General features: G+C 43.2%; 3 protein-coding genes and 3 long non-coding RNA genes across 14 annotated transcripts; 5 read left to right on the forward strand and 1 right to left on the reverse strand.

Annotated features, from left to right (window-relative positions):
* Window positions 1-9,452: 9,452 nt before the first annotated feature.
* Window positions 9,453-10,526, forward strand: FOXL2 (forkhead box L2). The gene has a single exon (XM_084529114.1). The coding sequence runs from the start codon at window positions 9,514-9,516 to the stop codon at window positions 10,435-10,437; it is 924 nt and encodes a 307-aa protein (XP_084385240.1). The 5' UTR covers window positions 9,453-9,513; the 3' UTR covers window positions 10,438-10,526.
* Window positions 10,527-17,006: 6,480 nt separating this feature from the next.
* LOC311441619 lies at window positions 17,007-30,110 on the forward strand. 2 transcript variants are annotated; one of them, XR_014696098.1, is made up of 6 exons: window positions 17,007-18,192; window positions 18,332-18,527; window positions 22,870-23,022; window positions 23,803-24,013; window positions 24,411-26,017; window positions 29,877-30,110. It is a non-coding gene; the product is annotated as an uncharacterized lncRNA (long non-coding RNA). The 2 variants fall into 2 exon arrangements; XR_014696099.1 differs by lacking the exons at window positions 22,870-23,022; window positions 23,803-24,013; window positions 24,411-26,017; window positions 29,877-30,110 and adding an exon at window positions 19,944-20,420 and having other exon boundaries at window positions 17,111-18,192.
* Window positions 30,111-32,228: 2,118 nt separating this feature from the next.
* Window positions 32,229-131,076, forward strand: PIK3CB (phosphatidylinositol-4,5-bisphosphate 3-kinase catalytic subunit beta). Of its 6 annotated transcripts, XM_084529924.1 has the most exons (25): window positions 55,849-55,954; window positions 56,415-56,500; window positions 73,009-73,128; window positions 87,536-87,721; window positions 92,617-92,842; window positions 94,444-94,667; window positions 97,938-98,120; window positions 98,364-98,534; window positions 99,421-99,498; window positions 104,151-104,402; window positions 104,874-104,970; window positions 105,858-105,988; window positions 107,796-107,849; window positions 108,840-109,028; window positions 111,539-111,660; window positions 113,722-113,865; window positions 114,774-114,873; window positions 117,283-117,461; window positions 117,951-118,060; window positions 118,356-118,434; window positions 125,428-125,595; window positions 126,047-126,170; window positions 127,217-127,362; window positions 128,902-129,034; window positions 129,548-131,076. In XM_084529924.1, the coding sequence occupies exons 4-25, from the start codon at window positions 87,569-87,571 to the stop codon at window positions 129,683-129,685; spliced, it is 3,201 nt and encodes a 1,066-aa protein (XP_084386050.1). In that variant the 5' UTR covers window positions 55,849-55,954; window positions 56,415-56,500; window positions 73,009-73,128; window positions 87,536-87,568; the 3' UTR covers window positions 129,686-131,076. The 6 variants fall into 6 exon arrangements, with proteins under 6 accessions (XP_084386049.1, XP_084386052.1, XP_084386051.1 ...); XM_084529923.1 differs by lacking the exons at window positions 55,849-55,954; window positions 56,415-56,500 and adding an exon at window positions 32,229-32,331; XM_084529926.1 differs by lacking the exons at window positions 55,849-55,954; window positions 56,415-56,500 and adding an exon at window positions 35,852-35,904.
* Window positions 131,077-136,967: 5,891 nt separating this feature from the next.
* Window positions 136,968-197,871, reverse strand: LOC311441153. The gene is made up of 6 exons (XR_014695831.1): window positions 197,838-197,871; window positions 197,627-197,735; window positions 142,102-142,407; window positions 141,465-141,526; window positions 139,721-140,119; window positions 136,968-137,675 (listed from the first exon to the last, which is right to left on the reverse strand). It is a non-coding gene; the product is annotated as an uncharacterized lncRNA (long non-coding RNA).
* Window positions 145,653-192,601, forward strand: LOC311441152 (vesicle-associated membrane protein 2-like). Of its 3 annotated transcripts, none has more exons than XM_084528856.1 (5): window positions 145,653-145,774; window positions 176,800-176,914; window positions 180,114-180,272; window positions 181,460-181,511; window positions 183,925-192,601. In XM_084528856.1, the coding sequence occupies exons 1-5, from the start codon at window positions 145,656-145,658 to the stop codon at window positions 183,939-183,941; spliced, it is 462 nt and encodes a 153-aa protein (XP_084384982.1). In that variant the 5' UTR covers window positions 145,653-145,655; the 3' UTR covers window positions 183,942-192,601. The 3 variants fall into 3 exon arrangements, with proteins under 3 accessions (XP_084384982.1, XP_084384981.1, XP_084384983.1); XM_084528855.1 differs by having other exon boundaries at window positions 189,059-192,601; XM_084528857.1 differs by lacking the exon at window positions 145,653-145,774 and adding an exon at window positions 147,495-147,594 and having other exon boundaries at window positions 189,059-192,601.
* Window positions 193,307-196,231, forward strand: LOC311441602. The gene is made up of 3 exons (XR_014696092.1): window positions 193,307-193,370; window positions 193,899-194,080; window positions 195,977-196,231. It is a non-coding gene; the product is annotated as an uncharacterized lncRNA (long non-coding RNA).
* Window positions 197,872-204,415: the final 6,544 nt, after the last annotated feature.

The raw sequence follows: 204,415 nt of genomic DNA on the forward strand, positions 1-204,415 counted from the left end.
TTATTTAAAAAACAAACAAACAAACAAACATTTTTTTTCTTTTTTCACAACAAAGGTGTTTTAATAGCTTCAAGGAAGAATCGCTTGTAGAACAAAGATTCAAAACCTCACAGTCTCTCTGGAAAGGGGGGAGCCTCCTAACAAATGATTTCTCAAAACACAGGCTTATAGCAGCTCCACGAATCACAAGTCAACAAAGCATGATTGTCCCTCACCTCAGTCCGTGCACAGGTAACATTAAGGTGCTTGCCGTGCCTCTGATGTAGTAGGCAAGACCCTATAGATACTCAAGCAAGGAAGACAAATGTCCTTTCTTTTTTTTTTTTTCCTTTAACTCCAAAGCTGGCTGTAAAAAAAATGTTTGTAAATCAAATGTGTGAGATGGCTGCAAGGCCATGGCAGTGCTGGCTTAACACCTCACCCAACAAGAAGGACTGAAACAGAAAATACCTTTTCATTATGAAGAGTCTTAAACAGTAGGGGAAATCCTGCTGCTCTTGAGATCAACAGGGAAATTCCTTTTTAGCTTTAAAAGAACCAAAATTTAACTTCCTATTATTCTGAAAGCCTTCTAAAAAGCCCTGGCATTTCTGTCATTTCACAATCTTCCCACAAGCAGGGAGAAGATACCTCTCTTACACAGAGTTGCAACTCTTTACATCTGGACAGCAGTTTTACACGTCAGTACAGGTGGTGGTCAAGAACATTTTTTTCAGGGGCATTAAATGATTGCTGACTTTCTCTCTTTCTTTTTCTGCTTTCAGTGGCAGCGGTGGCTTCCTTGAAGGCCCATGCCAGAGTGCCTTCAGTCTTGATTTTCAAAGCGTCTGATGGCCAAGCTCTGAATTCTACATTTTCAAGCCAAGCATAAGCAAACATGACCACTATTTAGACACACAAATTCACGGGTACACTTAACGATATTGTGTATTGCCTAATTCTGAAAAAAAAAACACATGTGGAGAAATGTGAGATTAAACAACTAGTGAAGCATCCGGTAGCAAGCAAAACTCTGCTCCAGCAACAACGCTCTTTGTAACATACTTGAAGTGCCCAAAATGTGACTTGCTGTCTAAAAGCCACGTGTTATCCCAGTTTGTAGCATCAACTAACAGAGACTCATGCTTTAAGCAGAGTTGTAATCATTAACAAATTAATTTATCACATCAAGCTAAGCCTATTTTTCCTCATCAGATTGTAAGCCACGTATAAGGCTGCATTTATTCTTTGATAGGCACTGCACATTTTCAGTGCTGCTCTCTGTAAGGATGCAAGCATACACAAAGCATTAAAAGCTAACAAATCACTGAAGGGAAAAACAAAATAAAAAAAATACAATAAAAAAACCCACAGCCAAACCCCTTCATTTCCTCTGCTATTTATTTAAGTCAGATAAAATCAAGGTTAAAAAAATCCAGCCTTTCACCCTGCCCATTAAAAAGGAACCACAGGAGGAAAAAAAAAAAAAAAAAGTTGTAATTCTTTGGAACTTGAAAATGATTCCAAATATCTGCTGAATATTTTAGCATACATTCAGTGCAGTGCATGCTTCTGTAGTGGGCATTGTGAGGACTAAGCTGCACATGAGGCCACTGAGCAGAAGTGGCTCAATGTTCAGTCACGTGGCACACTGCCTGCTGGATTTCTTATGCAAATAATATTATTTCATGCTTAATATTAGCCCCCTGAGGCACCAGAAAGGTGGAGATGAATGGTGTGGAGCTAGTTAAGTACCAAACAGGATGTGCAAGAAGTGAGACAGAGATTTACTTCGGCAGTGGTTGCATTTTGTTGTGAAATAACACAAGTGATATTTATATTCTGCCCCCCCTGCAGGCACTGCAGCGATTCCTATAAGCACTGAGGGCTGCTCTCCCCCGGGGCACCCACGCGTGGCCAGCTCCTGCACAAGCGGCTGTGGCCAAGGAGCTGGGCTGAGCCTTTCAAACTCCCCCTGCCCAGTCAGCGTCATCCCTGGGCGCCTCAACAGCCAGCCCCGCACCTCAGCACACCGCTGGAAAGGGGTCAGGGGCATGTGCCCTGCCTTCTGAGCCAGCTTCACCATGAGGGCAGCCTGTGCTGCCTTCAGCAGGACCTCTGGCCTGAACTCACGGGTCATGGGCTGGAATTACTTATGCTTAGTATAGGCTGGACTCGCCTGTGGGGCTTAGCAGCTTCTGAGAGGTATCCCTATAATGGCTGCATCTCCTTTATTTGTTGCAAGGGATAGCTACAAAATCAGTGAAGAAAGGAGAATAAGTTAAAATGAAATTATAAGTAAACAAACTGTAATAAAATGAACAGGGTGAACTTTTATCTATGTCTCAAACTGGATTTGAACCAAGCCCCCTCTGAGATTCTAAAAAAGTTTGGGATTTTGTTGTTGTTGTTTGGTCTGCTCTGCATTTCCTTGCTCTCACTGTGACCAAGAGTAGAAACACCGGAAAACTGCAAGCAAGTCTGATATGCTGATGTTTCTGGCCAGGTCCAAAGCAGAACAGGCTGGAAATGTCATGCATGCTCCCTTGTTTGGTAGATTTCCAGTTCAGGTTTACAAACTCCAAAGGTTGGACTAAGATTGAGATAAACAAAAGAACTTCGGGGTGACTGCACAGACAAAACTCTATTTTCAGAACTGAGGTGGCTGAGCTTAAGCTGAAATATTCAGCTTCTGCAAGGTTTCTGTTCTTGCTGTCAAGGAAATGTTAATGTTTGGGGATTGGATTGTGCTTGCAAGGCCACTGGTTGGCTGGGGCAATGCAGGAGCTTTACAGGTGTCCAAGGGTCAGACCCGCCATCCCCTGACATCACGACCTGTGTTTCCAATGGTAGCATGCTTTAAAGTTATGCATTCAAATTTGGAGGGAACTATGTAATCTGAAGTTGATTTTGGCCAAAGCTTAACTCCTTTCCTCCAGAAGGAAGAAAATCACTTCCACCACATCACTTTTAACTTGATTCTCTAGAGATTGTATGTGGTTTGAGCCAACAAAACAGATTTGTTCTCAGATCAAACCTATTTATGTAATTTCAAATCTTATAATCTTTTAGTAGCATGGTAGTTACATTTAAAAGGAAACTTACCTGTGCTTCTGATTGTTTTAAAGGGTAGCATGCACTCAGCAGGGCACAGCTAGAGCCTGGGGCTGGAGGTTGCCAAGTGCACCAGTTCTGACCAGGGAGCAGAGAAAGCAGAAATGGCTTCAGGGCTCCGGTTCCTGCAGGCTGCTTGTACGTCAGTGTGGCAGCGCCACGTACTGCTCCCAAACATGGGCTGCGTGTAACATGTCCAGTTTTTAAGAGGAAGTGATTGCAGCCAGGTGCCTGGTAGTCCTTGCTCACTGCTGCTCTGCCCTCTGCATCTAGCGAGATAGTCTCCGAGTGCCTCACTTGGGGCTGCTGTTCAGTAAGAAGCTTGTGTGTTTGTGGACTTATTCACAAGTTGTTAATGTAGGTAGCACAGACATAAACGTCAGTTGTGGGCAGTCTGATGTTAAAACCAGGCACCCTGTTCCTGGCTAGCCTGGCCCATTCTGCAAACTCCGGAAGAGCTTGGGGCATCACTGCATAGCTTTACTAAGTAATGTTGCTTCTAGTGGCTCAGAAATGGAAAAGGAACATGAAGAGCGTGGTCATAGTAATATAGATGGTAAAATCGCAGTGTACAAGCAGGCTGTACAGCATGTTGGCACATCCATACGTACAGCTTTGCTCCCAGGGCAGCACTTCCCCTGCAGGAGCCTGCACAAAGAGGGCAGAGAGCTCTGAGCATGCCATCCAAGTTCTCAAAGAGCTGCTGAAAAGAAAACTTGAATTCTCGGCACACAGGTACGGTGCCCGAATTCAGCAGCACAAATGAGTCATTGTGAGCAACTCTCTCATACTAAAATTAGCCTAGCTGCAAGCATGAGAAAGCATGTCCCCATCTGGCCAGGTCTGCTGTAGGAGCGGGAACCCCCCAGCCCCAGCCTGAGAGCGCCTATCCCCGTGTACCGCAGCAGCAAACCCTCCCGGCGTGGACGTGGCTGAGGCTGCCAGCTCCTGTTGCTTGTTGCAGCCTCAGGCTCATGAGAGGCAAACAGCTCTGCCAGCACGGCCGTGTGTTTAAGAGGGCTTCTGTCAGCAAAGGTTTAGCAGGTGAGGGAGCGACTGCTCCTCTCCCAGCAACTAGCAGCGCAGTCGTGTTGTTATGTTGCAGAGCTCTGCCTCCTGAATTTAGGAGCTTCAGCTTGCCACCTGAATGACATTTCAGATGTCCGTTCCTCAGAGCAGTAACATCCGAGGCTCGGGGTGAAAACGGGCTCGAGTAGGTTACATGGGTTCAGAGAGGAATCACGGCTGTAGCTGGGGACCCGCATGCTCTGAGAAGTAATGGAAGGCATAAATTCTCTTTGATGTCCTTAGGTTGTTTGGAAGATTTTTCCCTGAAGCCTCCTTTTTCAAATAATCTGAAATTTGTACCACTTTCCCTAGTTCGATCTTTATCAAACACTGCAATTTTTGAAACAGTCTAAACAAGCGTGCAGATTTTTGATTGCCTAAAAGCAGTGGTCTGTTAAACAGTGTGTCTCTGTAGTAGCAGTGGGAGAAGGCTGACTTGGCTTTAATTTTGTTGTACAATACTATTAATTTGCAACTTCAGGGTGATCTGGACATAAGTGGACTTGTATTATTCTTTTCCTTTTTTTTTTTTTTTTCACCCGTGCTTTGTAGAAAAACAAGCATCGATTTCTAAGTGCTAGAAAGAGCAGCTTGCTTTGGAAGTTGTCAGCCTGATACAAACGATCTTTGCTTCGAGCTTCCTAAAGAGACATAATTTCTACTTTGTCTGAAAAGAGGAGGCTGGCTTGTTTGTTTTTATTTGCAGCATTCGGCAGCATTGCTGTAGGCCACTGACTGCAGGATGGCAGTAACACAGGATTATCCTGCAGAGCCGTAACTAGTGAATCCATAACAGCCAACCTGAACTCTGCTGCGGGCTGCCATTTAATACCACGAGAAACTGTTTGCATTTCATCATGTAACCGGTTGTGTGAATTCAGGAACCTTCCCTGGATCGGGCTGTGTTTTCAGATGAAAGGGAGAAACTACCAAATGGCAAAGTGAAATATATCGTTTGTTTTCCTGTGGGCCTGTCCTCTAAGCATAAACAAACACACCGGAGTGAGGGCTGCGGCTCATGCTGCAGGGAAGGAAAGCGGGGAGAGAAGGGGTGGAAAGGAGGAACGCAAAGGGGGAAAGGTTGAAGGCTCCTTTCTAACGAGATAGATTTCTTTGATATGCAGGCAGTAGGAACAGGCTCGAAATGAAAGAGACCGTGCAAAGTATCTCCGCGGTGTCAGCCGAAGGGTAAAATCCACTCTGCTGATCTTCAGATCCTTCCTTCTAAAATTCCCGTTGGAAGCAGTGCAGAATTGAGCCCGTTTGTGACTTTTCCCTCAGGCCCTGTTAGATCGGCTTTTATTCAATGCGATTGCAGTCCGGATCATAATAAAGTTATTCTGTTCCTCATGAAGCTCACATTATGGATGTGCAGCCATCATGGTCTATGGACTGCCTAATTTTTCCTGTAAAAACAGAAAGCCTTCTACGGCTGGGAGCTTGTAAAAACAAGCCCGAAGCTACCCGAATTTTTAGCTTTGCCGTACAAACGAGAAACTCAATTCTGCGCTGCAGAACGTGTCTGCACCTACACGCGCTCGGGCGTTTGACAATGAGACTCATTCATGCAGAAGAAGACCCCGTCCAGGTGAATGTCCCCTTGTCCCGGCGCCACCCGCCTCCGAGGAGCGGCCGGCGAGGGCGAGCAGCGAGGGCAGCGGCAGCCGCCGGGCTCCGAACGAAAGCTGCGGCCGGCACCGCGGCTCCGCCGAGGAAACCGCGGCCCCCGGCCGGGAGCCGGCCCCCGGGCCAGGTGCCGCCGCCGGGGGCTCGGCAGGCCGGGGCCGAGCGGGTGGTGGCGGAGCGGGGCGCGTCCCCCTGCGCTCCGCAGAGCAGGGTGCGGGACCGGGAGGCGCCGTGCCCTTGTTTTACACGGTTGGTGCGGGAATAAAGAGTCAGCGATCTTAAAGGCTTTGGGAGAAGAACAAGGGGAAAAACAAAAAGCAAAAAAAAAAAAAAAAAAAAGGAAAGGGAAGAAGGCAGAAATGCTTGCGACGGTGTCACGGTAACTCCCCTTTCCCGGATGCTCCGGCAGCAGCCGCGCCGAGGAAGCGGCCGGCTCCGGGGGCTCGGGGCTGGGGCCCACCCGCGGCCGTGCCCCCGCCACGGGAGCCCGGTGAGCCCGGCCGAGCCCCGCTGCTGCTGCCGCGGCGGTGCCGAAAGGGGCCGGGGCTCGGGGCTGGGGCTCGGGGCTGCGCGGAAACGGAGCCCAGCGGGCGGCAGGAGGGGCCCTGCCCCGGGACCCGCTCGGGGGAGTTCCCCGCCGGAGGCTCGTTTGCTCTCCAGGAGGGGAAAAAAAAAAAAAAAAATAGAAAAGAAAAGAAAGAAACCGTTCGGGACACAAAGTCTGCCACGTTTCCGACCCAACCAACCTCAAACCTTCCAGGTAGCGATCGGCTCCGCTGCCCGCACCGGGTGAGTAGAAAGGCGGGGAGGGGCTGCCGGGCTCTCCCCGGGCCGTGCCCGCTGCCCCCGCCGTGCTGCCCGCTGCCCGCCGCGGGGCTGGGGCAGGGCAGGGGTGGCCGGGCCGCGGGGCTCTCGCCGCGCTCCCCGCCGCCTCCCGTGCTTCGCTCCGGACTCGGCACCGGCTCCGGGGGCACAGCGGAGGGGCCGATCGGGGAGGGGGGCCCGGCCCGGCTCCGTGCCGGAGGAGGAGGGCGAGGCCCCGGCGCGCAGCCCCCCTCGGGGGCCGTCTTAGCGGCGGTGCGCGGCCGGGGCTGAGCCGCGCTCTGTCCGCCGCCGTCCCCGCCGTGCTGCACCGGGAAGGGGCCGCTTGGCCCCCGTGGGAAGGCAGCGGGAGCCCTGTTCCCGCTGCCCCGTAGGGACCCCCGCTGGACTCTGCCCCTCGCCGCAGCGGGGCGGGCACCGGGCGCCGGCGCCGTGGCCCCGCTCCGCCGCTCGCCCCCCCTCGTCCTCCCCGCGCCCCGAGGGCAGCTCCGCCGCCGCCTCTTGCGCTCCGTTAGCCCGGCTCCGTTACCGGCACCGTTACCGGCGGGCAGCCCGCGGGGACCTTCCCACCCCATCACCGGGCCAGTGCCCGCCGTCCCCCGCCCCTCCTGCTGCTTGCAGTGCTCCCGCTGCTTTCTGGGGGCCGGGGAGACCCCAGCGCCCGGCTCGGCCGCAGCAAAACCCACTCCGGGCCGGGCTCCAGCGGCGCTGCTGCGGCGGGGCCCCAGCCGGGACAGGGAGCAGCGGGGCGGCCCGGGGGGGCCCGACGGCATCGCCTGGCGCCGAGCTCCCGTTCAGCCGGCATGCCCCTCCGTGGGGCTGCCGAAAGGGAAAAAAAAAAAAAATTAAAGAGAGGGGAAAAAAAAAAGCCCCTTGGATGTCAAATGTCCTGTGTGAGCGAGCGGGCCCTGCAGAGGAGCTGCGCGCCCGGTTTGGGAGCGCGGAGGGAGGTCGGAGCCGCTTGGAGGAGGTGATGACACACGCGGCCGTGCTGTTGCACCTGCCCCGGCTCTCGCCGCGGAAATGCCTGCGAGGAGGCCGCCGAGAGCAGCCTGGGTGGCCGGCAGCGGGGAGCTCGGCCCGGCCCTGGGGAGCTCGGCGGGCCCGGCACGGCGCGGCCCGGCACGGCTCGGCACAGCTGGCCCCGGCTGCCCTGCGCGGGGCTCGCCGCCGGGAGCCGGGCAGAGAGCCGAGGAGGGCGGCCTCGTCCCGGCCCCGTCCCGGCCCCGTCCCGGCCTCGTCCCGGCCTCGTCCCGGCCTCCTCCCGGCCGCTCGGGCTCTGCCCGGGGTTGCCGAGGGGGCTTCGTGCGCCCGTCCCGGCTCTGCGCGCCTCGCTGCCACGGCCACACGCACGGAGTTCGTTGTTTTGGGTCCACGTTTCTCGGCCGCCGCGAGGCAAGCCATCAGCCTACACGGCCGCAGGCGAAGGTGCGGAAAGGTGTTTTAACCGAGACTGTAACAGCGCCCGCGAAGGGCACCCACACTGCTCCGGTAAAATAGGCTCGGGCACCGTGTGCTGCCCTCGCCCCGAGCGGCCTCTCCCGGCGGGGCCCGGGGCCGGGGGGTGCACAAAGCCCCTGCGCGCCCCGTCGGGAGCCGCAGGCTGCACCGGGCACGGCGCTGGCGAGCCGCCGTCCCTCCGGGCTTGGCTGCGGTTACAGAAACCGATGCGGGACGCTAAGTCGGGTGGGGCGGGGGAAAGCGCTGCGCTGCCATCCGCGCTGCTGAAAGCCAGAAGCGGGGCTGGGGGCCGGGACCCGGCGGCCGCAGCCACCGAGGCCGTGCCAGGGGCTCCCCGGGCTGTTCTCGGCCGAGCGGGGAGACGGGGCCGGGCTGCGGGCGGACCCCGGGGCAGGGCAGAGCGGGGCCCCGAGGCTCTGCGGGGCTCGGCCCGGCCGCCGGCCGTGCCCGTCGGCGGGGCAGCGGGAACCTCGGCCCCTTTGTCCAGCACCCTCGGGCCCGCCCGCCCGCTTTGCCACGGCGGGCAGAGCCGCCCCGTTAACCACTTGTCGTTAGGGGACACCGCTCGTGCCCGGCCCGCTTCGCGCTGCCTCTCTGCGGCTCGGGGGGCGCTGCCCGCGGGCAGAGGAGGGCAGCGGGGGGCGATGCGCGGACAGGCGGCAGGGAGGGTGCCGGCCGTGCTCTGCGGCTCCGGGCGGCGGGGCCCGGCGGCGGGCAGCGGTAGCGGCCGCCCTGGGCTCCCCGGGCGCGCTCGGGCGGCGGGGCCCGCGGCCGGGACGCATAAAGGCGGCGGCGTGTGCGGCTGGCCCCTGACAGCCCCGCGGCAGGGGCAGGGGCAGGGGCAGGGGCAGGGGCGAGCGCCGCGTCTCCCCGCCGCCCCCCCGCGGCGGCCCCCCCGCGGGCCCCGCCGGGCTCCCCGGGAGGCAGAGGGCGGGCGGCGGCGGCGGGGCTCGCTCGGCGGCCCCCGGCCCCCCCGGCGGCGAGGCAGGGCCGGGCCGGGCCGGGCCGGGGCGGTTCCGCCGCGCTCCGCTCCGCAGCGCTCGGCGGGGCCACGTCGGGCCGCGTGTGCGCGGGGCTGAGCGCGGCGCCGTGACTGCGGAGTGAACTCGGCCGTGCCCAGCGGCTCGGCGGCGATAGGGGAGCGGGCTCCTGACGAAAGCGGAACTCGGCCGGGCCCATACAAATCAGAAAAGAGCCCGGCCGCCGCGGCAGAGGGGAGCGGAGCCCGCGGGGGCAGGGACGCCGCCGCCGCCGCGCTGCACGGAGCAGCGGCGCCGCGAGAGGCGCCTCCCGATCTCCATCCCGGCTCCGGCCCCGGCTCCGGCCCCGGCCCCGGCGAGCCCCGCACGGGACGGCCGCCAGCAGCGGGCTCGGCGCAGCGCGCACCGGCAGCGCTCGGCACCGCGCAGCGCTGCGCGCCCCGGGCGGCGGGCGCGGGGCACCATGATGAGCAGCTACCCGGACGCCGAGGAGGACGCGGTGGCGCTGCTGGCTCATGACAGCGGCGGCAGCAAGGAACCGGAGCGGGGCAAGGAGGAGCTGGGCGCCGACAAGGGCCCCGAGAAGCCGGACCCGTCGCAGAAGCCCCCCTACTCCTACGTGGCCCTGATCGCCATGGCCATCCGGGAGAGCGCGGAGAAGAGGCTCACGCTGTCCGGGATCTACCAGTACATCATCAGCAAGTTCCCTTTCTACGAGAAGAACAAGAAGGGCTGGCAGAACAGCATCCGCCACAACCTCAGCCTCAACGAGTGCTTCATCAAGGTGCCCCGGGAGGGCGGCGGCGAGCGCAAGGGCAACTACTGGACGCTGGACCCCGCCTGCGAGGACATGTTCGAGAAGGGCAACTACCGCCGGCGGCGGAGGATGAAGCGGCCTTTCCGGCCGCCCCCGACCCACTTCCAGCCCGGCAAGACCCTCTTCAGCCCCGACAGCTACGGCTACCTCTCCCCGCCCAAGTACCTGCAGTCCACCTTCATGAACAACTCGTGGCCGCTGGCGCAGCCCCCCGCGCCCATGCCCTACGCCTCCTGCCAGATGTCTGGTGGGAACGTCAGCCCCGTCAATGTGAAAGGACTCTCGGGCCCGGCCTCCTACAGCCCCTACTCGCGGGTGCAGAGCATGGCGCTGCCCGGCATGGTGAACTCCTACAACGGCATGGGCCACCACCACCACCACCACCCGCACGCCCACCACCCGCAGCAGCTCAGCCCCGCCAGCCCCGCGCCGCCCGCCGCCCCGGCCGCCAACGGGGCCGGCCTGCAGTTCGCCTGCGCCCGCCAGCCCGCCGAGCTGTCCATGATGCACTGTTCCTACTGGGAGCACGACAGCAAACACAGCGCCCTGCACTCCCGCATAGACATCTAGGGAGGCTCCGACCGGCCGCCGCCGCAGAGTGCCCCGGCCCCGGCCCCGGCCCCGGCCCCGCTCCGCTCCCGCCGCGTTCCGTGCGCTGTCGTGTGCCTCCTCCTCCTCCTCCTCTTCCTCCCTCTCCTCTCTCTCTGTGCCCGAAGCGTGGCGCTGGGGAAAAGCCCCCCCTGCTCCGCGTCTGCCTGCGGGCAGCCTAAGCGCGGAGCCCGGGCGGGCTGCTCCCCGCTCTGTCTGTCTGTCTGTCTGTCGCTCTGTCCGTCCGTGTGTTCGTTCGTTCCTCGGGGCCTGGGGCTTGTTTTCCCGGTGCTTTTTTGGAGGGGGAAGGCGATGACAAGCAGGCCGGCTACCCCTCAACACTCTGCCCCGTTCGGAGCCGGCCTCGGCGCTCTCGGGCTCGGAGCGCCCGGGGCTGTGGCGGTCCCGGGGCCGGGGCCTAGGCGCCGCCGTGCGCCGCCGAGCTCGGCCTCCTCCTCCCCTTCGGCCTCTCTTTCTGCTTCCTCGGCCTGCAAAAACACTGCGCTTCTTCCGAGCTGTGCCTTCTCTTCGAAATAGTGCTGATGGGGTGACTGTCGTAGCCGCAGGAGAAGTGCGATGTCGCTGGTTGTTAGAAGCCAACAAACAAAACCCGCCAGGGTCACTCGTGAAACGTTTCGGTAGCGGTAGATGTATTTTTAAAGGAGACATTGTCCTCTGAGGTCTTAAAAGTAATTTTATACAGGTCTAAAAAAATATTCTGATGTTATAAAAAGAAAAAGAAAAAAAAAAAAGACGGTTTCCTATGAAATTTGAATATTTTTCCAAGCGCATATTATTATTAATAATGAAAGTTTAAACTATCTTCGTATTTTTCGACCCCAAATCTGGCCCAAAATGGATTTTCGGTAGGTTCTGCTTTTGAATGCTTTTTCTTGAAACGTTTTGATCCTTCGATTTTACATAGATTAATGTGAAAAGAAATAGCGTTTATAATACAGGGGCCAGTTCATAGCGATTTTATAAGTGTTTATGTAAGCTGATAGATGCTGTGGCATAGTACCATTTTGGGACCAACTTTTCTAGAGCGAACTAGCACTTTTATTGTACTTTCTAGCATTGTAAAGTCTCCAATAAAACGCTTTTCTTTCTCTCGATACCGTTGTCTTTCACTCCGCTCCCCCGCGCCGCTGCTCGGTCGGGAGGCGGCGGAGCTCCGCGCTCCCGGAGCCGCTCCCGGAGCCGTCCCGGGGCCGCGGCAGGCGCGGGCCGGGCTCGGGGCGCGGAGCGGGGCCGCTCGGAGCCGGCCGGGGCCGCTGCCAGGCGGCGGAGCGCGGCGGGACGGCGCTGCCCGGGGCACCGGCGCTGCCGCGGCGCGGCTCCGGGCTCCGCTTTCGTTTCGGCCCCGCTTGCTCGGGGCCGCGGAGCCGCGCCGCGCTCTCCCGGCCCGGGCCCGCCCTCGGACGCCGGGCCGGGCCGGTGCGGGGATGCGGGGGTGCCACTGGGTCGCCACCACCCCGGGGACCCCCCCCGGCGCTCGCCCTCCCTCCCGGGGCCTCCTGCAGCCTCCCTGCTCGGAGGACCGGGGCAGCCCCAGCCCGGGCTCCGGAGCCGTAGCGTCCCGCACGGCGGGCACGGCCGGCGGAGCAGCTCCGGGCGGCCCCGGGCCCAGGGACGGCTCCGGTAGCGGTGCCGTGCCGTGCCCAAGCGGTGACCCCGCAGGGACAGAGCCCGGCCCGGCGCTGCGTGGCCCGGCAGCCGGCTGTGCCCGTAGCAGGAGCCAGGGAGCAGCGCTTTCAGCCCGCGGTGGGCGACGGGCGCCCCGGGCGGCACGGCCTCCTTGCCCCGGGGCTCCCGAGCGGGGAGCGGCGAGGAGCGGGCCAGGGAGGCCCCGGGCTGCTTTCTGCCGGGTGCCCGGGGGGGGGCCGGGCAGCGGCGGCTCGTCCCGCCGGGGCCCTGCTCTCTTCGCCCGAGCTCCCCGGCCCCAGCGCGGCCCGCGGTCAGCCGGTGCCGCCGTCGCGCCCGTGGGATGTTTCTGCGGTCGTTCTCCGTGTGTTACAAACAAGGGCAATGCTGGATGGAAACCCGCGTGGTTTATTAAGCAGCCACCGTGTCCTGGGCACGGCCGCGGCTCCGCCGCCTCCAGCTTTGCCTCCCCTCGGTGCGCACACGGCAGGCCGGGGGCGGCGGGACCCGGGCCGCGTCCTCGGCAGCGCCGCCGCAGCGGGGAGGGGGAAAGCAGCCCCGGAGCCCCGCCGGGAGCCGAACAGGAGCCCCGCCGCCCCCGGGCCGGGCTGCCCGCTCTCGCCGGGTGCCGTCGGGCGGTGGAGCGGGGCCCGGCTCGTCCTGCAGCTCCCGGAGCGTCCGCGGCTCCCGTTCAGCTCCCGGCGGGACCTCTCCGGCCTGGGGCAGCCACGGTGCTGCGCGGGACCGGGCCCCAACCGAGCCGTAACCGGCTCCGGTGCCGAGCAGCCTCGTGGCCACGAGCCCGGGCCGGGTTTGCCGCCGGGGCTTTGCTCGGCGCGGGGGGGGGGGGGGGTGACGGCTGCGGCTCGACGGCGTCTCCTCGCCCCGGGGCCCTTGCTAAAGAAAGCGGCCGAGCGCCGGCCTGACGGCAGGAGCCGGCTCTGCGCGCAGGGCGAGGCCCGGGCCCCGTTACACGAAGGCCGCGGGCGGGCGGCAGCCACGGGCCGGGGGCAGGGGGCCTCGGGGCAGCCGGCCCTGCCGGAGCGGCCCCGGATTTGTGCAACGGTGGCGAGAGATGAAAGCAGAGGAGCGGGGACTGTTTTCTCCCTGCACGCAGCGGGCGTGGAAGGAGCCTCCCCGAGGCTCCCACCGCCCCCCGGCCTCCCCAGGGGCAGTGCCGGGCCCGGGGCGCTGCCGTGCGGCCGCCGCTTCTCCTTCCCCGCCGCTCCTTGGCGCAGCCGTCGAGCCCCGCCGGTGCTCGGCGGGTGGCACAGCCCTGGGCGCCGGGAGCGCTCTGGGCACGGCCCGGCACAACCCGGCACGGCTCGGCACGGCTCGGCACGGCTCGGCACGGCTGCCCTCTGCCTGCAGCCGGGGCAGCTGAGGAGGACCCCCGGGAGCGGGGTGGCCCGGGGCGCCCCGGCCCCTGTCGCCGTGGCCGGGCCGAGCTGAGGGGGGGGGGGGAACGCAGCCGGCTCTCACCTTGCGGCCCCCTCCCGCCCCGGCCGCTGCGGCTGTTTGATACCGCCTGATTCCTGGTATTCTTGTCCGTGTTTTAAGTCGTGAAAAAGTCATTTCCAGTCCCATGGTCCGCGTTTCACCCTGAACTCATTGAAAAGAGAGTGCGGGGTCAGGACTGTTTATTATACAACCAATTAAAACAGGAAAATATGCAAAGGCTTCATTCAGCGAGATCCGGCTATTGTTAAGCCGAAAACGATATTTTGGTTTCAGAAATAAAAAGTACGTTTGTTACTTAAAAAAATCTCCGCTCTGCGTGTGTGACGGCCGCGGGGACGGGCGGGCAGCGCCGCCAGCCCCGGTGCGCCCCGCCCGGCCGCCGCCCGGGGCCCCGACGGGCGATGCCCGGGGCCGGCCCCGGGGCGCTCCGCAGCCCCAGCGGCGGCCGCAGCCCCGCGGCTCGGAGCCGGGAGGGGCCGGGGGGCGGCCGCCAGGTGCCCGCTGCCCCCGCGCCTCCTCCTTGCCGGGGTGCGGCCCCCCCGGGCTGGGCTCCCAGCGCCGGGAGCGGGCGGGCGGCGGCCGGGGGGGTCCGCCCCAGGTAGCCCCCGGGGATGCGCTCAGCAGCGGGCCTGGGAAGCGCTCCCCAAAACAATCGCTCGGGCTGGCCTAACCCGAGGAGTTTATTTTAGTCCCCGAGCTGTATTGAAAACATTAGCTCTGCTTCTTGTGGTTGTTTACAGCGTGTTGGGCTCGGCACCGCGGCCGCCCTTCTGGAAGAGTCTCGCAGAACTGAGGCAGAGGGAAACCAACACAGAAGTGGCTCGAAAAGCGCGATGGCAAATGATTAATCAAATCCGAGCCAGGAAGGCGGAGGTAATCAATGAGTTTTCACTTATAGTTTACTCGGATGGACATCTTTCTCCTTTTCTGCCTCTAAGTTCGGAAACCACACGGGGGTTCATTAGCCAAACAAGCAGCTGCAGGGCTCGCCGGGCTGGTGGGAATTCCTTCCAAATGAGCTCCGTGCTTCTGAAGCGGAGCCCGGCTGTCGATAAAACCGCGTGCTCGCCGCAGCCCGGGCACACGCAGCCTCGGCGAGCACCGAGGCCGGGCTGCGCCCCGAAAAGCCGAGCCCCGGCCCCGCTCCCCCGGGGCTGCCGTCGAGCACACGGAGCCCGAGCGCACGGCGCAGGGGAGCGCGCCCGGGCGGCCCCGGGCGTTGCAGGGCGAATGCCGGGCTCCTTTCGGTAAGCCTGGGCTTCCCCAGCCTCGGCTGAGACCTCGAGGTGCAGCACTGGCTCCGCCGGCTCCGCTTTGGGGGCTGGAGCCGCCCCGGGGCGCCCCGAGGGCTCAGCCTCCTCCCGCCACCGGCGGAGGCTCGGGGTGCCGGAACGGAGCCGTGTAAACGCCACGGCCCTGCTGGCACGTGTGTTTGTCACCTCCCTTCGTTTAATTGACTTCTCTCTGGGATTTTTTTCGCACACAAGGCGAACAGCTCGTTCGGAGCGGTCACACGGTAGCGGAGCGGAACGTCCCGCTTCCCTTTTTACACCGTTTTCGATTAAATTGGGCAGCCCGGCGTTGACGCCGCCAGGAAAGCGAAGCGGAGCAAAGCGCCGCAACCTGCGCTCCGGCCCCCGGCACAGCATCTCCCAACAAATGCGGGTACCTCTGGCTCCCGGCGGGGGCGGCGAGGGCACCGGGAGCTGCGCAGCAGCGGGGAATTGTCCGTGGGAGCCGGCGGGGAGCCGGTCCCTGACTTGGAGGCTGCCGGGGGAGCTTTCAGCTCGCTGGGAAAGCGACGCTCGCCGAGAGCCTGCCCCCGGGTCCCGCTGCCGGCTCAGCCCAGCAGCCAAATTAGCGCCGGGCTGTTGGAGATGCGGCGCCTGTTCGCCCGCGTTGCACAACGATAACCGTGATTTTTCAGCCCCCTTTTTCTTGCTATCGTTATGTTCCGTGAAAACCCAAACAAGCAATAAAGGACGGGGGGGGAAGTCGAGCACAGCATGCGGGGTAATGCCCTGAATTATCAAAAGGGGGGAAAAAAAACAGAAAGGAGTCACTCGCTAGGTATCATCTTTTTTCTTTTTCTTTTCTTTTTCTTTTTTTTTTTTTTTTTTTTCAGGTGTTGCTTATAACAAAATGTTCGGGGAAAAAAAGACAAAAACAAACGGGAGGCAGACTTGGCGGTGATGTGCTCGGCTCCCTCTGTTCCCCGCTCCGGGAGGCGATGTCCCCCGCCCGAGGACAGCCAAATGCCCCGCTCCGAGCCGGGCTCAACGCCAGGAACCGGCGGCACCGGGCGAGGCTGGGAAGGGCTCCGGGGAGCGCCGGGCTTCAGGAGCCTAGGGGCTGCCAGCCCCAGCCCTGCCTCCGTTCGTTTGCAGCGAGGTTTCGCAGTGGTTTTCAGAGTTTTTGTTGTTGTTGTTGTTGTTGTTTTTTTTTTTTTTCCCCGGCGGTGCTGGCCCCTTGTCCCCCGCCGTGCCGGGGAGGATGGCAGCAGCCCCCGGCCAGCCCCGCTCCTTCCCGGGGCTCCCGGCTCGGACCTCGCAGTCTGGCCGGGAGCAGAAATGGGAACCACTTGTTTAAACATGCCAAGGTCCCCAAATCTCTGCGAGCCATCGCAGAAAGGTTTTTTCCCTTCCCGGAGTGGGAAGGGAGTCAGGGGATTACGGGCAGGAATGTCTGCTCAGCCTGCTGCAAGCACCGCAAGAGCTCGCCTTGCCTTTTTCTTTTTCCCATCAGTTTTTCCATTCCTTGAGGAAAATTTTTCGGTATCTGAATCAAAGCGAAGTATTCCAACTTTTGCTGTTGTTGTTTTGTTTTATCTTAGCCCCTTTTCATGTTTCCAGTTAAAAAGTGACAGATTCGGTGGAGCTCTCGGCTGTTTCCCATTAGAGGCGGGGAGTTCACCGGGGTGCCGGCCCGATGCTCCGCAGCCCAGAGCACAAATAGGGCCGGGGGAGCCGCGGGGGCGAGCCTGAGGCGGCAGCCACAGGAGCAGGGGTCGGGAAGGAGCCTGCGGCGGTCCCGACCACCTCGCCCGGCTCGGCACGGCCCGGCACAGCTCTGCATGGCTTGGCACGGCTCTGCACGGCCCGGCCCGGCTCTGCACGGCTCTGCACGGCTTGGCACAGCTCTGCACGGCCCGGCCCGGCTCTGCACGGCTCTGCACGGCTTGGCACGGCTCTGCACGGCCCGGCCCGGCCCGGCGCTGCCCCCTGGCGGAGCCGCGGCCCCGCGCAGCGCTGCTGTCCCGGCTGCCGCCGCCGCCGCCCCCCGCGGGCCCGGCCCGTGCCGTGCACCCCCGGGGTCCCCCCCGCGCACCGGGGCCTTGCGAGCCCCGCAGGTCGGGAGGGCCGGCGAGGGGGGCGCCGAGCAGCGCCCGGCGTGAGCGGGACGAGGTGGCTGTCACCTGCACGGCACCTCTGTGTGCCGGATGCACTGCACCTTCATAAACCCCCTCCCTCTGCAACTGAGTCCTGAGCACTGTAGTTCAGGTTTAGGAATCGCTCTGTGCTCGTATGCTGAAGTTTTGGGTGGTTAATCTTCATTTCCTACCCTTAGAGCAGGAAAATCTGCGTGTGGGCTGTTCATCTTGAGCTAAGGAGCAAGTTTGTTATTGCAAAACGTGCAAATAGAATAAAAGGGCCCAGGCCACACAAACACCCCCTTCCCCGCGCTCCTTCGCTAAGCCCAGATGCTGCTTGCTGCCAGCAGCACCAGGTGCTGGGTGCTAGCACAGCTGGAGGTGCTCTCACCGCATCAGTTCCCAGGTGGATGCTCACCTTATCTATCAGCTGTCGCCTTTTGGTTGAAAAGGAGCTGCATATGCATCAAGTATTTGAAGAAGCAGTTTGCTACAGAAAGCCCTGTGGGGTGGGTTCCAGGACAAGCCTACCTCTCTAGCTACATGCCCGGCAGAGGGAGAGCACAGGGGTGCTGCTGCTCCTTGTGCCTCCACTGGTGTCCCTGCAGCAGGATGAGCCGTGGTGGTGGCACCTCCACTGCCAGCACAGAGGCACGGGCAGCAGCTGAATCCTCTGAGACTTTGACTGCCCAGACTTGGCAGCTTCATGGGGCCACCGTCCCTTTCTGTGCTGCCACCTGAGGACCACGTTGCAGCATGTTATTTTGCAACAGGCAGGCCTCAGTGAGGGGAACATTGTATGGCGAGCAAGCAGATGTGCCTAGGTTTTCCACAGTTGTTTTTCCTTTAGCTTTTTTATTTTCTGAGTGATGAACACAGAGGACAGCAGAGCTGAATTGTGGAGCACCCACAAGTTGAAGCAGGGAGTGGGTGCTGGATGCTCCTGAGTGAAGGCTCTCGCGTCACATCGGGAATTCCAGAAGGAGTGGGAAATTTTGTTGCGGTTTATCTTTATAGCTACTGTTGTATTTGTTTATGGTGCGAGCAAGACTGGGGTGTTGCTGCAATAACACAGCGTGCGAAGCAGCCCCAGGTTCTGAGAGTCCCCAGTGAAATATTTCTGTAGTGGTTTCAGGCTGTTGCCCACCCCAGATGAAGGAGAGCCTCGCTCATGAAGAACTTGCCAGGACTGCAAGCGCTGTGTCTTCACTGGCACGTATCAGTGCAGAACCAACAAAGTCAGCTCCGCTTCATTGTGTGAGGTGTGGGTTCCTACCACCATTGGCACATTTGCTTAATAGTACTTCTTTTTTAATAGTACTTTTTTGTTATGTTGTGCTTCGTGTCACCGTGCTGCAGAGCACAACTGTCACGAGTTTACTCTTGTCCTTTTTTCCCCAGAGAGCTGAAAGAAATGGATCGTTTTCTGGCCACCCCTTCCTGTGTCCCAGCTAGCAGTCAGGGAGGAGGCTCACCTACTTGAAAGCCAGGTGGGGCAGGAGTGGGACAGAAGAGATGAAGCTCTGTGCGTGGCCGTGTTCTCAGACTACTCGGAGGAGGGTGCCTGTGGATTCGGCACCAGTGGATCTGACACAATGTGAGAAGTGTTTTTCTGTATCACTTACACTGTAGCTGAAATGTGAAATGAGCTCCATGTGGCAGCAGCCAAAGGAAAGAAAAAGGGAGAGGGGAAAAAAGAAGCACTCTCCAAAAGTTTCAGTTATCCCTTGAAGCTATATTACAACATATACTCCCCTAATTGAATCAGTGTGAGAACTTTTCCCCTCCACTTAGATCAGCGCTAGTCTCTGTCCACTTCTCCCCGGAGATGCACACATTTGATACAAAGATGTGCGGGGGACACCCGCACCTAGGGTAGGCTTTTAACATTTGGTTTATGCTTTAACGGCTGAAAAGGAAATGTCAGTTCTGACGTGCCTCTTCCACAATCCATTACGATTTTCTCCCTCTTTCCTTCCCTTCTTTACAGACTTTGTGCCAGGGTGCGAGGCAGGGAAGTTGTGTCTGAGTAAGAATTATTGGGTCTGCCCTGAGAAGGCAACAGATTTATTGATTTATTTTCAGATTTATTTTCATGTGGGTTTGTTGGGAGGAATCAATAAGGCTTAGAAATGCTGGTGGTGTCTGTGCGGAGCTGTTAGCGTGGCTCTGGGCTCGCTGCTGCTCCAGCCCCGCCACCCTGAGGGTCTCGGTGGGGAGCTGCCTGCGAGTGCTTCCTTTTCACCTGTGAAGGGCCAGGCAATGCTCCTGAGCCCTGTGAGCCCTCAGTCATTCAATTTGCAGGGCATTTTGAGAAGAATGGAGAAAATCTGCACCTTTCAAAGTATCAGAGATATTACATGGCACAAAATTAATTGACAGCTCAGAAAGCACAAGCAACCGATACCCGAGGACACGTCTGTTCTCTAAGTATTCACATGTGCGAAACAATACGTGATCGCCCCGAACATATGGCTCTTGTATCAAGTACATGGAATCAAGTTGAATTACGAAGACTTTGAAAAGGTCCTCTGCTTAAATGTACACGTCTCTCTGAAATGTCCAGCTCAGTTTAGTGCAACAATTAAAAACAGATAGATTGTCAGGAGGCATAGACTGGGGTTAGAGTTAATTCGGTATGAAAGAAATGAGTGACTGGGAACGAGGGAGAGGAGCACAAGCAGCAGGAAAGAAGCAGGAGTGAGTGGAGGGATGAAATGCTAATCGAGGGGTAGGGAGAGCCAGGCATAGAAGGTGTTGAAGGAAAGAAGTGAAAAAAATAAGAGGAAAAAACGAAGAAAGGATATGAGATTGGAAAGAGAGGGAGAGTAGTGAGAAAAATAATGTCGTTTTGTTGTGTAATCTGGCAGCTTGCACGTCAGGTGTACAAAGGGCTAGAGCACACCTAAAGGCAACTACTTACATATGAAAAGTATGTGTGTGTGGGGGTCTTTTGATGGTTATGTATTTATACACATGCAGTTATATAAAGGAAACCACATATTCATTGCAGTTTCTCTGAGGATCCTGCACAGTCCCCTGGAAGCAGTTTTCCCCACCCTGTGTCCGGCAGCACTGCCTCCTTCCCGCGTGCTGCGCCGTGAGCCGGGGCTTCCTGCCTCACCTCACCTCGTCGCTGGTTTCTGTCCCGCTTTCGCAGCTCTGGAGGCTGTTTCTCACCTCCCTCTCAGCCCCTCCGACCTCAGGGCTGCCTGCCGAGGCACCGCCGGTGCTGGCAATTGCTGCTTCCTGACGTTGATATTCGTGGCAATATTTTCATCACACGCTGGCTGTTCCCACTCTTGTCAAATGTTTGACTGTTGAATCAGTCGGGTATTTTTATTCCATCTCTCTGCCTGTAACCTGCTGGTAACATTGCCATTCGTTTTCAAAGTTGTTGTTTTGTTTTGTTTTTACTAAAAAGTCACTGAGTTATAGTTTAATCTAAAGCAATGCTGTCTGATAGTTTAACAGCAGTAAATATTGATCAGAATCTGCCTCTGCCTCCTCCTCCCTTGTTATTTTAACACCATCTCCCATCTTTGGCTTAGAGGCTGCTGAGCCCATGGGTTGCATACCTTTGCCTAGGAGTCTTTATACTTGTGCCCAGGAAGCTGTGGTCTGTGGTTGTCTGAAGAATAACAGCTGCCAAAATGGATTTGACACAATCACCCACCTATCTTCAGGAAGGCTGTCCCAGGGAGCTGGGAACAACAGATGGGGCTTCTGCCTCCATCAGGTTGGTGTGATGCCCACATCCCTAGGAGAGCTGAGCACCCTCAGGAGCTCCTGGGGCCTGCTGGCGCTCCCTGCTGCCCACCCACCCGCGCACGGGGCTGGCTCTTCTCAGCAGACCAAATAGGTGTTTTCTGTGTTTTCCTGGCCAATCACAAGATTTGTTTCAGAGCTGCCCAGGAGGCCCTGAATGTGGTCCCTTGCTTCAGGTCGAGCTATCACATCCATTGACCTCGATGTCATCAAAATTTGGTTGCGCTTTCTGCACTGCAACAGCAGTCTGTACGCATGCACACAGCCGGGAGCTGTGGGGTTTAAGGCTATTTGCCAGATTGCTGCTAACACAAATAACAAAAATATTTGGCATCAGCCATCTCTCCACAGACAGTGTGTTGTGGATAGCAGAAAATCCCCTTCTCTTGCATATCCAGTGATTTGTTGCTGGATATCTACCTGGCTGAGCATTCCCCTCCAGCTGGCTCCCAGGCTTGCACTTGTTCCCAGTTCTCTGTGAGCCATTCCAGCTCCATTTTGCCTTGCTTTAGAGGCTCTGCCCAGGGTGTGAGGGTGCTCAGAATCCTTCAGTTTTCTTTCATAAACTGTGGAGAGCTTCCTCTTCTCCAAAGGCAACTTCAGATCCTTCTCTGGTTGCACAGGTCCCTTGTCCCTGAGGGAGGGCACCCTTCCGAGGAGTCCAAGGGATCAGCATGCTTGGTGATGGAAACTATTCCCTGGTGCTGCTGGAAATGGCATCTCTGCTTTTTGTTAGTGACCTGCATGCTTAGGTCATGTGCCCAGTTACAGCTGACTTGTTCAAATCACTTTTACTGAGGTACAAGGTTTTCTAGCAAAGGTCTGGCTTACAGATTTGTTAAACATTATATTGTTAATTTTTTTATTTTTTTTTTTTTGGGGGGGGGGGGGAAGCTTCCAACAATTTTTGGACTGTTTCTGAATGTCTTTTCTGTTCTTTTACATAAAAATCTGAGTGGAATTTTACCATTTTCACCCATCTTTCAACTCATTTTTCATAATTCTAACAGTTCTGTTATTTTGTAAGAAAAGAAACAGAAACCTGGATGTTTAATATTTAACAATGCCTTATTGTCTCATTGCTCTTGGAAAAGGGAATGGAAGAGGAAAAACCTCCCATGCAGCTATAAACAAAGCAGAAGGAAGTGAGTTCACTATCCACGGGAAAGCACAGCTCTCCCGTGAAGGAGATTTTTATTTTATTTGAGGGAAATGCACCACTGCTGCATTGAGCGCTTCTTTCCATTAGGTTGCAATACTGAAAGTCTTGTCAGGAACCCCCAGATCTGCCCTTTACATACCCTGTGCACGTTGATAGTATTTCTGATTAAGCTAGTGATGAAAATGGCTCATAGTTTACAAAGATCAAAGTCAATGGTAAAATTCTTATTGAATTCAGCGGTGCAAACTTAGGCTTGCTAGGGAGAAAGAAATACTGTACTCTTCCTTTCCAGAGGTGTCGCTTTTAGTGTCTGCTCAGATCCCACCCGTGCTAGTCCATAGTTCCCACCCAGCTGTTGCTTGGCCTCTTCAGAGCACCCTCCTTCCTCATCCAGCCTTGGGTATCCCTTTACCTTGTCTTCAGCTTCGACCTGCCTCTGGGCATTATAATGACCTAGACACCCTTACTCATAGGCATCAGCAAGCCACTGGAGGTCAGGGTTGTTACCACTAAATATAGTAAAAAAAAAAAAAAAAAAATGTAAGTTAGAGCTTTTGAGGGAATTAAAGGGACGGCATTAAAATAACCCCAATGTTTTAACAAAATGAGAGAAAAATAGACAGAACAAAACAAATCAACCAGATAAAAGATTCTTCTAGAGTCAGGCTGAACCAAAAGACCATTGGAGAAAGGGGTCAAAATGGTTAAAAAAAAGTCTGCAAGCTCAGTGATCTTTTTGAGAATAGCAGAAAAAGGACAAACAGCTAAATAAAGTACAGAGTTATGGTCAAGGCTGCATAATGCAGAAATGAGTCATATCCTCAGTTTTAGAGCCTTAAGTGAGTAAGAGGAGTGTGTGTAACACATCACAGCTTGAGCTTTCTTGGGGATACCTGCAACATCTGGCTCAGCGTGACTAGAGAAAGGGGCTGTGGTAGCTTATTTAATGTCTCAGGTTCGATAAAGCACACATAAAACTGCAAATCCTAATTTTATTCCCTTCCTTCAGAAGATGGCAGAAGTTAGCTGGACTTAATGCAGCCAGATGGAGAAAAGGGCTCTCTGTGCTGTACTCCATTTTCAGGCCACCACTTGTCTAGTGCTCCAGGCGGAAGAGCTGGCCCCAAACCCACTGAAATAAGTCGTTCTCTGGAGCACCCAGGTAAAGCAGCATGTTGTGCCGGGGGAGGCACAGCGTGCCAGGCAGCACAAGGGGCTGCTCGGATGCAGCTGCCACGTACAAAGCGCTGCAGCCAGCACAGGTCACGCATTTCCCTTTGCGGGGGGGAAATTGTTAGTGACATCTCCACGGAGACCAGCACCAGAAATACAGGTGCAAGAAGTTTAAATTTTGTACTCAGAATATGAAAGACCTGAATGGCAGTGCTTCTTAGTTTTTGTAGTATTGGAGACCTAATACTGAAGAAAAATCCCTTGAGACTCGCTCCTGGAGCACCGAAGAGGTCAGTTCCCACTTACATGGGTTATATTGTGGCTAGGACAGGGTGGAGAACTTGCATTCACAGAGGAACCTTAAAAAGAAGAAAGAAAGAAAGAACACATGACAAACATATAAAGAGAAACATCAGATTAAGTACCGATTTGGCAACAAGAATTTCTTTTCCTGCTCTGCAAGGAACTCTAGAAAAAGGAAAGAAATATTACCAATAAAATCAGAAAAGATACAAAATAGTCTTTTCTTTCTCGTATACTTAGTTTATTTTGTTCCTGTATTTAGCTGCTCTGGCAGTTTATAATTTCAACATCAGGCAAATGTGAGAGTATTTGAGTAAAGTGATATGCTGAAGTCAAGAGGCTTCCTGCCAGCAGAGAAGAACTGAGGGCTGCTTGTTTAAAGGATGCTCTGAGGTGGTTCAGCTTAACCTGGTGCTTATCCCACAGCGAAGTTCAAATTTGACCCCAAGCAAATTTGTCCTTGCAGTTTTCTCAGCCTGAGGATTTCCACAGCTGCTGTAGCTGCCCGGCCAATGTACAGAGTGGATGTGTGCCCATGGCCTTGGAGGGAAGGGAGCAATGGACCGTTCTGGGGGCTGTACAGACACCCTTGTGAAAGCCCATGTGTCAACAACCCGTGATAACACCGCATCAACCCACGGCAGATATTCCCTCTCTGAAAGCTCCTCCAAGAAGAAGTAGGTGATGTCACTTATGGGGCAGAACTAAAGGTAGTTGGAGGACATACAAGCTCCTTTTACACTGAGTTTTGGTTTTGGAGAAGATGGTGCCCTTCAGACACACATTTTCTCCTTTGGACAGTATTCAACATCTCAGTCCCATTGCTTAAGGCCCACAGTAAGGTAGTGATTATATCTTCTGTTATGAGAAAATGTTCGGGTCACAGTTGACTTCTTCAAGGTCATATCCTTATTATTTGAGCCGAATGGGAAACATTAACAAAGTGATTCCCTGGCCCTTCACTTCCTGAGAAAATGCAAATTTATCAGAACAACCACTTAATGTATGTATTTATTTATTTATTTTTCACATTGAAGATTCCCAGTATGTCAAAATATTCTATTTCCCATCCAGGAGGAGAAAAGAAAATGTTGATATCTCAAAAACTTGGGTTGAGTTGGGTTTTGTGGTGATGCAAACATGCAGAAGGATATATGGCCAACCGGCCGTGTCTAGAAGTGTGAGAAGCAGTGCCCACCACAGGGAATGACCCTGCACTGGTTTGCTGGACTGACTCAGCACCACCAACTGTCAAGAATTGACCCTGGGCAGGTTGGCCGAGCCTTGCAACTGCTGCTGCACTCATTTGGCCACACCAGCTGCGTCACCGATGGTTTCCCTAGCCATAAGCCAGAGGAAGCAGGCAGACAATAGCTGCCGTGGTAGGAAACTTTCCAGCCTCACCCCTGCTTCCTCCCTGCAGGAGGGGGATTACCTGCATGTCTGCTCCTCTCTGCCAGCTTCACCTTCCTGCAGTCCTCCGGCTGGGGCAGAGGGAGCTGTCTTCGGAGTCCTGCAGAAATGAGATTGTTCTCAAGTTATGTTTTTGCCAGGGCACTGTTGAAAGCTCTGTAGAAACTGAGGCAGCATTAATAGCTCTACTTCTGCCATAGGAAAGAAGAAGGACATTTGGCTCTAATATATCAGCAAAAGTTAAAGCAGTTTCTGCCTTCTCTGTTACACCATGCATCAACAAGAAGGTGGTAAAGTGCTCTTTCGTACTGCTTAGCATCTGACATTTCAGCACATCTTGTAACTGCGCATGGGGAGAGCACGATGTTGCTATATTTGTACTTGCAGACTTGGAACAAGAATCATATCTGGAGAGATGTGATGTGCACATTGAATGTTTTCCAGGGGGGCTGAGGAAATCCAGCACAATGAAGTGTGAGCTGTCTTGAAACTTCAGATTGCTAATGGAGGGAGGCAGAGCACATATCATTTCTGAAATGGAACTGAAATTATAGAAACTTGTGCCTGGTTCTCCAAACCCTGCTTAACTGTGGGATCACACATACCACAGTAAAACACTGAAATAATGGTAGTTGCTTTTTTATTTATTTTTTTTTCTCTGAGTTACCCTCAAAATATGTTGTTCCTTAATTTTGTCTCCTAGGATGTCAGTGGTGGAGATGGGACCTCTCTCTAGTCGTTTCGGGAGGGAGCTGTTGCTGTTACAAGAGCTATCTGTAAGCAAGCCAAGCTTTTCCTGCTGAGGCCTGGAGGGGCTGCCATGCAGCACTGCTTTGCTGCAGTCACCTTACTTCACAGCAGCACAGTCTCTCCCCACACTTCTGTCTCAACTGTCTTCTGTCAGATCCCTTCTTGCCTATTAGCGAGGTCTCCGGAATCACCACAAGCTTGTAGTCAGCAAAGCTATTCCTGTTGTAAGTGTCAGGGCCCTGAGGGCACTAATAGGTCCTAATTAGCCTGATCAGCTTTACCTGGAGTCTCCATCCCACACCCATGCCTGTAGACCTAGGAACCCAGTTCAGCTCCTCGTGGGGCCTTCAATCCCTGCCTGAGTCCCATGATGTGAGTGCTCGTCTCCAGCTCAGCCCCAAATGTGCTTGGCCATGGATCCTACTGATCTGGACCCCAACTGATGTGGTGATGTCCCAGCCCGGCCTCCGACCTGCCTTGTTGCTGTGGATGTGCCACACAGACTGCCACAGGGCCTGGTATGTTGGTAAAGTAGTGAGGAAGCAGCTGCCTTTCGATACGGGAGGTGGGTCCGACACCTAACCTCCCCGTCCTCCTGAGGAGGAAGCAAGTTATGTCTGGAGGCAAAGGAATTCCCTCGCATGAGGTGCAGGAGTTCCTTCCAGGCAGCTTTGTGCTGGGAAGGTCAGGGTGTCCTAGCAGGTGGAGATAAACTGCAGAGAAAAATGGTAAAACTCTCCTGTCTGCTTTCCCCGGTTTTTCAATATTTGTTTGTAATTAGTGTATTTGAAAGTTGGTTCTCCCTTCTAGGTTCCTTTCTTTGCTGCTCTTTGGGTTGTGTTTTGTCTCTTCTTAAGAGTAATGTAATTTCCCAGGTCTCCTTTGCTTCTTCGTTCACCTGTGCTTTGCTGGTAGTATTTCTTCTATCCAGCAGAGGATGCTAAGGCTGCTCTTAAAGCTAGCAGGGCTCCAAGGCAGTGTGAGGGTGACTTGCTTTCTCTCCTTCCAGGAGGCACTTGGGCTCACGCGTTTCAGATAAGCCCCTAGCTCTCAGGGGCTTTTTGCCCCAGCTCAAAGCTGCTGCCCAGGCTGCCAGGGGACATGTCCCCTTCCCCCCGGCACCCAGCCCCGTTCCCTGCCTGGGCTGAGGGCTCGAGGGGGGCTGCATGTGGGGCCACGAGAGGCCATAGCACGGGTAGGTGAAAACACAGGCACCTGGCGTGCTCCTGGAGCCAGGGTATAGGAAGGACCTCTAGCATGGCTGTTAGGGTGGTGGGCTTTGGGTGTTTGGCAGGGGGCAGTTGGGTAGATTCGTGCTGAGCTGGTTTCATGGGGTCAGACGCTTGTTGAAGGAGGATCTGCTGCTGCCATCTCCTCTGCGCCTGAGAGGCCGAAGGCTCCTCTGACAAGCTGTTGTGCTCCCAGGCCTGGCAGGGCGCGCTTTCTGTCACGTTTTGCTGTTGTTTCGCCGTTTCACTAAGTGACTCCATGTAAAAACCTCTGCTCCGGCCGTGCAAAAGAATAGAAGAGCTTCGTGTGCTCAGTTGCCCAAGCTGTTCTGCTTGTGAAACCGTGGCCGTGCCACAGGACCTTTGGGGACCTTTCTCTGAAACTGGCGGCCACCGGCGCTGTGTGACCGAACAGGACAGGGCGCTGCGGGGGCGACGGCCGCGCTCGCTGAGGCGCTGGGCTGAGGGCTTCGCGCTGCCCCCCGGGCTGAGGGCACGGCGAGCCCGGGGCCGGGCCCTGCCCTGGCTCCTTCACCCCGCGGGGCTCGGCTGCGGCCGCCAGGGGGCACCGAGCGGCTGCCGGGATCCCGCCGGGCCCTCCGGGGGTGGCGGCGGGGCCGGGCAGGGAGCGGAGGCCCGGGGGTGGTGGTGAGCGGCATCCTCGGCCTTGGGGTGCGCAGTGCTGCAGCCCTCAGATTTTCCTCAAACACGCTTTCTGTGTAGCGTGTACCAGCCTTGTCACCCCCTTAGCACAGGCAGGCCTCCCGCGCCTGTAAGGCTGTGCCGGGGTGTGCGACGTGAGTGCCAACACCCCCCGGTTCCTAGGAAGAGCAGCGATGCTCCTGAGCCCTGGCTGATGGTTTCTGAGGTCGTCATGCTCAGCATCAACTCTGATGTGGTTCAGTGGAAAAATGAAAAGGTCTTGAAAATGATTGAAAATGACTTGAAAGTGAATGAAAATGACTTGGCCACAGTTCCGAGGACGACAGCCTTCCGAGGCCTTATTCAGTGCAAGGTCCGTGTCCCAGCGATGGTCTTTAAATAGGCAGTGTTTTTGTTAGGGACAGAGCCACGGGATTTTGGCCTCTACTTCAGGAAAACAGAGATGGCGAGGAAGGGCTGGGAGCAGGGCCTGCAGAGCCCAGCCCTCGTACCTGTGAGGAAGCAGCGCCAGGAGTGTGGTGCTGCTGGTGGGATGTGCTGCTGTCACCGCTTGGAGCTGGCAGCAGGGAATGGTAAGTTTAAGGTCAGCTTCACCATGCATTAAGCGTAACCAGGACTTGTCACTATCCATCCACGCTACTGTCTAGACTCACATTAGATTATTGTGTGAAAACACACTTCCTTTTCCTCAGATTTGAGTTTTTCACTCTTTTCATTTCCTTGCATAGCCTCACATTCAAACATGAAGACGAGTTCCCATCTACTGCATCAATCATGTTTATTCCAGGGCATGCTTATACTGAGTCTTCTCTTATTCATCTCTTTTCAGGACCTGAAAAGTTTCGGTCTTTCACTCGGAATTTTCCCAGGCCCTGCATTACCAGCATCTTTGCTGAGAGGAAGGAGCCAACATATTGAGGGCTGGTGTTTTATGCTGAAGCAGACAGGGCTGTGGTCTCCCTCCCTCCCTAGTGCCGCTTAGCTTGCCTACCGATTATTTCCACAAGCAGTACGAGCAGCCAAACAACTTCCTGTAATCTCAGCTGTAGCATGTTCAAATCTCTCAGGTTCCTACAACGATATTTTTTCACTGTTCCGTATCTTAAGCATCCACGTGTCTTCCTGGCATCTTTGATCATAACTATGCATTCCCATGAAGGCTTTCCTAAACTGTCTGCAGTAATACCCAGGTAGATTTTGTATTAGCATCACAAACTGTGAGCAGCAGTGTCTGAAAATGACCATACCTAATTATGAAGTACAACTCTCTCTTAAAAAGCCCAGACTGGATTTTCTTTATCTTATGTCCTGTAATTGAAATTTGGCTCGAAGTGTTTCTTGCTACAGCCAGTAAATAGAAACAAAACCCAATCCCTCAGCAATAACTTATTCACCCATTGTCCAGCAATGTCTCAAATGATTTATTTGATGACTGTTACTTGGCCACATACAACGTGGGGCGAGCAGTGGAAATGATGTTCATTAGGACAGATAGGAGCACTGATGAAAAAGCAGATTCAACTATTGCTGAATGATTTAGTGCATAGGAGACAACTGTATACTGGAGACTGAAATGTATGTTTCTGTAAGGGTTAGGAGAATACATCACGATACGTGTCTTCAAACCAGCTGGCATCCAGATATTGTTACCCTTATTTAAGGTTATCCCAACAGGCCAGCTCAGACTTTCCTGAAGTTGGCTTAGGTAATGACTGTTTCCCTCCCTCCCCCATGGATTTTGTCCAGGGAAAGTAGGGAACGGCTATCAGTGGGTTTCCAGTAGTGCCCTGAGCAGAGTGTACAGCCAGCACATATGAAAATAAGATAGCGTTACTCCTTATAAGATGTAGCAAAATATGGCTCATAGATATCACCACTATTTTTCCACTTATACAGAGCATTGGTCATAGGCCAGTAGAAAAACCTGCCAACCAAAATGTTTTAAGAAAGGGAACACTGTTTGAAGCCTGGCAATAATTTTTTTTTTTTTTTTTTTTTTTTCCCCTCTGAAATATGTGCTGAACATAAATAAAGAAGACTCAGAAGAAACATCTAATGAGGTTTAACATTTTGTAATTATGCAGATGAATTTGTAAAGGTTTTTCACACTTTGTTATTTAATAGATGAGCTATTTAATTAATCCTGTTCAGTTAAACAGTAGCTAAACACTGAAAACAATAGATAATGTTGGTTGAATTCACAAAAAAGCAGTAGTATAACACTAAAATGCAAATGCCATGAAATCTTTGGTTTAAAATTACTTTGCTGTTCTGCCACTTTCTTTGTTTCTTTACGATACTGTTTTTTGCTTGCCAACGAAAACATCGGATGACAATAGCCATGAATACGCAGAGGAGCTGTCTCCCAGGACGTGTAGCTGCAGCCTCTAAACCCAGCATTATGGCAGCAGTCAGAATCCACGTGGCCGATTGTTTTGCAGACATAATGGTGCTGTATTTATGTATCTCTAAACTTGTTTTTCAGGATCTGTGGCTGCCTGCGTATCATGAAGCTTGCTGCTTAACAACAGAAATAAAGCACTCATCAGACAGAAGCGATGCGTCAGTGCAAAGTGGAATTCTCAGGACTAAAGTTTATGCGAGGCAACAACAAAATCCACTGTGCCATTCTCTTGGGCAACAAAGGTAATTTGTTATGCAACATAATGAGGACTTGTGTGTGACAGACGGCAGTGGCGTTCGGTTACAGGGCATTGGCATCAACAAGCACATGCAGTGCATAGATATAAGAGAACTGCTATACACAGAGAATTCAAAAGCTTTGATTGTTATTACTGTAATTTATTTTTTCTCCAGTTTAAAACATGACAGAGTAAACAAATAATTGGGACCAGTCCTGCAGTCCTTTATGGTCTGGGTAGGATCTTCATTGTTTCCTTTTGGATTGGTTTGTGTCTTAGACATGACCATCGCCTTATGGGCCACAAGGTCAAAGCTTGCATGTGCTGTGCGTTTTACGTGGCTCTGACATATTTAACAGGTCTTCTGCCAGCCCACAGAAAGAGTACAAAGCGGGAAGTGAGATACCCTCATAACACCATTTACCAACGCCCAGAAGTCCACGACATCCCACATGCTCCACTGCCCAGAAGTCCACTGAGTCCCACATGCTGCACTGCTCCTGTTGGTGTCTGTATTTCTAAAAGCCAGTTATCCTTCCTGTAGGGAGGCCGAGGTCATTCACTTATTTTGCAGCTAGTCTAGCAAGTGGGCCGCATGCGGAGCTGGGAACAGAACTGTGGCTTTTAAAGCAGTGAGGTTCATCTGCTTTTCAAAACAAATCTACCTGCTGGTGTGATTGGGCCTGGTGTTTATGATGACTTAAGCTGCTTGCTGCCTCCAGAGCTGGGGTTAGACCCAAAGATCCTGTTTGCTGACATTCCAGTGCTGTCTCAGCAAACGCTTGTGTAACTCCCTGCCAGATTGTGTTCTCCTGGCCCACACTGAATGTTTCCCTTGTTGCTCATCTGGAGGAGAGAGTCTGGGATCAACCTCCTCCTGAGAGTTACAAGGAAGAGTTTGGGATCAAGCTTCACTGATCAGTTTACACAGGGGAAATAAGAAATCAAGGCTGTGCCATGCTGTGTGTATAGAGGAGGACTAAGCTGAAGCTGTGTTGGGAACCCTTGTCCTGGCAGTCTGTGGGATTGGTTTCACTTTTCCAGTGTGCCTGTGACATTGTACCTTATATGTGCGGTATTCTGGAGTAGTCATAATCATACAGTTTTATTCTGTGACCTCTGCGTTTAATCTGGAGGTAACATTTGTTTTCTCACTCAAACCACACAGTCAAGCCTGGCTGGCCAGACTACATTAGTGGAAGCTATTTCTCTGGAGCAGCTGAAGACTTCCATTCCCTTTTGGCTTGTGCCTTAAGCATTGCTATTCATGGCAGGATGTCGGAGTTCTGACTGTGCCAGTGACTCAGCAAGGGCCTGATCTGTTTACCTGTACTCAAACAGGAGTCTAATGACTGCTTGGTGCAGTTATGACAGCAGAACAGTTAAGGGTAAACCACAGAGTTAGCCATGACCTTGGCTAAGCTACCTCACTTCTCTGTGACTTGGATTTCAGGGGAGCATTGTCACTATGAACATTTTGGGGATTTATTCAACCAGGCTAAAATTGCTAAACAAAACACCTGGAAGAGCTGCACTGAGTGAGTTATGGTGTAATGCTGGGCGTGACACTCAGGCCAAGGTTTTCAAACTGGTATCGCATTGAGAACAACTTTTGCTTTTGGGTACCTAAACAGACACCTGCACTTCATTTCCAGAGCTGCTGGGCACATGTCATTCATCAGTGCCTTCCTCTCATTATCAGGCACATGGGGTTGCCTGGACCTGTTTTCCCTGTGTGTCTTTTTTACAGCTCCTTCAACAATAGGGATCTGGTCCTGATGGAGATATTTTAGGAGCCACCATGATAGAAAAAAACTGTATCAAAGTATTTCTCTTTAATTTAAGCAAGGTTAATTTAATTACTAGCTTACATAATTAAGTCTAACCAAATGAATATTACATCATAAGAAGCAATAAGATTCCATACTGCAAGGATAAGAGGCAAACAAACCAACCCTGCCTTTCATGAGGAAGCTGCTATCTGGCATTTACATAGATATTGTACACGTAATTAAAGCCATCCTTAATGTGTAATGCTATTATTACAATCCTTGCTATTCTGTAGCAGTTGCTAGATCTTATAATGAACAAGTGGAAAAATATCCCAGGGAATACAGAAAGCATTACAGTGACTTTGCAGGCAATGACTGTGTTAAAGGAAACCCCACGAGTGTCCTTGTGTTTTTGCAGGGGGAAAAAAATCCCACCTTGTTATGGGCTGTCAGGATGAGTGCCATTTTACATCACAAAGCTGCTGATGGTGGAACAGCCTGGGCGCCGCGCACAGAAAGCTCGCAGGTGAGTAAGCCGGCTGGCTCTTTCAGCAGCACAAGTACAGCGTGTTTTCAAATTCCCCGTGCTGCTTGACTGAGCCGCAGGGTCAGGGAGAGGTGAGCGGCTGCTCTAGACAGCCCTGCATGAGCTGCCCTCCCAGAGGTACCGCGCTTGGCTGCGCAGCGTGGCAGAACTGTGCAGCAGTCGGCTGTCCTGGGTTGGACGTGCCGGAGGGCTGTCTTTCTGCTTGAATGCGGCTACTTGCAAATGTTCTGCTGCTTCGTTCCTCCGCAGCCCTGTTTTCAGGACCCTGTCAAGGTCAAGGCTGTTAATGGATGGGGCTGTGAGTGCAAGTCTTCCTTTCAGCCTGTGATGTCCATGGTACAGGGGCGATTATTTATGACATGCTTGTGCAGTACCTAATGCATCGAAACATCGCTTTCCTCAGTACTTGCAACCTGCCTAGGAGCCACGCAGCCCATGTGTCCCTCATGCATCTGTTGGCCCTGCTGCCTGTTTCCCAGGGTCCCCAAGTGGGCAGCTGTGCTACCCTAGCCTTGTGGCTTGCACCCCAGCTACTGTTCAGAGGGAGCAGCTGGCACAGTTGATGCTGGGGGTTAAGGCCAGCTTCTAGGGCTCCCTTAAGCCAGCCCTTCCTTTTCGCATAGGCAGGAGGTGAGCATCTGCCTTCCAGCAGCGCCAGCGCCCAGAAATGCTTTTGTCAACCTTGCTGACAGAGAGACCTTGAGGGTGGGCGCTATCCTGCACCTGTAACAGAGGATGCCTCCCCACTACCTCAGGTACCCCTGCTCTGTTCTGTGCAGTTTTCTATTCTGGTTCCAGCACCGCTCAAGTTGGGTATAGCCAGATAAGGAAACAGCTCAGCAATGTTCAGTTGAATGAAGTGTTGCACATAGAACTGCACAGAACTCACACCATTTCCATCAGCAGCTTGCCAGGAAATGAACGAGTGCATCTGTGCAAAACCCAAGTTCAGAAGGATTTTCACACATGAGGACAGATTTGGTACAGCTGCAGAAGGACGTGTGGAGTTGTATGTTCTAGGCATCTGCTTTACAGTCTTTGAAGTGCTGTGTTAGGGACAGCTCATCTGGGTCAGGATGGTGGAATTTGCTCCTTGGCAGGAAGCTTGCCATCTGATCATCTGGGTAGGTGTTTCTCATCTTAATGATGTATCCGTAGAGCTTTTAAGTCAGTCTTGTGTTCAGATAGCATCTAGATAAGCCTTTCCAAATTCAGGAAATGCCCATAGCAGGATTTGACTTCAATGGTTAGAGGAACCATAAATTCGAAGATCTCCCTTCAACCTGCTTGCAGTAAGATCTGAGGGGCCTGCCCCAGGTGAATGCCATGGACAGGATGAGTGGGACTGTTAAGGACAGACCGCTGACCAAAGCTGTAAAGGGCAAAGATCCCCTCACACAAGGCAAGCATTTGGGAGTAACAGGCCCACTTGCCCTGTGTTTCCCTGCCCAGGACACGTGGCTGCTGGGAGGGCTGTGTGGCTCAGACCCCCTGCTCTGCCCACAGCTTGGTCTTGGCTCTCCCCACTGCCTGAGGGCTACTGCTCCCACTGACTTCTCTGCCCCCATGAAGGCAGAAAGCCGAGCGCTGCCGAGCCCCGTGCAGGCAGTCACCCTGTGCTGGCCGTGGGGAGCTCTCGGTGCTGCTGCCAGAAGCTGGTTGTAACATGTGGAGAGAGAGAGGGGTGTTTGCATTGGGTTTTCTTGCAGGATTCCAGGTCTTTGAAGCAATGTTCATAAAAGAAAATATCAATCTTTAAAAAAAATACATGTAAGCAATTGTAGTTTATTTTTTTTGCCTTAATGGTTGCATGAAAAAAATATTTAAAAATGGGATGCAGCTGTAACCTAACAGGCAGAAATTAACTAAAAATCTGTATGAAAATTCTTCCTTCCAAATTTATATAATCTATAAGTGCTAGGTATTGACAACATATCCTCAGTGCTTAAATTCAAGAGCATGATACTGCTTTTTCCTTCAAACAGTGTTATAACAATATTGTAACTGTACTCAGTACTGTTACATGATGAGAATTAGGCAAGTGCAGACAAGCAAGAAACACTGAACAACAGTAAGGCAATTCCTTGTCGATTTCAGAGGATCATCAGGACATTCTCATTTCTTATCAGGAAAATATGTAAATAGCTCCTGGGGCCTTGCTCAGATAATGAGACAAGGTCAATTTCAGTAAGCTGCCTTCCAGGAAAATTGCCCTCCTCAAGGTGTCTAATGAGAGTAAAAAGAAAAAGCAAGAAGAATAGAAGGCAGTGATAGATAGTGATGAGAATACAAAGGATACTTGGAACTGGTGAGGGAGAGGCATAGGATTGTTGTATCAGAAGAATACTAAATGAGCTGATAACTGACAATGAGGCAAGAGGAAACGTGTGGTCAGAAGCTGAGTGTGCTGGGCAGATGAGCTGCCTGCAGCCTGAAAAGACCAGCTGTGCTAGTGGACGTTCAAAGATTTCTTCACTTTCACAGGCAAGAGAAAACACAACGGAGGGAGTCAGCCTTGTCCCCCAGCAGGTGAGTGCTTATTTCCACCTTTCCAGGCCCCGCTTTGGTGCCGCAGCTGTGCTCTGTGCCTGCCCTACAGCCCCCACTAAGAGAGCACCGTCTGCACAGGGACGGAGGAGGGTGGAAGCAGGGAAGTCTTGTCCATGTCCTGTAGGTGGAAATGGGATGTCTGGATTAGGATCTGCCGTAGGAACATCTGGCTGAAAACGAGAGCCAGCAGCACCTTCACTGCTGGTTGTTCTCTGCCTTTAACTTGGCACGCGAGCTCCCTTGGTATAGGTGAATTGTTCTGTTTCATACCAGGGTGTTGAAAGGAAGCAGTGTGCTTTCAGAGCATGGTTTAACCTACAGATGCCACAAAAGCTGCTGGAAAAATGCTGCCAAGAGTCAGTCCTGGAGAGACACCTCAGTCAAAATCCATGAATTTTGCTATGGATATAAACTCCAAAGCACCAGAAGTCTCTGAGACAGACTGAAGTGCAAGACACTTGATGAAGTCTGGAACAGAATTGTCTCTCCTAGTTGTTCCTTCCCAGCTGCTTGTAGGGTTTTCATCACAGCTGCTCTGGATTTATATAGCTGTTAGGATGGGTGTCTGTATTTAGATTATTAAGCAACCACTTCCAGACACAGAAGCGATTGCTGGCTCATCGCTGCTGGAAGAAACCAGCAGGATATATTATTTTTCCCTTAAGAAGGCAGTTGTTGAGGAGAGGTCACGAGTACATCGGGGGAAGCAGTACAAAGCTCTGTGCTGGTGGCGATCCCCGCGGGCTGTTGTTGCCCTTCCCGGGGCCGCGCAGCTCGGGGCCGGGGCAACGACGCGAGGTGAGAAACGCCCGGGGGGCAAGTGCCGGGTGCCCGGCTTCGCCCTGCGCGGAGCCGGCCGCCTCCAGATGCCGCTCGGGCCGGGCCTGCAGGGGGAGGAGTGGGAGGAGGAGAGGGCTGTGCCGAGCCGAGCCGCCCCCGGTGGGCCGTGCCGTGCCCGCCCTGTCGGTGCGAGCCTGCGGGAGCCGCCGCCAGCGGAGCCGGGTAGGGACGCGGCCGCTTCGCTTCTGCCCCTTCGCCCCTTTCCTTCCCTCCCCACGGCCCCGGCCCCGGCCCCGGCCCCGAGCTGCGGCTGCCCCGGCTCGCTGCGGCCCCTGGGGGCTCGGCGCTGCCTCCCGAAGCGCCGGGGGAGAGCCTCGGGCGGGTGCGCTGCGGGCAGCTCCGCGGCACCTCCGGCTGCTGGGCTGGGGCAGCCCGGGCACAGCCTGGGGGCAGCCCGGGCACAGCCTGGGGGCAGCCCGGGCACAGCCTGGGGGCAGCCCGGGCACAGCCTGGGGGCAGCCCGGGCACAGCCTGGGGGCAGCCCGGGCACAGCCGGCCCCCTGCCCGCTCGGGGAAGCCGGCCGGGCGGCCGCCCGCTGCGCCGTGCCCGGGGAGGTGACGGCCCCGTCCCTGGGGGGCGTTTTGGGGCTCTCCCCTCGTGGGACTCGGGAGGAGGGGGGTGAGGAGAACGGGTGGGATGGAGGAAGGGTGGCTGGTGGAGAATCGGAAAGGAACCAGAGACAAAGCGAGCTGTAGAGCGCCAGCAAGACGTGAGCGCAGAGGCTGGTCTGCCCGGGAAGCTGCCAGCCCGGGCTGGGGACGCGGGGCTGAGGCTCTCGCCCGCTGCCTCCAGCCTGTGGCCGGCTGCTCGGGCTGTGGGTGAGAGGTCGCCAATTAAACAGCGTTTCAGCTTTTTTTCCTTAAATACTTTCCACGTGTGCAGTCCTGAACTGTAACCTCAAGTTTCTGAATAAGAGTGAGTGTTGTCTGTCTGCTGTACCAAGGTGTTTTCTCCAGCTGTAATTAATCACCGTGTTTTTCCCTCCCCATTAAGCTGCTCACTTGGAGCACTGACACAGTCAGCGAGTGTCCTGTTGTACGCTAGACCCGAGGTATTTCCAGTTTCAGGCTATTGTGTTTTATTGGCAAGTGCAACGTGCTGGAGGTCACTTGGGGCAGTGACCTGCTAAAAGCAGGAGCGGACTGGGAGGGGTCTGATAAGAGCGGAGCCTTCACTGCATACGTGTACTTGGGTTTGCTTCTTGCAGACATATCCTGTAAGAGAGCTCAGAAAACTGCTGAGGCCCTACGGGCTATACATTGCCCTCAGGTCAGAATCTACACTAAATGTTCGCGTGCCATGTTCCAGTAATAGCTGTTGTACGTTTTTTGCAGAGGTCAGGGCAATGCAGAACATTTCCTGGTGAGCTCAGTCCCTGTTGGCAATAAGGATGGATGGGTATTGGAGATGAGATGCTGGAGAGGGGAAGAAATGGAGAAGCAACAGCTAAATACTTGCAATTCCCAAGCGTGGGAAGTCTGGCAGCTTCAGGGTCTGGCTTCTGTTGTTGGAGCCTCCGGTGTCCTGGATCATCTTCAGCAGAGGCGATCTCAAAGGGCCCCAGAAGTGGTGAGGCATAGATCTGATCACCAACTGGATTGTTTTGCAGAACATTTTAAAGCAAGGCATATGACTTTTGTCAACACTAGTAGTACATGCATGGTTCAGTTTTGAATGTTTTGACTTTGATGGCATTGACTCAAGTGCAGACCAGCCTCCTTGGCTGGGTGGTGACCAAGGAGGTTGGTGCAAAGTGGGCCCTGGCCCCCCTGCACCACTGCAGAAAGAAATTAAAAAATGAAGAGAAGATAGTAGATCTTGTGGTAGTTTTTGGTGGTATTTTTAGAAATAAAAGACTTGGCAGAGTGAGTGCTTTAGTGGACAGACTTTTTCCTTATTCCACAGTTGTCAGGAGAAAAACCTCTTGAAGGGTATTTTGAGCAGCTCTGGGTAGCAGCTCGTAAGATCCAAAGTTCACGGAGGGCTGAGAAACAAATGCAGTTGATCTTGCCTGCTTCTTGCCTTGACAGCATCCATGAGTGAAGCGCCCACAGCCACGTCATCCTGGTGTGGTGCTTCCTTCCCTGTGAGCCGGAGCCCTGCACAAAGCTGCGCGCTCTGCTCCAGCAGCCCGTGTGGTGTATGTGGTAATGCTGCTCCCTGTCACACCCGGGTAGGGCTTGTGCTGCTTGTAGGCCAGTACCCAGTTCCTAGGCTAGCAGAGCAGTGAGTACCCAGGTTTATTTTCCATGCTGTGGAGGCAGATGTGAACATTTTTTAGGACCTGGGAGTTGCGTTGGCATGTTGTATGCCATACACAGTGCTGTTCTTGGGGAAACATTTCCTGAGCTGGTTCTAAACTTTATGACCTTGCCTGGCATGCTCTGAATCGCAGATCTTGTTTTCTGCCTTGGGTAACGTTTCTTTAGTCTGGTGGTGAATTTTAGCAAAACCTTTCAGGCCTGTCCTGTGGGAATCCCATTTAATACAGCCAAGCAGGGTGTCTGAGAGCCTTCCCCTGCAACAGCTGGGTATGAGCAGTGCTGGAAACAGGATACTTGGAAAAATGAACCTTGTCTCTGAACCATTGTGGTTTTTCTAATGAAATCAGTTTGCCACCTGCATCTCTCTGGGGCGTGACTCTATTTTAGAGATGTTGTAAATGTATAAACAACCTTCTGACCTTCCTCACTTCCATCTTTTGCTTTATTCTCAATTTCCTTCTCTTCCTCTTCATCCTTTCTCACATGCCTGTGTCCTTGCAGACATTCCTTATTGCTGGCTGGAGACACGTTACCAATTGAGCATTGTTTCACAGCTACTTTAGACAAGAGGAGGAAAGAGCTTGCCCAGTGAGACGGAGAGCCTTCAGGATTTAATGAGTACCGCCTCAATATCACATCAGCTAAGGTCCATTTTTTTTTTATTTTTTATTTTTGGAAGACATCACACAATGCTGGTTCTCACCCTTTGAATCCTGAGCGTTTGTGGAAGCTCAGCAGAGCTCGCTCAGTGGAACCTCTGTGTGCATACATTGAATTAACTTTTACATTTTGTGAACAGAGTGGACTTTAATTAAGAATTCTGAATGGTGAGACTGAAATTCCCCAGTGACCTTTGATCTAGGAACTTGATCACCCTTGACAGGGTAATGCTGTGAGAGATTTATAATAAGTTTTTCATGGTAGTTTCTCAGGTATAAGGAAGTTGTATTCAAGGCCTGAATATCTGGGATTATATTTTTAATTTATTCTAATCACTAAAAACAGCATTGGCACTGAAACTTCTGTGGGAAGGTTGTTTGTGAACTATTAATTATTTTCAGTCTACTTGGCATAATGTGAAGGATTATTAACATAACCAGTCTTGCAGGTGATGATAAATTCAACAAGCATTATTTTTTAAAGAGGCTGGTATTCATTATTACAAATCTTTCATGTAGAAGCCCTCTTCCAGCTGACAAAAATTCCTTATAGAACTGACCTAAACCTTGTACTTTGCCAGGAATTTAGGATGGCTTTTTATTTGAAATACAATTTAACATAGCAGCCAGAAGCAGGGCCTTCATTTTGACTTGTAGAAAACAGAACATGATGATGATATCTCAACACTGCAAAATTACTGTACAATAAATTCTGTCTTACCAGTTTGTCCTAAGAGGAAGAATGTGTCTGTTAAATCACAGGGTGATTCTCATCTTCTGCTTCAATTAAACCTCACCAATACGGCCAGGAGGAAAGTTGTTTTCCATTGTTCCTATGTATTAACTTTCAATATTGAGGGTAGCAGCCTGAATCAGAGGCCAGCCTAAGAATGCAATTGATGTTTAGACTGACCTGCACTAATCTACCTACAACTTCCTTTGTCAGGTTACTCACAGCTCCAACGTAATATTGCCTTTGTGGCTTTGATGGGCTTTTTTTTTTTTTTTTTTTTTTTTTGAAAATACATTGTATTTTCTTGCTGGAACTAGTATCCAGGTTGAAATGAAAGGCTATTTAGTCTTACTCATTTTACTGTCTCCATTATGTGTTTCCAGGTCATTTCCAAACGTGTGTTTGCTGTGCAGTACTGTATTATATTGACTACTAAAGTGTCCCATGGGCTCAATAGCTTCTGAAAATGGAGCAATAAAACACAAATTCATGAGAAAGTAGCATAAGAATGTGAAGTCCCATTTATTATATTGACTGGAAAGAATTTGTGAAAAGTTAGCCTGCTGAGAGTCTAAATAGAGAGCTACTTGTGTATCTGTAGGAAAGGAGAAAAAGTCTCTTCCCCCCAAGGCTCCCAGGTTTGTGGGACCGTGATACTCCACAGCTCCTTCAAACCTCTCACCCTTTCCCTTCCACTTTTGTCTCTTCTAGCCACATTGCCAGTAGCCAGTGTTGTCTTTCATTAATAGTAAATATCTTTTCCTTTAGTGGGTGGGTGGGGTGATGCTGTATCTGTAGATACAGGAAGTTCATCAGTCAGTTGATTTAGTTACTCACTCATGTGTGGGCAAGAGACGTGAGAGGGTCATTTGGTAGGGTTAGAAATACTCAGGTTGTTTTACAACAGGAGCACTGCTCTTCTGAGGAAAACATACCTTTCTGTATCACACCCTTGCAGTGCGACCCTTACGTCTTTATCAGTGGCTTACTGAACTTCCCATAGTCTAAACAAAGTTGTAGTGCTGCCAGTTGGGTTAGTTTTTCTCAGTGTAGACACTTCTTTTAGTTCCCATGAAATCTGCCCTCTGTTGTTCTTTTGATGCAGACAGATTTGTGGAGCTTGAGATAAGCTGTCATGAAAAATACTGTTTCTCTGAAGCTGAATGTATTGCCTCAGCGCCCAGAGCAGAGCACAGGGCATAGCTGACAAGCAGTGATGCCACACGTCATCTTCACATGTCCTGCAGTCTTTTTGCTTCCAGTTAGAAACACAGAAATGGGAAGCGATGCAAATAGCTGCCCATGTCCCTTTTTTCCACATGTATCTCTGATTAAAATGCTGCAGATGAGTTCATAGTAAAAAGGAATGTCTGCTTCTTGTCTTGACTTCTAACCCAAGTAGTGTTTTGATAGCAAAGAGTCTATTCTGCCATTTGTTGTATTGTCCCTTCTGTTATGTGTGGTTGCAGCTAGTAACTGTGTGCATGTAATCTGTATTTAAAAATACCAGTTACAGAGAACACAGAGATTGCAGAGAAGCCAGTGTTATCAGTACACATTATATTTATCCTTCAGGAATACAGCTTGCGTCAAAAGTCTGTAAAATGTCCTCTCAACTTTGTTTTCTAAAATACAGATCCAGATGATTCTTCCTTGCCCTGCAGCTAAGCTGTCAGTGAAGGCAGCTTCCTCAGAAGGGCTCAAACCTTAATTAATACATTAGCAAACTTTCTTATGATTGACCTTTGTGACTTCTGCAGTCTTGTCAAGTTTTCTACTTGCTTGTTTTTTACAGATTCTTCAGCTGCATGTGTTACCTACGTTATTTGTGCTCTGTCTTTAGTGAGTGAGATGGGAACACGGAAATCCCATTTTCATGTTCCCCAGCTGCACAGGCAGTGTATTATAGTTGCACCTGTGTTGGCAGGGTTTTCCTGTGTTAGATTAATTTTGTTGAGCAACTCCAAGTTCCTCTAAAAGAAACGATTTTCCTTTCCTGTATGGCAAGGGAGATTGCAGTCTTCTGAGGCTGTAAACTTGTTTATGTCTACCAATAAAGCAGTCGGTAGCATTCAGAGGTACCTAACTGTCTGGTTGAAATTCAGTTCATTTATATGGCTGTTAATTTGAGTAGCTGCTTTGAGTTCCTTTGCCTCCTTTAGAGGCTGTTGTCCCTGTAGCCAGAGTGTTTCATTCAGTTAGAAGTTTGCCTCTTGTTATTTCTTCTTTCGAAGTCACAACAGCTGCTCTCTGTGTTTTACTACATTGCCCTGTGTGACTTCAACATGTAAATTCTGCAAGTGAGCAAATGTGGTTTCTAACATAGGTGCCCAGTTTTGATGGCCCCAAGCATTCGTGTGCAGACAATTTTTACTTGTTTTCTTCCCCCATCTCCACCCTGTTCATCTGGTTGAATTGGCCAGCACTTCTGCCTCACACAGATACCTTATTCTGGTCTAGTTAAAAAAAGTCAGAGGAAATGGCCTTTACTTAGTGAATTTTACCTCAGACAATTTTTTCTCAGTTGTGTCTACTGCATTAAAGCGACATATTTCTTTCCTTGACATGGAGTTTGTCTGAACATAGAGCACGAGGCCAGGCTCTAGCTCGCTGAGAAAGCTGTTTGTTGGGCTAGCACTGGACTGTTTGTGTCTCTGCGTGGTTCTGTTTGGTTGAATGTTGCTGTTCGGGTCCGTGTGTGTCCCTTGTCCTCGTAGCCATGGGCTGGAAGATGGCGGCCCTGCTGCAGCACTGCCTGAAGCAGCTGGAGGGGCCTGCGAGGGGCTGTGCCCACCTTTCTTCACAGGCCAAGGACGCACCCTGTGAGGGCCAAACCAGGCAGAGGAGACACCTGCAAGCTGAAGCACAGGGGACATGTGCTAGGCTTGTGTTCTGAAGCACATTGTTGTGACCCACGAACCAGAAGGAAGCCTCTTTCCACATGGTGTCTGCCTTTGCAAGCCCAAGCTTCGCAGCGAAGCCTGTCCTCACAGGCTGAGCTCAGTAGCAGAGCAGCCCGTGCTGGGACTGCTGGCCACAAGATCTTTCTCTCTCCACAGTTCTGCGGGTTTGTGAAACCCTGCTGAAGTAGCAGGGGCACACTTGGGGCAGTCTTACATTCTTCACCTCTCAAGTATAAGCGAGTGTTAAGTCCCAGGAGGGAACACGCTGTTACTGCTGTTGCACTGAGGCCAGGGCGGGCTGGCGGAGATGAAGTAACTGAGCCAGAGCCTGCAGCACGGCTGGTGATTTCAGGTGCATCCTGAGAAGGCAGCACAGTCTCTTGGGATTTCTGGCACGGTTGTGTAGTTATGGCTTCTGGGTATTTCCAGAACTCAATGTTAAAACTAATCCCAGACTGCTTAAGGTGCACCTGTTACGGGCTTCTGTCAGCGTACTCTGATCGTTCTGCTTTAAGCTGGGAACAGTTGGGACAGGTAACAGCAGGGTTTTTAGCAGTCTTAGGTGGCGTTGATGTTTTTCTCCCGTGCTTGTTCTTTACGGTTTGCTTGGGGGAACCAAGAAAGGAAAGGTCTTTTCCTAGCTGCAAATTGCCAGATTCCCCAAATGGCAAGAGTTGGTGTATTGCAACTCAGAATCCAGCTGGTGGTTGTAGGTGAATGTGAAGTCAAGAAACGGTAGGAAGGGGAAGAGGGGAGAGTCAAAGGACAAGAAGGGGTAAAAGGAGGGACAAATTAAGGACACAGTTTGTCATTTTAAATGAGCAGGAAAATGTGGAGAGAATGGAACGAGTTTGTGAGGGACATTAACATTTTCAATCTTGTTTCTAATTTAACCACAAGATATAAAAATATGTATTCATATATCTCTCATATGACTTGCTTTGAAGGCTGGTAGGGTTTTTCATGAATAAAAGTCTTTGTTCTTCTCTATGACCTGTCATACTCAATCTTACAAAATAGTAAGGATTTAGCAGCAACAATGAGAAGATATTTGAGCTGGTCTCTCCTGATTCTAGTAGCATCCAGAACCAACACACCAGTTGGTGTTTAATAAAACCTGGAAGAAATAAGCAACTTGCCCGGCATGTGCCAGGGCTACAAGGCTTATGGGAGATGTCAGGGCAGCAGAATGAGGTGGTGTCCCTTTGTATCTTCAGCAGATCTCATCAAGCCCACATTTAGCATTGTTGCTTTGTGTCTAAAATCCTTCTGCTCTGGAAAGAAAATCATTCCTAACAAGATTTGGGAAATATGGCTCAAGAGACCTAGTATTCCTCCGCCTACTGTTCTGTCTAGGTGGAATTTTGGCCACAAACCAGACTTTTGTGTGTTTTTCCACCACGTACTACTTCGTTTGCCTCTTGCAGTGTTAATGGGTTGGACTAAAGGATGTCAGCTCAGCTAGAAAGTGTTTTTTGATCAGATGTAACAAAAATCATTTGATACCAGTTTTAAAACTAACACTGACTGAAATTGGAAAAATAACTTGACAAATGACAGGCTTCTGCCAAATACCTTAGAAAGGTCTCACTTAGCCAACCAGTTTGGACAAACACTGTGGAAAGAAATTGAGTTAAGCTAGTTCTTTAAAGAAAAAAAGAAGTCTTAATATCATTACAATGTACATCAGATAGGAAAAAATGAAAGGAAAAGGGTGAATTTGAAACCTTGGAAAATGATGGTCAACTATAGATGGAAAGGGTATAAACAGATGGGATGAATTGGAAAGGGCAAAATGTACAGAACCTGGCACACGCTGAGCACGTATTGGTTTGCAAAGATGGTTCAGCTCCTCAGCATTGCTCACATGTAAGGTTACATGTGGGGGTATGTGGAATCAGTCAATACAGACCCGCAACGGGAGGCAAATTGTTTTTCTGTGCATTAAAAAGGCAGATTGCTGGTTAGGATACTAGGTGTCTCATTATCTGTCAAAGAACTTGAACTGGCAATAAATTTGTTACGCAGGCATTTGTTCCTAGTCTCGCAACTCTAGTAGCCTTACATCTAATGCTAATGCGTTTGTGCGCTATTATTTGCGAAGTGCAAAGCACTTTGCTAATACGCAGGTCACTTGTTTGCTCCTGAGTGAACCAGTTGTGTATCAGTTGCAGCAGCTTCTTGGTGCTTCGATACAAGGCACAGGTAGAAGAGAAGAACTCACGTTTAGAGCAGACTGGGATAAACACATCAGGATAGCTAAGGTTTGTGAGAGTCTGCAGGTAATGTCACAGGTGCACCCACGTGCAGTAGGATTTGCACATGCTCTCTGAACACACATGCTTGGAGGTTGTTCTAAGAGTTATCTTACTGGGGGGGTGATTTATTCGGAGCCCACCCAGAAGGGTTTCTTCCAAACTGTTTTGTTTCAGGGAATATGTGCAGAATGGAAAAACAGGTTGTCCTTTTAAACTATGCTCCAGAAACACCTTTCAGGTATATTTTATCAGGGCGTGGAAAAATAATATTACTCTATTACAATCTTCTGCATGTTTACAGGGCTGGAAGGAGCAGGCCTCTGGAGGAATTATCACGGGTTGTAATGAGAAACACAAAGCATCATTGTTTGAGTCTCCCTCTTTTATTATTCTAATTCAGTGTTTACACAGTGCAACAGTCCCACTTCTTTATTAGATACCAGTTAGAGTCTATTCATATTTTTCATTTCCTTTTGAGGGAAGTTATCATCTGATCTGTAACAACTTGAAATAATCAGTTTTTTAATAGAGTTCATATGGCCAACCCACTGCAGAGCTGCATGCCTATTCCCTGAGCTGTTGGCAAGGGGGAAGGGGAGAAAACAACAGAAGAAAACGAAGCTCAGTTTTGCAAGATAAGTTTATGGTAAATTATGATTTATCTGAGCACTGACAATTCTTAGGTTTGTGTAAAATGATTAAGACACAAAGTGTCATGGCACATTTTTGTCAGAAAACCTGGCATCCTCTAACAGGGCCTCATTTTGCTGATGTGTGTGTATTTCTTTTTAAGCTCACACATACCTATGAAAAATGATAGTTTGAGATGCGACTAGATTAGAAGAGATGAGAGCACACGTTTCTCTAATACGTTGTTCAAGTCTTTTTCTCACAGGAGTATTTTGCATTACAGTCAAGGTTCAAAGGTTAAATTTGCATTTTAAAGTTAACATTAGTGCTTTCCTCTAATAATTTAACTTAGTGTGTTAAGGGGTTGTTTTGAGTACGTTATTTGAAGAAATAGGCACAGGATGGACTTTACATGTACAGGTATGCTTTCACAAACAGATTTTTTTCCTTACAACGTGGAGAAGATTTCTTTTTCTATATGTGGCTGTTGTAGGTACTGGGTCTGTTTATTGTTAACAGTGCTGGGGAGCAAAGATGGTGTTTTTAAGGTGCGTGAGAGCTGATACTTTATGCTTTTCGCTGTCATGAAATACCCCTTGAGTCTGCACTATAACTGATTGGTCCTAACTGTAAGTTGTCTTTGACAGAAAAACGTTTAAATATAGTTTAATGACACGCAATGTGCGTGATCTTTCAGTTTAAGCAGCTCTGCGTTTGTACCAACCTTATGGTGCCACGAGAAGTGCAGTGGGAGTTGCAGGGAGCAGCTAAAGGCAGCGTGCCCTCTCCTACCAGCGACGCTCCGCGCCAGCAGCGTGCTGTGGGTTGGGATGTGGATCCCTGCAGCTGGAACAGGCTCGCCAAAGTCCTCCGCTCGTAGTGAGGGTACAGAGCTCTGGGTAGGCAGGTATGTAAACACTGCCATACGCCCAGTGGGTACGGGCTGTCGCCACCCAGTCTTGGCCTAATGTAATCTCCGTCACGTGCCAGATAAGGAGACTGCTCCCTGCTGTGCCGAGCTGGTGCAAAGAGGGCTGGGGGCTGCTGCTGTGCTGCCAGGCACTGCTGTACAGCACGGGGATGCTGGGGAATGTCAGTGTGGCCTCTGTCCTTTCTTGTCCATGGGACCAGGTAGCTGTGAAGCTGGGGGGAGCAGGGGTGGGGGGCTGGAAAGCGTGGGGGCCTGCAGGTCGTCCCCCGTTCCTGGGGGCAAGAGGAGGGGAACCATGCTTTTGGTGGGTGGCTTGGGGCTGGGGGGGGAAGGTGAGTGTGAATGCACTTCTGCTGGCATCTTGTTCCTCTGCGCAGGGAGTTTATACCTAACTTTGGTGCCCTCAGCACCCTGACTGAAAAATGAACTTCTTTTAGTTGAAAATAATTTCTTGAAAAGCCTAGAAGCCACTGGTCCTTCTTAAAGTCTGCCTAGCCCTGGCAGTAATGTTCTCTGAAGTCTAGAAATCAGAAGTTTTATCCGTCTTATCCCAAAAGAGGTTATCTCACCTCTTTGGGGATTTATAAATGCAGTGGGTTACTGATTCTTAAGAAGGCAGCAGTGGAGAGACAAAACTTTCTCCAGAGATTTTTGCAGCTGGTTTGGCCTTTCCAGTGGTGGTACGTCTATGGGGGAGCTAAAAGCAGCGAGGAGCTCAGCATTCAAAAGCCCTACTTCAAAACCCTTCGTACTGAGCGCCGGCATTCCTGTGGTAGCTGTGATAGCAATCTTTAACTCGCTGCTGTGTTGCTGGAAACAGTTTTCTGAGCAGGACCGGCTCGCTCTGGCGTGGGTTTTGCTTTGTGCCCGTACACAAAGACTAGCCCCATATCAGGTACTGAGATGTGCACAACAGTTCTCATGTTATTGTGACCTGATTCTGCCCCAATGGCCACGATTTCTGTTTCCATGTGCTTCTATTTTCTTTGAACAGTCACAGCTATCGGTGCTGCAGCTACTGTGCAGAGGGTGGAAGCCTGTGAGCTGGCAGCCTTGGCTCTGGAGCCGTGCTAGGCAGTGTTGCAAGCTCGCTGCTTCTCACCCACGTCTGGGAGACCAGGCAAAAAGGCTGCTGATGTAAGCATGGGGACAGAGAGGGGTTTGAGGAGGTTGCTTTTTGGTATTTCTGCTTTCCATTTATTGCCCAAACAGGAGTACATTTCTTACTACTTGCCGTTTGTCTCTGGGAACAGCCTTCTTGCAGCTCCATAATGAAGCCTGGGGGAACTCATTGCACTCTAAGACAGTCCTCCAAAAAGTTTGATTAGAGCCAAATGATCAGTAAACATCAAAACAGGTTATTAATATCCTGGCTTTGTATGTTCTTGTGTTTTGCTATGCCAGAAAAACACGTGCGTGCTGTTGCTTATGAAAGGCTAGCAAAAACCTGTTAAAACACTGTGCTAGTTTGTCATACTTTCAACTTTGAAGACCTGTTGAGCTCTTTTGTTTTCAAACAGTTTGGTGTATTAAAAAAAGATTTTGCAGGATCAGTGGGACCCTTGTTTCTAAGTAATGCTCAGTGCTGCTGGTGCCATGGCGCCGGTCAGGCCCCAGGACTGCCAGCAAAATGATTCAGTTGTGCAAAGGCGAACAGTGCAGCTCATCTTGCAACTGTCGGCCAGCCCTGTGCGGCTAACAGACGTTAAAAGAAATAATTTATACTTGGAAAATGTTATAGAAAATGCATGACTGTGAATGGAGCTGTTGGGTGTGAAGGTGAGGTTTTTGCCCAAGTGCTTTTCAGAGTGGAATTTGGTGTTGTTTGCTGGGAGTTCCTCAGATACTTGACCCTAGGTTGGTCTCCTACAGCAAATCCTTTGGGAATGTACAAATTCCAGTGGAAAATCCCAGAAATTTTCTTGGGCAGTTCTCCTTTGGGACTAATGGATTTCAGTCTCACTGGAGCAATCCAAAAGCCGATCTTCATCCCAGTGATATTTGAGCATTTTTGCATTCCTGCCCTGGAAGCGCGTCCCCTTTTGGGTAGTTTGCTCAGAACCACATTTGCCCCTGTTGTGGAGTGTCAGAGACAGTGAAGGAAGAGGAGTTACTGGTACACGCTGTGCAAACATGTGCATGCCTGAAGCAGTACTGAATTCCAAGGGGATTTCCTCTACCAGTTTGAAAAGGGCTGTGGCTTCCCAACACTGTGCTCTCACTCCCTGAGAAGAAAATACGTGAAAATACATAGGCTCAGAGCTGAGGGGGGATAATTGCTGGACAATTTGTGATGGGAAGCCAGAGGTTCATGTAAAACATCCTCAGTGGTATGAGAAGAGGAGAAGAACCCAGCAGGCTTCCGACTGGAATTTGCCTTTTTGTCCTTAAATGTACTACCATAACTGCAGCGTTCTGGGACATCGAGTTACTCCATCGCAGAGGCTGCGAGGCCATCAGAGAGAGCCTTTCCTGAGTAAAGCTTCGTTTGGTAAGACTTTTAAGATCTATATTGGGAGAAAGGGAAGGAAGAAGCCTCCAGTCAGTGACTGGTAAGAGGAAATGCTTCATTAATATTAAGCTTTAGGTGCAGAAGAATAGAGGAAGTTATTTTTTTCCACTGTCACAGAGGAAAGCAATAGCAGTTAAGCCAGGGCCTGCAGCAGGAACATTTACTGGAAATGTTTACATGGTACTTAATACCTTGACATGCATTATTCACTTGTGTAACACTATCTGGGGTGGAGCAGGGAGGAATGGCTTTGCCGAAGAATGTTTGCTCTCCGTGGAATATTTTCCTGAGCATAGCTACGTTTTTTTGGCAATGAGAGACATTCCACGAATAATAATAATAATAAAAAAAACAACCTTCAGACACATTTTTATAAACTTCTGGAATGTGTTCTCTTGCAAAGGTGACCCAGCCATACACAGAAGGCTAGCCTGGCCCTGGGCAGTGATATCTTGCTTTGTTGTACAGCAGAATTTCAACAGAAACCCTCAGTGAGCCCCTTCCAAGCAGAAGAGCTACGCAGTAAGTGGTGGAGCTGCTTAAATGGATGTGGTTTTCACACTGGAAACGAAACCCCACTTTCCCTCTCAGAGGCTCAAGCAGCAAGCACTCTCCTGGGCAAGCTGCTTCAGCGTGTGCTTTGGTCTTCTGATGTGTCTAAAGGACTTCCTGAACTGCAGCCAAATGTGCAGTGCCTTGAGAAAAGGGCAAAACAGTTCATCTGCTCATATTAGCAATGTCACCGTGATGCAGGAGAAAAGGAGGTGGGAAGGAGAAGCAGACTGGGAAGCATGAAGTTAAGCTGGCACCTCTCAGCTTGCCTCTGTGTTTATTTGGCATCCCAACTGACAGTAATGTCATGATTCACCTGCTGGATGATTTGTTTCACTGACAGCGCTATGATGGATAGAGGATTGGCATCATTTGCACAGTAGTTTAATCTGCTGGGGTATGATTCGTAGAAAAGAAGCTTTCACCCTTGTTGTGATATATTGCCAGACTGAGTGGGTGAAAGAGGCACACACTCAGATTTCGTTAGTCGATACCTGGAAACAGTGTTGGAAAGAGACTGAGCACAAAGCATGGAGCTGTGATGTAGTAAGACGAGGCTGAATTTGTGAGTTTTAAAAGTAACGATGATATCCTTTCAGTGCTGCCATGAATTTTTTTCTTAAGGCATCTGGCCAGTATAGTCAGTAACACTGACTATTTAGGACTGAAAACGAAGATGATGTGTATGTAGCTCAAAGAAACTGCCTAAACTGTAATTCCTAGAAATAATGTGAGTCTTCCTGATTCAGGCTGACTGCACTTTCCAGCAACAAAACTTTTTTGGGGGGATTGTTTCAAACTATGTACTGGTATTTTAGGAGTATTCCCAGAATCTCTGCAGCACTGTTTGTGCAGCACCCATTAATAACACTTTGTGGACGCTGTTCTGAAATGTATCAGATACTGTTTTTTTTTGTTGTTGTTGTTGTTTTGTTTTTTTTTTGTTTTTTTTTTTTTTGTTTGTTTGTTTTTTTGTTTTTTCTGAGGGTAGAACTCAAGGCTTGTGATGGTGATGAGTTAAATTTATAAACCCATGACATGGAAGTGCTTCGGTTCGTTCCACCAGTGTTGCATGTTCTTGGTTCTCACTGATTTCACTGCATCTTAGTGACTCTATTTGCACCATCTTAGCGTTCAAAAACAGTTTTATAGCAAAAGAAACATTGATATGAATAGGTGCTCGTAAATTAGTATGAGAGGTTTATAGGCACTTAAGACATTCTTAATAAGGAATTCATAAATTCCGTTTGAATGCCTAACTGCTAGTTACATGTATTTTGATAGTCCTTTTAAAAATAGAAACTCATAAGTAGTATTCAAATCTTAACCTATTCATAAGTGTGAGGAAGCTCAAATCTGACATTTTAAATAGGGTTTCAAAATTATAGTCCATTTCTAGCTAAAAATAGATATTTTAAGGGGAATGATGTTGCATGTAATATGCTATTTTTCTTGTGTTTATTGATGTTGAAATTTCACATAGTTTTTTCAGTCTGCTCTAATACATAGGCACAGATACATGCACTTACACTAGCTTACTAGTAGTGTGTAACTATCAATGGGGTTGAAGTGATCATGTTTTCTGTGGGCTAGTGAAATGTTAATGCAGTATCTGTGCTGGGAGCAGTAATAAAACACATTTGCTTTTATCTCTTTCTTTGGTTTATATGTGACATACAGCTTGTGGGAGATAAAGAAGGACTTGTTTCTGAGCAAGTCTTTCATGATTCACAAATGGCACGTGACCAAATTCAGAAGTGGTGTTCACTGTGTGCTGCGGGTCAGTAAATGTAGTTGACTCAAATGGTAACCACGTTGGTGTGGGTTAAAGACTAGGGGCTTTAAAAGGTTAAAGACAAGGGCTAAAGACTCTGTGCTCTCCTATGGCAGTTGTACACAAAATGAAGCTTTGCTAACCCTGATTTACAGCACTGACGTAAGTGACTGGACAATGATCTCTAAGCAGACTTGACAAAACACGAGTTCAAAGTCTTCTGGAATGCCAGGTTCAGAAACAAGCCTACCTTAGCACATTCCAGAGCCACAGTCATTAAAAAGTGTGGTGCACAGTGGGATTTGTGATCGTCGGTACTCTATTCACTGTCAGTCGTGACATCTTTTCTGTTTTCAGAACAGCACTCACAGAAAGGCCATCCAGAAAATAAATATGTAAGGAAGGTGGGGGAGAGATGGGCTTCTTTAGGCTGTTTCTGTTCCAGTTCTCATAATTCATTTCTTCCCTAGTCCTTGCCCGTGGCTGAGAACAGCAATATAGCATTAACCCCAGGGATGTAAGACATGCCGTGCGGTGCTTGGAAGGGTGTCACAAGCTCCTCCTGTAAGGATAAGAACCTCTTTTATTGCCTTTTCAATTGTTGGACAGTCTAATCCTAGTAAGCATTTTAGCGAAGTGGAACTACTAAGCTCGTTGTGAAACCTGATGCTTGATTTTCATAATTAGCACATTGCAAAGATGAACATAACTGGTAATATATGTGTACCAAGGCAAGCGTGGCAGCTATTGCACTTAAAGTGCTATCTAACACATTAAAACCTGCTGGACATTGAAGCCTATTTTTAGTAAAGGAATAAATAAGCTGGCTGTGCCCTACTTTTTGTCAAAATGTGTCATGGGATCTTTATATTTGATTAGAAAAGTCAGCAGAAATAACACAAGGGAACTCAGTGTCTCATCTAAAAAGTGGCAATCCTAACAATCCAGCGCTTCTTTTTATGACAAAGAAACGTTAATAATAGGGTATGAGCTCAGCCCCGCTAAGCAGGTGGGCAGGTGAGGCAGTAGCTAGCGGGAGATCTGCCTGTGTGCTGTGCTTTGGATGAAATGTTATTTTGTGTTGATGAATGGAACTGGTTTTGCAAAATCCGCATTAGGAAACTGGCAGAACTTAGAAGTATGTAGAAATATTTAAATATTATTTATAAAGAGTATTTGTCTTTATATATAGCAGCGAGGTCACTCTGCCACTTCAGGATGCGCTTGCTCTTTGCAAAGCTCGTAGCCTAGCTAACTCTGAGCAACTTCTTTTGATCTTCACTGTCTGAGGCAATGTGTGTGTCCACATGCCCGATGAGCAAGCTGGCCTGTAAAGCAAGGCCATACCTAGAAACAGGTTTGCCATGAGCAGGTGCAGAACATAAGCAACCATGCAGACAAATGCTATGGCACAGAACGAGTGACAACTGTGCTTTCAAGGAGTTCCTCTACAGGTAAGCTGTATCAAAAATGCTGCTTTATTACCACACAGTTGGCACAGAATTGGCATAAATGATCAAAAATGCCACCATTGAAGAGTGTCTGCCCGAGTACTTCAAGTCATGGCTTCTCTGTGATCCGAAGCAATACTGTGGTGCACCTTCCTGATGTGGATCTACAGAATAGGGAGGGAGGGCTCACTCCCAGCTCTTCCAGGCACACCTGCAGGCTCCGTGCAGAGGGACTCTCATTTCCAACTCCCCCAGTCCGTGGTCCGGGTTTTGAGAGCCTGAGAGAGGCAGCCCTGCTCTGTGAGCAAGCAGGGGAGCTTTGGTGGGCTGAGGCCTCTCTCCGGCTCGGACCCAACCCGGCATGCCAGCTCCTGCAGCTTGCATCAGAGGGGAAAAGGGGAAGGAGCTCAGCACACACGCTCACAGCAGGGCTCTGTCTGCCCTGATGGATGTATCAGCTGATGTGCTCGTACTGCTGGCGTGTTACAGTGGTCAGCAGAGGTCAGGGAGGTTAAGGAAGAGGCCCTCTGTTTCAAGTGGCTTTAGGTCATTTAAGTTAGGCTTACAGCTTTAAAGTGAAAGGCCTCACACTGAATTCAGTAAAGACGGCAGAACAGTGAAGTGCAAGGGTGACAGGTATCTGGGTGTCGGTGCTCTTTGAGGTCCTGCGTTAGGTAACAGCTTGCCCCTCTACACATGCCACAGGTCCTCAGAAGTTTCCCACTGCATTTTGCACATACCAAGTCATGGTTTAGCAAAGCAGTGTTAAAAGCTGCCTGTTCTCACTGCAGGCTGTAGCTTCGTTGGCCAAATTCAGCATCCATTTGTCTGACATCTGCATTTGCAGTCTGGTACTGAGTGTCACTCAGTCCATTATGTGGTGTTGCCTCCCCCTTCGTTGCAGTCAGCCTGCAGAACAAAGAGCAGCTTCTTACAGGAGCAGAGCTGCGCAGAACACCTTCGGAGGGAGCGTTTTGCTTTCCAGTTGGAGCTGGGTGAGGGTTATCAGGTCTTCGTTGCAGCCATTAGCACTATAGCCGTGTACCCCAGAGGCCCTGGTGGCAGCAGGCGGCTTTGATCCCCTGGGTTGGTCAACACCTGCAGAGGCGAGGAAGGTCCAGTCCAGCCGACCAGGTTTATTTAGCAGCTGAGACTCACACCATGTCCTCCTGTATCACGTCGCTTATAAGCTGTGGCATGTTAGATGGTATTGCAAGACTGACCTCGTGCAGTCAGTCGTGGGTAGGCTTAGTAAACATACCAAATTCCTTAGGAATGTCTTTAATATTTTCTTTTTAGGAGATTGAATATAAATTTTGCTAGTTAAACCTGATTCCTGTGATTTGTTTTTTCTAAATACAAGGCACAAAACTGTCACACCAGAATGATTTGGTTACTTATTAGCACCTCTTACTCTTTCTTGTTTGGCGCTGAAATTTCTTTCCTCCACATGGTAACAACCTTAGGTGTTGGAGGCTATTTGTTCTAGTACAGATGAAGACTTAAAAGGAGTGAACACAGGATGCTAGCAAGTTGCCATCAGCATTAAAGTTTTGTTATAAATGATTTCTAGGCATCTCCTGGCTGTTTTGGATCATTGTCCTTTAGATTTTTTTTTTTCTTCAGACTATTTTTTTTCTGCTTTTGGCCAAACATCCTTCACGCTGCATTTCCACTCGCATTTTCTTTCTCCTCTGCCAAGGTCTGCGGTGGCGGTTCTGTGATGCCTGCAGATGTGCAGACAGCTTGGGTGTTAATTCCCTTTCCTGATCGTTGCAGTTGCACAGAGCTAAAATAATGTAAGCCCAGAATGCTAAAAATGACACACTTTCAAGTGACCAAGAATGTGCCCTAGGTGTACAGCTGTTTCACATGCAAAGACATGACTCAGATACAGTCTTTTTAGACAAAAACCTTTTGTTATACTGAGAACATGTGTAACAATAGCCTGGGGGGGTAGAATAATAGAGCACTTGTTGTTTTGTGAAGGGGGAAGGGAGCGAATCTAAAAATAAGGAAATTGAAAATTAAAATTATACTTAAAACCTCTTTTTTTTTTCACTGACATCTAGGGTAAAAAAAAAAAATAATGTTTACTTAAGATGCTTCAGACAAGTTCCTTACCCATGTTGCACGCACTGTGCAGAGCAGCTCCCTGTCTGCCAAGAACATGAATGTCGTGCAAGTTGCTCGACTGTAATACGAAGTATGTAGGTAACTTCTGATTGAGGTCTCTTCACTCCCACCATTAAATACTGAGGCATTAAAGCAGAAAAGAGAATCCAAAAAAGAGATTTGAAGTGTGGGTCATAAACCTACAGAAAAACTGAGTGGGGTTCACTGAAATCTACCTGTAGCTGTAGCAAAAGATGTCTATACAAGACAACGTTTAGGTGCTTGTGGCTCTGTGTGACAGGCACTTCAAGGCATCGGCATTCACCTGAAAGATGGCAGCGCAGGAAATGTTTTAAAGTTTCTGGATTGTAGCCCTGTGGTAAGTCACTGGCATCATAGCTGCTTTACACTTTACAAAGGCTGTACCACAGCCTGTAGAACAACACTGTCACGTTGCAAGATCTTGAGTGAATAGCTCTTTTCTAAAAAATGTTGCCCAGCCTTTCCAAGAATAGGCAGACACAAAACCATTTGTCATCGCGAAGGCCAACCAGCGGCCAAGGTTTGAATATCCAGGCCAAGACTATCTGGAATGGGCAATGTGAAAAACACAGGAATGAGACTGGCTTGAAAAGCTGCGTGTCTGGGACTTTTTGTGATGCTGCGTTTCATGAGTACCGTGTTTTCAGAAGTACACTTCAGTAGCGAATACATTTTCAGAGCCGCCGACTGACACAGCGTGCGGGCACACGGTATTTGCGAAACCCCGAAAAATAATCCGAAATGTCCCCAGGGGAACGGGCAGAGCTTTGTCCCGCCCGTAGGGCTCTGGGGCGGGTTGAGGCAGGGCTCCCCCCCCCCGGGGTGTTCCTGATCCCCTGTAATGAACTCTCAGCGCCTGGGCGGAGCCGGGCAGGCACCGAGCCGCGTTTTACAACGGGAGGGGGAGCGGGGACACGCGTGGGGCTGCGGGCAGGGCAGGGCAGGGCAGGGCGAGCCTCGCCCGGCTTCCCCTCAGCTTCCCCTCAGGGCAGCGGGAGCGCGCCCCGGGCCCTTCCCCACCCGGCCCCGGCCCCCGGGGCAAAATGGACCCGGGCAGCGCCTCGCGGGGAGGGACGCGCCTCCTGATTGGCTGCCGCCGGCGGCTCGGTATTGAAAGCCGCGTGCTGATTGGCCGGGGGGCGGGCCGGGGGGGGGGGGTGAAGCTGTCGCCATGGCAACTGCCCCCTCCCCGCAGTGCCCGCGGGGCCGTTACCGGCGGCGGCGGGGCCGGGCCGGGCCGGCGGGGGCTGAGGGGCGGCTGCGGCCGCGCTGCCCGCGGGGCTCCCCCAGCGCCGTGCGGCCCCTCCCCGGCTCCCTCGGGTCCCTCCCCGCCCCGGAGAGCTCGGCAGGAAGGGGGCGGCTCCGGGCTGCGGCGCCTCGCCACACGGTGGGTGCTCGGCCGGCGGGCGGGGGGAGCCGGGGCTGGCGGGAGCCCCTCGGCCCCCCTGCGTGGGGTGGCTGCGGGGCCGCTGGGCAGGGCAGGGCGCGCTCAGCCGGGATCCAGGCACTGGGGAGCGAGGGGCGGCCCGGCCGGGCAGCTCCGGAGCCAGCAGGGCTCGGGGGAGGCCGGGCAGGAGCGGGTCTCGCTCAGCAGAAACGGCTCGGGCACCCCTGTGCCCTGCTGCGGGGGGCGGAGAGCATCGGGGGTCCGGGGGGTATGGAGAGTAATCGCCTGGGGGTTAACCTGGAAACGTGTTCTGCTGGAGCTCTTGCCTATAGTTATGTGAAGGGCTTTTTAAATAATTTTAAAAGTTCTATGTGGTCTTAAAATACTTCTTTTTTTTTTTTTTTTTGAGTCAGTTTAAGTATCTGTTGTTCTTTAATGAAAATCTCTTCCGTTAAGTCAGGTTTCACTTCCCTGGAATATCTGATGTCACGGACTTGCCAGTTCCCCAATTGTCTATAGAGCCTTGGCAGATCTCCAAATCGTAGAGTAAGAAAACCTTCCTAATAAATGAATAAATAAATAAATAAAAATCTTTATTGGGTTCTTGTGATGTAGTAAGGAGAGAATGTATTTTTCCTCTTCCCTCTGATTTCACTACTCCTTTCCCTTTCTTGGAAGTTGTACTTAGAGTAAGCTTGTAGAACGTTGCCTGACTTCTCTACAGCTTGCATATGTTTGCACTGTACTCTTTTTGGCAAACGTGACATTTAAAAACAAAATTCCATAAAAACATAAGCTGCCAGAATGTTACGTATACTGGAGGATACAGGAAAAATATGAACTGTTTTTGTTTCTAAGGTAGGTGGAAACACATGCTAGCGTTTGGCTGTTTAGCTAGAAAGCCAGTGTTGTGTTTCGGTGACCAGAGGCAGAGTTCAAGTAGCTCAGGTGCTTTTTCATAGATCTAGAGATGCACAAGGAAACTCTCCTTGGTTCTCTATGGGTTGCCAATATGGCCATGTGTTGTGGATCTGGCATTATTTGACATTACATTTTATGCAAAGTCCATGACAATGCTTAGATTTCGGATGGGTTTTCTGACTGCCATGCTTGGCAGCAGCAGAGTGTAAGTTATAAACTATAAGTTATCTCTTTTTCACAGTTGCCAGTTTCTGTGAAAGCAGTGCAGGAGAGAAAAATCCAAACTAAGCATCGTACCTGTCCAATGGCTGGAGTGTCACTTAGCTCATGGGCAGCACTGACCAAGGGACGTTGTTGTTGCTTAACTGTCTTTTACGGTCTGTCAGTTTTACAAGGGTGAATTTTTATCTTGAGCCTGGTGGGAGTACCTTCAGGAATGCGGTGCCAGTGACACATATTACAGTCCCAGGGTGAGGCCCGGGTGAGTAAATATGCATGTGAATAAGTTGCTAACAGAGTAACCAATTTACACCCTGGCTTCAGAAGCTTAAAGAAACAAATAGGGAAACTGATAACAGCAACAAAGTTGCCTTTGACAAGAAGTAAGCTTGTTGCAGTCATACCATCTGCCTGGATTTGTTTGTTTGCTTTGCTTTTTTTGTTTGGTTTCAGCAGTTTAAGGTGGCTACAGTTTCATTGCCCGTGTGCTGCAGAAAGGAGCCTTTGGTAACATTGGTTGTATGAAGCTAGAGGGCCCAGGTACAGTCTCTGCTACCTACAGTTCATGGCTTTGGCTTTTGGCCATGGAGGGGGAAATGCCCCCAAGTGTTTTACAGTTGCATTAAAAAAAAAAAAAAAAAAGTCAGGGCAGCTGCGATAACTTCAGTTACTCTGTTTCTTACCTTAGATACTCCTGACTTAAAATTGGGAATGGGTTGTACTCTGTCACTGTGTCTTCAGGCCTAAATCTCAGTATGGAAATACTTGTTTCTACATACCTTAAAAGGAGCATTAAGAGGTATTATAATTATTTTCTTGATGCAAAATGTACTTAATATAAACTTCACTATCTAAAGCTTAGTTTTTGTTCCTTTCAGAATCATTACACATGCATGCTTTTGATAAGTAGTCTTGCATTGCATTTTCACTATGAAAATGAATTGTAAAGGACTGCTGCATTGTAAAGATCTTCTGCTTCTGTATACTTTGTCATTACTTGCCAGAGCTACTTGGATTTTTAGAGTAACTTTGTGAATTCCACATCAAAATATCTTACCTCCATCAAAGATACCAGCCTCTGGTTTTATGCCTGTGTTATTCTGCGTGTTGCTGTAATGTTGAATAGTTTTACCTGTGACGTGTGATCACAGATTTATTTATTTTTTATTACTTCACTTCTTAATTTTTAACAGGAACTGTTGAGTAAGTGATACATGGTTCCTTGGGGCAGGGGTGGAGTGAGTTGAGCTGATGGGATAGGTCTGCCTCTGCAAATAAATGCTTCTAAGAGATCATGAAGAATTGGGAATATTGCTCATAAAATAGCTGTATGAATATGCTTTTCTACAGAAATAGTGGTGATTGAATGGGAAAGGTATGCCCTGTAATGGAAAAAGAAGTTGTGTTTTGGGCTTAATTTTTGCATCTGTATGTATGTTATGGCATCTTTCTTCTTTTTATGAGTTTTCTCTTAAGAAGAGGTGGTGAGAGGTCTTCTTATGAGCCTTATGAATAATAAGTATCTTTATGTCACTACATTTTGGAAATTTGCTTTTGAGGAATACCAAAGTCTTAGAGTGCTGTTAACTTCTTTTCCCAAGGTTTTTCTGAGGCATTTGTTCCCTCTGGTGTCCACTGCAGAAAGCAGAGGCTTCTGGTGACATCTGAATTTGGAACTGATGACATTTTTTATGTAGTTTGGAGTCTATGATGAGCTTGCAGTGTTTGCTCTTGCACTGTGTCACTTCTGTGCTTCCCTTGCTCCCAGCCCTGTACTTACCAACTGGATTTACAAGAGTACGTGGGGATTCAAAGATGAGGTTGGTGATGCCAGTCTGGAGTTTGGAGCTCATGGCAGCAGGTGCACGGTAGCTTGTTTAGGTCATAGAGGTAGATCAATACTTGTGTGGAAGACATGGAACGTCATTTAGGGATGTTGTCGGTTAATAAGAATTAATTAATAAGAATATTAGCATGTCTTTGGTTTATGATATTGGTACAAAGCATTTGCTGATTTTCAGTGGGTTTGGAGGTCCTCTATTTGTCTGTTTGAATACACAGAAAGGATATTTAAGCAAAGAAATGAAATATTTCAGCAGTAATTGCAGGAACTGTCAATTTAGCAAAGCTTTTGTGTGGAACACGCAATAGCTGGCGTTCAGTAGGATGGACCCAACGTTTTAAGAGGCTTGCAGCCCTGCTCTCAGAGTGTTTTGTGACAGATTTAATGCAGAAGTCTTCTGCTTGGATTCAGTTACAGAGTGTTTGAAGCAGTTTAAAAATCAGAGTAAGTGCCTAGTTTGGAAAATATTTAAAAACAAAACAAAACAAAACAAAACAAACAAACAAACAAAAAAAAAAACACAACTAGACAACAGAATAATTGCGGTGCTTGAAATTCTTGTGGTAGCTGTTTATTGAGCAATGCCTTTTTTATCTTCTGTAAGCAAGGTGCTTGTGTTTTGATAGTATTGTTGCATCATTTCATTTTCTAGTTTTTATACAGTTAACGTTTTGATGTTCAGGAGTATACAACATGTTACTAGCGGAAGAATATAAAGCATTCTGGTTTGAAAACAAGATAATTACGTATGTGACCTGTAAATAAGCCCCCAAAAGACTGATTTTGAGTACTGCAGTGTGGTGCACAGGTGAACATCAGCATGCCAGTGACACTGCATCACCTGCCTTGGGTTTAGGCCGCTGTTTCCTGGCAGTGCCGGCTTGTGACCCTTATGGTACCTTGTTGTGCGGCCCTCTCATAGGGACATGTTTTGTGAAGGGTGCGATTCTGTAAAATGGAATCAGGATAAGAAAGCACTCCTCGATGGCAGCGGTGGGAAGGAACTCGTTACCACAGCTGAGGTCCAGCAAGGAAACAAGCCAGGAGACCCCTGTAGTAAGGGCTCGGCAGCCTGCCGCTGGAGGTGCACCAGGGAGGCTTCGAGGTTGCCGTGCTGGAAGTCATGGTCTGGTAGGTCTGCGCTCGGATCCTGGGTGTTTTGGTGCTTGATGACGTTGTGGGGCAGTTTGGTGGTGGTGTTTTTCATCCATTCCCTTTGGAATTACTTGGGTGTTGGATATTGGGATATATATGGGGATTCTCCATTGCGGTGTTCTGAAAACTGTCTGGGCTTGCAGGGAAGGGCACCAGGGACCCAAGGGAACGGCACGGAGCTATGGCAGGCTGGCTGTCAGGAAAAGGTTCTTCACCAGGAGGGCGGTTGGGCACTGAACAGGCTCCCCAGGCACGTGGCAAGGGTCTCTGACAGAGGGTTTGTTTTTTGGGTGCGGAGCCAGGGGTTGGACTCAGCGGTACGTGTGGGTCCCATCCAACGTGGGATTTTCTGTGGCTCTGTGGTTGGAGTATTTGTATGTCTAGCCCATAGTGCTGTCTGTCTCCAGAAAAAGGAAGTCACAGCAAGTGTACGGGAGGAGCAGTACGCTGGATTTGAAATTTTAGGGGAGGTAGGAATAAGTCAAATCGGGGAACTTGATGCGTGTGTTAGAAAAGCAAGCTCAGTGTCAGTAAGTTGGAATTTACTGTCCAGCTATCTCTGGGTGCCCTGGGCCGAGCAACAGTTCAAGCCATCAAAGTTGTTGTGTAAGGAAGATCGGCTGAGTCAGGACCGGGATTCCTCTCGGCATAGAAGAGAGTTCTTCATACCCAGCCAGCAGTAAAACGAGTGGCTGTGTGTGTCTGCAGCCTGCACAGCCATCTGAGGTGTCAGCGAGACAAAGTGCATGCAAGTCCATTAATTAATTTATTGAAATGGACAGGGAGAGGAGGAGGAAGAGCCCAAACCCGAACCATAGGTTTTTTCTTGTATTTGTCTTATATATGGTTTGAATTAAAGTTTCTTGAGTCTTCTGTGCACCCATGTGACGTTAGGATTGAGCCGTAATGTGAGGAGATGAATAATGCTTGTCTGCATCTGCAAAGTATTTTCAATTGTTTACTCTTCATAATGATTTCAGGGCAAAAGGTTGTGTGTATGTGTGTGGAGGAGAGCTGTCTTGTTTTTCTTTTCATTTGAGGAGTATATTTGGGAACGTGTGTGGTAAATGCTGACTGGAAGGTGAGTAGTTATTTGTGAACTCTCTGGAGCGAAGAAAAGCATGGTTGGTTTGGCAGCTTGTCAGCAGCAAATGATACATTAATCTTTGGAGCAAAACCAGAAACTTCCCTTTCTGCTGTTAGCGGTACAAGTAAGGAGGGACCGCCTGTCAGTCCTCTGCAGGCTGACGCTGTTGGGCTTCCTTGAAACATCCGTGTAAGAGACGCGCAGTGCCTGTGGCAGAAAGCCTTCTGTATTTGGTTGAAAACAATAATAATAATGAAAACCTTTCTACTATACTGAGAGTTTGCATCCATCTACGTTACTAACTTTTCTTCAAATAACAACTTCACTGTGTTTGTACAGTTTCAAATACACCGTTGTGGTGTTGCAAAATTTCCAATGTAGTTTAAAGCTAAAGGGGTACCGCTCCGGAGACAGGCATCAAACCTGTACAGAATATGGTCAGTCTTCATCCCAGCCTAGTTTTGTTTCCCAGCACTTCAGAGTTACTGTTTTACATCTACTGCTAGTGGTAGTGATGCACTGAAGTCATTTTTTTAAATTAAAAATGTTTATCTGTGCTTTAATTAGGTGATACGTAGGTATGTTGACAATTCTACTGTGCTCAAGATAATGATCTGACTATTCTTTATCTAAGTAATAATAAAAAATATTTTCCTTCACTGAATTGTTGCTAAGGTATTGGGTTACCATTTTTTTTTACTACCAAATATGATTCTGCCAAGCTAGTTAGAGTTCAGGCATTACAAGTCTATAATGTTTTTTATACAGCAGTCTGTTTTGATAACTATGGTAGTTTCTACTTCTGATGATGTAAATAAGATGGGTGTATGAAAAGCTAAAGTGATAAGAATAGCAGACAGGTACTGTATAAAAAGAGAAGATTATTTGGTAGCAATTTAAGCTTTTCATCAAAACCAAAGTTTCCAGGAATGTGAAGACCACTGAAAAAGTTAGAAGTAATATTAAAACCCCAGTCAAGTTTTTTTTTTCTCATAATTTCTTATCTGAATTTTTAATAATTTCATCAAGATTTGCAGCAGCTCTTTGTCTCTTGAAATTGAATCCACGTATTGGTTGCTTTCATTGTTTCTATCACTTCAAATGCATTGGATTCAAATCACTCATTTTTTACCATAAAATGACAAATCTCGCTATTTATGATCAAGTAATAGAAGACCTCATCTATTTCCACTTTTTAAATAAAGAACTTTGGTCTCTGTAATTTTTCCTTTACTCCATTTTGTTTAATGTGAAAGCTTCAACGTTAATTTTCTTGGGTGAGAAATGCTGTGGGGAAAGTATTGGCTGGGGACATGTAATAATTAGATTTTGTTTCTAAGTGTGTCACACAGCTGCAGTTTGGGCTTGGAAAAGTCTGGCTATCATTGTATGTTCTCATCTGTCAGGGATGAGGCTATTTCTTTTTTTTTTTTTCTTTAGTGTCTTGCTTGATAAACTTCTCTTGTATTATGTTGTTGAAGATACGTGGTATCTGCTACCACTGACCGTAAAGTGCTTGAGATGCTACTTTAAGATAAATGGAGACATTTAATTGAGAAATACTTTGTAGCAGCTCTGATAGTTTAAATGAATAGCAGATAAGCCTTATTTGCTTTATATTAGGGTGAAGAAATTGTAAATGGATTTTTAAGTGGCCTCATCTAAAACCATCCAGCACCACCAAACAACGTTTAAGTTGCCCCATAATGACAAATTGTCCCAGCTGATGCACAGCCTGACTTTGCCTGGTCTCTGGGGAAATGCTTTTGGTGAAAGAAAACCTCCTTCATTGTATTGTTGTTATTTTTATAGGAGAAATTATTCATAAAAAAAAAAGCAGGGGGAAGCAGACAGCAGTACAGCAGCTAAAGTCTCTGTAAAGCATCATATTAAAAGATTTAAAAGTTGGAATATTTAGTGTACTGCTGTCATGGGAATAGACGTTTGAGTGATTAACCCCCTTCTATTTATAGCCATTTCCTGCAATATTCCTGTTCCAGTTAAATTCTAGGGAAATTTCTGAGAAGGCAGAGCAGTTGTTGCCTACGCCTCTCAGTGCAGGGAATTATTATAGCGTCCCTAAGTTATGTTCTTCATGTGAAGTTCACAAATCAAATTGCTGTATTTTCAGGTTTATTTACACTTTGATCACTCATCAGCTTCCATTGTGTACAAGTACAGGATTTGATGAGGCCTTCAGCATTTGATGGATACTCATCTCTTCCCGTCAATACCTGCTGATATTTAAAATACTGCTACATTGCGGCTTAAGGCTGATCTTCTGGGATTACTGGCTCATGGGAATGAAAGAGGCTGACTGTGTGCCATACTGATAAAGCTCAAACACAAGGCTGATAGTCTGGAGACTGATAAAAATGAAGAAAAAAAAGTGTCTTGGAGCCAGACCTAATACAAACCAATTATTGTGAAATTTTCCCACCCTCTTGATGCCAGGAGGTGATTCTTCCTCGTTAATTTAATTGGGCCTTGTTGGGCAGGGAAGTAGCATGATACTTTTTGCTGTGTTTTCTAACTCCGTTTGTGGAGTAATAAGGGGTTGCTGCGCAGGTAATTGGTGTGACCCCTTTTGTAAGGAGAAATTTTCAGAAATAAGGGCATTCCTGAAACTTCAAGCCCAAGCTTCTGCATGTAGGTGATTAACACACATGTTTACCCTGAAGAAAGTTTTCTTGGGATGCAATGGCAATGAAGTGGTCCAAGAGTTGTGTAACTTTCTGTTGGTCTGTGATATGCTTTACTTCGTGATTTACTTGTGGGAAGTAAAATCAGATTATGGAGGGACTTCCAGGGTTTCTTTCTGACTTATCATGGGAAAGAACTTGAATTTTAGTTTTCAATTGCACCCTTTTGTAAATCAAGTTTTTGCTCAAGCATGATGGTGAGAGATTTTTTATTACAGCCAAACCATTATTTTTTCCAGTGAAAATGGAAAAGCCCTTGCCTTTGTTTGAAAGGGTCGCTTTTTTTGATTACTGAATTTACGGCATATTGTCAGAATTCCTTTCCTGATTGCACGTGCTGCTGCTCCAGGGCTCTTTTACACTCCCAGGTTCATACCCCTGGTGTGCTGCTGCTGCTCTTTGGAGGTGAGGCAGTGGCAGGGGAAGCCGTTCTGATGGAGGGGAGAGCGGCTCGCTAGAGAAGGGCTCTCCTCGTTTGCTCTGGAGGAAGGAGCTCTTTCTCATTTGTCCCAGGAGGAGAGAACATTTAGGTGTCTGTTGCCAGAAACTGATCTATTGTCAGTCTTGTTTAGGAGGAGGATAAAGATGTTTGCTACAAGGCATCCGCTGCTTCCTCTCTTTAGTCCTCCTACACCTTGCTGTGGAAATGGCCCTGGGTGCGTTGTTTTCAGTCCAGCCTTCCTTGGGCTCCTCTTTGGTCTTATGGTTTTAGAGGTGTTGTGCAGACAGTTAAGAAGGCTGTGTTTTATTCTTTCTTGCTGCTTGTGGTTCATCTCAGTGTCAAGAACTGCTTTGCAATTTGATCCTGTTGAACACAGAGCTGTTCTTCATGTGCTTAGAGCAGTTTATCCAACAGAGCATCTGCAGCAGTAGTTCACCGGTGCTGGAGATCCACCTGTGCCAGGCAGGTTGCTCTCGTTGTGAGGGCCGTGTATTCCCCAGGCAGTTCTGTGGGGCACCAACGCTGCCATCATGCAGGGGCGTAGCTGCTTAGCTCTTTGTGCAGACACCTGGAAAAAGCCATTGCTAACAGTACAGCAAAACAGAACCCCTACTGTGAGCCTGGTATCAACATAGCCATTGAGTTATTATTCCTGTGTTTGGTACTTAATTGATCAGGTTTATTCCTGAAAGCTATTAAATTTATTAGTACTGGGGTGTAAGGGGCAGGGAACGGCTTCTGTAGCTTTTTTTGGTTTGTTTTGTTGCTGATTTTTTAAAAAGAAAAAGTTGGTGATGCTAGGAGTTACTTGTCGGCTCTAAGACAGCAGTCTCTGATAATCACACACTTTTTCCTGTTAAATAATGGATGTGCCAGTTGATTGAGATCAGATCTTTTATGGAAAGAGGCTTTAAGGGAGATAGTCTGGCAATATATTCTGCTTTGCAGCTTTTATTGTATTGAAGAAAAAGTAGTTAATGAAAGGATAAAATAATCTGCTGTAAACAAAATTATTAATGCAAAGGGTTCTGCTAGAAGCTGTAAATGTGATTGTGTTCATTTATGTTAGAAAATTGGGTCTCAAAATCACTTCCAGTTATGTTTTGTATTGTTAATGGTGCACTGATTACCATTGTACTGCCAGTTGTAAATTCATACATAAGGACAAGAAAGAAAAGGGAGATCATAAAGCTGCTATCGTTTCCATGTTTCAGAGAAAATGTAAGAACTAAGCCAGAGCCCAAACTTGTATTCAGGCTTGCTACTAGTTTTCTGTTCAGTTTTGCCTGTTTTCCCCACCCATTTAAGTGCAGGTCAGGTTTTCTGTCAAACAGCTGGTGTGAGCGGGAGCATGGCTCTCCTCGCTTTCTTCAGACCCTGCTCATCTTGCTTCCAGGTTCCCTTTTCTGTGCTGTATCACAGCTGAGGCTCTCGGAGGGTTTCTACACACCCACAGAGAGCCCAATTTGGACATTCTGGCCTATAACGTGTCACTCTTTGACGCCCTGGGTTTTCGGCAGCAGAGTATGAAGCAATAGAAGAAGCCTCACTAACGGAAAGAGGATGAAGTGGGGAACAAGAAAATGCACTGCAGTTCAGCGCCCAGGAGAGCTTAGCAGATTTGCTTTGGAGTGCTGGATGGAGCTGAGGGTAAACGGCATTGGTGAGGTGCTGGAATTTTTCCTCCTTCATCACAAGCTTTGCTAGTGATTACTTCTAGTTTAGATCACATTCACTGATGAAACACCGTTGACACTTACCATGAATACTGTTTGGAACGGCAAGTCAGACTGCGGCGGTGTGTCTTTGAAGTTAACCTAGACACTACCATGTTAGTTCAAAATCTGTTGCCATCCACACTCTGGAGCTTGTTTTAATCATAGAGAAGAAAGCCTTTACAACTGGCGTCTGGAGCAAAGTGGGAAGTAGGTAGCTTCACAGAACGGCTCCTAACAATTACTGAAAAATGAGTTGTTCAGCCTGACTATTTAACTCTGCTAGTGTGTTCTCATTTATGATAAAATTAAATATACTACAAAAAGCAGAATTTGGGAACTAAACAACAGTAAATCTGCAGAGTTTCACCATATTAGGCATTTAACACTATGTAATTGGGAAGTGAAACATCAGCATGTGGAGTACTGAAGAAAACTGAGTGCATGGAAGAGATCACAAGAAATAGAAATCAAGAGTAATCCTATTCTTAGGACTATTTTTTTCAAGTAACTAATTGTTATAAGATCTCTGCAGAGACAAGATGAAGGCTCATTGTTAAGTTTCTCTGTTTAAAATGCAAGTACATATTTGTTGATTTGGTGGTAACTTTGAGATGGGACTAATAGGACCTATTTTGGAGTGTTTTTACATCTATGATGCGGCAGCGAGAAGAAATTGCATTACCCGTAAAGGTCATATTCAGGTATCCAAAATTGTGATGAATTGCTTAAACAGGGAGGGCTATGCACCTAAGAAGTCTTTCACAGACTTTTTCGCAGTGCATCGCTCCAAGTCTCGCAGGCACTGGATTTGCTGTGCTGCTGGCAGTGCCCTCCACCCAAAACATTTCTGTGTTTAGTGATTTTCTGCACGTTCTCAAATACTGCTTTAGGTGTAATGAAAATCAACACGAAATCAACTTTTCTTATGGCATTCAATCTATTTTAGTATTCAGAAAGATGATGTTGGGTGCTGTGAGTGCTGAGGGTGCGCAGTGATTGCAGAGCAGTCATTGGCAGCTCATTAACTACTGCAGACACCTCCGTGGGTGGTACAGGGGCTTGTGACAGGGCGCTGGGTCCTTTGGCACCTGCCTCAACTCCTCCTCAGTGCCTCGGATAACTGAGCCTCAGGCCCTGGAGCTTCACGCTCTGCGCACGGGTACGGGTATGGACTCGTGGGAAGAGGGGCACTGCTGGTGACATCTCAGCGACCGTGGCCTCGAATGCGTCGCTCCCATGGTCCAGATCTAGAGAACTGGAGAAATGCTGCAGCCTGGGGGTGCAGGTGAGGTGTGGGCTCTGGCGGGAGGCGGAGGAGCTTGTGTTTTTGTGCAGATGAGTCTGAAACTGTGCCTTTGTCACCAACTTTGGAGCTGCTGAGCCAACCAGTTGAGCAACCACTTGTGCCCTAAACTGGATTGGAACTGGAAATGAGCTGGAAAAAGTTACTCATTTGACCCCCTTGTTCATGAACCAATACAAAGCAAATCTAAGCACTTGTTTGTGAGTCATCAGAAATCATAAAAACGGTCACAGGCAGCCTAGAACTTTGTGCGTTTTCAACTGCAGAGTGCCCTCACATCCAGCTTACTCTCACACCCAGAATCTCTCCTGGGATTGTTTGGTGTTCCCTGACTGCTGCTGCCAGCACAGCCACCAGCCCTCTCTAACATGCAGCGCATCTGCAGGCTCTCCCACTCTTGCAGAGACTTTGCTAATCTTGATTTCAGCATGCTGCCCTCAAATTCAGAGAATAGTAGGTTGGCAAACCGAGCCAGAGAGGAAAAAACATGCTATCTTTTAGAGTCTTTTAGTTAAGCTTCATTAACAGTGGTGTGTTCCACTTCTGCTTTGCCCAGAGGCATTTCTTTTCAAGGTGGCAGAGCAGAAGAGAAACAGTTGAATCATTCTGAAACACAAAACAGAAAAAAAACCCTGTCTGCGGCTTAAAAAAAAAAAAAAAGCATGGTTTTTGTTTGTTTAGGTTTTTGTTTCAGATGGCAGATTAGGGTCAAAAATGTCGCTGTCCTTTTCTCCTGTAGTTGAAGGTCCTTCATTGCCCCGTGAGAGTAAGGACCCTGAGTCTTTTGCTTTTTTATTGACTTTATTGTAAGGGCAAAAGATCGTCCTTTGCCCTGCACTTCGGTCACACCTCGTTATGAGCTAGAACGTGTGGAGGCTGAAACGCACCTGCTGGAGGCTGCAGGGGGCTCTCAGAGCAGAGCCGTGGCTTCAGGAGGCTGTGGCCCTCTGAGTAAAGTGAGGGTGGTTGCTCATGGGGGTGAGTCAGAGCAGCCTGAGCAGGGCTCCCGCTCTGAATCACCCCCCCGAGAAACACAATCACTACATCAACTTATTCTCAATGAAGACACATAACTGAATTCCGCTTCACATCACGCTTCTGGCTGTTATCTGTGTAGCTTACAGAGGAACACTGCCCCCATAGTTCTTAAAGTTATTCATGATAACTCTGGTCGTTGTTCTGTCCATATTAAGAGAGGAAAAACAGATCAAGGCTGTAATTGCCCAGTAGCTCAGACACATATCTCCTGTTCATCTCATTTGGCTTAGAACTTGGTATCCTGAAGCTTCCGTTTCTGCTTTTTTTTTTTTTAAATTATTATTATTTATTTATTTTCTGTGGCTGTTTTCGCATGATGAGAGCTTGACAAATACGCCTATTTTGGTTTGGTTAAGAAGATCCTGCATGAGATAGGTGGGCTTCACAGAACAGCCGGTTGTTCTGGATTGTGAGGTGGTTCAGAACAGGCTGAGCTGTTTGGGTTTTTTAATAATGTTTTTGACCAACTACAAATGCCAACGAAAGTAGAACACAAGGCAAAGCGCTCCTGTGTGTGAAACAGCACGCTGTTGATTGAAATATTTTATCACGGTATTAGTGCAGGAATAACAGAGCCACCTTTAGAAGGGCAAAGTGGTCTCTCCTGTTGAAGTGACCACAGTCACTGCATAATCAGGGTGATGCTTACAGTGCTGTAGCTTGGATCAGTCTGTGCACAATACTGTGCAAGCTTCGGGACATCATTTTATCCAATTCAGGCTTTAACTTGGATTTTCAATGTTTGTGCTAAGATGTGCAGCGTGTAGAAGCTGGGGGTTGCGGGGATTTAACCAAATGTGCCTTCTACAAGCTCTTCTTTTTCTGCTTTAACTCCTGAACTTGTGGTACAATAGCCTAATTTCTGAGAGTTCTTGAACAATTTTCTGGGTGTCATTGCTGAAACATAGGACTAGGAAAGAGGAGAAAATGTTGCTTTATTTTTCTCAGTGTTGCGTTCACCGGAAGGTATTTGTTTGGTGTATTTGCTGATAGCTAATCTCCCCATCTCACATTCAGTAAAAGCGAGTTTCTTCATTGCTGTGGATGCTACGGTACCTAATGCAGCTTGACATTCTCTTGTCCAGTCTTCAGTGCTACCGAGAGCATGAAATGCATGCAACAGCTCTGAGGTAGCTGCTAAATAGCCTAGCTCTTTGTTTCTTTCTGTGTAGCTGTCCAAAGCAGCTGCCAGTGCTTTCAGCAGAGGTCCTGACGCCTTCCTCAGCACGTTCCTCTGGAGCAGGAGATGTGTAGAGAGGAAAACTGTCAAGAAACTGCTGTCCTGTGTCACCCACTCAGCCCCCACAGAGTCCCACTACCTAAAGCACACCTGGAGCGTGCTAACAAAAGGTGCCTTCCTGTGCTCCAGCAGAACGCACAGGGGAGGCTGCCCGGCAGGTCGAGAACTTGGTAGAGTGGAGAAGACTGGAAGGGCCAGGAGCTTAGCCCAGGAACTCCTGGGTGGCATCTTATGCTGCTTCTGAAGGATTTTTATTTATATTTTTCTTATTATTACTTGGTTTTGAGTGGATCACTTCTTCAGCTTAGAATTGCTTTGGGTTTACGTTAGATGCAACACAAGTTTTAAGCAATGGCTGCTTGTACGTTTCCTCCCTTCCATGCTGGTACAATTTCTTGGTATGCGTTTGGAAATGTTCCTGTGGACGTCACAGAGTATGGAGGGCTGTAGGGCTCTAGAAAGTTACACTGTATTGCCACGGATCTTGATCGCCACCCAGCAGTTTAGTGATTGTTGAACTATTTTGTAAGATGGCACTTTTTAAAGACTAACATAAAAAATGTATCTGTGTAAGAAGGGTGTGATGGAAAGATTCACACGAACAATTATTTTGCAAAATGTTCATGTGTAAGGGAAAACAGCTGGCTTCCTGCTGGGTCCCCTGTGCTTTCTGCAGCGTGCTCTGGGTGGGCCCACAGGGGGTGCCGAAGGTGTCGTGCTGTGGTTTTGGCTAAGCCCAGGGTTGACAGAGCCGTGTGGGATGTGGGAGGCTCAGTGCTGATGTCCTGCTGACAGCTCTATTTTTTCTACATTCCCCAGGGAGACACAGTGGGGAAAAGGTGTGTGCTCCTCAGAGCCCAGGCTGCATTCCCTGCTTGAGGCAGTTGCTTCAGTCTTCCTGCTGGTCCTTCTGAGCTCTCCTGTGTCCCCAGAGGCTGTTTCCATGTCTCTGGGGTCCCGGGGCTCTCCCTGGCTGGCAGGCCCGGTCTGTACCTCGGCCTGTGGGTACTGCAGCCACCGGCCTGTGGAAGGCATCCCACTTGTGCTCTGAAGGCAGAGTGCGTACTGCTGCGTGAAAGGTCGTGACCAGATGGGATCTGTGTTTGTGCCGATAACCATCTCTTGTAACCTCTGTTCTCGTTGCCTGAAAATGAGAAAGGTTGCTTGGCTAGAAAAATAAAGCTGCGAAAAATAAAGCTGTAATGAAGGCAGGGCGTGGGCCTAACACCTGAAAAAGTAGTGAGTAGAGGGTCTGTGTGCAGCAGCGGTGCCTTGAGGTCTGGAGGGCCAGAAACCCCCTGGCAGTCTGCAGCCTGCAGCTGGCTGAGGAGCAGCAGAAAGCACACTGGGGTGGCATCGGAGCGAAATGAACAGGAACTAGCAAGCGAGGGACTGTGGAGAATGATGAGAGGGGATAAACTTTGACAGGAGCAATTCCCAAAGTGCTGGCTTGTGGGCCCCAGATGCTCTGTGACTTAGCCATGTGCCAGCCTTCGGCCTGAGTACCAGCGTGTTGGCTGCTGCCTCCTGGAAGCACCTGAGGGGTGTTGGCCCTCCTTGGCTGTGCAGTGAGGTGCTGGAGGTCGGCCCTTTCTGAGGTGGGAATGACTGGGAGCATCACAGGTGCCAAGCAGCCATCTCATTCCGGGTCCCAGTCTGCAGTCTGGTGTGAAGAGAAAGAGAAGAATGGGACAGAAGAGTCAGAGTAGGAAGAGCAGCAGTGATGTGGCCGCCTGCTTTTAATTCTGACACAAAATGCACCAGAAAAAATGCAAAGTGCACTTTATTTGTCTGTGTGTCAAACTTTTGGCTTACCTTCTTTTCAAATAATCTTCTAATCAGCAAATCGAACAACACTGCGGTGTTACGTACGTTTACAAACTTCCCATTTTACAAACTTGATTCCTTTCCATTTACAAGCTTACCATGGGTGGATAATACACCCTAGGGAAGGAGCAAGGTCACAGGTTTTTCCTTTGTATCACGGCTGATGTTAGAAAGCTGGTATTGTGCACTTGGCCTCTGGCTCCTACATTCCACTTGGGAGCCTTCGCTGTGGTTTGCCAACTCTCTGGAAACATTTGTTGCTGTTAGGGTAACCGTGCATCATGTACCCCACTACTGTCACCTGTGCAGTTTCAAAACACTGCTCTTCGCTATGTTGCTGTTGACAAGCAGCCCCTGAAAGGTTTCTCGTGAACGTGGGATGTGTGTCAGGCTCACACGATCTGATCTGTGAACACCTGACAGGAGCCCTCTGGGATGCTGGGGTAACCAGGTTTTAGTTAAAATAACCTGCTTCTGTGCCAGCACGTGGGACTGCATACACGTGCTTTGTCTTCTCTTTGGGAGGCCGCAGATGCTGAAAGATTGTTTCCTCAGGAGGAAGTTCTGGAGTAACTGCTCTTTGTCTTGTATTTGTAGCGGGATGGACTTCACACTCCCTCGCAAACTTCTGCTTTTTGGCCCCTAGTTTTTAGTTCTGATTGATCTGGTTCCACTAATGCCTGATTGGTACGTTAGCATTGGTTATAAGACATTTACACTGCTCTTGTGTCCTTACAAGTTTTATATCCTGCAAGACCTTCATTTTTCTCTAGTCTTCCTATTTGGCTGTTGTAGGCGCCTAGGCTTTAGTCATGGGAAGTTTCTGGACCAGTTCACACCTTTTCGTATCAAAACCTTGCTTTCAAAAGGTTGTGTCTGGAGCTGTAATTTATTTTTTTTCATATGTAGGGACAGCAAATTGATTTTGTCCCCAAGCCGCTGAAGAAAGCTAAATTGCTTCCCAGGGCTCTACAGTGCCAATTCCTACTGAGGTTCTGCCCTGCATGGGGCAGGGGAAAGGCAGCCCTTGCTCCTGATCGCTGAGTTGCGTTGAGTTCTTACAAGCACAACGTAGACAGACTAGTCAGTGTGTTTTAGAAGAACTGTTCATGGGAGGAGGAGGGTAGCTAGTTACCTGCCTTGTGTTTTGTGGCTTGATCTGCAGATAATATCAATGCAAACTGGTAGCACCACTTGGTTGTCAAGGCCAGTTCAAATGTTTTTGTTTGCTTGTTTAATTTTGCTGAGAGCCTGGTTTGCATTTCAGTGCCAGATTCTGCTCCTGGGATGGAGCGACACTGGATATATGTGCAGATTATACAGTTATTCTTATACCTATATTGCTAGAAGAAATGGCCTCTTCTACGTTTTTCCTTTTTTTTTTTCCTTTGAGTTTGAGGATTCATCACTCATTTAGTGAATAGATTGTGTGACATGAGTATGACATTATACTATTTGAAAAGAATGAAAATGTGATTAACTAGAAATTTCTGCACAAACAGTTCACGCCACCATTAAACTAAATGTGAATTACATTATCTTCTGTTTTTCTTTTTTAGGTTACATTTAGGTCATCTTGAGTAACCTTCTGAGAAAATAAGCGAAATAGTAGGAAAGCAATGTTTAATAGAAGTAACTTCACTACACAGCTGGACTGAAACAGGAACAAGTTCTCTGAAGTAAGTATTACAGTTAATTTTTTTATCTTGTGAAGTCAGTAGCCTAGTTACTGGGCTATTATTGTATTTAACTTTGAAGTTGCATTAAAAAATGAATGACTCCATACTCACTGCAATCAGTTGTTAACGGTCACTCGTTTGGACTCTTACTGAAGCACCTGCCATCTTGGTAGCAATTGTATTGTAAATATGAAATTTCGATAGGCTTCATCTCTATTTTTCTCTAGGATCCTGTCTGTTCTGGGTATGGTTTTGAGCAGGAAGTGGCCTACTGCAGAGGCTGTTGCATATAAACCCAGAGCTGCTGGCAAATATTAAAGCCCTGCCTGCATCTCCAATAGAATTTGAAAACTGTTTTTGTCTGTAACTTTCCACTTCTAGAGTTCTGTGTGTGGCTTTGATATTTTAGAGTATTTCATGTTTAACGTAATTTTTTTTCCTTTTCAATAGATTACATTGTTCGGTGGGAGTAAACATGCTCCATCTTTAGTGAAGCTGTATTTTTCTCTCTATATAGTAAAATATATATATAATATAGTATAATATGTATACATTTTTCAAATATAAAGGAGGCACAATAAAATTTACTAGGTTTGCAGTGTTTACACTAAAAATTTCTGGTAGGCACCAATGTTTAGAATTAGATTAAAGAATCAAATATTTCCTTTCTCAGTTAGCCCTTAATAGCTGTGCTGTTTTCTCTGCTGGCTTTCTCTGCCAAGTAAATTTGAATTCTAATTTGCAAAGTGATACAGATTGAATGTAGAGGAGACAGAGTCCTTCCACCGTAGAACAGCGTGTAACCTGGTGATCTGAACACCATGGAGAGTATCACTGATGTCTGCTGCCCCTCACCTTGGTGTCTTCATCCCGTCACTGACTGATGAATTCATAAAGATCTGAGAGGGGAGTCATCTCCCCTTGCAACCCGCCCACCCCCAAAACAAAAAACAACAACCAGAACACTAGGACGAGTATTTATGTACTTTACTCCAGGGAAGGGAAAGTCATATATGTAGCAGTGTGATATAGGAGCCTCCCTGCAAGCCAGTGATACGAGTCTGCCATTGTCACTATCACTGGATAACTGTTTTAAGCCAGCCTGGTTGTTTATAGCTGCATCCTCCCTCGTTCTTCTGGACAGTAATTGCTCTTCGTGTCTCCCATCCTGCTGTTACAAGTGTCAATGCAGTGAAATGGATTGTGAATCCAATTGAAGTTATAATGAACCTGGCAGAACAGATGTTTTTAGTCTTTATCAGTTTTTAGACAGGGTCTGTATCAGTACAACATGAACTCTTAGACTGTCCAAGGAAAGGAATGAATGGCTGGGACTGGGAGGAAGAATGGGTCTAGCTGTCAGTGGCAGTGTCGTCCTGTATTGCAGTTCCATCAGCCATCAACCCAGCAAAAGTCTTCAGTTTATGAATCTCAGATGTATGTTTTTCTGCACTGTCACATTAACTTCAAGCTCAATTTTGTCTCATTTATGGTATGAGAAGCTTAGCTACCTACCTTTGGGACTGTGAATTGCATGCTTCGCTATCAGAAACCTAAAAATGTAGATAACCGACAAAGCATAATTCTTAATTACTGTGTGCTTCAGTTGCTTGAGATGGGACTGTAATATTTTTTCTATCAACTTATTTGCATCAGATGGGGGATGTTTAAACATCATTCTAGAGGTTAGAAACAGAGAAAAATCTGCATAATGTTTTGTCTGTTTTTGTTTTTTTCTTTGGAGGGACGGGGTTTATTCATGCTATGTGATGTGAATGTCATTTTGCAAAAGTCGTTGAAAGTACACTTGAATGCATAGTCAGGAAGGAAAAAAACCCTGGCTATTAGAACTGAAAGGGAGTGGTTTATTTTGGTTTTCAACAAGTGTATTTTGGCATCTTGCTTTTATTGCCAAAAGGAAATGACTCTTCACAGCTTCTTAAAAGAGGGATGTGTATAGGGGTAGAAAAGTGTCTGTGAACCTAGTCAGACAAGCTCAACTTTTCCTACTCAATATTTTTTTCCAAAGTGGTTTTAATTGCCAGAATAACACATCCGTACTGATAACTTTAAAGTTTCAAATAAACAAGTGTTTAAAGTGTTTGATGTGCATGTTAGTTCCCGTCCTCTGAGTACTTGAACTTGGAGCGAGTGCTACAAGGCTGTCAGCACCTGAACATGTGTGTGGGGGGGCCTCGGTCCTTGGAGACTTGGCAAAGCAACTGTGCTTTACATTGGATGTTGCAACAAGCTTGGGACGTGGTGACTCCCAGTGGTCCCTTCCAACCTAAATTATTCTGTGATTCTTTGACGATCTTAATTATTTTTGGTCCTTATGGCTAGGACTTCTGTCAGCTTTATTCTGTTAACTTCATGACAAAAATATTGATTGCATGGAATTTTGATGTTTGTTCTTTTCTACCAACTGGCATGATATTTCAAGTTGCCTTTATGGATGTCACAACAGGTACATAAAATACATCCAGCTGTTTGCATTAGACACAAATTGCTGTATTTCTTTCAATGCTTGTTCAGCCATGAACAGTCCTGATAATGTAACAAATGGCTGTGAAGAGCCAGCTCTGAACCTGTGCAGTGGGTGACAATGAAGCTGGTACAGCAAGAGAACCTGCATCTTGATGCAAATTAGAAATTCAGACCAGATTGATCTCTGGAACAAAAAGACCCCACCAGGAAAAATGTTTAGTCTGATTTTTTTTCTTTTATTTTTGTTTTCCTTCCCTTACAGAGCATCTTTCTAACCTGTAGAATCCATGGCACCTCCGTATTTGAATCCTAAGCACAGTCTGCTTATGTGATAATTTTGTGTTTCAGTGTGTGCCCTCCTTTTTGGAGAAAATTTCACTCCTAATTAATTTCCCACTGTTTTTAATTATTTTACTTTTTTAACCCCTCTTTCTGATGCATACGATTTGTCTGCTGGAGGATAACCCTCTTTCCTAGAGGTTTTGATTGAAAGATCAGAAATAATTGAGAAGTGAATCTTCTAATCCCTGTGTGAAGAGGTATCTATATATAGGAAAACCTCAATTTCTGGTCTTTTTTTTATAGTAGGAAGTCATCTAGCACATAATTTAGAGATGTAACATTTTAATAGCTAAAGGAAACAATTGGCTGCTGGTGAATTTTGAAGGTCTAGGTCCGTTGATACAATTTGAGATGAAATATTAACCAGTTATATATTTGAATGCCTTTTAAGTGGAGTGTTTATTTTTCCTTTCCTTCTTGTTTAAAGTGGAACAAGTAATTATCCTGCATGATACAACAGGCAAGAAAACACTAGGGAGCAGAATTAGTACTGATTTAGTATTTGCTATTTTTTGCTAGATTAGGAAGAATAATTTTGTACAATTCATGTATAACAATAGAACTTGAGGGTAAGAAGGGGGGAGGCTACAGGTTGCTTTGAAAGATAAATCAATAAAATCAAAACTCCAGATTTTAATGCATCTCTTCAGATTTACAACAGACACATTATGTAGTCTTTTAAAATAAGAAAAAAAAAAAAAAAAAAACTTATTTTATGTTCAGGTATGCAGCCCGAGAAACTTTTCAGTCTCACCTGTGTTAAAATGACATCTTTTTTCTGTGTTAAGTTTCAACTTTTTCTCCTCCTTCCTGCTTCAGTCTGACTGCCCAGTCCTACCTTTTCATGTGCCAGTTCCATTCACCTTTTTTGTTATGTCTGATTTTTCATTTTGCATATGTATTTATATATATAGACACATATACACACAGGTGGTGTATGTGGCTTTAATTTGAAAGTATTTGTATTTCAAAAATAGATATTTATTTATATATATAAATTCACATATGTATATGTGCATATATATAGGGCTATATGAAATACAGATATTATAAAGAGAACCAACAGGCAGTTTTGAGTAATTCAAGGACATTTAAGCAGAATTCAACATATTCTAACGCTTTATGCTAACCTTTCCCTGGTACATAAAATGCTTACATTGTTCTGGAGTACCAAAAGCAAATTATCTAGGTTTGGAACTAACCAGGTCTAATCTGCCAAATCTGTAGTCCCGCTTTACTGAGCTGGACTACACTAGTACAGAATGCACTGGTCTTCACGTCAGCTCCCACTCTGTCTACCACTTTTTTTTTGAAACCTCCTGAAATCTCTGAAGAGAGCTGTTTACTAATTTTCCCAAAGGTGAACGTCCACATATGTTCTTACCAGCACAGAACACCGGATTATCCAACTCCCTGACTTGGTCAAGGGTATCACGTTACCTGCTATTTATATGATGCTGCTTTCCTAATCAGCTGCTTTCTTCCACTTCGTTATATTCTCTCCATTCTTGACCATTCAGAACTGGATTCCATTGCACTGAAAGAGGACGGATGTTTTCTTGTAGTGGTCCCAGCTTCAGTGTGATCCAGTGATCAAATGTGCCTGCAGACAATTTCAGCCAGTAGCATTTAAAGGTGAAATAATTTCTTCTCTCTGCAACTCAGTTTAATTGTACAATACAAAAAGATGGTCGGCAGCTCATTTTATTTATATATATTTATACACACATACACACCTAAAATTTTATAGATATGTATCTAAAACATCTGTATACCAATTTCAAGATAAAACAAGGGATAGCCATGAATTAGCTGAGAGAAACAACTTTGTTACTTTTGTACTCATGAATATTGTACTCCCTGTGAATTGTCTGAAGTCGATATCAGAAGCCTGGGACTAAAGTTTTGTTCAGTTGTCTGGTTTATTATGAATAACCTTTAGAGGGAGCAGGAACAAAGCTTATTTACCTGAGCATAAAGGAGCAATTTCCTCTTATCTTCATTGTTCCTGCCAGTTCTGGTAAGTCTCCAGGTCTGGAATACCATTTTAATAATGCCATTCTCTACCTGTACACTTGTTCTGCAGGAAAAAGTTTCTGATGATGATAATCTCATTTACATGCTATTTTAAAAATTATGCTGTCATTGAATTGTAGAATAATTTCCATAAGAAGGGACAACCAGGGGTCATCTAGAATAACCACCTGCTCAAATCAGGTTGCTTAAAATTAAATTATGTTTTAATTTGGAATCAGTTAATGTTCGCATTTTTGTCTTGTCTCTAAATCCTGCTGAAGTCAATTGCAAATTCAAGCACTCAGCATTTTTTTTTTAAAGTGGGCCCACTTTCATTTAGAGGCATTAGTATCATAATAAAAACTCTGTGGTGGTTTTAAAACCCTTGCTCCAATTTTTAAAATCTAATGTATGCTGCTGTGGGTACAGCAAAGGAATTCTGATACAGAAATAAAGTTACACAAGATGAACGGATAAAATGATTCATGGCTATGGAAAAAAGACCCAGTAATTTTATTTTTTTATTGGTGGAAAATTATCTATATTTCATGAGGAGAACGAGAGAATTCAGACTTGAATAGTTAAGAGACTTCTCTTGCTACCAGTCTGAGCACTGTGAGGGAAAGACATTTAAATAAGGCATTTTATGTTTTTTATATGTAGATATTTTTAGAAAGTGAAATGATATTTTTATTCTGATTTCTGAAGAAATCCTGGCTAAATTGGCACTTAATTTTCCACTCCATAGGGCCAGCTTTGAAATAAACTGCTGGGAAATATTTATAGTAATGCATGCTCTTTAAAAGTAACTTCTCAGGCTACACTGTAGATATCTTAAATTCTTAAAATCTTTGCTATTATAGATAAATAACCATGACGTTCCTGGAGTGGAAAAATCTTAGCTTTGCTAATTTAGGCAATTGTATTTACAATCAAGTTGTTTGTATTTTATTTTTAAATTTGTAAGCGGTTTGGACTGTCCGGTTGCAGCAGGCCAGAATGGTATGACATTATATATGGAATACACTTCAATTTTTTATTGTGTGACTTTCTACTTTCCCCAGAGCAGCTGTGGCTGCCCCAGCCCTGGCAGTGCCCAAGGCCAGGCTGGATGGGGCTGGGGGCAGCCTGGGCTGGGGGCAGGGGGCTGCAGCCAGGGGCTCTTTGAGGTCCCTTCCAACCCAGGCCATTCTGCGATCACCTGTGGTGATTCTGTCCATGCATCAGATCCCATCTTTAAAAGAGGGCTCCGGGTAATCTGGTGTGAACTGTGAGTTCCAGTGAACAGAAAGTAGTCATTAGCTCATGCATTGCTCAGCACAGGTGCTTTCCCCTGTCCCTTAAACCTCTAAACAAACAGGCTGCAGTTTGGTTTCATCTCTGGCTATTGCTGAAGGCAGCAGCGTTGTTCTCGTGCTGCCCTTGCTTCAGCTGCAGTGCCTGAACACCACAGGCCGAGTCAGGTTGTTCCCTGATTTGAGGGCAAACAAGCGGTGTTTGTCCGCAGAGCCGTGGTGGTGTGTGGCTGGGGAGGTGGGCAAGGGGCTGGGAGGGTCTGACCGTGCACCGCTCTCCCAGCGAGCTGCACATCGGGTGGGATTACATGTGGGAAAGAAAGGGGCTTGGCAGAGCAAAGAGGTGTCTGAGGCGATCCTGTTCCAGGCAGTGCAAATACAGTGGAAATTGGCAAAGTGGGAGTCCCGTGCAGCTGCCTGGCATGGTGCTGGCCTGTTAGCTGCAGGGCAGGCGGCTGGGGCACACCAGCTCCACGGGGGCAGCGGCTGTGAGCTTGGTACCATTGCAGCAGGAGGGGATGTCGCTCTCCAGAGCCACCAACAGGCACGCTGACCTCTTCTGTGTATTTGACTTCACCTGAGGCTCCAGAAGAAACCTGAATTCTTTCAAATATAAAGGAGAAGTTTCGCCTTTGATTTTTTTTTTTTTTTTAATTCTTCATAAGTTTCATAGGACATAAGCCTTCTTGCATGTTCTTACTCTTTTTACATCCTTGCTGGTAGATTCTTTTCCCTTATTTGTTCTCAAATGTTTCCTCCATAGCGTGTTTATCTTTTTATAGTACTAGATGTTTGCGTAGTTAGAAAAATGATTACAAAGATTATATTGTGTAAGCGCTTAGTGTTTCTTCTGCTTAGACTACGTGATATGCTGCTGCTGTTTCCTAGAAAATTACTGTGGTCAGATTGTCATCTAGTCTGTTTGGGACAGTAAGGTATTGTTTCAACACTGTTCTTGTGTGTCTGGATGGGGTGGCCCTTTTTCAACTGCTTTCACTACTGCAAGCCTTTTTTTTAGCCCCTTGACTGCCACGTGATAGAGGAAGCAGCAGATAAAAGGCAGTATTGATCACAGTGATGGTCATCTTGGAATGTGGTGCACAGCAGCTGTAATAACTTTATATAAAGCAAAAAGCTGGATGAGCAGAGTGCTCTTAGATTTTACATGATCAAAATAAGCTAGTTTCTGTTTTCCCCCTCATCCATGTAAATATTAATATTCATAGTGAAAAGAAAAAAACAAGGCTGTGTTCAGGAGTTCGTTTTTTTTTTTTTTTTGGTAGCTTAGCAAATGTAAATGACTTTTAACCTGAGAAGCTGTGTGTATTTGTGCTCTTAAAACGTGCCTGTGTTTGAAATAGTAGATGAAACAGTAAGTAAATGAAAGCTTCTCCATATGGAAACCGCCCTCCTCATACACGAGAGATTCCTCTCCCCCAAACCCTCCCTTGGCTTGGTGCTAGGAGGCAGCCCTGGGGTTGGCTCTATGAAATGTAACTGAAGGGGTTGGAATTTTCCTCCAACGTTGTGTCATGTGGGTTTTTATATTTACCAGCTTCCTCACAGCTTCTTTCACTTGTATTTTACCAGTTTCTTTTTGTTAATGCTTCAGGACAATTGATCAAACATTGCGTTAGATTTTACTTTTCTGTTATTTCATATTAAAAGAACACCAAAGTACACCTCAAAAGATGTTTTTTAGGGGATTAGTAGTGAGGTCACAGGGATAAAGGAGGGTTTGTAACTTAATGGCATAGTGTGACATTTCGGAACTTGTGCTTTTTTCGGTACGTCACTTTTAGAAGAACTTACCTGACGCGGATTAATGTTGGTTGCTGCTTATGATCCATGTGAATTTGTGGGTACTTCTGAATGTCTAGGTCTCTAGCTGATGTGACAAAGTATTTTAAAGAGAAGTAAGACTAGTTTTATTATCTAATGGATGAAACAAAACCAATAATTTCCTCTTGTCTCCTATCTTATCAATTCTTTTTCTTTTCCATATCTATAAGTCAACATAGCTTTTCTTTCTTCAGAAGACAACTAACTGATGCTGATGTTGACCCAATTGTGCTGAATGAACGCCAAGAACTTCTGAAATTATTTAGAACGTAAAACATTGTTTTCTCTGAGATACGATTGAGGAATGAGGAGGTATGGAGAAATTCAGAGGTGACAATAGAAAGAGAAGAAAATATAAAAGCATGCAAAACCATCCACTTGTTTTAATTTTAGCCTATCTTTCAGAACTGGAAGTGATTCTAAATTTCTTCTGCTAAATGAGTAGCTATAATTTTCCTGGGTAATGATAAGGGTCTGTTCTCTGCTATCTTTGTTGTTCTGCATGGATTGCTATTAAAGTAGTAGGTTGAATTTCAGCTTCAGTATTCATTCAGGTCATGCCTGCACTTGTCCAGCAGTCTTGAACATACCCAAGGATGGAGATTCCACAACCCCTCTGGGTAGCCTGCTTTAGTATTTGATGACACTCATCAAAAAAAAAATAATAAAAAAAAAAAAATCTGCAGTGGCTTTCTAGCATTCCCTGGGCACATTTTACAAGTTCATTGCATTGTTACTCCATTTCTAACCTTCTGCAGTGCCTCCTGACAGATCCTCTGAGTGTGCTAGGACTCTGTTCAGCTCTTTGGTTCAGGATAGCCTTGTGAAATCTCCACTCCCTTGCTAAACGCACTCTGCCCCTCATATCTTCTTGGATGGCACTTGGCTTCATGTCAGCTATTCGCACCTCCTGGTTCTAATTCCTTTGCACGAGCAAGGTAACTACATGACACAGGTACAACTCAGCTTCCCATCACTTACTGCAGTGGTGTGAAACCTTTGCAGCTGGGTGGTTTGGGGCTCTCTGAAGTACTCGCTAGGGAATTGAGTTTGCTGCAAGCTGATCTCGCCTACCTTCTCAAATCCTACTGATCCTCTAGTCTAAACTATAAGTCTTGTAATGTGTGAGGAAGTTCTAAACATGTGGGTTTTGTTACCTGATACTGTGAAACATCCCAGTGGTTCTGCTGGTGCCTGACACTTGCTGACAGCATTGTCTGTATTTTGTTTAAAAAGACCCCTTTTTGTACCTGCACTGTATAGCCCAGGCATGCGCAGTTCTAGTTCCATGTTTTGCTTAGGGGAAAAAAACACGTGGCTAGCAATTTACAGAAAGATACGTAGCTTGGTTTTGACTGTCATCTTTCCCGAAGCCCTCTTAGGAATCAGTGAAGAAGCAGCCTGCTTGTGGTAACCATTTTTTTTTTTTTTTCCTTTCAAAGTTGTTAGATGATGAGAGGTGCTTTTTTTGGAGAGTAGGGTGGGTGGACCTGCAAGGTCTACAAGGTGTCTTGGCTTCTGGAATAAGACTTAACTCTAAAGCCATTTCTTCTGTCTGCCAAGACATGGTAAGTCCTTTGAAAACAAAGAAACAACAGCAAAGAACACAAGTGCCTGGGAACACATAGCCCTTCTGGTTAGCTGCTCAGAGCTTGTGGTCTGTTGTCTGTCTTCGCCTCCTCGAACTGTCTGATTATCTTGTGATCAAGGTCATAGTGCAGAGAAAGGCCAAAAAATTAAGTTCTGTAACTTTCACACTGATTTCACAGAAGAAATTCTCACGCTCTGCAGGAATTCATGATTAAGGTATTTAGAATTCTGTTACTGAGCATTCGTTTAGTGTAGGCATTTAGTACTTTCATTGGTTTTTTTATTTGGGAATTATTCTCGCTGCTGAAAGCAACTGAAGTGTTATTTGGTGCATGGCTTAAGTCTGGGCTGCCCCAGGAGGGTGGTCCCGGTGAAGTGTTCCCTCCAGCATGGGCGGCAGGGGGGGCGCAGCCGTTCCCCTTCAGCCTGGCATTGTATTGACCAGGCCATGCTGTGTGTGTATGAACCATCTCATGGCACAGTGTGGAGGCTTATCCTACAAGCTTTCAGCATCTAGGTTAGTTCTGCTTCAGTCTTAATGCTCGACACACGTACCAGATACACATATTTACAGATGGAAAAATTGCAGGCAGTTGTCTTGGTTTGATAACCTTGGTTGTAGGGCCTCTTGTTTGCGGACATTAAATACGTAAATACAAAGATGAGGCTTAAATTTTGTTCCTCTTATTGTTCTGGAGATGACCGACTAAACTGTGTTCCGTTTCTTTCCATTAGCCTTAGCAGCTCTTTCTTCTGATATAGTAAAATATAGACTGAGCAGTTTTGAGCTTTATCTTCACATAAAAATATATTTAAATCTGAATTGTGTAACTCAAAGTTCAGAGCAAATCTACAGTTTGCATGCTGTCTGTGCTACAGACCTGTGACATAAGAAAAACATTTAGTACTGAGCTCTGCCCCTGTTGAATTAAAGCAATCATTGATTAGGTATTTGTTGCCAAGATTAAGCACCGTTTTAATTACTTCCTTCTTTTGTATAAGAAGTTGTTTTTACAGCGACTGCAGACAAAAATAGCTATGAGGTTAAGAGCCTGAAATAGCTTCTTAGTACTATTTTGATTGTTGATTATTTTTCCCCTTAGCTGGAAGTTGTTTAAGATGTCCTGTGTGCTGTTGCTCCCAACGCAGATGGCTTTCTGCCTTTGTTTCGGTTCCTGGAGGGGATGTTGTTGGCTCGGCAGCAGTGCCTCGGTGCGTTTTGCAGCTTGGTCCGTGACTCACGCTCACAGCCACCTCGGGCTGGCAGGCAGCGCTCCTCTCCGCATCGGTACTTGCTCTCTCCTCACCCCTGCGATGTCAGCTCCCGGTGGACACTGGGTGCTGACTGTGAAAGGCACTAACCTGTTTCGTTGAGGAAGGAAATGTTAAGTAAGTGCCTGAAGGCAAGAATAGCTTCCCAGCGTGCTCAGATTGGTGTAACGATGGCTCTTCCCTTTTTAGCTGAATATGTAAATAGACATCAGAAGCTTCTTAAATTCCGCGTTGAAAGTCGGTAATAGTAAGCAGATCTCTTAGAAGAACTTTCTATCTCTGCTTCGTGCTGCCTAGGTTAGAGGTACATTGTGGTGTTTTGAAGTCCTGCTGCTTTGGATTTTCAACCTGCATTGGTGCACCTACCTTGCTGCCATCACAGATGGCTTAGGAAAACCTCCAGAAGAGGATTGTGATATGTAATATCTGACACTGAGTTAAAATAGAAATTACAAGCGAAATAACTACATAGAACAGATTAACGTTGTTTCTCCTTGCTGCTGCTCCTGTTAACCTGGTGCTCTACAGCAAGTTACATGTCCTGTAAGTCAGCTTTGCCGTGATGGCTGCGGAAAGCAGCTGCCAGCAGGCTGTGATTACACCTGTATGAGCACAAGTATGAAAAAGCTTTAGGTTTAGATCATTCCAGTGAATTTTCCGTGACTGCTATTGTCAGTTGCAACAAAACTGAAGCAAAGATGTGGATAGAAGTTGAATAATAATACCCCGTTTAAGGAGTAGCTCACTGAAGATAAACTAACTGGTAATGAGGAACTACACATTTCCTGAGACTTTGGTTCTATGTTTGTTTTTTATAGTGTTACGTGTTGCATGATGGGGTTAAGTTTTATTTCTTTCCTTTAGCCAACTTAAAGAGATCACTCACTGAGATAAGTCCGTGGATGAGTGAAGGATTTGTAAAGATCTAGTAATTAAGATAAGGTATTTTCATGCCTGACTTGTTTTTGTCACCAGGTCTAACTGCTCCCCCTCACCACCAATCCTTTTTGTTTTGATTCCATGTAAATTAATTTTTTTTTTTTTTTTGAAATAAGAACCTAATGATAATAAACTATGGTTTGATGATGATGATAATAAAAGCTCCTGAATTGTTGCATCTGTTGAGTAAAAATGTTTACTTGCGTATTTCTGTTTTCTGAAAGTTAAAAGTTTTTTTCCTGTTTGTTTTTACTAAAAAATGTACTGTAATTTTATCTAGTACAAGCAAAGTATTGAGCTCCGTATCTTTAGCGTAGTAACAAGATACGTTGGTAGCATTCATGTTTGTGAACGTCTCCACGGCTTCAGGAGGACTGAACAGAAAGGCTTTCAAATGGGTCTTGCTGCTCGGTGTGTTTACTTGGCAGGTTGCGGTGAGCCTTGCGTGCAGTGCCTCGTATCTACGCCAGCTTTTAGCAGGCAAGCTGCGAGCACAGCCGCGGCACCAAGGAGCTGCTTTCAGCAGTTAGCTGGGCACCATGCGGGGTTTAGACTTGCTATGCCATTGGTGACTGATGAGCTTTAGGCGGTTTCAGTTCCCTCTAACCAGCACAGTCTCTTTCTGTCCTGGAGGTTTTCATCTCCTAACATTTCCCAAATGTCACAATGACCTGTTTTATAACTTTCCAGAATCTGAAGGGATAGAAGCCAGTTCTAAGAATGATGCAAAGATACGGACTGGGAATATTTTGGAATGGTGGTTTCAAATGGTACTGGTTGTTTAAAAGTGATGATCAATAAAAAATACCCCTGAGCAGCCCTTGGTAACGTGTACAAAATATTAACAGCTTATTTGTCAGTAACAAGCTATGCAGTGTCGTAGGTTTTGTGCTGCTGCTGGATAGCGTTACCTGCTGTAGGCACGTTCAGCCTTGGCTCTGCTTGATTTATTTCATTGCAAGCTGTCTGCATCAGACCAAAGAGTGCAAAGAGACTTCCTGAAGTAGCACTTCCACATCCCTGTTGTCGGTGAGGACCACAATGCATGCGACAGCGGATTGTTTGGTTTAAAGGCCTAGCAATTTTAAAGAGCTTTACATTGAGTTGAATTTCTGTAAAAATAAGAATATCCAACAAACCAAGCTTTACGAAGCATTAACTTCTGTGCCTCATAACGTCTGGATTTATTTACTGGTGCTGTGACTTTTCTGAAATGAAGCTGTTTATCAAAGAAAAAGGATGAGAAGCTGGAGAGGGAGGGGAGCGAAGCACCTCTGTTATGACACAGTCCACCTCGTGCAGTTTGGTGGCCGCTTCCACGATAGTGTGCTATTAAGGTTTCTTGGTTGCTTGCTTTGGGAAGAAAAAGACTAACAAGCTGCTTCGGGATTGGAAAACTGTATTCATGAATGTGTTGCATAGATGTTGGGAAGTTTGATGCACAGCACAATAATTATCTATAGTTCTATGGCGTGACCAAGTGAAGCAGTTAGGTACTGATGAAGGTATACATACACATTTAGCACCTGGAGAACGATTCCTTTTTAAAGAAGGATTTTGCATAGTGACTTAAAAGTAAAAATGAAGTGTTAAGCAGACTTCTTTACCATGTAATCACTGGTAGAGACCGGATTTCATATGGTCATTGTGCTCATTTTATTTTTTCTGTTTTCACGATGATGCTCTGTGATGCTGTAAAGAGCAGCCCAGTGTATTGCTTGCATCTTGCTTTTTCTGCTGGTGCTATAGTGAGGGAAATAGCTTCTGTTAAGCAGAAGGCCTGATTTCAGAGCAGGGAGGGGATCCAGAAGAGACGGGAAGGAGTGATGAAAGCTGGGGGAAGCTGCAGTAGTAGTGGAGTTGCACCACAATCTGGTGGTTTGTTTGGTGTTTTTTTTTTTTTTTCAGCGAGTGGTGGTTTCTCATCTCTTGTTGTCTAACAAGAGTTAGACAGGTGTGGAGTTAAATTCTTCTGTCCTTCTTGGAGAAACCTTTAGTACAATCTTTTACAACTTCCCACCTCTTTGTCAGCTGAAGGACATGGTCTGGATGAAGAGGAAGCTAAATATTTATGTTTCCCTTTCAATCACTATTCACTCATCTGTAGAGAATTAATTGAAATGACAAGACTTGGAAGGTCCAAAACACTACTAGTACTATTAAGAATAATTGAAAACTGAAATTTGAAAAACTGAAATATAAAGCATAAGAAATCAAGAATTCAGGGAAGTGAACTAAAGAAGATGACACAAAGGCTTTTCCCCTACCCTGCAGTGGGTGTAGTTTACACAGTGAGTTGAATTTAAAGGAGATGATAATCTAAAATTATTTTCTGACTTTGTTTTATTAGCCTCTAATCGGTTATTTTTTTTTCTCTTATAGCTTAGTATAAGTTATGTAAACACCACAACAAGAGTGCTTTATCAGGCAAGTGCTCTTAGTATACTAAATGGAATTAAGTACAACTGTGAATATGTGTTTGCAATACTGGCATTTGAGGCCCTAGACTTGCAAGCTGAGCTGCACAAGCAGACTTATGTAAACTTTCCAAAAGCTTTAAAATGTGTGTCTTATTATAGAAGGTTAAATATACTGAATTTAATTTTTTATTTTTTTTTCCTAAGGCCATGTGGTTATGATATTGTTGAGATTCCATAATGCCTCCTGCCGTGACAGACAGCCTGGACATCTGGGCAGTGGATTCACAGATTGGTGCTGATGGCTCAATATCTGTGGACTTCCTATTGCCCACTGGAATCTACATCAACCTGGATGTCCCTCGAGATGCCACCATATCTCATATTAAACAGGTAATACCAAATGGCCAATTAACTTATAATTTGGAATGTGTTCTGTTTCTGATTTTTATGTGCCTTTTGGCAAATCAAGTAGTGAATCTGGGTAGGCATAAAAAATAAATTAAAGGTGCATTCATAGCAGAATGATTGATACAGATGCATGTCTATGAGGGTTTTGAATGTTTTGGGACAGATGTCAAGGCTCAGAAAAATAACTTCTTGCTGATGGTACACTTCAGCAGAGATTACCATGATTGTTCTATGTTAATACTGAATTGCTACATCTAAACTTTTAACATACCATTAATTCATTGTACATTTATTTAACATTTCTCTGATAAGTGTGGAAACAGGAGACGTTGTGTCTGATTTGATTTTTAATATAGAAGTCATATATTGTGCTCCTGTTTTGTTTGATTGACATCAAAGGTGGATGCCTTAAACACTACATATGCCACCTCTTAAGTTTGTGTACAAATGCCTAGTTGGGGCATCACTTAAAAAAAGAATGAAATCTTTGATTTATTTGCTGTGTGAAAGGTCTCTTTCTAAAATGAGCGTGAAAAATCCTTGTCTGTTTATTCAAAGGAAACAATTTTCTTTACCAAAGAAGGGCACTGACCTTTTTATTTTTTTAAATGTTTTTAATTCTTTAGGGACAGGGTACTGTGGATTTTGTATTTTGAAAGACAGTGTTACAAACAGTTCACCCAGACAATATCTCGTGTAATTGTAAAAGGATGGAATTAATAAAATCTGGTTGCTAAAATTCCAAGATTTTTTTTTTTTCTGTTCAAATTTGAGCAGTGGATTTGATCTGTTCTTGTTTTTGGTGTGTTTCAAATGTCTAGCAGGGGATAGCGCAGTACCAATAACATCTTCTGCACTCTATAAGCCCATGTTTGTAACACTGGGTAAGAGTACTTCAGTGTTAGTTTTCATACTTCTGTGCTGTTATAACATACATCTGAAGCTATGGAAATTTGGTGCATTGTTTTGACTGTGAAAGTGTTCAAAATAAAGTTGATGAGGATAAACAGGGAGCTTACAAAACTGAGGGACAAATTTACGTGCATTCTTATCTGAGCCCGTCACATATTAGCGCTTCATGATCTCTCTTTATTGATCCCTTATTTTATTAGGAGAAATACTTCTATCATTTTATCACAGTTACGTTTCCTGGAATTACGTCTGTGGTCAAAAATGCATGGCAATAGAATGCCTAGGCTAGGTGTGCTCTCAGGGTACAGAGGGAATTCATGGCAGTGCTGCGCAGGGAAGCAGATCTCTAGAGGATGAGTGTGGTACCTTTAGCCTTCAGCCCATCTTTCCTTTCTGGACTATGTGAAAGACAGAAGTTGGGCAGTAAAAATTACTTGAAAGGATAAAGAAAAGACTTCTAACCTAAATCTTGAAAGTGTACATATCATTGTAGCTTCTTAGATCCAGAAGTCATTAATCTAAAATAGTTTCTCACAACTCTAACATCCTTTTACCAGGCAAATGTTCATAATATGAAGCTAGCATTAAAATAGCTCACCTAACTATGGGTTCTTAGACCTCCCTGTTATCTTCCTTTTTCAGGCTGATTCCATTTAACTTCTTACAGAATATTCATAATCTCATGCTTGCATTTGTCTTTTTTTTTTTTTTTTTTTTTCCTGTGAAATATATTGTTAATGGAAAAATAGTGTGAATTTGTTTTACTGACTTGCAGGTTCTTTGCTCTTCCTTTCCTCTCAGCTTTAATTTAGACACATCACTCTTAATTCTTCCTTTAGTACAAATTTCACTTGCAGGATTTTAGGCATAGCATTCCACGGAATTCCTTAATTAAAAATTTATTTTTCTTAAGCGGTATAGTAAATATCTGGTTGCCTTGCATGTAAGAGGTTACTTTTAACCATTTCCTTTGATATGGATTGGAGATTGCTGTTAGGTAATACCATCTAGTAATAAAGTCACAGACTGTTGAAAAAGAGCTTGTTATTAAAGCTTGACGTGCGAGAATACTTGCTTTAAAGCCTTTTAGTAACAGGGTTGTTTTTTTCCTTCAAGTTTAATGAACACGAAGAACTTCTGAACTTAGGCAGGTTAGTAACAGGTGTGTATTATGCACAGAAAGTAATGTTTTGTTTGTTCTGTACCAACTTAGTTTTTTCATTAAAATAATAATAAAAAAAATATTGAAAGTAAATTCTTGCAGTTTTCCTCATGAAGAGTTATATTAAGAGTTGAATCACTTTGCTGTTTCCAAGTGAAAACTGCCTCTAGGCTCAGTAAGCATAAATAGAAGGATGGAAATTCAAGTTTCAACATCAAGATTCAACATGACTAGCTGTGAGAATCAAGCAGGATGCTTTCTGGGGGAAAACATTAGACTTCAGCATCAAAAATAAATGTTAATGGAACATCACTAAACACCACAGAGTGACAGTGAAAATGACACAGAAGTGGCTGTCTCTCTGTTTGTCATGCAAGCAGCACAGAAAACTAGTTCTTTTTCCAGCTTTGTTGTCTTTCCTGCAGTAAATAGTAGTCCTACTACTTAAAGTACTCACAGCTCAACTAGGGCTTGGGTTAAATTAAATTTTCTTTAAAACTGAAGCCTGTAGCTGAAATGGCAAGTAAACTGCTTGGAGAATTTCCTCTAAATTTGTCTTTACAAAAAGCTCCTCTTGTTTTGGATTGTCTTAAAAGCTGACTCTAAAAAATGAGGGAATACTTCCAAATGAAGTGAAGGAAGTGTGGTATGTAAGGAAATAACCACAGGTTTAAAAAATAATCGACTGACCTTTCACTGGATAGTGGCCAAGTGAGGGTAACTTTGGAGAAAGGTGGTAGGTGACTTACAATAACAAGTAACCTGCTTCTTGAGCATAATGAACTTCTAAAAGAAAATTGAAAAAGATGATTTCTCATTCCAATCCAGTGCCTGGTTAGCAAACATGTTGTCTGTTAATTCCTATTCAGTCTGATGGTGATCACTTCTTGACAGAAATCATTTTCTTTATATTAGTAGTAGCTTCAAGTAATTGATTGTACTCCTGGCTTGAAACTTTCTAGATGCTAAAATATCTTTTTTTAAGCAGCAGACCACTTGGTTTTGTAGAAGAAATGAGAATGTCACTAGGAATTGAAGTGATCTATGTTTTGTGCTATACTCAAATACTTGAAATAATTCCAACTAGAAAAATGACATTGTTGTAGTAAAAGGTTAACCTGGGCAACAACGGCTTAGTTGGTCAAACAATCTGTGAGTAAAATTGTGAAAAAGCTGATGGTAATTGCAACTGATAAAAAAAATAAATTAATTAAAAAAACACGTATGTAAGTGCCAACAATAAGGGACCTGTCTGGTTTTCTTGTTGTTTGCAACACATCGAACCTTAACATGCTTATAAACAGGTACTGTTGATACTTAGCTGTTTTGCAAAGAAAAGGAGGACTTTGGTAGAAATCACTGAATTTAAAACAAAAATGAAAACATAGCATAATGTCTTAACAGCTTTGTTCCCAGCACATTACTGTGCCAAGCCCTAATTTGGGGACATTTGGTTTTATAAACAGAGGATTTGAGAGCAATTATAGGGGATTTGTCTTCTATGAGGAACTGTTAAGATTAAAATAAGTGGGGGAAAAATGAAAAATAGCCATTATTTGAGGGCTGAGGAATTTAAAAAAATATATATCAGTTTCTACAGACACTGTAATTCTACCAGGAACTGTAGTGTGGGTGATGGAGAGTGGCTGCTTTCAGTGGGAGTCTGTTTTGGGAACTTCATCTTTATAAATATTATGATGCTTAAGGGTTATAATAAGTACTAGTATCTGGAAATTGTAGGCAACTCAAACAAAAATGAAACCACAGATCCTTAACTAATGTAACTAGCTACTGGAGGATAACACAGAGGAAATCATAGATTTGGTGTCTTTTGATATCTTTGAAATAGGAATTTTTGTTCTAGGCCAAACAAAGCTTTTGCACAGATAGGCACAGTGTACTGGGATACATTTTTGGAAGGCAGACTTGATTGTATGAATCTCTAAAACATATGCAGGTGTTTTCAGATTGGCAGAAGGAGTTCAGTTCAACTTTTTTTTTTTAAAGTTTATCAAGAAAGATTTTGTTCGTTATTGATCCTGCAATTCCTGTTTCAAAATCAGTTTTAGAAACAAATCCTTAAAATCTAAACCTTTAAAAGTAGGACAGAAACATTCTCACAGACAAAATTTAATAGTATTTAGGTAAAAGAGAGTTCTGTTCTATTTCCTAATTTAATTTCTGCGAAGAATTTATGATGATTTATATTGGTGTTACTGAAGGTAGAATCTGCTACGTAAGCACTCAGTTCAGTACATTTACTCTGAACTTCTACAGACAACAGGGAATTTCTTATTTAGAAATCAATTCTATAGTGGGAACACAATGACCATACATTATGATAATCACAAAGCTGGGTGCAGCTGGGTGTGTGTGTAAAAATCAGGTATAGATGTGTCTTGAGGAGGGGAGGATCTTTGATAGGAGGTGATGGGAATGGGTGGAGGAGAATGACAGTTTGCTGGTTGGCACCAAAACCATCTGCCTCCAAAATCAATAATGCTCTATTATCCTAGTGAGTGACAGCCACGGTCCTGCAACGTTTTTGGAAATGGGACTTTATAGTGTCAGTCCCAGGATGAGCATCAGAATGAGGGTTAGTGTTGCCCTTCTCATCACCTCACATTACTTGTCCCTGTGTACTTTTAACCTCTGGGATGTTTATGCATACTAGTTACTGCATAAAAATAACCACAAGATAGAAACTAAAACCAAGACAAAGCAAATGTATAATGATATGTAGGGATAAAAATGAACCAAGTTAACAAACATTACTTCTTTTTTTTTCTTTTTTTCCTTCCAGCTGTTATGGAAGCAGGCACATAGCTATCCACTCTTCCATCTCCTTATGGAGATTGACTCTTACATGTTCTCATGTGTGAATCAAACTGCAGTACATGAAGAATTAGAGGATGAAACACGAAGACTTTGTGATGTTAGACCCTTTCTTCCTGTCCTTAAACTAGTAACAAGGAATTGTGATCCAGGAGAAAAGTTGGATTCCAAAATAGGTGTCCTCATAGGCAAAGGTAATTACATTTGCTTTTCATTTTCAAATTTTTTTTTTTTTTTTTTTGTAAAAGGGTCTTGTTTGCTAACAATGGAAAAAAATAAAATATTTTCCTTCTCTTTTTGTCCCTGACAAAATTTCCCTTTCTCAAACAAGTATTGATAAAGTTTAAAATAAACTAAACGCTACAGATGAGATGTCTGAAAGTTGGTGAAAGCTACTCTGTATTGCAGTTCAGCACTGTATGGTATTACTACATAAAAGGAGCAAATTTTATCTTATATGGTGGGAGAAAAATTTATAATATTAAGTGATGGAAAGCATAATCCCTGAGAAGTTTTATCATCTAACAAACGGATACACAGAAGGAACTAGAAATTACTATGGGTTTGGTATACATGTTTTCTGAGTCGGTTAACAATGTAATTCTTGGTTTTGCTCTCAATTGTAGTGCTGATTTTCAGCAAACAATGAAAAGCTATTTTTAAAGGTTTTACAGTAACTTGTTCTTGAGGTTATTTCAGAATTTTCAGCTTTTAAATTAGTCTGGTTATACAGTAAAGATTGACAGGGTCATGTGAGGTCGTACCTCTTGTTTTAAGACAATGAACCATTGTTAACTCTTTTATAAAGACTGCAGGTTTTGTTTAGATTTCAGCAGTACGCTGTCTGCCTATTTGTTAAAACCAACAATGGAAACAGTTAGATAGTTTAACCATTCAAGCATATTCTGACAGATGACATGAGATTGATATTTGTTGGTTGCATATTTTGCTTACTGTAGCTGCACAGGATCCTTCTTTCAGCAACCCCTATTCTGCACCTCAGTAGTGAAAAAGTCTTCCAGTCGAAGCTTATAAACTTAGTGTTTCATTCTCAAAAGGTGTTTAGTGCTTTTTGCAATTTGCACAATGTCCTTCGAAGTTTGGGAGAAATGAAAGAAACACTCTTGCAGGTCCTAAACTTCCTGAAGTACTGAAAAACCACAGCTGTGGGGGCTCTCCACTGCGTATTCTTCCTTTATATATTTTGGAAAACAAACTTTATTGGACTTGGGTTGGTTGAATTTTCAGTCCTGTCACTTTTACTTGAGTAGAAGGTTTATTTTAATCACTTGGAAAAATCAAGAATAAATTTATCTATTTGCAGGCCCACTCTTCTTTTTTTGCCTTTTAAACAAAATCTAAAACACGCTATCATCTTTCAGAGGGCAGAGGGGGAAGATGATAGTTCAGAAACACTTCCTCCCATGTGCACTTGTTATGATGCATTTACTGCGCTTTCTTTGCGTTGTCTCTTGTCAGGAGAGACGTTAAACTTCCCAATCTATTTCAAAACGAGGGTGAAGTTGGATTTTCCATTTAATGTTAAGCAAGGCGTTGGTTCTTGCTGTTTAAGCAATCATGCCAGGCTGCATGGGAATTGTGGAAATAACTTTGCAAGTCCACTGATGTACAGGAGAATGTACAACCCAACTCACTTTTGAGCACTCATTTTAGATGAAATATCTGAAGAAAACACTTATACAACCTTACTTTAAGATAATAAAGGTTTGGAGAGGGGAGATGAATAGATAATCTGTACAGGTAGGTACAAATCACTTGGACTGTACTCTTCTAGGTCTTCATGAGTTTGATGCCTTACAAGATCCTGAAGTGAATGACTTCCGAGCTAAAATGCGGAGAATCAGTGAGGAAAAAATTCAGTCACTCGTGGGTCTTTCCTGGATGGACTGGTTAAAGCACACATACCCACCAGAACAGGAACCTGTTATCCCAGAGAACTTCCAAGATAAGCTGTATAGTGGAAATCTTGTAGTGGCCGTTCATTTTGATAACTGCCAGGTAGGAATGGTTATTCATCATGTTTAACGTGCTGTTCTTAATTCTGATCTGAGATAGAATGTGATTGATCATGCAAGAGAAATAGAATATCAGTGGCATGGTTTTTTAATTCAGAAAGCAAATTATTTTACCAGGTTGACTGACTTTTAAAAGAAAGGGAGGAAGCCAATGGCCAGTCATGAACTGAACTTCTGAAGTCAAATTGTAGTTCTGCTTTTTTGCTTTTAAAGTGATAATATACAGCTCTTACATTGTGTGTTATTTCATGTTCATTTAAAACATAGAACATACTTCCAAGTTGTCACATTTTTTTTTGGCCAACTATTATTGTGTGACTTCACTGGGGATCAGTTGTTTGTCTAGGAGATGCTGATGAATTGGGAGACACAGTATTTAAAACGTTTCTTTATGTGCATGGTTCATTTTTTAACATCTTTAGGGTTAATCTGCTAATTACGTTGAGAAGTAAGTGCAAAAAAAGATTAATTATTATTCCCAAAATGAAAAAATACTGAAACCAAGAGTTACGTTTTTGTTTCTTGTAGTCCAGCTAACAGACCCCATAGCTCAATTTTGAAAGAAAAAACAAATTAGTTTCCTCATAAAACTACTGTACTTAATTGTTTTGATGATGAAGTTCTTCTGACTCTACCTGAGTCTACCAATTCTCATTCACGTTTTTACACTTCTTTTTTAATAACAGTGAAGTGTGCGATATATCAGATTATTTTTATTGTCCATTTTGACCTAGTTGGTAGGTACTGACATTCTAATGATTAAGCTGATTTTATTTGCAAAGCTTTATTATTTCTGATACTGTCTTTATTAATGCTAAAAAAAAAAAAAAAAATAATAAATAAATAAATAAATAAATCCAAAATAATAAATGATAGCTGACTCCGGAAACACTAAGCACGGAGATGAAGACTACACTTGGTAACCAGTAAGGCTAGCTGATGTTGGGTGCGTAGGTGTTTTTACAAAAACAAACAAAATCCACAAACAACGTAACAAAACCCCTACTACGTCTTAGTGGAGGACTTGCAGTTTTGCAGGAAGAACTAGTATATGTATTTGTCAGCTTTTAATGAAAATATTGTGTATATATGCACATGATAATGGTACAGAAGGAGTGCAAAAGTTCATGCTGGTACAAAATGCATTTGCCTGCCACTGTAATAGCCTAGGCTGCTGACATTTCAAATGTTTCAGATGCTTCTGCTGCCAGTTCTGACCTTCAAAGCTATTAGCAGTTCAAATCAGAGCTGTTTTTTAGAGCAGTAAACTCTGTTCCAAACTACTTGCACTGACTACTAAAAATCATCTCAGGAGAATTAAATGAGAAAGTATCGATACTGTTGTGTCCTTTCAGTAGGAGCACTGCAGGAAAGAGAGAACAATATAAAACCAATCTAATCAGCTCTGGAGCAAGAGAAAGAAGCTGATCCCCATTTCTGTGATACACATGTAAAGACCTACAAGTTGGAAGAAAAGCAGCTGTCACAGGGCACCAATTTCCTGGGAAGAAAAGGTTTCATTCCTTGTCTACTCACTGTCAATTATGACAGGAGAAGAAAGCCTTCACTGTTTGGCAGAATTTGGAACAGGGGAAGCTGTTGTGAGCCGTGCAGAAACTGAGAAAATAAAAAACGAATTTTGTCTGACTTTACACAGTTAGATTTTTCCATTAGGGCTGCTTGGCTTCTTACAGCTAACCTTCTATATAAAGAAAACACGAGTAATAAGAATGAGAGTCAGGTGACACTTTGTTTGTAAATAACTGCTCTTAGCACATATACATGTTCATGAATGTGTGCACAAAAAGAATAAAAAGCAAGCACCAGAACTTGATGAAATCAATATTTGCAAACATAATATGGTAGATGAATGGAGAAGACAGATTTCACAGAGGACCTTCATTTATGTTTCTTTAAATGCATGTAAACCTGTCTTTTCCCCTAGTGTTTAAAAAGCAGTAACTTCTTCCCTTTACCTTTTTAAAATCAGAAATTGAAAACTAATGATACTATAGTAATACATAAATAGCCTTTAAAAGCTTGATTAAAATTTTGCTTTGGAAATGCAGAGTTTTTCCACATCGTATTCAGAATGCTATGGGTATTTGCTGCTATGCCTGTTTTCTGTACTGCCCTCAGATTAGATGGTGTTTCTGTACATAAATCACATTAACAGTTTATTCTGCTTCATTACTTGAAACTTTATTTTTCTTCTGAGTACAGTGATATATAGAGAATAACTAGGTAGTGGCCAAAAAGAGAGAAAATGACACATCTAATACTGATAAATACCATTAAATTTATACATTACTTTTTTCTCTCATTCACATTCTAAAATGTAAGGTTCTAGATCAACATCCTAATTTAGAAGCCTTTAAATCACTGTTGAATCAGTTATCTTTTTCAATAATTGAGACCAATCCTGTGAATGTGAACTTTTTTTCCAAGAATTTTAAGCATATACATGAGCCGCATGCACATTTGACTTTGAATTGTTCCATGATGCATCAAGTACAACAGACAGTAACTTAGTAGAAATTATAAGATGGGTAGCAATCTAAAATTTATTTTTATGAATTTGAAACAACTCTTTGCAGCTTAATTTAAAGCATGCAAAATCACAAATTGAAAGCCAAAGTGGGCTAAATACAGTAAGTTTAATATTAAGATCAAATTCTTATCAGTAGATGTTACCCAAATGTGCTATTGATTCTGCTTCAGTAAAATCTAAAAATAACACAAAAATCTGAAGTAGTTTGTTCAGATTTGTTTTATTTGAATTTGGATAAAGTCCTGCATTCTTGAAAATACCTACGAGAATAAAATAGTTTGGGAATTGGCTGTCTTGGGAGCTTTTATAGCTCCAGTTGCGCTGAAGATGTCGAGGCTAAAAACAGCCTATTTTAACACTTTACAGTATAGAAAAGTTCAAGTAGATCATTTTTAACTGAGCAATAACACAGAATGCTCAAGTTGGAACAGAGATACATAATGAGAATATTTAACTTTAAGATAGCTTAAAGTTGCACAAATCTGTATCAGTTATATATTTCTTGGAGGCTTGTTTTTAAAGATTTATCCAAATATATCAAACTGTTTTAAAAATTATCTGAATTACTCTATTTCTAATATATTCAGATATTTTTGAAAACTTAAGATTTTATTCATTATGTATGCTACAGTTTAAGCCTTGTACATGTATGTCTGATGGTGATGAGTTTGATATTCAGCATCCCTGTTTGTGTTTTGTTAGGATGTATTTAGTTTTCAGGTGTCTCCTAACATGAATCCCATCAAGTTGAATGAGCTGGCAATCCGAAAACGTTTGACTATCCATGGAAAAGAAGATGAAGACATTGATCCTGCTGATTATGTGCTGCAAGTTAGTGGGAGGCTAGAGTACGTTTTCGGTGATCACCCATTAATTCAGTTTCAGGTACATAAAGCTCTTTCTAACTTAATGTAATGATTAGTTTCTGGAGCCTTGGCCAAAATTTCACCATACATCATATGCCATCAGATGGAGAAGCTGTGCTTCCTCCTCATGTCTGCTGCACTTTCCAATTGTAAAATACTTACGCACTATTTCCTTAGTATCTTTGTAATATAATACAGCTTCTTTGATTTAAAAGTTGTTGTAGGAATATTCTGTTAATAACTGTTTTCCATGGTCTTTTAGTATATACGCAACTGTGTGATGAACAGGACTCTTCCTCAGCTGACTCTAGTTGAATGTTGTACCATAAAGAAAATGTGTGAGCAGGAGATGATTGCCATAGAAGCTGCCATAAACCGAAAATCATCCAACCTTCCTCTTCCTCTGCCACCAAAAAAAACAAGAGCAACAACTGTAAGTTGATGTGGAGAGTATGCAGTATCCAAAAGGAAAAGAGAATTGTGGAATATAAATCACAATGCCTGGGATATCTGCTGCTACTTCTGTTTCCCAGTATATGTCTCCTTGGTCTACTCAGAGTCCCCAGTTGCTTGTCAGAAATAGCAGGCCTTGTGCCTTTTGGGATAATTATTGCATACTCTTGCCTCCTTCTTGCCCTCTTCCACAAAAAGACCCACTGTCCCCTTTTCATTGCTGTTGTTTCTACTTTTAACCACAAGCCAGAAGAGCAGGTAATAATCTGGTACCAGCAACTGGAGAATTTCAGAGATCAGTACTCTGCAGCTTCAACACAATGCGTAGGCTCCAGTAGCTTAGGCAGTGGTGGTCTCTGTTCTTTTGTATTAGCCCATGTGTCTTGCATGCTGTTGCCACTTCAATGACAGCAACTTTTGTCATCATATAAATCTAACTTTTCTTTTAATGTGGTGCTTCCCTTATTGTTAAACATACCATGGCTTTATGGCCCAGTTATAAGTTCTGTACTTCTGTTCTAAAGAAAGTGGCTCTGCTCTTAAATATTTAGGATATACTGAGAGTGAATAACAGATTTGAAGGGTTATTACAGATTATCAGCTAATAATATGTAATGAATGTTCTTTTTTCCTCCAGTATCTTCAGCTTAGTGTTTTTTCTCCTTTTCTTTCTTTTTAGAGCATCTGGTATGCTTGTGTAGTTATGATAACAAATTAATTTTTTAGGATTTCAAATTCATATTGAAAAAAAATCTGTATTTTTTAGTTTGTATGTATGGCTTTGCTGAAAATGTTTAGTTCATAAAATAGGTCCAAATATGTTACACTGATCATGAGAAAATTTGCATCTTTGTTTCCCTTCTCAGAGTGTGTGGGATGTTTGCAGCCCTTTCAAGATTACTCTGTTAAAGGGTAATAAACTAAATACAGAAGAAAATGCCAAAGTAAGTAATTACTTCTAGTTTCAAAAGACGTTCTGTTCATAATTTTAATGCTTTTCTATGTTTAGTGAACTCAGAATGAAACCGGTTTAAGTTCAGTGAAAGTGTATTTTCACTTGGTTATATTGGTGCTATTGCTTTAAGATCTTGATTTATTGCTAAAAGTATTGCTTTATTGTCTGAAGTTGGATATGCACATTTGAACATTATTAATAGTTACAGACAGTATGAAATGTGTGTTCATGGGGTACTTGATTATCTTTTTTTTAAGATGATATCTGTAAGTACTGATACTGGTATGAAATAAGCTTATTCAGACTAAACTGCCATAAACATCTGACAAGCAAAAGTAGATTAAATGCTAAACATTATCCATGGGAACTTAAAGTAATTTCATACTCCAGAATAAATTCTCTGAGTCTAAGCACTGATAGCATGCTTCTGTATGGTCTGTCTTTTATTGTCTAAACATGCTGAGTATACACACACACACACACACACACACACACACAAAAGAAAGCTGTAGTAGCACTTCCTGTAAAATGTACATGACTAGGCTACTGACTGTTTTACAGACCACAGGTTGTTAACATGTGGCAGCTTTTTGCACAATTACTTTAAGACCTCAAAAGACACTTGCCTCTGAAATAGAACAGCGTTAATTTCCTTTATTTGGTTTGACAAACAATTATTTGAGTAAGTTCAAGAGAAATTCAATTATCCATTGATGTTTGCTGTTCAGATGCTTTGTTCAAGATACCCAGTGCATTTTTCTTCAAAACTACTGTCACAACCTCCATTTTACTACATAGCTAAATGGACCTTACTTAAATGGACCAGTTTTACTCTATTAGACAGCATGGCTGTGGAAATGGATGTCTGCAAAATCAGAAGTTTTCTTTTTCTATATCTAAACCATATTTTAGCTATGTATTAGTATTCTCTTCTTAGCTTTACACTCTGTAGACTCTTAGAGCTTTAAAATAAAAGGGAAAGAGGAGAAGAAGGTGGATTCCACAAGTGATGTAGCTATCATATATATTTACATTTATATATTTTAAATATAGATATGTATATACCACACACGCTTATAAAATACGAGGTTTGATTAGTTTCAATATGCATTTAGAGGAAAAAGAAAATATGTTGAGGAGAAACAATGAAAATTAATAGTTCCTTAGTGTCGATTATTGTGGACGCTATCTAAGGAGTATTTAGCATTTTGAATGCATTGTAGTCTTGAAAACCTAAGTGCTGTGGTTACCAAATGTCATGCATTAATCTTGCAAGCTTGTGCATATTTCTCTGCATTGTCTACCTACGCTGTCGTGGAATTGTTTCACTATTGAGAATGTATTTGTTTTCTAGTTCTGATTCCTTAGAATGTAATGTTTAATTCACTGCTATTATTCCCCTAGTTTCACTGTACTTTGGACTAACTGATATTCACTTTTGCTGAAACCACTAGTTCATAAGTGCAGTGTTTGTAGTGGGGAAACAAAATTTTTGTTAGATGGGGTAGCACTCTGCCAACGTGAGCTGTGTTGAGTATTTTCACCTAGAGCCCCAGTGACTTCATTCAGCTAACACCCAATTTTCCAAATACATGATGTTTGAAATTGCTTTTTTGTCTTGCTATTTGGCTGCACCATTCTAACACTATTTCATTAGTAAAAATGGAGTGTCAGGGTGACAAGAAAAAAAAAATCCAATCCCTTATATTTAATAGGAACAGAAATCATAAAATTATAACTGCTCAAGGGCAGGCAAAACAGCAGTGTGTTCTAGAAATACCCAGGCTGCTATGTTACTATCAAATTTTATTTGATCACTTGAATTTTTCATTTTAAAACATCTTTTTACAATTACAAAATGAAAATAACTTCCCCAGTCAGGGAAGTCTGGTGGCGTACACAGTGATAATATCAGATGTCAAGAAGTCAAAGAACAATATCAAAAACTATTCAAATGTGAGTTTAAAACCCCGGTTTTAAATAAATCAGCTAGATTCTAGAACACTTACTGTTAACTGGTTTTAAAGCACAAGCAGATAATGCACTGAATGTAATCATAGTGCCATAAGATAGCTTTCAATCAGCAAAGGAATTTGGTTGTAAATTCAGTTGAACATATAATAAATCTCCAAATTTGTTAGTAAAGGACTGCCTGGTGACTTGTTTCAAAAACACTGTGAACCAATTTTAATAGGTTCTCTGGCATCAGCCACAGACAGTATTTCCTTTTTGAAGAATATAAGGTTGCAATCTGTAATTAGATTTAGAAAAGAACTGTAAATGTAAACAGGAATTTTGACTGCATGAATATATACATACGTAGTTATGTATATGTATGCATGCCCACATATAGTCTGTATACATCTTAGATTGTCTGAAGTAAGATTTCTTCAAAGTGTGTTCTCTGTTTCATGGATGTTCATGTAGCTATTCGTAACTTACAGTGGGGAAGCATGCCAAAAATAGGTAAAAGTGGGTTTTATGAGTGTCACTGGGAATCAAGTGAATGTCTTCTAAATTGAATATTTCTTTTAAGTGATTGGGAATAAAATTGGGATTATATGCATACATGTATATGCAAGTCAACTGAATCAGTTTAATAATGAACATTCCTGTAGCTCCTGTGTCATGGAGGAGTGTAACTTACTACAGTGTCCTCCAAGACCTAATACCTCTGCCTATGCTATGACAGCAACCTCCTGATGGATGATAGTAATTTAAATTACTTTTATCCAAAAATTATACCGAATTATGAACATCTCCCACTTTCTCTGAGAGTGCTCGGAAATAACGATAGCTTAAAGTGAATGTTAGGAAGGCTGTTTAAGGAACATAAGGAACCTGAAAAACCAATTTACCTTTTACTCCTCTAGGTGTAACATTGATAACTTCTTCTTGAAGGTGACCAAAGGACTATAGACTGTTTCTTCTTCACTGCCTATCTTTCTCCATTGATAATTTCGAAGGTCACCTAAAAGAAGTCGACATATTTCTTACTTTGTCGTTTTGGCAACAAAAAATGAAGACCTCCTTGTCATTCTTACTGAAACTATCCAAGAGTATGGAAACTTGGAAACATGCAGTTTTCTTTGTACATATGTTATTAAACAGAAATGCAGGAATTAGCTGCATCTTAGCATTGACCTAAAATGTGTTTAATTTCAGTGCCAATAACTCCATCTTTTTCTCTTTTCTCACTTCGCCTTTCCCGTTCCTTGTTTTTATAGTTCAAGCTAGCTGGTCTTGTTGGTTTCTGGGTGCTAAAGACAAAATAGAATTCCTGGGAATTATGTACGTTATTATTACCATTCAGGTGATTTCTGATGTCAGTCATCAGTATCCCTCCATGTGTGTCTATAAACAGTTTAAATCAAAAATAATTTTTTCCTTAAGTTGGAAAACCCCCAAACTTTTCTCTTAGAAGTACAAATTGGTTTTAGCTGGAGATTAGAATTTAGATTTGCACAAATAGTCTTACCTTTTTCATCCTGTTGTTATTGTTGTTGCTTGTTTCCTATGCTTTCTTTCAGTGTTAGGTATGTTAAAAGCATTTATATATTAATTTATTGCATTTATGTCAATGTTACTTGAACAGCATATCTTGATTTGGCTATCAAAATGCAATTTTTCTATCTATATCAACTGTCAGATGGGAAGTGACTAATCTTTTGTGTAATTCATTGTTACTTCTGCTATTGAATTATGTTTGATTTGCCACTAAATTATTCTACTCCAATTATGTGTGACTCACCTTTGTTTTTAAAAAATAGGTATAAAATCTCTTCTGTAGCTGCTTGTTCCAGCTTCTCTAAAATCTGGACTTTGTTTTTTCAAGTTATCTCTGTTGTTACCATGTTTTAAAACGTCCTCAGAGCAAGAATAATTAAATGTATTTTGAGGTAGACTCCAGTATTTTTGTTTTTCTAAAATATTTTGGTGAGAATACACAGGAATGGGAAAAGGAAAGGTCCTGATGAGGATGCATAGCTAATTCAACGACGAAACAAAAAAAAGTTACTATTTCAGCACGTGAACTATTTATAATTTCTGTTCTCTAGACGAAATCAATATAGAAGCAATTTAATATTGATTTAGGCATGGAATATTTTCTGGAGGAAATAAGTCGTGAAAAGCCAGGTGTTATTTTTTATGCCTGTTGTTGAGTAAGTTGAAAAGTATCTCAGAACAAAGATTTTTTTTGGGGGGGGGTTATTTTCAGCAGAGGTAATTTCTATGGAAAGAATTTTCTATAAAAATATGGAAAATTCCTATAGAAAAAATGCCATGACAGTTCTTATTTTCCATAGTATCTTACTCCTTGTCACGTGTACAAAGAAGCATCTGTTAAATAGTGTGCTGGCTGTTTCCGTTGTCATTAATAGAGGCAATCTTCTAATTTTAGTTTGTACAAGTAATTTCTTCTTCCATGACATGGTGGCCAGGAACATGAATAGCAAAGAAAAAAGAATTTGTTCTCAGTAACTGCTTGTTTAACTTTAAAATCTCAAAATTATCATTTGTTTTCAAGTTAGAAATATTGAATAAACGTATATATGTATGCTCTGTGTCGTATTCTGTGCAGAAATCTGTAGGCTTCGTGGCAAGTTGTAATATTTTTTTTCTCTCATTTCTTTATTGCAGGTTCATGTTAGGGCTGGTATATTCCATGGTACAGAGCTCCTTTGTAAAACAGTTGTAAGCACAGAAATATCTGGGAGAAGTGACCACGTTTGGAATGAAGTACTGGAGTTTGAAATAAATGTCTGTGATCTACCAAGAATGGCGAGGCTCTGTTTTGCAGTTTATGCTGTGATGGATAAGATGAAAACTAAAAAGTCAACTAAGGCAATGAATCCCTCCAAATACCAAACCATTAGGAAAGCAGGAAAAGTGGTATGTCTATTTTTTTTTTTCCCTGTGTGTACCTCTGAATTATATTTCACTGAATATTGAAAAATCTTTCATTGTCTTCACTTCAGTGTTCAAGAATACAAGATGAAAAAAAAATATATATTTAAGAATCATATGTATGAAAAATCCCATGTTGCTATGAAAAAACACCTTTTCTTTCTTCTTGGACGCTGAAAAAGGCATCAACATTTTGGTTATAAGCAAGTTGGCAAATGGCTGCTTAACAAATTATATTTTGAAAAGTTAGTTTTGTTCTAACTCATAGAACTTGAGAAGTTACGATGAGGAAAAAAATGAGCATCTTGGCTCACATTCAGGGAAATGTATTTTTTTTATGTTGGCGGAGTGGCTTCCTTAAAAATTAATTCTTATTAATTAATGTTTTATTAATAGTAATTCTTATTAATATTAAAATGATTCTTGATTCCATGTAATTTTTTTTTCTTTTAACAGCACTATCCTGTAGCCTGGGTAAATACCATGGTATTTGATTATAAAGGACAACTGAAGAATGGAGAATTTGTACTGCACAGTTGGTCATCATTTCCTGGTAAAGTTTAACTTCTGTTTGAGATATTTGAGACTAAAGAAGACCAGTATCAAATAGTAGAATATTTACTACATGCATGTCCAGATCTCTTGTCATCATCTCTTTGCTACGCACATTTTTTTACGTGGATAAATATGTAAAGTCTTAATGTCTTTCATAAAAGTCCTGTTTATCAGGAAAGAGGAAAGATGAGAGCCTGCTTGAAAATAGTATTCGCAGTGTTTTATTATGGAAAGAAAATCTCATGAAAATAGAGATCCATGTTTATATCTGTTATTTGTTGTTTTTTTAAAATGCATTTTAGGTTTCATTTTGTTCCTTGTGCTATGTATATTAAACTAAACAGGGTCGGTATATTGTATACGACAATATTGGAGTTGGCAAAAAAAAAGTGAATTAGAACTTGGTTTTTAAGGCTTCCTTCTAAATTATTTGGATTGATTAGGACAACAGTCTGAAATCTACAAGTCACTCTTAATTTAATCCTGAGAAATACTGTATCAACCTGGCTCTATTGCTGGAAAAAAAAGTGGCTTAAAACTTCTTACTCTTTTCCATACTATTTGATATAGAGGTAGTCAATATAGAGGTTTACAGAGACTGATCTTGGGACTACAGTTAGGGATTTGGCTCAGATAGCAGTATCTTAGCTTCCCTTGATGTTATGATTCTTTTGGAAAGGGAAAATCATTTTTTTTCACTGGTGATAATCCAACATTGTGTATACCAGAAATGCAGTGCATTGTAGAAGTGCTATGCAGCAAAATATGTCTCTGTTTACTGTGTAGAGTAAGCAATTTCTGAAAGGCAATGACTCAAAAATATTTATTTATTTATTTTAATAGATGCCTGGCCTGTAGTATTAATTATTCTGTCTAATATTTTAGATGAACTTGAAGAAATGTTAAATCCAATGGGAACTGTCCAGACTAACCCTTACATTGAAAATGCAACAGCTTTGCACATTAAATTTCAAGAATATTCAAAACATCCTATTAATTACCCTCCCTTTGATAAGGTAAGGTGTGACAGATCAGTCATGAATGCTTGTATGTAAATAACTATTTCTTCCTTACTTTCAGCTCTGCTTTTTCCACTGAATTCCCCGCTTCCTGCAGTTGTTTGAACTTGGGCTACATAATACTGCCCTCTGTTGGTGCAATACATGTTCTTGTAATAAAACGGGATTGAAAGTACTGTAAGAGCTAAAACAGTGCTGACTAATTGCCTTCTTCGTTTTGGTTTGCCAATTTACTCTTCACACAGGCCTTTTTATTTCTCAGTTTTGTAACTGCTTTATTTGTAACACTTTATGGTTCATTTTGCTCATGACACTAGCTTTTTTCTTTAGAAAATAAATACTCTATGCTGTTTTCTTCTAAATACAGAAGTGGAATGTGAAAGCATTTCTTAACACTTGTTTGTTCTAGTTGCTTTGTACCAGAGGTACCAAGGTTGTTAAAGTGTTGAGGTGAACACAGACAAAAGTTTTTACAAAGTTATTTTATTTGTTGACCTTAAGGTAATGTCTGATGGCCCTAACTATCCATTGTAACTTTCATTTGGCTGCCTCTTGAACCTTACCTGAACTTACCTGAAAAATCTTGTATATCAAAGTAAAATCCCAGAGTGCTTTTATAAAGTGATTGCAGAGCTGGTAACAAAACATTCACTGAAAATTTTCACATTTGAGGAACTGCTACAAAATGTGCTCTATTCTGCTCCTTTCTTTTTTTTTTTTTTTTTCCTCCCAGTAGCTTTTGCTTCTTTTAATTCCCTAGAGTTAAGAAACTGTTAAGCAATAAACTCTAGCATCACTGGGAAAATCAGAGCACTAAACTACCCGATTCATTCAATTTCTGTGGGTATACTGAGATTTCTCCCTTGGAAAAGAGGGCAAGATACTCAGTCTCAGATTCTCTTGGTGTAAGGTGCAGTTAAATCAGGAGCAACATTGCAGCTGCTTGAATTATGTCATCTGAGAATCTGCTTTTCAGAGTTGTCTAGAGGAGACTTGCTTGGTGTATGGCTGCTTTTAATTTTCCCCGTGTTTTTTCTTGTTTCTGCCAAGATAATAGAGAATCAGATACCAAATCTTTATTTTAAGAAACATAATGTCTAAAAATAGATGAATCTTTGGATCATAGCATCAATCCATTTGCAGTGAACAGCTGTATTGGGGCTGAGTGAGCAGAAGCACTGTAACAACTCAGAAGAAAGCTGTTGTCTAATGCAGGAGTCACGTGTTGGGCTGAGTAATGATCTGTGCTGCTGCCCCACCAGTGAGGGGCTTTCAATTCAGTTGAACCAAGATGAACTTGCAGAAACTTTCAAAGTTTATTTGCAAGTAGAGTAAAACTCTAAGAAGCACAGGGGGACAAGCATCAAACAGGATTAGGACATTGAACTTTCCTTCACTTAAGTTTTTGCACAGTTTTGCACGTGAGTGGGCTTTGCAGCCAAGTAGCAGATATGACATTAATAAGCATTTCATACAGAGGAACTTAATACCTGCAATGGCAACGACAGGTATGTGTGCCTTGTTAAGGATTTTACCTGCTGGACATTTGGTCTCTGATTACTGAGTCTTTTTTGTGGTTTCCCATATTGCCTGATTAAAACTGATGTAAGTCTTCTCCCTCTTTACCCAATTTTAGATGGAGCAATGCTTTCTCCATTCTATACAACTGTATATACAACTTAATAGTGTTCTAATTATTTAAAAGATAGCGAAATTTCCTTATTTGCTTCATTTTTGTACTTATTCTTTCAATGCAGTCAGATCTGTATTTAAATCTAATGTATTTAAAAACATCTTTTTGCAGATACTTGAAAAGGCAGCTGAGATTGCAAGAAGCAGTGACAATGCTGCAATGGCGGTAAGCATCTACTAAAGGCAATATTTTAAAATTTAAATAAGTTGTATGTACAACAGATGCATAAATATACATTTTTGTCAGGTGGAAAACCTGTACAGAACGTTGTTTTAACGATAGCTGTTTTTCTGTTATCAGTCCCGATTTTACTACCATCTTTTTCAACTTTCATTTTCCATTAATGTAAAGACCTTTGGCCAACCTCTTAAAATTACTCTGAAACTTCCTTTACCTTTGTGAAGATAAAGGTGGCTTTGGTATTAAAAGCTTGTCTTTTTTTTTTTTTTTCTTCAGAATATTATCTTGAAACTAATTTACTCCTTTCAACTGCTACATCCTTACTCAGATGCAGCAGTTTTTCATCTCATTAATTTATGGAATTCTGTTGTTGCTGATATTATTCCTTTAATTTCTGTCCTAGGAGCTTGCATGAGAGTATAAGAGGATAGAGGTAGTAACTGAGCCAGTGTGAAGATTCATTCATACAAATGTTATGTTCATGTTTCAGAGAGATGAAACAGAGAGAAATGTCTGGAAAAGACAAGTCTGGATTAGAAGACAAAAAATATCTCTTTGTACACTTAGCAACCGTACTTCCCTTTGGTTATTGTTGGAAAAGTGTCTTTTGGCGTAAAAATTTAAAAGCATTATTTATATATCAATAAAATTTGCTCATTTGAAATATGAAAGGAAAAAGCATGTGTATGTATCCTGAACAAGAGTTTTCCCCATTGGAGTTGGAAAATAGAAATATTGCCACCTAGTGTCATTAATTTTGAAGTTATCATTCAGAAACTTCTGTACACTGCATTTTTGAATAACTGTACTAGTTGCAGTTCTTAGAACTAGCTTCAGAAATCTGAAAGAAAGGTGTAATCGTTGTTCCCCTGTATTTCATGACTTCTATCTGATATTCTGCCTGGTATAGCATTTGTGCTAAAAATAAGAATCTTACTGAATATATCAAAACATTATACTTTACTCATTTTCTAGGGTCGAGGTGGTAAGAAGTTTTTTGTTGTGCTAAAAGAAATAATGGAAAGAGATCCTTTATCTCAGCTCTGTGAAAATGAAATGGATCTTATTTGGACTTTGCGATATGACTGTCGTGAAAATTTTCCACAATCATTGCCAAAACTGCTGCTGTCCTTAAAATGGAACAAACTTGAAGATGTTGCTCAGGTAAGGGAAAAGGCAAAGATGGGGTGGAAAAATGCAGCAGTCAAATCATTAGTAAATAGTTTTTGTTTTGTTTTTTCCTCTAGTGTAGAAATTGTTGAAATGGTACAATGAACTTTGGTTTATACAACTAAGATGAACTTTCTGATCTTCCTGTTCTTTTATTGCAGCTCAAATGTAGTAAATTTTCTTAGAAATGGAGTATTATGTTTGATTTTTAAACCATCTTTAAGCTATTAGTTCAGTGGTCCATGAATTTTTGTACAGTGGATCAAAGCAGCTTTCTTGTGTTATTTATCACATAGATTTCATCCAAGCTCTCGTTGTATTGCAATATTTTAGTAGAATAGTTGCACTGAATGTATTCTGTTTTCCTTATGTTTCCATCACCTCCTCACTCAGCAGAGTAGTGGGATGGCAGAACTCTCTGACAGGATTCACAGACAGTATTTATTCTCAAAATGGAAATTAGACATTATTAATTAGACACCTTGCTGAAGTGGCACTAACTAGAGAAAGGCTAGTTAATTTTTAAATATTTGAAGTAACTGGAAGAAAAATACTGACCTTTCTGTAATTGTGTTGTCTCTTATAGGAAACTTGTTTTGTTAGGGAAGAAGTTGTGGTTGGTTCATTGGGGGAGCAGAACTGATACAGCAAGGCCAGTCAGACTCGAGCTTTCTCTAAACCTTTAGATCATTGCTGATAATTCAATGTTTGTCGTTTTCTCACAGCTTGTCAGGAGTTTCAAACCATGTGTGAGGAGAATTATGCAGTAATTCGTGTGTGTAGCATTTTAACATGTTTGATATTGTAGAGAACTTTTAAAAGTTCTGAAACATATGAAATATAAAAGTTCTTTAAAAATCAGATGCATTTGGAAGCTCTTCAGAGCTACCTCGCTGCTGTCTAACCAGATGAGGGCGTTTCATAATCCAAGTTTTTCTCCAAATGCAACGAGCATTTCTGATGTCCCTTGACCTGCCCTTTTGAGCCAGTTGCAATGCACCTGGGATATGGAGCTGGCTGGAATGTGCTTCTCTTAATAAAAGTTCCGAGGAAGAATGTAAACAGAGCAGTGCATATTTGGTGAATTTTCTTGCTTGTGTCATAGGCCAGTTAGATCCCAATTCCTCTAGGTCACATCAGTTAACATTTTCTCATTTTATTAACCTCTGAAATTATTTCAAAAATTGAGTACTGCTGCAGTCAAAGTTAGGAGGTCTGTATCTTGAAATGTAATTCACAGTGAATGTATGTACTGCCGACCACGGCTTTCAAAATTCATTGCCTGATTCTGAAGCAAGTAATGCCACGTACACTTGTCTTTTCAGAATGTAACTCAGATTCTTCATTCATTTTGATCATTCATTATAAACAAAACATTTCTGTGTTTGTATGGGTTCTGCACCTGATTTAAAGTAGGTTGTCTAGAAATTCTGATACATTTGTTTTGAAGTTTCTTATTGTGTGTCTGGCAGGCATAGCTGCTGTTTGCATTTTCAACATCTGCTTTTATGGTATTAAGTGTCTGCTCAGTGTTAGTATTTATTTGAGAATTTCAGTTCAAGTATTCATGATATGGAAGTGTTGATGGCTGTAGTGCTTCTTGATATAAAGACTGGTGGTGTTTGACCCTCATGGGCTAAGGATTGAATAGAAATTTTTATCATGACTTATGGCTTCTTAGCATAGAAAAGAAAAAGTGTACGCTCTATATTGTATTTACATGTTCAGACTTATTTTGACTAATAGTGTCCTCTTTTAGTCTTATTTATATATATATATATATATATATATATATATATATATTATTAAAACATATCCTTGGTGGGTAGCCTCATTAAAATGCAATAAGTTTATTTTATGCAACCTCTAGATGTTTTTTCTTCTTAGTAGTTCAAAATAAGAGACTAGTTTTTCTTCAACTTTTTCTAGCACATCATTGTCTTTGGGATTTGGGGTTTTAATTATTATTATCTAATTATTAATATCTATCTGAATCATCCTTTCTGCATTTAAGGCCATTACTATGTATATGTAAGAAAATGCTTCATTGGTTGAGATGGATAAATATTTTTGGTAAAGATCTCTCTTAACAAAAATGATCTTAAAACCTTTATTAAGAGAAAACTTGTATTTTTACCAGAATGTTTACATATTTATGAGTGTTAATAAAACATTCTCTAAATTTTACTGAAACTCAGTTTCTAAAATTCACATCTGGCATTACCTAACTATTGTTTACTGTGCATCTTGTCTATGTGTGAAGAAACAGATTTTTTGAGTAAATGTGAATGAGGCCTACTGCCAAAAAATCATCAGGATAATTTTAAAGGTTGTTAAACTCAACCAGAAGTGGGACCATTTTCCCACTTTTTTTTTTTTAATTCAGTCAGACCAGTCTGTTTCTCTCCTTCTGTTAGTATGAATGCTTTCATGAGCAGTTATATCCATCTGTTTTCTTAAATAGTTACTTTACCTGTAACCTGATAGTCTTCTTTTTAAAACAGCTTCAGGCTCTCCTTCAGATATGGCCCAAGCTGCTGCCTAGAGAAGCATTAGAATTGTTGGATTTCAATTATCCAGACCAGTACGTGAGAGAATATGCAGTGGGATGTTTAAAGCAAATGAGGTGAGTATATCATATTAGTGCAGCATACAAGGTTTTCTCGAGGGGAAGAAACTTAATTTTGTATGTCTACAGGAAAAAAGAACCCCAAGAGGAAAGATTTAAATGGACTGTCTGCTGTGAATAATGACCACATTAAGCAGTCTTTCTGGATACACAAATTGGAAGCCACGTAAAAACCCTTTACTCTGACATCTTATATTCAAAGATTATTATTTTCCACGCTGCTAAGAAAAAAATGGTGTACATTTGTCCCAGAGAGAGTTGTATTCACTCCTTCCTTGGACAAAGGGAGAACCAGATATTGTGAGAACTTCTTGTAAATACTTGATTATTATACCATTTTGACTTTGCATCATTAAGAAATGCTATCCATCTACTCTGTCATTTTGTCAAGTATTTGCTGTATCATTTAATAGAAACATAAGCTTTACCATACAATTAAAAAACCTAAAAAATTACGAATTTGTTCAATCTCGATAGTAGCCTGTACTATCTGTGGTTCTTCCTTTATCACACATAATTTTGCCCTTCACTGTAACGTAGGGCATGCGTTGTTTAACATTATCATTTGCAGCATTACTGCATTTCCTGTCCTTGAATTCTAAAGTCTCTGTGGTAGATAGTTAAATGATTTTTTTTTAATGGTCAAGGCTATACATTTGAAAAAAAATATTTTGACTTCTTTCAAATAAACAAGAATTTTAGCTGCTGGGCTATCCAAATAATACAGAATTTGTACATCTGGAATTATTTCTAGTACTCTTAGTTCTGGTTCTGAAGCAAAATTATGTTCAGTTGGGTATCAGAAATCAGTTTCCACCTTATTTTAAAAAGGCAGCTGGTAAAAAACGAACAAACAAACAAAAAAAACCACTCTAACCTAAAGGTGATACTATTAGCTGAAATAGAAAGGTAGACAAAAATAAATACAATGCAGTGTGATTGAATATTTTGACCAAGTTACTGAAGGGTTTCAGAGTAAGATAAAGAGAACAAAAGAGTCCAGTATTTGCATCTCTGAAATCCTTCCGTGATGTGTAGAAGGTTCCTGTTTCATCCTAGGCAGACAATCTGAATTCTTCAGGCCATTTATAAAAGGAAAGATACTTGAATGTAAAAAGTCAGGGAAAGTTCAGATTTGTTCTGGAGTAACATAACTGTCAAGTGTTAAGAGGTTTGTTTTGGCTTTTTTTTTTTTTTTTTTTTTTTTTGTGGGAGGGGGTAGGTACAAGCCTTTGTAGAACATTATTGGAATTACTTTTATTTTGTCAGTATTACTTACAGTAGTTAACTAACGTAGAAGCTTTTAAAAATCTTGTTTATGAACTGTCGCTACATACTTAAATTTGCCTTTCTGAAATATAAGTACTTTGGGCATTGCTTGGTGTCTGAAAGATTTGTCTCTGATTTTCCTCATACTCTAAACAATATTATGTTTTTGGTAATGCACCACCAATATTTTACCTAAATGGATCAGTTTGTGAATGTATCTTAATAAATTAACACCTTTCAGCTAACAGGCACTAACATCTTAAGACAGGTCAATGAATTACATTCAGTAGAGTGAATACTGCTTTCCTGATTTTGGAACGGGTATGCAAGTATTCTTAGTTTTGCCTCAAGTGCCCTTCTTGCCTGTGCCTGTAGGAGTTAGCTGACTGCTAGGTTTCAGTAATTCCAAAGATACAGCTCCTCAATCAGAGCTTGAGGGGTCAAAGTGGAGCCAATGTCCAATCTGGAAACATGAAATAATTCATCTCCTAGATGCTTAACCTAGAGCTCAGGCTGAGATGTTGATCTTGTAAAGGCCCATGATTAAATGACATTTTTACTTAAAGGTTTGACTTTTAAAATTCTTTTAACTTAATGATAAATTGATCAATCTAGCAATTGCACTAAGTTGTGTATTATTTTTCTTCTCCTTATTACTGAAAGATTGGGATAAACTCTTCCTGTTGAACCTAAATTTGCGTAGTTGGGTTTGGCATATGCATCTGAATTTCTGGAATGTCATTAATCTAGTTACCTTTTTATCAACTCATTTTATGTACCTCATTCTAGCGATGAAGAACTCTCTCAGTATCTTCTTCAACTTGTGCAAGTCCTGAAATATGAACCTTTTCTTGATTGCGCTCTCTCCAGATTTCTATTAGAGAGAGCACTTGCTAATAGGAGAATAGGACAGATGCTGTTTTGGCATCTAAGGTAAGAATTTTTCCCTTACATCTTTCTGAAACTGTTGGTCCAGATTAGGCTTCTAGTAGGCAGATCAAGAATTTTCTTTTACCTTTGGCATTTATAGATCAAAGCCATACTCTTATTTTAAATATATTACTATGCTTTGTAATCCACTATTTGAAGAAAATACTTGAAACTGCAGTCAGCTCTAGCTAACTGGTAAGTTAGGTTTGTGTATGATTTTAGTGTTTGTTTTGAGTGTGCTTGCAGTAAAAATACAGTATTTATACCTCACAGGGAAAAATACAATTTTTCAAAGACTAACAGAAAATAAAAATAATTCTGTGTGTTGTTGCTACATTTGATGATGAGTTCTATTCGAGTTCTATGAATTGCAGATATCTTGCAGAATGGATTTATAGGTTGATTCTGTCTTCAAAATACAACTAAATTATTCTAATATTTCTAAATAACAAGAGCAAGTACTACATGCAAATGTTTTGGAGAATAATTCGTTCTGCAAATATGGTTCAGTGTTTCTTTCCAAGTGTACCCCTCAGGGAAACTTTAGCTTTTCCTTACCAAGATTTGAGAACACGCAGTGTAACATCAGCCCTGACTCTCAATATCATTTTCCATCAATATTACTTTCTTTAATAAAAGAGGTTCCTGAAAACAAATACCCAGTAACTACCTCTTATCATTATTGCTTCCAGAACAGTCCTAGACCTAAAATCAAGTGGCATGTGTTGAAACTCACCATTCCTTATGAGTGTTTTGTTAATTCATTTGAAAGCTGCCTTTTTATTTTATCTAATGACCATGAAGCATTTTTTTGTTTGTTTCCACTTTATTTGCTTTAAATGCCAGTCTGTAAAATTATGTGGTCTGTCTTGATAGATCAGATGCTTTTCTTCTGTGATGTTCCCTTACAGGTCAGAGGTTCACATACCTGCTGTTTCAATACAGTTTGGTTTGATACTTGAAGCTTACTGCCGAGGAAGTGTTGCTCACATGAAAGTGCTTGCTAAACAGGTATAAACTTCCCTCCTTCCTTAAATCTTGACTTAGTCTAGCTTGTAACTCAAATGCTTGTTCCAGTGTTCCTATGGGTCATATTGGTTACCTTGACAAAGTCCATCTGTTTAGGAGAGAGGAGGGAATGTGGGGGGAGAGAAGGAAGCATGAATGAGAGGGAGAAATGAGTGGGTTGAATAGATGGCTGTAATGATGGAGCAGTCTTCCCTGGTACAGAAGGCAGCTCGTGCTGTGGGGCCTCCGAGGCAGCACCCTGTTTTTATAGTGTTCTGAGAAGTGCAGGGACTTTCAGCACTATGCATACGAACTAGACAGAAAAGTAGACTGTCCAGATTATTAGGTGAGGAAGGGTTTATATGCACTTAAAACTTGTGACACCCCCAACCTCCACCCCATCCCATCAGAGCAGCTTGTTTAATATAAACTATTACATTTCTATCTAAACTTTATATGGATAAATCCAGGATTGCTTCTTACAGCTTTTGCTAAAAAGTAATGCGAAAGTCTATTCTATTTGTAGAATAATGCAGTACTCCCTGGAAACAGGTGTTGAAGCAACCCAAATACTCATTTTAGTGTTAATACAGATTTTCCATTAAAAAAAAAAAAAAAAAGGAGAGAGATTTACTTTTAAACAGACTAATAAGCTTATTGGCAGATCAATAATAGAGACTTGCAAATCATGTTCTAAAGGCTGTAATGCAATTCTAGCAAGAAAATTTAGATTGCTAACATAAAATCCTTAAAAATTGTAGCTCTGGAATTAATGTATTTGCTACATCAAGGAAAAATAAAGACAGAAAAGGCAACTCAGTAAATGTTAGTCTGATGTTTGTTATTTCTAACAGTTTTGATACTGTCAATGTTGAAAATGTACTTCAAGAAACAAACAGAACAGGCATGTACTGTTGTGCTCCTTATTTCTGCAGTTCACAGACCATTGAAAAGACCATCTCTTACATGAGTGCTTGTTAGTATTGTCAAAATCATAAAAAGATTAGGTGATGAAATGCTTAAGCAATAGACCTAAGGTCAGTAAAGTTTTTGTGCACTTCACAGGAAACAAATGTCAGTACAATCAAAGAAGGGGCAAAAAAAATTCCAACTGTGCAAACACGGAAGAAATTCAAAGTAGAAATACTTCAAAAAGTTCCTGTTTGTACAACACAGGTTCCATTTTGTTCCCTTGTCACTGATGTTTGTACAGCTCCTAGAATAGTGGAAAAGCAGAGCGCTTTTAGTTTTGACAGATGGCTGACCTGGCAGGTCTCCATTGCCTCAGTTTTATAATCAAACTCCATACAATTTCCACAGCATCCTGCTTAACAGGGTTCAGTCTGTCTGTAAAAGTGGTAAGTCTTGACTCAGCACCTTATAAGTTAGACTGAGGCTTCCTTGAATAGAAATAATCTTTTACAATTACTTAAATTGATGCAGTTTGCTAGAGAATATTGCAGCACGTTGCTGAGCATGTTAACTTACGGGTACCGTGAATTGTTGTATACTTTGTATTCTGCTAACAAGTTGCTTAGATGTAGATGCAGCGTAGAAACTATGTTCATTGTATGTGCTATGTAGGTTTGTTATCAAAGGGCTTTTATCTGTTCATGTTATGTATATTTATATTGCTAGTTTACTTGTTTTCTTACAAACCGTACTGGTGGAAAACTTTCTAAAACAGAGGAAGAAAAGAAAAGCTAAATGTGTCTTTACACATTCTAAAAGTAAATATTGCTTAGATGATGCATGCAGATTTGGAGCATCCTAACTGATCAGAGCATTTACCTTATGCCTAATTTCAGCAGGGTTTTAATGAACAAACTTTTGCAGAGCAGAGTCTTAAATATTGAGCATGTGTAGTTGTGTATGTGACAAATGTCTGCAATTTGTGTTGTGGCCCCATGTTGTTGTTTGCAACTAACTGGATGCATATAATGCAGCATCTTCATCCATTGCTTCAAGTAATGTTTGAATTTTGTAGAAGTATGATACACTCAATTTCTATTGACTTTAGTATGGATTGAGGCACCTATGCTATGCCTTATTTAATTTGTGATGGAAACTGAATTTTGAAGGTGGATTTTTTGTAAATTTGTCATACATTAAAATGTCACTGTGTTGGAGATACTAAGTCCTGCTTAAAAAGTGACTTGAGTTTTCAGAGATTTCATCCCATCCATGTTTTTGTTACAGAAATGGTACTTCTAGGACATAAATAATTTCCAAAAGTCTATTGTCATTTGTTTCAGAAATGCCATCTTAATTTCTGATTATTATTTCCATTTTATAGAATGTTGTAAAATTGCTTTATATTTCAGATAACTGCTTTTTGTTTTCATACACAATTTTAGATTGTATTACATGCAAAGTCAAACCAGTAAGTTTTAAAGATAAAATATCTTTCAGGTGGAAGCCCTTAATAAAATGAAGACTTTAAACAGCTTAATTAAGCTGAATGCCATGAAACAAAGCAAAGCAAAAGGAAAAGATGCAATGCACACGTGTTTGAAACAAAATGCTTACAGAGAAGCGCTTTCTGACCTGCAGTCTCCTCTGAATCCTTCTGTTATACTTTCAGAACTACAGTAAGTTAAGAATGAGTGAATAAAGTTTCACTGTAGCTTTTGAGTGGGAACACTAAAGTAGAAACGCCTATGTGCTTGAACTTCCTTTGGCTGTATTGTTTAGCAGATATGCTGTCACAGGGAACGCTTTCTATAGTGAGAGAAGGTCTGTTGGCAGTCTTCCCGAGGTTAAATAGCAGTAAAGTCTGAAGATTATTGTGATCCACAAAGAAACTTAATACTCTCTTAGTGAATGTATTACCATAGCTAAACATATTTATATATAAGACTAAAAGTGCCAATCGTGGTGTTCAACATAGTTGATGTTTGACAGATTCATCCATAACTCAGTATGTGCTGATAGCATAGTAGCTGAATGAAAGCTGAGGTAATGTTTAAGTAATTCCAAACTGGAAATCTACGTTTTCTGTTGTGTTTTTGAACAATGCTTAGTCCTGTTCAACTGAACTATTTTTAGTTGACTATAGCATTTGTTATATTTTCTTCTAGCGTTGAGAAGTGTAGATATATGGATTCTAAAATGAAGCCTCTATGGATAGTATACAACAATAAGATGTTTGGAGGAGATCTTGTAGGGATCATCTTTAAAAATGGTGATGGTAAGCAGTGCTGAGCACTTCTTTCTTTATTCTCACACTTGCACTTAAGCTTTGTTGCTCTGTATTGCCATAAATTAAACATGGCTTACTATTGCATCAGCAAACAAATTAAGCATCTTTTTGACTAGTTTTCAATCTACAGATGTTATCAGTCGTAATGATACGGTTAATCCTGCTTTCACATTTAGGATTGAGGATTTTTAGATAGCTTTTTCTGAAAGCCTTATAAATATTAGATGGTTTATCTACAACACTCTTGAGAAACTGAAGTAGCAGTTTCAACCTTCCATTATAGATCTCCGGCAGGACATGTTGACACTCCAGATTTTGCGTTTGATGGACATACTTTGGAAAGAAGCTGGCCTGGATCTCCGGTAAGGATCTCTTAAGGGTTTGTTTATTTCAGTGGAGAGTCCACTCTTACCAGTAAAGCTTTCCTATTCATATGCTTTCCCCTAAACATCTGGAATGATGCCAAAAGGTTTCATTTGTCATAGCCAAGGTGAGCAGGCTATAGAAGGCACTTACCTAACTACATGGCTTCTCTTTGCAGTTTATTCCCCAGATGGCCCACATTACAAAATAATTTAGCCATGAAAAGAAATAATGTAAGAAGTGAAGTTAAACATTGAGATTTTTACTTATTATCAAGCAGGATATTTGTCCTTGTGCACTGTGTCTTTCCCAGAGTATCTAAGTCTCCATGGTGATTATAAATTGCGCTCTCCGCAATGAAAATGAAAACATTTTACTGTTTTAAGCCAGACAAAAAGCATTGTATGAGGTGAGGAAACAATTCTTGACCTAAAGGCCCAGCAGGTTCTGTGCATTTTGTTTAATTCATTGGTTGGTTTCCTTTGGGTTTTCTTTGTTTTGTTTGTGTCTGTGAGCTTTCCAAAAGCATGTATTTTATAAATTTCTCAAGTAACAAACGTGTCTATTAACTGTCATAGACTTTTCAGGTGTATGCAAAAATGGGAGTTCACTTTGTGATTTATGGGAATTACAGCTCTTAGGTTCTACTGCACATGTGCAAGTGAGGTACCAATGTAGAATGCAAATCTGCTGTCCAATGAAAAGATCTTTATGTGAAGGCTTTCTGTAATCTATCTGGTGTTTGAGCAGTACTGGTTAAAAACTAGTCATTGAGGTTTGCACCTGGAATACACAGGCTTTTCTAGCAGGCAAAACACGCTTTAGAAATTAGTCAACTTTAGGCATTCTAACCTGAGAGTGGGGTAAGAGGAGGTTAGGACTGTTTGTTATAAAAGTTCGCTATCTGGTTGAGAATTACCAGAGTTGTGGAATAGCCAAACAATCAACCTCTTCTTTTTTAACATTTTCTTATTTCTATTGGTCTTATTTCTTAATGGTACGTATGGTTTGTACAGCCATGGCCATAAATTAATACATTTCTGTCCAAGTATGTTTTTGTTTTATTTTTATTTTTATTTTGCAATTTCCTACCAAATGTAACAGGTTTGTCCGTCTTCTACCTACTATATAGGATAGAAGATTGGGAACAGTCGATATGGATTTACCAGGGGTAAATTGTGCCTGACTAATCAGACTGCCTTCTGTGATAAAATGACTGAATTTGAGGAGATGTCCTTACCCTGACTTTAGCAATGCTTTTGAGTCTGCCTGCTGTGCTATTCTTGCCTCTGAGTTAGGGTGTTACGGTCTGGATGGGTGGGCAACTACATACTCTGCCTGAAGGCTGAAAACAAATAAGTGGTTGCTGGAGTCTAAACATTTTAATATTCTTAGCCTTGTCAATAGCCTGTGGTGAAAGTCTTATTTGTAGGTAAGAAAAAGTATTTCCATCTGTTTTATGCTTGCTACCTGCTATTCCCAATTACTGCATATTTTCGGTTGTATTTTTGAATTCTGATAAATAACAGGTGATCATTCATGTGTAAGACAAGATTCTGTAGTAAGATGAGGCTGGCAGGAAAGGTGATATATTTAGAGCCACTGCTATATTGGGGAAAAAATAAACAACTCTGCAGCTTCCTCAAAATTTGTATGTCAAAATGTATTTTTGATGCCATTTCAATGATGTAGTTCTAATATTATAAAAATCAGTGGAGAATAAGCATGGTGTCCTAGTGTATTTAGTACTAAAGAGGTTTTTATGAAGTTTTAAGTCAATAATATTTTGTGTTAAAGCTTCCATTCCTGCTTGCAGGCATTGTAAACACCTTTAACATACGTTCTGAAGTCTCACTTAGCATTCTTCTATTGTTAAAACACCATTTGGATGTCAGAAAACATTTTCCAGACCAGGAATATCTTTGAATCTTGAAGTCTTCTCCAAAGCAGCTTTCTTACCTTCATATACTTGATAGGATAAGCTTGTCTTCTTTATAGGAATACTATCCCAAAGTGTGAGGCATTGTTCAACATTATAATACAACCTTCCAGTCTGAGGGAAGCTTTTCCAGCCAATCTATGCACCAGATTTAGTTAAGGTAATTGTCAAATTCTAACTTCTTGATAGAAAAATAGTTCTAATAGTTCTAATGAAGATAGATTCGTATCAGATTCATATTTTACTACAAATTGTTTGGACACCATAAGGTCAATTTTGTATGCCTATGAAATAGCTGAAATCATTTATATTAATTGTAATTGTAACTGTTGTTTATAAGGCTAGAAATACTTAAATATCATCTGAAATACTTCATTTGGATTCTTTCATCTCATTTTTTCAAATTTTGTTGTTCAAGCATTACGTGCTTCACAAAGCACGTAACAGCAGCCCACAGATAATCTCTTAACCTTTCAGGAAAATGTGCTACTTGTGGAAATATTCTTTAGAGTGAAGTATGGGATAAAATAGGAAAGTGAATTACAGATTGTTTCTGGAAGTGTATGTTTGCTATGAGGTAGCTGAGTGTGTTTTAAGTTGAACACTGATTTGAGGAAACTAGATAATTTATATCATTATAAATAGACTGTGAGGAGACTGATCCAGCATTTAGGGGCAAGGACAACCTCTGGCAGCTGTGGAATCCCAGATGAGGCATAGTTCAGTTGCTGCCTTCCCAGAAGCTTAGTTTGTGGTTCCAGCCAGGGCCACACACTGTGCCTAGCAAACAGGAATAGTGATTGGGAGTCATCAAATGTGCTTTTCCTGACTAATGCATTTTTTTTAAACTCAACAAAGGGAAACCAAAATGTGGCTCTGATTTTTCTTAAAACTCTTATAAGAAGAAAAATGTAGAAAGGGGAAATAGTGAGAATGGCAGTTCTATAATTGGCCTCTTCCATTTATTTACATAACTGTGAGCATCTTCCTTCCATTCATCCTTTCTTAGTTCTGATTATAAAATAAAATCCTGGGATTGAGGTAGGGCTATAGTTCTACATCTTACAAAGATTTTAATGAGGCAACTGTCAAGGAGAGGTTCAGAAATGGCATTAACTGGCAACAGAACTGGGCAAAACAGCCCTCTGACCACCTGGAGGATGACAGTGCAGCTAAGTTACGACTTTGACCTTTAATCTATGTTTGCAGTTTACATACTTATTAAGAAGAGATGAGTCCAAAATCTATGAATCTGCAGCAGTAGTAATGAGTTTTGTTGCCCTGTTCGTGAGCCAGGACTTTTGGATGACCTCTCGTTGCTTGGGTTAAGAGACATCTCTATCAAGTGACAAAGTAGTGTCAAATATTTATGATTTCCTGAAAGATCCTACTTCATACATCAGTGCCAATGAGTGGAGTCTTTTCTTCTTGCTTTTTATCATCCTTTGAGGTTTACATTTCCCTGATGCTGTTGCTTCCCTTTTTCCTTTTGTGGATGCATAATGGATTTTGTGCTTTTCAGCTTTCTTCCACTACTATGCTTGATAACTCCATTCAAGCAAAAGCAGGGTTTCTAACTTTTTTCACAAATGTAAGTGCAGAAACACTCGCTGCTTGCCTCTGTCTTCTTCAAGAAGTTACTCCCAGTCAAGAATATCTTGTCACAGCAGATCTTATAGCTTCTCTGAAGCAGGGATCAAATGGCAGCCAATATGCTGCCATTGAGGGATTCGGGGTAGGATCACTTTCCTTATAATTGTACTGCAATTCCCAATCACTTACTCATTAGTAATTTAATATGAAATCTTAGCCCAGTCTGTGTGTGCTACTAGAAGTGTAAAGCAAGCACAAAATTCCCAGTGGGATTTCTCAGCTCTGGAGAGGGGCACCAAATATATGTGGGTTTTGAGATCTGCAAAGGTGAAGGAGAACGATTTTGGTTTTGTTTGCTTGATTTTAACTGTCAACTAATTTGTCTCATGGGTAAAGTAGCCTCTTTCACACATGGTACGTTCTGTTGTTTAGGTTCCTGTGTGCATTCTCACTAAATATTGGAACAAGACCAGGGTTTGTATCAGAAAAGGAAATTTGTGTGTGTGCAGCAGGATGCAACAGTGTTCTCCAGTAGGTCCTTCATCCTGGGCTGTCACTGGATGGACTGTGGAGTGCAGAGCTGAAGAAAACTTCAGGTGCAAATTGCATCTGCTCCTGAGTACAGACCCAACCACTAGACAGCAAAGGCCATCAGCAATGATGAACACTACTCTGTCATTTGGAGAAGGCTGACTCAGAGTTCAGTTCACCTTAGGCATTAGTCAGTCAAGTACCAGAGTAATTTGGGGGGGGGGGGGGGAATATATACTTTAAATAACTCCTGCCAGACATACAAACAAAAAATGTACCAACTAATTTCTTAGGCAAACTATTTCAACTATTTCAACTGACGTTAGCAAGGTATGTGCTACTAAACTTCCTCGGTTCTTTCTGTAGTTTCTCTACCTGTTTCTTGTACTCTAAGTATAGGCAGTTAGGGAACAAATTTACTCACTTAAACAATGTTTATATTGAGGTTGCAGCTGCAGAGTGACAGAAGGAGACTTTCAGAGGTTCAACCCCCTGAAAAGTTAAAACTACAGCTGTTATTTGTGCTTCAAAAATAAGTCTGAAGTCATGCATGTGGGCATAATCATAGTAGATGACATAAACATTCCTCGTAAAAATAATAGAAAGTTACCTATTACAAATACCTGTCACTGCAGAGGAGCAGAACATCTGTCTTCCTGGCATGCTGGGGGGGTCTGCAGTGTGCAGCTTTGAGAGCAGACCTTGCACCAAAAGGTGTTGCTGTTGCTTTACCTGTATTGCAGCATTGAAATTGTGCTAAGGGAGAAGTTACGATTTTCTGTTGCTTTTCTAAGTCTGAGGAATTTAATCGTTGTTGAGTGATCTTTACTGTGGTGAATTGTCATAAAAGTATTCAGTACCTAGATACTTCTTGGGCAGACAGAGTTCTCCCAACAACTTTTTCATTTCATTGCCTGTCTGCAATGAGTTCTTGTTTTCACTGCCTTAATTTGTGTGAAGTCTGATATTAAGTGGTCTTGTGCAAGTGAAATCAGAGTTCACAAAAGCTTTGAAAAATATATTTGTTACAAGTTTAAAGTGTGTCATTGTCTTGAAACTGCTGCACACGAAATTCCAGAGAATGTGTTGATCAAGTCCCAGAACTTGAGGTTGTATTTAGAAATAATTAAATTCTTGAAATAAAGAACAGCATTAAAGCATCTTTTCCCCTCCATTTATGGTGCTTGACAAAAAATGAAGCGGAGAAAGAAAATTATCCTATCTATCAATCCAGAATCGCTGTATTGATCTGTCAGTGGTCTTTATACGACATTAGAAAGTAGGGCGCGTATCCTGCTGACAGATGTCAAAGTCAGAAAGACCAGGATGAGATGGAAAGGACCCAGAGGATTTGTCCCTAAGTTGACTCCTGTCAAAGTGTCTCTCTGACAAGGATGTTTTTTCCTCCAGTTGTAAGCATACAGTCCTCAAGGGGCTGAAGGCTTTCATCATTGTTTGCTTTTGAAGGGGAAGTTGTTGGACGGGTGCCCAGTTAAGCTGCAAGTAGGGTGGGTTGAAATGCCATGGAAGAGGGCCAGCGTGCACTTTAACCTGGCAATACTTGGCTTACGTTTGTCGTGTCGTGATAAGGATGGGCAGTGCTTCCTCGTGTCCTGAGTGCTGGTGTTCTGTAATTGCACTCACCCTGCTGTTCGCTGGGAGAACCCCTCAGCACAGAAACCTGGGGTTTTTAATTGGGAAATGTATCAGAATACTAAAGGAAAGAAGGTTCCAAATCTGCACTTCTTTTTTGTTGGTAGTTTGAAGTTAGCTGTCTTCTAAAAACCCTGTTGAAAGTGTTTTTCTGTTTGCTTTGTTGCCAGTGGAAAAGAATCCCCAGCTCTAGGGCTCTTACTGCTTATACCCCTTCAGCTGTGTTTTCACAATTAAATTTTCTGGAATTTTATTTATTTTTCTTCTGTGGCAGGGGATAGTAGGCTGTCTCAGTGAAGAGATGTACTTCTCTGAAGCAATCAAACATAATACCTGTTTTGTGTATAAATACAGATGAAAATAGCTCCACCAGCAGTGCCTTCTATCTATACACACATGCAAATTTAATGGCCTGCAAATCTTTACAGTGCTACTCTATAGTTGCGTATCTGTTGGTATCTGTTTTTTTTAAATATGTGGATCTGTGTCCAGAGTTGAGAGAATATTTATGACCCAAGATGCCTAAAATGAAAGTAGACACCTCTATTTGTGGTGCAGTGCTTTTGAAGAAAGCAAACGTGATGGTTTTACTCCTCAGAAACAAACAAAAATCTTTGGAAAAATGCACTTACCTGTTCAGACACGTCCACTTGATTCAAATTGCTATTTATGTCTTTAATGCAACAATATTGTTGTAGAGTTTTTTATTAGAGATAGCGTATAAATGCACAGGAATATTCTTATGTATCAGGTGAATCAAAAGATGTATTCCTGTTTTTCATTAGCTTTCTACACTTTAAAATTAGCAATATCAGGAAAATAGTATTTTTTGTGTATATTTTCAAAAGTGTTTTTTAGCATTTTAAGTTGAGTTAGGAAGAATAGGGCAAAAGGATAAGACTCTGGTTTCCATTTACACAATTTATAGTCTAGAATAAACTTGTGTAACAGCTGTTCGTTTAGCTAGGAAATTAACAAATGCAAATAAAGGGCTCCCTCTATGGTTTCTCCTATGAAATTACAAGTAACTATGTTCAGTAAAATGGAAAAATAAGGGTTGCTCATAATTTCTTTTTCTAGATATATATATGCAGTAGGAAAAATAAATGTTTTAAATTAATTGCTGATGTTTTAACTTTGCAAGTAATATCTGTATATTAACTTCTAGAGTTTAATGTTCAAGTTAAGTGAATATTCAACCCTCTGAAAGTATCTATATACTAACGAAGCATTCTTACTATTTTTGTTTTTAACATTAATCTTCATTTTGTTTCAGGATATTGCCCTATGGCTGTTTAGCAACTGGAGATCACTCTGGCCTTATTGAGGCTGTTTCTAGTTCAGAAACCATTGCTGATATTCAGTTAAATAGTAGCAACGTTGCTGCTGCTGCTGCCTTCAACAAAGATGCTCTCTTAAACTGGCTGAAGGAATACAATTTAGGGTAATTTCTGTAAATATTTTCTCTAAGTGTTTCTATATGTTATAGGTGTTAAGGAATGTGTGTTTATTCTGTCAGGTATGCTTTTTTTTTTTTTTTTTTTTTTTAGTATATCAAACTCTGACTCAGATTCAGGTTGCCCTTGGAGTTCAAAGAGTGGTCCAGATGTAATTCTGATATTTGAAGCATTCTGGTTTCATATTGTTGAATAAGTTATTCTAGACTAGGCCAAACAAAAGTCCCAAGAAAACTACACAGGTCTTAAATCTTGGTGCCATCGCCTTTCACAGTATTTGGACTTTTCTCATTCTCCATAGCTGCTTGTGGCTGTGCAGCCCCTCTCTACAGTATTCTCTCTTCAAATACAATATTCTTTCACAACAATCCTTTTTGATGTTAAGGCATGACATGAATTACTAGTAGAATGCACTAATATTTGTTTTGGTGTTTTTAGAGATGACTTGGATCGAGCCATTGAAGAATTCACTCTGTCTTGTGCTGGCTACTGTGTAGCTACTTACGTGTTGGGGATTGGTGACAGACACAGTGACAATATCATGGTCAGAAAAAATGGCCAGGTAAAAATCCTTTTTGTAGGCAGAATAACAACAGCATCTCCTTTGTACAAAGATTACCTTGAAAACTCTGATTTCTTTAGTGTCTCAGTAGAATTATGTCTAAAAGCTGTTGGATTTCTTTCATTTACTGAGCACTGAGGAGAACTTTAAAGAAAGGTTTAAATATAAGACTAGTTGAAGGAACAACCAATGCCTGTTTAGTAAGCTATTCTTTGTCTGTGAGACTGTTCTGTAGAAATTTTTCAGAGCATCTGAAAGGCCTGTTAATGGTTCAGATTCACTGATTAAAAGTCCTCTCAGAATATCCTGCAGAAGACCATCCTTAAATACACGAATTACAGTTCTGAGCAATGTATTTCTCCTGAAATTTCTGTATTTCTGCTGCAGAAATTTTCAATATGCAGCTGAGTGCCAGTATTACTCTTTGGCTATAAACCTCAAAACCTAGAAACTAGGTAAAATGAAAATGCATTTGCTTGCTGAATTGTTACTTTCTACTCTTTTTTTTTTTTTCTGCCTAGAAAACACTGGAAATGGTTATAAAAGTGAGAGTTTTATAGATGTTTGCAGTGTTCTTTTAAGTCTTTACCTAGTAGAAGAAAGATGAAATGCCCTTATTGTTGATTATGAAATGGGGAAACTGTCACAGGTTCCTTGGGATTAATATAAATTCTACTAGCTTTGCTTCTGCCTGTAGGAAGCCCTTGGATACAACGATGTTAAGCCTTGTGGGCTTATCGCTGGGCTAATTTTTCTGATATTACCAGTAAGATGTCAGAAGCCTGAAACTGAGTTAGTCTTTTCCATGTTAACTTGTAGCAGTGGTTGCTCATAAAAGTGTTGATATCACTGACTTTTAAAATAAATCTTGAAACACTGTAAAACTAAACACCCCAAAAACGTTGCAGCCATGGGCTATGGAGAATAATAACATCATGAGGTAATTGTTCTTGATACCAGCATCCTGCAGAGGTATTAGAAAAATGAAATTGTTCATTGGAGAAGTTATTCACTTCTATGTTTTTTGTTTTGTTTTCTGTTTTTAGCTCTTTCACATAGATTTTGGGCATATTCTTGGGAACTTCAAATCCAAGTTTGGAATTAAAAGGGAACGGGTACCTTTCATACTCACCTATGATTTCATTCATGTTATACAACAAGGAAAAACAGGGAACACTGAAAAATTTGGTCGGTGAGTATTATTTTGATCTCTTCCTTTTGTAACTGAGATGATCTCCACTGATTATATGCAGCACAGCAAGAACCTCTGTGGATTTGGTTTTGCTAATTTTCCCATGTAACTGTGTCAACACATTTATGTTACAATATACTTCTCTACTTAAACTGGAATATGTATAAAGATTACTTTGTACATCAGAAACTGCGGTTTTGCAGTGGAAAGGTACAGTCCCTTTTTGTCTTCAGTAGATGATGCAGGAGATGGCAGCTTCTGCTGTGCTTGTTCTGTTGTTGTTTTTGTTTGTTTGTTTCCCACTCTTAAACCTTTTGAAGCACTAGGCACCAGGGAGGGACTCCACAGACTATTTTTCAAGCAAGATGAAGCACTGTTCTTAAAGGACAAACTCGCTTCTCCGCTTTCTGTCCATCAATGTGCATTCAGTGTGCTAGTCCATCTTGGGTTAGAGACCTACAATTGAAAACAAAGGCATGTGATGATGGAAAACTACACTCCTAGATCCCACTTGTTAAGGCAGATTTTTCTTTTTCCTTTCTATGCCACTCCCACCAACTGATGGGACAGTCATTCTGGATGTTTTGCTCTCACTTTGCTATCAGTCTTCACAGAAGGAATTGACTGTCAGAGAAATAAAATAAAGCATTTAGATATGGATTGAGAAATATAATGGCTACTTCTGGAAGAAGAAGCTATGCATACATTTGTAATGGTGTGTCTAGGATGAATGGGGAAAAAACTGCAATTGAACCATTTCTCTCCTAGAGAGTGAGCAAATCAACCCATAGCTCCATTTCTAAAAGCATAAAGTAAAGGCTGTTAGGTGACTGTGCTACTGCAAGACCTGCAGAATATGGTGTACTTTAAATGGCAGGAGGATTCCACTGTCGCCTGAAAATTGCTGCAGAAGAGATTTTTTCTTTGAAGTGTAATTCCTTAGTCTGAAGGGGTCTTCCAGTTTCCTGTGGAAATTTACAGATTAGACAGTGGGCAGAATACAGTGACCCATCTAGGGATACTGAGCAAGTTCTCAACTGTCTGTATGATAGTTCTTGATGCCAAATGTGGCAGTCAGTTCAATTTTGACCATGGTAGCAGGAAGGAATTACTTTACAGGGATAGGCTGGATTGGCAGGAGCTACTATAGAGCCTTTGACTTTCCACCATAGGTCCACTACATATCATCACCAGGGCATTTCACCTACCAAATTATCAGGGAGGTGGAATGCTGGCATTACCTTTGGCTTTTTTTGCTCTTTCTGAAGAACTCTGCTTATTGTAAAGCTTTTGGACTTTTGTACAAATGTTTGAAGGACTTTTTAGACAGGTATGTGATATTTTGTAGTAATGCATTGGAGGTTCTCTAGACATCTCTGCACTTTTTCCTATAAATGTCGATTGTCCTTTCTACTACCATGTTCCTAGGATGTATATTTTAGTCCAGATAACAGTTTTTGGAAATGATTACATATTTGTCAACTGTGTAGGTTCTCATGTGTTGTGTTCATGGCATGTGTTTTGTGGTTGCATATAAAGGTTCCGCCAGTATTGTGAAGAAGCATACTTGATTCTACGAAAACATGGAAATCTATTTATAACACTCTTTGCACTGATGTTAACTGCAGGGCTTCCAGAGCTAACCTCTGTCAAGGACATCCAGTATCTCAAGGTAAAAATAAGATTTATAGCTTATCAGGACCTAACATTTTTCCAGTATATGAATTTTGATTCAAAGATGAATAAATTTTAATTGGTTTCCATTTCTCTCAAGATTCCCATAGAGTTCTCAAAGCATTATTTTTCAGCTCTGTAGAACAAAGTCTGTGTTTTGTCCTCTGAGTCAAAGGAGACAGTGAATATATGTTCCTCTCAGCCATTCTATGATGAATTCTGCATCCCTGCATCTTACATGTAGTCAGTTCACGGGTGGTTTGCCTCGTGGCTCAACACACAAGCATAGACCTGTTAAGGTGAAACTTGCTTAATTATTTTTTAGTTTTACCTTTAAACCAGGAAAATGTCGTTGATGCATTGTTAAATGAATAATAGATGAAAAAGTGTCAAAGTATAAAAAAGCAGAATGTGGATTGTGTTAAGAGGTGAAGGAGGATCTAACTATGGTTTTAAAATTTCTAACGACTTTTTTTTTCATGTGTGTTTTTGTCTTGTTTTACTATCTTAGGACTCTCTTGCCTTAGGGAAGAGTGAGGAAGAGGCACTAAAGCAATTTAAGCAAAAATTTGATGAAGCACTCCGGGAAAGTTGGACTACTAAAGTGAACTGGATGGCTCACACTGTTCGGAAAGATTACAGATCCTAGAAGATTTCTGGATTTGCACTAAGCTGAATGTTACCTTGATAAGTGTTTTTGAATGGGATCTGTAGTATGGACCACCAAAACTTTATTTAAATAAGAAAGGAAACAAGGCAACAACAAAAAGAAAGGGGCTGAAATAATTTCTGATTCTTTTGCACTCTGCTTCTGAATGCTTGATCCCAAGACTGTCTCTACAAATAGTGAACAACATGGATAATCAGTTCCTGCTGACTTTGCACGCTGAGAGCTACTAGGCATTTTTAAATATTCTTTGGTACTTTATGGAGATGTAAATATTTGTTTGATATGTTAGGGTAATGTACTCTAACACACTTAGGAGGTTTGAAGACCTCTGACAGAACTGTTTTTTGTTTTAAAATCAGGACTTGAAGAGTAAATTTTTGTTGATATTCTAATCTAGCTAAAAATGACCGTGTGTATATTTTTCATATGAATTCTGCCATAGTGGCACAGATGCATTAATTCTACTGTAAATAGCAACCACGGTATCATTGTACTACAGGGAGCTGCTTAATGTCTTATACTGCTGCCGAAAGAGTAGACAGGCATTTGTAATACGGGGGGAGGAGGTGGTGATAAAAGGAGAGACACCTCTGAAAATGGTGCAGCATCCAAATGTTCAGGGTTGCGCAGTTTTCTTCCCCTGACATAATACACACAAAAGAAGTCCTTCAGTAAGAGAAGGCTGGGCCAATTACAGACATGTCTGAAAATCCCCCCTTGATAATGGTCTCCCGTTCAGCCCGTAGGGCTTTGTTTTCAGCTCCTTAGGAGATGAATTTATTTTGGGTTCAACAAGAAATTCCTTACAGCCATACATAGAAATTCTTATCCTCAGATTAGGTGTGCCATGCAAATGTACTGACTTATAAACATGTATGGAAAATTTTCATTAAATATAGTACAGTGAATTTTAGAGCATACATACCAAAAACCACAATGCTTTGGAAAGCGTTTATGAAAAAAGATCATTCCATAAAACACCAATGAGAAGTCATTAATCTTTCTGTATTTATTAAAAGCTTGCAGTAATGTTGCTTTACCGAGATATCTGTGTTGAAGATGGTTACTGAAGAAACTGGATTTGTTTTAATTTATTTAGTGAGGTACCAGGCTTTTAGGTGCTTAAATGGAGAGCAAATTTGTTACGTGCAATAGGAACTGCTGGTTAAAAGATGTAACATACTGTTTCTGAACATCAGCAAGATAGACTTTAACTACTGCTTGTTCTCCAAAGAACACTGGTAGCTCTCAATTCTTGTTGACATTTGAAAGAGAATTAAACATATATATTTACTTTTTGACTAAACGGTTGTTTTGCATAGAAATGTTGTTTTATGTAGGAATTTAATTAAAGGTGGTTTTACTTTGTTGAGAGTGGTTATTTTGTTTTGGTTTTGGATTGTTTGGGTTTTTTGGTCCTAACTGGAGAGCCAGGATAGCATTTTATGTACTAGTTTTATTCTCATTCTCTTGCCCTCACTCTTGGGGCTAGTCTGTATAAAATGACCTCAGCTTCTAGAATATTGTAAAAGTAACAAGTTCTTTTTTGTTATCATCATATTGTAGTGATGTAATAGTATTTTAGTATTTAAGGAATGCTATGTTGTCCCCCCCCCTTTTTTTTGTGTAGAAGCAGATGGGATGAAGGGTCAAATGCAGAATCATTTCTTTTTAACAACTCTGAAAGAAGTCATTTTATCCTCATACAAATTTACATGCTGTGAATTAGCTAAGTAATAATTCCTACACGTGTTATATTTGTCTGTGAGCTGGAGTACTCAAACATCTCTGGGATGCCTTGTTCAGGGAGACACAGCCTTTCCCAGAAGCTGAGATACAGTTGGCCAGTTCATCTTGACTGGCCAGTGTGCAAGGTGTGTGGTAGGAGGGAGCATGGTCCCTTGCTTGCACCTATCACGAAGAAGGCAAGCAAGCTCCATGTTCTACCACAGGCTTCTTGTGAGACTTAAAACGAGTCAGTCTAGCCTGTGCCTTACGCTCCCATCTATAAAAATGGAGGAAGTAGCAGTGACCTCCAGATGCAGGAAAGTCTTCCCAGTTACCACCGGGATATTGTGAGGTGTAAAGATAAACATCTTCAAAAAATCATGGGATTTTTTCTATGAGACTTTAATGCAGGTTATAAATGTACTTGAGATGGGCAATGTCATTTATTGCCCATTTTCTTTGAAATAGCTTGTGTTTAGAGATGATTATAAAATACTACCTCTGTTCAGTATTTGTATTGGTTAATAGCCTTCAAGTAGGATTTTTAAAAAACTTGCATTTGGCTGTCTTTAAATCACTACGCTTACTCTTGACAATTTATTAGCAAGAGGGGGAAAAATGTTAGAGGCGTGTTATACAGTGTGTTTTCATGTTTGGCAGCAAAAGAAAATGATGTATTTTCCTCATGTAAACTGGACTTATTTGGTCTTCAGATTGCTGAGAAGGTAGCATGCCTCATGAGAACGCTTTTCCAGATAGACTTCTCAGGGAGGGGCCTTACGTTAAGCAGTGCTTATAAGGTAACCAAAGTTAACTTTGTGACCCTTTCATGGTAATTTTAAGTGTGGTGCCGGTCTGCTGAATTACATTAGTAACAGATGACCATTTTCCCTGGGTTTCCATAATCTATGCTATTTTGTGGCGTAGAGATCTTGGTTCAAAAGAAAACAAAAACAACAGAACTGCTGTGCAAAAGTACCAGGAGAGACTGTCCCTTCTGCTTTTCTTCATCTATGCGGAGAAATCTGGGAATTTTTTGATATCAATAACCATTTCTGTACCTACCTGCCAAGGATGTATTTTTCTGCACCTGTAGAAAAACTAATCATAAGTTGTGAGTTTGGGTATACAACACTTTCGTTTCAGATGGTCCCATGTTATGTTAATTGCTTTTCTCCAAGTCTACTTCTAATCTGATCTGCACGTTTCCAGTGGGAAAATGACTCTTTTTAAACCAATCCTGCTTCTTGAGTCCTTCATTGTTTCTCCCGGGGGAAACATACCTAGACACTGTTTTTAAAAACAACTGAAACTGTGTGTATGCAACATGTATATTCTATATGTCGTGTATATATACAATATATGCAATGTATATGTTGTATATATTCCATTTCTCTTTTGCATGATTAATTGGTGGGTCTTGCTTTCCTTACCTTGTATTATTTTATTTGTGACTAATGGTGACAAACGCTGCTTTTACAAGCCAGCTTCTCCTATATTTGCTCTCTAAGGAAAAAGCTTCCATGGATTTGCCTCTCACCAGTGGAGTTACTTCCTTTCTCCTTTATGCTTGTTTCAGTTTTAATTGACAGTGGTGTGTTGATTGTTAAATCATTCACATTCTGGTGAATGTCTTTGACAGAGCCTATTCATATGTTTAATATAATAGAGTCCAATATTCCTCTTTAATTTCCTAGAGCTATTGAAATGAGATAATTAAATGTTATGGGCTCTTAATAATTAATATGTCAGGCTAAGATCACAGCTTTATTTCTTAGGAATTATTTCAAGCCTAAATCTTCTAAGTATGTAATCAGTATTTCTATTACTACTTTTTCACAATATATTGTATTGATATAATTAGGAGTTTCATCTGGCTTTAAAATCTAAAACTGAAATCCTGTGCTCACATAATGCATTCTAGCATTTAATCATTTAATTGTTTTAAAAATATTTCTTTCTGTTATAATACTGCTGAGAGATGAGGGAGTAGAGCTGTCATGATAGAAAGCAAACTTTAACAAACTTTACTAGGTGCTGCTATAGGAGATGGCAATGCTGCATTGCTTTTGGACCTCACAATTTAGATAAGACATTCTTTTGTAGACAAACGTGCCTTATTCTGGCCTGGCTCCTTAGATAAGAGCCAGACTAAGCTCAAGATAGCGGTGGTTTTATTGCCTGACCACAGTACCGCACCGACTACTCTACTATTTGCAGGGCAAAACTTTTTTGTTTGAGGCACATCTGTTTGCTACTGATTTCTGCTGGCTATAGTCTGGGTGTAAGGTTAGTAGTGAAATTACTTCTGTAGTTGGAATATCTTTGCAAATCAGTTGTGGTAAAATTGTAATAGATAAAATCTCACAAGATGTAAATGGACATAGAAATGGCTGATCTTTCATATTTTAGCATCTCAGTTCAGAAAACTAGCTTTGCCTTTCCATAGAAAATTTGTTTAGATCTCATGGATGTGAAAGCTTCCCCCAACAGCTTCTGTTGGGAACCAGCATGCATAACCTATTGCCCACACAGATCACTTATTAGGGAGCACAGCTAATTTTCAGTTCAGGGCCCAAGGAGTCGGCAGAGCTGGATTTCCTGACATTCCTGACAGAAGGAACAAATGTGGTCTCAAGAATAAACAAGAGCAAGCAGATCTTTGGGGCAGATGTTAATATCTGATCCAGGAAAGGTGTAATAATTTTAATAGGCAATGCTACTGAGAAAATGACTACTGTGCTGCTTGTGCTACCTCGAGGCATAATAAAAATCACATAGTTGTTCTTTCCAAGTGTGACTTTATGACTGATGAAGAAGAGAGTATTTGCTCCCGCCAGTAATTCCTAGGGAAATCATTTATCCTGCTCATATTACTAGCTCTTCCTCCAATACTGTGGCAAAATAGCACTAACTGTTGATGAAGTGGGAAGAAGAGAAAGCTTTTTCCTTTAATGAGGTGGGTTTGCAAACTAGTATTGCTTGGATGCCTTTCCAGCCCAAGAGCCGTCATGAGGAACTTACTGCCACTCTGTCCTCTAGCAAACCACAATGGAAAAGTTTACCAGTCCGATACTGGTGTAACTTTATCTGTTATGCCACCTCCAGAACATCTGTCTAAAAGTCAGCTCAACTATGTGACCTATTTTAACAGGTTTTACTGTATTGGACTATCAGATTTAAGGTGATGCAGTTGTGGTGAGACAGTCCTTCCTCCTTTCAGCCTGTCACTTTGGTTTTCTCAGGCATTTATCTCAAAGCTTCCCCTGGGGTTGCTTGTTGAAGGGGGAAGGGGCTAAATATATACTCCTTAAGTAATTGTATGGCTTACTCTTGAGAAACTTATGAAGGATCCCACTTTAAGAATAGCCATCACAGGGAAACATAAAAGGTTAATTCTGATTTGCCAGGCACCATTTGGCTTTTATGAAGCAAATGAGCAGAAGCAACAACCAAGCACCATGGAAACATGGTTTCTGAGGGATTAAAACCCTTTGTAGTGAAAGGATGTTTGTAAGATCCAATTTTTTGTCTTGGAAGTCTACATCTGTTGCTGGGAGTGCCTACAACCACTGAAGTTTGGGCAGAGGTTAGGAATCTGAGAGTGGCTCATTTCTGTTTGAGAATCCTGCCCGAGGTTTTCTCCTGCTTACCTTACCCACTGGGTTTTGCCCAGTGAGCATTCTCTGGGTGCACATTCTGATTTGACCACCTGTACAAAAGCCAAAGCAGCTCATTCTAGTTTCTGAAATTGTTTCTTTACCTCCTCTGCATAAGGAGTGTTGAGTCTTCATCCAGTGTATCTCAAAGGCAGCTGAGAGCTGTTGCTCAGGAATGTGGGAACGACCTTTACCTGGCTATGGATTCCTCCTGTTGAAGCTGTTTTCCATGGGGCAGGGAGATGGGTAACCAACAATATCAGAACGGATAACGCAGCACAGTTACAGCACTCCCTGCAGACAGAAACAACATGGATTCCAGTCCCCTTACCCAACGTTCATTTGATCAAAAATGGAACAGCTCCCAAAGGGGAGGGAGGGAGGACAGAGAGAGACAGAAGGAGACAGGTTCCTTGCTCCTGTGGATTAGTGACTTGGGAACTTAGGAAGAGGAGTGATTAAACAGAGGTTCAGCTCATGCTCTGTCTGCTTGGCTAAATAAAAGAATCCTTAATATTTATGGCTATGTGAGACGAAGTCTGTTCAGTCTGTGCCCTACCAAACAGCAAGAAATTAATCCCACATGCAGAGCTGTGGCAGTTAGCATGGGAGGAAAAGATGTAATCTGCTCCGGAGGCTGTTTGCCTGCTTACCCTGTATTTCTCAGTTCCATACAGGTAAATAATCTTGTGTACAGCTGACCGCAGTGCCACCCACCACCTAGCATGGAATTTTGGCTTGTCACCTTCCTGCTCTCATGATTCACAGAATCACAGAATTTTCTAGGTTGGAAGAGACCTCAAGGTCATCGAGTCCAACCTCCAACCTAACGCTAACAGCCCTCCACTAAACCATATCCCTAAGCTCTACATCTAAACATCTTTTGAAGACTTCCAGGGATGGTGACTCCACCACTTCCCTGGGCAGCCTGTTCCAATGCCTCACAACCCTTTCGGTAAAGAAGTTCTTCCTAACATCTAACCTAAAATTCCCCTGGCGCAACTTAAGCCCATTCCCCCTCGTCCTGTCACCAGGCACGTGGGAGAACAGGCCAACCCCCACCTCGCTACAGCCTCCTTTGAGGTACCTGTAGAGAGCGATAAGGTCGCCCCTGAGCCTCCTCTTCTCCAGGCTGAACAAGCCCAGCTCCCTCAGCCGCTCCTCGTAGGACTTGTTCTCCAGGCCCCTCACCAGCTTCGTCGCCCTTCTCTGCACCCGCTCAAGCACCTCCATGTCCTTCTTGTAGCGAGGGGCCCAAAACTGAACACAGTACTCGAGGTGCGGCCTCACCAGAGCCGAGTACAGGGGGACGATCACCTCCCTAGCCCTGCTGGTCACGCTGTTCCTAATACAAGCCAGGATGCCGTTGGCCTTCTTGGCCACCTGAGCACACTGCTGGCTCATATTCAGCCGACTGTCCACCATCACTCCCAGGTCCTTCTCTGCCTGGCAGCTTTCCAACCATTCCTCTCCCAGCCTGTAGCCTGCAGATTGTCACTGGGCAAGTCCTTCCAGGCACCGTGAAGGGAACGGAGATGGACAGCTCAAGGCGTGGGTTCTGCTCGTAACCTTAGCACTGAATACCACTGTTTAAGCTTTGAATACTGTTTTAATCAGTGCTGCATTACACAGATCTTAAACCCAAATAAGGCTTAAATATTTAATCTGTGAGTTGCTATTGTCATTGGTCCTCTTAAGGAGAGATGCTGGATCATAAGCTAGGCGTTGAATGTCTGTAAAAGCTAGGAAATTCTACAAGGGCATTTGAATGTGATCTGCAATTTTCTGTGCCCAGGATAGCCTTTAGAAGTTCTCTCCCCACCCCATCCCCCCCCCCCCCCCGCCCCCGCCATCAAATTATATACTAATGCCAGTTACTTTAAAATAAGTTTAATATTTCAGACTATAAGCAACACCGAAACATACCTGTGCATTACAAACAAACGTAATGCACTCAGTGGTTCTGCATTTAATATTGACTTTCTCTTTTGCAGCTCAATGTGATAATTTTTTTTTTTGAGATAAAAAAAGAGAAAGCTCTTTGAAATTGTTTGAAACTGTTCCCTGTTCTTAATAGCTGAGACACTTTTAGCTCCTACTTACAAATCTTTGTTTGCAGAGTTTGTACTAGTTAACTGAGTGAATGACATCTGCTACATATGATAAGTATGAACAACAGTATGGCTGTAGTTGCTGATGCTGCATACAGATTGCGCAGACAGATGGCTCAGTCTGAATGGATCCAAGCTTCAGCGTTTTGGATGTAGTCAGGTATCAACAAGGCACCCCCACCAAGTCTTTAATCACCTCTGTGTATTTGCTGGCCTTTTGCAATCAATGTGTTAGAGCTGTCACGTCCTCCTCTGTCGTAGTGATCGAGCAGGCTGTGGGCAATGAAGCTGCTTTCTGAATGCAGTGTCTCACATTTTCGGCAGACAAGGATTTCACACTTCGGACACATTTTCCCAGAGTGTGGCTGCCTTAAAGAGCATATTTCCTCTCGTGCTGGCTTCGGCTTTTTGGAACCTTTCCTGTGCAAACATCTCCTCTTGTCTTCAAAAATCTGATTCCTTCCCTGAGGGCTAGAACAGTCAGAGGAAAGAAGGGTGGTAAGTTTAACTGATACATTTCCTAGATGAATGAGATCATCAGAAGCAATTAGTGTTGATTTATGAACCCTTCCCGAGGTTCGACAGCATTCAACAAGCAGGTGCAATGTGTGGTCTCCTGCAGAAAACAGGAGTGGGCAGAAAAATAAGCCTGGCTCTGTTGTTGTGATGGTAGTTACAAGCCATTAGTTTTAAAAACAAAAATGCAAAAATGTTAAAAATAATCATAATAATAATTAAAGCCATAAGTCAACAAGCTAGATAGGACCTTTCTCCACAGTTCTTTAATATGTACCTTTTCTGTGGGTAATCGTGATATAAACCTCATGTATTTGCATGAAGATAATTTTTATGCAACTGTGTGCATCTAAACTACAGGCTTCTGGCCCATATGATAGTACAGACTTCATCTGTACTATCATAAAGTTTATTTTTCCATTTGCGTGCACAAATAATTACGCTGGCTAGTAAAACAAGCCCTATTTTGTAGTGGCTTTGAACAGAGGTGGAGAGGCTGGGGAAAAAAAAAAAAGGCACTCTCAATGTTTTTTTTTATATATAAAATAGGACTTATAAATCAAGACTTTAAGCATGTTCCCTTATAAGAGCTCACAAAGCAGTACTGAGCCATAGAAATCTGATTTGGCTACACCACTGTGAAAGTTCCGTAGACCCCAATGGCCAGACTCTTCGTAACAGCACTGCCATGTAATGTGTCTGTCTGAACACTTCCCATTCATGTGAGAGTCCCATGGAAGAAGGATGTTATGTTACTGCTTTTTGTAGATCAAACTGGGAAAACCTCTATTTGTCACTTTCAAATAAGGATCAAGGTTTGGACAGCATTGTTTTACTGCTTCAACTGTACTTATCTGCTTGCTTTAGTGAAATTATAGACAACAAAGAAAAGTCACAACTGTAATTCACTAACTTCTTGGATGTTCTTTGTTTCCACTCCAGTTCCCCATGACTGCAGCAAGATAAATTCGAAAGCAGAGCCCTTGTTTTGTATTAGTTGTTCAGCAATTGGATCAATCTGAGAGAAGAATCTGGCTCTCAGGATCATTTCTGGCTACTGTATTTTAATCTTATGTCAAGCTTGTAACCAGCTGCTGTGGCTATCAAGCTTAATGTAGTTAGCTGAGTAATTGCTGAGACTTGCATGCACTTCCTGCTAAGACGGTAATTTCATGATCATTATCAAAGACAGACTCTTTTTAGGAGATCTGTATAGAAAGCAGCTTTTGTAATGGATGAGGAAAGACACATTTTTAGATTTTAGCATGATACATACACTATGTTTACCTTATGTTAAAGAAGAGTAATGTCAATTACAAGTACACAAGAAGAGAATTTCAAATACTATAAGAATCACGAAACTACCTTAAAGCTACCTGATGCACCAAACAGTAAGCTAAAAGTCATTTTTGCCTCTGCTGAATTTGGTGATAAAAGGAATAGTTTTTCATTGCTTGTCTCTTTTTTTTTTTTTTTCTTTTTTTTTACTTTTTTGGTTTCCCTCTGAAAAGTAGCAAGCATAAAGGCACTACTGTAGGGAAAATAAGCAATGCGACTCGCTAGCACTAACTTTGTTGAACAGTGAGTTTGGGTGCTGCTATATTGCCACTGTTGCACCCTGGAGCTAGGGATATTGGTGCAACAAAAATCTGGTACTCCCAGCAATGGGGCCCTGGGTTATCCCAAGTGGCGGCTCTCTGAATTGTGTGGAAAAATAGGGATGCTGTCCCTCCGCATTTTTTGTGATGGATGGAAGGATGCTTAAGAAATGATTGCAAGAAAAACATGCAGACACCCAAGGTTGGAGACCTTACTTCTGCCAGTGACTTGCTACTTTTTAGGTCAAATTGTTTAATTAACCCATAACAGTTACCTTGTTTGTGAAGTTAATACAGCAGATGTTACAAAGGTGTTCATGGCTTTTTGAGAGGTGCTCTGGAAATATGTATAAATAAATTTGTTTAAAAATGTATACAAAATATAACCTCATACGTACTTACAGTTTATTCTTAGGAGATCCAGAGAAGAGGCTCAATCCAGAAAATCTTTTCTTAAATAGTCGCTCTCGTTTTTTTCGGCTGTGCTTCCCATCTCCTATGCTTTCTTCTGTAAATTCCTTCTTTCCCTTCTGCCAGCTCATTTTATCTGTTGTAACAACTGCACCTGCTCAGCTGAAAGCAGAAGCCTGAGTAGCTTTTTGAAACAGTCTCTCCCTTACTGTGTTGCACCTGGCAAAGTCTCGATCTGTTTCTCTACAAACCTGTAAGAGTCCTGGTTACGCAGAAGGTTTAGCAGAGATCAGCAAGCAGGTGCTTTCTATCAGATGGAACAAATCCGTGCTTTGAAAAACTCTGCAGACACAGGCGACTCTAAATGTTCTTACTCAACCAGTATTCCACCTAATTACGGAAAGTAGGCTTGGACATTAAATATAATACATACGTCCCTCTATGTGCTCTCCTTCATGATTAGGCTCATTGCTGAGGAGCAAGAAAGAAGGAGGCTCATTTGACAGAAGCAAAGAACCAGGAGCCAATGAAACAGTTTTGCGCAGAGAACAGGAGCAAACAAACGAATGTTGCGAGATGGAGCAAACGCTGCAAAGCAAAAACCAGAAGCCTGAAAAGATGAAGAACCAACTGGGGATTTTAGTTAAGGCTTGGAAATTGTTTCCTTTTTCTTCTGATGAAGCAGTTGATTAGTCTGCATTTCCGCATTGCATTGCTTTGTCTCCAAGAATTATCCCTTTAGCCTCACTGATCAAATTAGTCTCTCTGCTCTACATTTGATACTTAGTAATTGCATTAACTTTTGGTTGCTTGGCTTGGAGGGTAGTGTACACCCCCTCCTAATGACTGGAAGCTCTTGTCTGTTTCTACCTGTTGTTCAAGATATTTTTGATGATTCATCTTCTAAAACAAGTCACACAAAGTTTGTAGGATCAAAATCTCTATGTTTTATAAAAAATAAAAATTGACAGCCAGTTTGAACTTCTCACTTTTCTGACTTAACCCTTTATCTTTCACCCACCTTCCCCACCACCCACTGAAAGCAGCCTCTAAAATACAATTCTCCCATAACTAGTTCTTACAGTAGGATATACGCAGAAAATAGGGTCAGTGCCAGTGTTTTACATGATGAGAACCTAAAAGTTTTTCAGTGTTATATATATATTATATAATATATATATATTATATATTATATATATATTTATTATATAATATATATATTGTTATTATATAATATATATATTATATATTATATATATATAATATATATATATAATATATATGTTATATATATATTTCTATATATTTATATATAAGTACACCAAGAATCTGTGCTGACATTAACGAGACAGTATAAATTCCTAGAAGGAACAGAGCAACTCAACTTGCTACCATGCTTAGTAGATACCCCCAGAGGTTTTTAGCAGTAAGTTGGAATTGTTCCTCCCACACAAATGGGAGAAAATATTTTTATGAAAAATTAAAAACAGCTTATTTACCTGTACAAGGAAACTATAACAGATTTCTATACTATCAAGGAATGAATAAAAGTTGTGAATGAAAGAAAATGACCCACCTCATAATTAAAAGACTTCAGTTTTTAATTTGTGACAAAATAATCTGTGAGTTCAAGACCTGTATTAAGCATACCGTGGTGTTGAGGTGAAGCCTTGCAGAACAGAGCAATCTTTCACTAATAAAAAGCAGCAACCAGGGAGGCAGGAATCTATCTTACCTTTAAGAAGTGAGCTTCAAAGGCTTCTCACTGCTGGATCTTTCAGTACTAATTCCTCTTGTCTAAAAGATCAAGAGAAGAAAATTCAACATTGAGAGTACAGATGTAAGTATATGAAAAGTGGTGACAAAGAATAAAAGATACACAGAAGGGATCTTTTCTAAAGCCTTTTAGTCAATAATAATAACAAAAAAGGTACTTTGGAACATATATTGTATTTAATTTCACTCCTTTTCAAGATGCAGTTGTTTGGCTGTGTGCCCAATGCAAGTCTAATGATGTAGGGGAAATTCCTCCTATGCTTCATTTAAATGTGTTGCTGTATCAGAAGATCTGAATACCCAGAATTTGGATGAATGATTGATTTCTTTGTTTTTCCCCCTTGTGAAACTTGACTACCATTGTTTTCAATATACTGATTAATTGCCCCAAACTTTTATAAGTAGCAACAGCAATTTATATGGCCAATCCTTAAACAACTTGTTCAGTGGCTCTTTAAAACAGGAATCCTATTTAAATATCTGGGAGAAAATAAGTTTCCTTTGGATGAACCAATTGAAGATCATGAGAGTGGACTGTGTTTTAGGAGCCTCAGTGTTGCATGTGTATGTTGTCTCTTAAAAGCAAGGTCCAGTACCTGCAAGACTTCAGATGTCGAAACTCCCTTGCAGTGATGTTTGCTGTTGACTGCTTTCATTCCTGGACTACTTGCACAGCATGGTGGTACCTCTGTAACTCCTGTAATATAAATAACATTTCATGACCAAATATGAATTCTGGAATTTTTGTTTTTCAAAGCAACTTACAAATGAGATTGACAATTTTCCCTTCTCAGGTATGGTAGGCTTAAGATACAGGAAACTATTTCCCAGAAGCGGAGCATCTCTGCAGCCATGCCTCCAGTTGCAGCAGCACACAGCAGCTCTGACCCAGCTGATATCCCCTGGGATAAAAGAACAGAACAAGAGGTAAACTTTGTGGCAGAGACTGTCATGCAAACACACAGGGCAAAGGATTCCAGACAGGAAGAGGGAGGTCAGGAGAGAGGCAGTGATATGATTAGCAGCTTGGGAAAGTCTTCTGTGTCCTCAGGATGCAGCTTCTCTGATCCAGTTCTGTGTCAAGTTAAATTTGCTTGAATTATGATCATGTTCTTTTTGCCACCACAGGGTGTCTCTGCATCTCTTCATACACTAAAGGTGTAGGTAGCCTTCAACAGCAAGCTGCATTATCTTTCAAGAGAAACGTAGGGCTAAAGGAAAAGTCCCCCAGCTCAGCTGTGGGCTTTCTTCATGATCATGAGGGTACTTGAACTGGAATGGTGATGCCTTCACTAGTCAGTGGGAATTTCTTCTCTGGCAAGTAAAGCCACAGACCAATGATATAGTTAATTTGTTTTTTTTTTTTTTTTTTTTTTTTTTTTTTTTGTTGTTGTTGTTGTTGTTGTTGTTGTTGTTGTTGTTTTTTTTGTTTTTTTTTTTGAGGGCTCTCCCCTACCAGATCAAAGCAAGCTGCGGCTGTATGATGGTACACTAATCTAGCCTAAGCTCATTCTCCTGCAGTGTTCATGAAATTTGAGGCATTCTCCCTGTACTCACACGCTTCCTGCTAAAGCAGGCAATCTCTCAGTAGTGTTTTATGTTTACTGTTTATGTTACTGTTTTATGTAGGTATTTTCTATCCTCCTTCCATTGGGATAAAGCTGGTGTGAAGTCAGCATAAACACTGACATTATCCATGTGCGCTGGATAACTTGACAGAAGTACAATTGTGTCTTCATACCAGATGTGGATCAACTTACTTCTAGTATTGAGGCCAGATCAGTAGAAAAATTGAAAAGCACTTGGAATACATGAGCTTGACTACCAACGGTTCACAAAACGGCATGATTAAATTTTGCTTACCTAATGGTGTTTTTTTTTCTATGGCCTAATTCTCTTTTCCTGGCAAGAAACATCTAAAATCTGAGAATGAAGTAGTCATTTGCATGGTTATTGAGGTGATGATTGTGTATTAGTGTTCCTCACAAATGCATGAACGTCTTTGCTGTCCTAGCAGATGGAAGCATTGCTCTTTGGGCTTTAGCTTACCTTTCTGACTGCCTCTGGTATATTATTCAAACTGTCTTGGAAGTGATCTTGCACAGCAACCCCTGACCTGAGCGCTACTCTGCTGCTGCAACCCTTTTCACATAAAACTACTTGGGGAAGAAGGAATAAGTAGTCCAGGTGAGAGTTTTCTTTGCATTAAAAATGTAAGAGAAGGAATTCCAGAGTTGGAGTGAAACAATTCACCCAGACTTCCAGCCAGCCTGCAAGCCTGAGACTGCTGAAGTTTTAGGAATAAGATATTTGTGTATTTGCAAGGTGGTTTTTTTTTTGGTTTTGGTTTTGTTTCCAAGCTTTGGTCTAACATCAATAGTTGCTTGTGCCACTCTCTGTAGATTAGAGACATGAAGAGGTATCGTAGAAGGGGTGAGAAAGTCGAGACAGCCAGTTCTTCTCTCCTAGGAGTTCCTGGCCATGTTTGCTGTGCATGACTTTTCATTTCATCAATTTTCAAATATGTTTTGGTTTTGAGAACTAAGAAGATAATGTACCTGGTAGCCTATGGCCACAATATTGGGCTCAAGCCTACATGTGGGTGTTGGTGTTACCTGTGTGCTGTAAGGGTGTCATATAATCATACCTTTGTCTAGGATATCTAAGAAGCAAATTGTCCTCAGGAGAAAAGAGCTATGGAAGAATTCAACGTGAGAAGCTTAGTGGGGACTGTAAGTGTTAGGTCAGAGGTTGGACTTGATGATCTTGAGGTCTCTTCCAACCTAGAAATTCTGTGATTCTGTGAAGCTCTGAGCTGACTGATCTGTGGATGGATAAAGCTTAAAGCTGGTCAGGAATCTTCTGCCAAAATAGCTTTTAATCAGGTCATGTCAATTTGTTGAAACTCCAGCTTTCACAGAGAAAGTCTGGCTAGAACAGTTTTTTTTTTCCCCAATCAGGAAAAGTTTCCCAAGGCCAGGCTGTTGTAAGGGTGAATGCAACAGTGAGCAGAGCGAACCCCCAGTCATGAGGCCAGATGTAGAAAACAAAGGCTCGCAGTGCTGCCCTCAGTGATCCTTACTCATGCCAATAACCTCCGGTACGAGAGGCAGAATCACCCCCAGTGGCGGTAGGAGTGAGGAGTCCTTAATGCCAGGGGAGGGAGGGAGGGAGGGAGGGAGGGAGGGAGGGAGGGAGGGAGGGAGAGGTTCCTGTGCCTGGCTCGCTGAGGTGTGTTCTGCCAAAGGGCCCTGAACCGGGGCCTGCATGGGAGCCGGGCTGTGTTAGCATCTCAGCGTGGACTTAGGAAACAGCCGTGTGTCCTAGCATCTGGGCTGTTCCCACTGCTGTGGGTGCTCTCCTATTCCCTGGTTACTTTCTTTCTCTCCTTGAAAACCTTCAGCTGGTTGAGAGCAAGTTCAGGAACTGGGTCTGATGCTTTGCTCTCCGCCCCAGTGGAGAGCTCTACCTTTGTCTGTTGCCTTGACAAGCAGTCTTTGATTTCCTACCTACAGAAAACACGGATTTACTTTCACGATGCTGATGTACTTCATCCCCTACAGACACCCCAAGATCTGGGGTCTAGAGTCTTACACAAGCCCCTCAGAGCACTAGGAAAGCCCTGCCTGGGCACTGAGCTGTTTTTAAAGGCCCGTGCTGGGTGCCCCAGGCAGCAGAGGGCAGTGACCGGAGGAGTCCCCTCCTGCAGGGGATGGAGCGAGCCGTCAGTGGGGGCAGCAGGGCGAGGCTCCCCCTTTTTAGCAACCCCGGTAAACTTTCATCTTCGGGCTCTCTGTCGAGCACGGTGGTGGTTCACGCGTCCTGGAGCCAGGCTGGGAGCTGGACAGGGGCTGCGTGGGTCGCGATGGCCTGGCAGCCGCTCTGCCTATTCCTGGCGGCGGTCAGTGAGGAAGCAGCCACCGAGCTGACACCCCTACACCAGCAGCCTCAGCTTGTGCCGTGTCTCAGGGGCAGCGGCCACAGCCCTGCCCGGCCCTGCTGTTTGTTCTCAGGCACTGCCCCGTGACGGTGCAGGCGCCACCTCTTTGCTCGCCCTTTCCCCTTTTTCCCCCTTCCCCAGCGAGTTGCGGGGGCCCGGGGCTGCCAGGAGGCGGCGGGGCGGCTCCGTCAGGCGCGGCGCGGCGCGGGCATGCCCAGTAGCGGCGCCTCCCCCGCCCCGCAGCAGCCGCCCCGCGCTGCGAGGAGCCGCCGGCAGCGGGAGCGGAGCCGCGAGGAGCCGGGAGGCAGCGGGGAGGCAGCGGCGGCCATGTGAGTGCGGGGCGGGGCGGGACGGGACGGGACCGGGACGGGACGAGCGCTCGGTGCCCGCCCGGCTGGTGCCCGCAGCGCCGGGCCGAGCCCCGCAACAGGTGCAGCGCCCGCGGGGCCGGAGCCGCCGAAGTCGGTCGTGAAGGCGGCGAGAAGCGAGCTCGGCTGGGGGAGAGCACGGAGGCGTCGGGCAGCGACCAGCCCGATGTTACCGTGGGCTCGGCTCAAGCCCAGGTGCTGGCTTTGTCCGCCGTGGTGCTGCCCGCGGCAGGTCTCGGAGCGTTTCTCCGCCCTGTCTGCAGCGTGCTGGCGGCGGGGAGCTCCTCGGGAGCCCGACGGCAGCGCTCTCTTTGTGCGAGCAGAACTTGGTGCGGCCGGAGCTGGCTGGCGGCGAGCGGCTGCTGCCGGCTGATGACACCAAACGCTGTTGTTGGTGTGTGTGAGCTGCTCCCCGGTGATTAATGCCGGAGCTCGCTGCTGCAGCGTTACACAAGTGAAGCTGCTCTAACGCCCAGCTGCAGCCCAGGTAACGTTTAGGCGAACCCGCGTGTGGCTCTGCCCTGGCGTGCTGAGGTGCTCGTGAGAGAATTTGTAAAGTGTTTGTAAGCGGGAGAGGAGATGCGGTGCCCGTAGGACTTGGCTGTCCTGCTGCGGGGGCCTCGCATCAGGCTGCTGACAGGGGTTAGATGCGAAAGAGAAAGCAGTTTTTGTTTGTTTTGGCAGTATAGGCTTTCAGTTTGATAATTGAGACGAAGCCAAGACAAATAAGCTGCTTGTCGTTGGCAGTGTCAGTTGGCTTCTGTTGCATTGCCAGGCATTGTAATGAAAACTTTTTTTGGACATCTGCACAAATATTACGTCCCAATAGCTTCAGAGTTGCTGATGGACAGGAGATAAACGTGTGTTAGCTATGGACTTGGAGCAGCAGCTACAGCTGTAGTTCACTGGACTACAGATGCTAATCGCTCATGGCCACCAAATGCTCTGTAGGGTTATGTCTGCTGCTACACCTAGAGTATTGCACACATGGACACGTTTCTTGCATGTCTGCACAGGCTCACCCGTGGACAGAATGCCGTGCCTTTGGCTGCTGTGAAGTGGCATCGATACAGAACTCCTCGCTGGGTCCGTCCAGCCTGGTGTGCTGCGCCCTGAAGCAGCTTGCAGGGAGGAGCACGGGGAACAGGGGCTGTGCAGTGGATCCCAGAGTGCGTTCCCAGTTTGTACTGATGTGAGGCTCAGAGCGTCTGAACCAGAGGAAGGTTCTTTGTGTTTCGTGGCTCCCAGTAGATTTTATTGGTGTTCTTTCATGCAGGTGCTCGGTTGCTCCTTCTGCGGTGTCCTGTAGCAAGGAGCTCCACAAGGAGCTGTGCGGGGTGTGAAAACTGCTGCCTGGTGGGTTTGAACTAGCAGACACCAGACTCGCTCTGACCTCTTACATTGGAAATCAGTGATCAGTGTTCCTTACTCACCACCCTCTCAGTGACTCCCGGCAGTCACTATCACTCCAGCAGGCCTGTGCTGATTTACGTCAGGTGGGAATCTGCCCCTGTGGCCTCTACAGCGAGTAACAGCAGGGCAGGGACACTCAGCTGATGGACATCTCACCTTGATGCGGGCAGAGGGGAAGTTGGGGCATACGAAGGTTTAACAAAAGATGAGAGAAATTAAAGGGATCTAAAGCAAGAACAGAGAAGGGCTGGACTTTACCAGTGCAGCTGGCTGTTCCTGATGTAAGGGAGAGGACAAAAACTTACTTGGAGGAGATACGAGGAGCAGCGAAGGGAGATGAGGAAAAGAAAATGGAGCCCAGAGCGAAGGTGTGTATAGGCACTGTGTATCTCTGGGAAATAGACTAACAGCAGCAGGTGAAGTACGTGGTTTTATTTCTTTTACAATGGTCACATCTCAAGAGGTAATTATATATAATAGAAGCTCATGGCATCGTGTCGTCTGCTGTTTACAGATAGGTCAGTGACCAGACAGCAGGGTGCCTTTGATTACATTAATCCAATACAAATGTGCTCTATTGCAGGGTACAACTTTTGTGAGACACGCAGCAAAGCCAAGCACCTGGCTCTCCCTTGGGGCAGAATTGCGTCACTGTATCTCCTTCCTAGGGCAGCAGTCAGGGCTTTCTAAAATAAAATAAAAAATCCTTCTGGCTGCTTTAGAGCAGCAAGGAGAATATCCTGGAGGGGACAGATGGGATTAAAATGGTTCCACCAATTGTAATGAATATGTTCAGGTTGGATTTCTATTCAGCTTCTCTGAAGGAGTGGCATGGCGAAGGTCTCCTGCTGTTAGGAGAGCAGGACTTAGCCCTCCTTTTGTGGATGTAATTTTACAGAACTCAGCAAAATCACCCTAGGCTGCCCCTCCTTGGTGCTGATCCACAAAGCCAAACTGATTTAGTACAGTTCTCGTCACAGTCCTCATCCATTCCTTAGGGAGTTTAGTGGCTTGCAAAAGTGGGTACATCCAGAGTGTGTCCTAAGAAAGTACAAATAGCATGAAACAGAGGGATGAATTTTGTAAGTGGCGCGGCTGTTCCGTGCTGGTAAGTGTCGGTGTTCCCTTAGAAATACTTTCCAAAAGAGCTCCGGAAATCCGTGGTGGCAGGAAGGTTTGAGTCCGCTGTGGTCTCAGGGCGTTGCGTCTCGTGGTCGGCTGCCTCAGCCTCAGAGAGGCTAGGTTCAGCCTTGGTATGTTGTGGTACTGATTTTTCTGCAGTAAGCCAAAGGGGCTGATGGTTTGAGGGTCTTTTAGTATTGGTTCCTGCAAGTGTAACTACGAAGGAGTGGGTTGTTTTTCTCACTGATAAGGGATGTAATGGAGCCTGTAATGAAGATAGCCGGGCCATGCTCAGTACGGTGGGGATACTGAGAAGGTCAGAGGATCCCACCTTCAGCATGATTTTATTCTGCCCCGTGTTTGCTGGCTCTAAGGCTCACATCTCTGAATGGGAGCCCAGAAATAGGAGCTGTGACTTTGAGACATCAACAGAAGTGTGTACCTGCTTTGCCCATTGCTTGCTTCCCTTGACTTCAGCGGCACCATGCAGTCAGGGATCTTCTTCACGTGATGCATTAGAAATAAATGCTTCCAGCTCCTGTTAAGCATTATTCATGGTACACACACTTGTGCTTTGAAACACGGGTGGCCCGAGTAGGTCACAAATCTTCTGGATATTTGGGTGATGAGTGTTTGAAAGGGTGGAGATCAAATCGAATGCTGTCTTGATGGCCTCAGCAAAGAAAATAATCTTAGGATGGGAACAATTGGAAACTATCTGTGGTAAGTACAGACCAAGTGAGTGTGTTTCTTGGTAAACATTCTTGAAAAGAGGCTAATGCGAAGCAGGCAAAACCCAAATATATTTAATTCAGTGGTCCCTTTCCTTGAGATTTAGCTCTGTCATTCTGTTCTGCGTTGGCCATTACTTGTCCACGTTGACCTCCAGGAGGTCTGTGTGGATGGTTCCAGCTGTACAGAGACTTGTAGGATACTTGCAGTGGCTGTATAGGAAGCTGATTTGGTCTGCCAAAGGAGCATTTCTCCTTTTTAGATGCAATTTGTGCAATTAAGACCTCACTGAAAAATGCCCATCTAGGCTGTAGAGCACCAGGCAACTCCCCATTCGTGTGCACACGTACGTACAGGATGCTCCCAGGAGGAACCGGCACAGGTCAGGAAAAGGCAGTGAGGTATTAACTGTGGGTTTTTTTCCTTCCTTTCTACTGCCCTTCTGGAAGAACGCAGGATGCATTGAGGATTCGCACTGACAGCTTTAGCCAAATGTTTCTGGTGCCCTGGAAGGGGCAGAACAGACTGTCCCAAATCAGTATAAATTGACTGACCTGCTCATCTTAGGCAATTACAACTTTCGGAGAGAATATCCTCTACGTCATTCAATGCTGTCTGCTGTCATTATTCATAGCCATTACCAGCAATTAACTAGGCTGGCATTTTTTAATGATGCAATTGCTTTTTCCCTGTCTGTACTTGAACCCTCTAAACTCTCTTCCATAATTCATTGAGCAACCACCAAGTGATTGCAAGGTGGTGGTGTTTTTTTTTTTTCTAACTGTTCAGTTATGAAAACCTCGTTTTTTTCTGTGTAAAGTAGTAACTCATCAAAATAGATGTCTGTACACTGGCAAGTGTTTTGTCAGCTGCAATTATATTGTTGCTTCTGTACTAGGTGAAATAATTAAAATGGAAGTTCCTGACCAAATGATCTGAGATAGCTAATCAAGTTTCTTGATGTCTTCAGATGCAAAATTTAATGAGAAATGTGCAGAAAAAGTGCAGGTCTTTTATTTCAGACTAAACAAGAAAGAAATTTAATTTATCAAGTGGCAACTCGCATCTGCTGGGCTCAGTATCACAGGGTCGGAAGCGAACTCTTCTAGAAAAGAGCCCGCTCAGTGCCCGAGCCCCTCTGGGTGCAGACCCTTTCCCTGACCCCCATCCTGGCCGTCCCCTGTCCCAGCCCCAGGCCGTGCAGGAGCTCCACAGGCAGCACTCCCCACGGCCGTGCAGGCAGCAGGCACCTCTTCTGGGGCTGTCAGCAGCAGGACAGGTCCTCAGCCCAGCATCTCCCCTGTGTCCTCCTTCAGTCCAGATTCCCTGTACCTCTGTTGATAAGGAGGGGGTTTTCCCCAAGAGCCTTGTGAGCGGCAGTTCTCGCTGGAGTTTATCCCTGAACCATCAAGGAGAGCAGTGCACTGAAAGCACGGAGCTCTGCTGAAACCCCCTGGGCAGGGGGTTGTCACGGGCCAGTTTCCCTCTTAGACACCGAGGTCCTGAGTCAGGCAATGTGCCACTGTGCTGGACATAATTCCTGGTCCTAGGAAAACTTTCCTAGAAACTATGAAAATCGTTCATTGCCCCTAAGCCCGCTTGTTATCTACTCCGGGAGGCTAATGGTTAGAAATTACATTTGTTCATTCGAATTTGCATGTAAAAATAGCTCCTCCTTATCGTGCTGGGGAGTCTGCCCTGCTCAGGGCCTTCCTTGCAGCGTGCAGCAGTAAGACAAAGGGCACTGCTGCTTGAAAGCACAGACCGTGTCTGCTGTCAGGCACAGACTGTCGCCTGCAAGGGTTCCTATCCCATTGGGTAGTGTTTTGCCCATATTTTGGGGAGTTCAGAGGGGAATTCTAAGACTCAACATTTCTTACTGCTATCTATGATCCTGGAAAACACTGAAAAAATGACAAAACTTCTTTCCCTCTCTCCTCACCCCCTTTACACTGATTTGTGGGAAGGCTTCCTGAGTTTGCCAGTAGCTGCAGGATGGTTCCCCTTCTGTCTGCTCCATGTGTCTCCAGCAGGATCCACTTCCAGTGTGTACAGAGGGGAGCTGCACCCAGCCACTGTCACCCGTGGTGACAACTCAGATTTGGAAAGGGAAAGGGAGGCAAAGAAACAACAAGCTTTGATCAACAGCAGCAGAAGCGAAGTTGTCAGCTACCCCTGGAAGGTGTGGGGCACGCTGTGCCATCGCTGAGCAGATGAAACGTTTGGCACTTTGGGCAGCTGAACATCCTCAATGGGATCAAACCTTCCAAAACAGTGATTACAAGATATTTAACTTGCCTGTTTGTAAACATGCAGAGATGCCTAAAGAGCCCTTTTACAGGGGGGAGCGGTGGATGCTGCTGGCCTCGTTTGCCAGGCCTGGTCCTGGCCGAGTCCTCGTGCCGCAGGGGACAGAGCCAGGTACGAGCATGGCTTTGTTTGCCTTCCGCCACGAGTGCACGGCGTGACAGCAATCCTTCCAGAAGGCTTTGGGTTTCTGGTTGTCTCCCGTGCTTGTAAAGCAGGCAGAGCTTCGGCGATTGCTCCCAGCCCGTCAGAGCACCTGCAGATCTGAAGGCAGAACCCCCTGAGCTGGGGGCAGCGCTGCGGATGTCAGCCTTCTGCTGGCTGGGATCCGGGAGAGCTCAGCTCAGAGCGGGCCCTGGCAGGGTGAGTCAGCAGATATCTTCCTGCAGGCACTGACAGGCTGGATATCCCAAGTGTTTAGCAGAGATCCCACTGGCTTAGGGAAGTCTGCTTCTGAAAGGTTTGATTTCTCTCCAGCAAGGAGCGGTACAGTCGTTCCCTGACAGCTTTGATTTTCTCTCCCACACATACATGAGGATCACACGGTGACATTTTTTCAGCAGCTCTGTTTACTAGCTGATATACATACAGAAATATTCCAAGTCACTTAACATTTTGATGCTTTTTTCTTTGTGTTGAACAAATTCTCCTAGGGAGACTTGGAGAAGGGAATGGAGAGGCAGAGTATGTCCCACGTCGTGGCATCTTGACACGGAGCTGCACGATTTTCATGTCATTTCCCAATTGCCTAGTGCACATTAAACAATATGCCCTGCTGGATTGCATCTCCAGAACAGACACGTGGCTATAGCAGCAAAGCTAAAGCGAAGACCCTTGCAGTAGCGTGTTGATTGCCCTTGTTCTGCCAACCAGTTTTGGCCAGTTACCTCCACTGGAGAGCGAGTGGATTTCCTTTCAAGTTCTGTGCAGACCGAAACGTGTTAGCAGTACGATATGCCCCCAGCAGGAACCGGGGCTGAGAGGTGCTTTTCTTGCCCAACCCCACCTGGCAGAGCCAGCTATGAACTTTGCAAGCTGATGTTGTTCTTGCTGCTGGCTCCCAGAAAGCTGCTCGCTGAGGACCTCCTTCACCGTGGGTTTAGAAGTAAAGCTTCTCCTCAGTCCTGAGCCTCCTCTCCCCACCGTTCTTGTCTCAGGAGCAGGCTGGGAGGTGGCACTGGTCGTGCAGAAAGGAGGGGCTTTGGCTCAGGGCGGAACAGAGCAATTACAGCATCAAACAGCATGGGGAGGTGAGGAGGGGCAGGGGAGGAGGAATATTTGTTTAACAGGACAGATGGTGAGTGCGGATGAATCAAGAGGTGGCCTGCATGTTGGGGAAGGGAATGCTGTTCCCAGGGAGAAGAGCAGAGCTCCTCTCTCAGAAACACCCTCAATCCTGTCCGTGTACACCAGGTACCAAGATTTTAGAGTAACTTGCTGTAGTCTTGGAGGAATCTCAGTTCTTGTAGCAAGTAAAAGAACTTCAGAAACCCTCAGTGTGATGGCACTGAACGATCGCTCCTACTGATGGCCCTTAGATGACCAAGTGCTGACCAGCAAAGGGAAAAGGAGTCCAAGAAGTCAGATCTGTGTAGGAAGTTAAATCCCAAATCCAAGACCACTGGCTCTAGATCAGGCTCAGCTAAAGCATTCTGTACAGGCTACCTTCGCTCAGAGCTGCTGTAGCAGCACAGCTCAAGGTGAGGGAAAGCATTACAGAAATGCAGAAACAAATGTAGCCCAGAAGGTAACTCCCCTTGAATTGTGTGTTACATACTCTGCTGAGTGAACCTGAACCTCAAATACTGTAAAAAACTTTAACAAGTTAACTGGTAACTAGCCAAATGTTCATTTAATTTTAAACTGTGCTTCTTCTATTTTGTGCTTTTTTTTAAAACTTTGCTCCACCATGCTGTGATTCTGTGATTCTGAGGTGTTTGATAAATATTTTCTTGATAGCTTAAAAGAAAAAAAAAAAGTCACCTGTGGCTTAGGGTGAAAAATAGTGCAATAAATGAAGAACCCCTCTCACGTGCCAGGCAGTAGAGCAGTATTATCTAACCAGGTGGTGACAGCAGCTCTGTGTGTGAGGAAGAGGAGACAAACCCAGGTGTTTGCAGCTCGCTGTGCCAAGCCCACGCTCTGTGTCTTGCCAGCAGCAGCCCCTGGCAGTCCGTGGCAGCCAGGTGTCTCAGGCAGTGACTCACGCTGAACCCAGTTCTCTTGCTGGCAGTGTGCTCCCTTGTTAACGTGCGGATGGGCCATCTCAAAACCTGCCTCCCTGCAGCTTCCCGGGGGTGAATGTGACTTGTCTGCCCGCGTCTGAGACTTCTCCCTTCCTGAGGCTGCTTGATTACAGCATCAAGATTCACCCAGCATCAGCTCCAGCTCCAAGAGGGCTCCTAGCCCAACTCCCCCTGGGAATGTCTCTCTTTTGAGTCTGTTTGGGGGTGGCAGTGTGTGTTTCTGGGCTCCAGCAGCAGAAAACGTATCAAACAGGCTGTCAGTGATGGCAGCAAACAGGGCTGTAGTTCCCTGGTGTTGTCAAATAAGCAAAGGGAATCCCTCTGCTCTGAGCTACAATTTCCTCTAATTTGGTCAGAGCAGAATAGTCTGGGGTTATTGATCTTGGCTGTCTTCTTGAGAGACTGAACTAGGCACAGTTAGCTCCATTCTTTTGTGTGGGACGAGGCTGATTGCAGGCTGAGGTCAGCAGACAATTCACTTTGAGCATTTGAGGAATTAAGATGAGGGCCTTGACTCTTTCTTATGCCAAACAGAACTTGTGAATTTCAGGAAAGCCTTTATGTTTTCTGCTCTGCCAAGCTCCGACTTTGCAAATCCTTCTCTCAGGAGCAGTAAGGAAAAATGAGAGCTGTCAGGATGGAGGAGGCTTCTTTTGCTTTACTCTCACACCTCAAACAGCAGCATCACAGGCGCTTTGGTATGTGCAAAAATACAAGGCACGTGACCTCTGAACAGGCCGAACAGCCCAACACCGTCTCTTAAGCAAGACTTGAAGTTTTAAGCAAAGTGTTCTCTTTCTCAAAGTTTTCATCAGCTAGGAGAACTCTAGGATTACTGTTACACACGTGCAAAGGTAGAGTCGGTCATATTGAGCCATCCTTCCTTCAGTCCCACGTAAAGGACGTTTGGACAGAAGGCTTTGTATTGAATGTGTACTCTGGGATTATGGTGAAGAGAAATAGGATCTCTGCCCTGCTCAAAGTGAAGGAACATGATAAATCTCCCTGTGTGGTATTGATGCGGGAAGCCCTACTGAGGCAATGCTATTTCTTCTACTGCTAACCCATGTCTGTCAATGAGCCCTGTAGTAGGGCAGAATCAAGGATCACGTCTTTGGGATGGAGTAGGTGGTTTCAGCTTTCTTTTAACTATGGATACAGAGAGATGGAGTGAAGAAGATACAGGGATAGACTGGGACCTAGGACAGCACCACCCACTGCTCCATTAGGCATCGCACGGTCTTCCTGTATGATACAGAGAAGGAAATCAGTGCTGTCTCAGTCCTCCTGTCTTCAAAGTGGAACAAGGGGAAGATGTCGTAGTTGGCTCTCCTTTCCCTTAGAAAAGACAAAGGAAAAAGACTCAGGGACTGTGTTCAGCTATCTTTAAGCACGAGACCTCTGCCCAGTTAATGTGGGGGCATTTGGAACTGATAGTTCCTTACAGCTATTGCCAAAAACAAAGCAAGGTTCTTCTGAGGAAAGCTTTACTTTTCCAGAACACAACATGTTTTGTATTTCCAACTATGACAGATATTGTGTAGAATTGCTGTTGGGTATATTCAGATGAAGTTGGAGATCAGAGGCAAATAAGTTGACCTTGCAAGGATTAAGAGAGAGGATGTTAATACTCTAATGGCAATGTGAGATTTCTAGGTGCAAAGATATTCAGAACAGGAACAAACACCTCTGCCTAGCAGCATGAAGTGTGTTTGTTTTTTCAAACTGCTGACTTTTTTAGTGACAGCTGCTTTGTGCAAAGGGGTATGGAGCGGACCTGATGTAGATGATTCCATGATGCTGTGCAAGAGCTATTCTACATACGGACGTTGTGATGCAAAGCATGTTTTACTTGACAACTCAGTGTTTTGTTCTGTCTTTAGAAATAAAATCCTGAGAGGCTGATGCTTTTTGATGTGTGTGCATTAGACAGGTGGTTTTGTTATAAGCTATTTGTTTTGTTTATTTGTTTGCCAGACTATCTAAAACAGAAGTTGCTTGACAAATTAGAAGCTTGAATTCAGCCTCCTGTTTTGGGGGCCTTGCCTCTAGTCCATGAGATGGCTCATGTCTCAGTTCAGGCCATCTGGATATGGAGAGTACCCTCATCTTTCCAGATGTGGTGTTGGTGCTTATCTTTTTAGGTGTCCTTTGTAGCAAATTTATAGGTATCCTTTATACCAACCTTATAAATATCCTTCATAGCTCGCTTGATAACAACAAAAAAAAAGTAATAAAAAAAAAAAAACAGTCATGCTATAACATGTGAAGGGAACATAAAAGCTATGGACTGGGGAAAATATCTTCTCTTTCTCTCTTTGAAGAGGAAAAGTAAATTCCCTATGGAAAGATCAAAGCACCTAATGTTAATGGATTGTGACAAGGTTAAAAAATATGAAGAAAATAATAGGTTGAAACATAAAAGAGTGAAATAGATAAGAGTGTTTTTTGTTGGAGATACAGTTAGATGGCTAGCTAAGTACTTGAGATTATGTGTCGTAGCTAAAGAGCTGTTAGTGGAAACAGCTATTTCTTTCCTCATGCCTGGCACAATCTCCACCTGTGTGGTGCCAAGGTATCCTTTGAACTGTGAGTTCCTCTTCCCCTGCACTGCTCTCTGCTAGTGGACGACAGCCTAATGTATCCTGTAACTCAACCAGACCCTCTCAGGTTGACGCAAGACTGATGTAATAACTTGTAAAGTCACTTTAATAGCCCAATAAGGTCCCGCTGGAGTAAAGAAAAATACATAGAGCTTATCAAAGGGGGGGAAAAAAGATAGAAACCTGCCTGGTGAGTTAGGAAACGTTCACGGGTGAAGAACACTAGTACAGCGTTGGTTCAGATTCTTGTACTGTATCTAGAAATTAGAAGGTAAGTGGCCTTGACCCGATTATTTGATGTCTCGAGTTCCTGACAATAGGATAAAAAATAAATTTAGAAGCAGTAATTGAAAGACAGCTGCCATTGTGTGAGTTATGCAGTATGTCAAGAACTGTCAGGGTGCTGAGGCCTGGCCAGCTCCAGATATAAGGCCCATGCCTCTCCCACAACTTCTGGAAGCCCAGCGCTGCTTCAGTCCTTTCTGTGGCATGAGAACACTGCGTGCTTCATGTTATGCTTGGCATCTGGTTGTATGTTTTTCTTTGAGCGTCTAAAATAGATATTTGGAGTTGTGGAGCTGTTTGCCACTTACGTTCTGTGCTTACAGAGATGTGTGAATATTAAGGCCTGGCAACTCATAGTTAGAACATTCCTTAATTCCTTCAAAATCAATAACACAGGATATTGAATGAAGGCTTTTTTATTTTAACCACCCATTTAAGTGCAGCACCCAAGCCTAGATACTGAAACTTCAGCTGTCAGCCTTTGTTTCACCGTGTTGTACCTCCACGAGGCAGTAACCGCAGTGGGCCCTGCTCACCGTGCCATTGCTGCCAGGTCCAGCTGGCTGACCTGCTCTGTGGGGTAAGGGAGTGCTACTCCCAAAGACCATTCACAAGTACAAAAATGCGGTGTCCCCTTCTCTTCCATCTCCTTCTGCTTCACAAACTTGTGTATTGCTGTTTTTGTTTTTTTTTTTTTTTTTAATAGGTTGTCAGTTATACCACCAATCATTTCCATTTCTGCGTTGATGCATGAGAGATAACATACAAAACATTGCTACAGTAGGGTGCTGCTAGGAGATGATACTGGCAACACATGCTATTAGCCATATTAATTTATTTCCTTCTAATAGCCGAGAAGAAAACACATGGAATCGGTGAGCAACACAACCTCAGTTTTCATTTGAAAAAGGAAATAAGAGAGTGATTCATTCTCAAGCCATACGCTCCAAAGGAGGAAGGTTTGAATTATTAACAACATATCTAAACATGATGAGTGCTGACACCTTAATCTCTTTTATTTTTACTGCCACGGATTTTCTTCACATGCGGTGAGAGAATTTACACTATGGGAAGTGTTAATGGTTTCACGCTTCCTACCCATTTTTAGCTGCCTAATTTATGGAAAATCATAACTAGGTGAGTCACTGCTTTCACAGGATTAGTGTGGCTGACACAGAGTTTTGGGTGTTCCTTTAATTTCCATACTTGCTTGAAAGGAACAACAAGCCCACATTAAAACTGTTAGTGTTGGGTATTACAGTGGAGTTCAGAGTCTCTGCTCTGCTCAGTCATGTGCAAATATTGCAAGAGATGCTCCCTGTCCATTTAAGCTAACAACTGGAGGAAAACAAACAAACAACAACAAAAAATAAAACAAGAAAAGAAAGAATTTATCTGCATTATAGATGGTGTGAGTTGGGGTGTGTCTGTTTGTTCAGGATTTGTGTCTAATTGGATGGGAGTTAGGTATTGGCAAAGATGCTTACAAATAGAAGCAATACTAGGAACCCCACTATAAACAACCCTTCATCCTGCAATAGCCATTGCAGAAGCACATTTACGTTCCTCTTGATCTCAGGAGGTTTTGGCTAGGCATTCACAAGTTACAAGAAAATAAGAGCCAAACCTGAAGATCAGGGTTTGTCCCTGAGAGTGAATAGTAGAGTAAATGAACCATAGGTTGAAATGCGTTTGGGCTGTCTGTACCATCAGTGTAACAGGAGAAATTCAGCATGTGAAATACTCCAGTACTGAATAAGGTGTAGCTTTCATGGTCAGTGGTCTTTGTAATAACTAGCTCACAAAGGTCTGTTCAGTTTAGAGCGCAGTCTCCAGCAGGTAGTAACAGATTAAACTTTACAAAAATCTTGAATTGATTTTTTTTTAAACTGATATAGTGTTCTATAAACCTCTTAAACTTGTTGCAAAAGTCATGTGTTAACTCTTATAAGTCTTTCACCCAATTAGAATTTCTTAAACATCCACAGTTTTTTCTGCTACTGTTTTTTTTCTGTATAATTCTACCTCCAGAGGCTGTTTGCTTCAGTTCAGATTTCTGATTTAAGGAGCTCATATCTCACTGCACAGCACATACCAGGTAGTAGGACTATCCATCTTTATCTTCAGAGTTTGCTTTGCCGGGAAGCCTGTTGTGTTCAGCTGAACAGTGTGGACCTTGTGCTGGATTAATTTTGAATTACTGTCCTGAAGAAATTTTAATTTTTAGGTGCTCTCTGTAAATAATAACGAAATGAAGTGTCACTAATTCTCCCTTTTTGTTTTCCACTGGAGTGCTTGTGGGGAATATACCTAGAGAAAAGATGTTACAAGTCATTTTTTGCTTAGGGTTCCTTTTCTCTCCCCAGTTTCTTTCTGTTCTGTCAGCATCTTTTTTCTCATATCAATTACTCTGACTTGAGAAATAACAAAGTTCTTCACAACAGTGCTTGAGGACTGCTATGTTTGCTACATGAATTCTGAGGCAGATCTTCAGCTGCTATAAATTGAAGCCACAAACATTTTTTTTCAACTAAAGATTATCCTGTCATACATGTATATATGCTATCTGTTTTGTTTTTCTAGTGTTTTTAAAATGCTTGGAAATTTTTAAAAACAAAAGGAAAGAAGTGGAACGGAGAATAATATGCTTAAGGTTGGCAAACAATAAGTTACTGGTGCTTGTTAAATGCTAAGTTGCAGATACCAAGTATAGATCATGTTAATCAACTGCTGTATGTCAGAGTCTCTGAGTACCATCATACTCTTCTGAAAGAGGTGTTAGGAAACAAATCCCAAATGACCCTTAAAATGTGTCACCAAACTGATCGCGTGAGAATGGTTAATCAGTAATGTAGGCAAGTAGAGTATTCATTATTTGATCATCCGTTTTCTTTTAGCCTGAAGTTAAGCCTTCTTCAACTGCTGTTTTACAATATGAGTTTATTGTGTAGACAGAAGCCCATTGGAACTGCTGTTTGCTGAAGAAGATTCAAAGTACTTCAAGTATTGAGTGCTGAATTGTTCCGCCACGCTCCTCTGGGAGGGTTTTTTGTAGTGGGAATGTGTTTGGACTGCATATTATTATTCACTGACCGTATATGTAGGTTTTTCAGGCAAAAATATTTGGAATTTCATTCTGAAGTTGACACAAACATTTGTGTTGGATGCTTTTATTCGTACTTCCAAAATGCTCCATGTTTTTCATATTCTTATTTCACTCAGGGCAGTTGAGTGACAGTGCAGAAGAAAAGAACAAGAACAGCAACATCCTTTGAGAGATGAATGATTGCCTGCTCATTCGGTTAAGAGGAAGTGTCTTCCTCTACTGGAGAGCCACTGACATCACTGAGGTGTAACGTGTTTGAGTAACAGAAGCAAAAACAGAGGCTGAAAAAGAGGTGTCTAGATGCAAGGCTTTTAAACAGAGCAAACTTTGGCCTGTGCCCCCACAAAATGTGGCTTGTGCGATTGCATCTGCAATACTCTGCTAAACATGGTGGAGTGGCAAAGACCACACAGATACCAATTCCTAAATATTGCTGGGAAATCAGTGGATAGGTAGAGGTGAGACACAAATTATTGCTGCCAGATGAGGGAAAGTTTTAAGGGAAGCCCGGGAGCTATTTGGTTACTGCAGCCAGCCATGCCCAGGGATAGTCTGGACCTCATCATACCACCAAAAGTCTTCTGCTGCCTGATTCTCCATGGAAGGGGAAGAGGTGGAGGAGAGCTGGTGGATGTGGCTGGAAATGGAAGCACTGCAAGTTGGCTAGTCTTGCAAGGTGGCAAGGGAGGTAAGCTGGAGGTATTTTGGTGACAGGGAAGTGATGTAGCAAGTTTGGATGTGAAGCCAGGCTTTATTGGTTTGGGTTCTCATGGAACAGTTTGCAATATGGTTTGCAAAGGCTTTTTCTAATTAATGACATCATAAACAGAAATAAATGGAGTAATTCTGTGTATTCCTGGTGTTTTATTCAAGTAGAAGGGATAAGACTCAGTCATGGTACCAATAAAAAACTCACCACAGAAAAGGCAGAAGTATACAAGTCAAGAAGTCTGATGTTATACAGTTAGCATTTGCTCTACAAAAAAGCCAGTGGATTGAGTATTTGTCCTGCTTTGATGCATTTTGTTTCCAAGCAAACTAATGTACAAAGGATAAAAATAAAGTAAGACATTAGTAATACACTTTTTTTGGCACCAGTTACTGAAATCTATGCTTCATTCTGTGGTGTGTACTGCAGAAATTTCTAAGTGAATCCAATACATATCTTCAAAGTAATAACTGACAAGTTAATAAAAGCAAGAATTAGCAGACTCAGACCTGCTTCTTCTTTACTTTGTTCAACTCAATGCATTCATACAAGGCTAGACATTCTGGAAATTGTCCATGTTTAATGGATATAGTTAGAATAATTCTAATGCCTACTTTATTTGCTGCCTTTTTTTTTTTTTTTTAACCAAATCAAGCAAATATGTTTTTTCCTCTTGGACATTGACAATTGCTTCCCATCACAGCAGAGGACACCTAAAACAGTAAGATGGAGCTGTGCCCTGATGTTAGAAGCACCTTGGACATGGCCTGATACAATGTGGGGTTGTGGCAATAATATTTTACTATAATTGCTTTCCTAAGATGACAGAGCACTGCAGTTCTTGTCATTTTTTCAGTATGAGTCGAACCCAATGTATGTGATTCAGGCATATTCATTTGACAGAACGCTCTGAATTTACATGATTAGAAAGCTCTTCCGTTTAAATGCAATTCATCAAGGCATTTTTCCCAAGTGAAATACCTGTATCAACTTTTTCTTTACAAAGGTGGGAGGAAAATAATCTTACTAAATTCACAAAAAATCTATGAACTGTCTGCACGTGCCATCAGGTAGGTAGGTAAATCATGTTTCTAATTAGTTCCAGCTGTAAAACAGCATGTGCGAGATTGAAGACTGAGTTGAAGTTCTTAGAAAAAAACAAACAAAAAAAAAAAAACACACTACAAAATAGTACTACAAACTTCTGAAATGATGGATTTTTCAGAATATCAGACCCTCAAACCTACTCAATCTCATAAAATGTTAGTCAGAATCTTAATAAGAAAAATGCTTAGATAAAGTGTTAGCAAGTTCTTTACCGTTGCAGTACCCTTCAGGAATATTATAACAGAATTATGCAGCAGGTTCTCTGAAACCTTGCCATAAATAATAGTTATGTGGTCTTAAGACATCAATAACTGTTCGCAAACTGTTCTCTTATGCTAGTTTCAAGCTCCTCGCAGAAGTATTTCTGTTAATCCACATACACACAGATGGTGTATTACATATGACGACTGTCTACAGTTATGTGAGTGTAACACAGTTGTTGCAACTAGTAAGAACTTGCATTTATTTTAAAAAGCTGTGTTACTACACAGTAACTCAGATGTTTTGATATTTTTGAGATCCTGATTCTGCAATAAGCTTACGGAACAGAATTTGGTACAGCTTTACCCAGATAAGATCACAGCAGAAAGGAAGACTGGTCAAGACTAGACCAGTGCTCTCTTGGTAAAAGAAATCAGATATACATGTATATATTTTTCCATCGCTTTTCCTTCCCTTTGTGAGTGCAAAGTAAAAATTAAACTTGCTTTAACCACACTTGGTTGGATGAGTGTTGTTGAGATTATGGTAATTACTGGTTCATTATCGGAAACTGTGTCCTGGTCTTCTGACTCATAAAAGACTTCAGAGCCTCTGTTAATGTTTATCAACTTTATATATGAGCAAAATAGAAGAAAAAAGTCAGCAATACCATTGAAGATGAGATGATTATCAAATAACTTTTTTTCTATAAATTATTTTTTTTTCTGCAAGTTACAGATTGATTTATGTTACTTGGATGTAGCGGTGTGGTGAGTAGCATAAGCCTGAGGCTTGTACTTTATTGTAAATTTGAATTAACAGTTATTGATAAAAATCCAATTAATTCAAATAGAATTTGTTTCGTGTTTATGTGTGTGTTTCTTTTTTAAATGAACTTCAACTTCTTGTGTACGGTAGCTTTATTTCACATGGTTTACTTTTTAAAGCAATCACAAGTTTGTTTGAATCACAGCAAGGATTGGTGTGCTAACATTCATGGGTTTATTATTTGGAATCCAGCCTTCCCTTAAAAATTTGAATTGATAACCCACTAATCTTAAGCCATTATGTTTTTATTTGTAAGGTTGGAGAATAATATCTAAAACTTTATCCCTATTCAAATATTTGCAAGCTTTGGTGGTCACTTCTGTTTGAGGTTTTATTTGAGATGTATACATACATACGTAAGTAGAATTACCTCAGTCTCTCTCAAATAACCTGCGTAACAAAGTCCTGCACCAGTAACTTTTATGATTTTGAAATGAATCAATACTTCACAGCTTATTATTCCTTTGACTTCTCAATTTGGAAATGCCTATAAGAAGTTTGAGCATCTTAACAAAATTTTTTTCATGACAATTTTTTTGAAAAATCATTCGCAAGTAATTTTTCTGAGAATTATTATTCACTGAATTACTGACAAGCTGTTGGTGGTTTTTACTTGAAATCTCATGGAAAAACTGAAATGTGGTCCGTTCATTTAGGCTGGACTAATTCTGTAATTTTCTCTTCAGTTTAAACACTACAGAAACAGGCTTCAAAATCTGTTTCCCCAATAATGTTGCAATTTTTTTTTATCTTTCTGGTACCATTTGTCTCAGTTAACTCACAGAAATATTCTCAGACAGCAGGCAGTGCAAATTTTCATGTTTTCGTGTGTGTGTGTGTATATATTTAGGAACTTGGCCAATTCTAATTAAGACTATGAAACTGAATCAACTCAATTTCCAAGAAAACAGGCAATCAGGGAATCCAGCTTTGATTTGAACAGAATCACAGAATTGTAGGGGTTGGAAGGGACCTCAAGAGCTCATTGGGTCCAACCCCCTGCCAAAGCAGGTTCCCTAGAGCAGGCTGCCCAGGTGGGCGTCCAGACGGGCCTTGAATATCTCCAGAGAAGGAGATCCCACATCCTCCCTGGGCAGCCTGTCCCAGTGCTCCGTCACCCTCACTGTGAAGAACAGGTCCCCTTATGGGTTAAAACGCACTCTGCAAAACTCTCTTAGATGCTTCTCACAGAATCAGTGTGGTTTTTACCAAAGTCAGCACCTGAGAGTTCTGGGTGGGCAATAATCCAGACATTAAAAGAAAAGAAGTGTTGAACTTGGGAACTATAGAAATTGAAAGCGCTTATAGGATTACCAGAGTGCCATGGCTTGGCCACAACAAGTTGGTCTTTTTGGATAAATAAATCTCAATATTTATTGTAGGAATAGGCATGGTTTAAGAGATATACTTCTCAGAGAGAGGACAACATGAAAGAATGCACTGTCCTGCTGTTCTGAATGTCTTGCTCCTTTAAAACTTTAAATCAGTATCTTGGAAGTAGAAAAAGTCCTTTACTCTTGCTTGGCCACCATATGAAGCGGCCCTGCATCTGCCATGAGCCAGGTATCCTCATATGGCACACTGGCCATGCCTCAATGCTAGTGCTGTGCAAAATGACATCTTGTTTCAAAGGCACAAGTCCTGTGTCCTTTTCAGATTAGCAATGACCCAATATCCCAGAGTCTAACAACTTTGAAGAAGTGGAAAGGACAGCTCTGGGCTGCAGATTTCTAAAGGCAAATAGAGGGAGGCTTTCATGCAGAAATCCCACTGGCCCACACTGAATTTTATAGCAGCTGACTGATACATGCATGCACTAAGATCTTTCATGTGCACAACTCTTTCCATTCTTCATATTTTAGTCCCTCAGTTGATTCATGCTGGCGGGGCCTATGCTACAGATATCTTTGTCCAGTCCTTGCTTAGGAGCTCTAGCATTGCAAAGCATCTTTGCGAAGACTGATAGCTCTGTCTGGTGCTGTAGGCTTTGCTTGAGTTAGAAATGCTAAATGAACCATCAAAACACCTGATACGAAATCTTTCAGAAAACAAAAAACAAACAATCAAAAACAGAGAAGGCTGAGGCAGACAAACCTGTTTCATATCTGAAGCAGAAGTCAGTCCTGCCTAGAGATAAGGGAATGGCCAAGATGACCTCCTGAGGCCTTTTCTGAATGCATTTCCTATTTTCCATTATTCTGTTAGGAGAAAAAAGAGAAAAAAAAAAAAAAAAGTAAAACATCAGTCAAAAGGATGTCTTCTACCAGAAACACTCCCGGTACTGTGAAAATTAGTCGCTTACATTGCTAACTGGCTAACCTTGTGTGGCTATGCCTTGCTTCCCTTTTTTTTAGTTCCCAAAATTTGTACGATCAGTCCAAAGCCTAATGCTTTCACATTGCATCATAAAAATCTGATTTAAATATTGGCTTTAAGGGAATACCTTATTTGTACAGAATGCTCAGTGCCACGTGTCAGTTCTGCATATTCCGGACTTCTTTTTAGGCTTCCACTTCCATCCATGATAATTATAAGCCACGACTCACATTGTTTTAAAGCACTTATCATTTATTAAGTTTTGTGGCATTCGGTGACCATGCTGGTTACCTGGCAGCACGGTGTTTTTGGGGCTGTGCGTTTCCAGGTCAGTGATCTCCATCATGCACTCAGCCACACAAGTGACTCACCTTCTGCGAGCTCCCCGTTGCTTAGGAGCTGTTCGTAACATGGAAGAGAGTTGGGAAAGTAGTGAGGTAAGAGGAAGAGGGCTGGGAGGCAGAGTGTTCCTGGCTGCCTACAAAGGATTTGTGAATGAGAGGTGTTATTTCATCTAGCTGGGGGAGGAATTTGTCTCCTCCCAGATACAAGGTGCATGAAGTTGCACGCTCTGCTCCTCTCTGTTCCCTGCAGCATCCAGGAAAGTTAGTTATGCTTATGCACCCTGATCATATGCATTTATTTACCACTGTGGTACCACTTTGTCTTTTAATAGCATCTCTTTGTTACCTAGGGAACGGGTTACAGCCCTGTGCATTCGTTCCCCTGCTGCTTCGTGTTTACGTCTGCCATGCACAAGGCTCCCAGTAGCATCTGAAGTACTGAAACCTGTTGTGCCAGGCCTGCGTTACAGTGCTGACACCAGCATGAGGAAAATAGAAAAGATGCAGGATCCAAGAGAATCCAAAAAAAAAAAACAAAAAACAAAAAAAAGTAATAGCTCTATCAGTGCATTGAACCTCGCTGTAAGTAGGTGAATTTGTAGTGGACAGTTGGGATAGCTGTAGAAAGTTTTTAACTTTTTAACAGAAAGAAACTCCACAAATAGCATTTGCTTCTAAGCTAAAGCCTGGTCTGTGTCCCAGTCGTGATTGCAGAAAGGTAATAATTTGTCTTTCGAGGGATGTAACACAGATGGAAAAAGTGAGAGAGCCCAAGTGCTTCAGGGATGCGATTTTTTTTGTTTATAAAAACAGAACTTCAAGTCTAATTGGAAATGGATTGCTTTGTCCTAAATAAGATTGTTACCAATTTCTTCTCACTTGAGTAACATGGACTGTTCAAATTTTGAGTAAGTCCTTGGCTTCTAAAGTATCACATATTTATATCTGAAGCATTTCTCCTCAATCCTAATGACCCCATAGTTTTCAAAAGGAGGAGTTAAGGAAAAAGTGGTTACTTGTGAAATACTATAAAAATGATTAACTTCCAAGTCTCAGATGAATGCTAAGCAGAATAGTGGTAGTCGTACAGCAGAAATGAAGACAGTTACCATTTATTTCAGAACCCCAAAGGTTGCTTATGGTGCAAGTCATGACATTTTCAGCAAAGTGTCTCTGCACTGAAGCAGATCGCAAAGACAGTCTCTTGAGTGTAACAAGATTAAAAGATAGGACCAAGATAAACTGGCCTTTACTGAATTAGTAGAAGTTCATGGATTTATTTGGAAAAAGAAAACGGCAAAATTGAACCCCAGTTTGTGGGCTGTAGCTGTTTGAGAATAAACAGCTGTGCACAAATTTGGTATCTCAGCTAACATTGAAAATCAGATGCCACGTGTCAGCCTCAGCTCTGATCCACAGAGTACTCCTGTAAGCTTCTGCAATCACACTAAAAGATCTGGAAATACGTGATTTAAACATGTGTCTTTGAGTAAAGCAAAAATTGTCAATAAAAAATATCAGAGAGTTTTTGAGAGAAAGAGGAAAAAGTAAGAAAAAGATAGAATAGTCTAACGGGAAACTACATGGCTGTCATCCCATCAAGATGGGAGCCTGAAGAATTTAGGAGTGATGGCTGCATTCATAGAGACAAATCTTATTTTACATGCCTGAAATGCTCAAAATGTGTTTCAATATGCACAGTGTAATTTTCTGTTAGGCAGTATTTCACATTAGTGGTTTCATTGTATTCAAAAAGTTCTGTGGTGGTGTTTGGTTTTTGGTTGTTTTGTTTTGTTTTGTTTTTTCTTCATTTTTGATTCAATGAGAGTTTGAAATCATAAAATCATAGAATCATTTACGTTGGAAGAGATCTCAAAGATCATCTAGTCCAACCTTTTGAGAATTAGAAGTTTCCATTTATTAATATAGCATATTTGACTGGTTAAAGGGAGGCTAGTTTCTGTAATTGATGGATGTTGAAACTGGGGAGAAAAAACATCCCATATGAGTCCTTATGCAATGGGAAGGTGGAGCACCTGTGATTAGGACATGGTCACTTGCAGATGGTAGATATGTTTCACGACAGCTCTCCAAGACCTGAATGTGATGTTCTGTGAGGAGTAAGGATGAAAGCTGAGCTTTCTATGCAGGTACTTCTGGTGTTCTCTCTTAACTCTTGCACACGGTGTGTCTGCTGTTTAGGTAACAAGTAGGTGGGATAAAATGTTCTGTGCAGTAATCTTGGCCAAGTAGTTAGAGAAGATTTAAGCTTAATAAGCCTCCTAGTAATGGAGCATTAATACAAGTAAGGCTGGTAATTACCCTATGAAGTTAAGTTGTGATGAAACTGCTGCTGTATAGAGCTGTATGTAGCAAGACTACAAAAACATTTCACTGCTGATGGAAGTGTGACTTTATCTTTCAGCTGTTTTATGGTTGGTAGGGCTTTTTAATTAAAAAACAACAAAAAAAAAGATAATAGTTAATTTCTTTGTAAAACATAATTAGAATGCAATGAAGAAATTTACAAGCAACTAGAAAGCCCCAAAGCATCCTACATTTTAATTTGGGTCTCTCAAAAGAGAGGCATAAGAAGTATTTTCCATCCAAAAAATATTACTTAAAAGCATGGAAAGTGTGTCACTTGTACCATTTCTTTCTCCTCTGCATTAGAGTTATCTTATAATTGACTGCAACTAGCACAAATTACAGCAGTTTCTTCTGCATCAGTACATGAGTCAGTGAGTAGGGGGTGACTGAGTCAAACTCAGCCCAGATTCTCCCCTCCCACTCCTGGCCCAGCTGCTGCCTGTTTACTCCTTTGGGTTTAGCCCCTGATCCTGATAGCCTACACAGAAAGGCAGAAATAGGAGATGCTCCTACTCCTGAGAACACAGGTGAAGTCTAACCGTGCTGTACTATGTCAGCATGAACTTCAAGTTTATCATCTTTCTGTTCTGAAATAGGGCTTGGGAATTTGCCTAAAGCTGACCATTTCCACTGAAATGTGTCCTTAGTGATTGTCCCAGAGGCTGTAGGTAGAGCTTTGTAAGTCTGGATTGTCCAGCAGACCATGTTGTTTAATGTCATTGGCTTGCTCAAATGTGCTCTGACTTTAGAATCCTGAATTTCTGAAGCATTTCTTTAGTGAAGTATTTGGTATTTATATATCGCCCCTATAGTTTCCAAGGGAAACAGTGTTTCTTCTTTTTCTCTTGATAGGGAGGGTAAAACCACCAGCAATTATACTTTCAGTGTATTTATCACTTTATTCTTGAGTTGTTTCAGCCATAGCCCAGTAAGACACTGAGTGAAGCATCATTCTGTTAGGTTTCATCCTTCCCGCAGCCTAGTGTGCTTTGGGGATTTTCTTCTTTAATCCAGTGTTGTTTCAGTTTGCAACTAGTTTTTCTCTTTCCTTACAGTCAGATCAGTAACCTAGCAGGAGGAAAATAAAGGCTTTGTGTTATCCAGGATTTGATTTCTCTCCTGAAGCTTTTCTTTGTGTTTTTTTTTTTTTGTTGTTGTTTTGTTTTGTTTTGTTTTGGGTGCGTGTGTATGTGTTTTGTTTGTTTTGCCCTCTTTTTGAGGGTGGTGTCTGTTTTTGAATGCCCAGTACAAGCACTCTTCTATTTATAAACTAAAATTCCTAGGGAGGAAAATGCAACTCTTCCTTGATGGTTGGTCTTAGTTTCCTTTTTCCAGGTGTATCAAGTAACATCACCACGCAAGACAGAGTTGTCAGGGATAGAGCAGAAGGCTCCATCGGCTCAAAGGGGACAGGTTAAGAATCAAACACGAGGTGCTGACGGAGCATAAGGAACTTTAACTAGAATCTGGTACTTTTTGTAGCAGCACGTTCATTTATGTATACCTTATGAGCAAACAATGAGAGTTAACCCTTTTCGAAGGAAAAAAAATAATGGCTAAAGATGCTGTTCAGTGTAGGGAAATTACCTCAAAAGGAGGTTGTTTATTTTGGAGTTGTTCAGCTATTTCAGTACTCTCTATATAAGTATATAGATTTACAGCCCTTGTAGCTGTGAAAAAAAAACACATACCTAATGTGATCAGAGATTACCCAGATCTGTAACTAGCCTGATGCAGAGGTTTGCTGGGGCAAGGCCCCCACTGATCTGGGCAGGGCAGCAGCGAGGCTGTGCTGGCAGGAGGTGAGCAGGCTCCATCCTGCAGTGGGGTGCACCGTAATATGTGTGAGGCTGGGGGAGCCTTCAGTGCTGCCACTGCTTTTGGAGAGGCAAATGCTAAAGTATAAAAACATAACTAATAGTGGTGCTTAGAAAACCCGTATCACAGTGTGGTTAGAGCCAGGGTCAGCACAGTTCCTAACTGCAGACTGAGTGCTCTTTTAAGTGGACCAGATGGGCTACAGGTTGTAACAGTGAGTGTAGCTGGCTGGATGCTTCGTTAGTTCCAAATGTTTTTGTTGAAACCTTCTTTTGTCCATCTAAGGGTGAAGAGAGTGGTCAGCTGGGATCTAAAGACGTGACAGAATTAGTCTGTGTGCAGGTACTTTTGGGGTGGGTGATCACTTAACGCTAACATATGTTTGATAGTTGGCATCAGAGTGTTGTTCTGAATTTCAATTCGTGAACCTACAATGTGTCCAACGCCACCCTGAGTCACCTCACCCTTAATCATCCTTCAAGCAAATCCGTCAGACTACTCTGCAAAGCGTGGTCAGTGGTAAACACATGATTCAATATCCCCACACTGTGTTGACTTTATCTTAAGCCACAGCCTTTGCAGAAGATGACAGCAAGGGAAAGAAGAATCTAAACAAATCTGGAGCGCTGATATTTCAGAAGAGGAATCCTGACTTGTGTTGCTTTTCTGACTAACAGAAACCCCGCCTGAGTCACCACAACTGGCTGTTGTGAAGACTGTGATTTAGGGAAATTATGGAAATAATGCTACTCTTTCTGGCAAATTCTTTGTCACAAAAATTATTCAGCTGAACTAATTGGCGTAATTTAGGATTCAGGTGCTTTGGGCCTTGTAAGTAATACTTATTTGGCTTGAACAGAAGATACTGGAGAAGATAAATCAGTCAGTCATTACTAGCATAACAAGTGATGATCAAATTAAAGATGATGTCTTAGGTTCCTCTATTTTTCCTCTGTGTGCATATTTAGCACACCAGATGGTCAATACAGTCATAATAAACTGGTGGGAATATTTAATTAAATGTGTTCCCAGGACATTAAATGTAGGGCATTATTCTTTGGCTGATGAGCAGAGTAAATATTTTGTAATAACGGCGAGTCCTTGTAGAATATTGCTGGTAGTAGATGAAAATCACATTTGGGAACAGAAGCGTGTTCAAAGCAGAACTTTCTTCACAAAATTAAGACATCTCAAAATACTAATTCCTTTTATATGTGATTTTTTTTTTCCTACCACCAATTCACTATTACTCATTACTACCCAATTATTACATTGCATGAGAAATCACTTTAAATTTGATAGAGAATGCAGTGAGTTGAAATTAAAGTCTGTAGTCATTTAATTGGCAGTAGTCACATTTTTACTGAACACTGAAGGTCTCAGATGGAGCACTGAAAAGCAGAACGAAGAACATCATCTCTGTTACAACTGTGAGTGTTCCCTGGTACTGAAGGAAGCCTGTTTGGTCTTGTTGGGAGTAAGTTGTGCTCCCTCTGTGAAACCTCACAGGACAGAAAACTCCTTTCTTTCCATCCCCAGCTATGCAGCTGTCCATCAGCCCAGCAGTGACACTCCCCTGTTAACAGTATAATTTTCACTCTAACCAGCTTTATAATATCATGACCTTCTTTCCTCCCATAGAGCAGCTTTGTTTGCCTGTGAAAGTGAGATTAGTAGAATGAAAGCAAAGATAAAATTAGCTTGAAGCAGAGAATAGTAACTTGAGAGGGGAAGATCAACTAGAAACCTGAAATACTACAGTTAGTGGGCAACAGAACTGAAAGAAGTCCCTTGTTGAGAGTGCATCTATCTCAGAACTAAGTGGGTTGTGATCTCTAACTAGGGTTTACTTTTGAAGAGTCCTTTCACCTGACAGGCAGAGAACATGATTATCAACCTGTAAGATGGCTGGAAACCTAATCCTGAAGGACACTTATTTTTCAGTTGTTGGAAGTGTCCTTTATCTGGACATCTCCTGACATTAGTGTGTGGTTTTGAAAGAGTTACAGGACCTGCCATCTGACACCATCACATTTTGCTATGGGAAAAGCAAAAATTTTGGCAAGAGGTATTGGGATAGATAGCACTTGATTTCTAGACATACATGATCCCAAACAGGATCATGAGAACCCATCCACAACTATGCTATCCCTGTATCATTGTTAAGTTTGTACAGTTAGGCACACAGCGCTGGAAGGCCCAGAACTTCAAGGAGTTTAGATATTAAATGTGCCAATTCCTTTGAGAGATGGCATGTAAGAAGGCTAGAACAGAATTTTACTCTGTCCTCTTTGGTTAGGCTATGCTTTTTGGGACTGTGTCAAAATGCAGTTAGCTAAACTGATTAGAAATCATTTGTGCTGGTGTTGGCTAAACTGACCTGCTGCAGAAATAAGGTCCCATTTGGAAGAATCCAATTATCAGTACACTGGAAAACAGCAAATCCCTCCAGAAAGCAGAAAACTGTTAAGTATTGTCAGTAAAAGTTCTCCCTTGCAAACCAACAGTAGAAAAATTGTTTACTGAAAAAAAAAAAAAAAAAAAAAAAAATTGTATTGCTGCACTGTTGCATTGTTTTGCATTGTTCAAAATTAAGAGCCACCCCCCAGTGCTGCAGAGCTCCTTTATTTCCGTATAAATCCTCCCTGTCTCAAAGCTTTCAGAGGTATCTAAATTCACAGATGAACGCTCTCTGTACCAGGGACAATTGTGAGCCTTTTTTCTTTTTTTTCTCCAGTTACTGTTAAGTCCTGGATCTTGACTGGCATGCTTAGTCACTAAAATAGTGTCTGAATTTGCACTTGTAGCTGGTTTTAATTGTTGGTTTAGAGTTAAGTCTCAACAGTGCAATTCTAAGGAAGTGTTCTGATTTTTTTTATTATTATCGTTTTACTATTAAATACAGTTTGTATGTTTTTTAGTGCCTTTGGAACCACAGACTGTCAAACCTTACTTAAGCAGTCATGCGCAGGTGGATAGATTGATTTTTAAAGGGTCCAAATGCAAGAACAGAGTCTTAAATGTACCAAAGTTTGGCTAGTTACAGTGACAAATATTGGCTAGTTACAGGGAGAGGGTTTGAGGAAAGAGAAGTCAGACTGGGATTCATAGAAAATTGCCTCCTCACTTTCACTTTTTACAGGGCTCATGAGCCAAACCTGCTGCTGCATGGTTCCCTGCCCCCTCCCCTGAGCCCTGCCAGCTGATACAGCTGTCTGATAGCATTTGCGTTCCCCTTGCTGTAACCTTTAACTATGCGAGTCTTTCAGTCTTTAAGTATGAGAGGTTGAAGATGATTCCTGCTCTTAGAAATGCATTTGTGAGCTTTGGTTAGGAGCCAGTGGCTGAAGAAGAGGGCAGAAGGAGGATGGCAAGGGTGAGGCCTAGGCTGCCAGGCCTTCCTGGGACACAGCACGTCACCTCTCTCCCTCGGTTTCCCAGACGTGTGCAGGAATAACAGCTTTTCCTTAGCTTATCGCGATGTTGTTAGGATAAAGACTTTGACAGGACTAGGTCCCACAGCTGAGATTTTAACCAAGAACAAGTTGCTGAAGACAGCTGTCGAGGTCCTAATGTGAACTACACCAAAGCATCTCTTATGCAGCCATGCTGATGGCTTAGCATCTTCCTGGCATTTGCTTTGTGCATCTCCCTTAGTCTGACCAACAAAATTCTCCTACACAGCTCACACAGATGATCCAAGATGTAGTATGTGTCAGGCAAATATTCCCAGACGTTAGATACGTGGTCATCCTTAATGGTCTTTCACCGAGTGCTGAAATGGAAAACAGTAATGCCAGATACCCCCAGTTCTCTCTTCGTTAGAGCTGCAGCTCCCTTTTCCTGTTAGAGCTAAGTAGTAAACCACTTCCAAAATATGCAGGTGAGGTATCTGTTAGTCGTGATTTTGACCTAACAGCTTCAGACCCAGCAAGCAACCAAAAGAACTGGGAAGTCTGAGTCAGCTGAGACCATTTTACTGAATCACTAGGACAGCTCCCAAATGTTTCCTCCTAGGTGGCTGTGTACATGCACGGATGCAGCACCTGCTTTCAATCAGTGAGACTGCTCATGTGCTAACTGGCATGCTGGGGAGCAAGGACACAGCTGATGTTGCATAAAGAACGACCTAACTGCTCCAAGCACACAGGGCTGTCCTCAGGCGTGCTGAACCTGCTGGAGGTCTTTAAAAGATGTTTGGATGTAGAGCTTACTGATGTGGTTTAGTGGAGGACACGTTAGTGTTAGCTCAGGGGTTGGACTCAGTGATCTTGGAGGTCTTCTCCAACCTAGATGATTCTGTGGTATTGCTTCTTTGTCACTTGTCGCTCTCCTAGAGTGTAATACAGAGCTCTGCAACACTGCTTGCAATTTAAGAAGATTTGCTAGGGATTTATACCCCTTTTTCACTGACTATAATAGAGCATTATTTCTTGCAAAATAAATTTGACCTGTTCCTGACAGTGAGATTCTCAGCATCAGTGATAACTATATTTACTCCCTTGTAAAAAAATTAGTACACAGGTCTGAAGGCTAAGGGCCCAGTGACAGGGATTTTATATGGATTTTGCATTCTTTTATAGCTCCTAAAATTCAGGCCAAGCCACAAGAAGTAAGACTTTGAAGTACAAGAAGCATCTCTACTTTAAAAGAAAGCCTAACATAGCATTAATGTTTTGCATAAATTCGTTTGAGTAATGCTTCCGAGAAATTATAAGTTGATGTGACACAGCACAGAGGCAATAATAGCACAATGTAAATGTAGGTTGGACTTTCATTCTACCATTTTTGCACCAGAATATCACAAAGAACATTGTTGCTTTCCAATGCCTTAAGTCTTCGCTTCCGTCTGTATTAGAAAATGTAGGTTCAAAGACAAACTCTTAACAAATACCCTGTGGGACTGGAGCCATGGTAGCTCATAGAAGTACCGTCTTCTGCTGCTGCCGCCCTGCTGGGATCCTTTCTGCAGAGCTCAAACACTGACAGGGCTGAGCCAGAAGCATGGAGACCCTCAGTCCTGCTCTGAAGTGCCCTGGGAGGCTGGGAGAAGGACGTGATGCAGGTACTTTTGTCCCTGTTTCACCTCTTTTGGATGTTATGTGCTGCCTAATCATGTGAGAGGGCTTATGCCTTGTTAACCCGCAAGACCCGCTGGTGGCGTTAGCTGCCTTCCTACAGCATGGCTGGGAACCTGCACTGGATGCTGTGCCTCTTCTGCTTGCTCACTGCTCTGACCCCAAAGCCCTGGGTCAGGCAGGCGCTGGTGTTCTGTAAAGAGAGCACGACTCCAGGGACGAAAGGTTGGGGAAGGGTGCATCTGCTCTGTAGGCAGCATCCAGCCCTGGCTGCTCCTGTATTAGATTTTGCGTAATTGACTAAGATGTGGTTGTTAATTATAAGCTTGCTGTACCTTAGCATAAAGATTGTCATCTCTCTCTGGTAGTTAGAGTAGCTACATGTAGCTGGATCATAAAGGCAGCTGTAAAAGCAACCATTGCTGATACCATTCCTTGCTTGTGCAGGGAGCAGAGCAACCCCAGGAAAAATAGGTTAAACTAAATTAGATGGCAGCAAGGAGCTGCGAGAGAACAAACTGGGAAGTGTCTACTTTATGCCAAATCATTTTAAGGACAGCCAGGGAAACACACACACACAAAAAGATGAAAATTGGTCTCCAGGATGCTGGTAGTATGTAACAGAGGTCCTCTCTTGTGCTAACATTTGTAGTAGTGAGAAATATGACAGTGCTTCCCCAGAAAAATACCTGCTTATGTTGACTGGGGAAAAGCCTGTCTATTTCTTTGACAGCAAAGAAATTTCACAATTTCAATTTTAGATCAGTTGTTCTGATCTGAACAGTTCTAGGAATTGCTTTTGAAGTTACTAATGCTCCAGGTGTGATCTTGTTTGGCGTTATTTGGGCTTGTGTATGTGATGGTCAGATTTTGATCCTTTGTGACGACTGTGTAAACTCAGAATAAATTCTGCTGAGATCCTGGCCCACGGTCCTTCAGTGGTGTAATTCTGTTGCAGGTGGCAACAGCATCTGGTCTTTTATGTTTTTAATAGGGGCAGTGAAGTCCTCAAGGCGTAAGCAATTTCTGTACAGCTCAAATTCTTTTCTTTCATCTACAGCTTGACAATGCCATTCTCACCCGCAGCTTAAAAAAGAAATGTGAGATGCAGCAGTGCTCCAGGTCTGCCAACAGCAGCTTCATCGCTGGGAGGTCGTGAGGTCCCAGTTATCTGTAGGGATCTCAGCCCACAGGCAGTGCTGTCAAACTGAATTTTGCAGCTTTAGGTACATTTGGGGAACAAACTTTAGGTGCCTCTAGGCACTTTGACTGTGTCTTAATGGGGCCATAATTCCAGCAGCATTAATCAGACCCCAGGGTGTAAAAGAGAATGATTCATAGAGAAACACTGTGTTCTCTCGGTCTGTCGATGTGGGAAGGCATTGGTAATGCAGGAGTGGGATTTCTGATATTTTTCAGTCCACATGCTTAAGGGATTTCCTCTGCAGCTCCAGGAAGGGTTTTATTTCCCTGCAGGAAGAGGTGGCAGGGGTCCCTTGAAAGGAAAGGGAAGGTTTCACACACTGGAAGTGAGGGTGTGAAGAAGGACAGGCTGAGGCTGACGGACCCTGTTCAGGCCAGCAAGGTGACGTGCCTGCACAAGCTCATGCACTGGCATAGACCTGAACCCCTGTTGCATTTCGAGGGGCTTTCACTCTGTCTTCTGTTATTTTAAAGCAAGCCTGGGGGAAACTGATGTTGATGCTTAAGAGTGGAGCTGATGCTTAGATCAGGGCTCTGTTCAAAGCATTGCTACAAATATTCATCTGGGGTCCATTGCAGGTGTTGAAGCCTGGCCAGCTGCTCAGAGGGGGCATTTGAGGACCATCAGTGGGGTGTTTAAACATTGCTGAGTGCCGGAGATGACTAACCCCATGCAGTGTGATTCTTGCCCCCACTTCCTCCTCCATTTCTCTCTCTTCTCCTTTGTTTATCTTTACTTGGTTAGGTTCCAGCCCGACATCAAGGAGCAGGGGAGCCCGTCTTTCAGCATGCTGAAGAGGAAGACAGGCTTGCAGCCCTCGCTCCCATAATATCAACACAAAATACCTGGACAAAAGTCTGTTTTCTTAGTGGGATATAAGCTCTGCCCTGCTAGCCAGGGCCGTGATCAGATTGGTCCTTGGACTAACTTAGGGTAGGTGATCAGAACTGCTTGGTTTTTAAAGAGGCAGCAAGGGAGGGGAGGAGTTTGATACGGACCCAACAAGAAATAGCGTGCAAACTAATTGCAGAGTAGGATGGAGTGGGACATCAGGGCTGTGATCCAGGAATGGAGGGCTGTCAGACAATGGACAACTCCTTTTAAAGGAGATACAAACCTTTGACTTGCTCCAGAAGAGAGTAGTGAACAGGTGAAGATGGATTCGGTCACTTTTTATGTTCTCTCTTTTGGATCTAGGTCTGCTCCAGCTCCTCCTACCCAAGGTGCCACCAGTGCTGGGGCTGTAGGGCCACCTCCTGCCAATGTGGCAAGCAGCAAACGGCTGCAGCAGACACAAGCCCGGGTGGATGAGGTAAGTCGCTCTGCGTGATTTGTTGCTCACCACAGGGGTGGTGTTGTGATTTCTTTTTCTTTAAGATGCTTGCCTCACTAGCTATCCTGCTTGTCTGAAGATGGTGGGTCTAGGAAATGAGGGTTTCCAAAGGATGGCATTTCTGAGGAGGCAGACAGTGCAGGAGGTATTCTGAGTGTGAACGTTCTTGTACTGGTAACACTTCCGCAGCATGAATATGGACATCGGTGCTGATTCAGGAATTCATCACAGATAGTCACATTAGGAGGAGATGTCATAGTGAATCAGCTCTTTTAACGTGTTCCTGCATTCCTAAATTTTGGATACTAATCTCACAGGCTGTTTTATAGAGACAAACCACTGGCCTCTTGTAGATACATGCAAGCTATGAGTGCTCTACAGGTGAGGGCTGTGTTTATTAGTCAGAGGTGTAATGATTAATCATCAGAATTTATCCCGAAAGAAAGGCACTCACACATGACATCACAACAACATCTTCAACAAGTGCTCACTCTTCTGAATGGTCCTGGAGGAACATGTGCCTGTTCCAGCATGGATTCTTAAATTCTTGTAGTATACAGAAAATCCCTGACACCTTGGCTGTAATGCCAACATCCACCTAACTGCCGTGGTAATGGGAGTGACCGAGCACACTGCTGCTCATGGGTGTATCCTGAGTGTAACAGGGGTACAGCAGCAGCTGTAGCATCCTTGCACACTTACTGTGCACATTTGTGTGCTGGTTACTTAGTACAGAGTTTTGCTAAACCCCTACAAAGACTTAAGTACTTAATTACTGCCCATGTGGAAATGGCCAGGGCCTGTGTGATTCTTTTATACAAAGTCAGTAAAATAAAAGCTAGAAAATAGCTGTTTACCAGCAAAAAGGCCGCTTTTCAAAAGTTCTAGGTATACTGTAAAAGACCTCACAACATCCAACTCAAATGCCTTTCTTAAGATGAATTAAATACACCTGTCAGATTGAGGTTTGTCTCTTTGAGAACTTTTCTTTGCTGAAACCTGAACCAGGGTCTTTCTGGCCTCTCTTTTGCTGATGCTTTGAGCTGATCACAAGAACATCCTCTGTCTGCAGAAATATCTAGGCCTGGTTCTTTCATTATCACTGATTTTCACATCACTGTAACTTCATTGATGTTAATGGAGTGTCTCTTGCAGCAGGGAAAGGAGCATTACACTTCAGCTTCTGTCTTGGGTCAGAATAATGAAATAAACTTCTTGTACTGAACGTATTACTTCATAATGGTGCTGTAATTGTTTATGTGAGCTACAGTAAAAGTATTTGTCCCTAAAAGATGAAAAATAATTGCTCATTATTACTTAAAAGGAGTAATGCAGGTCAGACATGTAGGGCTCTTCAAGAACATCAAAGGAGATGGCTCCGGTGAGCCCCCACTTTCTGTCTGAGATATTCCATAGTCTGATAATTCTCACTGAAGCCCATGCAAGTTCTTGTGAAGCATGATGGAGTCATTTTGTCAGGAACTCTCACCCAGTAGGAGAGGAGAGTGTGTAGCTCTTGGACTTGAGGATTATGCAGGTGGTAATTAGCATCCACATTTTCTTCAGCTCCAGTTTGAGAGGGAGGATGGAGGTTGGTATGGGGTAGTTTTGAGTGGCTATTGCATGTCCAGCAGATATTGCTTAATAGGGAATGGACAATTAATCATTAAATCACAGCATGAGACTAGACAAGGGAGACAAACACTACTGGTCTTTCAGTCCTGTGAAGGCCCTGGGGCTTACAGCACAGAAGGCTCTGTCTGATCTGCTAAGCGTTCCTCTGAGCGTCCCTACTAGATCTTTCCTGATCGTTTTTCTTTCATGTCTTGTGGGAAAGCAATCTGTAGGTGGCAGCAAACACCAGGGCAGAGCACCACATTGCTCCGGCTACTCTTCTGCTCCAGCTGCTGTGGTACACAGCACTTCAGATCCCAAAGCAAAACTCAAAGCTCATGATTTTGCTTAAAAGCAAATTTTTGGCATTATTAAAATGATTTGCAGTCCTCTGAATTCTGCATTCCAGCTGTATTTTGCTGGGTTTTCCCCTGTAATTTCTCTAGGCATCCTAGAGCTTATTTTCTAAGGCTTGCTTTTAGGCTAGACAAACATTTACTTATTTGACAAAAACACAGTCTTGGATGAACAAATGTTCACAGCATTCATGTTAACTTCAATAAATAGTTCTAGCCAAAAAAGGAGAGAAGTGGTAGGAAATTTTTACAGTATTTTGTTTCAGCATTTTCAAACAGTTCAAAATTTTTACTAGGATACATTGTACAAAGACAAAACTTAACTAAATACCAGCTGGGATTTATTTATTTATTTATTTTAATTTGATATGAAATGAAATGCCTAGAAGGTTTTGGTTTGGAAAAGTAATTAAGAAAACTTCAGTTGACCAAAACATTTTATTTTATTTTAAGTTTGGTGGATAAAGGAAACAAATCTGAGACTGGTGTACCGTCTAACATTTCTGTTACAATTTATGAGTTTGTACAGGATTTCTCATTAGGATTATTGGCTTTCTGGAAGAGGATCTTTCTCCAGCACAATGTATAAAATATATGCATGAATAGGCCATACCTTCTGTGTACTGGATGTGCACATTATTTTCCATCGATGGGACGTGAGTTCCCTGTTACCCTTCAGGCTGAATTTTGTCTCTTGTCTGAGGAAAAACATCCCTCTCTCAGAATGAGCAGATTTCTTGGTCAGGAAATACATATTGTTCCTCTTAGAATGGCCTTTACCTAGTCAACTTCTCTAGTTCAGATAAGGAAATTATATTAAATGCATAAGGAAAATAATGGCTTGTGTTTAGTGATGACTGGACAATTTTCAACCGAACTGTAGTAGAGGTACTGGTCTCTATCAGTTTTTTTGTACTTATAGTGAAACAGTTATTTGCATGCTAAAAGAAATCAAAAGCTTTAATTAAACTAATTACTGTATTTCATTTTTATTTTTTTTTTAAACCTTTAAGGCCATCTGGGCACAGTTTAGCTGTGTTTATCTTGTTCTCAGTGTGTCTGTTTTCATAGCATGGTGTTAGAGCTCTGTTCAAGTACTTGCCATCACATGGCAAAATGGCAAAAGATGGTTTTCACTATGATATAATTCGGAGTGTGAATGTATGGGTGACCTTTGGCTTTTCTAACGTGGGGCTATACCTTTGCAGGTGGTCGATATCATGAGAATGAACGTGGACAAGGTGCTAGAAAGAGACCAGAAGCTATCAGAGCTTGACAACCGGGCAGATGCATTGCAAGCAGGTGCCTCACAGTTTGAAACCAGTGCAGCAAAACTGAAGAGAAAATATTGGTGGAAAAATTGCAAGGTAAGGAGTACAAAGATGTCCTGTTAAGAATAGCTTCATGGCAGGCATCATGTATTGGGACTTTGATTCTAGAATGGGATCTCTAAATGGTCTCTTCTTGTCAAGGGGAGAGGATGCCTTGACCTCCAGAATCCAAATAATATGCCAAACAACTTTGATCTTTACCAGATCTATTCTTTAGATCATTTCTGCAGTATTTACAATCTGGATCCAAATTCTAATGCCTCTGTTAGTGTCTGCAGATAGAGATGGGAGAGATTTCATGGTGATTCACATGAGTTACCTGTGTGAACCACAAAAACCAATCAGGCGTAGTGAATACCAGAAGCTGGAGAAAATAAGTGGGAGATGATCAGCTTCTTGTTCTTTAGGATGGTCAACTACAAAAAAAGAAAAAGAAAAAAAAAAAAGCAGGGGGTGGTCCAGAACCTGCTGTGAGAAGTGAGGAAATGCCAGTCTCTTTTAAAGAGGTGCAGATTGTAGAGCAGATCTTTAATCAACCAGCTGACCAGCTGTCTCCTCTGCTGTCCTCAAAGCCTTATCCTTTCCCATAAGTAGAGGGAATTTCACTCTCCTCTGCTTTTTCAGACCTCCTCCAGGAGCTCTCTTTTTTGGACCCAGAATCTTAAGCTCCATTTATTCATATAAGACCCCACAACCTTGCTTCCTTCTACTCATGCACCACCAACCCATGAACGCTATGCCAAAAGTTCAGCTTAATTCCCATTTCCCTTCTAAACCATCTTTGCTACTGACAATTCATGTCCAGCCACATAATACCACCTGTTTCCAAAGGAGAATCCAATATGCACTTTTTACCAGCCTGTTGTTACCTGCTTCATCTTTTCAATCCACACTGCTATGAAATGTAAAGCAAGACAGAATATTCTGGGGAAAGGACACGTACAAACACTCCAGAAAGAAGTAGATCTAGGTTAGAAACTCAACTAAGCAGTTTGCCTGGACTTCTAGCAGTTGTTGTGCCAAGGGGTGCAGGAAGCAAGGCTTTTTGGAGCTACAGACCCAGATTTTGAGCTAGGTTTAGTCACACTGAATACAGTGAGACTTTGCAAGAAGTAAAAGTGCGCAGAAAGGGCCACAAAATAAAAGCAAAAAAACCTCAGGAATTAATGTTTTTCATGTGAAAACCTGACTTTCTCTTTTTTCTCATAACTTTCTTTTTATAGATGATGATCATCCTTGGTGTAGTATGCGCAGTCATTCTCATTATAATTATAAGTGAGTAATTCATTTTTTCTTTCATTTATGATCTGAGATCTCTGTGACTTACAAAGTGCTAATAAATTAGAAAACAGAACAACAACAACAGAAAAGGATATAAAATGTTTACACGAATTAATTTGTGAAATTCCCCTTCTAGTGTCATGCTGTTATAGAGAGAATTACTGCAAGCTCCTTGGACACATAGGTGGAATTTGCTGACATTTAATGCATTTTACATTAGCAAGTTACATAACTTTCCCTAGGATTAAAGACTTTCCCTTTTCATGTTTGTATGCTTTTTTATGCAGCATCAGATATCTTCATTAGAACCAGGGCCACAGTCCTTGCTGCTTCTAGTGAGAACAGTAATCACTGAATTAGCTCATGCCTATGAAGATGAGGGTAAAGGCCCACATGCAAATGGACATTATATTTTTAAAAAAGCATGTAGATGCCTAGTTTCCACCAAATCATCTGGAATTTGAGATGCTGGTGCTTCTGAGAAACCCTTTGCATGCTGAATACCTAAATATTGGTAAAAGGTGGCCCAAAGTCTTACTGGTTTCTTGTCTCTAAGATCATCTCATTCTACCCTCCTGTTACAGGAAGGAGAGCGCGTGAATGAATTATGGCCTTTGTGCTAGTTGGGAGCCAGGGATCTCGTAATGACAGGAACTGAACATTTGGTTATGTAACCGCTGGGCTAGCAGCAGCTGTTATGTGACATAACTGCATGGAGTCATAGTGTGAGTTGGGTTGGAAAGGGCCTTACAGACCAGCTAGCTCCAGCTTGATGCCAGTAAGATCATAGCCCGACAGGCGTGTGCACGTCCCTAACTCCTCCTGTTTATTCCCCGTGCTACATGCGCTCACACAGAGGCATTTAAGTTGGGTGCCCAGTGAAGCTGGAGCGGCTGGAATTCCTCTGTGCTGCTCTTCAGGTGCTCTCCTGTGATCCTTCTCCCGTAACATGGCATTAACTCCTAAAAGGGGGATTTCTGGAGTTATACAATACAGCTAGTAACCCAGAAGCGATTCACCAGGAGGCTACAGCGTGGATGTGAATTAATTCCCAGCTCTCAAATTACACGCCTCATCTTTGGCATGTTTCCATTTTCCTCTGGTACTTCTGTAAAGCAGGCTTACAGGAGCACCTGTAAACACGACTAAATGGATTGAGATGCATGTGGAAGTTTATTAGTCTTACGAACGCTGGCACCAGAGTGACCCAGAATGATTGCAGGGTTTCGTAACTCTGATACGGCAAGAATGGCAAATGGCTAGATATTAATTAACTATATTAACTGGGTACTCCAGGCAAGTGGCTTCAAAGGAAAGACAGGCCTTTGTTCTGCAGCTTAGGGCAGCAGCCTGGGAAGACAGATGTGCAGCCACTGAACTGGCTGCTGTGTACATAGGCATCATCAAGTATTCTGTGATATCTTAACAAGAAACTAAAAAAGCAGACTTGATGGCTCATAATTTCTCCTTAAATGTTAACTCTGAAATTATATCTAAGTAATTCTATTATAAGTAATAACTTTTTTTCCTCATGGTTTTAAATGTTGGATGCCTGCCTTGCTAAGTTTGGAAACAGAAATAGAAGGTTTGACGTGCTTAGGTTGTGTTTTAAGGCATTGAATCACAAACTTGAACGTCACATCATCAAACCCAGGTCATGGCTCACCTTAGTGAGATCTAGTGCAGGTTTGGTGAAATTTAAATGCGTATAAGCTCTGGATTCAAAATTATTTTTCAGTCTATTTGATCCTTCTGTAATATTGTCTGAAGCTGGCAGCTTCGGGAAGGACCCTGTGCGTTGAACTCAGTGGTGTACTCATTCACAGATGCTCCCAAGTATACAATTCAGGTTGACATCGAGTGTCCAAATGCTGCCACAGACGAGGTCTGCATGGCTTCCCCAGTGCTACCACTGAATGTGAACAAGATCATACCCTCAGTGCATGGCTGGCTACAGATATGGATAGATAGGGTAGTTCCTCACAGCAACAAGCTGCCACGGCTGGTGGCATGGCCCAAACCAGGCTGCCTACTGTCCTGGTGCTGGGGCCCTGGAAAGGCAGGCTGGCTGCTCACTGAAGGAGTTATGTCGTGGAGGGCTGCAAGTGTTGCTGGAACTGGGGGTGGCTGCTCACGTCAACATCAGTCCTTGCCCTTTGTTTCTGGAGCTGCAGTCTCCCCTGCTTTCCACTCCAGCTCTCCCTCTAAGAGCCTTTTGACGGGGGGCAGCAGCCCTGTTGCAGCATGGAGGCATGCTGTGTGCTAGACGTGTCGCGCTCTTTCAGCAGGATGTGCTGAAGGTGTCTGCCTTCCCCTGGGAGCACATGCTTCTGTGAGCTAAAGCACAATGGTAACTGTCATAACTGCTGTTGTACATCATATTTTCCCCTTCTGCTTCCTTTCCCAGTTTATTTCTCCACTTGAAAAAGCAAAGGACGACGACTTGGCACAACTTTGTTCATATCAACCAACAGTATCAGTGTTCCTTTGTTGAACTCCGCTTTTTAATTCCCAGTGTCTTGGGATTTTCGCTTGTAATAACCCATAAGCATTCAATGTGGTGTGTTTTGGAATTCTGTTGTTTCCACAAGAAACTGTACCAGCCAAATACTGCCAAGTAGTTCCATACACTGTTTTATCACTGTGTCTTAAAATGTGTACACACTGACCTTCAGAAACTGTAATATATGAAAAGCATTCCAAACATCTCAGAATCAGAGAAAGCGGCTATGGGGAAGCTCCTGCTTAAAGGGATGCTGTAAGGTGGATTGGACCCAAAACTAAGGTTTCAGCAAACACGAGGGCCAAAACTCTCAATCTGAGCACCTGAAGTTGGACGGCAAAATCCACTATCAGATGCAGCTTTTTGAGGCAGTGAGTCTCTACTACACTTCGAAAAGAGTGGTATCTGCAAGTATTCCTAGGATGTGTGACATCTATACTCAGCCAACCGAACACACAGGTTTTTAGATTAGTTGTGGTATCCATGTCTACACGTATTGCCTGCAGAAAGTAAATAGGACTGCCTTTTATGGATTGAAATTTTCCCTTGTGGGGTGTTGGGTACAACCAAGAAGCCCTCAGTGTGAAAGACAGAAAGAAGCCTGTATGACAACCAAAAAATATTAGCTAGCAGAATCCTGGGAAAGCTACATGAAATGCAAAAATAGTAACACAAACACCATAAATGACCAAGATGCAGACTCTTGCTAAAAACTCAAGGTGGTATTTGTCAGACTTCATGGGACTCTCCTGAATGCCAAATCCCAATACTTACTGCCCTAACTTGAAGCACATGGATGACTTTGGTGATGTCTGTGGCTTTCCAGCACAATTGTAGGAAGCTGCCTCTGCGCTGTTTTGCAGAAATGGTCCCCACTGTGAGGACAAATTAAAAATCAGGAAGAGAAGGATGTGGTAAACAGAAGGAATAGCAGAGAGAGGGGCCGAGGAAAGGAATGGTGCCTAGCAAAGTTTTCCTGGAGCCCAGGAAGACAGAGAAACACTATTCCAAACAGATGGTGTTAATAGGCTTTTTAAAAAATTAATTTGGGTGTATAATTCATAAATTACATCTTCTTTATAAAGTGCTCAGCTGAGATACTTTTCATACTTAAAACCAACATTTGATATAATTAAAAGATATACTGCAGTTTGGGGAAAATTCTTGCTATGCTATAGCAACTATGCTATAGTTGTAGGGTTGCTCCTAAATATTCAATTTCCATTTTTGATTTCCTTTTTAAGCACTGAATAGTTTGTTTTGAGAGGGATGTGGTTAGAATCCAGAGACAGTTATACCAGGTTTTAAACATATTTAGCCAAGTTAAAAATGAATTATCAAATTTTGAGCCAGGCAATCCTGACAGGGTTGTTTTAGGATAACTTCTTTGGTACTTCTAAGAATTGCTAGATTTTTTATTTTTTTTTTTAAAGAAGGGTTTTTGGTGATGTTTTTGTGTTTTTGTTTTTGCCTGCAACTTAGGGCATTGAAAATAGTGATATTAGCAAATATTCCTAGTATCTCTCTTGATGTGGTCTTAGATTACAAAAACAAAAACAAACAAAACAAACAACAACAACACACAGAGAATCAGACCAGTTCATTGCATTGGATCTATTTTCAAACTGTGCTTAAGCAGAATTTTGTGGAGAGAATAAGTAATGCTTAGCTGAATGGTTTCAGTTGCATTACTTTTCCATATATTTATTACTTAATTTTCGCATGTACTGTTTCATATTGTTAACTAGCAGGTGGCCACAGTTGTAATGAAATAGAAGTAACCTTCAAACATTAATAACTTTCAGAGTTACTAATGTGCTACTGGCATGCCCTGTTCGCTTCAGTTCCTCACCTAAGTAGGTGAACGGTTCTGAAATCCTCATGGATCAGACAGAAAACTTTGCTGTCATTAAGGGCTTGACTCCATGAAGTGCTACAACTGATTAACTATGTATAATTGAGCCTTTGCTGGAAAAAGAATAAGCCATCCAACTTCAGGACCCTTTTTAAACTACTGAGATATTTGGCTAGCTCTTCAGAAGTTACCTCCTGAGGGTGGGACCTGACCACCCATACCCATGCTGAACATGACTTGATCCTCATGGGACTTTTCTATAGGAATGCTGAAAGGACTCCTGAGCTAAAGATAGCTTTCTCTGGGGATGAGGTCATTAAGGTCATATGCCGATACAGATCCTTAATGTAGAGAGTGGGATTTCCTGCCAGAGTCTGCAGTGGCTACTTAGCTGATGGAAGCAGCAGATACACAGCAAGGAGTTTGAATCCTCTAGCTACAAAGATGCAAAGTTTCCAAATGAAACTATAATGAGAGTGCTGAAAGCATACAGAGTGTAGGTGCTCCTGGCTCAAGCAAGTTAGTAATCAAAATGGGAGGTTTAGAGGAGACTGGAGAAGCAAAACTCCTGTTTGTAGCACGTGTACTTGTTCTCCCTCAAAACAGTAACCAACAGGGATGACTCCTAGATGTTGGTAAGAATTTGCAAGGAAGAGTGAAGTCACAAAACCTAGCTTCTAGTGGGTTGTGAAATGTTCATGAAAAGACGATTTTCTCCTGTGTGCTAATAAAATGTGTTAAATTCATGTGTTTAACTCTTTAACTTGGGTGCACTACAGCATGCTTGTATATGTTCAACTCTGCTAGCTGTGCTGCACCGACTGGTGGCAATTGGTAAGATGAGCCATGTAGCATATCTAATTCAGCCCAGGAAGCATGAACAAGTGCATCCTTCCCTGCTGTACAGCCCCAGAGTCTGCTCCTGCAGAGGGTTAATTATCCTGCGCTGAGAACACGGTAATATAGGACTGCTCAGGGTCACGGATTGTGCAACACCATCACATACACACAGAGTGGTACAGAGGACAATCTATATAAACGCAGTTGGAGATCTTATTTGTGTTTAAGGCAGGATTGATTTGCTTTCCGCTCATTGCCTCTGCACTTAAAATGTGTATGCGTAGCTACAACTGCCTACTTGTAATAGCAAATTTCCGTATAAAGGTTAACTCCTTCTTGTTTATTCAGCACCAGTTAGAATTTCAATTACTGTGCAGAATCTCAGCTACGCCTCTTCATCACCAATTACTGCCCAGGCTTAGGCACAGAGGGGCTCCCTTTTACCTGCTTCGTGGAAAAACCTCAGGAGACTGCAAGGCTGATTAATTTATGACTACCATCTTGGGGACTGAACTGAAGGCTTCTCTGGCTGGGAGCGAGGGGTTTGATAGCTTTAGCCAGGGTTAGACATCATCTGAGACTTGCATATTCTATCTGTATAAGAAGCACCCCTCCCCTGCTTTCTGGGCTACAGCTGTACAGCTAGAATGCCAGCATGACATGGCATTCAGGAACAGCACAGCTGAAATGGGATGGTTAGGAGCTGGTCTGGGTTTGTCCCACAGCTGCTGTTCGACTTGACTGCACATTAACTCCCAAGGTTTAAGCAGTGTTATTTGCAACCACTCTCCACAAGCTATTAAGGTCCTGCTTGAGCATTACACCTTCTTCCTTCTAATTTAGCTCATCTTGCAATAACATAAATAGGGCTCTAAACTTAAATATCTGGTACATGGAGCTTGCACGAGCACGTAGTGAGGAAGCCTAAACAGGGACACTTAACCTGCTTTTCACTTGACCACATTATGTAACAGCACGGTCAATCCAACCTAGTCTAACATAATCCAAGATTATTAGAAGGAGGAGGGGAGAATCTGATAAAGATCCTGAATGTAACCAAGCATCTATAGGATAAGAAGTGATTTAGAAATGCAGTCAGTTTGATTTTTAAAGCTGGCACTTCAGTTCCATTGGAACCTGCGTGAGGTGAGCCCTGGAGTAGATGAGGCAAGTAAAATACTTGGCTTTTTTCTTTTTAAAGGGTGATCTGCGGTAAGTGACTAAAACATCTGCAATGCCAGTTATAACTATATGAGGAGTTACGTAGAACAGCCACAGTCTCCTGTGTTTTTGTCTTGGAAGCAAGGGCTTTTGAAATCCCTCCGTTACTGTTATGTTTCTTTCCCTGTTCCTCTGACAGGCCTTCTCATAACTTTCTGAACAGTCAAGCTACTTCTTGTCTGAATACTAGGGGTTTTAGCTCTTAAACGCAAGCTCATGACTTGACATCCCTGTTCGAGCATACCTGTAAAATGGTTGTCTGTTTCTCAGAAGTGCATCCTTAACGGCAGACTGAAATTTCAGGAACTTTTGGAAGTTCGGATGGTTACTGAACTCTTCTTTATACTTTTATGGAGTGTTTTTTTTTTTCCTCTGTCCCATGGGAGGTTATTGACCCAGTGGAAGTATGCGTAGTCTTAGTATTTTTGGATGCTAGTATCTCTACTGCTTGTGTTGATGCTAGATCTTTGCAACAAACAAGAGGGCACTTGGGTGTGACCCAGGTTTTAGATCTTGACCCTGCCCTTTAAACAGGGAAAAGGGCTAAATCAGTAGGCGTCTCAGGCACTGGGCTCACTCCCAATGTACACAGTGAGTACTGGAGAAAGGCCCAAAAGAGGCCAAAGTCTCTTTGGTCTGACTTCACATTCTGACCTGAACCTTAGGACTGTAACAGATCTTAACCTTTGGTTCCCATGTGCAGTCAGAAGAGCGAGATGCTCTCCCAGCCAGTTCAGCTCTCCCACCTGATTTAGATCCCACTTGCTAGAAGTGATCCATTTGAGCATGTGTTCCTTCGTACTAGACAAAGCATAAGAACCCTCAAATTCCTTTCTTTAGATAGAAAAAGCAAGAAGGCTGAAGAACGCAGTTGGAAAAAATAGACTTCTATCTAGAGAAATGATTGGCTGAAGGTTTCTCAGACGGTGACATTATTATTTTCAGTAGGGGTACTGGACTGAGATGTATAAAACCATCAGAGCAGAACCTCACGTCTTTTTTTTCCTCCTTTACTCCATCAGAAATTCTGCTCTATTCCACTTCAAGAAATGAATTTGTTTTCTTCTTCAACTAATTTTCCTTCCTTATGTCATTAATTTATGTTTCCATTGATGTTCTCAGTGGCTGTTTTTCTCCATTGAGACTCAGAAGACTGTCTTTGAACACATGCATGAAAAGAGATCTGAGCCACCCAAGGAGCATACCTTTCTTCCTGATGCACTGACATTTAAAAGCTACATCTTGCAATAAAGCAAAAAACTGTGGCAGTCCGATTACATGCAGTTTGGTGAAGTAAACACTTGATTATCCAACAATGAGTCATTTCTGCAGTAACCCCATTCTGTCATGGCTGGATCGCATCTGCTAATTCTCCAAAGCAAAAATCATAACCTGTACTGGTTTAAAACATGAATACATCCTCGTGGTTCATACATAACACTCTATTCAAGCAAAGAAACCATGTGCTATAAGTTTAAAAGGACAAAGTACTTGTTTTCAAAGAGAAAATGCTATAGAGAACAACAAAGATAATTATGAAAAAGCTGCCCATTATTTAGCTCTCCTCACAGTGGCTGGCTTCTCCATTATTCTTCAAGTCTTTCTTCATTCTCTTTGAAAGCCTTTGTGTTTTTGGAGTGTAATGTATTTGGAGCATAGCATATTGGGGCTGGGGTTGTTCTGCTGCCCTCTGAATTGACTCCCTGCCTTCTGTCCTGTTGTTATTGTTGGCCTCGATCATAGCCGAGGTAGGCCCGAGTGGAGCACGTCCTCCTCCCCAAAATGCCCTGCTGTCCTCAGACAGGCCTCTGCTGACGGGACGAGAACCCTGCAGGCAGAACGCAGTTCCTAGATCATAATTCAGTTCAAAACGATGTGATGCTGCAGGGTGCTCCTGGTTGCTAGACAACAGCATTTGTGCTAAACTACTTTAATTGCAACACTGCAGTTTTAATGAAATTTATTTAACATTTCTAGTAACAGTAATTTTATCAAATTTGCTGTTTCCTCTCTCTTCCATCAAAAAAGGATAGCGTGATAATGACATGGTAGTAAATTGGGAAATGGTTTAAGTGAAATATAGCCAACATTCAATAACTTCCTTTTTTATGAGTGGCTATACTTAGGAGCACCTTTCGTACATTAAAACTAAGTGGTGCTAGTCTGTTGAGGTGTATGTGGACTACTACTTCAAATGAGCTATGACTTGTTGACCGTAGTTGAATTTACTTTCTCTTTTTTTCCTGAAAGCAGAGGAGACATATGCAGTAAGGGTGATCTATTATTTTTTGCAAAGAGAGCTTTTTGGGATTATACCATCCAAAGATTCTGTGCAACTCTTGTCTGTTGCAGAAGTGCTCAAGGACTTCAGTCAAGTAAGGGCTCCAGAGTGCTTGGTGCAGTAAAGCTACATGCTGCATGTCCACTGGGCTTTTTGTTGTACAGGAAGGACTTCAGTATGCCAGAAATGACATCTTTCTGACACTTTAATGAAACTCAAAGGGAAAAAAAAGGACTCAAAATAAAAGTAGAACTGCATTGTAAAGGCCACGGGTATACAGTTTTAGAGTTATTTAAGTATTCTTTGCCTATTATTTAATTTATTAGTAGCTATATGGATACCCAAATAATTAGCTTCTAAAGCCCACTCATTAATGACAGATACTTTTTTTTTCATTAGAATGCGAAGTTCAACCCATTTGCCATTTGCTTTTTTCCTAGATTAGATATAAAATAAAATGCTAATGTAGCTAAGACGTGTTCACAGGTCCGCACAATAAAATGTTACCGATAGCCCACTACTTGCCATGAAAAACATCATTACTTTGTCTTGCAAATGAAAAGTCCTCCCTCCCCCGACCACATACGTGGCAAAATATTAGTCACATTGTGTTTATCAGCACCTGTTTTAGAAATTAGTACCTCCTACTCAAAAGCAGGGCTTAAAAACATCCTTTGTCTGTTGCAAAAATACATTTTGAGGAGGAAACACCAACTGTTGTAGAGGTTACATTTTTGACAACTGTTTTTTTTTTTCCTCCCCCATCCCAAAAGAAGCACATATATACATAGACAGACATTTGCCATTTGGGTGATGTGTTCTCCTTCCAAATATGAACAAGATAAAGCACAGCCAGTATTTACCGTGAGAAGCTTTTACTTAGTTTTGCTACATAAAATGCTCTCTTAGTGGCAATATATGAACTCTTATTATAAACTTGTTTTAGCCATTGCAGGAAACAAGAGTTTGCAGCCAGCTAATTAGTATTTTTCTTAATGACTTCTGCTTGAGTTTTAACACCTTAAAGCAGCCTCTGGTGGTGCTAGCTAAGCAGCTCAGCAGTGTAGCCTTAAAATGGGCAGATGGTTGGGTATTTCACACTCTGGCCTTCTAGGAGGGAAAAGCAAAGTGTGCCCAGTTCTGGAAGCTCCTTCAGCACACACTTAAGCATACAGAGAATTTCTGTTCTCTGGTAGCTCTGAGAAAGGAGTGAAGGAGAGGGAAGAATTGCATCGCTGTGTGTCTGTTACCACCACATGAGATGAGAGGGCATACTGCATCAGCCAATACTAATGGGGAGAGACAATGAAAAACCTCATCTGTTCTTGCTAAATCCAGGCGTGATAAGGAATCTGTGCCATGTTCTACTTTGGGAGAGGAAAAGCCTTTCCTTTATATCATAGAAAAATTAGGTTGGAAAGGACTCCTGGGGTTTATCTAGTCCAATCAAAGCAGGGCCAGCTTTGAGGTTTGATCAAGTTGCCCAGCATTTGTCTTGCTGAGTTTTGAAAGTCTCCAAGGATGGCGATTCCACAATGAATTCTGCCACTTGGTATATTCCTTGCCCCACCGAGTGCATTCCCTTCCTTCCGCATACATGAAACCCACTCCTCTGACACTAACACTGAGGTTATCGATAGCATTCAAACGGATTCAAGGCATCTGTTAGTCTGACTCTGCACTGTTTGAGGTGAGGGGCAAAACATTGCTGCTAAGTTGCTACAGTGGCACCAAAGAAGAGGGATTTACTGAGATACTAGTTCTCCTCACAAGTCACCTTAGTGGTGCCAACTCCCATCCAATGCCGCTGGAATGGCAATGCAAAACAAAAACCTTTCTTCTACCTCCTTCCTTTTAGCTCCTCAAGCTTTACGTCCTCTAACAGGAATAACCAGAAATTTGTTTTCAGTCGCCCTTTTGAAAACTGAACTCCAGCCCAAACCTTTAACTGCATCCTTTTAAAGGCCACAGGGTGGTGTTAAGCTATGTAGGAACGCATTCAGAGAGGAGCTGAAAGTCTTTGCTGAGAACAGCACCTCTCACCTTGTAGACCCGACTGTACTGGGCAAGAAATTGTGCTTTGTGCCTCTACAGAAAACACTCCATTTGTGTCTTACTAGAGCTACTTGGGGAGGGAAAAAAAATGTTGTGGAGACCAGGAAATTTCTTAAAGTGCTCTACCTGGAGGTCAGTGGAATTCTGTTTATAAATGATGAAATTCCGCATGCATTTTGATGCTAAAATTGTGACAACTTACCAAGTTTGATATTACTGTACTTTCCCGTGGATGGTGATTTTTTTGAAAGTGGTGAATGTATTTTCCAAGAATACTGTATACATTTGTAACATGTATGTTTGTGCCAATAAATCTTGTTTTAAGAGGATGCTTTTTGTATCATTTCTGTTCCGAATGCATACGGTTTAAGCACAGTTGAACATTTTCAGCTTTCATTCCCTCTCTGCATTAAGTGCTAAAGCCTTCTGGAAATTAAGATTTTTTAATTCACTCTGAGTTTTTATATATTCAGTCTAACAGAAAAGAAAACAAAACTTGTTGTATAAATGATAATGAAGCCCATTTTCAAAAAGGGCAAGGGGAAACTGGTATAACCATTAAAGAATCATGAAGAACAGATGCGTGAATGTGTTCAGTGCATGTGATCTTACTCTTAACTTTCTCAGTGGCGAAATAGGTTTTCCTTTCAATAGAGCACCATTAACTGAGGGAACTCACAGCCAGAAGGTACTGCTCGTTCAGACACTTGGTGTACTTTGGATGCTTTTTTTAAAGGGAGAAAGGATTCTCTGAGGGGGATACAGACTGCTGCAGGATCATCGTCTGCCTTGACTTGAAACAGCTGATGCTTGCCACTAGGGTAATGGCTTAATGGGCATGGGACCTGTTGCCATCCTTACTGCCGATAAGTAATTAAGCTCTTTGAAGGGACAAGAGTTGGAAGCTGCTTTTTCCCCCCTTCTAGTGACGACACCTACATTTTAAAATATATAAGCATAATGGTAAGCCCTAGACAGCTTGGTACCTTCACCCATACGGGGTATCATTCTCATTCAACAGGCCTCACTCTCCTGCAAATCACCTCAGTGCATATAGAGGGCATAATATCATCTCCCCATCCAAACCCACCGAAACAGGTAATACCAAGATGTTTCCTCATATGACAGCTCTCTATTAGTAAAGCTATAGATTTTTTCCTTGGCAGCTCTTAAGCAAGCTTTGCAATTAATCGGGGACACTATGAGCCTCCAAGGAGAAGCTAGGAAAAAGCAAATGTTGATTTCTTTCACACAGTCAATATTCTTGTTTACATGAAATAGCAAATAAGGACTGAGGTGAATTAGGTTGAGTGGTGCATATGAATGTGAGACTGAAGAACAAAGGAAACTGATCAAAGCCCAAACAAGGCTTGTGCTAATAATTAAGGAAGCACAATGAGGTAATACTCTATTAGCACTCTTACAGTCTGGTTGGGTAGTTAGCTTAGTTTTGTTGAAAGAAAATGTCTAGATTTCCCATTTTCTAACTTACAAGAACTTTAGTATTAAAAAAAAAAAAAGGTAAAACTGTAAAAATGTAATTCTATATAATGTAGAGATTAAGGTGAGGATAGCAGGGCTGGTACAATAATGAGAAAAATCAAATGCATTTTGCATGCTGCTCAGAGAGCAATTCCATCTAATTAATGGAAGCTCGGGGAGAAAAAAGGACTGTTTCCTGTGGTTTACGAAGTTATGGTTTACGAAGTGCATATGCATTGGAAAGCCAACAGAAGATAGTTCAAGGACAAAACGAACCTTGAAGTGACTGTCCACGCACCTTGCTTTGTGAGCTGAAATACATGAAGGTAAGTGAATGAACAAGATGCTTTCAAGTCTTCCTGACAGACCTGAAATTTCAAAAAATATCTCACACAACTGAAAAAATGGTAAAATTGCAATCCGAGAATAAAAGCTTATACTCTTGAGACTGTTAGAACACTATATGAAAGCAAACTAGGCAGTGATGATGACTACAAACAAAACCAAACCACCTCTTTTTGCTTTCTGAGGTCTTTCAAACCTAGGAGAATATAACCTCGTAAAGCCACCTGTGGCTTGGGCAGCTATTATCAGAAGTTCATACTACCTGTAAATATTAAAAATGTGGTAGACACTAAATACATTTTACTGTGGGAATTTCCAGATATCAAAGGCACTCTGTTATTACTGTTTTAAGGCAGCGTTTAGAATGACACTGCAGAAATAACAGCCTTTCCTTCTCCCGTAGCATCTGAACAGTCTAATTATAATTTAACAGCTGTTAGCTGAACCGCTTTACCAAGGTGGGTAAGCCTGGCTTTTCTGCCTTCTGTTGGCCATATTGCAGCTTTACTCCACTGAATGTAGTCAGTGGATTTGAGAATCAAATTTCTAGTGCTTATCTAATAATTGGCAGGTTGTTCTTTTAACTAAAGGATGTACAATACAACACTGTGTTATTTACGTATTCTCTGGGTTAGCCTTGAAAACATCTGCTCCATAGTCCAGCTTCACCAGGAGCCTGGCAAGACCTCTCAGTGCCAGGCAGTGCGGGGCTATGTGATATAATCTGTAGTAAAAAACCACGAGCCTTAACTACAGTGCACTGCGAGAGCTGGGCGTATCAAAGGTGTCACCAGCATCACATAGCCTTGTTCTAACCTATAGTTTGTTAAACTTCCTTCCTAATAACCCAAGAAGGCTACAGAGGAGAGAAAACCCCAAATCTTTCCTAGTCCCTGTCAAATGATGGGGAAGGGAGAGAGGGGAGAGAGTTCCTTTTTTTTTTTTTTTTTTTTTTTTATCTCAGAATCCAGTGATTTTGTTTAATTGCAAGCAAAACACAAGTGCCAGAATCTAATGTAATGAGGGACACTGGGATTAAAACTGCTTGAGGAGGTGGGAAAGTAAAATGGCTTTATATAGTTTTATAGAAAAAGTAAACCTTGAAATACGGATTTATTACGGTATACATATTGCACCAGTGAAGAGCAATTCCACCTCCTTTCAAGCCGCTATGTAGACACCTACAAATTGTGATGACAAATTTCAATTTCTACTACCAGGAACTGTCTTGACAGTTTTGCCATCTTTCTGTGGGCTTATCAGGCACCGTTTGATAACCGTGTGCACTCTTGGCCCCCTTTAGAACTTCAGATTTGTTCTGAATTTCCTTTCTTAAAAGCTCTATTGTTCTGGTTACAACTATCTGGGAACAAGGTATATTCCTTACTCTTTTCTTCGCTCTTTTCCTTCTATGTGACTATTTCATGTATCATCCCTGCAGTCCATCTCTGCCAGTTCCACCGCTTATGACCAGAGCAGCCGCAGGTGTTCTCGCCCAAGTGAGAGCTCACCAAATGCTTTAGTGCTAGCACAAACATCTCTTCTAAAGAAGCCTGAAACATCCTACAAGCATACTAGGATTTTTCACAACCACATTTTACACTGACACCACTGTTGCCACCACCACTGCCTCCACAGCAGTCATGCTAATCTTCCTCTGTTACAACCTTTGTTTTACTCTATCTCTTACTTCTATAGTTTAGGAACAAAAAATTATCATTAGTGAAACCATGGTAAGCAATATCCTCAAAGATGAATTTAGTCTAAATCTTCCTGTCTACCACCAAAGGTTTCAGGGTCCTCTGTTTCACTCAGAAGTCTCACAAAAGTCTCAAAGTCTGAGTGGTTTTTGTGTTTTGTTTTGTTTTGTTTTTCAGGGGTATCTACATACAAAAAGCAAAACTCTTGATTACTGCACTCACCATCGTAAGCATTTTTTGACCACTCAGATGTCTGTTCCCTTTGAACACAAACGCCGGTTGAAAATACAAATATTTTTGAGATGCCTAGGTTTGTCAGATAGATGGAAAAAATACAGTAGCAGCCTTTGCTGAGGATGAGAGAGGGCGTCTCTAGGGAGCTGTAGGCAACAGCAGTGTCCTTAAGGTTTGTCTATAACCTAGATGAGGAGCCAACCCACACTTTGCTCTGCAGCCAAGCCTAGAACCTGAATCTCTTTGGAGTAAGAAAGCCAAGCTGGCTCTGTGGAAGCAACGTTGCAGCATCTTTGAGGTGCTCTCCCCATTATGAACTGCCCTTAACTGTATGCAGATTTATCAGCTCTTGTGTAGGATATTGAAGTGCCGCCTTCTGACGCGAGTAAGACACCAGTGTCTTACAGGCATCCCTGTGTCTGGATTTTACCACAGAATGAACTTTGGGCAGTTAGATCATTACTACATGATTAAGTGCAGTGTGAACTCTTCTTCAGTTGTGTATGGCTGTACAACACACCGCAATCACACCATCTGTACCTAAAACTAGGAGAAGCAAAAAGGTACATTATCCTTATAAAGGGAGCCCTTCAGTAAATAACCTAACATGCCTGCTCCTGTTTGACCCAGACATGAGGAAGGAATCAACCCATCCAAACTAGCTGCTTCTATTCCTGATTTTTTTTTTTTCTTCGTAGACCATAGCAGAATTTGTGGAGCTTGCAGAACTGATCTCTCCTTTCTGAATGTGCTGGCAAAAGTGGACGCATCACTATGTATCTATAATGCCAGAATGAAGGTTGTCTTTTAAACTTTGTTTTTCTTTGAAAAGGAAATAATTAAAATCTTCTCTAGCTTTTAAAATGTCCTTAATGAAGAAAAAAACAACCAACCTCCCTTTTCACTTGTCTAAGCTGGGTGGAGGTTCAGCTGCCTGCTTGCTGCATTGCCCAGAAGTGCAAGGGAGGCAAGGCTCCCAGGGGCAGCTGGGGAGCCCAAGCTGTGACCCCCTCTGGTGCGCAGCCTGGGGAATTTCAAAAACCAGCAGCAACCAACGTGAACAGCAGTGCTCTGCCACGGCATGGGCACTGCCCAGCATCTGCTGGTATTCTAGGAAATGTATTTCATAAATTAAACCAATGCAGATTAACAGTGTTAGACTCACAAATTCAAATTCAAAACAAATTCAGTCACAATTTGTCTCTACAGGGTTAAACAGCACTGTCTGTCCCTTAGGTTTGCCATTCTGCTGTCACAGATACTGATTTTAACAGTTTTCAGATCTCTTTCATCACCTGAGTTACTTCAGCTCGGGCTTCACGTTTTCTGAAATGGTCTCAAATTTACAGCATTTTGGGGATGTGACTTTTGGCATTGTCTCATTCATCCTCCCTGTGCCACCCCACAGTAACCTGTTCTCTTTTCATGATGCTGCATGAAATACCATTCTCCCTTTATCTCAGCTATTACTTAACCAGTCAATTAATTTACCTCTTGTGTTTCCCCACCTTCTCTATAGAAAAGGCATTGAGAAGATTTGGGTATAGCCGTAATGTGGCACGTTGACTAAATCATCAAAGTCTTTGTACTCACCTGATACTTCCAGGGTTGTCTTCTACATGCTGGCATTTTCAGGTTTAGCATTGCTTATGGTGACTCTGATTACATTGCCTCACTTGATTTCAATACATTCTCTCAATTCCTGTTTAAAAAACAGGTATATAATTTAAATGCACTTTTGTCTTGGAAGGGAACACTCAAAATTTCTCATGTATTTTGCAAGCACACTGATGTGGAGATATACCTGTTGGTTCCTCCATGGAAGATGGAGCCAATATGAAGCATGTTGCCTGCAGCTGTCTGTACAAAGGCTCCCTGTGCCATGTGCTGTATGGGAATGAGCTCACTAGTTGAATAGAGCTACTGAACCAGTTACGGATGCAGTCTGACAGTCACAGAACAAACATGACTCATTTAAGAACATTCCTTACCTTCCCTTTTAATGAGTGGTTTCACCATAGTCAGTAAAGTAGAACTGAAGGGAGAACAAAGCGTTCTTCAGCCAGCTCCACACCGTGTTCTCGCACGCCACCTGCTCTGCTGCACGAGTGTGTTTGACACGTAAACAGAAGCAACCGTCCCTCCACAATGACAATATCCCTCTGATGTCCCAGACCTGGCAACAAAATCGCCTCTAGCAACAGAAACTAACGTGCTACTGCTAGCAATACTAACACAATACTAACAGATGAGAAGATTGATGGCAGGGTTTTACAAACTACAAGAAAAGCTTTAAAACTACAAAACATTGGCATGTTGAGGAGAGACCATCATTTTTTCATGACAGTAATAATGGTGTTGGTAAGAGAGCAGGGTTCCACAAGTAAGGAAACTTGGGTCTAGTTTCACCAAGTCATCGAGGCTTGGTTATGTGGCTTCATGCCAAAGAGTGCTTGACTTCCATGTTCAGTTCTCCTAAGAAGGGCTAAGGAATGAACCCGTGCTACATCTTCGCTTTCCCACCTTGTGGTATGTCAATAATCACTTGGGTAAAGCTCTTCCGGAGAAAGTAGATAATAGAAATTATAACATCAGTGTAAACTTTGAAAACTTGATCACTATTTGCAGCATATTTTTGGTATAATAAAATCTCAACTCCACCAATGATGATGACAAAGAACCTCTTGGTTATGCCTGTAGAACTCATCTCCTGTTCATCTCCTGTTGACCCTGAACAGGGTCTCATCTCCTGTTCAGCCACTGCAGCATGCAAATAGCAGCAGAATTTTCTGACTGTGCAATACATTAGTCCTCATACAAGGTCTTCTGCTATTGTTTCATTCTTATTATAGTGGATGGATCCTACCTAATTAACTTACAGTAGAAACAATGGCATGTATTCACTTCACCAGTAATGGCTCTGTCCAGATGGGCACAGTGCAATTTTCAAGCATACTGCATTAGTGGTCTCCACATACAATTTATTTTAGTGTAATCCACTACGTGGCTGGGGAAAGAGACTGTTTATACAGATTTGGATTCTGTAACTGACATTCATGTTAACTCAATGTGAATCTCAAGATTTGAGGCACGGTTACTTGTAAATGCCTCGTGACATGTTATGGAGTGTTGTGTCTCTGGTTTTGAGCAGTGATCTGTGTTTCTGAGGGACCCAAGTTCAAGCTCTAATGATCAAGTCTGAAGTGAGGTAAAGGCTTCTAGATGGTGGCAAGATGTGCTTTGATTGCGTTTTAGAGTTTGAAAAGAGGAGAGATTGTCTCAATGGACAGAGTCAGTATGTAACAAAAAAGTTGATTCATTGGCTATTAGGTTCCAGTGAAGTATAAAATTTGTCATTTTAAAAACTCTCCTTTTTTTGGTTTGCTTTCTGAAGTGCCTTGAATAGTAGAATGCATGTCCTCAAAACACCTCGAATTCTGCTGGCATTGAGACCCCTCTTATTACTTCCAGAGGCAGAAGCAAGGAGAGGCTTAAATTGGCCTGATTTGTAAATTTTTGATTTGCAGGTAAGAAGAAGAAACTGATTGCATAGTTCTTAAAGTAATTCTGCAGTAGGTAATTTTATATTATTTTACATTATTTTTAGCAAGGTATGATTTTTTCACTCTTTGCTTTGTTGCACCCGCCCCTTTTTTCCTTAAATATATTTCCTTAGCTTTCCTATAGCACAGTGTTTTAGTATGAAGAAAGCCTTTCCCCTAATAAGCAACAATTAGCTAATATTATTTAGGATTACTAATCCCTGCTTTCCTTTTATACCCTTTAACCTCTCTCCTTCAAGGAATGAAAGCTTTTTTTTTTTTTTTTATTGAATTAAACTGCTTGTTTAATTTCTTTTATTGTGTGGTTACACAACAGAAGCATTGAATTCCAAAGTTCTGCTACAGCTAACAGAGTATCACATGTTACAAGCAGATTGAATGTCTCATTATGGCAGTAAGTATTATAGTTTTGTGGGTTTTTATGTAAATAAGGCTCCCATGATCACCCTGCTTTTCTCTGCTTGGTTGCCTCTCTCCATTCACCTAATATTTTTGACTTTATTGGCCAGTGTCTACAAATGTGACTAGTGGGAAGAAGTCCCAAAGATATTTGAGCTATATAATTTCCAAGAAATTATATAATTTTCAAGAAATTAGATACCTGGGAAACCAGGTAGATGAGGAGAGTCTCCCTGGAGCTGCACTGAGGAAAGGGTTGTAGTAAAGTTCATACCAATTAAACACCAAATGATCCACAAAGATGGGAACAATTTCTGCCCTGTTTGTTTCACTTACTGTCTTCTTTTGAGGACATGCTCAAAACTATTTAAATCAAAGGGAGTTATCCTGATAGAGTAGGTTCTTGGCAACGTGGATCAATGAAAGAGTGCAAAGTGAGCTGTTATTTCTCTTTTAATTTGTGACTTATCAGAATTTTTAATTTGTTTGTAGATGCAATCTGTGAAGCTTTACCTACTGAAGTATCTAGAAGTGACTTGGTCTACAAGGGAGTGCTGCAGTGCCCAAAATGCTTATTATAGCCCCTACTTTGTTTCCCAGTACAACGCCCAGGTATGTCAGGCCTCTCTTCAGGGCTGAACCTCTTCCTGAAGCAAACACAGCTAGTCAGTATGCACACTCCTGAAAACAAAACCAAGCTTCCACTGACTTCAGGAGCAGCAGCACTGAGTTCAAAAAGGCTCACGTGTGAACTAACACTAGAAAACTAATTGAGGCAGAACAGTAATGAGAAACTCAATCTAAAAATGAAGTGTTTTTAATTAAGAGACACTCTTCAGAATTATTCAGAATTATACAGAAATAGGCTCTTTATCATTTAAAATTTGGCTCTTCCTTCCTCACCAACTATAAATCACTAAGCTGTGATTAGCAGACTTAGTAGAAGGAATGCCTGATTGTCTGGCTTTAGTTATGCCTGTGAATGTGATGAGGTCTCACTGTAGGTGTGTTGGAGCAGATTCTAGCAGTCTAAAATTTGGCATCCAATTTCTTACAAATGTTTCTCTTCTAATCAGTTAATGTTATAATCTGTTTCTTAAAAATGAGAACAAATTGCAGAAAAAGTGTGCCTCTAGAGTCCTGGCAGCTAAGGGCAGCAGTACGACCCCACCGCACAATGAATGCCTGGGAGTTTAGCTGGGAACAAGAAAGTGCCCAGTTCCAATCCTGTGCCAAGACCTTGTCCAATAATTTATGTAATGACTACTTAACAAAAGGTGCATAAATGCTCACCAGAGGGGAAGCCAGTACCCAGATCTTGTCTCTCCAGCTTTATTCTGTCTTTAAAGGAAGGTGTGCCTCTCGCTCCATTTTATTAAGAGACTGGAAACACTTCACTCCGCTGGAGTCTGAAAGGAGATGGTAAATGTGATGGAAATCAGTGAACTCTGTGTACCCTTAGACCAAGACTATGACAGGAATCGGTGGCTGTGTGGAGTCCAGGGCTAGGTCACGCTGCTGCAGACCCAGCACCAGGCCGTAGGCCCGGCTCTCAGGTGTGTGTGGAGAAATCCAGGCCCCTCAAGGAGATCTGCTATGTGTGGCCATGGTTAACCCAGAAAGTTGTGTGCCTCAGGTAGCAAAGGCTGTGGAAATGCTATTCTACTGTCTCTACATGTAAAAAGAGCTTTCCCACTCGTTTCATCACATCTGCCAGTCCATGCCGTACATGGACTCTGAAGTGTACCTGCATATGAAGGAACCAAATTCAGTTGCTTAATGGTCAGGAAACTACCACAGAAAGGGTTTTGACAGGTCAATAAATTAATAAATAAAAACCGTATCACTGAGGGGCCAAGGGAGTAGAAGAATAGGCAAAAGTAAGGGTCAAGACCATATAACCATGAGGGGGTTATAGCAAGGCACTAGCAGTGGCAGGGATGGGACAGCACAGCCCGCCTTGATAAAGGCTAAAACTCTTGTAAAAGCTGTCTTTGGCACCTCACTAGATAGTTTTTAATGGTGAACACCAGCCTGGTGGAGGCTATTACTTTCAGCGCAGAAGAGGGTGTATAAATCCAACACAGGAGGCAGTAATGAGGATGTGTTTTTTCTGTTTAGCATCCCTTACTAGTGCTCTTATGAGCACTAGGTAATGACTTGCCTAGTGTAGTGACCTGCCAATTTCATTTTAAGTGCCTAACTCCCCAATTCCCCATACTGTAGGCTGACACCAATAGGCCCTGGAACCTCCGCTCTGCCCCACAGTGCTGTCATCCATCATGTTTTGTTTTGGTCCTGCAGCTGTGATGTGATCCAACCAGAAACTTCTTTCATGGGATTTTTCAGTCAAATCAATTTCCTAATCTGGTTGACAGTACAGTTACATAATCTCTACTTTTTAAGTCAGTGGAGGTGGTGTGACTGTTCCTCTTGGTGGCTGTGTAAGGTCTTAGACCAGCTTAGGCAGATTGTGAAACCACACACTAGCACTCCAAGTTATGCAGGAAGCTTAAAAACCTTTTTCAGCCCTATGGATTCAAGTTCAAGCTTTCGTCAGACTTCTGTGAGGCTGACTGCAGAAAATGAGTTGCTAACAGAAACCAAACAGCAGGATACTGGACCTGGGGGTGCCCAGAATTTGCCAGGAATACAGAGCTGTATTTGCTTCTGAATTCACATAAGGGACATGGGTATTAGCATACATAGCTACAGGGATGAGATACACCCCTGCCCTTTGTATTCTTTCAGTCATTCTAAAACAGAACAATTCAATGCTCCCTTATGTCACTTCTCACTCAAAACTTAGAATTGCACTGAGGTTGTCAACAGAAACGGAATAAAAACAACTAGAAAACAGTAAGAAGGGGGACAGAATGAAAAGCTACATTCCCCAGAATTGTTTATGAAAGGATTTCCGCCCAAGGACAGACACACACCTCTGCAAAGGACTTCTGAGCTGCACCACTTATCAGAAGTTTGCTGCTTGAGTTGGAATTCTGTATTGCCTACGTTCCTTTACTTTTCAACCAAAGAGTGTCCAAGACTGTACAGATATTGCTGTCTATCTGCTTGTTATACTTTGTTCTTACACTTGGTAATGCTTTTAGAAAAAAATGCCCATATAGTCACTGGTAATGAGGAAAGTGTTTTTTTTTTTTCGCTTCCCTCATCTTTTGTCTGTACAACGGCAACGGTGACGCCTCTTGCTCATTAGCAAAATGCCTTTCCGGATCTCTGCAAGAATCAATGAAAGTCAGCATCACTGTAAATGATGAGTAATTAGACTTAGGAAATGAAGAATTAGTCGTGAGCTCCAGCTGCAAGATATTGATTTTTTTTTTTTTCCTGAACAATATACAGTTCCATCAGTGCTGTGATGTAACATAACAGGTAGCTTTTGCAAGTGGGCAAGCTGAAGCACAAGAAAGCATAGCTACTTGAAAAAGATGAGCCTTACTTCCTTAACAGTAACAAAATCAAAGCAAACAGTCCTTAGGTAGTTTTTCAGGAAGTCTGACTCTATTTTTTCCTCCAAGTTGAAGGATTTATTTATTTATTTTTGAAAAATGTTGACACTGTCAATGTGTTGCTGCTTACCAGAACTGACTAAGATACTTTTGTTAAGCAAAAATTCTAAGTTTTTTTGGTCAGGATGCTGGGAAAATATACAGCATACTGTGAGGGGAAAAAAAAAAGTACTGATAATACTAAGCAGTAGTAGAAGCAGAGGGAATTTCACACACAAAAAGTTTTCCTAAATGCCTTTTTTTCCCCGTGTAAAATCTTTTTAGAAAAGAAGAAAAACAGAAGAGGGAAAAATAAAAAGCTCTACCAATTCATGTTTCAGAAAGATACCATGCTGGAGGAGAAAAGAAAAAAAAAAAAAAAAAGGCTAGGCAAGGAAAAGATTCAATAGCATCTGCAGACTAAGTATCAGTAGGGCAGTTTGAGCAATGCTAGTTCTACATTTGAAAGAAAACTGCAAGGCCCAAACCTGGCTGCTTCTGGATGGATGCTCCTTAGGAGAGCCTGGTGCCTTTCAGTGTGTTTCACATCAGTGGGTAATTGCCTTGCAAAACTAAATGGGGGAGCCAGGTAGAATTTAAAGCAGGACAGCACCCCACTTCTCCAGACAAAAGCTGCTACGGGTGAATACTAGTGTGAGATGTGGGGTGCTATATGGTGAAACAAACAAATGGACATATGTAAAGGACTTGATTTATACATCAGTGATTTGTTCTCACTGTTCCAAGAGTTACAACTGAATACAAAAGAATAAACAAAGCTGAGAAAAAAAGTCACAACCACTTGAATGTTTTTGTAATGCATTCTTTGTGCATTTTTTTTTTTTTTGTACGTGCAAGGAAACGTACTGTACTTATTCTGCTCTTAAAACCCTTATGCAATAGCTATTTAG

Source organism: Aythya ferina, assembly GCF_964211825.1.
Source record: "Aythya ferina genome assembly, chromosome: 9".
Lineage (NCBI taxonomy): Eukaryota > Metazoa > Chordata > Aves > Anseriformes > Anatidae > Aythya > Aythya ferina.

Excerpts from the sequence above, each read along its gene's own strand:
- LOC311441152 (XM_084528855.1), top strand. The coding sequence starts at position 145,656 with ATGCCCAGTAGCGGCGCCTCCCCCGCCCCGCAGCAGCCGCCCCGCGCT. Across the intron at positions 180,273-181,459 it reads ATTGGTGGAAAAATTGCAAG|ATGATGATCATCCTTGGTGT; the intron begins GTAAGGAGTACA and ends TTCTTTTTATAG. Across the intron at positions 181,512-189,058 it reads CATTCTCATTATAATTATAA|TGGCTGTTTTTCTCCATTGA; the intron begins GTGAGTAATTCA and ends TGATGTTCTCAG.
- FOXL2 (XM_084529114.1), top strand. The coding sequence starts at position 9,514 with ATGATGAGCAGCTACCCGGACGCCGAGGAGGACGCGGTGGCGCTGCTG.
- PIK3CB (XM_084529923.1), top strand. The coding sequence starts at position 87,569 with ATGCCTCCTGCCGTGACAGACAGCCTGGACATCTGGGCAGTGGATTCA. Across the intron at positions 105,989-107,795 it reads ATTACCCTCCCTTTGATAAG|ATACTTGAAAAGGCAGCTGA; the intron begins GTAAGGTGTGAC and ends ATCTTTTTGCAG. Across the intron at positions 107,850-108,839 it reads GTGACAATGCTGCAATGGCG|GGTCGAGGTGGTAAGAAGTT; the intron begins GTAAGCATCTAC and ends CTCATTTTCTAG.